Below are 264,408 nucleotides of genomic sequence, written 5' to 3' on the forward strand. Positions count from 1 at the left end.
GTCCCCATATATGTAGCTATTGTAGTGGCTGTGAAGCTGGTATTGTGGTGGTGAAAAGTACTGGGCAGTGGATCATCATATTCATCATCATTGCAAATCCCTCTGCAACAGAGTTAGTCAGTTTTTCAATGTTCATCATCAGCTGGGTCATACTGTCCGTGAACACTTGTCAGTTGCCTCCATACACTTCAGTACATTTTTTTTCAGTTTTAAGTCCTCCGGTGCGAGAGCCAACAGCTGTCCGTCGTTTGGCAATTTCCTTTTAAGTTTTTCTAGTCTGTAACTGGACAAATGTGCACCAGTTTCCTCTTAGCTTGTTTTCTGTAGATGTGTCCTGCGCATGCCCAGTAGGAGATTCGCCCAAATACCCGTTTTAATGTGTACGGAGGTATTTTTAAAAACGCCTGGTGTGGATGCCTGTCGTTTTTATGCGAAACCAGCATTTTCAAAATTATCTGGTCTAGTGTGGACGTAACCTTAGTGTTGAGGCCAAAAGATGTCACTTTAATCTCATCTGATCACAAGACCTTCTGCATCTTTACAGTATCCTAAGTGATGCTTTGCAAAGTCCTTATGGGCAAGGATATGCTTTTTTAACCCAGGGCTTCTTCCTTGCCACTCTTCCATAAAAATACCCTCTTTGTGCAAGGCCTTGTGAAGATGGACTCCAGCATCTCGATAGCCTCTCTTAAAAGTACCATTCTTCTCCGAGAGGTGGCTTGACCTAAGCAGTGTGACTGTGGTTTCCTATTTTTCCCCCACTTTGTCCATGAAAGACTACACTGAGCTCCAAGGCATTTAAAGTGCCTCTGAGACTGTCTTATACCTTTTCCCAGATTTGTGCTTCTCTATTATCATTTCGGTTTGGTGTGTTTATAATCTACCATACTGTTGAGCCTTACAGAAAAAGATGGTATTTATTCAAATGAATTCATTGAAAAGAGGTGATCCTCGAATTTTCTACAGCAGCAAATTGGGTGAGTTGGTAATATGTATATTGCACTTGAAAGTAAGCACACTAATTACAAGATGAATATTTTTTTCCGGCCTTACAATTTTGGGTTTTCATTTTTAGTGAGTTATTGACAGGTTTTGAATTGACATGATGCACAAGATGAAATTCTACTTCAATATATTTTAAATTTAGTAACTGGGACAGTGAAATGTGAACAGCTGTGATGGATACAAGCAAATTTCCAAGCCACTGAATATCCCTCGAAAGTGCAGTTATGACAATCAAGAAATGGAAATATGGCACAGGTGTAAATCTGCCTAGAGCAGGCCATCCTTAAAAACTGAGTGAGGGAGGTAATCAAGAGACCTGTGAGAACTCTGGAGAAGTTCTGTGGCTGAGATGGGAAGAGACTGTGCATATAACTGTTGCCTGGGTGCTTCACCAGACGCAGCTTTATGGGACAGTGGTAGAGAAAGCCACTATTTAAAAAAAATTCACACGAAGTCTTGGTAGAGTTTGCTCAAAGGCAGGTGGGAGATTCTGAAGTCAGCAGGAAGGTTGTAAGGTTTGATAAAACCAGAATAGAGCTTTCTGGCAGTCAGACCAAATGGTGTTTGGCATAAGCCTGACACCACACATCATCAAAAACACACCATCTCTACTGTTAAGCATGGTGGTGGCTGCTTCATGCTATGGGGATGCTTCACTGCTTGTGAAGGTAGAAGGCAAAATGAATGCAGCAAAATACAGAGAAACCCTGGAGGAAAACCTGATGCAGTCTGTAAGAGAACTGTGACTTGGGAGATTTGTTTTCCAGTAAGACAATGACCCCCAAGCATAAAGCCAAAGCTACGTAGGAACAGCTTAAAAATAACAAAGTTAATGTCCTGGAGTGGCTAAATCAGAGTCTAGACCTCAATCAAACTGAGAATTTGTGGCTGGAAACACACTGTTCACTCATGATCCCCATGCAATCTGACAAGAGCTTCTGCAGTTTTAGTTTTCACTGACAAGTCCCTTCTGTTTATCAGTGTCAAAAAAAAAACAATTTAAATCCACTCTGATTCAATGTAAAATATGATGATTTCCAAGGGGGTGGGTGAATACTTTTTATAGGCCCTGCCCATGGTCTGGATGAAAATGTAGATGAATGGGTTAGTATGTTTGACAGCTGATTGAAAGATGGTGGTGTAGAAGAATGGGAAAGAATACAGTGGAATTTAGATCAGTTGCAGATATGGAGGATGGATTCTACCCTGGCCAAATGTTGCACCTTGGTAGGTCAAATGCAAAGAGACTGTACACTGTTAAAAGAAAGACTCTGACAACAGTGTTGATGAGCAGTGGGATCTTGGGGTCGAAGTTCTTAGCCCTCTGAAAGTGGGCTATACAGGTTGAAAGGGTGGTTAAGGCAGCATATGGAATATTATTATTTGAGGCAATTAATTCAAGTCAAGAAGTTATGTCACAGCTTTGTAAACTATTTTGGCATATAGTTCTGGTCACCCTTTTTATAGGAAGAATGTTGAGGCTTTGGAGAGGATATGGAAGAGGTTTACCAGGATGCTGCCTGGATTAGAGAACATGTGCAGGTTGAACAAACTTGACCTCCCATACTAAGTGAGCAGCAGCCCCAAGCCAACATAAATAAAACAAAGGACCTGATATGAAGTTCTGCAGATGCTAACTTTTATTGTGTTCAATAGTTGGTGCTTTAGACTTTGTTGAAGGCTGCAACATCAACAGATTGAACATAATCTTCAAATGCTGTGATAGCTTCTTCCAGCATATCTGTTCCCACCTGAAAAGAAATATTCAGTTAGAATATTCCAAAAATGGAAGCTGCAAATAAGTATATCTAAATATTTAATCATATTAATATGCTTGTAAGTATATTTTATAAAATAATCTTTGGAGTTCAGAACACAAGTGAAAAAGTGATGAGATAGTAGTAATCAGTCATTTACATTGAACTCAATCAGTTCAATTAACCATTTAACCCAATTAACAAATTTGTTGATGGCTACTCTCTTCTCCAACCCCACTTGACAAGGAGAATCATTTTCCACTTTTTAAAACAAGTCTACTCACATTTCTGTATGATTGCCAGAAATGAAACATTGACATGAAAACGCTATAACCACCAGATTCAGTTTCTTTCTACCATGTTGCCATGTTCATTCTTTGAGTAAGTGTATACAGCAGAACTAAAATAAGTGCTTTCACTTTGACTGTTTTATTGCCCCCATGTGCAACAAAAGCAAGTTCCTGAGTTATTCCAGTCACTGGAAAAATGCACAATAATTTGATCCCAGTTATCAACCTAATTCAAGCCAATCGACATTACTAAACTAAAACAAAAGGAAAAGTAGAGACTTCAAAATGAAAAATACATTCTACAGGCAGTACTGGAGTACAACATGTCAGGTAATGGAATTGAAATATCCTTGAGATCAATACTTAAATGAACTCAAACCACTGTTTCCTGCAAAATAAATGCTTGAATCTTGTTTTCAGTACAGTGAACAACTGTATAATGGAGTAAACAGCCAGTAAATAGAGCTTCCTTTTTTAAGCCACACACATCAAAGTTGCTGGTGAATGCAGCAGGCCAGGCAGCATCTCTAGGAGGAGGTACAGTCAACATACCGCTTCCTAGAGATGCTGCCTGGCCTGCTGCGTTCACCAGCAACTTTGATGTGTGTTGCTTGAATTTCCAGCATCTGCAGAATTCCTCGTGTTTGCTTCCTTTTTTACTGTTTTGATCACTAAAGCCACAGACCAGCTACTCAGTTGCTAATAGCTACAAGACAGAAATGTATGATACAGACATTACCTGAACAACTTGTAACCAAAGAGTGAGAAAATAAAATTTGAAGAACACTGACCAAGATCTCTGTGAGGACTGATCAAAGAAATTAGCAGTCTCTATGCTAAATAGCTAAAAATCTATCAATTGCCCAACTGACTGAAGTTTCCAGCAAGATTAGTTTAGCAAGTGTTTGCTCATTTGTAACAATTAAAATATTAGTATTTAAAAGAATGACATACAAACACACTGTGCAAACTTTGAGCTTATTACTTTCATTTACAAGACAAAGTCCAGCTAAAATCTGTACACGACCACATCCTTACCTTATCATCTTCCACCACACATTGAATCTGTAATTTTTTGATGCCATAACCCACTGGAACCAGTTTAGCTGTAATGAAATAAAATTAAGCAACATTAAAAACCTAATATTCACATCTATTATCTCAGACAACTACACAGTAGCCAAAGATGATGTATATGGATTTAGCTGTTTTTCTATAACTTTCCCTGTAATCTGGAAATATACATAGCAATGAACTCAAAGGTAGCAATGCAAAACAATGAAAATCAATAGAAGCACTGAGAAAAGCTTATCTGCCACCAAACTCCACCCTCTCAATGACTGTCTTCTCAAATGAATTCTCACATGCAGATATTTCCATTCAAAAACATTAAGAAATTTAAACCCGACAGCACTGAGAAGAAACACAAAGCTACAATTCCAACATCAGGGACCTATACAAGCTGGAATATTGATGTCATGCTGTCATCCAGCAACCTTTCAGGATCACAATTTCACGGAGTTTCATCCTTTGTACAATACTGCACAAAAGTCTTAAGACACCCTAGATGTTTTTATATAACTTCAGAAGGTATGGTCTCCACAGAACCCTGATCAGAGGCCACCTGGGATTACCTGGAGAGACAGAAGCAAAACAACCAGTCTACAGAACTACCGTTGATTTTCTTATAAAACTGCTTAAGAGAATTGATGCAGTTTTAAGATCAAAGGGTGCTCACATCAAATATTAATTTGATTTATTTTTTTTTACTGTTAACAGTCCTTTATAGTTTTTTTTGGTATTTCAAAAACATTTTCATTGTTATTTTTGAAAGCATCTTTGCTTTGCTTTACAGAATAAACAGGGAAGTAAACTAGTCTTTAAAGATTGGGTAGTTACAGTATAATCTACCTTTAGTAACAGTACTCCTGGCTATTTACATCGAAAAGGGTTTAAAGTCTTAGTTTGAGTTTAGAACTGTGTTCAGTAAAACCCATTACCATATTACATATATTAATATTGTGACAGTGCAATTAATTACATATCATCCAAACATATTCAATGAACCATATCATAATCAAGGAGACATGGCATTAATAGATTTCAAATAGGTTAGGATTTATTTCCTGTAGCACAAGAGAATGTGGGAAAATCTTTAGAGGTATATAAAATTATGGGGAGATGAAAAAAGCAAATGCATGCAGGCTTTTCCCCTTTCACTCGGGTGAAACTAGAACTCCAGGTCATAGATTTATGGTGAAAGATGAATTAATTTGGGAGACTCTCGGGAAACTTCCTTGACTCAGAAGATGGTGTGAGCATGGGATAGACTGCCAGTGTATCTGGTCGATGCAGTTTCATCCGGAAATTTTGGATAGCTACGTGGATTGGAGAGGCCTGAAGGGCTTATTTCTGTGCAGTACTCAACTCCAATTTCCTAGGCAGTTGGCTGCAACCTTCATTCAGACTGGTGCTATCCATAATGTGAATCAAGCAGCCGATAAAAGACAAAAATAAAAATGCTTGACTTCCCAACAATAGCAGCCCGAGGGATCTACAGTCAATATATCTTTCAGAAACTTAAGCTTATCAAATCTACCAATACTAATGCAGTTCTCATTCAAAACAAAAGTAATCCAATGATTGTTTCAAACTTAGATTATACTCACAAGAACCCCAAACTAAGCCATCCAATGTGATAGAACGCACACATTCTTCCATTTTTTTCATATCAGTTTCATCATCCCATGGTTTTACATCCAGTAAAATAGATGATTTGGCAATGAGTGTCGGCTCTAAAGGTAATTAAAAATTCAATGCAGCAGTTTACTGTAAGACTCTTTCAATTGCATCCACAATAGTACAGGTCATTGGCCTGACTGGTTCATAACAATGATTGCTCTCCACAGTCTTGTACCACCCATCTGCAAACCATGCAGTCTCCCACCATAAAAAAATCCAAGTCACCTTTTCACATTTCAGAATCTAAACTAACTTCAAAAAGCCCTATATTGCTAAGAGCGCATTAAGTTGTACTACTAATATCGATAAATGGTTACAATACTTAAAACAAATGAGAAATTGGATTCATCAGATTAAATTGACATCATCAATTCAGGCGAAAGATGGTAAATTTAAATCATCATTGAACCCAGACACTGAGCTTTTCAATAATATCACTAACAGTACTAATCTATGTAACACGGAGTTGTTGGTCATTTTCAGTATAACACATCCCTGTAGTGGCAGACCACTACAAGGATCTAGGATTCTTTCTATTGAGACAAAGGAACTAAAACGTTCTAACATGCACCATGTTAATTGTTTAAACAACTCTGCTGTGACACCTGGTTACTGAGCAAGAGAAATATGGTCTGAAACAGTATTTTCACACAGGCTGTGACAATTATTTGAAGTTTTTAACAAATTAGTTATCTTTTAACAAACAATCCTGAAGTGCTGACATTCGATCACATAGCTAATTGACAATACGTACTCTTGGACTTTTTAGCTTCATATTGAGCTAGACGTTCTTCCCTGATCCTCTGAGCTTCTGCACCTTCCTGTAAGAGACATGAAGTCAATTATGACAAACTTTAATATACAAACACTGAGCAACACACACAAAAACTGGAGGAATGCATATGGTTGCTTTGGATTTCCGGCATCTGTTTGTTATATCAATACTAGACCGGTTTCATCAGATTATAGATGGCATAATCATATATTCAGCCGAAAGATGGTGAATTGAAATCATCATGAAAACCAGTCATATTCATAGGGAAATTATAATTAAAATTTAAAGCAATAACAAAATTGGCAGAATATACAAAATTATGAAAGGGAATATGCACACTGAAGCCAATGAAAATACCAGTTTATAGCTTGAACAAGTAGTTTTCACCTTAGCACGATCAATCAGCTTCCATCATACTTAATAGATCACTGACAAGCCTAATAGTCTATATCTGAACAAATGTTTTTCTAAAAATGTGCATGTATGAAATTCAGTAGTTTGACAGTTAATGTTTAGCAAGTGAGATTAAAACATTCAAAGTTTGCTGCTTAGATTATGCATAAATGTACAACATTGGTCCATTTTCAAGCTATGACCACGGGCAATTGGCGAGTATGCTGTCAGCCACATTAAAACTACAAAGAACTCACCTCTTCATCATCAGACCCAAAGAGATCAATATCATCATCATCGTCTGCCTCTGCTTTTGTTGAGGTTGTGTCTGCTACATTTTGTGGACCATATTTGCTAATTGGTTGCTTAACACCTGGAAGGCTGTTAGGGGTTAAAGACCAGAAATGTATTAAATATGCTACAACATAAATTAATGCATACTGCTTAGGGTTACACCACAGTCACCACTGAGCACATGGCCAAGTGGTTAAGGCGTTGGACTAGTGATCTTAAGGTCGCGAGTTCGAGCCTCAGCTGAGACAGCGTATTGTGTCCTTGAGCAAGGCACTTAACCACACATTGCTCCTGCACGTTTATAGTCTAGCAGCAGCAGCTGATACTGTATGGACAAGACAATCTGTTATACCAATGTGTCCATTTCCCAGATCCATTGATCTTGATCAGGTTTCATTGATAGCTCAGCCATTGCTCTTTAGAGAATTCCCAACATTTACAGCACTCTTTACATAGCCACTGTAATTCATGTCAGTCCTCAATGGCCACCTTGTTAGAATATACTCATTGTGCAAGACCCCTCAGCAGTTATCCCAATCCCCCACAGAATCATATACATTTTGATATAATCAAATCTTACGCTGGGATTTTAGGTCAAGTCTCCCCCTCAGCCCAGAAATAATCTACAGAATCCAAACTGCATTGATTCCAGGTTAAGTACAAACCCGCTTAGATGCAGAAATCAAAACTACATGTTAATTTAAACATTTAGAAGATCTGAACAATTTCAGCAAGATCTTCTAATTGCATACTGCAAAAACATGCTGTTATATTCTGGAAGATAGCGCCAGTTGCACGTGTTTGTGTTCAAATAGCAGTGATTTTTGCCACTGACAGCTAGTGAGAAATAAGCAGCAAGGCAATTCAGAACTGCTTTCACGCTTGGGAGATGCCAGGAACGAAAATGTATTTCACTTCAGGAAGTTTGGAATCTAAGAATTTGAAGGTATCAGTGTTCATCTTGAACGCAACAATGAAAACGAAGATTTGGAGGACGCAAACATCATATGAAGGAGTCCATTATCTGTACCAGGCACCTGTGCTGATTTTGTTCATTTACAGTCAATCAAAAGGACACAGCAGCATACATTGGATGAATTCCTCCATAGATACCTATTAGCAACCTTACATAGTTTTATAGTATGGTAGTAATATTGGTAGTGTTTCAATTTGTTCTCCATTTCATTTGAATTCATAATTTGATACCAAGTTAAATGTTAGTTTGTGTTTTGTAATACTTTTTAAATTTCCATGAACCTTCAGCTAATCGGGGAAGCAGCGTAATTGGGCCCAAAATTAAGCTGTTCCAGATGGGTTCCAATTAACCAGAATCCCCAGTATCTGCAATAGAGGGAGTTCAAGAGATTTCACACAGACCAATTCCTGGGATGGGATGGAATGGAATTTGGGGGGCGGTGGTGGTGTCCAAGTAGGTAGACAAGAGTCTAAAGGAGAATGATAATCTAAGCGATTCAAAATTTACCGAGTTGGCCATGATGGATGCAGGGATCGTGGTTTCCTTCACTGAAGTATCCAGAACTAGGGGTCTACAATCTCAACATAAAGGGCTAACCATTCAGGACTTGCATGAAGATATCTCTTCACCCAGAAGGTGGCGAATCTTTTGGGCTCTACTCACGTGGGCAGAGGAAGTAATTATATTCAAGATAGAAATCAATAGATAGCCTGGATATTAAAGGAATCAAAGGAAATGTGATTAGAACAGTTCAATGTCAATGAGATACAAAAACTACATGGCAGACCAGGAATGAGGAGCCCGTACCCTTCTATTTCCAGCAGACTACATACCTGGACTTTGTGCTTTCATAGGACCGAATGTGATTGTACCACCGATGTGCATGACAGAATGAAGGCGCAGGTGGCCCACCAAGAGCTTCATACACAGCGATGTCTGCTTGTGACGGAACATACCTTTTAAACACAAAACAAAACGTGCTCAAGAACACCACTCTGATCGCAGCCCCAGTCAACAGAACATGGAAGAAGTTAGGGACACAAAAAGGGACGTGGAAGTGGAGAATGGTAGATTAAGAACTCTCTATTTCTTGTGCCTCTCCAAGAGGTGCCTGTGCATTTTACTCCCACCTCTCTCTCTCTCCCCAACTCCTACTCACCCCTTTCCGGCGTGTCCTTATTCCCGAACTTTCTTCACGCAACACCACCATCCCTGCTGTCCCCTTTTCTCTCTCCAAAGTCCCCTATTTCCCATTCACGTTTAGGCCCATTTCCCAGTCTCCCTGCGCCCTTGCCTCAGTCTCTCACCCACCCCTCGATGTAGCTGCGATCCGCCAAGTAATCGTTAAGCATCTGCAGGCCGGATGCGGCCTTCAGGTCACCAAACCCCATGGCTGACACTAGGCCCCGTCCACACCAACACGACCCACAGCGCAGCGGCAACTGCAAGAGGCCGCGGCCGCCGCGCTGCCTCTTTATAACCAGCGCCGGAAACAGCCGAGTGAATACGGAATCAGCCGAGGGCATCGCAATTTTGGAGAATAAAATAGATTAAAAATAATTAGAATGTTTGATTTTTTTACTAGGTTATTTGTCTAAACTATTCGATTCATTAAATTAAAATTAAATCATTTTAATCGATCGACTACGTTTCATGGAAATTGCCGAAGCCTTTTGCAATTTCTTACCTAACGATTTTATTTTAACAAAGATTAATTTGTTTCATACTTCATAACTCAAATTAAAATTACTAATATTGATGACCAAAGATGAAGAAGTAACATCGCAATCTTCCGAGTTCGCGACTCCGGCCGGTGATGCTGAGGAGCGCCGTTCCGGAAAGAGCCGGGAATTGCCGATCCGTTCTCGGAAAGAGCCGAGCCGCCATTGTCGCCGCTGTTCTGGTTGAGAAAGCCAAATAGCGAGCAGGTATTGATGGGGAGCATGATGGTGGGGATTATCCGAGATCGGTTCGGCTACTGGTGCTTGCAGCAGGGCGAAGTTTCGTGCCTTGGGCTGCATGCGGCGAAGAGTTGGCTGGTGTGCGGCCAATGTTTGGGTTGCGCCGCTTTGCCCTTGACTGCTCTCTGGGTGACTTGGCAGATGGTGCAGGACTCGCTCTTCCTCCGTCTTTCTCACCCTGCAGGCGCTCTCTCTTTATCATCAGCGTCTAGGCTTTTGTAAAGGTGTACCTGCAAAATCTTGTGCCCTGGATTCCTCATGGTAATCGCTTCTGTCTTTAAATGGACTCTCTTTCCTTGTTGATGCAGGTTTCCGAGACCATTCTGTTGCCTCCACAGATGCTGCTTGACTCGTTGAATCCCTCCAGCAATCTGTTTTCTTGCTTCAGATTTTAGCCTCTGGAATTGTGTGTCTCCGCTCGGTGTTTATGTTTGTCTTGCATTGCGCTTAACCATGTAAATAAATGTACATGTACTGAAGGCTGCAAAGACAGTTTACTAAAAGGAAACATAGCGAGTATCTGTAGAAAGAGAAGCGACAATATTTCAGGTTGAAGACCAGTTTATTTCCAGCATTTCAGCCTTTATTTTTAGGTTTTCAGTGAGTGGCATTTCAGATTCTAAAGCACCTTATCTGTGAGTGAATGGGCTGTGGGTTTGCGTGTCTGGGTTTGCTGTGAGCAAGAAATCTCCATTGAATATCAATGCTACACTGAAGCACCCGTATTGTTGGTAGTATAATGGTGAAGATACATTCTTAAACCACAACATCTTTTAAAAGATTCCCCGAAGCTATGGCGGGGAAGAATCGGGGTCTTTAATAATAACTGCTGTTCTTTTGAACCGTTTTACTGGAAAGTGACTATAGTGTTGTTTAACTCTAATGATTAGGGATGTCTGGTTGGTTGAAGTACTACACAATTGAAGAGAGGTAGCTATTCTTGAACCTAATAGTGCAGGACTTTGGCCTTCTGACAGCATAGCCAGAATGGTGGGGATCTTTGACAGATGTGTCCTTCCTGGGGGGAGCACCTCCTGTAGTTAGTACTGATGGTGGTGAGGGAGGTGCCCATGTTGTGTCGGGCAGAGTCCATGATTCTCTGCAGCTTCTTGTGTTCCCGTGCATTCAGATTGCCGTACCAGATCATTATACAACCAATCAAGATATTTTCAACAGTACTTCTGTACAAGTTGTTAATGTTCAGTGACAAACTTAATCTTCTAAGAAAGTAAAAATGCTGGTGTGTTTTTCTTCAGATTGCGTCACGTGCTGGGCCCTGGGTAGGTCATTTGATAAGTTAATGTCATAATATGTTAAAGTCTTTCCACTGTTGATGCCTTCTTCCCCCACCCCGTCCCCGTCCCCCTGTGCCCACTCCCCGTGTAGAATGGCACATATTTGTCTTTCTTTCCCTGTAGTAAACAGAATTAGAAGTCACCTGAACAAGTATGGATTGATTTGGGGAAAACCAGCAAGAATTTATTAAAGATAAATAGTGCTTACCTTGATAGGGTTTTCTGATGAGATTATAGAACGAGTTGATGAGGTGGATATAGACTTTCAAAGGGCATTTGTTGAAGGAGCCACATAATAGGCTGCTCCTCAAGGTTGAAATCTGTGTCATGAAAGGGAGAGTAGCAGTGCTGGATTACAATGAAAATGAAAGCGGCAGCAACACAGTAATATTGCTAACGTTAAGCACCCCTGGTCTAAATGTTTACTGTTTTTGTTTTTTTTTCTTTTCTTGGAAAATGGAGAATTAACACAAGTAAAGGAAAAGATTTGGGAAAGGAATAAAAAATGATAAAATTAAGTAAATAAGTACATAGGGATTGGATAATTATGTTTGGGGGTAGGAGCAAACATGAACAAGTTAGGATATAAACACCTACAATGGTAGTTACATAGGCTTACATACAACATTTTGGACCAGAAAGAAATGGTCCAGAAGAGATATAAGAAATTATTATTAATCCACTATTATTACTATTTTTCTTAACAACTAATATCATTACAGCCTAATAGAGTAGAATTTCAACTGCACATAATTATCTATTTAAGTGTCTAATTTCTTTTTATATCATCTTAATGTGTACTTAGGAATGTATAAATAATTATAGTTTTATACATATATTAAAAAAAAGGAAAAGGTTAAAAAAAAACAAAAATGAAAGTGGCAGGAGGCAGAGCATTGGTGAACAGTTGTTTTGCAGACTGGAGGGAAGTGTGGTGTGAAATTCCCTAGAGGTCAGCACTAGGACCATTGTGTTTCTTTATTGGAAGCTGTAGTTGGGCTAATGGAATTAGTGGACACATAGATGATAAGTTCCTACAGAAATGCTGTAACAGAAGCAGGCCCTTTGTCCAATCATGTCAATGGTGACCTTTTTGCTAGTGTATTGCAGACATCCCACCCTGCAAAAACACATTTCAGGGAGGCAGCACCATCAATTTGCGGGAGACTTCCGGGAGAGGTGGGATGTCTGCAATAGAGTAGCTCCTTAGCAGCTAGCCAGCTAGTTTAAATAACGTTAGCTATGCTAATGAACAAATGACACCTGTTAAACTCACCTCAACATGTCTCTTACAGTCTTAACCCACAGCAGCGAGCAACACTGTCATTATTTTTGACCCCTATTAGGCAGGGGTACACTTTAGTGTAGTCTGGGCTGATGTACGTTTTATATTTTTTTTTGGAACACTCTGCCATGGCGCGCTCTCGCTCGCGCTCGCTCTCTTTTTCGTGGTCGCTCGCGTGCTCTCAAGTGCTCTTGCTTTCACTCTCGCTTTCTCTCTCACTCACTCTTGCTCTCTGTCGTGGTCGTGCTCGCGCTCTCTTGCTCGCTCTCAAAAAAATTGATTTCCGTGATATTGTATATAAATTGCGGGCATCAGGGAACTCCCGGGAGAGGTGGGATGTCTGGTATTGTGTTACATTTTGGTGGGAAGAATGAGGAAAGCAGTATGAATGACAGGACACTATTCTACAGTAACGGAAAGTTTTTGGGGGTTGTAGATATAAATTTTTTAAAATGTCAGTGCAGGTTGAGAATTTTTCTGGCTTCATAAGTAGAAGCATGTATTATATAAGGAAGGTCATGGTGAACCTTTTGTAAATCACCACTCTGGTCACAAGTGGAGTATTTTTGTAAATCACTGGTCTGGTCATAACTGGAGTATTTTGTCCCATTTTGGGTGCTACATTTTAGGAAAGACGTGAAGGCCTTAAGAGGAGATATACTTAATGATTCCAGTAATAAGTTACATGAATGGATTGGAAGAGCTGTTTTCAGGGAACATAGATACTTGAGGGGGATCCGATAGAGGTATTTGAAATAGTGAAGAATCTTGACAGACTTTTGTTCTTGGCAAAGGGGTCGAGGGCTTAGGAGTCATGAAATTAGTTGACTGATAAAAGTATCAAAAGTGACCAGTACAACATAGTGAGTGGTAATCAGAAACATAGCCAGGCTAATTTTGTTTGTCTTCTGCTGCATCTATTTTTATGAAAAGGAGAGAAAAAGAAAAGAAAGGGAGGGAAGGAGGGAGGAGTGGGGTCAGCTTTGTTGCCCTTGAATTGAGTAGCGAGGAGTCAGTGGGTCAATCTATTTTCTGTGACTCAGAATGAGGTCTGTGCTCACAGAATGAAGAAAGATAATACTTTGGAAATGGTGAATTTGTTCTTTGTTGGAATAAATGATTACCTTTCATGACTCTCTTATATCCTGTTCTAGAGCTTCTGATACACTTTTCAAGTTTATGTAAGCTGCTGCTAATGGACTCTTTTATTGTTGCAGTTCGCCATCATGCTGCGATTACCTGTGATCCGTAAGACGTTAACAAGTGCTGCACACTCGACTAAAGAATGCCTCAGAACAAAGAGTATTGGTAAATAAGTAGTTGTGACAAATAGTTATTGCTCGTTTAACCACTTTAGTCCCCTGTTATGTGTGTGTATGCATGTGGTTACTGATGTTTTATGTAAGGCACATTATAATCTCTAGCAAAGATATTTTTAATATTTCAATCTTCTGTAGGAGTTTGTGCGCCTCAGGATAAGGGAATATTGAGTATAATTGAGATCATTATGGTTCTGTCTTGACTTTACTAATCCCAAGCTCTTTCTTCTCTTTCTTCGGTTGTCCATCAAAATCCAATGATGATGTCCACTCCAATCCCTAAAACAACACCATCTATTTTGTCTTAATACTTTTGAAACGTATCTCTGACCAAACTTATATCTCTGGTCTAATGTTTGTTCAACTAGCTGTGTGCAAACCTGTGTCTAAGTACATTCCAGTGACACTCTTTCCAAATGCTTAACTGTGTAAAGAATGCTAAAAAGATTTGTCAGATGCTAAATGGATTTGTCAGGTAAGACCTCCTCTTAAGGAAACCATGTTGACTTTGACCTACTTTATTAATTCCTCCAAGTATACCAAAACCTCATCCTTAATAATGGACTCCAACATTTTCCCAACTGTAGAAGTCAGGCTAACTGGCCTATTATGATTTCCTTTCTTTTGCCTCCTTCCCTTCTTAAAGAGTGGAGTGACATTTGCAATTTTCCAATCCTCCAAAACTGTTCCAGAATCTAGTGATTCTTGAAAGATCATTACTAATGCCTCCATAATCTCTTCAGCTACCACTTTCAGAACCCTGGGTTCTAGGTGACTTACCTATCTTCAGACCTTTTAGTTTCCCAAGCATCTTCTGTTTAGTAATAGCAACTATACTCACTTTATATCTGAAAAAACTTTTGGTATCCTCTTTTATATTATTGGCTAGCTTACCTTTGTATTTCATCTTTTCTTTCCTTGTGGCTTTTTTAGTTGCCTTTTGTTGACTTCCCTTGTCAGCCACAGTTGCTCCATCTTCTCTTCAGAATACCCAATCCAGAATTGCCTTTCCTCTAGTGAGCTCAAAGACAAGCTACTCTTAAAGCCATCTTGTAGGCATCCTACAAATTCCCTCTCTTCGGATCCAGCATCAACCTGATTTTCCCAATCTACCTGCATTTTAAATCCTCCATCCCTGTCATAGTATTGTCCTTATTACATGCTTTTTTATCCACTGTTGTAATTTGTAACCCACATCCTGGCTACTATTTGGAGGCCTGTATATTACTCCCATCCGGGTCTTTTTACCCTTGCAGTTTCTTAACTCTCCCTTTAATGATTGTACATTTCAGATTCTATGTCACTTCTTCCTAAGTGTTTGACTTTACTTTTTGCCAGCAGAGCCATACCCCTCCCTCTGCCCACCTGCCTGTTCTTTTGATGCAAGGTGTATCCTTGGATATTAAGCTCCATGATCTTTCAGCCATGACACAATGATGCCCACAAGTGTCGTATCTGCCAATCTCTTAATTGCGCTACAAGATCGTCTACCTTATTCTGTATACTGTGTGGATTCAAATATAACATGTTCAGCCCTGTATTTATCACCCTTTTTGATTTTCCCCCATGTTACACTTCAACTCATCCCACTAACTGCAATTTTGCCCTAACATCTGCCTGTCCTTCCTCACAGTCTCACTACACACTGCCTGCACCTTCAGTCCTATCATTCTGGTTCCCATTCCCCTGCCAAATTAGTTTAAATCCTCACCAATCGCTCTAGCAAACCTGCCTGCAAGGATATTGGTCTCCCTCGGGTTCAGGTGTAACCCGTTCTTTCCTACAGGCCATCACCTTCCCCAGAAGAGACCCAATGATCCAGAAATCTGAAACCCTGCCCCATGCACCAATTTCTCTGCCCCACATTCATCTGCCAGATCAACCTATTCTCACCCTCACTGGCTTGTGGCACAGGTAGCGATCTAGAGATTACTGGTGGTCCTGCTCAGCTTTCTACCTAACTCCTTATACTTTCTATCCAGGACCTCCTTTTTGCTACCGATATGTCCCATGACTTCTTACTGCTCCCCCTCCCCCTTTAGAATGCTCTGGACCCGATCCCAGACACCTCTGACCCTTGCTGCTGGGTGGCAAAATGCCACCTGCATTTCTTTTTCACATCCGGAGAACCTGTCTGCTCCTCAACTATGGAATCCCTATCACTACTGCACTTCTCCTCTCCCGCCTTCCCTTCTGAGCCACGGAGCCAGAGACCTGCTTGTTGTGGCTGCCATTGTTGGATTTTGGTTTGAGGCTTATTGCATTGAGGAGTCTGTATTAGTTTTGCATTATTTCAGTGTGTATATGGCTTTAATGTAATGCAAACTGGTATCAGCAACAGCCAGAAGGAAGGCAAGTTTGAAAATGGAACTCATTGCTGGCATAGAAACTGCCATCTCAACGTAACATCTTGAGTACTTGTTTTTAGGCTGGTTTTTGCTCCAATGTGAGAAACGTTCGTGTTGTATTTGAAGATCGTGGCTTACACCCAGGATAGTTTTAGTGCTCGGAAGTTTGTTCAACAGCCAGTTTGTGAATGCCAGGCAATGGTGAGATCTGACGAGGGAAAACCCAAAATCAGAATCAGAGTCAGGTTTGATATCACTGGCATATGTTATGAAATTTGTTAACTTAGCAGCAGCAGCTGTACAATGCAATACATGACGAATATAGAAAGAAGTCAATTATAATAAGTACATCTTTGTATATTAAAAAATTAAATTAAAAATGGTGCATATAAAGAAAAGTGAAGTAGGGTTCATGGGTTAAATGTCCATTTAGAAATCAGATGGCAGACGGGAAGAATCTGTTTCTGAATCGCTGAGTGTGTGCCTTCAGGCTTCTGTACCTCCTTCCTGAAGGTAACAATGAGAAGAGGGCATGTCCTGGGTGATGAGGGTCCTTAATAGTGGATGACGTCTTTCTGAGGCACCGCTCCTTGAAGATGTTTTTGATACTACGGAGACTAGTCCATGATGGAGCTGATTGATTTTACAACTTTCTGCAGCTTTTTTCAATCCTGGGCAGTAGCCCCCACCCCCATACCAGGTAGTGATGCAGCCTGTCAGAATGCTCTCCATGGTATATGTGTAGAAGTTTTTGAGGGTTTTGGGTGACAAATCAAATCTCCTCTAACTTCTAATGAAATATAGCCTCTCCAGTTATTACTCCCTGACACTGAATGGCATTACCTTCACTAAATCTCCCACTATCAATAACTGGGGACTATCATTGACTAGAAACCTACCAGGAGTGGCCATATACACAATGTGGCTGCAAAAACAGGTCAGAGGCTAGGACTCCTCTCGGGAATAACTCATCTCCTAATTCCTCAAAGCCTGTCTATATCTAAAAGGCCCAAGTCAGGAGTTTGGTAGAATGATCTTCCACTTGCCCAGGTGAGCGTAGCTTTAATAGCATTCAAGAAGCTCGACTCTACACAGGATATAACTCTCCACTTGATTGGCTCCCCAGTCACACTTCATGACTGACACACAATTTGTACCATCTACAAGATGCACTGCAGCCCCTTACTAATTCTCCTTAGACAGTGCCTTCCAGGCCACTAACTGGAAAGACGAGAGCAACAAAAGTGCAGTAATTCCAGCAGCTGGAAATTGCCCTCCAAGCCATGCACCATCCTGACATGAATATATCACTAGTTCTTCACCATTGCTGGGTCACAATGCTGGAACTTTCTTACAAAATTGTGTGTAAACCCACATTTCAATGACTGCAGTGGCTTACCATTACCACCGGAAGGGCAGATTTATTTATTATTTAGAGATTTTGCACAGAGCAGACCCTCCTGTCCCAACGAGCTGCACTGCCCAGCAACCCACTTATCTAACCTTAGCCTAATCGCAGGACAATTTCCAATTAGGAATGTGGGAGGAAACTGGAGAACCTGTAGGAAACCCAGGTGCTCACGGGAAGAACATACAAACTTCTTACAGACGGCATTGGAATTGAACTTTGAACTCCAACGCTCCGAGCAGTAATAGTGTCGCACTAACCGCTGTGCCATTGTGGCACCCCACGTCCCTTGAATGAATAAAAGCAAACTCCATTTAATTGTTTAATTTTAGGATTGCTGATAAGGTTCAGAAAGACAAATTAAAAATGCCTTTTCACCAATTTTGTTCTGTTGACTCTACCTATCCTCTGCTTCTAGGAGCTGTAGTTTTTGAGCAAAGCTTTATAGCTTAAGTGAAGACCTGTCCCAAGTAAAGGTAGTTTCCAGCTATTCAAGCTCCTCTGACAAAAATTGTGCAACACAGTTCATGTTACGGTACAGGGTAGTGATGTGGACTTTGGTAGGTTAAAATAAGTCATGTAATACCCCAGGTGGAATTAGAACCAATTCCAGACATGTAAATGTGCCAGTCTTTCACACAGTTTCTCTCCCTTCCCCAGTGTTACTGCCCATGTCTTCTTTCTCTTTGGTCCCCACCATCAGGCAGGAGGTATCGTAGCATTGAGACAAGATCTGTTAGGATGGGAAACAGCTTCCTCCCCAGTCTGTAAGATTACTGAACTCCCTGCCACCACCCAGGTCTCATAACGTATGAAGCGCCAGTAGAATTATACTGTTTATTTTTTAACTTGTGTCATATGTACACATTACTTGTTAATTTGTTTGTGATAATATTACTTGGTGTTGTGTTTGTGAGTTATATGTACTGTGTTGTGCACCTTGGTCTGGATGAACATTGTTTCATTTGACTGTTTATATGTGTACAATTAAATGACAATAAACTGAACTTGAACTTGGTTCAGGATCAAATATTTATGGGACCATAACTCAGATCACTTGATTGGCTGAACAAGCCTGAGATAATGAAACACACTAGCACAGAAATGTAAAGTAAAATTGGATGTTGTTGGCCATTGTTGGATGTTTTAAATCAGCGGTCCCCAACCACCGGGCCGCAAAGCATGTGCTACCGGGCCGCGAGGAAACGATATGATTTGGCGATATGAGTCAGCTGCACCTTTCCTCATTCCCTGTCACGGCCACCGTTGAGCAATTATGCATGCGAGGTCATTACCCGCGCGTCATCCATGTCAGCGCGGGAAGGAGATCAACTCCTCGAGCTTGCAAATGACGGCCGGCTGAAAAGTAAGTTTGACGTAACATCTCTGCCGGCATTCTGGATCAAAGTCAAGGCTAAATATCCTGAGGTAGCCACGAAAGCACTGAAAACGTTGCTTTCATTTCCAACATTTTTCTGCAAAGCAATGAATGCAACGAAAACTAAATTGCGGAATAGACTGGACACAAGGAACCCCTTCAAGTATCGTTGTCTCCCATCACCCCTCGACAGGACCGTCTTGTTGCAGGAAAACAAGCCCAGGGCTCCTACTGACACAGCGATATTGGTGTGTTGCAATGATCTTATATGTTCATACGGAAAAAATGTGCTGTGTGTTTAATATCCAAATGTTACTTAAAATGTTATGATGCTATTGACTGACTTATATAACCATATAACAATTACAGCACGGAAACAGGCCATCTCGGCCCTTCTAGTCCGTGCCGAACGCTACTCACACCTCGTCCCACTGACCTGCACTCAGCCCATAACTCCCCATTCCTTTCCTGTCCATGTACCTATCCGATTTTTTATTAAATGATAATATCGAACCTGCCTCTACCACTTCTACTGGAAGTTCGTTCAACACTTACTTCAAGCTCCCCTGTCCTCCCCTGATAATTAACTTATCACTATATTCATGCGAGGAAAATATGCGCTGTGTGTTTAATATTAAATTTGTTAGATTAACCCTTTTAGAAAGGAAATTGAGTGTATTAGCCACTTATCACCTATATTCCGGTCGTGATTAACACCCTGCCCCCGAACAGAATCGCCAAAAACAATTTGCAGAAAAAAAAATCGGAAGGTACATGCATGCGCACTGGTGCCCGCGCAAGGCTTCATGGTCATTGTAGTCTTTCTCGGGGTAAGCTCAACATATTTGACTGCTACCCTTGTCCGTTGGTAGCCCTACCCCCCCCCCCCGGGTCGGCCGGTCCGCAAGAATATTGTCAATATTAAACCAGTCCGCAGTGCAGAAAAGGTTGGGGACCCCTGTTTTAAGTGACTACTTAATTGTCTGACTTTCTTTTCCTGTCCCAGTGGTGTATTTCATGTCTTTGTGGTGATTTACTCCTGGAGTACTAATCCTGGTTGTTATCTTCTCTTAATGTTTGCAGTTCGCTGCACATCAACAGCAGCTAGCAACCTGGTGGAGGTGTTTGTTGATGGCAAGCCAGTGATGGTAGAGCCTGGAACCACTGTTCTACAGGTATGTCTTCCTAAACCAATAACCTTAAATACTGTTGTTATGGAATAGGGCAGTGTTAAGATTGATTAGTAATCTATTGTGACAAGACAGGATGTTTGGGAAAAATAATTATTGGAGTGGGTAACAATATTTTTCACAAGCACATGGCGGTTGGCACAGTAGCGCAGTGGTTACTATTATGCTTTACGGCAACAGTGATCAGAAGGTTGGCATTCGATTCCAGCCGTTATCTGTAAGGAGTTTGTACTGTACATATGACAAATAGCCCCAGTCTTAAAATCCTAGTATTCATTTGTAGACTTCTACTAATTGGCCTATTTGATATCCCAGTAGATGTCATAAAGAGCCAAATGCAATGGATTCCGCTTAATTGGGATATATCAAGACCAGTACATTTTGGCCCGATTAGGTGGCTCCCCCAATTAGCTGAACTTTCATGAAAGTAGATTTAAAAGGTATTTTAAAAAAAAGACAAACTACCATTTAACTGAGTGACAGATTATGCATTTTAATGAAATACAGAACAAATTACAACACTACCAGTACTATTACAGTTCTATAAAACTGTCCATTACTTCCTGATAGTTATTGACTGAGGAATTCAAACAATGTAGGCTGATATATTCTTTTGATTGACTGTAAATCAGTGCAGACACCTACTGTAGATAATGGACTGCCTTCATACAATGCTTTCAATGATTGCACCCTCCAAATCTTCATTTTCATTGAAATATTGAAGGTAATTGTTGATACCTTCAAATTGTTTGTAGTTCCTAACTTCCTAAAGCTTTTCGAACACATACACATACAACTGACACTATTTTAAAAACTGTTCGCTGTAAACACGGTGTAGTGTCTAATGGCCACGCAAGTGCACGTGACTGACGCTAGTTAGAAACTGTTTGACAGCCGTCTCCTGACACATTTAAGTAGTGTAGTGTCCCAAGTAAACAAAGGGAATTCTGGCAGTCTTCTCAATTAGTTTTTGTTCTTTAAGAGTTGTCCTTTAATAATTTTGTTCTTTAGTAATTGACTGCCCCGATTAACCTGATGGCTTAATAAACCAGAATCCAATGTATCCATTTTTTTCTGAGTTCTAAAAGATAGGCAAGAACATAAACAGAACCGATGACTAATGCGTAAATTCTAGCAATGTTATTAGATTAAGGGAGTGTCCTACCCTGGCAAATGAATTGCTCTATAGGTACGTATCAGATCACTCACTTTGGAGTGAACAAGATAGATCAGAGTAATGCCTGAATAGTGAAAAGCTAGAAAGTGCAGAGGACCGGAAGCTTGTTTGGGGAAAAAGATAGATAGGTCATTGACATATCTTCAGGAACAAGAAATACTCGTAAGTGGACTCTTCTATAAGGAGTTGAAGTTGTGATATAATTTATAAGATCCTAATTAATCCACATTTGATGTATATTCTTTCTGGACCAATCCTTGGAATGAGCAAAGATTTACAACAAGTGAATTTGGAAATTTGAGTTTTAATCCTCTGGAATTTTGAGTCAAATTTTTCAGCCTACTGAGGGAAATGAATAGGATGGATGCTACTTGTCTGTTGATATGTCTTGGACCAGATGAAATAGTCTAAAGATGAAAACTAACCTTTCAAGAATGAAGATGGGTTGTACTTCTATGAGCAAAGGATAGTTGAACTCGGAATTCTTCAGTAAATGGAAATTGGTTCTGTGTGCATTATTAATATTAATTCAGAGTTTTAAAATTACACACCTTAATACATAATTAATAACTATCAATAGTGTGGGAGAGAGCCAGATGTTTGGAGTTTTGGAGTCGGGTCACCACTAGAAACCTGAATAGTAGGACTAACTCTGCTGGCTAAATGACCCTTTTGCTCCTAAGTGTTTAAATTGCTTTGTCTAATCAGAAAGCTTCATTATGTTGTAGAAGCTAAAACAGCATTTTAAGTTCTTCAAAAAAATCAACTATTTATTTAATGGCTTTCAATAGCTTCAGTAATGATTTACTGCTAAATACATGGCTCATTAGCTGAGGACTTCCCAATATACATCAGAATATGGTAGAGTACCAATATCATGAAATGGTAAAGTTGGAAATACGGGTGAAGACATGACAGACAGGTGTGAAATATTGCACTTTTGGAGGTCAAATATAAGAGGAAACTATGCAGTACATGGCAGGACCCTTAAAGCATTGATATACGGAGGGACAAACACAAAATGCTGGAGGAACTTAGCAGGTCAGGCAGCATCTATGAAAATGAATAAATGGTTGATGTTTCAAAATGAGACCCTTCATCAGGATGGGAAAGGAAGAGGGAAGATGCCAGAATGAAAAAGGTGAGGGGAAGGAGCACACACTGACTAGAAGGTGATAGCTGAGGCAGGGGGTGGGAAAGGTAAAGAGCTGGAGAAGAAAGAATCTGATGGGAGAGGAGAGTGGACCATGGGAGAACAGAACAAAGGCGAGGCACCAGGTGATAGGCTGGTGAGGAGAAGAGGTAAGAGGCCTGTGGGAAATGGAGGGGAGGGGTTGTGGTGGGATGGAAAAAAAAATACCAGAAGGAGAAATTGATGTTGATGTCGTCAAGTTGGAGGCTACCTAGGCAAAATATGAGGTATTGCTCTTCCACCCTGAGAGTGGCCTGATCATGGCAGAAGAGGAGACAATGGACCAACAGGAATGAGGATAAGAATTAAAATGGTTTGCATTGGGTCTCACCATTGTAGAGGAGGCCAGATCGGGAGCGCTGGATACAATAGACCACCCAACAGATTCACAGGTGAAGTATTGCCTCATTTGGAAGGACTATTTGTGGCCCTGAATGGAGGTGAGGGAGGAGGTGAGTGGGCAGGTGTAGCATTTCTCTTGCTTGCAGGGATGTGTGCCAGGAGGGAGACTGGTGGAGAGGAAGGAATGGACAAGGGAATCGCAGAGGGAGCAATCCCTGCAGAAAACAGAGTTGGGGGGGGCGGGCAGGTAGAGAAGGTGTGTTTGATAATAGGATCCTGTTGAAGTTGCGGTGAATGATAGGTTGCATGTGGAGGCTCATGGGGTGATAGTTGAGGACGAGGAACTCTATCACTGTTAAGGCAGAGGGAAGGTGGGCTGAGTGCAGATGTCTGGGAAATGGAGGTGTTGTGGGTGAGGGCAGCATCAATGGTGGGGGAAGGGAAACCCCGTTCTTTAAAGAAGGACGACAGCGCTGATGTCCTGGAAAGGAAAGCCTCGTCCTGGGAACAGATGTTGCAAAGATAACAAAACTGAGAATAGGGAATAGCATTTTAACAGGAGACGGGGTGAGAAGAGGTGCAGTCAAGATGGCCATGGGAATTGATAGAATTATAAAAGAAGTCAGTAGACAGTTTGTCTCTAGTAATGGAGACAGAAAGATTGAGAAAGGGGAGAGAGGTGTCAGAAATGGATCAAGTGAATTTAAGGGTAGGGTGGAGGATGGAGGCAAAGTTGATGAGATTGATGCATTCAGCAAGCGTACATGAAACATCATGGATGCAGTCGTCAATGTAGTGCAGTAAGAGTTGGAGAGCATTACCAGGGAAGGCTTGGAACATGGAGGATTCCACATTGCCAAGAAAAATTCAGGATAGCTGGTGTCCCTGCAGATGCTCATGGCTACTCCTTGAGTTTGAAGAAAGTAGGAGGAGCCGGAAGAGAAATTGTTGAGAGAGAGGACCAGTTCTGCCGAACAGAGGAGGGTGATGGTGGAGGGAAACTGGTTGGAACAGGAATGAAGATAAGAATTTAAATGGTTTACATTGGGTCTCAGTGATGTAGAGGAAGCCACATCAGGAGCACCGGATACAATGGACAACCCAACAGATTTGCAATGAATATTGCCTCATCTGGAAGGAATGTTTGGGGTCTTGATTGGAGCTGAGAAATAAGTGGAGAGCCTTAAGGCCTTCGTGATGGGGGATAAAAATGTATAGGGACTGGACACCTATTGCAAAAATGAGACAGTCAGAGCCCGGGAATTGACCGTTGTTGAGGAGATCGAGAGCATGTAAAGTGTCAAAGACGTAGGTGGGAAGGGACTGAACCAAGTGGCATAGAATGGAGTTGGCATATGAGGACAGGAGATGTACAGAGATACCTTGGGGTGCAAATTGCAACATAAGTAGACTGGAAGGTAAAGAAGGCATATGGCATACTTGTCTTCATTGGTTGATGCATTGAATATAAAGGTTGGGAAGTCATGTTACAGCAGTCTAAAACTTTGTTTAGGTCATATTTGGAGTATTGTGTAACATTCTAGTTGTCTTATTACAAGCAGGATGTAGATATAGGCTTTAGAGAAGATGCAGAAGAGATGTTGCTTGGATTTGAGAGTAGTAATTACAAAAAGAGGTGGGACAAATCAGGTTTGTTTTTCTCTTTGGCATCAGAGGTTGAGGAGGTGACCTGATAGGAGTATATACAGTTATAAAATGCACAGGTGGAGTAGTCAGGGCTATTTTTTTCCCCAGGGTGCAAATGTCAAATTTAAGATGAATTGGGGTAGGGGTGGTTTAAAAGGGATTTGTGAGGCAGGTTTTTTCCCAACACAGACTGGTAGGTGTTTAGAATGTGCTGTGGAGGAGCACATTTACTACAGTGGAAGTAGACACAGTGCTAAGATTTAAGAGAATTGAAGACAGGTATGTGAACAGACAGTGGATGGAGGGATATAGATCATTGGCAGGCAGATGGGATTAGTTTAATTTGGTGTAGACATCATGGGCTGAAAGGTCTGTTCTTGTGTTGCATCCCTCTATGTTCTAAAACGATCTCATTCTGTTTACAGGCCTGTGAAAAAGTCGGCATACAGATCCCACGGTTTTGTTACCATGACAGGCTCTCCGTTGCAGGAAATTGCCGAATGTGCTTGGTGGAGATTGAAAGGGCACCCAAGGTGAGAGTTTGTATCTTATAATGGGGCTCATGTGATGGAACATATGGGCAATGGAAAACAAGGAAGTGAATTGGGGGTAATGATAGGTGACCTGTCAGTGAAACAATGATGTCATTGAGTAGGGTGAATGTATTTATCTTTGAGAAGGAGAAGTCATTCTTCAGCTGGGAAAGAATCATGTACTCTGCATAGTTGGAAGCAGTGCTGGCTGCTGATTGAAGCTATGCCATTTCTTTATTCTCAACTCCACCCCACTCCACTTCCCCTGTGTACACACGTAATTAAAACATGAAGATAAGTGGATTTGCCACCAATACATTGGGACTATTCTGTCACTGGCGCCAAAGAATGATTACTAGCACAACATTTTAGATATGTTAAAAATATTGCAAATTTTGAAATGCATTTTCTTTTGAAAGAAGACAACCTTCCCTCATTTAAAATCAATTAAGTAGAAAATAAATAGATCCTCTCATTAAAAAATCATTGTGGAAAGTTGTTATTGTTAAAGTTCAATATCTTCTATTGATAGCACCAGTTGCAAACCGGTTTTACCCTTTCTCCTTAGCCTGTAGCTGCCTGTGCTATGCCAGTAATGAAGGGGTGGAATATCCTTACTAACTCAGAAAAAACCAAGAAAGCCAGGTAAAGTAAGGTGAAATCTCCATGTTGTATGAATGTGCCTTTTACGTGCTGCATGTTCACCCTTTGGTTGTAATCTACAGTGATTATAATTTAATAAAATAATTAAAAGACTAAGGGAAATGAAAAAGATTTCACTATATTTAATTAAATAAAAGATCATAAACATGGATTGAAAGGTGTAAGTAGAATATGTTCCAAGTGTCGTTTAAACCAGAGCCTAAACATTCAGATGCTCTATTTGTTTTTGTAATATTCATTGTTTAATTAAGTAATGAATGTTGGTAATCCCTGTATTGTGTATTCTGTATACTGATGCTATGCTTCATTTCTATTTTGTGCAAAGGGAGGGTGTGATGGAATTTCTGCTGGCCAATCACCCATTGGACTGTCCCATCTGTGACCAGGGAGGAGAATGTGATCTTCAGGTACCACTGATAGTAACAAATGCCAAAGGTTTTGACGCCAGGAGTAAAGGTTTAGCAAGATAAAGGTGATGCTGTTTCAGATTTAGATTTATTTATTACAGGGCTTACAGTGAAATGCATCATTTGCATTGACCAATGCACCAAGGATGTGCTGCGAGCAGCCCACAAATATTGCCACAAATTCCATTGCCAACATACGAGGGGTGACTGATAATTTCGTGGCCTAAGGTAGAAGGAGTCAATTTTAGAAAACCTGGCACATTTATTTTTCAACACAGTCCCCTCCTACATGTACACACTTAGTCCAGTGGTCGTGGAGCATATGGACCCCTCCTTTGTAGAAGTGGTCCACAGCAGGGATGATTAATAAGTTCGTGGCCTAAGATAGAAGGAGGTGAGTTATACAGCTCTCGTTACATGCACGTGCAGTTCAACTCTTTGAGTGAAAATGCAGAAAGTTTGAAGTTTCTCCTCATTTCCTTCTACCTTAGGCCACAAATTTATCAATCAGCGCTGCTGTGGACCACTTCTGGAGGTCCAAGACACCGACTTCTACAAAGAAGGGATCCGTATGCTCCACAACCGCTGGACTAAGAGTGTAAATGTAGGAAAAAATAAATGTGCTAGGTTTTCTAACATCGACTCCTTCTACCTTGGGCCACAAACTTATCAATCACCCCTGGTAGCATGCCTGCAACGTTGAACAGAACAACATAAGCAGCAGTAACAACAACAGCAAATGAAGCCCCTTTCCCTCCTCCCGGTAACCTCCTCACACCTGATATTGCATTGATATTCAATGCCAAGGGCCACTTGTGTAAATGAGCTCCAGATCTCTTTAAACTGAGGTGAATCTGGCAATGGAGCAAAGCCCAGAAGTCAAACTGAATCCCCTGTAATTGAGCAGGGTTCACAAACATTCCGGTTGTGCTTTCCTTTAAGTCATTAAAAAATAGTGAGGTGTGTGTTAAAAATACAGAAGTACAAAGTAAAAACCAAATGTGCTGAAAATTAAGAAAACATTTCCTTCAAAGAAGTGAAATGCTTAGTTTAATAATATAAAATCTAGTCTGACTCAATGAAAGGTTTATTAATGGATTTCCTGTGCTACCTGTTACTTATGAGTTACAACATAGTGAAACAGTGCGTCAGGCTGCAGTAAGAGGTATCTCTAGTTTCTTTGCAGTTCACATCTGCTTATTATTTGACCTCTTCTCATTTCAGGATGTATATTTTATGCACTTCTCTGACATTAAATGTACCTTTGAAACCTTCTCGGGAGGAGTGCAGCAAATAACCTTCCAGTGTTTGTATGACTGAGTGTTGCAAATAAGCATGCCTTGTACAATTAGCACTGATTCATGTGCTGTTAGTTGGTTAGGTGAAATACTGTAGTGATCCTCATATGTATTAATCTGATCCGAAAATATGACATCAGAGTGAAATAGTGTTCACATTACAAAAAGTTGCATGGATGAGACTTTGGTTCTGTGGAAGATTTGTGGGTAACCAGGATGAGGTGTTGAATTGGTTTTTAATAAGGTATAAAAGGAAGCTGCTGCAAAAGGGGAAAAAAAAAGAGCAAGGAACACAACCTTAAAATTGAAGCTTGGCCAGTCAACGTTGGTTCAGTAGCAATTCACACACAAAAGTTGGAACTCTGTCCACCAGATCACCTTCCTGCTATCGTACCTTCCCCTAAAAAATTGAAGTTGGTTTCTTTAAAAAAGTTACAGCAGGGTATTAATGTTAAGTGAAGATATTAAGAGTAACACTATTCAGAATAGTATTTAGAGAGTTGAGGTACCAATATGATATTCAGAGTTGAGGTACCAATCTGGTGCAATCTAAGTGGTAGAAAGACCTAATCTTCTTGCAGTCAACAGGAATTCTGCAGATGCTGGAAATTCAAGCAACACACATCAAAGTTGCTGGTGAACGCAGCAGGCCAGGCAGCATCTCTGCAGAGATGCTGCCTGGCCTGCTGCGTTCACCAGCAACTTTGATGTGTGTTGCTTGTTCTTGCAGTTCCTATTCTGTACTATTAACCTTGAATCTGCTTCCTTGTAACTAAACAAACTGCTACACATTGTTCTTTAAATGTGTCATATTGTGCCTCCTAGTGATTAAACAAAGCTAGTAATAGAAAGATTTGTCCGAAGGATGCTCAGTCAGTGTAGTGTTGAGTGGGTGCTCTTAATAGTAGGAAATATGGATCACTTTTAAAATGTTCAAAGTTTAAAGTAAATTTATTATCAAAGTACATATATATCACCATATAGTACCTTGAGATTCATTTTCTTGCAGGCATTTACAGGAATGTAAAGAAATACAACAGAGTTTATGAAAATCTATACATGACAAAAACAGACAAGCAACCAATGTGCAACGGAGGACAAATTGTACAAATAATAAATAAACAAATGTAGATAAATAATACTGAGCAAAAAACAAGTTGAACATCATTTCTCCAAAGTGCAGATTTGGGGAAGAGAGAGAACATTGCTGGGAGAAGGTCAACAATAAAAATCAAGCAGTAGAAAGGAATTAGAACCAAGTAGAATTGCTTGTTCTTACCATCAACAGAGAAATTCAGTGGCTTATCATGATAAAATATGTGCAGAGCAAGAGGAAAGCATTGCCCTATGTCGTCTTTTATACAGTTATTTAAGGTCAGATTTACTGAGGAAGTGGAATAAGAATCACCTGAAGGCAATGAAATTTTGTCTCTGAAGAGAATACCATGTGTTTTCTGTCACTTTCTGTAATGAATTTTAAAATGAATGATCAATTCTCACATTGAACTTCAGATCATAATCATATACAAAGCCCTTCGTTCAGAAGCAATTACTATTGACTCTTAACTTCCTTTGTGGCTGCACACAACAGGAACCAATTCAAATGTGAAATAATATTATTAAATCACCCCCACCAAGCCTTTTACACCTTCCTCACCCTGTCTCAAGTGGAGGTACCAGTTTCAGTGTTATAATGTAAGCTTGAATAACAGACAGAACTCTATTTTATGGATGTGTTTTGTATCTCAGTCTTAAGTAGTGTTAGCTGTTCTTATTCTTGCTTTATTAATTATTGCCCGCTACCATTCCAATGTGCTAAACCCTGTCCAATGTGGTGATTGACATAGGATCAGTCAATGATGTTTGGCAGTGATCGGAGCAGATTCACGGAGGGAAAGAGGGCTGTGGAGGACAAGAACATTGGGCCACTCGTGAAAACAATCATGACTCGGTGTATTCACTGCACACGCTGTATCAGGTTAGTGTGACAACAACTTAATTTTCTTGTGCCCAATGAAGCAATTACAGGATTTATTTCCCCAGTTATTGGAGTCACATGCAATCAGAATCTATGATGCTTACTCGGGAAAGAATTGGGTTGTTAGGCAAATATAGGACGTCTATATTTCCACACCCACACTATTATATATAACAATTCTTTTTTTTTCCTCACTCTCCCTCACTCTCACATCCACATTCTTTTCTTTGATGACATTATCTGCTGACAAAACGTCATTTCATATACACAACAATGGCATCTAGCTTTGTCTAGCTACCAAGTGTCTTGATCTTTCAATTCTAAATTATCAGACTGTCTGACATCCAGTTATTGGAAGAGGTGAAATTTTCTCCTAGCTAATCACTGGGTGAACCAAATCTATTGCTATCCATTTTTGTTGACTGGACACCATCTTGACAAATCTTTGAAAATGCACTGTACTGTTCATGACTTGGGCCATATTTAGCACAGATTGAAATCAGACCTTGTATTTGTTCTGTATGTAAGAGTATTTCTATCTTCGTATTGTTGACTTTCATGACCACTGCTTCAGGATCTACATCTGCCAAAACTCACATCCATATCATTCTGATCTTGAAGTTGTTTATGTATGATCTTCCACTCTTATATTCAGTGCTTGGTGATTTCTGATAAACATTGTCTCCCAGTTGAGCAAAGCTGCATTCAATAATTCTCATGGTTGATATCAAATCCATTCATGTTTTTGCTCCTTTATATCTTTGCGTTATTTCCAACCCTATAACCTTTGCACCTCTCTAGTTTAGGCCTCTTGTTCAACTCTGAATTAAATTATTCTGCTATTAGATTAGATTAGATTAGATTATGAGAACACTTAGTCCTCTTTTTATTGTCATTTAGAAATCCATACATGCATTAAGAAACGATACAATGTTTCTGTGGACTAACACTGACAGACCACATAATTATAACATATAGTTACAGCAGTGCAAAGCAATACCATAATTTCATGAAGAACAAACCATGGGCACGGTAAATAAAGTCTCAAAAGTCCCTGAGTCGATCGACTCCCGAGTCCCCGATAGCAGGTGGCAAAAGGGAGAAACTCCCTGCCATAAACCTCCAGGCACCGTTAAATTGCCGATGCCTTGGAAGCAGCCGACACTGAGTCCATCCGTCCGAAAACTTCGTGCTTCCGACCAGCCTCTCCGATACAGCCTCCCGAGCGCCATCTTCTGCCAAGCGCCTTTGACCTCGCCCCGGCCACTGAAACACGCAAAGCCGAGGATTTTGGGGCCTTTAGCTCCAGAGATTCTGGTTACCACACAGTAGCAGTGGCAGCGAAGTGGGCATTTCAGAAGTTTTCCAGATGTTCCTCCGTGCTGTCACGTCTGTCTCCATCAAATCAGAATTGTGCACGGTCCCCTACTTGACAGATAACAGACATCATCACCAAAGTGGCCGCGTGCGCTGCCGTTGTGCCACCATCTTCTCCTCCCTCCTTCTTCCAGTTGTTATGCCTTCAGCTACCAAAGCACTTCCTAAATTTCTTCTTCTTTTCCTTTCTGTCCCCTTCAAGCGTGTCTTTGAGATTTACTTATTTTACTGGATGTGTAGTGATTGCCCCCACTATGCCGTTAACTGACTTGGATGTCCTTGATAAAAGTACCACAAAATCAAAAGTTAATGCTATATTGCTGTTTCTGAGACTTTACTGTGAAGTGCTTTGGGACAATGTGAAGTGACGAAAGATGATAAACATTGAAACTTAGAAACTTAGAAAACCTAAAGCACAATACAGGCCCTTCGGCCCACAAAGTTATGCTGAACACGTCCTTACCTTAGAAATTACTAGGGTTACCCATAGCTCTCTATTTTTCTAAGCTCCATGTACCTATCCAAAAGTCTCTTAAAAGACTATCGTATCCACCTCCACCACCGTTGCTGGCAGCCTATTCCACGCACTCACCATTTTCTGAGTAAAAAAACTGACATCTCCTCTGTACCAACTCCCAAGCAACTTAAACCTGTGCCCTCTTGTAGTAGCCATTTCAGCCCTGGGAAAAAGCCTCTGACTATTCACATGATCAATGCCTCTCATCATCTTACACACCTCTATCAGGTCACCTCTCATTCTCTGTCGCTCCAAGGAGAAAAGGCCAAGTTCACTCAACCTGTTTTCATAAGGCATGCTCCCCAATCCAGGCAATATCTTTGTAAATCTCCTTTGCACCCTTTCTATGGTTTCCACATCCTTCCTGTAGGGAGGCGACCAGAACTGAGCACAGTACTCCAAGTGGGGTCTAACCAGGGTCCTATATAGCTGCAACATTACCTCCCGGCTCCTAAATTCAATTCCACAACTGATGAAGGCCAATACACCATATGCCTTCTTAACTACAGAGTCAACCTGCGCAGCTGCTTTGAGCGTCCTATGGACTCGGACCCCAAGATCCCGCTGACCCTCCACACTGCCAAGAGTCTTACCATTAATACTATATTCTGCAATCATATTTGACCTACCAAAATGAACCACTTCACACTTATCTGGATTGAACTGCATCTGCCACTTCTCAGCCCAGTTTTGCATCCTATCAATGTCCCACTGCAACCTCTGACAGCCCTCCACACTATCCACAACACCCCCAACCTTTGTGTCATCAGCAAACTTACTAACCCATCCTTCCACTTCCTCATCCAGGTCATTTATAAAAATCACGAAGAGTAAGGGACCCAGAACAGATCCTTGAGGCACACCACTGGTCACTGACCTCCATGCAGAATATGACCTGTCTACAACCACTCTGCTTTCTGTGGGCAAGCCAGTTCTGGATCCACAAGCAATGTCCCCTTGGATCCCATGCCTCCTTACTTTCTCAATAAGCCTTGCATGGGGCACCTTATCGAATGCCTTGCTGAAATCCATATACACTACATCTACTGCTCTTCCTTCATCAATGTGTTTAGTCACGTCTTCAAAAAAAATTCAATCAGGCTTGTAAGGCACAACCTGCCCTTGACAAAGCCATGCTGACTATTCCTAATTATGTTATACCTCTCCAAATGTTCATAAATCCTGACTCTCAGTAATAAAAAGGAGTCAAAATAGTGCATGGATTTGACCATGTTCTAACCCTGATTTGAATTTGTAGCCTTGGAACGATACACCAAAACACACCAAGAATATTGTTTTTGTAAAATGACTCAAGCACTTATTATCTGAGAGTGCTTTAGGAGATCTACTGGAGTAGTAAAATCAGTTAATGTTATGCATTGATGTCACGTTGAAATAAATCATACAACCACAACCAAATAAGAACCCTCATTTAATGCTGGCAAGGTGAACAGGAGGTGCTTTATCAAATGTAAAATCTGTGATGTACAGTCATATATTTTTAAGAATTTCTCGGGAAGAACTGGAGGTGCGTTATCAAATGTAAGATCTGTGATATATAGTCATATTTTTAAGAAAAGTTTTGTAACTCTGTTTAACAACAGGTTTGCCAGTGAAGTGGCAGGTGTGGATGATTTGGGCACCACAGGAAGAGGAAATGAAATGCAGGTTGGGACATACATTGAGAAGATGTTCATGTCTGAAGTATCAGGGAACATCATCGACCTCTGTCCAGTTGGAGCTTTGACATCCAAACCCTATGCCTTCACTGCCCGGCCTTGGGAGACCAGGTATAATATTTACTTGGCTATTATGCATTGGAATTTATTGCAACATTTACTGTTGGGAAGTGCAAGGTCGTGTACTTCACCAAGAGCTACCAAAAGGCAGTATACCACCTACTGTGAGTGGAGAAAGACTGTAGATGAGGGAAGTTCAGAGGGATTGAGGTGTTCTAGGACATGACTCACTAAAAGTTAGCAGGCAGGTTAGATAGGTAAAGGTGAGTTGACCTTTACTGTGAAGTGTTTGGAGTTAAAGAGCAGAACGTAGAACAGTACAAGGAGAAATGAAGCTTTTTTATATTCTAAAGGATGTCGGTGAGGCCAGGTCTGAATACAGTTCACTAATTTGATCCCTTTGCCTAAAGCTTTGAAGGTGTTGAAACGAGATTCACGAAGCTAAGTCCTGGGACAAGAGGGTAGTCCTTTGATGAAAGGCTAAGCAGTTTTCTTCTGTATTGTCAGGAGCTTAGAGGACTGAGAGTGACCTTATTCAAGCATACAAGATCCTAAGGAAGCTAAACAGGGCAGGGTCTAAGATGCACTCAGCATTGGGATAGTCATGAACAAGGGGATAAAACTACAAAGTAATGTAATTTGAAATTGAAACACGTAGAGAGGGATAGTGAATCTCTGAAATTCTTTGCCACTGGGGACGGTGAAGGATCATTATAATTTTTTGAGTAGAGATGGATAAATATTTGGAAGATTGAGGAATAGGGGGGCTATGGAGAATTGGCAGAGAAGAGGAGTTGAAGCCAGCATCAGACCAGCCATAATGACATTGAAAACTGAAGCGGGATTGAGGAGTCTGGTGCACTACTCCTGGTTCTATTTTCTTGTTTCCTTTTTGTGATTGGGACAGGCTTGTACATTCCTTTGAGTTATAATTGTGTGATCAGTTCTGCTTTGTGTTTTTGATGCAGTTTGCTATATGGAGTTGGGAGTATAAACATGCAGAATTATTTGCTTGCTTGGTGAGGAATAAAGGAAAAGGGCTGCCCCTCAACTTCCTCTTGCCTGTTGGACATTTGGTTACATCACAACTGATATGTATCTCAACCCCATTTACTCATCTTGGTTCCATATTCCCTAATACCATTGTCCAACAAGAATTATACAGGAAGTTGATTTCTCCCAAATCCTAACCGCTTCTTCTGAGATAGAAGTTTTTCAGTACTCTTTGTGGTAATGACTGCTTCCTTATTTTATCTCTGCTATCTCCAAAAATGTTGGACTGTTCTCTGTTAAATCTTTCAATCATCTTGAATATCTCAACTAAATCTCTACTATATTTCAAATCAAGCTCTCAAACCCCATGACTGGCACTCCTCAGAAGACAGGGGGTGTAGAGAGATCAGGCAGACACTTGTATGTCTCCTTACCAAATAGCACACCATCCTATTTTTGTTTTGTTATCCCTTCAAAATCATGGAATTCCATAACTGACAATATATTGGCAATATCTTTACCTTGAGCATTGCATAATCCAAGGAGGGGGCTCACTAATAATCTTTTCAAGTTCAGTAGAAGTGGGCAGTGTGTGGACCTTGCCAGAAATGTTTTTTATGCACATTTTGAGGGATTTTCTTAAAAGTGTAATAGAGAGAAGGGTAAAGTTAATCTCTTCAGTCTTCATACTCCCCTGGTGAACTGAAATATCAGCTGTGCTTATGGAAGCATTGAATGACTGAAGCTTCCCTTTCACGAAAAGGAAAAAGGCAAGGGTGTGTCAAGAAAAGTCACTTTTATGCAAGTCTTGGTAGCTCCTTTAATGAGCTGAGTCCTTAATACTTAGAGATGAGTTGATCAATAATTTATAACAGTGCCAGGAAATTTAAATACCTTAGGGTTTTAAATTTGGGCATTCTTGTTCTTGAAATCAGCGACTAACATACAGACAATACAATGCTATTATCTGACAATATTACTGTGCATGGGCATTGCCAATGTGAAGAGCATGAAGACATATACAGTGGGCTGGTGAACTTCTTGTCATTTCCATCCAAAACCTTAAGATATAATTTTTTTTTCAACTGACTTAATTTTTCATCAGGAAGACTGAGTCCATTGACGTGATGGACGCTGTTGGTAGCAACATTGTCGTGAGCACACGCACTGGGGAGGTGATGAGAATCCTGCCAAGGTTAAATGAGGATGTGAATGAGGAGTGGATCTCTGATAAGACCAGGTGATGGATTTTAATCAGATGGGTATTTTGTATAAGGTGTTACCTGACGTAAAATCCTCCAACTTTTATATGAATTGGTGTAGAATAGAGTGGCTCATGTTTGGAAGCTATTCTGTTGAAGAGAAATACATTTCCTACCCTTTTCAGTTATCAGCCATATGTGAGTGCAAAACTATCATCCTTGAGTATAAAGATGGAATTCAGGCTCATATTGGGTTGACATTACAAAACAGCTGACTGTATAAGATCCATGACACTACAGCAGGGAATGGTCCCATGTACAACGGTTGTGCCTAATGTAATTTGGAATGAATTATCTTGTCATCTTCATGTTATTGTTTGCACTTCAAAGGTCATTTTTGCCTTTGATTATCCTGAAGTTGTAAAAGGCATCATAAATATGAGACCTTCTCTTCAGGTGATATAGATAAAGCTGATACTTCTGAGATGAAAGGAGAGCATTTAAACCTGCACTGTGTCTTCCTGTTTGGGAGTAACTCTGTTGGTCTTAATCCCTCACCTGTGTTTAGTTCTCTTAAATATTTATCCATTGGCAGACCAATTGACTAATTACTTTGGTTCTGTCTTCACTAAGGAGGACATAAATAATCTTCCAGAAATAGTAGGGGACAGAGAGTCCAGTGAGATGGAGGAACTGAGTGAAATACTTGTTAGTAGGGAAGTGGTGTTAGGTAAATTGAAGGGATTGAAGGCAGATAAATCCCCAGGGCCAGATGGTCTGCATCCTAGAGTGCTTAAGGAAGTAGCCCAAGAAATAGTGGATGCATTAGTGATAATTTTTCAAAACTCATTAGATTCTGGACTAGTTCCTGAGGATTGGAGGGTGGCTAATGTAACCCCACTTTTTAAAAAAGGAGGGAGAGAGAAACCGGGGAATTATAGACCGGTTAGCCTAACGTCGGTGGTGGGGAAACTCCTGGAGTCAGTTATCAAAGATGTGATAACAGCACATTTGGAAAGCGGTGAAATCATCGGACAAAGTCAGCATGGATTTGTGAAGGGAAAATCATGTCTGACGAATCTCATAGAATTTTTTGAGGATGTAACTAGTAGAGTGGATAGGGGAGAACCAGTGGATGTGGTATATTTGGATTTTCAAAAGGCTTTTGACAAGGTCCCACACAGGAGATTAGTGTGCAAACTTAAAGCACATGGTATTGGGGGTGAGGTATTGATGTGGATGGAGAATTGGTTAGCAGACAGGAAGCAAAGAGTGGGAATAAACGGGACCTTTTCAGAATGGCAGGCAGTGACTAGTGGGGTACCGCAAGGCTCAGTGCTGGGACCCCAGTTGTTTACAATATATATTAATGACTTGGATGAGGGAATTAAATGCAGCATCTCCAAGTTTGCGGATGACACGAAGCTGGGTGGCAGTGTTAGCTGTGAGGAGGATGCAGAGTGACTTGGAGAGGTTGGGTGAGTGGGCAAATTCATGGCAGATGCAATTTAATGTGGATAAATGTTAAGTTATCCACTTTGGTAGCAAAAATAGGAAAACAGATTATTATCTGAATGGTGGCCGATTAGGAAAAGGGGAGGTGCAACGAGACCTGGGTGTCATTATACACCAGTCATTGAAAGTGGGCATGCAGGTACAGCAGGCGGTGAAAAAGGCGAATGGTATGCTGGCATTTATAGCGAGAGGATTTGAGTACAGGAGCAGGGAGGTACCACTGCAGTTGTACAAGGCCTTGGTGAGACCACACCTGGAGTATTGTGTGCAGTTTTGGTCCCCTAATCTGAGGAAAGACATCCTTGCCATAGAGGGAGTACAAAGAAGGTTCACCAGATTGATTCCTGGGATGGCAGGACTTTCATATGAAGAAAGACTGGATGAACTGGGCTTGTACTCGTTGGAATTTAGAAGATTGAGGGGGGATCTGATTGAAACGTATAAAATCCTAAAGGGATTGGACAGGCTAGATGCAGGAAGATTGTTTCCGATGTTGGGGAAGTCCAGAACAAGGGGTCACAGTTTGAGGATAAAGGGGAAGCCTTTTAGGACCGAGATTAGGAAAAAGTTCTTCACTCAGAGAGTGGTGAATCTGTGGAATTCTCTGCCACAGGAAGCAGTTCAGGCCAGTTCATTGGCTATATTTAAGAGGGAGTTAGATATGGCCCTTGTGGCTACGGGGATCAGGGGGTATGGAGGGAAGGCTGGGGCGAGGTTCTGAGTTGAATGATCAGCCATGATCATAATAAATGGCGGTGCAGGCTCGAAGGGCTGAATGGCCTACTCCTGCACCTATTTTCTATGTTTCTATGTTTCTATGTATCTTTCAAGGTCTGCAACTAATTTGGTTTCCCTTGCCCAATCAATCTAAAACTCCATTGTGCCACTTGTTTAAAACAAGCAGTCTATCCATGTGAAATTAAAAGAATTGCAGATGTTGGAAATCTGAAATAAAAGCAGAAAATATTGGAAATACTCAGTAGATTAGGCAGCATCTGGACAGTGAATCAGACTTAATGTTTTAGGAATTGCCATGCAATTACATCATTTTAATTACTAACATTTCAATAATCAGAAATAAATGAAATAAAGTCTAAATTCTTAATGATTTTAAAGAGATTTTCTGCACCAAGGTCAAGACTTCTGTTTATCCAAACCATGTGTCATTGTGAATTGTTCTTTTTTTAAATAAAATGAAAGGAGGTTGCTCATGTAATAGAATGGTTACAGGAATTGAATGTCTTCATCAGGGCCTCATTGCTTCCAATTCTGTGATTTTTTTTTTTAAACTTAATTTGAAATAGATGTGATTTTTTTACTATGTACGCTTTCTTCCTTTGCAGGTTTGCATACGATGGCCTTAAGCGACAACGATTAACTGTCCCTTTGGTCAGGAACCCACAAGGGCAGCTGGTATCTGCATCTTGGGAGGAGGCATTGAGTCAAATTGCAGAAGTGGTAATGAACTAATACAAATTATAATAACCAGAAGTGTCCTGGAGCAGGGGAGAACTGCAAAAGGCACAATTGGGTTTCCAGTGGTGAGCAGTGTTAAGGGCGGGATATAAGGATGGTAGAGTGATAAAAATAACCAGTGTTCAGTAATTTAAGATGGTTGGTAGAAGATCCAGGGAAAGATGAGAAATGTAGGGCTTGGAAGGATGATGGAAGCAATTTCAATCTAACTTCCAAAAGAAACTGGATAAAAGTTTAAAGGGGACAGAGTAAGGATTTTGAAGCTGTTTTTCAAAACACGGCCACATACAAAATGAGCTAAATGATGACCTACTGTATTATTCAATGAAATCTAGAACTTTATCCTGTGGACGCAGGAGAGAAATACGGATGGTAGTTTGCCTCCCAGGTGCCAGGGTCTGGGACATTTCTGATCGCATTCACGATATCCAGAAGTGGGAAGGAGAACAGCCAGAGGTCGTGGTACATATTGGTACCAACGATATGAGTAGGAAAGGGGAGGTGGTCCTGAAAACAGACTACAGGGGGCTAGGAAGGAAGTTGAGAAGTAGGACCTCAAGGGTAGTAATCTCAGGATTACTGCCTGTGCCACACGACAGTGAGTATAGGAATAGAATGAGGTGGAGGAGAAATGCGTGGCTGAGGGATTGGAGCGGAGGGCAGGGATTCGGGTTTCTGGATCATTGGGACCTCTTTTGGGGCAGGTGTGACCTGTACAAAAAGGATGGGTTGCACTTGAACCCCAAGGGGACCAATATCCTGGCGGGGAGGTTTGCAAGGTCTATTGGGGAGAGTTTAAACTAGAATTGCTGGATATGGGTACCGAACTGAAGTGATGGAGGAAGAGGCGGTTGGCTCTCAAATAGAGAAAGCTTGGAGACAGTAGTGGAGGGAGGATAGGCAGGTGATAGAGAAGGGACACATTCAGACCGATGGTTTGAGATGTGTCTATTTTAATGCAAGGAGTATTATGAACAAAGCGGATGAGCTTAGAGCGTGGATCAGTACTTGGAGCTATGATGTTGTGGCCATTACAGAGACTTGGATGGGTCAGGGGCAGGAATGGTTACTTCGAGTACCAGGCTTAAGATGTTTCAAAAAGGACAGGGAGGGAGGCAAAAGAGGTGGGGACGTGGCACTGTTGATCAGAGATTGTCTATGGAGTCTCTGTGTGTGGAAGTTAGGAACAGGAAGGGGTCAATAACTCTACTGGATGTTTTTTACAGACCACTCAATAGTAACAGGGACATTGAGGAGCAGATAGGGAGACAGATTCTTGAAATGTGTAATAATAACAGAGTTGTCATGGTGGGAGATTTTAATTTCCCAAATATTGATTGGCATCTCCCTAGAGGGAGGGGTTTAGATGGGATAGAGTTTGTTAGGTGTGTTCAGGAAGGTTTATTGACACAATATGTAGATAAGCCTGCAAGAGGAGAGGCTGTACTTGATCTGGTCAGGTGTCAGATCTGTCACTGGGAGAGCATTTTGGAGATGGTGATCACAATTTTATCTCCTTTACCATAGCATTGGAGAGGGATAGGAGCAGACAAGTTAGGAAAGCATTTAAGTGGAGTAAGGGGATATATGAGGCTATCAGGCACGAACTTGGAAACATAAATTCGGAACGGATGTTCTCAGGGAAATTTAAGGAAGAAATGTGGCAAATAGTCGTAGTCATACTTTATTGATCCCGGGGGAAATTGGTTTTCGTTACAGTTGCACCATAAATAATTAAATAGTAATAAGACCATAAATAATTAAATAGTAATATGTAAATTATGCCAGGAAATAAGTCCAGGACCAGCCTATTGGCTCAGGGTGTCTGACCCTCCAAGGGAGGAGTTGTAAAGTTTGATGGCCACAGGCAGGAATGACTTCCTATGACGCTCTGTGCTGCATCTCGGTGGAATGAGTCTCTGGCTGAATGTACTCCTGTGCCCACCCAGTACATTATGTAGTGGATGGGAGACATTGTCCAAGATGGCATGCAACTTGGACAGCATCCTCTTTTCAGACACCACCATCAGAGAGTCCAGTTCCATCCCCACAACATCACTGGCCTTACGAATGAGCTTGTTGATTCAAGGGATATTTGCATGGTGTTCTGCATAGGTATGTTCCAATGAGACAGGGAAAGGATGGTAGGGTACAGGAACCGTGATGTACAAAGGCTGTTGTAAATCTAGTCAAGAAGAAAAGAAGAGCTTAGGGAAGGTTCAAAAAACTAGGTAGTGATAGAGATCTAGAATATTATAAGGCTAGCAGGAAGGAGCTTAAGAATGAAACTAGGAGAGCCAGAAGGGGCCATGAGAAGGCATTGACAGACAGGATTAAGGAAAACCCCAAGGCATTCCACAAGTATGTGAAAAGCAAGAGGATAAGACATGACAGAATAGGACCAATCAAGTGTGACAGTGGAAAAGTGTGTATGGAACCAGAGGAGATAGTAGAGGTACTTAAAGAGTACTTTGCTTCAGTATTCCCTACGGAAAAGAATCTTGGCGGTTGTAGGGATGACTTACAGCAGATTAAAAAGCTTGAGCATATAAACATTAAGAAAGAGGATGTGCTGGAGCTTTGGGAAAGCATCAAGTTGGATAAGTCACCGGGACTGGACGAGATGTACCCCAGGCTACTGTGGGAGGCGAGGGAGGAGGTTGCTGAGCCTCTGGAAATGATTCTTGCATCATCAATGGGGACAGGAGAGGTTCCGGAGGATTGGAGGGTTGTGGATGTTGTTCCCTTATTCAAGAAAGGGAGTAGAGGTAGCCCAGGAAATTATAGACCAGTGAGTCTTCAGTGGTTGGTAAGTTGATGGAGAAGATCCTGAGAGGCAGGATTTATGAACATTTGGAGAGGCATAATATGATTAGGAATAGTCAGCATGGCTTTGTCAAGGGCAGGTCGTGCCTTACGAGCCTGACTGAATTTTTTGAGGATGTGACTAAACATATTGATGAAGTTAGAGTAGTAGATGTAGTGTATTTAGATTTCTGCAAGGCATTTGACAAGATAACCCTTGCAAGGTTTATTGAGAAAGTAAGGAGGCATGGGATCCAAGGGGACATTGCTTTGTGGATCCAGAACTGGCTTGCCCACGGAAGGCAAAGAGTGGTTGTCGACGGGTCATATTCTGCACGGAGGTCGGTGACCAGTGGTATGCCTCAGGGATCAGTTCTGGGACCCCTACTCTTTGTGATTTTTATAAATGACCTGGATGAGGAAGTGGAGTGATGGGTTAGTAAGTTTGCTGACGACACAAAGGTTGGGGGTGTTGTGGATAGTGTGGAGGGCTGTCAGAGGTTACAGCGGGACATTGATAGGATGCAAAACTGGATTGAGAAGTGGCAGATGGAGTTCAACCCAGATAAGTGTGAGGTTTTTCATTTTGGTAGGTCAAATATGATGGCAGAATATAGCATTAATGGCAAGACTCTTGGCAGTGTGGAGGATCAGAGGGATATTGGGGTCCGAGTCCATAGGACACTCAAAGCTGCCGCGCAGGTTGACTCTGTGGTTATAAAGGCATACGGTGCATTGGCCTTCATCAATCGTGGGATTGAGTTTAGGAGCCGAGAGGTAATGTTGCAGCTATATGGGACCCTGGTCAGACCCCACTTGGGAGTACTGTGCTCAGTTCTGGTTGCCTCGCTACAGGAAGGATGTGGAAACCATAGAAAGGGTGCAGAGGAGATTTACAAGGATGTTGCCTGGATTGGGGAGTATGCCTTATGAGAATAGGTTGAGTAAACTCGGCCTTTTTTCCTTGGAGCGACGGAGGATGAGAGGTAACCTGATAAAGGTGTATAAGATAATGAGAGGCATTGATCGTGTGGATAGTCAGAGGCTTTTTCCCAGTGCTGAAATGGTTGCCACAAGAGGACACAGTTTTAAGGTGCTTGGAAGTAGGTACAGAGGAGATGTCAGGAGTAAGTTTTTTACACAGAGAGTGGTGAGTGCGTGGAATGGGCTGCCGGTGATGGTGGTGGAGGCGGATATGATAGGGTCTTTTAACAGACTCCTGGACAGGTACATGGAGCTCAGAAAAATGGAGGGCTGTGGGTAGCCCTAGGTAATTTCTAAGGTAAGGACATGTTCGGCACAGCTTTGTGGGCTGAAGAGCCTGTTTTGTGCTGTAGATTTTCTATGTTTCTATGTTTATTCCCTCCTCTAATCTTTTCATTATGTGGTTTTAAGTTACAAAAAGTGCAGAGTAAAGAGATTGCTGCTATTGCTGGAGGAATGGTTGATGCCGAGACTCTTGTGGCCCAAAAAGACTTGATCAACAGATTAAACAGTGATGCGCTCTGCACCGAGGAGATCTTTCCTATGACTGGAGCTGGGTAAGGTTGGAAAGGTCAAGAATACATGGATTTTTGATTTGTTGCAAGTTACATTATGGTAATGACTCTATTTAATTTTTCATATTTACAACTGTAATCATATTTTCTGTCACCTTAGCCTGACGTTGGTAGCAAACATTTTTCGATGGTGAGAATAGGTTACCTCTTCTGAAGCTCACTGTAGTTCCACATAGCCTTGCAACATTCCAGCTATTGCCCCACATTTCAGGTGGTGCTGATGTTGGATTAGTGTTGAATTTCTGGACATGACACAAACCTTTACACTCTGCAGTTACAATCAGTTTGACAAGAATTACAGTGTTTTTTTTATTGTCCCTGCTAATAGAAGTACAAGATGGAAGTCAGCCAGGTACATGCTGACTGTCAAGGATCCATATTTACAATAATTGTACCCTAACCTGTGTATTTTATTCTCTCTAGCTCACTTTTCTGGCCTTTCTTGGGTGCACAGAACATATTTTGTGGCCATGTTTCTCTGGTCTACTGTAGTGTAACCTATATACATGCCTCCCTTTGAGGAGCTGGTGTGTTTGCAGGCATGTAGTACCATGTGAACTCAAAGAAATGACGTGAATACGTTTCTTTAATTCAGATAGAATTCTTCCCTGTTGCTAGGGCTACGTTGGGAGTAGCAGCTTAACACGTGGAGAATTCTGGGTACTGAGCTTCATTCACTGGTCCATGTATTACCGAAAGATGTGCTGTACACCCTATACACAGAACACTCTTGTGTCACTGCTCTCCTTGCCCTCTGAAGGTCATGGTTTCAAGGACAGCTCCAGGTTTCAAGTGCATAGATGAGATTAGCCAAGCACCAAGCAAATCTTACTTGTAGGTGGCACAAATAATGATAAACTGAGGCCCTCCCCTCCCCCCTAATATAGCCAAAGTGGATAGTAATCATTTTGTGGATACTTTTTGAGGAGACACGTTGGATCTTTCCACAAACTTTGAACAAAGTTCTTGACTTCACCACCACCAAATCAATTGGCTGAAGTGTTTATCATGCTGCATTTTGTTGGATCTTGCTCTAGACATGGTTAGTTACATAAAACAAATTTCTGCACTTGTGACTGGATAGATTCGGAGAAGGTTTTGGGCAGTTTCCTCCTAAATGATCGTACAATATCCCCTTCAGTCGTACTTAAAACATTCCATATTAAAGGTGACAGAATCCCATCCCTAAGGGACATAGGAGATTTAACAAAACCTTGGAGCTTTCATGGATATTTTTCAGTTCCCTTCCACACATAATTTGAACTATTTTGCAGTTTTTATAGCATTTAGGTTGCTTGCCATTGATGGAAAACTCAACTGGACACTGGAGTACATGGCAAGAACACTAAACATGTAGATTGGGTGAACCAAATTGGTAAAGGTGCTGAGGAAGAGGATTTCTTGGAATGTATGCGGGATGGTTTTTTGAACCAACATGTCGAGGAACCAACTAGAGAGCAGGCTATTCTGGACTGGGTTTTGAGCAATGAGGAAGGGTTAATTAGCAATCTTGTCGTGAGAGGCCCCTTGGGTAAGAGTGACCATAATATGGTGGAATTCTTCATTAAGATGGAGAGTGACATAGTTAATTCAGAAACAAAGGTTCTGAACTTAAAGAGGGGTAACTTTGAAGGTATGAGACGTGAATTAGCTAAGATAGACTGGCAAATGACACTTAAAGGATTGACGGTGGATATGCAATGGCAAGCATTTAAAGGTTGCATGGATGAACTACAACAATTGTTCATCCCAGTTTGGCAAAAGAATAAATCAAGGAAGGTAGTGCACCCGTGGCTGACAAGAGAAATTAGGGATAGTATCAATTCCAAAGAAGAAGCATACAAATTAGCCAGAGAAAGTGGCTCACCTGAGGACTGGGAGAAATTCAGAGTTCAGCAGAGGAGGACAAAGGGCTTAATTAGGAAGGGGAAAAAAGATTATGAGAGAAAACTGGCAGGGAACATAAAAACGGACTGTAAAAGCTTTTATAGATATGTAAAAAGGAAAAGACTGGTAAAGACAAATGTAGGTCCCCTGCAGACAGAAACAGGTGAATTGATTATGGGGAGCAAGGACATGGCAGACCAATTGAATAATTACTTTGGTTCTGTCTTCACTAAGGAGGACATAAATAATCTTCCAGAAATAGTAGGGGACAGAGAGTCCAGTGAGATGGAGGAACTGAGCGAAATACATGTTAGTAGGGAAGTGGTGTTAGGTAAATTGAAGGGATTGAAGGCAGATAAATCCCCAGGGCCAGATGGTCTGCATCCTAGAGTGCTTAAGGAAGTAGCCCAAGAAATAGTGGATGCATTAGTGATAATTTTTCAAAACTCGTTAGATTCTGGACTAGTTCCTGAGGATTGGAGGGTGGCTAATGTAACTCCACTTTTTAAAAAAGAGGGAGAGAGAAACCGGGGAATTATAGACCGGTTAGCCTAACGTCGGTGGTGGGGAAACTGCTGGAGTCAGTTATCAAGGATGTGATAACAGCACACTTGGAAAGCGGTGAAATGATCGGACAAAGTCAGCATGGATTTGTGAAAGGAATATCATGTCTGATGAATCTCATAGAATTTTTTGAGGATGTAACTAGTAGAGTGGATAGGGGAGAACCAGTGGATGTGGTATATTTGGATTTTCAAAAGGCTTTTGACAAGGTCCCACGCAGGAGATTAGTGTGCAAACTTAAAGCACACGGTATTGGGGGTGAGGTATTGATGTGGATGGAGAATTGGTTAGCAGACAGGAAGCAAAGAGTGGGAATAAACAGGATCTTTTCAGAATGGCAGGCAGTGACTAGTGGGGTACCGCAAGGCTCAGTGCTGGGACCCCAGTTGTTTACAATATATATTAATGACTTGGATGAGGGAATTAAATGCAGCATCTCCAAGTTTGCGGATGACACGAAGCTGGGTGGCAGTGTTAGCTGTGAGGAGGATGCTAAGAGGACGCAGGGTGACTTGGATAGGTTGGGTGAGTGGGCAAATTCATGGCAGATGCAATTTAATGTGGATAAATGTGAAGTTGTCCACTTTGGTGGCAAAAATAGGAAAACAGATTATTATCTGAATGGTGGCCGATTAGGAAAAGGGGAGGTGCAACGAGACCTGGGTGTCATTATACACCAGTCATTGAAAGTGGGCATGCAGGTACAGCAGGCGGTGAAAAAGGCGAATGGTATGCTGGCATTTATAGCGAGAGGATTCGAGTACAGGAGCAGGGAGGTACTACTGCAGTTGTACAAGGCCTTGGTGAGACCACACCTGGAGTATTGTGTGCAGTTTTGGTCCCCTAACCTGAGGAAAGACATCCTTGCCATAGAGGGAGTACAAAGAAGGTTCACCAGATTGATTCCCGGGATGGCAGGACTTTCATATGAAGAAAGACTGGATGAACTGGGCTTGTACTCGTTGGAATTTAGAAGATTGAGGGGGGATCTGATTGAAACGTATAAGATCCTAAAGGGATTGGACAGGCTAGATGCAGGAAGATTGTTCCCGATGTTGGGGAAGTCGAGAACGAGGGGCCACAGTTTGAGGATAGAGGGGAAGCCCTTTAGGACCGAGATTAGGAAAAACTTCTTCACACAGAGAGTGGTGAATCTGTGGAATTCTCTGCCACAGGAAACAGTTGAGGCCAGTTCATTGGCTATATTTAAGAGGGAGTTAGATATGGCCCTTGTGGCTACGGGGATCAGGGGGTATGGAGGGAAGGCTGGGGCAGGGTTCTGAGTTGGATGATCAGCCATGATCATAATAAATGGCGGTGCAGGCTCGAAGGGCCGAATGGCCTACTCCTGCACCTATTTTCTATGTTCTATGTTCTAAAGAAGGTCAGGAGTGGCCAACTGATTCCTTGACTATATGTGCTTGGAGTTCCTGCAACATTATGGTTGTTACAGTAGTAACTTCTGAGGAGTTGACCTCTTTTTCTTTTCCCAAACAGCACTGACTTGCGCTCCAATTACTTGCTGAATACCAGGATTGCTGGAGTGGAAGAGGCTGATGTCCTGCTGCTGGTTGGCACCAACCCACGCTTTGAAGCCCCACTTTTCAATGTTCGGATCAGAAAGAGGTGAGAATTGTTTGATCAGAAAAGAAGCAGGCAATTGTCTGGATGGAAACTTCTGACTCTAAACTTCGCTCCTTTGGCGTAATAGCAGACAGCTATAATCCCCTGCATTTGAATGGCACTTTTGAAATAATTTATCAAATAAAATTTGACACAGAGGTGGTAATGGTTAATCTGAAAACAAACAATTTTAAAATTGAAACATCATCTTTGGAGATGAATAATTGCTCAATTATTATTAAACTGACTTAAATTTGAGATTCCTCAATCTGGTTCAGCAAGCATTGTGATCAGTGGTGAATGAGAACGTGTATGTTGTTGTCTGAAAGCTTTGGTTCTGCTTGGGTTTGGTTTGGACAAGCACGGGTTGACTTCGAACAGAAGATGGAAGGGTGGGCAAAGGGTAGTGATGCTGTCTCACAGCTTGTCTAGAGACCTGGGTTTGATCCTGACTGTGGAATTTGCACATTCTCCGTGATTACAGATTTCTCCTAGGTGATTCAGTTTCCTCCCACATGCTAAGATGGTGCTGGGTAATGGGTTATTTAGCTACTGTAAGTTGCCTCTGTGATGGGCACCAAGGGAATTAAGGAAGAGTTAGTAAAATGTGAGTGATTTGGGATTAATAGGGGATTAATGTAGATGGGTGCTTGATCATGGGCACAGACTTTGGGGGCAAAATGGCAAGTTTCAATGCCGTATGAGTCAGCTCCCTATGAAACCTTATCTAGAAAAGAGTCACAGATTCATCTTCCCAAAGTAGTATGTGGGAGTTAGGGTAAAAGCCATTGCAGATGATTCTCTGCATCAGTAAGAACAGAAACAGGGACTGCCAGTTCTCTCCTTCAAGATGATGATGTAGCAAAAAAGAGATGTAAACATGTTTGTTTTCATTTTGTTCTTGACAGATCATTGTGGGGGTGTAAAGTCTATAAGTTGACAAAGCACATAGAAATTTAGCTACATACATTGACACTTTGTTCAGTTGTTTGTGTTGTTATTTATTTTCCATGCGAGCATGTTTTTATCTATTAACCATCTACTGCACATGCTTGCAAGTTGCCGGCAGTTCAGTTGATTGCATCTTCTCTTTGAAGATAGTTGGTTTAAGTTTCACTTTGGATAATTGAATTAGGGTGGGGGTCAGGAAATCTAACTCAGTGCTGTCAGTACAGTGAGCTCCATAATTTGTATTGTCACCTTTTGGATGAGATGTTAAACCAGAGCCATTCTCTCAAGTGAATATATACAAATTCCTATTACGCTCTTTAGAAAATTGTGCAGAGGAATTATTCATGGTGATTTTTTTTTTGGTCTCTATAAGTAAAGCAAATTAGTTGATTCCTTTACATTGCTCCCAAGTTTGTGGGAGCTTGCTATGCACAAGTTGGCAACTGTAGTCCTTGCATTACAACAGCAACTACACATAAGTGGAACTTGGTTACTCTTGGATATCCAGAAATGTACTCTAGGTGTTAGTTTTTAATTTACTTTCATTTCCTTCATCCATCTATACAGTCTAACCTTTGTACATGCAACATGATATAGCTTTTCTAATTTTCACCGCAAGACTGTGCAGATTGGAGTGGAAGGAAAAAAGTTTGTAAAGAAAGGCATGCTAATTTGAAAATTGATTAGTTTGTACCTGTTTAATTATTCTATCAAATAATGCCAGACCTGCTGTTACTAACAGTATCTTTTGCTTGCTTAAACAGTTAACCCAGTAATCAGAATCAACAGTATGTAACATTAAGTGTTTGTGGCAATTTACAGCTGGCTACACAATGATCTTCAAGTGGCATTAGTTGGGGCAAACATGGATCTGAGTTATTCCTACAATCATCTTGGGGAATCTCCAAAGGTGTTAGAGGAGATTGCATCAGGAAAGCACCCTTTCAGTGAGGTACGGTTTATGCAGCCATATTATAACCAAGTGTAATTCTTATTCATACTTTGTCAACTGAAACTTGAATTGCAGATGTTTTAAACTAAAGTTGCTGATAAAGCAAATGCTTGGCTCCACCAGCACAGTATTTTGTTTTTGCACATCGGTTGATGTTCATTCCGGTTGGTTGCAGCCTTTCATTGATTGTAGTGTGTTTCTTGTATTTACTGTGATTACCTGCAGGAAAATGAATCTCAGGGTTGTATGTGGTGATATATATGTACTTTGATTAAAAAAAAATTTACTTTGCATTTTGAACTTTGATTCCGATCCCAACACAGAAAATATCAATTTATTTGAACCCCTCAAAAGGAAATTAGGATGAAATATCAGCGAGAAGTAAAGTGATATTCTCTTTGGGGCCTCAACATGGTCACTAAGGCAAAGAGAGCAAATATGTAACACAAAACAAAGTACTGGAAATAGTCAGCAGGTTAGGCAGCATCTGTGAAGAGAGATATCAAGTTAAACTTTGAGGTGAAGCTCCCTTCTGTCAGAGGCAAACATTTGCTCTGCGTCCATATATACTGCCTGAGGTATTTTCAGAACTTTTTAGCTACTGTTTTTGTTTGCCTTTCAAGTGCTTCTGTAATAATGCAGTCTTTGTTTAGCTGTTTCCCCTCTGACTACACAGTAACTTCTCAAAGTGGATCCGGTTAGTCCTTTTGCAAACTACTTTTCAGCAATTTGTCTTGCAAGGTTATGTAACTGAGGATTGACAGTTACCAAACCTTTTAGTCATGTATATTTACTGAGCTTTAAGTAGTTTTCTCCTACAGTATACATATAACCTGGGAATGTTAATTAACGATTATGACTTTTGGACAAATACAACCACAGTTCCTTGTATTTAAATAGGATTTGAACAGAACTTTTGGAAGAACAAAGATTGTCAGACATAAAGCTCGATACTTGAAGTTCTATGTGGGTTAATTACCCTAAACAAGAAACTTTTATTAAAACAAGCTTCTGAATTCTTTTCACTTTGTGAATAGATTTCTCTGAATACTGAATCAGTTGTTTAGAAAGCCATTTTTTCATTTCCTTGCACAAGAATGTAGTTTGAGAAATTTGTGATGTAGGATGATTGACACAATGGCGTAGTGGTTAGTGTAACACTATTACAATGCCAGGGACCTGGGTTCAATTCTGCCACAATCTGTAATGAATTTCTATAGTTTCCCCTGGGTGCTCCAGTTTCCTTCCACATTCCAAAGGGTTTGTAGATTAATTGGGTATTATAGACTTGTTGGCTTGGATGGGCCCATTACCCTGCTGTATATCTTAAAAATGAAACAAATGCACGTTTAATTTAAGATAAAAATTCATGTTGCAAGGTTCTGTTAAACAATACTAAACAACTCAATGTTCTGAAAAACTGGGCACACAGTGTCCTTCTAATTCTCCAATGGAGGTAAACTGCTCCCCCTCTGCCCTCCTGATCTATCCAGTTCTTCCAATCCTCCGACCCCTATCGTACTGTTTCTTTCCCTCCTCCACCCACTCCACCTATCCATTACCTGTACAGTCTTCCCACTGATTCCTCTCCCAACCTCCCTCGTGGATTCCCTGCTCTACCTTCCTTGCCTATCACATTCAATCATCTTCTGCCCCTTGTTGCCTCCATCTATCACATCCCAGCTTCTATCATAATTTCCACTCCTCCCCACTCCTCACCTGGATCCACCTGTTGCTTGCCAGCTCTTGCTCCACTCTTACCCTTCACTCTTTTCTAATGCTATCTCCCTTGTAGCTTTCAGTCCAGATGAAGGCCTAGACCCAATACAACGTCTGCCCATTTCTCTCCACAGATGCTACCTGAACTGAGTTCCTCCAGCACCTTGTTTTTGCCACAGATTTCAACATCTGTAATCTCTTATGTCATCACAAAATCCTTCTTTTGCATCATTTTTTTAAACAGCTCCATCCATCCCAAACGTTCCTCAATAGAACCCTATACTTGCAGCTACATTCCCATTGGCAACATGATACTCATTAAGCTGAATGCCAAATGTCTCATTTATCTCTAGAACAATTACCACATGAATATTATTTTTAAAGATTTTAGAAAAAGTTAGTTATTTTAACATCTGTTTGTACTTACAAGAGCATCTTAATGATGTGCGTTATGTTTCAATTAGTGGGTCATTTAGATCCTGGACTAAAAAAATGAAGTCCTTGTCAATAAAATAAATTCCTCTGTTTTAGTCAAGTATCACTATTTTAGTGTAAAGAGAAATGTTATTGCAGTTGCGATCAACAGCATATTACCAGGTTAAACTTTGAAGTGCTTAGTTTAGCCCAGAAAGTATCTTTGTTTTTGGACCATAAAACACAGCAGCAGAATTAGCCTATCAAGTCTGCTCCACTTTTTGATCCATACTGATTTAGTTTCCCTCTCAACCCCATTCTGTTAGCCTAATGGGTGTGACTGCCTCCTGAGAGGCAGTGCCCAGGTAACTCTTCCCCCTTCCTGATGTTTCACAGTGTTTGAAGATCAGATTCCAGGTCATCAACTTTGAGCCGGAGTTCCATGAGCAACCAACACTTGCTGCAGATGTGGTCATCAGGAACCACAATGAGGTCCACCAGCTCCCACAACATGCAGCTACAAACATCACCTGATCCTGCATCCTTACATTATTTAATTAGTTGCAATTTGGTATAATTTTATTTAACAACTATATATTTTTTAAAAACTTACCTGTTCTTACCTGCTACTCACCCATGCCTCCTTACCAAAGCCTCTGGAATGAAAGCCTCAGATTCCCACTCCTACACTGCCTATTCTCACAATGGCCGCTCCAATTGTGTTTATGATTGATCTAGACTGTTAATCAGTTCCCAAGTGGTGAAGACCAATTACAGAAAGTAATGTTGCACACTGGTTTAGATATTACCATTCTTTAAAGAATACTTCTAAATTGACTGCAGGTGACGATCACCAGAAACATGTAATTTATATACTGTACTTCTTTCTCGTCCAATCTAACAACATATAGGTCTTGAACAAAGCGGAGAAACCCATGGTGGTCTTGGGAAGCTCAATTCTGCAACGGCGGGATGGGGCAGCAATCCACACGACAGTCAGCACCATCGCACAGAATGCCCGAGTGGGCAGCGGAGCACCAGATACCTGGAAAGTTTTAAATGTTCTTCAGAGGTCAGTGATGAGGTCAAAATTAAATGAACCTGCAACTAGAGCAGCAACAAATAACTTAGTACTAGTTTTTGAGGAAGACTTTCATAGTATGAAACCAGTCCCTGAAGAATCCAGTGTGTTCCTCAGAAATAGTGCGAAATATAGATTAGATTAGATTATGAGGACACACAGTCCTCTTTTATTGTCATTTAGTAATGCATGCATTAAGAAATGATACAATGTTTCTCCAGAATTATATCACAGAAACACATGACAAACCGACTGAAAAACTGACAAAAACCACATAATTAAAACATATAGTTACAACAGTGCAAAGCAATACCTTAATTTGATAAAGAACAGACCATGGCACGGTAAAAAGTCTCAAAGTCTCTCGGAAGTCCCATCATCTCACGCAGACGGTGAACCTCCAGCGCCGCAAACTTGCCAATGCAGCATCCTGGAAGCATCCGACCACAGTCCGACTCCGAGTCCATCCGAAAACTCCGAGCCTCCGACCAGCTCTCCGACACCGAGCACCATCTCTGCCGAGCGCTTCGACCCCGGCCTTGGCAATAGGCAAAGCTGAGGATTTGGGGCCTTCCCCTCCGGAGATTCTCGATCACACAGTAGCAGCGGCAGAAGTATGGCATTGAATTTGGAATTCAGGTAGAGATAATAAATCTCTCCTGGGTTGGGGTGCAGGATTAGTGTAATCCAGGGGTGGCCAACCTTTTACATTCCATGCGTCATTCACGCATGAGTTCAGATGAGCCATACAACTCTTGTACTCCCATTCAGTTCTTGTAAAAATACGTTAATATAGACATATTTAACATTTTTACATGACATGTTGATTTAATATAAAAACAAGATAAACATTTCTTACCTTAATAGGACTTCTAACAAATATATTTTGTCTTCTTTTGATTTCTTCCTTTTTCTTAATCACATATTCCTTTCGTAACTCAGACCCAAGCACGAGCTTCAGTTTTCCTTCTATTTCAGTCTGAGGTTGTGTTTTATAGTGTCTATTAAGATCATGTCTTCTATTATGTGAGAAAGTGTTTTCACAAACAATGCAAACGGTTTTGCTATAGATAAGAACTCATTTTCCCACTGTTCATTGAATTCATGCTTATTATCACTTTCTGCTTTTCTTTCGCACTATGATGGGTAACTAAATGTAAAAACAAGGCTTAATTTTCAAAAAAGTACAAAACTGCAAGTATTCACAAAGGACGAACAAAGCACAACTCTGTAGCGCACGAGTGTCAATTGTAAGCTGACTGGCAAAAACCTGCGACCCACCACTGGTGCAGACGCCTGGCACCTCAGCATCAAACGAGTATCAAACGTGTGTTGAACAGTTATGAACTGCAGAACAAAAGTCCTTCTTTCCTAGTTTGACTCATTTAACATTTTTTTAAAAATTGAAAACAGATTAATGTGAAAGATAACATTTGCCAAAAGATGTGCACGAAATAATAAAATCGCTAAAAATAATTGCTAAGGTTTAGATTTATTCTCAGTAAAACCCATTTCTAGCTCTAAACTACTTGAATTCCTATTATAGATTTTTTTCTCTACAAATCAGTTTTTGGTTAATACTTTTTGCATGAGCAGGCTTTTTTATTATTATCAGTGGGGTGCAATGCGCCACTTTTGGCGCATGCACCATAGTTGGCCACCCCTGGTGTAATCCTTTGAAGCCTTATGGAAATTGTTCTAATTCACTGATCACACCTGAAGACAGGGAGAAACTAACAGGATGTTAGGATATTTGCAACATGCCCTGAGGTCGACCATAGATACTGCATCATAACTCTAATTGATACACAAGTACACAAACCAGAGCGTTACGGTATGGAAAACAAGCTGTTGCCCATGCAGCAGGCTCCCCCTCTCCATACAGCTGAAGAATCCAAAGGAATAGCAGAGGCCAATACATTTTGGCAACTGTGGCATCACAGGAGTTGCCAGGCAGCATTGAGCTCAATGTTAGAACTGCCGTAGGGACTCTAGCTCTGAATTTTTGCTGTGGGGATATACTCCGGAAGCCTTCCCCATGAGTGGGTGTAGCTGCAAGGCAGTGGATGTTTGAGATGAGAGTTTTCCTTCTGGATGAGCTGCCAACCACAGATGATGAGCCCAATTTGCCTGAAGTGACTGGTTTTAAGGTGACAGTAACCTGCCTTTGCCTCATTTCCTGTCAATAGAAATGGTTCCACCAGGCTTAACAGCTAAGCCACACGTGAAGGCCAGGAACTGGACTTAGTCGTCAGATGCTATTTGAGATGCATGCCATTGGGATCATTTAGTAGGTAGTGGGAGCTTATCCCCTCTACTTCCCCCGGCTCTCTCAACCTTAAGGAATCGCAACATGCCCTCTTCATAATACAGTTGCGGAGGAGGTACAGGATACTGAAGATCCACACTGAATGATTTAGAAGCAGCTTCTTCCCCTCCACCATCAGATTTCCGAACAGTCCCTTATTGCACTGTTTGTTTATTTTTGCAATTGATAGTAATTTTATGTCAGCATTCTAGTGCTGCTGCAAACCTACAAATTTCACCTTACCCAAGTCAGTGATGATAATTCTGATTAAGTGGTGAGACTACAGAAATTAGATTGTTCTTACAACACAAGGAGTGTTCAGGAGAGCTTAGAATCAGAATCGGGTTTAGTATCACTGGTATGTGTTGTGAAATTTGTTGTATATAAGTTAGATTAATGATGGCGCTGACTGAGTTTTTAACTTTCTGCAGCTTATTTCGATCCTGTGCACTGCGCCCGCCCCCCCCATCCCAGACGGTGATGCAGCCAGTCAGATTGCTCTCCACGGTACATCTGTAGAAATTTGACATACAAAATCTCCTCAAACTCAATGAAATACAGCCACTGTTGTGCCTTCTTTGTGACTGCATCGATATGTTGGGCCCAGCACAGACCCTCAGAGATGTTAACACCCGGGAACTTTAAATTGCTCACCCTTTCCACTTCTGTTGAGGACTAGTGTGTGTCCCCACATCTTACCCTTTCTGAAGTACACAATCAATTCTTTGTTCTCACTGACGTTGAGTGTAAGGTTGTTGCTGCGATACCACTCAACCAGCTGATCTGTCTCACTCCTGTACACCTTCTCATCACCGTCTGAAATTCTGCCAACAATAGTTGCATTGTCAGCAAATTTATGGATAAGATTTAAGCTGTGCATAGCTATACAGTCATGGGTGGAGAGAGAGTAGAGCAGTGGGCTAAGCACACATCCTTGAGGAATTTGCAAGATTATTACAAAATGTCAAGAAGGTTAGATAAAAAAAATAGGCATCTGTTAGTCTCGTGAGACCGTGGATTTGCGCCTTGGAAGGTTTCCAGAGTGCAGGCCTGACAAGGTTGTTTGGAAGACCAGCAGTTGCCTATGCTGCAAGTCTCCCCTCTCCACGCCACCGATATTGTCCGAGGGAAGGGCATTAGGACCCATACAGCTTGGCACCGGTGTCGTCGCAGAGCAATGTGTAGTTAAGTGCCTTGTTCAAGGACACAACACACTGCCTCAGCCAGGGCTCGAACTAGCGACCTTCAGATCACTAGACGAACGCCTTAACCGCTTGGCCACGCGCCAACACTGGAAGGTTAGACTCACACTTTTAAAAAGCCAATAAAGGAATATTGGACCAAATAACCTATTTGTATTGTACAACCAGATAGAAGTATCAGCAGCATTAAACTGAGATTAAGCAAGGATATTGAGCTGCTGTAGTAGACGTTGTGGCCATTAACTGGCCATGTTTTTGATGTAAGGTGGAAAATATCAAGATGTCTTTTTGCAGGGTTGCCAGTCAAGTAGCTGCTCTGGATTTGGGATACAAAGCTGGTGTTGATTATATCCGTAAAAATCCGCCCAAAGTACTTTTCCTCTTAGGAGCAGACAGTGGTTGTATCACACGACAGGATCTTCCAAAGGACTGCTTTGTCATTTATCAAGGTACGTGACAGGGCTGCTAACGTCTCCAAAAACACTAGTAAGATCAGGATCCATTGATGGCTGGGTTGGTGGCTCTGTGTGTTTTTACTAGGTTTCTTGATTAGGATGGTTATATCATGTAGAATGTAATTAGCATTCATGGGGAGCACTTGATTTATATGATTTCGTGAATACACTTTGATCATCTGAGGAACAGATTTGGCAAAGTGTCTTCCAGAGTGTATTTTTCCCTAATTGGTTCTGTTTGTTTTCCTATTTATCAGGGAGGTGTAGGGGAGATGCATAGGTTCAAAAGGAATTGGAGCAAAGTTGTACTTGTAATGCTCTGGCCATAATGATGTTGCGCAGTCCACCCCAGTTATCTCCTGCCTAGCACTTCTCATGTTGTCTGTCTGATTTTTGTCTACCTTATCCAAGCTACCTCTGAGACTTACCCAAAACCCTTTCCTTTCCTTTTTCTCTAACTGTCCATGCCCACCATATAGGCACCTGTTACCAGGTTTACCTGAGAACCCTCTGCTTCTTCCTTAAATGTGAGCTAAATCAGTACTGATCCACTCCTGCCTGCAGAAGCAGCTTCTCCTTCGATTCTATTTGCTTCCTTCAAATAAATAGCTTTGCTGTGGGAACCTGCAGAGTTGCTAATTACATCTGCTTTATTGTGGAGAAATTGAATATTCCTTATTGAAATCCTCAACATTGAATTCTCCACTTTTAGCTTAGGTGCTCTTTCTTTTGGGTTTGTATGAGAACTAGCCATTTCCTGCCATTGTTTGTCTCAGTTTTTGCTTTCATTTGTATAGTACAATCTGCCCTGCTGGGCATGTTTTATAACCTTACCATCATCAACACATTACACACAGTCAATTTGATCTGAATTGCCTGTTAACTGGCACACTGGTTCACCTTTTTTTCAACCACCAGAGCAGTTGTCTTAGTTCCACACATCCTGCTCCCCTACCTTCTCTGCTACCAATACTAATTTGTTTCTGTTAGTCCTGGTTCCTGAGCCATTAACGATTTCTCTTTCTTCAGATGCTGTCTGACTTGCTGAGTATTTCCAACTTTTTCTGTTTTTATTTCGGATTTATTGCATTTGCAGTTCTTTTATTTGCATTTGTTCAAATTCCTTTCTGTTCCCTTTGTCTCCCCACTTCCTAACACATTAATACTCATCACTTCCCTGTCCTGCTCCTACCTGAAAATTAAATTTTTTCACAATTGATTTGCTATTGCTATCCTCTCCTCACTTTTATATTGTTCACCAATGACCGAGCTTCAGCTGCAGAGCAGAATGAAAAGTAATATTTGCTACAAACCCACAGTTATCCAGAGGTGGTTCATCTGGAACCACTATCTTTCATCTAGCCATCATACTAAATCACCTCTCTTTCCCAGTTTTAGCTCTCGCCTCTGTCTCCTGTATTAAGATCAGAAATTTCCTCAACTAAATATTGAGATTTCCTTGACTTCCTTCCCTGTTGATTTTAGCTTATTGTCGTCATCTGTATGAAGCTGAACCAAAGCTTTGCAACTTTACCACAAATGACACCAAAATGACTATTCAAACCAGCATGAAGAATTCTGTTTTATATTGCCTGGTTCTGCCTCTGCTTTACTTCCTCCGCTGAAACCCTCATCAAGGATTTTGTTAATTCTAAATTTTGTAGTTTCTTTCCCCTTGATTTGTTTTTGTTTAAAACCTATTACTTCTGGCCTTAATGAAGCTTCAGCTCTTTCCTAGATCTTCAGAATGTCAAATAGGTTCTGTTTTTATTTGCAATATCGACCTCATTTAGGACATCATGGAGATGTTGGAGCACCTATGGCAGATGTCGTTCTTCCCGGAGCTGCTTACACGGAAAAAACTGCTACCTATGTCAACACAGAGGGCCGTGCCCAACAGACCAGAGTGGCTGTGACTGCTCCAGGCATGGCGAGGGAGGACTGGCAAATCATCCGTGCTGTTTCTGAGGTACTGTCAGAGCATGTGTGGAAGAGGGCAAGAACCTATTCTATCCCTTGTGTAGATCCATAACTTAATTCCTTTTTTGCAAATACTACCAAACAAAACAGCATTAGCTGAACATTTTTATTGCAGATTGAGGGAGCTTATTTTTATGATTTGGATAATGCATTTTATTTTCATATGTGCTGAGAAGCACCATTACCTCCAGAATGCTGTGGGATATCATGAAAGGGTGTGAACAGAGCATTTCTCACTATGGAGGAGAAAAGGGCATTTCTCAAGTGCTGCCTTAAAACTAATCTTTGTTCAGAAGGCTTTAAATCAATCCTCAAGATTTGTATTTTCTCTGCTCCCTCCCATTTAAAATCAAAGCAGGGATCAAATGAAAGAATCTAATTCTGTGCAAACCAAGACTTATTAGAATATAAAAAACAGCACCATTTGATCATAAAACAAATTATTCAGTCTTCCAAAATCTTTAAATTCTAATGGTGAAAATTGCACATCTCATCATTTCATCCGTAAAAGATTGGGAGTGGGTTTCAAGCTCTGAAATGAATCTGCAGACCACTTTTGAGGGTAATTGAGCTAAGCTAATGTACACCAGAAATAAAATGCATGTTTGGCTGCAATGGGCATTTCATTTATGAAGAGACTTGCATTTCTAGACCACCTAACACCATCTCAAGAATTAACAGTACAATCAATAGTGCATCTTAAATCACAAAAACTAGGCTTTTTTCTAAAAAGAGTAAAGCATTAAGACTTGGTCATATTTACTTATGGAGTTTCTGAAAAGGTGGTTATTTAAATTGCATTTGGAAGTATAGTTTGTGAGTTCCAGTCCTTTATTCCTCTGTAGGTGGCTGGTGTGACACTCCCATATGATACTCTGGATGAAGTCCGTGAGAGGCTGTCTGAGGTATCTCCTAACCTGATCTGTTATGATGACGTAGAAGAGGCCAACTTTTTCAAACAGGCAAATGAACTTGCAAAGGTCAGTGTGATTTTATTAAAAATGGAAGAATTCTCATGTAATTGAATAAATACATTTTATTTTGCAACTTCTACATATTATCTGGGGATACAGAAGAAAGAAAATTATCTCATTTATACAGCATCTTTAACCTAGAGAAAAGTAAGGACAGTTAATGTTTTAGCTGGATTTCTGAAAGAGTTCTAAAAGGTCTCTTTAAGGATTCAAGGAAGTTTGAGGTGCACCATGTTTAAAGAATGAATTCCAAATTTCTGTGCCCTGGATGCTAATGTCAGTGGTGTGGAGAACAAGGTTTTGCAATTTTACAGAAAGCACTTTTATGCTGCAGAATTTTGTGGAGAATGTTTGACCTGAGATTGCTTGGACCGTGTAGGCTACAGAAAACAAGGCTGAGCAGTGGCTAGTAAGTTGCTACTGTTGTGCACTGATCAATGTTATGTTACAATTATATCTGACAATTTTCACTTTTTTACAGCTGGTGAATCAACAGATGCTAACTGAGCCACTAATACCACCCCAACTTACAATTAAAGATTTTTACATGACTGGTATGTTACTAGAATATTGATTCAGACAGGCTTTGGGAACTGCGATTACTGTGTTAATTTAGTAATTCCATAAAATGTGGAAAGTCCATTCTTTGATTGAGGTTAAATGTACTATTTTCCAATAGTAATGTGCTTAATAGATATGTGGCAATGAGATGTATATCAATACATCCCAATGTATTATTGCATTAGTTATGGTGTTCCTGAAAAGTAAGTGCAATAACTAATGCAACAATACATTTAGGAGGTATGCTTAAATAACAATCATATAATTATCACAATTATACAGAATTGAATAGAGGGCACTCAAGCAAAATAGATTCAAAGGAAAATGCACACTTAGCTGGGGGATAATGGTTTCAAAGTTGTCTATAGCGTAAGGATCTTAAAAGATGAGGGAATAAGCATTAAGATATTTATGATGAAATTCCTGAGGGTGGGTCAATGCACAATTCAGACGTACTGCAAAGAATAAACTATTCAAAGTAATGTAAATGATATTTTAATAAATATCGCAACATTTAGTGCATAGTAAGCTCTCAAGTAGCAGTGAGATGACTGATTATTGCTATAGTTGATCAAGAGATAAATATTGACCAGACATAGGTGAATACTCATAGTGACATCAGGCCATCGGAACACCATTTCCAGTAACTGGATTGTTAGCCAAAATTAAGAAATGACAAAAGTCCAACATCAACTAATATCAGAGATTTACAGTTATTTCTTGGTTCCATTAAGATCATAAAGCATAGGAGCAGAATTAGGCCATTCAGCCCATCGAGTCTGCTCCACCATTCCATCACGGCTGATTATTTCCTTCAATTCCATTATCCTGTACTCTCCCCATTACCTTTGACGCCCTGAGAAATCAAGAACCTATCAACCTCTGCTTTATGCTGAATGACTTGGTCTCCACAACTATCAATGGTGAAGAATTCCAGATTCATTAAAATCTGGCTAAAAGAAATTCTGAGATTGCGTCCACTAGTCCTAGACTCCGTCACTATAGGAAACATCCTCTCCATGTCCACCCTATCTAGGTCTTTCAATAATCATTTTCACGAGCCTCCTCTGGACCTGCATATCCTTAAAGATTTGGAATTGGGATTTATCCACTTGAGAAAAGAACACTGGTATAAAACAGAAATACTGATGAGTGTTAAACTTAAGAGATTAACTCTGCCTTTCTGAGGACACTGTCTGACTTAATATTTTCTGCATTCAGGGTTTATTTTAAATTTCCAGGATATGCAGGTTTTATTGTTGCTTGTCCATTCCAAAAAAACCTTCCAAATTCCAAGCAGAATAAACTACACAGCCGCAAATAATTCTGGCCTTTGGGTAGATAATCAGGAGGTTGCTATGTGAGGCACGTACCTTTTAGTGGTTTGGATACCCCAAGCATGGATTTTATGCCCAGAATCACAACTATGACTTAAGGGGAAATGAGCAATAACAGCACTGTACAATTGTTGTCCACTTCTGCTCCACTGTAGTTTATAGCAGGTTTCAGCAGGAACCAAGTCTCAGTCAGAATCCACTTTAAAAGACTTTTCTGTTATTATTTTCTTTTATTTCCTTTTACTTATAGATCCAATCAGCAGAGCTTCCCAGACGATGGCAAAGTGCATCAAAGCAGTTACAGAAGGAGTCAGTGCAGTAGAGGAACATTCCATCTGCTAAAGCACACTGGCAAAGTAACTTCAAACTAGCCGTGTTATGCTGTTGTATCTGAATTCTGCATGTCTATGAAAAGCAGGCCTCCAGTGAACACTGAATTGAAACCCATCCATATACTTGTAGCATTATTAGCAAAGCTGGGTGCTAGTTAATGCTTGGGGAAAATGTACTTTTGCACTCAACCAATGCTCCTCTACATCAATGGTACAGTTAACATCTCTTGTACAATGTAATATAATGTTCCACAAGGAATTCAAAGACAAGTTGGGCTGTGGAATAAGTTGTGATTATGTTGACTCTGTACTCAAATCATTTAAGATTTTTGTGTTTATAAATCCTCAAAGGCAGAAGTAGTTCTTGTATCACTTCTGCCAGGATTTTACAGAAAATAAATCTATAATCAAAGGTTTCAAAGCTACATTTAATGTCAGAGAAATGTATACAATATACATCCTGAAATTCTTTTTCTTTGCAACCATCCACGAAAACAGAGTGAATGGTTTCCCAATTTCCCAAAGAATGAATGACAGTTAAATGTTAGAACCCCAAAGCCCCCCAGCTGCCCCCTCCCACATGTAGGCAGCAGCAAAGCACCTCCCTCGGAGCACTCAAGTGTGCAGCAAAGCATCGATAAAGACACAGACTTGCAGTACCCCATAGACTACTAGTTCACCCGGTAATTCGACATACCACAGGCTCTCTCTCCCCCTAAAAAGAGGTGTCACCGTTTCACAGCAAGAGGGAAGACATGACATAAACAACTCACATCAAAGTTGCTGGTGAACACAGCTGGCCAGTCAGCATCTCTGGGAAGAGGTACAGTCGACGTTTCGGGCCGAGATCCTTCGTCAGGACTAACTGAAGGAAGAGCTCTTCCTTCAGTTAGTCCTGACGAAGGGTCTCGGCCCAAAACGTCGACTGTACCTCTTCCCAGAGATGCTGCCTGGCCTGCTGCGTTCACCAGCAACTTTGATGTGTGTTGCTTGAATTTCCAGCATCTGCAGAATTCTTCGTGTTTACATAAACAACTCGCTGATTTACGATGTTAAAAGTCCTTTGCATTGCTTTTTCCAAGCTCTGTGCCCAAATAACTCAGGTCTCTGGCCACACAGCAAGCTTGCTGCTTTCGATCTTCCATCTTCCACGACACACCGATTTCCTGTGGAGGCACCAACCACAAGTCCGCCTCAAAAGGGTTAAGTTAGTGAAATATATTCCTTCAGTGATTATGATAAGCATCCACATCACTTGTAATGTCAACCACAGTTGGTATAACATTGACCCAGTGCAGATGTACTGTATCGCTGATAGGCAGTGCAATTCATTAAGGGCCAAAGCTTTGAAATTGCTTGACCCAAGCTTGGATTGCTGTTCCACACGAGATCCCAAAATCAATGCCACTTTATCTGCTTCTGCTGTTGAAGTTGTTAATGTGCACGTTTTCCCGCCTTGACAATCTACTTCTGCCACAGCCTTCGCAACTACAGCTCACCCAAACTGTCAAGCACCATGCATTGCTAGTTCTCTTCACTGTTGGGAAATCTTAGAGTCGGTTGCTAGCCTAGTGCACCAATGAGGAAGCACTCCGTGAGTGGAAATTATACTTTGCTGGTGAGAAGTCAAATCCATATCTTTCCCCTTTTTATCCTCTATCCCAACCTGGAAATAAATGAAAAACATTTTATGGACCCAGTTTGAAGAACAAAAGGTTATGTTTATGTAGCATGTATAACGTGGGAGAGTATCTAAGCTCTTCACTCAGGCACTGGGCAATAAAAAATGATAGAGTTGTATAATGTGATAGGATGGATGACCGAAAGCTTGATCAAGGAGAGATTGAAAGGACCTTAAATGAGGAAAGGAAGGGTGTAGAGAGGGAATACTAGAACTGAATATCCTAGTATTGATGCCATTTGGCAGTGACGTTAAAATTGGAATTTGCTGAAGTTGGGGCAGTGGAGTGAAATATTTTGGAAGCTTGTACAGCTGGAAAAGGTGACAGGTATTATTGAGGATGAAGCTTTGCAAGAGTTTGGAAAAAGAGCTACTTCATCAGAATACAGCTTGTGTTATGGGCAAAAGATAAACTGAATAGGTGAGAGTTGATCACTCAGAACTCTGCTGTTGGTGGGAGACCTACATTACACCGGTCAAATCAAGGCCAACAAGCATTAATAAAGGTTTTGGCAACAGCGGGAGTCAATGCAAAATCAGATGATGTTATGAAGGCTGAAAATAGCCCGATTTAGTGATGACATGGATCGCTAGGCTGCACTTCATCTAAGTTCCCCTTGGGCAAGCATTAGCAAGATACCATCGACATCACTAACAGCATATATTCCAGATATTGTATTGTTCTCTGAGATGTACTGTTATATCAGTGACTGTCACCTTTGCACTGCTGCTCTGCTTTGGCTGTTCAGTGTTTCAGGAAAGGCATTTCACAAGTGCAAGTGTTCTCATTGTCATTTTCATCACTGCCAAAGCTCAGGTCAACAATGTCCCTTGTGAATCGCTGAAGGTGAATCTTACCATGAAGTATTACACTGTCTTGTTTCTGTTGTACATTTTTGCATGTAATGTCTCATGCATTATGCATATTTTATCAAAGGGACCTTGAAATGTTACTCTCTTTCTACAGATACTGTTTGAACCATTGAGTATTTCCAACATTCAACATATTCTGCAACCCATTTTCAAATATCCCATTTTTTAAAAAATTACATTTTTGTTTTTTTAAAAAAAACTTGTACATAGTTGATACAAAACCTTACATTTAAAATGTTCTAAATCAAAATTTACTGTTGTTAGGCTTTTGGAAAAAAAAATAGATTGCATTATCACATGGGCTAAATACCTCTTGAACATAATTGTGCATGGAAGATTTATAGATGCCTTCCAATAGTTGTACCTTACTCAAGTCCATCCAGTAACATTCATTTTTGTACCTTTGAACATGTATGTTAGTAACTGTTGCATGTGGATAGTTGATTTTACTGGAAACTGACAGACCACAAAGAGATGACGACCTGGTTGTTATCAAGCTGAACTGAACTTGGCCACTCAGTACATCATTTTTGTTGGGCATTCCTTTTACCATGGTTTGTTATGGACACATCTTTTTTCCAAGTGGCATCCTTGATCATTTTTCTCACTCCCACCCTTCCTTCTGTTTAGTGTTTCATTCTGTAAGCATCTGAAGGACGAGCCCTACAGAACATAACCTGACAGTGACATCAGTTTTTTGCCTTCAGTATGGGATACTTGCATAACTCTAGTCAATTGATTTGAGAGTCCTTTTTACAATGATTGAATATAAAGAACTTGTAAGATGAAACGGACCTAAAGGTAAATGTTGTGCTCCTCAAGTGGCACCAACTCTAAAGTGCCTCTTTGGCCAACCACTTAGTGCCTTGTCCTGATATTTCATTTGAATCTGCACGCATTTTAAGCCGATGATACTGTTGTAAGGACAGACTTTGTCAAAGTATTACTAGATTATTTACACCATATAAATGTTTCCAAGTTACTCATTTGGAGTTCAGAAGAACTCTTTTTTTTTTAAACTTATAGTGACAAGAACATAACCTCCCTCTGTGGCAGCATGTTTTGAGCTGAATATGCTGGATGCTTTTAAACAAACCAGCAGCCAGCAAATAGGTATGCTGATGGGATTGGGGAGAGCAAGGCAGCCTTCAGACCATAAAACCCAGCACGAGCTGAAATAGCCAGTTTCTGTGCTGTAGCTTAAATGTAAAGTTGAACAAATTGATGTGGCACATTCTTGACAAACTTCTCTCCTCCTTGAGCTAATTCATAATGGTAATAAGACTAGTTAAGTAAATGCTGCACCATAGTCAACATAACTAGTCTGAAACGTAACAGTAGTTGAATAAAGTGCTATTCAGAGGCAAAGGTAGAAAGGCTAATATCAGTTCAGCAATGCAGGAGGAAAGAATTGTTCAATACAAGACATAGAAGCACAGGTAGGCTGTCGAGTCTGCTCTGCCATTTCATCATGGCTGATTTATTATTTCTCTCGCCCCATTCTTTTCCCTTCCCCCTGTAACCTTTGATGCCCTAATCAATTAAAAACCTTTCAACTTCCACGTTAAATATATTCAACAACTTGGCCTCCATAGCTGTCCATGGCAATGAATTTCAGATTCACCACCCTCTGGCTAAAGAAATTCCTGCTTACCATGCTATTCCACATCCACACTGATCACCTGGCTTAACTTCAATTCCCTGAGCATAGGCAGAGACTGAAGACCTCAGCACCAGTAGTGAGGACCAAGAAGCACTTACAGGACCATTTGAATCGGTGAACTGGACTGTATTTAGGGATTCATCTTCGAGTCTGAATGAGTATGCCGCATTTGACACCGACTTCATTAAAACTTTCGTGGATGAGTATGTGCCTATAAAGACTTACTGTGCATACCCAAATCAAAAGTCATGGATGAACCAGGAGGTTTGTAGTCTGCTGAGGGCTAGATCAATGGCATTCAAGTCTGGTGATCCAGGTCTGTGCAGGAAAACCAGGTATGACTTGCGGTGGGCTATCTCAAGAGCAAAGGAACAATTCCAAATGAGGTTGGAGGTGGAGCCAGATGCACATCAATTCTCCCTAGGATGCAGGCCATTACTTCCTAAAAATGAAACCTAACACCATGAAAGGCTGTGATGCGTTACTCCCAGATGAGCTCAACGCCTTTTATGAATGCTTTGAAAGGGAGAATAAAACTAAAGCTATGATCCCTGCAGCACCCAGTGACTCTGTGATCTCTGACTTGGACGCCAACATTAGGCTGTCTTTCAAGAGGGTGAACTCTGGCAAGGTGACAGGCTCCAATAGCGTATCTGTTAGGGCTCTGAAAACCTGTACCAACCAACTGGTAAGTGTGTTCAATCTTTCATTGCTACGGTCGAAAGTTCCCACTTGCTTCAAAAGGGGCAACAATTATACCAGTGCCCAAGAAGAATAATGTGAGCTACCTTAATGACTATCATCCAGACTCACGTCTACGGTGATAAGTGCTTTGAGAGATTGGTCATGGCTAGAATTAACCATGCAGTTTGCCTATCACCACAATAGATCAATAGTGGACACAATCTCATTGGTTCTTCACGTGGCCTTTGATCACCCGGACAATACAAATAACAATGTCAAGACACTGTTTATTGACTACAGCTCAGCATTTAACATAATCATTCCTACAGTTCTGATCAAAAAGCTCCAGAACCTGGGCCTCTACATCCCTTTGCAACCAGACCCTTGACTTTCTAACCGGGAAAATCTGTGCAGATCAGAAACAGCATTTCCACCTCACTGACAATCAACACTGGTGCACCTCAGGGATGTGTGCTTAGTCCCCTGCTCTACGCTCTCTACACCCACAACTGTGTGGCTAGGCACAGCTCAAATGCCATTTATAAATTTTCTGATGATACAATCATTGTTGGCAGAATTTCAGACAGTGACAAGAAGGCATACAGGAGTGAGATAACTGAGCTAGTTGAGTGGTGTAGCAACAACCTTGCACTCTATGTCGGTAAGACCAACGAACTGATTGCAGATCTTGGAAAGAGAAGTCAGGGGAACACATACCAGTCTTCATCGAGAGATGAGAAGTGGAAAGACTGAGTGATTTCAAATTCCTGGGTGTCTGTATCTCTGAGGATCTAACCTGGACCCAACATATCAATGCAGCTACAAAGAAGGCATGACAGTGGTTATATTTAATTTGGAGTTTGAGAAAATTTGGTATGTCTCTAAAAATACTCAAGTTTCTACAGATACATTCTAACTGACTGCATCACTGTCTGGCAATGGAAGGGTTACTGCACAGGATTGAAGTAAACTGCAAAGAGTTGAAGTCTTGGTTCCATCAGGGGCGCTAGTCTTGTAGTACCCAGGACAACTTCAAGGAGTGATGCCTCAAAAAGGCAGTGTCTACCATTAAGGGCACCCATCACCTAGGTCATGTCTTGGTATCATTGCTACCATCAAGAAAGAGGTACAGGAGTGTGAAGGCACATACTCAACAATTCAGGAACAGCTTCTTCCCCTCTGCCATACGATTTCTGAATGGATATTGAACCCATGAACAATACCTCACAACTTATTTTTAATTTCTATTTCTGCACTACTTATTTAACAATTTAATATATGTGTGTATACTTACTGTAATTCAGATTTTTCCATCGTATCATATATTGCATTGTACTGCTGCCGCAAAGTCAAGAGATTTCATGACATATGCAGGTGATATTGAACTTGATTCTGATTATATATCTGAAAAAGCTTCCAGTATCCTTTTTTATTAAATATTACTGGCTACTTTACACCCATTTCATCTTTTCTCCCTTTAAGATTTTTTTAAATTTGCCTTCTGTTGGTTTTTAAAAGCTTCCCAATCCTCTTAACTTCTCTGTTTTTTGCTATATACGTCCTTACTCCTGTTCCTTTTCTGTCTTTGACTTCCTGTGTCTGCCATGGTTGCCTCATCCTCCCTTCAAAATACCTCTTTATTTTTGGGATGTATCTATGCTGCACCTTCCAACTTGCCCCCAGAAACTCTAGCCATTGCCATTATCCCCAATAATGTCCCCTTTCAATCAACTTTGGCCAGCTCCTCTCTCATGCCTTTGTGAATTCCCTTTACTCCACTGTAATACTGATACACCTGGCTTCAGCTTCTCCTCTCCAAATGCAGGAGGAATTCTATCATAGCATGATCACTGCCTCCTAAGGGTTTCTTTACCTCAAGCTCCAATCAACATCCAATCGAGAATTGTCTTTCCCCAAGTGAGCTCAAACACAAGCTGCTCCAAAAAGCCATCTTGTAGGCCATCCACGCTTTCTCTTTCTTGGGATCCTGCATCAACCTGATTTTCCCAATCTATCTGCATATTGAAATCCACCATGACTACTAACATTGCCCTTATTACATACCATTCCTATTCTCCTTTGTAATTTATATCCCATATCCTGGCTACTACTGTGGGGCCTGTATACAAGTCCCATCAGAACCTTTTTATCCTCGCATTTTCTTAATGGTACCCACACCTTCCTTTGACATCCTGCAGAAAGGTCTTCCTGTTCCTTTTCATGTTTCTTCCAGAAACATTCCCCAAAATGTGATTGAAGGTACTAGTTTAGAAATCTAACAAGTACCATGACAAGTAAATGTTACAGTGCCTATAAAAAGTATTCACACCCCCCACCCAGAATTTACATGTTTTATTGTTTTACAACAGTTAATCACAGTGGATTTAATTTGGCTTTTGTAGCATTGATCAACAGAACAAGATTTTTGTATCACAGTGAAAACAGATCTCTACAAAGTGATCTAAACGAATTACAAATATAAAACAAAATAATTGATTGTATAAGTATTCACCCCCTTCAAGTCAGTATTTAGCAGATGTACTTTTGGTAGCAAATTACAACCTTGAGTCTGTACGGATAGGTCTCTATCAGCTCTGCACGCCTGGACCTGGAATTTTCTTTACAAAACTGCTCAAGCTCTGTCAGATTGCATGGGGATAAAGAGTGAACAGTCCTTTTCAAGTCCAGCCATAACTTCTCAATTTGATTGAGGGCTGGTCTCCAACTTGGCCACTCCAGAACATCAATTCGGTTATTTTTAAGTCATTCCTGTGTAGCTTTGGGTTTATGCTTGGGATCATTGTCTTTCTGGAAAATAAACCTTCTCCCAAGTCACAATTCTTTTGCAGATTACATCAGGATTTCCCTGTATTTTGCTGCCTTCATTTTACCTTCTACCTTCCCAGTCCTTCCAGGGCCTGCTACAATGAAGCATCCCCACTGTGTGATGCAGCCACCACCATAATTCATTGTAGGGATGGTGTGTTTTTGATGATGTGAGTTGTTTGGCTTATGCCACACATATCGTTTAGCCTGATGGCTAAAAGCTCAATTTTGGTTTCATCAGACCAAAAAACCTTCTTCCAGCTGACTCCAGAGTCCCCCACACGCCTCTTGGCAAACTCTGGCCGAGATTTCATGCGAGTTTTTTTCAATGGTGGCTTTCTCTTTGCCACTCTCCCATAAAGCTGCGACTGGTGAAGCACCCAGGCAACAGTTGTTGTACGTGCAGTCTCTCCCATCTCAGCCACTGAAGCCTGTAACTCCTCCAGACATTTCATAGGTCTCTTGGTGGCTTCGTGCACCAGTCTCCCTCTTGTACAGTAACTCAGTCTTTGAGGATGGCCTGCTCTGGGCAGATTTACAGCTGTGCCATATTCTTTCCATTTCTTGATGACCAACTTAACTATATTCCAAGAGATATTCAGTGACTTGAAAACTTTCTTGTATCCATCTCCTGACTTATGCTTTTCAATAACCTTTTCATGGAGTTACTTGGAGTGTTCTTTTGTCTTCATGGTGTAGTTTTTGCCAGGATACTGACTCACCAGCAATAGGACCTTCCAGATACAGGTGTATTTTTACCTTGACTGCACATAGCTGATCGTCATTTAATTAATTATATAACTTCTAAAACCAAGTGACTGCACCAGTAATGATTTATTTGGTGTCACATTACAGGGAGTGAATACAATGCAATCAAGTATTTTGTGTTTCATATTTGTAATTAATTTAGATCACTTTGTAGAGATTTATTTTCACTTTGACACAAATTTTTTTTTCTGTTGACTATTGTCAAAAAAGCCAAATAAAATCCTCTGGGATTCAATGTTGTAAAGCAATAAAACATGAAAACTTCCAATAGGGGGCGAATACTTTTTATAGGTACAGAATATGCAAAAATTACAATCAAGAATTTGCTTTGGAGAATAGTGGTGAAAATTTTGCCTTATTCTGTTGGGTTTCAATGATGGTTTTATGAGTTGACTAGCATTTTATTCACTGCTACAAAGGTAGGTTAGTGGAAAATAGATTAAGCACTCCTGTATGATAATGCTTGGGACCAGATTCTGATATCAGTGGGTCTAAATCTTCACAACCCTTCCTTCATAGACCGACTTAGATATAAAAAAAAATGCCTCTTTAAGTTGTCAAAGGGAGTCCACTCCTGCTAGGCCCTGTTCCAACTTGGTTGTTAGTGTCCAGATGAATAACTTCAGACTGTAAAATTGGCAGAGGCACAAAGTAAGAAAACTATGTTTAATCAGAAAAGGAAACAGTGCTGGAAGGCTTTTTATCCATCTCATGAAATACAGTTGCTACTAGCAAGGCCAATAGTTATTCTCTATCCTTCAATGCCCTTGAGGAGGTGGTGTTGAGCCAGTGCCTTACAACTGCAATTCACCTTTGTTGCGGTGAAGTTCAAGCCAGGATGGATCGGGACTGGAACCTTGTTGGTAATGTGCCTATGCACGTGATGTTCCCATCCAGTTTGGTGGTGAAATGTGCATTATTTTTGGGGTGGGGGGAAGAAGAGGGGTCCTTTTGAGGAAACCATAAATCATGATACTGCTGGTGGCAGTACTGGCAGACAGTTGATTACAATACTTCCTTCAGCTTCCTTCTATGTCCATAGACCTATAGATCAGGTAGTTTAATATTGCTGGCACTGTGGTTAAAAAAATCTTTCTTCAAAGATTTTACACAAAACTTTGACTTTTTCTTTCTCTGATGCTGCCTGATTTGCAGAGTATGTTAAGCATTTTCTGTTAAACCATTTTACTGCTCAATACAATTTCTATTGACAGACAGAGGGAAAACTTGTTCCATTTAAATTATTTATCTGATAGAACCTGCGAGATAAACCTCCATAAGTCAGATGAAAAGAACTTCTTGAGACCATAGGATGGTTCAGAGCAGTTAACAACCAGGTTAACTGGAATGGTCAGTCTTGGAGTGCAGCAAATGTGGCAGCCACTATGTGCACAGTAAGGTTCCCCCAAAGAGCCAGCCAAAACTTTGATGGATAGAGAGAGACATGAGAATTGGCAGCAGTGTAGAAAAAACCCACTGCATGCTGGCTAAGCTTCTCACAGCCCATGCTTTTATAGAATACCAGAGTACTTTTTCCTAATGTGCTGGCTGGTCTTGATCTCTTCTCCAGCGGCTGGACCAGACTTGGTGCCGGATAGTGTTCTTCAATGATGAAACACTAAAAGCCTTTAGTCCTGGCTATGTTTTGCCAGTGAGAGAATCGGCCTTCCTCTGTATTGCAGGCAGTTCTTGAACTCATCACTGAGCACTAACTTACTGGGAGAACCTTGAGGCATGCAATCCACGTCCCGTAATGAGTGTCCAGTACTGTCTGAAGATCCAGTTTGCTTGAAAGGGTGTTGACCTGAAACATTAACTCTGTCTCTTCCCACAGGTCCATTTTATTTATTCAATTCAGACTTTCTGTATCTGCAGTTCTTTTGCTTTTGGTAAACGTGATTGTTTCTCCCAAGGATCTCATTGCTGGCCACCTGTAGATATGAAGCAACTCCGAGGATTCTGCTGAAACGTCAGGATGGATACTCTTACGTCACCACTTCTTTTTACAGTTGTTGTCCAACTTTCACAACGCTAACAAAGCACTGAGATTACAAGGTGGGTAGACTACTTTGCGTTCAGCGTTAGCTGTTTCTGGATGCAGACATGTTGGGGTAAGTTTGATGAAGGTGACCACCGGCATAGTTAATGTTTGCATTTGCCTGTTAAGATTAAGCTAAAATAGCAGAGGTTCTACAAATTTTCCAGTTTTGTTACTGACAAAGATGTTGGATGGAATACTCTTGAAGTAACTATTTTCTTTTCTACCAAATTTCCAGAGAACTTGTCCATCAGTTCAGATTCAGATTTATTTATCTGTCACATGTACAGTGAAACATTGTGAAGTGTGTCTTTTGTATTAGCTAACCAACAGGACCTGAGGATGTACAAGGGGCAGCCTGCAAGTGTCGCTACACATTACCAGTGCCAACATAGCATGCCCACGCTGTTCACAGAACACGCAAGCAAACAACAGCAAAACAATCCCCTTACCTCCCTCCCCCCTGCAGCATGGTCTGTAAAGAACAGATCACGAATAGTTGGTAGTATGTTTTGCTCTGAAAATAACTGGTATTCAGAAAGGAGCTATTTTTCCTCAATAAATTTGCCGGATTGATAATTTCTTAAAACATGATTGACGTTGCAAAAGATGCCAGCCAGTACCACTTACTGGATACCAGTACCACTTCCCCTTTAAGCCAGATGCTTGTAATGAACCACCGAGCAGCAAAGCATTTTACTTCAGCTATCTAATTTCAACAAGATCTCATGGATGTCATTTCTATTCATCATATTGACTGCCTTTTGCTGTTGCTCAAAGTTTCTTCCTCTTGCACTTTCCAACAATGCTGCGAGAGGGCTCAAGCGTCACACATTCCAATAGACAGGAATGGTCCAGACACTACTCAAACCCACCTTTAACTTTCGCTGATTATCCCTCATTGAAAAATGCACATGGTAACCATGGAATCTAAATTTTGGGTAAATCAGATTTGTACATGTTCTAGGTAGGCTCTGAATGTATTTGAGTGCTTGGATTAGATACTAAGCAATGAATTTTTTTTTGGAATAGTGGAACTTTTTGATAAATGTGGAAATTCCAAACTACAGTTAAATGACATACATTTTAAAAATTAGGGCAGTCAATTTAGACACAATACATCCTTCATTGATGAACTCCAAGTTCATTCTTCAAGTAATGACTGCCCACTGACATGTAGCAGGAATAACTGTTATTCACATTGCAATTAGAAAAAATTACACTAGAAAGGTTACTGAACTAACTAATTGCCAGCTCTGCCAATGGAATTTGGGGTGGGGGAGAAAGACACTTACTTTAAGAATTTAGGAGGCTGTGTCCACATCCTGATCTGCGTGCTCGAGCGTTAACTCTTAGCAGTTCAGATGAGACTGCACTGTGAGAAATGGTCACATCTTAAACCCGCAGCTGGATATAAAAGATTCCTTGGTACTGTGCTGAAGACAACAAAGCAGTTTAGTTCAGTGTATTGGCCAATATTAGTTGAATAGGCACTGGTCATTTTCACTTAGCACTTTGGAAGATTTGCTCTTCACTGATTGGCTGCTGTGACTGCACTACAAACAGATTTATTTAGAAACACTGTTAAAAATACGGAATTTTATTATCAGCATCCATATTGCAAAGTGTGACATTTTGTTCCGTAGAAAATGAGTGGTCTGCAGAACAGTGACTTCACTGCCAGTGACATGCATCAGGGCACAGTAAACCTGACCTGTAAATGCTGTGATTTTCTTAAGTCCAACGAATTCACTGAGTCTAATTCAAGAGAAATGAGACCCTTCATCCAGACCCAGTCCAGACTCAGGATCTCAACCCAAAATATTGACTGCCCATTTCCCTCCATAGATGCTGCCTGACCTGCTGAGTTCCTCCATCGCTTCATGTATTGTTCCAGATTCTGCAGTCTCTTGTGTCTCTATAGTTCAGTTCAACCATTCATACAGAATTTATATTGTTGTGTACATAGGAACAATATAATCTCAATGTGATATGACTACAAAAATAACCACGCACTAAAGGAACTATTAGTAAGCATTTCGTCAGTTATATCCCATGGATTCATTAACTCATATTAAAGAGGCACACTGGTATTTTATAGAGCAATAAAATAGCATAAATTTCATGAATTTAATTTTAATCTTTATTTTAATTATTTACAAAGATTAATAAGTGACAAAACAGATGGTTAAAATAAAAAATCAAATATCCTCCCCAAAATAAAATGAAAAGTGCATCCAATGTGAAGAGAGGATAATAAAAACAACATTCGAATTCTCAATGGACCGTGCAGTATCTGTGGAGAGAGAAACTGTTACTATCACATTGATGACCTTTTATTGGAATTGCTCACTTCTATTACAAACAGCAAAGACTGGGAGGCTGAAATTGTTGAAATCAATGCTGTCAGAGGGCTTGGTCAGGTGATGCTTATTCTCAAGTTTACAAGGGCCTCAATGAAATTTTTTAAACAAATGCCAGAGTGGATGGAGAACTAAAATGGTGAGCAAATGGAAACTCAAAAGGATCCTTGCACATGGAATGGGAGTTGTTGTGCAAAGCCGTCATCTAAGCAGTGGGCCAACCTCTGCCATCTTCAACAGGATCCGATCACCAAACACATCTTTACTTCCCCACCGACTCTCCGCTGGGATCACTCCCTCCATGATTCCCTCTGTCCATTCGTCCCTCCCCACTAATTTCTGGGCACGTATTTCTGCGAGAAAAATGCTACACCCGTCCATTTACATCCTCCCGCACTTCCATTCAGGGCCCCAAACAGTCTTATCAGGTGAGGCAACACCTCACTCGTGAATCTGTTGGGGCCAGCTATTGTATTTGATGCTCCAGATACAGCCTCCTCTATACTGGTGAGACCCGATGTAAATCGGAGGACCATTTTGTTGAACACTTCCGCTCCATCCGCCAAAAGCAGAATTTCCCAGTGGCCAACTATTCTAATTCCCGTCTCCATTCCTATTCTGACATGTCGGTTCGTGGCCTCCTCTTTTGCCATGATGAAGCCACTCTGAGCAACACCTCATATTCCGTCTAGCTAGCCTCCAACCTGATGGCATAAACATCAATTTCTCCTTCCGGCATTTTTTTTCCCTCCTGCCTCCTACCTCTTCTCTTTACATGCTTATCACCTTCCCCTGATGCCCCTCCTTCTTTCCTTCCCCCTATGGTCACTCTCCTCTCCCATCAGATTCCTTCTTCTCCAGCCCTTTACCTTTCCTACCTGCCTGGCTTCACCTATCACCTTGTCCTCCTTCCCTTCCAGTCCTGATGAAGGGTCTCAGCCTGAAATGTCAACTGTTTATCCTCTTTCATGCATGCTACCTGACCTGCTGAGTTCCTCTAGCATTCTGTATGTGGTGGTCTTTTCAATACAGTGGGGACCTCACTGTGAGCACCTGACAGGGTATACCCCAGAAGGAATGCAAATGAATTGCTGGTTCATCTGGAAGGAAGGTTTGGATTTCTGAATAAAGTGAAACTGGTTTGAGAAGAAAGTGGGTGTCGGCATAAATGGAGAGTAGACCAGAATATTGCAGGGAGACTGGTTCCTTCAGAATGTTGAAAATTGAAGTTGCATTTGGTGGTGGTATCGCTTTGAAAATTACAGAAACTACAAAATCTTTAGGGCCCGATATTTATTTATGGGGGGAGGAGAAAGGACGAGACCTCTGTCCAACATAATCGAGGGAAGACATAGAGGAAGCACTGACAGGAAAGTAGCAGCTTCAATGGACCAATAGAGACTGGGAGAATGGAATGGAGTCATTGCAGGAAGTGGAGTGAAAAGAAAGCCAGGGAAAGCCATGATCATACTGAATGGCGGTGCTGGCTCGAAGGGCCAAATGGCCTACTCCTGCACCTATTTTCTATGTTTCTATGTAAATCAGTCATACAGCACGGAGAAAGGGTTTTCAGTCAACCATCATCCATTTCCACTCCCCATATACTCATCCCATTTTATTCTCCCTACATTCCCAACAACTCCCCCCCAGCTTCGACCTGTCTTCAACATTCCTGGGGGAATTAACAGTGGCCAACTAACCTACCAATCTGCGCATTGTTTCTGATTTAGAAGAACCAACTGAAAAAGTGGGCCTGCCCCGCCCTGCTTGTGGACTGGAGAGGAGGTAGAAGAGTGTGAGATTAGGATTCCATTGTCTCTGAGGCCAACTACCCTCAAAGGGTGAATAAAAATATAATGATCAGTGGATACGTTCTGCTGGCAGTGATGCAACTGTTCGTGCTGCTGCCTCATGGCTCTCGGGCCAGGGCTCAGGTACTTCGCATGTGGAGGTTTTTGCATGTTCTTTCTGCGACCACAAGGGTTTCCTCGTCAATCCCACAGACAGTTTGTTAGGTTACTTAGCCACCGTAAATGACGAGAAGTGAGAAAAGAATCAGAGGGGAGTTGACGGCATGTGAGTGAGACTAACATACAAAAAAATAAGGGAAGTGGTAGTGGGATTGAGGTGATTGCTTTGCTGTGAGCCAGTGCAGGCCTCCTGAGCTCCCTGTATCCTGATAAATCCTGATGTTCTTTGGTGTTGCCTCTGGGCAAAATTAACTCAGCTAACTGAGAAGCTGCCTCTGTTCTAGGCTCAATCCCGACCTCCAGTGCTTCCTGTGAGGGTTGGAAGATTGAGGAGCTGCCGTAAATTGCCCCTGGTCTGCAGATGAATAGTAAAGCCTGGAGGTAAACGGAGAATAAAAGGGCAATTAGTTTGAATGGGTGTGGTTGATGGTGTACTCTAAGGGTCAAAGGGCCAGTTTCCGTGCTGAATGACATTAGTTTCTGTGAGTTTGAGGTTAGTTTGCCAAACAACACTGTTCTTGTAAGCAAATTTCATGACAATGTTCAGGTTGGTCCTTTGTGAGCAAAGTGATGCAAAGAGAGGTCGATTGAAGGGAGCAAGTCATGTGGAAAAACAGAGAGGCAGAGGTGTGGAGAGGGAGGGGTCCAGGTGATTGGGGAATCCTGGAGGAAGATCAAGGGGACAACAGTCAGTGGTGAGAGTTCCCAGTGAAGGAAATAAACACAGAGACATAGGTAGTGGAAGAGCTCAGAAACAAGAGAAAATCTGCAGATGCTGGAAATCCAAACAACACACCCAAAATGCTGGAGGAACTCAGCAGGTCAGGCGGCATCTGTGGAAAAGAGTAAACAGTCCACGTTTCGGGCTGATTTCAACCGTTCATCAGGACTGGAGAAAAAAAAAGCAAGAAGGTGGGGAGTGGGGAGGAAAAATCACAAGGTGATTGGTGACACCTCGAGAGGGGGAGGGGTGATGTGAAGAGCTGGGAAGTCGATTGGTGAAAGAGGTAAAGGTCTGGAGAAGGGGGAATTTGATAGGAGAGGACACAAGGCCATGAAAGAAAGAAAACGGGGAGGAGCACCAGAGGGAGGTAATGGGTAAGTAAGGACATAAAGTGAGAGAGGGAACTGGATTGGGAAATGGCGTGGGGGCGGGGGAACATTACTGGAAGTTCAAGAAATTGATGTTCATGCCATCAAGTTGGAGGCTACCCTGATGGAGTATAAGGTTTTACTCCTCCAACCTGAGTGTGGCCTCTTTGTGGCAGTAGAGGAGCCCATGGACTGAAATGCCGGTATGGGAATGGGAAGTAGATTTAAAATGGGTGGCCACTGGGAGATCCTGCTTCTTCTGGCAGACAAAGGATAAGTGCTCGGCGAAGTGGTCTCACCAATATACAAAAGGCCATACCAAGAGCACGGATACAGTATATGCCCCCAACAGACTCACAGGTGAAGTGTCACCTCACCTGGAAGGACTGTTTAGGGCCCTGAATGGTATTGAGGGAGGTGGTGTAGGGGCAGGTGTAGCACTTGTTCTACTTGCAAGGATAAGTAGATCAGTGGGGAGGGACGAATAGGCAAGGGAGTTGCATAGGGAGTGATCCCTGTGGAAAGCAGAAAGTGGGGGAGAGGGAAAGATGTGCTTGGTGGTGGAAATTATGGAGAATTATGTGTTGAATTTCGAGGCTGGTGGGTGGTAGGAAGATGGGGTGAGGAAGACATGGGGGAAATGGAAGAGATGCAGTTGACGACAGCAATGATGGTGGAAGCCTCTTTCTTGGAAGGAGGAGGACATCTCCTTTGTCCTGGAATGAAAAGCTCTGTCCTGAGAGAAGATGCGGTGGAGAAGGAGGAATTAAGAAAAGTGGATGCCATTTTTACAAGTAACAGGGTGGGAAGAGGTATAGTCTAGGTAGTTGTGAGAGTCCGTGGGTTTATAAAAGATATCAGTAGACATGCTGTCTCCAGAGTTCAGAATGCACTGCAAAGTGGCAGCAGAGGACAGATCAATCAGGATCAGAGGGGGAGATCAGAAAAGATAGGAAATAGATGGTAAAGGGCAAGACTTCAGCAAGAGGTCGAAGCAAATGAGATGCGGGAGAAAAAGGTTGCAATCATTGATAACACAGGAGATTTTGCAGATGCTGGAAATCCAGAGCAACATACACACAATACTGGAAGAGCTCATTAAGTCAGGCAGCATTTATGGAAATGAATAAACCGTTGACGTTTCAATCTGAGACCCTTCATCAGACTGGAAAGGAAGGGGGAAGATACCAAAATAAGGAGAGGTGGGGGGGGAGGGAGGAAACTAGGACAAGCTAAAAGATGATAGGTGAAGCCAGGTAGATAGGGGAGGGGGGATGGAGTAAGAAGCAGGGAGGTGATAAGTTGAAAAGGCAAAGGACCTGAGAAGAAGGAATCTGATAGGACAGGAGAGTGGATCATGGGAGAAAAGGGAGGAGGGGCACTAAATGGAGGTGATAGGCAGGTGAGGAGAAGACACAAGAGGCCAGGGTGGGGAAATTAAGAATAGGGAACGGGGATAAGGAAAAAATTACTGGAAGTTGAAAGAAAATGAAAAGTTGTTTGTTAAAGTTCAGGAAATGGTAAAGGAAGATGTAGAAACATGGACCAGGACAACATTGAGTCAGAGTGATTTGACACTAGCCATGATAGATCATGGGAATGTCATAGGGCATTAAACTTGGATGTAACGTACCATAACTACTTCATTTTGGATACCTGCTTCAAGACAAAGAAAGGATTCACCCAATCCTTGCCCTCCCTTCGGCCTTTACATTAAATGGATCATCTTGGTAATTTCCGCTGTTTGCAGCATGATGGCATTCCAATCCTCTCTTTCTCTTGCTGAAGGTGCAGCTCCTTCCACAACAGCTTGATTCATTCCTCAGTCTCTACCAACACCTACTTCCTTTCACAGGAGATGCAACATTTCCATCACAGGCACCAGCTCCCCAGCATCCAGAACATCATCAAAAGGCGAGGGCTCAGTAAGACAGCATCCATCATTAAGGGCCCCCATCACCCAGTTAACACTCTCTTCTCAGTACTACCATTAGAGCCCAAAGAGGCACATTTAATGTTTTAGGAACAGTTTCTACCCCCTCCACCATCAGATTTCTGAACAGACAATGAAGCCATGAACACTGCCTCACTATTTTGCACTGTAAGTTATAGTTTTATGTATTTCATTGTTTTGCTGCCACAAACACATATAGGTGCTATTAAACCTGATTCTGACGTCTGTCCTTCCAACTCTACCCACCAAGTGCTGTGATCCCCTTGCCCTTCTCCAGTTTATTCGGTGCTCACAATGTCCAAACGTCAGACACGGTCAAGTGATTCCTGCAGAACGCACTTATTTAATGTACAAGGGGTGACGCTGATCTTCCATTATTTGTCACTTAGATTTTCCATCCGACTCAACCGCACTGCCGTCAACCTTCTCTATTGTGGCAAAGAACTAACTCGAGAAACAACATCTTATCTCGCAACTAGACAGTGTAACATGCAAGGAATTAAATTTCAGATAACCAGTTTGAGTCAGAACTAGGCAGTTTCAACAACTTTCTACATTTACCATTTCTCTATATGCTACCTGAAATCGAATATTCCGAGATCGACGTCCATTGCTTGAAAACTTTTTAACTGAAGCGGGCAGTCTAAACCTAAAAAACAATCAAATGAATTCCGAAATACATTTCCCTATTTTTTAAAAAAAACCCTTTTGCCGATGTAGAATTTATCTTTTCATTCATGTGGCTTCAAAAATGTGTTGGGCTGCTGCCGTTGAGGAGCAGCGTAACGGAGCTACAATGGACCACAGAAAGTTTTAATATTAAAAAAAGACTTTAAGCGTGCAGGTTATTCTAATCACCAACTTCAAAGTTGCGTCTTACAAACCGAAAACTTACTTTAATGAGGGAGAAATACGAAAAGTTTTTTTTGGCGAATTCCACACTGTACCGGATTAAAAAGTGGGGAAATTGAACGCCAAGTTAGCAGCAGCAGCATTCACACGACCCGCCGCTCGCTCGTCGACCGCTCACCTCAACAGCGGAGCCGCGCAGTCTGGGCGACTCCTCCCGCCGCGCCCGAGTCACAATCGCCGGCGCCCATCTTTCCCCGCCCGTTCGCCTCCTTGTTCCCTCTCCCTCACCGACCGAAAGAGCGGGTCCGCACCACGGAGCCAAGCGGACAGCGCCCGCCCGCCGCCGAGACCCGTCGCGCTTGCGCAGTCGCGGGCCGCTGGGCTGCTCCCCTTCCCCCCACCCCCTCCCCCACTCGCCGTCCGCCTCTAGCAGCCCGGAGCCAGCCCGGCCAGCACAGCGAGCCAGCCAGCCAACGGTAAGCGACCGCCACAGCGCCTCCACCGCTCAGGCCTCGAACATCCACGGACTCACTTTGCAAGCGACGCCCGGGACAAGGCGCCCTCAGCCGGGCGGCGGTTTGCAAATTTAGACCGGGGATCGAGAGGTGGGTTTGGAAAACATATTTTTTTTTCTTTCCCCTGGTATCTTTCGTTTTTTCTCTCTCCGTTAGTTTATTAACCGAACATCGATGTGAGGTGGGTTAATTCCCCGTCCCCCCCCCGGGGAAGTGAGGCGAGTGGGTGTGGGGAGAGCCCTGGTTGTCGGTTGTATTTTCCTGGGCCGCTGCCACAGGCCGCGCGGCCTAACCCCTACCCGCCTTGTCTGCCTTTTGTGTGCCATTGCTTCACGCCCACTGACTCGTCCCAGAGTCCCCGCTCGGCCTTGGGCCCCGATCCCGCCTGCCTTCGGGGAAGCCTAGGCCCGACCGCGGCCTCGGGGCGCCCCGCTGCCTGTCAGCGCCGGCTTCTTTTGTTTGCAGGCCGCAGGCGGAGTGGCCGGGGCTGTCGGGGAGTGTGTGTGCGCGCCTGCAGGCCGGAGTGAGACTGGGCTGCACTGAGCTTGGCTGCCGTGCCCCTGTATACCTGCACGGGGCACACACCTCACTCTGGCAGCTTCAGACTGCCCTGCCCTGAGTTGGATGCACTTCTCAGCTGTACCCATCCCGGCTCTGCCCCCTCTCTCTGGGCCACACAGTGGTCTGCTACATCACACACTACCTACACACACCTTTTCGATTTGAAGAACTGACACACATCCGCGGAGGTCTCCCTTTATATTTGCACACCTTGCTGCTGTAGATCTTAAACTTGGGGGCCAACAGTTTGCAGATCCTTAATATTTGTCACTGTGCATCTTCGGAAGATCTCCTTTGTAACTGTCCAGAAATCGCTCTAGTATTTGTATTCCTGCTGTTCTGCAGAGTTCCCCTGTTGTGGTCTCTTGCACAAGGAGGAAATTTTATTTTGTGTATGGATGTCGTTTGCAGTTAATACTTATCTCCAGCATGAATAGTCTCCTCAAGTCTGCTGTCATTCAATAAGATCGCATTGCTACTTCAACTTGACATTCTTGGTATCCATCAATTCCCTTATTGTTTGAGAATCAGTAGATCTTTTGACTTAAAGATGCTAACAACTGATCATCCACAGCTGTTTTAGGAGGAGAAAATTCCAAACATTCACAACCATTTGAATGAAAATTTGCTTTATCCTCAGTCCATTTCCTTATCCTATAAAGCTGTGGCCCCAGTTCTTTATTCTGCAGCTGGGTGAGGCATCCGTCTTTGCAGTTAGATAGTTTCATGTGGATCTGTGAGACTGCGTCCTAATAATCGGAGGCAGATTTTTCTTTTCCCGGAGAGATGGAGATCTCCCTTCATTATAGAACATACCATAATACGACTGTATCTCATTGCAGTCACACGTGGAACCGAAAGGGAATGCCCTATTTTCTGTAGTTGTATACAAGCATAGCTGCAGAGAAATGAATGTTCTTTTTAAGATGAAAATAGATCTCTGTATGATTTGATTGTGCAGGGAAATTAATTTGTACTTTAATATCTAAATTGAAATTTTGTAGAGTACTTTGTTTGTGACCACATCTTTGTTACAAGTGTATGTCCTTGCTGAGATCTGATGGTCTTTTAATGGGGGAATGAAAGCTTGATTAAGTTAACTGCTGTTTATTGGTGAATTTGCCTGTGTTTCATATTTAATGTGTGCATTTCACCATTTAATTCTACTTTGATTAATCAACAGAAATGGAATGCATTGGTAATATTAAGCGAGTCAGTTTGCCCAGTTGTACTGTGGATGGTATGTAGGACTTGATATAGAAATCTCCAGAGACCTTCTGGTGGCAATAAAGCCCTAAGAAATTGTTTGATTGAATCCTTACCTAAGTTTACCAGAAGAAAGGTTAGCACATAGTTAAATGATAGGTGGACTGGAGTCAACCCTGATTTTCCTAGTATGGAATGTGGTGAGTGACTGAATTGTGTAACCAAATATGTACTCTTTTTTTAAGAGAGTTCACCTGTCATATGATGCTGTTAATAGTTTGCCAGCAAGCCACTGGTCTTTCTTAACTCTTGGTTGTACACTGGCTCCTTTTCATCCATGCTCCAGTGCCCGTTAACCAGCATGTGTTGGCAGCTCGTCCCTGTGTGACCTTAGCCCTCCTTATTTCTGTAAGCCTTCCCGAGTAATCGATTCTGCCCAATTGGGCATCTCAACTTTTGATCAGGCTTCCACTGGTGGCAGGTCTTCGGGGACCATTAATCCTAGAATTCTTGGACAAAAGTTCAGCTTCCTTTACCTAATTAATTAATCAGTAATAAATTTTGTTTCTTAAATATTCATTGATATATTTTCATAAATTGAAGGTGCCGTAGAAAAGCACATTCTAAATACATGCATAAACATCATTTACAAATGATAATTCACAAGTACAGCAGCAGATATTGCCTCAGTATTTGACCATTTTAATCCTCAGTAGCCTTTGTCGACATTGACTACACCATGCTCTTCTAGGTCCTTCCACCATTATTGAACACCTGTTTGATGCTTTCTATTGTAGCAGAAGAGTCAGCTGCTGCAGTGACTTGTAGTCTCTTTTCTTGCATCATTGCCTCTGGCATCCTCCAGAGAATAATCATTGGCCCTTTCCTATATTCTATTTGCACGTTCTCTCTTTACTAAATAATCCATATACACTGACAACACCGCTGTGGCTCCTGATCTCTCCACAGTCTCTAAATTCTTCCAGTGCCTGACTGGCATAGGATGAGCAGAGGTTTACTCTAAATAACTATCGGGTAGAACAGAACCCGCAAGCTTTACTCCCTAACCCCCCGATTCTGTCACTTTGCCTGGCAACTGGCGGAGGCTCAGCCAGGTTGTTCACAACTTTGGGGTCACATTTGACCCTGAGACAAGCTCTTGAATCCACATCCATGCCATCACTCAGATTGACTATTTTCATCCTTGTAACAGTGTCTGACTCTGCAGCTGCTCACCCCGTCTGCCATTGAAACATTCATTCATGCTGTTTTTGCTCCTGGCTGTGACAATTCTGGCACATTCCTTGCCTGTCTCCCTTGTTCTACCATTTACAGATCTACACTCATCCAACACTGGTATCCATGTCCTGAACTCTTTATCAAGATACCCTTGTGCTAACAGCCTACTGCATATTAACTTCTGGATCAGTGACAGCTTAATTTTAAGATTCTTGCCCTTCTCAGATCCTCTCCAGGGTTTGTACTTTATTGGGTAAGTTAACTAAAGACCTTTGATAAATCAGTGATCATCCAGCTTGGGTCCCTTGAGTATCCCTGATTTTATTTGTGCCACTCTAGTTCTACACCTTCAGCTTCCCTTAACCTTGCTACTTTTCTTTCTTTGAGAGGTCCCTCAATCCCTTTGTCCATCCTAACAGCTCATGTTGCTCGATTGCAAATTTAATTTAACATAGGTTTTTTTTGAAGCACTTTGGTGTGTTTTAACATGTTAACAGCACTATGTACAAACAGGTCATTCAAAACATTGACAATTCATTTTTTTTTCTTGCTTGTAGCAGTCACCCTGAAAAATGCACAGGAGGGTTTGATGTTAAGAAGCTGGAATATAATGTGGAAAAGTGTGAGGTCGTCTGCTTCAGTGCTGAAACAGAAAAGTAGTGTATTCTTTAAGCGGTGACAAATTGGGTAGTATTGATGGGTTCAAATGGATTGAAGTATGTTTGTACAAAGGTTACTGAAATACAGGTGCATCGTGATTAAAAAGTTTAAATGGTCTGTTTGCCTGTATTATGAGAGGATTTGAATGAAGGAGTCAAGGGTCTTGTAGAGGACCATTGTGAGAATGCACTTGGACTATTGTGTACAGTTTTGGTCTCCCTAGGTAAGAGAGAATGTACTTGCCATAGAAGGAGAATATCAGAGGTTCACCAGACTGTTTAGAGGGATGGACCGCTTGATGACTGAGGAGTAATTTGACTAGTTTAGGCCTGCGTTTTCTAGCATTCAGAAGAATCAGAGATAGTATCATCAAAATGTTTACAGGGCTTGATAGAATGCAAATATATTTTCCCCTCCCCAGCTGAGGACTCTAGAGTAAATGTCATAGTTTCAGAATAAGAGACCAGCAATCTCAGACTAAAGGTGATAAATTTCTTCACTCAGAGGATGGTGAATCTTTGGAGTTCTTTGGATGATTTCAAAAGCTCAATTATTGATGGCATTCAAAAAATATTGATAGCTTTCTGAATATTAAAGAAATCAAGAAAAATAATGCAAGAAAATGGTGTTAAGGTAAAAGAGGATCTCGTACTTGGGTTTTGGCAGGTCATGTGTAACTTCTTGAGGCATGCTTTCTTACCAGTTTCATATCTCTTGAAGTTGGATGCTGTCCTTGAATAAGGTGCTGAAGTTACAGAATGAAGTGAATCACACACTTGCATGTGTATGTGAGAAATGGGGAGATGTAATTTTCTGTTTCTGAGTATCCCAAAAAGCGAGTTCCTGGTCTGAGTTGGGCACTGGTGTAGTGAGGGAAAGTTCTGGGGGAAGGACATTAGTGCTACTGTGAGAAAAAGAGCAGCTGCTCCTCATCCTATAGCGAACAAAACACCAAATTAACTAGGAAACAACTTGGGAGATTAGCATCGCTGTACACAAATAGTGATATAGACTGAAATGGATTGAACAGACCTTCTCTATTTTGGTTTTCGCTGGATTTTCTATTGAGTGTAACATGTATTCATGGATGACTTACTTTGCCCTTGTTTCAGTTTGGTAGGATTGACTTTGATAGAACAGAAAGGATGTGGATCCAGCAAGGGACTGATGAGCTAATTTGTTTCTTTGACACGGTAGGTTCTCTGGTTAGACAAATTGAGTTACATTGTACAGTAACACGGATTTCTCAGTTTTGACAATTGAGATCGTAATCCGCAAATTGGCACTCAGCTGATCTCTCTGAACCTAGGAAGAACCTCACACCTTCTGCTTTGTTGCACATTACATGACCAACTGAACCACTTGAAATTTTATTTCATCTTAACTATTTGTTTATTAAATTTATACCTATGGCACCCGTGTTAACACTAAGGAAAAAATAGCCCCTTTTCCCCTCTTCTTGAGATTCCTTGAGCTGGTTGTTCATGTAATACGATTCTATTCTGGCAAAGTTGTTTGTGCTTGAACTGGAGTAATTTCTTGTAGAGGTTTGTTCAGTAACCTCTGTTGGGTCACGCAGAGTGTGAGAACACTGGGGAGGAGCTCAGTCTGCATGAGTTGTAGATTCAAAAATCTTTGAGCTCTTGAATCTCTGTGTGCTGATCTGGAACATGACCCAGCTTGGTTCAATAATCCTTTAACATCTTAACGTGAATTTTTCAGTGTCACTTTTGAAATGTTCAATCCAGCTTCAGCTGAACTGCCTTTTGAGGAAGGAAGTTCCATATTTCCCGCACCATTTGAGATAGCTTAGTTCTTATGTAATGCCTCCTCATTCTGGAATCCCCACTAGAACAAAAATGGACAACACCCTTCTGAAATAGAAGAAAGTTGGGCTGTGAGAGAATCTATGCAGCGTTATAAGAAGCACAATTTTCTACTACTTGGCATATAGTCATTTGACCTGGCAGGATTTTTTAAAGTATTATAACATGGACAGGCATATATTGTAGCAGCTTTGTATGTGGAAGGGTTAAGAAAAATGAACAGAAAAAACATGGAGATGCTACCGGTGGTCGCTTACTGTGATTTTTGAATTAGTGTGATAGAATAGCAGCAATGCCAATTGGTGCTAGTATAATGTCAAGAAAGGATTAAACAATATTACCTTGCCTTTTTTCTTCTATGTTATTCGTATTCCAATCCTGATTGATCTGGGCCAATATCCCACTTTCCATTCCATGTAAATATACTCATTCCAAATTTAGTTGTCTGTTTCTTCACACGAAAGTCCAGTTTGTTTATTGGCTCAATGCTTCCTGAATTATAAAAAAAAATCTAGTCAAGAAATGTCCTAGTTTTAAAATTTGCATCCTTTTCTTCAAATTGCCTTCATACTTTACCTTGGAGCACCACTCACTCTCATCCCCCACCAATCCAGCTGGCTTTTAGCTCCTTTATGCCCTTGATATCTCCAAGCTCCCCCAGCTCTGATGTCTCATGTCAAGAACAATAAATGCAGAAAATATTCAGCAGGTCAGTGGGAAGACTGGCTGGCTGAACACTCTACATCTGTGGGAAGCGAAGTGAAGCCTACATTTCAGATCCTTAATCAGATCAGATCCTTAATCAGATCAGATCCTTGGTCAAAACTGAAAAGGAGACAAATCAAGCTGGTAAAGCTGCAGGGAGTTTGGAGAAGTGGATGTGTCTGACGGGTAAGGCCGGGGTGACCATGGGGTTCACCTATAACCAAGATTATCTGGTCATTGGGTGAATGGGAACAGTTAGAGGGCAAAATCCTACTCAGAAGAATGCAAGAGTTGTGAAATGCAGAGCCGAAAGACAAGCACAGCTGGTCAGGCTGGGCAGATTCACCACTCCCACAGAGAGCAGAAAACAAAAGCAAGCTGAGTTAATGTTACAGATGTCTGACTGATAGAGACCAAGAAATCGAGTTGTCTGAACTTGATTTTCATTGATATCTCATGTCCCTAGTTTCCATTTTTACAGTTTCCACTGGATTGATCATAATACAGTAATTCGACTTCCAAGTTAGTGAGCCCAGAGCTCTGGGACCCTTTCCATACTTCTCTGCTCCTTTAAGGTGCTTTTTTGAAATCTAACTGAATGAATACAATCACCTTTCAAACATCTCCTTTTGAAGCAGGATATCAAATTTTGATCAATAATTCACTACTAAAAATTTGAAGAAGTTTCAGAATTAAAGGATATTTATAGCCGTGAATTGCTTTCACTAATGAACAATTCTCACCCATTAGGGGAAGAAATGTTTCTGATAATTCTCAGTGCATGTCCTATAAACTTAAAACTTATTCTGATGTTGCAGTGGGCTTGATGCGATATTTTGACCTCCTCATCCGTTTTCCGCACCTTGCTTTGTAGAACATGTTTGCATTTTTTTTCACCATTCTACTACATCCCAAAACTTCATAGTTAATAAAGCACTTTCTGTCATAATATAGGCAATGCTTCACACAACAAAGTCACAACTGTTTCCTAGCAGTGTTGGACAGCAAACATTTGTGCCAGGGAAAAATTACCTATTCTCAGTAATCCCTTGGGATCTGTTCCATTCAGCCTGGTAATCCCTTCTCCGAAAAGGAGAGTCTAGTGTTAGGCATGCTGAGGAGGTAGCCGGCTGAGTGTAATTGCGCCTTCAATGTTGGAGATGTTGTCCAGAGAGAAGACAATGATACTGGCTTACTTCTGTTGAATTTAGTAGATTTTACAGAGTTAGAGTTGATGTGGTTATAGATCTCTCAGTTATCTTGAATGGTGTTAATTCCCTCTAACTGAAGAAACATGTCTGCCATTCCTTTGCCCTTGCTGAGGCGATAGGTGTGTGTGTGTGTGTGTGTGTGTATTTCTTATTGTAATGTACAGTTTTTTTTATTATGCATTGGAATGCACTGCTGCTGCAAAACACCTAATTTCACCTGATTTTGATTCAATTGATGGAGAAGTTCCCTGCAAAGTCATAGGTTGGTGTGGTGAGGTTGATTGACAAATCTCTTTTTTCCTGAGAATTACCAATACTTCCAGTGGGATTCCATGATTTGAGAAAGGTCACTAATGAAACAGTGTAGACGGTTGGTTTGTTGCCGCTGCCCTTGTTCTGGGACTGAGATGATTTCTCTCCAGCAATCGCAGCTATCTTTGCATGTGATAAGCATGAGATTTGGCTGGTGATGGAAATCTTGAGCAACACCCACAAAATGCTGGCACAACTCGGCAAGTCAGACATCTATGGAAAGGAATAAACCATCAATGCTTGGGCTGAGGCTGTTAATCAGGACTGGAAAAGGAGGAGGTAGAAGCCAGATTAAGAAGGTGGTTGGAAAGGAATACAAGCTGATAGAAGAAATGTGAGGGCTAAAATGGGTGGAGGAGGTGGATTATATAAGAAGCTGGGAGGGGATAGGTAGAAAAGGTAAAGGGCTGAAGAAGAAGGAATCTGAAAGGACAGAGCATCATTGAAGAAAAGGAAAGGTGGAAGGGAGTCAGAAGGAGGTGATGGGCAGGCGAGGAGAAGAAAAAGGCATGGGAGAGTAATCCAAGTTGGGAATGGGAAAATAAATGGTGCTAGAGAAATCGATGTTCATGCCATCAGCTTGGAGACTACCCAGACAGACTATGAGGTATTGCTGTTCAGACCCAAGTTTGGTCTCATCATGGTGGTATCTTTGGATAGGATTTGATTCCAATCATTGGAGTGTTTTATCCAATCACAAACAAGAGAAAATCTGCAAATGCTGGAAATTCAAGCAACACACATAAAATGCTGGAGGAACTCAGCAGGCCAGGCAGCATCTATGGAAAAGGGTACAGTCGACATTTTGGGCCGAGACTCTTCATCAGGACTGGAGAAAAAAAGATGAGAAGTCAGAGTAGGAAGGTGGGGGGAGGGGATGGAGAAACACAAGGTGATGGGTGAAACCAGGGAGGAGTGGAGGGGTGAAGTAAAGAGCTGGGAAGTCGATTGGTGAAAGAGATACAGGGCTGGAGAAGGAGGAATCTGATGGGAGAAGGCAGAAGGCCATGAAAGAAAGGAAAATGGGAGGAGCACCAGAGGGAGGTGATGGGCAGGTAATGAGATGAGAGGAAAATGGGAATGGGGAATGGTGAATAAGGGGAGGAGGGCCATTACTGGAAGTTGAGAAATCGATGTTTATGCCATCAGGTTGGAGGCTACTCAGGCGGAATATAAGGTGTTGCTCCTCCAGTCTGAGTGTGGCCTCATCATGACAGTAGAGGAAGCCATAGACTGATATGTCAGAATGGGAAGTGGAATATTGGAGCTCTTGGTGTCTATTGACTTGACAGAATATGCCTCGATGCCAAGAGCTGTCGGTCCATCCTCACCTCTGAAATTCAGTTCTCTCAGTCTTTGTATCAAGACTGTAATTATGAGGTCTGGGACAAAGTAATGCTAGGAAAACAGAATTGGTATGAGTAAATGAGTGCCGCTTGATAGCACTGTTAGTGACACTGCCTATCACTTTGTTGTTGACTCAGAACAAACTGAGTGATACAGTTGTTCAGAAATCCTGATAGTTCAGCAGTGAATTTACTCATTTTTCCAGAATGTAAACCAAAAGTTCAGAGCACAGGCAGTATATCCAGCCAGAGCCTGGAACAGAAGTCTATACTGCTGCCAGAGCACAGATTGGTGTTCAGATCATCAGGGATTGTATTTTTCCCTCTTGCATTAGACTCACTCTGTCCACTGGAAAGTGTATTCTACTGCTGCAAGGCATTTGAAACAAAATATAATTGTCAATCATATTTTTTGATTTATTTAATTTCTTTTTTCCTTGGTTATGAGTAACACTCAATGATTCAGAAAATCTGCTAGTCTGGCACTACCAGGAGTGCCAAATTGTTAGGCATTTATAGTAATTAACCTGCATTTTGTGAATAGTACATATTTGGACAACTTTTAATATTGCTTGGTAGACGTCTGTGTTGCAACAGTACAGGAGCAGCCTGGCTGGATTGCACAGCCAGCATTAGCGTGCAAGTCCTCAGTACTTCAAGCAGGATGTTGTGTAGTCCCATAGCTCATGCTGAATCCAATGCTCTTGGCTTCTTGCTATTATGTGAAGTTTTTTGAAATTGCTTAGGACTGGCCTGTTGGCAGTGGGGATCTTGGAACATGGTCGCAGGAACATCTGCTCCTTGCTTTTTGCTGAGTGTACGTATTAATTGAGGATGAGAGGTTCTTGGAGGTGCCGGTTCAGGTTGACTTTTCCGTTGAACTTCACCATTTGCAAAGTGCAGGGATTTCAGAGCTTTGATCTGTGCTGTTGGTTGACAGGTTACTTGGCTGTGTCTGAAACTTGCCGTGTGCAGTCTTTAACCAGCTTTATTAGGTTGGTAGCTCATTTTACATGCGTCTGGTGCTGCTCCCAGCCTGCCACAATTCCTTATTGAACCAGTGTTGATCCCTGCCCTGATGGTCATGGTAGTGTAGTTGTTAAAGCAATCGCTTTACAGCATCAGTGATCACTGATTGGGATTAGTTTCCAGCAGCTGTCTGTAAGGAGTTCGTACACTCCCCCTGTGACTGGCTGGGTTTTCTCCACGTGCTCCAATTTCCTTCCATATTCCAAAGACACTAGGTTAGGATTAGTAAATTATGGGCATGCCATGTTACCGCTGGATGTGTAGTGACACTTGCGGCTGCCCAGCACAATCCTCAGTGAGTTGATGTGACACAAACAAAGCACTTCCCCGTATGTTTCGATGCTTATGTGACAAATAAAGCTAATCTTTAAATCTTTAGAGTGAGGAGCGTGCTGGGCCATGAGATTAAAACTATGTTGGGATATGTTATTGCTACTACAATGTTAGGATATTCCCTTTATTTATCTGCTGTATAAAAGATTCCAAGCAGGTAAATGTTCCTAGTAATTTAACTTCAGATTTTGTCACTTGTCTTTATAAGTGCTGTCCTACATATTTTTGAGAGATGGTGTATTAAGGTTATTTCTAAACAGCAGTAACCTGCTTGCTGGTTGAAAGAACAGATTAGAAATGAGAGACATGCATTTGGGTTGACTAGTGGACCTGAATACAATGGGTTAAATAGTATCCCTTCTGTGCTGGAAATATCCGCTGTCAATAATTGTAGTACTATATGTAATTGTGCTTAAGGCAAAATTAGTAAAAAAGGAATAAACAGAAGTTAAATATGTACTAGATTAGATGGTATAGGAGATCAAAGATTAGACTGAGCAGGTATTTCAAAGTGCAAATATGTCAAAAGGTATAATGTATGGACTTCAAAGTAGACTACTATAGACAACATAGAATAGACACTACTACAAACTGGTTCATCATATATTGGGGCAGTTGCAATTGGAAGGAGGAGGAATTATTAGAGGCAGTATATTCACATTAATTTTAATCATTTCATTATTATTGGCATGTTCTCCATTGCCCAGACCTTCATTTCTAAAATTCCTCAAATGTTTCCACCTCTTTTAACCCATTAGGATTTTAATGATTTGTTCTAATACATCTTTGATTTGGTGTTGAAAGTTTTGAATGATAACATTTATGTTGGGTGCCTTGGGACTCATTTTGCTATTTTAAAAGCATTATGTAATTTGTGGTAGCTTATCCTTGTGTTGAAATCTCATTGTGGCCTTGCTCCTGCCTATCTCTATCATTTTCTATGTCTCTTTGATTATACTATCCAGCTCAGTTCTTGACCTTTCCCACCCACCTGGCTTCACCTATCACCATCCAGCTAGCCTCTTTCCCCTCCAGCACCCTCCAATCTTTAATTCAGGTATCGCACCCGTTCTCTCTCAGTCCTGGAGAAGGGTTTCAGCCTGAAACATTGACAGTTTACTGTTTTCCATAGATGCTGCCTGACCTGCTGAGTTCCTCCAGCATTTTGTGTGTGTTGTCTTGGATTTCCAGCATCTGCAGATTTTCTTGTGTTTCTCATCTTTACATCTCCATTTTGACGTGTTTTATCTTTAGGTCTGCCATCAACTGTCTAGGCACCAAATGCTGTCATTTCTTTTCTAAAACACCCAGCCACTGTACTTTTCTCTCTTCTTTGAAGTCACTCTTTAAAGTGTATCACTTCGACCAAGCTTTTGGTGTCGTATCTTGTGTTGACTGTTAGACGTGGGATCAAGGAACTCTAGCAGGAGGGTTCTGTTCTGGTGATCGTTTGTGATCTGATCTCCTGATTACAGTGTGTTTAGGATGAATCCATGATACTAGTTTAATGCTGTGTTAAACAAAACAAGATGTTTTAAAGCTTGAGTCAATACCAGACTGAACGCAGTCAAAACCGATTTACCTCTGAATCCAGTGTATTAGTAGTCCAGCTTGGCTTCTCTTCCTGACAGCATAATCAATATATTTTTTTTAACGCAGGCACATGGATTGTCAGGGAGGAAGGGAGGTGGAGTGTTCAAAAATCATCTTATCTATTCACCTTCATTATAGCAGGCATGTCAAATTCAGGATATCTTCATTATGGTAGCTACTAGGAAGTTTTCCAGGGCGATAGACAATTAATATTGTGAACAATAATTCAGCCTAAGAAATTGAATCCTATTTAAAATATTTGGAAACTGTCAATAAAACTGACAGGTTAGTACAATTAAACTGGTCCATATAGCCACCCATCCTGAACTACTCTGGGGGAAAAAATCCAGCCCTATAATCACTGATTTATTCTTAACTGTCTCCTGAAATGGGCTGGTGGGGGGTGGGGAGAAGAACACCATTGTTACTATAGGAAAGCTGAGGATGGGCAGTCAATGTTAGTATCTCAACTAGGGAGTAAAAAGCTGTTACAGACAATTTGGGCTGTATGGATGACTTCACCACAAATCCATATTGGCACAGTCATTGCTAAGGGGGTATAAAGCAGAAGAGCCCTTTGCCCTCACAACACTGCTGTTCATCTGATCAGGATATATTTTAAGCTGTTATGATCACAGCAATTTGATTTTACTGGAACATGCATCAAGCAAGTATATAGTGTTTAACACCCTGCCTCCATTTGGAGTCTACAACCCAGAAATCCATAGGCACTAGCGAACTGTATGTGCTCTTTACCCATTTGTGTGAAATACTATCGAGATCATGAGATTGCTACAAAATTACCAGTTGAGCCCACACTATTTCTGAAGGCCGAATACATCTACAAGTGTTAGATGATTACTTTCAGTTGCTGTATGAATGCTGTAGTTAGCGTTAACAAGTAATTTGTAGTTTAGCCTGTTAGAAGGTCAATGAAATATTTGTATTTGTCTACTAGCTTGCCTTCCTTCTCTCCAAAAGACATGGGAACTTTCTAGAATCTGAATCAAATAGGATTTTATCCAATTGATATCCTGCCTACTGACAGCTTGCATTTTCTCTAATGTAGCAAAACATCTCAAGATGCTGCATTTAATATGACGTATACACGATGGCGGGCAGGGGAGGGTGTAAGGGGTTGAGCAGAAGACTAAGAAGTTACTTGAAGGATGTTTTGTTTACAGTTTTGAGGAGAGAGGTGGAATGACAGTTCATCCAATCAAGACATAGGTGGGTGAATAATTTTTCTGTGGGTTCTACTCCCAACATTTACAGTACTGTGCATGTAAAAACTTCTGTAAAGTGAATGCTTTCAAAAATAATGAAATAAAAAATTCTAAATATCAAAAAAAATTACTATAGAGAGCAGTAACCAGTAAAACTAAATCGAATCACTATGTGGTGTGACCACTCTTGACCTTTAAAATTGCATCAATTCTCTTAGGTTCACTGTTGTGTCATTTTATAAGAAAATCGACTGGTAAGTTGTTCCAAACATCTTGGAAAACTTGCCACAGCCTCAATGATATTGAGATCAGGGCTCTGTGGAGGCCATACCATCTGTTACACAACTCTTTGTTCTTGTTTTCGCTGAAGGTAGTTCTTTATTATTTTGGCCATACTTTTGGGGTCATTGACCTGCCGCAGAATGAAGCTGGGACCAATCAGATGCCTCCCTAATGGTAGAGAATCTGCTTGTACTTCTCAGCATTAAGGATTTAGTTAATTCTGACCAGATCACCAACTCCCTTTGCAAAAATGCAGCCCTAACCCTTCAGGGAACCTTCACTGTTGGCTGCAGACACTCATCCATGTAATGCTCTCCAGCTCTTCTATGGACAAACTGCCTCCTGTTTGAGCCAAACGTTTCAAATTTTGACTCATTAGTACAGAGCACTTGTTGCCATTGTTTTTGTGCATAGATGAATCCTCTTGGCTTTGATTCCATTCCTGAGGAATTACTTTTTAGTAGCAACTCTTCCATGAAGACCACTTCTAAGAAGACTTCTCCGGACTGTAGAAGGGTGTACTTGAGTTCCAGAGGTTTTTGTGAGTTCAGTGTTGACTTTTTTCTGATTCATAAGGAATGCCTGCCTGGGATCTGTTCCCTGTGGCACTCAGTTTCCATGGCTGACATCTACGTTTCTGGTCGTCAACTTTGCTCGTTTCTTTGTGCTTCTTCAGAAGACCTTAGACAGCACATCTTGAAGCTCCTGTCTGCCATGAAATTCCTGCTTGGGAGAGACCTTGCTGATGCAGGATGACCACCTTGTGTCTTGTTGCAATGCTCACTATTGCCACGGTGTAAGAATTGATGACTTGAAGGTTAAGCTATCGTATATGCCATTCGCTCACCTTTTAATTTGGTTGTCCTTCGCCCAGTTTGATTCCTTCTACACCTGTTTCTGTTAATCAATTTAATTCATTCAGCTTGTTATGTCATTGATTATTAGCACCTGCTTGGTATCTTTCTTTAATCATGCACTGGGCTACATACGGTTGCAAGAAAAAAATTGTGAACCCTTTGCAATTACCTGGTTTACTGAATTAATTACTCATGAATTGTGATCTGATTTTCATATAAGTAACAATAATAGACAAACACAATCTACTTGAACTAATAACACAAACAGTTGCACTTCTCATCGATACTGAATGCACCATTTAAACAATCACAGTCTAGATTCAAAAACGTATGTGAACCTCTAGGGTAATGCCTTCGAGAAAAGCTATTTAGAGTCAGATGTTCCAATCAGTGAGATGAGATTGGAGGTGTGGATTGTAGAGGTGTCCTGCCTTATTTAAAAAAAGACACCCAAAGTCAGGTTAATGACAGAGCCTGCTCTTCTCAAATATTTGTTTATGTGCACTTTGCTTCGATCAAAACAACTTTTAGAGGATCTTGGAAGAAGAATTGTAGTGATGCATGAAGCTGGAAAAGGCTACAAAAGCATTTCCAAAGGCCTGAGTGTTCATCAGTCCGCAGAAACGGAAATTGTCTGCAAGTGGAAGAAATTCAGTATTGTTACTATTCTCCCTACGAGTGGGCATCCTGCAAAGATCACACCAAGATCACAATGTGCAATGCCAAAGCAGGTGAAAAAGAACCCAAGGGAAACGGCAAAAGACCTGCAGAAATCTCTAGATCTTGCTAAAGTCTCTGTTCATGTGTCCACTATAAGAAAAACACTGAAAAAGAATGGTGTTCAGGGAAGAACACCATGGAGGAAACCAGTACTCTCTTAAAAAAAGCATTGCTGCAGGTCTAAAGTTTGCAAATGACCACCTGAACTGGTCTGATCTCTTTTGCAAAATACTGTATAGTTTTTGTTACCGTACTTCAAAAACAATTGTTAAAGTACAGGAAAAATTTGAAAAATCAGAAAGTAATGGTGTGGGCTTCATAAAGAGTTGGATAATGATGCCTAGATAGTAAGTTAGTAGTCAAAACTCAAACATTAAAAGTGTACCTGAAGCATATTTAGCAACAACAACTTGTAAGGTAGCTGACAGAACACTAGTGGCAAAATCAAAAGTTTGTCATTCATGGACTGTGGACTGCTGGCAAAATGATCATTAATCACCAATTCTTAATTCCCATTAAGAAGCTGATGAGCTACCACCTTGAACAGTGGGAAGTACTCACACAGCCCAGTTAAGTTCTAAGATATTAACATATTGAACATGAAGAAATAACTATATTGCCAAGTTAAAATGTGTGTGAGTTGGAAAGAAATGTGGTTTCCATGCACATTTTACCCTTGTCCCATGCAGGTGATTGATTTGCTGTAGAATATCCAGGCTGCAACCTGCAAAGTGTAAAATGTTAAGCTAAGAAATTACGATTTGTGGAGTTTGGACATAGTTCTGCTGTCATTTTTGTGACTGATCCAATTAAGTTTCTGATCAATGTTAACCCCAGAGGATGTTGTTGGTGATGGCAGCAGATGGAGAACTTATTAATAGTAATGGTGTTGAATATAAAGACAAATTGCTTAGCATTTTCCTTATTGGAGATTATTGTGCAGTACTTGTGGAACAATTATGACCCTACAACCATCAGGCTCCTAAACCAGTGTGGATAACTTAAATAACCACTACTCTAAACTGATTCGATGACCTACAAACTCACTTTTGAGGGTTTTGTTTTCTATATTACTTTTTTATTTGCACAGTTTGTCTTTTTTTAATGTTGATTTTTGTTAGCATTTCTCTATTTATGTGTAATTTTTCAAGAAATTCTATTGTATTTCTTTTTTCCCTGTAAGTGCCTGCGAGATAATGAATCTCAATGTAGTACAGTACTGTGCAAAAGTCTTAGGCTAAGACTTGCACAGTACTATATTTGTCAAAATGGAAAGGAGAGCAAGTTTGTAAATCTGGCAAGAGCAAAGGATGTTGGAAAAGGCAAGGGTAGAGTGCCATGGGGTGATGTGGGTCGAGTGGCAGGAAAGGAGTGCCAAGTGTAGAGATGATGGCACAGGTGCAGACACACCCAGTCCTGAGATACCAGGCAAGGTCATTTGATACCAAGCAATTGGTTTGTTGATCACTGCAGAGCATCTCTCTGGTGCTTCCTGCTCCATCCCCTCTCCCTTCCCCTTTTCCCAACCATGTTTCCTCTCTCCCTGCCCCCTTCCCACTCTCAGTCCATAATAAAGACCCATATCAGAATCAGGTTTATCATCACTCACATGACATGAAATATGTTTTTTTGCAGCAGCGGTACAGTACAATACATAAAATTACAACAGTACTAGGGCTATGGGTAACCCTATGTAATTTCTAGACTAAGTACATGTTCATGCCTTCTCCCCCTCCCCAAGACTTTTGCATAGAACTTTGTGGTTACATATGTGTACTTTGAAAATAAATTTACTTTGAACTTGATCTATTGTAGCTGCCATTTACCAGTTTAAGCTAGCAAGTTTGCTGCACTTGGAGAGACAACTCCATCACCTGAGATGTTCCATATGGAACTAGAAACAATGCAGTCAGCCCCAAATATTCCAAAATCAAGAACCTCCATTTGAAGGTCTGAAGTTCATAAATGAATTGTCCCTCACCATTAGGAACTAGATGAGGCATGAGGGTAGAGCTTTAGTCTGATCCACTGGTTATGAGATTTCTTAGCTATGCTGGTTCGAGGATAGCATGGATATCATGCTTGTTGTTTTACCATACTGGCCGCTCATCTTCATATGTAGCTGCCAGTATATTCCTCTGCACTCCTCATCAAACTACTGTAAGGTATAGACAGTGGTGAGGGTAAAGTGTAGAATGGTTGGACATTGTTCTTCAGGTGTCCCCCGCTTTTCGAACGCTCGCTTTACGAAACCTCACTGTTATGAAAGACCTACATTAGTACCCTGTTTTCGCTAACAGAAGGTGTTTTCACTGTTACGAAAAAATCAGCGCGCGATAAAAGGCTGCGCGCACCCCGAGCAGCCACTCTCCCCAGGATTCGGAACGGCATTCTCGCCGGCATTGCTCTAACATGTGCCTGTGAGCAGCCGTTAGCAAGATGAGTTCTAAGGTATTGGAAAAGCCTGAAAGAGCTCGTAAGGGTGTTACATTTAGCATAAAACTAGACATAATTAAGCGTTTCGATCGTGATGAATGAAGTAAGGACAAAGTAAGTTTGGCTTGTGGAAGCTGACGAAGATGATGTTGAAGAGGTTTTGGCATCCCATGACCAAGAACTGATAGATGAAGAGCTGATGCAATTGGAAGAGGAAAGGATAACAATCGAAACCGAATGCAGGAGCGAGATGAACGTGAAGCAACTGCGTGAGATTTTCACTGCAATGATAAAGTACGACTTTAATTTTGAAAGGGTACGTAGGTTTAGGGGATATTTGCATGATGGTTTGAGTGCTTACAAAGAACTGTATGATAGAAAGATGCGTGAGGCTCAGCTGTCAAGCAAGCCTTCCACATCAGCCACAGCAGACATCGAACCTCGACCTTCGACATCGAGGTGGGCAGTCATAGGAGAAGATGAGCCGCCTGCTCTGATGGAAACGGACGATGATGAGAAGACACCCAGGTGTCCCACCACCCCATCCCCTGGGCCACGGACAGATACCGATTCGCGGAGAATGCAGCGGTAGCCGGGAGGCACACAGCACATCTTTAAGAAAAAAGCTGAAATAAACATGCTAATTAATTAGGTGCTGCCCGACACGTAATTAATTAGCATGTTTATTCCGGCTTTTTTCTTAAAGACTTGCTGAGTGCCTTCTGGCTACCGTTGGACCCCTGCATGCCTCGCGGCAATGTATCGGTCAGCGGCCTGGAGGGTGGGGGCCACTCACCACCCCAGCTTGCGATGACTCAGTCTAACACACCATCATCAGTGCACTCTGTGCTGTCTTCCCAATTCCAGTAAGTGATACTATACTGTACACACATTATTTCTACTTTATATAGGCTGTGTATTTTTACATGTTATTTGGTATGATTTGGCAGCTTCATAGCTTAAAGATTACTGGAGAGCGCTTGCCCCATGTTTCTGCCAACAGCGCTTGCATGAGATTTTTGCTTCGGAGAACAGTGCCGGCAATGATTGTGGAAAAGTAATTCTACTTTATATAGGCTGTGTATTTATCATATTATTCCTGCTTTTACTATATGTTACTGTTATTTTAGGTTTTATGTGTCATTTGGCATGATTAGGTAGGTTATTTCTGGGTCTGCAAGCGCTCACAAAATTTTCCCATATAAATAAATGGTAATTGCTTCTTCACTTTACGACATTTCGGCTTACGAATCGTTTCATAGGAACGCTCTACCTTCAGATGGTGGGGGAAACCTGTATTGCAATTGTTGGTCCACGCATTCTAAGTCATTAGAATTCATCTGACCACTCATCAAAAATCTATAGGGCTTAAGGCTTTTTTCTCTTGCGTATATTTTGAATGAACCATGAAGTAGTTTTCCAAGTGTGTTTTTTGTCCCATTTGATGCCATTGATCCTGTACTTGCAAAATTGCTTTTCATTATGACGAGACTCGATGGACATGGTCTTTAATGATGGATACCACCCTCTTGAAGATGTTGTCCATGGTGGACATGGTTGTGTCCTTGATGTAGCTGAGTGAGTCTAGATCCCTCTACATCCCCTTGGCATCTTGTGCATTGGAGCCATCATACCAGAATGTACATCTAGAAATTTGTGTATCTGTGGTGACATACTGAATCTCCTCAAACACCTAACAAAGTAGAGCCACTGGGGTTCTTCCTTTGTAATTGTGATCAATTTGTATTTGCTGCTCCGTCTAACCCAGTCGTCTTATTTTTCTGCTGTAATCACCACGTTAACAAAAACGGCCCAGCTTAAAAATATTTGTTAACTTTATAAAGACTCTGTTCATTTCTCTTAGCCATTGTCTGTGATGGTTTTTGCCACATTTAATAAACTGACAGGCTCTATGACATTAAAGAATCTGAATCATAGTTGGAAATCTTGTGGAGTTAGTTGTAATGGCACTTATTTAATCATGATAGATTGAATTTTTGGTTTACGTATGTATAGATTTGTACCAGATCCATTCATTTCCCCACTGTTTATTGCAATTGTATGATTACAGTGTTTTGTAATATAGCTGATCATTTTAGCTGTGATAACAAATCTGACACAGGATTGCGGACAAAAAATAAACTCCGTACCATTAAGGGTTCCAAGGTTCTTCCCAATATTACTATAAGATATGTGGAGATTATACTGTTTAGAAGAATTAAAAATTATAGTATTGCAAGATGCAGTAGAATGATCCACCAAGGAGTCCACTGTCCTTTCAGGTGATTAGTGTATTGAGTTTGGGTGCTACAAAGAAAATGTGACACAACAGGTGATATTGTGAGCTGTTTGTAAATCATATTTTGATTATTAATCAGTTTGTATGGATCTGATATTGTATCTTGGTCATTGATGCTGGTCATACCATAGGTAGAATGGTACGCCCTGCAAGGTCCTATTGTTACAGTATTGTCTTTGTATTACTGCAGCTGGTTATGTGTATTATTTCAAGAATGGATTCTGTTGGAACTGATCCTGTTGACACCAGTTAACCATGTGCGTGCTGAAGGGCAAGTTCTGATTCATAAGACAGCCTCTGAGAAACTTGTCACAAAGCATAAGACATCTTCTGAGTTTGTTGTCAGGAATCAGTGGCATATTTTAATTTCTTTTCCTTTGTTGTGATGGTGCCCAGTCCAACTTATTGCTTGTTCTTGGCTCCCGTGAGTAGAGCGTTCACAGACCCAAAAAATAACCTACCAAATCATGCCAAATAACACATAAAACCTAAAATAACAGTAACATATAGTAAAAGCAGGAATGATACGATAAATACACAGCCTATATAAAGTAGAAATACTTTTCTACAATCATTGCCGCACTGTTCTCCATAGAGAAAATCTCACGCAAGCGCTCTCAGCAGAAACACTCTCTCCAGTAACCTTTAAGCTATGAAGCTGCCAATTCATACCAAATAACACACAAAAATACACAGCATATATAAAGTAGAACTAATGTATGTACAGTGTAGTGTCACTTACCGGAATCGGGAAGACAGCGCCAAGCACACTGATGGTGTGTTAACTTGAGTCGTTGGAGGTTGGAATGGTACAGTGGTCCCCAACCTCTAGGCAGCAACCGATACCGATCTGCGAAGCGTGCAGCGGTACAGCAGTTGCCAGGATGCACCCAGCACATCTTTAAGAAAAAAAGCCGAAATAAACAAGCTAATTAATTAGGTGCCGCCTGGCACATAAATGTCGGCCCAGATCAGAGGTGATTGCCGATTGCGTTGCTCTGATCTGGACCGACACTTATGTGCTGGGCGGCACCTAATTAATTAGCATGTTTATTTCGGCTTTTTTCTTAAAGATGTGTTGGGTGTGTCACGGCTACCACTGCAATGTATCGGTCCGCGGCCCAGGGGTTGGGGTGGTGGGACACTGGGGTGCATCGCATCATCATCTTGTTTCCATGAGGGCAGGCAGGTCATCTTTTTCTATGTCTGCCTGCCTTGATGTCGAAGGTGGAGGTTCGTCGTCTGCTGTGGCTGATGTGGAGGGCTTGCTTGACTGCTTAGCTTCGCGCATTTTTCTATCATACAGTTCTTTGTAAGCACTCAAACCATCCTGCAAATTTGCCCTAAACCTACGTACCCATTCAAAATTAAAGTCGTACTTTATCATTGCAGTGAAAATCTCAAGTAGTTGCTTCACGTTTAGTTTCTGGACGACTTCACTTTCGGTTCGTTCTTCGCTACTGCATTCGGTTTCGATTGTTATCCTTTCCCCTTCCAATTGCATCAGCTCTTCATCTATCAGTTCTTGGTCATGGGATGCCGAAACCTCTTCAACATCATCTTCGTCAGCTTCCAGAAGCCAAACTCATTTTGTCCTTGCTTCGTTCACCACGATCAAAACGCTTAATTGTGTCTAGTTTTACGCTAAGTGTAACACCCTTATGAGCTCTTTTAGGCTTTTCCGATACCTTAGAACTCATCTTGCAAACGGCTGCTCACAGGCACGTGCTTAAGCAATGCCGGCTAGAATGCAGTTCCGAATCCGGGGGAGGAGCGCGCTGCCTTTTCTCGTAACAGTGAAAACACCTTCTGTTAGCGAAAACAGGTAACTAATATAGGTCTTTTGTAAAAGTGAGGTTTCGTAAAGCTAACGTTCGAAAAGCAGGGGACACCTGTACAGCAATAACTTTATGGTCACTTTTAAGAATGTGAGAATTAGCGGAGCCCAGCCTGCCCTGCATTCAATAACCTCATACACTTACCTTGGTCCCACTTTTCTGCACTCACCCCATATTGTAATTTATAGCTTTTATTATGTATTGCAATTTACTGCTGCTGCAAAACAACACATTTCATGACATATGCAAGTAATATTAAACCTGATTCTGATCCCTTAATTCCCTTAGTACCTGACTACTTTGAATATACTGGGGAACTGAGTTTCCAGAGTCCTCTTGAGTAGAAAGTTCCAAAGGTTCAATTCCTACAAGAATTTTGTTTGTTTTACTGAGATTAACTCTTGCGAATTCAGATTGTCTCTTTATAGATATATGCCCCTATCTTAGGAACAAACTGGTGAATTTTCATTGTTCTCCCTTTTTCTCAAGTATACTCAGTGACCAGTTTACTAGGTAAAACAAATACATCTCGTTAATGCAAATATCTAATCAGCCAATCGTGACAGTAACTGAACATGGAGACATGATCAAGAGGTTCATTTGTTGTTCAGACCAAGCATCAGAATGGGGAAGAGATATGATCCAAGTGACTTTGACAGTGGAATGATTGTTTGTGCCAGATGGGGTAGTTTGAGTATCTCAGAAACTGATTTTCACGCACAACAGTCTCTGGAGTTTATATAGAGAGAGTTGCGAGAAACATAAATCATATAACAAGCAACAGTTCTGTGAGTGAAAATACCTTGTTGATGAGAGAGGTGAGAAGAGTATGGCTGGACTGGTTCAAGCTGACAGGAAAGCTACAATAACTTAAATAACCATGCGTTACAACAGTGGTGTGCAGAAGAGGCTCTCTGAATGCACAACATGTCGAAACTTGAAGTGGATGAGCTAGAGCAGCAGAAGTTCAGAAACATACATTCAGAGGCCATATTATTAGGTATATGAGGTACCTAATAAAGTGGGCTTTGAGTGTTTGTATCTCCTTGGCTATTAGACCCATATACAATCGCAGCAGGCTCTCATATAATTGCAGTAAAGTAACCTTACTCTCATACACAATTGTTCTTGCAGTAAAGTGACTAATGTATCATCCCCTCTCATTACTTGCTGCATCTTCACGTTGATATTCATGTACACCATCCTTTGAACATCAAGCATCTTAATTTCTCACTATCTGAAATATGTTATGCTTCTCTTTTTTCACTAAAGTAGATAATCTAATATTTTGACATATGGTATTTGAAAAGCAGTCTGGACTTCATTTAATATTTAATTTAAAAGTTGCATTCTGACCTATGAATACAGATTTTAAGCTGAATCTGACAAAGAGCCAAGAAGTATTGTAGTCTTTATCAATAATGTAATTTTATCTCCAGATTTTTAAACCTGAATTCAAACTATTAGAACTTGAGCTTGTATCCACTGGATATCAGTCCAGTTTTAACATAGTGCTGACAAACTGTGTTACTTATAATCTCACAAAATGCTGGAGGAACTCAGCAGGCCAAGCAGCATCTATGGAAAAAAGCACAATCAACATTTCGGGCCGAAATCCTGCCAAAGGGCTTCGGTCTGAAACGTCGACTGTGCTTTTTTCCATAGATGCTGCCTGGCCTACTGAATTCCTCCAGCATTTTGTGTGTGTTGATGAGATTTAGCATCTGCAGATTTTCTCTTGCTTGTTATTTACAATGTTTAATTGATAAATGAAGAATTAAGGTAAAATCTCCCACTTCTCCAAAGCTGGGGTTTTTAATGGTTGTGCTTGTTAGTTCCAGTATCTAAACGAGGATTGATCAAGCTTGTGATGAGGTGAACTCTCAAAACTCCCACATGTAATGGGTCTGTTTTTATTTCTTCACAGGCTGTCCTTGGGCAATGAGCAGGTTCTATTTTTTATAGCCATCCTTAGGTTGATTTTGACCACAACTTGCATAAAGTACACAACAGTCATGTGATATGATAACCATACCTCCACGGTATTGTAATGAATAGCATCAAAAGTACACAATATAAGAAAGAACAATTACAAAAGTCTTGGGAGAAAGAGAAAGATATATGGTGGGGGGGGAACTAGTTTGGAAATGATAGGAACAAATGTATGTCAGACTTTTGAATTTAATAATATGGGAATTCATATGTAGGCATGTTCATAAGTCGGGTGTTTGTAACCCAGGACAGTCTGTAGGTGGCTCGTTCGTCAATGTAGTGGAAAAATAGGGAATTGCATAATTTGTGGTGTCCTGTGTTGGCCCTTTGTACATGCTCTGCACATCTGTTGCTTAAACATAGCCAGGCTAATCTAGATTGTGACATCAATGAAACTATTTGGGGCTTTATCTTTTGCAGGCAGGTTGTCAAGAGAATTGTCACATGGCAACTGACTTTGTCCCGGGTGGAAGTTTATTCTTCACGTTTCAAGTTATACTTCAACAGTAACAGAAAATTGAAAGTAATGTTTCTGTCTCTTGTGCTTTCATCTCCTTGATTGGAAAATAAGTTTAATGTATCTGGTATGAAATGGTGTAAAGGGAAGTAGGGAGTATCTATCTTCAAAATGCATGCTGGAAATATAGGGTCTGTTTAGCCACCTCCTTTGAGTTTGTCTGCCTGAGAAGTACATAATTATATCTTCTGTTGTATAAACTTGTGAAGTAGTCACATGTAATAATAGCAAATCCAAATTGATTAATTTGATTTGACTAAATATTTTTTGAGGTACAGCTGGAATAGACCCTTCTAGCCCTTTGAGCCATGCTGCCCAGCAATCTGTCGATTTAATTCTAGCCTAATCATGGGACAATTTACAATGAACAATTAACCTACCAGCCGGTATGTCTTAGGACTGGGAGGAAACTGAAGCACCCAGGGGAAGCCACGTGATCACGGGAAGAATGTACAAACTCCTTACAGACAGTGGCGGCAATTGAACCTGGCTCACCTGTGCTGTAAAGTGTTGTGCTAACCACTATGCTATCATATGCCCCTTGTGTTCTGACATAGACCCAGTTTTGAGCTTGTGTTTTTTGTACAATATGTGCAACTGAAGTTAACTATTGCATTAAATCAAAGAAAATGTTCCAAGTCTCACTAAAAATGGAAGTAGTAAAGGGATAGGAAATGAAGTAGAACTGAAAGCTGATAATTCTCCAGGACCTGAAGATCTGCATCCCAAAGTTTTGAAAAGGTAGAATTTGAAGCAGTTTTATCATCGCTGATAAATGTTGTGAAATTTGTTCTTACTGCAGTAGTACAGTGTAATATATTAAAAATACTATAAGTTACAATAATAAATACATATTAAAAATTAAATTAAGTAGTGCAAAAAGATAGCAAAAATAGTAAGGTAGTGTTTATGGGTTGGTTCATTGTCCGGTCAGTAATCTGATGACTGAGATAGCAATGGTGTTAGTGGATGCATTTGTTATCATCTTCTGAAGTGCCATAGATTCTAGAATGGTCCCACAGATGGAAGATGGCAAATGTTGTACAACTATTTAAGAAAGGAGGGAGAGAGAAAGCACCATTTAGACTGACATAAGAATAGAGGAAATGCTGGATTCAGTTATTAAGGAAGCGGTTAACAGCACACTTAGTAGGTAAGAATGGACAGGCTGAAAATGGAACAACAAATGGAGATTGTGTTTGACATAGAAACAGAAAATATTGGAAATACAAGCAAGTCAGGCAGCATCAGTGGAGAGAGAAATGGAGTTAACATTTCATCTTACCCACCCTTTATCAGAACTGTAAAGTGAACTCAGTTACAGAGCAAGATGGCGACTGGGAAGAACAGTGGGAAAATGCAATGGAACAGTGCTAAAACTGTAAGATGCAGAGTGCATCTGTTGTGACAAAATCTGTAAGGAAAGAGAAGGCTGGAAATATTTAGCAGACCAGATCACATCTTTGGAGGTAGAAAACCAGATGGTTTTAGGTTGGGAGGTTATAATTAGTGGAATACTACAGGAATTGGCCTGGGACCCCAGCTATTCATAATCACTATGTTTGGAAATGTTGCTAGACAGGTAAAAAGCTAGCTGAGAGGGAGATGCTGATGGGCTAAGTAAATGTGTGAGAATGTGACAGATGAAATATTGTGTAGAAAATGTAATATCATCTTGGGTGGCAAAAAAGAAAAGCAGAATACTTTAATATGGTGAGGAATTGAAAATTCTAGTATCAAAAGGACCTGGGTGTGCTTGTTAACATGAAAGCACAGAAAGCAATTCAGATGCAAATGTTACATTGGTCTTGAGTAAAGACGTTTGCTCTAGTAGTGTGAGGACTTCTGAAAGAGATGTCTGATATCTGTGCACTGCTCTGGTCTTCTTTCCCCAAGGAAAGATGCAGTCACAATTTTGGAAGTGCAACAGAGGTTCACTAGGTTGATTCCTGGGATGGCTGGTTTGTTGTATGAGGAGAGATTAAACAGACTAGACTAATTTTCACGCAATAGGTCTTCTGAAATGTACAAAACCTTTACAGAGTATGACTGCATAAAAACAATAATACAGGTTTCTCCTGCCATCCAAAGGTAGAGCGTTCCTATGAAACGGTTCGTAAGCCGGAATGTCGTAAAGCGAAGAAGCAATTACCATTTATTTATATGGGGAAAATTTGTGAGCATTCGCAGACCCAAAAATAACCTACCAAATCATGCCAAATAAAACATAAAACCTAAAATAACAGTAACATATAATAAAAGCAGGAATGATATGATAAATACACAGTCTATATAAATTAGAAATACTTCCCTACAACGATTGCCTGCACAAATCTCCATAGCGAAAATCTCATGCAAGCACTCTCAGCAAAAAATCTCACGTAAGCGCTGTTGGCAAAAACACTCTCTCCAGTAACCTTTAGGCTATGAAGCTGCCAAATCATACCAAATAACACGTAAAAATACACAGCTGATATAAAGTAGAAATAATGTATGTACAGTTTAGTATCACTTACGGGAATCGGGAGGACATCGAGCAAACTGATGATGGTGTGTTAGGCTGAGTCGTCGCAGGTTGGGGTGGTGCAGTGGCCCCCACCCTCCAGGCAGCGAACCGATACCGATTGGTTAAGCATGCAGGGGTACAGCGGTAGCCGGGACGCATCCAGCACATCTTTAAGAAAGAAGCCGAAATAAAGATGCTAATTAATTAGGTGCCGCCCGGCACATAATTGTCGGCCCAGATCAGAGGCTGCTTTTTTTCTTAAAGATGTGCTGTGTGCCTCTCGGCTACCGCTGCATTCTCCGCAAATCAGTATCTGTCCGGGGCCCCGGGGTTGAGGTGGTGGGACACTGGGGTGTCATCTCATCGTCGATCAGGGCAGGCAGCTCATCTTCTGCTATGACTGCCCGCCTCGATGTCGAAGGTGGAGGTTCATCGTCTGCTGTGGCTGATGTGGAAGGCTTGCTTGACTGCTTAAGTCGTGCATTTTTCTATCATACAGTTCTTTGTAAGCACTCAAACCATCTTGCAAATATGCCCTAAACCGACATACCCTTTCAAAATTAAAGTCGTACTTTATCTTTGCAGCGAAAATCTTACGTAGGTGCTTCATGTTCAGTTCCTGGACGACTTCACCTTCGGTCCGTTTGCTACTGCATTCGGTTTCGATTGTTATCATTTCCTCTTGCAATTGCATCAGCTCTTCATCTGTCAGTTCTTGGTCATGGATGCCAAAACCTCTTCAACATCATCTTTGTCAACTTCCACAAGCCAAACTCACTTTGTCCTTACTTCGTTCACCACGATCGAAATGCTTAATTATGTCTAGTTTTACGCTAAGTGTAACACCCTTACGAGTTCTTTTAGGCTTCTCCAATACCTTAGAACTCACCTTGCAAACGGCTGCTCACAGGCACGTGTTTAAGCAATGCCGGCGAGAATGCCGTTTCGAATCCGAGGAGAGCGGCTGCTCAGGGCGTGGTGCGCTGCCTTTTATTGCGCACTGATTTTTTTTTCCGCACGTGGCCTTTTCTCGTAACAGTGAAAGCACCTTCTGTTATCGAAAACAGGGAACTAATGTAGGTTTTTAGTAACAGTGAGGTTTCGTAAAGCGAACGTCTGAAAGAGGGGGACGCCTGTAATGTTTTACGCACTATAACATAGAAACATAGAAAATAGGTGCAGGAGTGGGCCATTCGGCCCTTCGAGCCTGCACCGCCATTTATTATGATCATGGCTGATCATCCAACTCAGAACCCCGCCCCAGCCTTCCCTCCATACCCCCTGATCCCCGTAGCCACAAGGGCCATATCTAACTCCCTCTTAAATATAGCCAGTGAACTGGCCTCAACTGTTTCCTGTGGCAGAGAATTCCACAGATTTACCACTCTCTGTGTGAAGAAGTTTTTGCCTAATCTCGGTCCTAAAAGGCTTCCTCTTTATCCTCAAACTGTGACCCCTCGTTCTGGACTTCCCCAACATTGGGAACAATCTTCCTGCATCTAGCCTGTCCAATCCCTTTAGGATTTTATACGTTTCAATCAGATCCCCCCCTCAATCTTCTAAATTCCAACGAGTACAAGCCCAGTTCATCCAGTCTTTCTTCATATGAAAGTCCTGCCATCCCAGGAATCAATCTGGTGAACCTTCTTTGTACTCCCTCTATGGCAAGGATGTCTTTCCTCAGATTAGGGGACCAAAACTGCACACAATACTCCAGGTGTGGTCTCACCAAGGCCTTGTACAACTGCAGTAGTACCTCCCTGCTCCTGTACTCGAATCCTCTCGCTATAAATGCCAGCATACCATTCGCCTTTTTCACCGCCTGCTGTACCTGCATGCCCACTTTCAATGACTGGTGTATAATGACACCCAGGTCTCATTGCACCTCCCCTTTTCCTAATCGGCCACGATTCAGATAATAATCTGTTTTCCTATTTTTGCCACCAAAGTGGATAACTTCACATTTATCCACATTAAATTGCATCTGCCATGAATTTGCCCACTCACCCAACCTATCCAAGTCACCCTGCATCCTCTTAGCATCCTCCTCACAGCTAGCACTGTTAGCTTCGTGTCATCCGCAAACTTGGAGATGCTGCATTTAATTCCCTCATCCAAGTCATTAATATATATTGTAAACAACTGGGGTCCCAGCACTGAGCCTTGCGGTACTCCACTAGTCACTGCCTGCCATTCTGAAAAGGTCCCGTTTATTCCCACTCTTTGCTTCCTATCTGCTAACCAATTCTCTATCCACATCAATATCTTACCCCCAATACCGTGTGCTTTAAGTTTGCACACTAATCTCCTGTGTGGGACTTTGTCAAAAGCCTTTTGAAAATCCAAATATACCACATCCACTGGTTCTCCCCTATCCACTCTACTAGTTACATCCTCAAAAAATTCTATGAGATTCGTCAGACATGATTTTCCTTTCACAAATCCATGCTGAGTTTGTCCAATGATTTCACCGCTTTCCAAATGTGCTGTTATCATATTTTTGATAACTGACTCCAGCAGTTTCCCCACCACCGACGTTAGGCTAACCGGTCTATAATTCCCCGGTTTCTCTCTCCCTCCTTTTTTAAAAAGTGGGGTTACATTAGCCACCCTCCAATCCTCAGGAACTAGTCCAGAATCTAACGAGTTTTGAAAAATTATCACTAATGCATCCACTATTTCTTGGGCTACTTCCTTAAGCACTCTAGGATGCAGACCATCTGGCCCTGGGGATTTATCTGCCTTTAATCCCTTCAATTTACCCAACACCATTTCCCTACTAACATGTATTTCGCCCAGTTCCTCCATCTCACTGGATCCTCTGTCCCCTACTATTTCTGGAAGATTATTTATATCCTCCTTAGTGAAGACAGAACCAAAGTAATTATTCAATTGGTCTGCCATGTCCTTGCTCCCCATAATCAGTTCACCTGTTTCTGTCTGTAGGGGACCTACATTTGTCTTTACCAGTCTTTTCCTTTTTACATATCTATAAAAGCTTTTACAGTCAGTTTTTATGTTCCCTGCCAGTTTTCTCTCATAATCTTTTTTCCCCTTCCTAATTAAGCCCTTTGTCCTCCTCTGCTGAACTCTGAATTTCTCCCAGTCCTCAGGTGAGCCACTTTTTCTGGCTAATTTGTATGCTGCTTCTTTGGAATTGATACTATCCCTAATTTCTCTTGTCAGCCATGGGTGCACTACCTTCCTTGATTTATTCTTTTGCCAAACTGGGATGAACAATTGTTGTAGTTCATCCATGCAATCTTTAAATGATTGCCATTGCATATCCACCGTCAATCCTTTAAGTGTCATTTGCCAATCTATCTTAGCTAATTCACGTCTCATAGCTTCAAAGTTACCCCTCTTTAAGTTCAGGACCTTTGTTTCCGAATTAACTATGTCACTCTCCATCTTAATGAAGAATTCCGCCATATTATGGTCACTCTTACCCAAGGGGCCTCTCACGACAAGATTGCTAATTAACCCTTCCTCATTGCTCAAAACCCAGTCCAGAATAGCCTGCTCTCTAGTTGGTTCCTCGACATGTTGGTTTAAAAAACCATCCCGCATCCATCCCAAGAAATCCCCTTCCTCAGCACCTTTACCAATTTGGTTCACCCAATCTACATGTAGATTGAAGTCACCCATTATAACTGCTGTTCCTTTATTGCACACATTTCTAATTTCCTGTTTAATACCATCTCCGACCTCACTACTACTGTTAGGTGGCCTGTACACAACTCCCACCAGCATTTTCTGCCCCTTAGTGTTACGCAGCTCTACCCATATCGATTCCACATCTTCCCGGCTAATGTCCTTCCTTTCTATTGCATTAATCTCCTCTCTAACTAGCAACGCCACCCCACCTCCTTTTCTTTCATGTCTATCCCTCCTGAATATTGAATATCCCTGAACGTTGAGCTCCCTGGAGCCTCCTTGGTCACCCTGGAGCCATGTCTCTGTGATCCCAACTGTATCATAATCATTAATAACAATCTGCACTTTCAATTCATCCACCTTGTTACGAATGCTCCTGGCATTGACACACAAAGCCTTCAGGCGCTCTTTTACAACTCTCTTAGCCCTTATACAATTATGTTGAAAAGTGGCCCTTTTTAATGCTTGCCCTGGATTTGTTGGCCTGCCACTTTTACTTTTCTCCTTACTACTATAACCGGGGTTCAGTCTCAAATTGAGGGGTCTGAAGTGTGAAGAAGTCGAAGGTGTGTTTATTGTCATATGCACAAGTACATGTGTGCATCGATACAATGACAAATTTGCTTGCAGCAGTATCACAGTGACATAGCATCATTTAAGCAACATTCACAAGAAAAGAATTGTACACAATTTTTACAAGAAAAAAATACAATTAGAACAAAACAAAGTCCATTTTAGTGGAAAGTGATAAGAGTGGGCGTAGAGTTGCTTAACTGTAGTGGCGATTAGGGTTTTGCTGATGAGTTCAAGAACCAAATGTTTGAAGGTAAGTGGCTATTTTTTAACCTGGTGGTGAGAGATTTTGTCTTCTGCACTTCCTGTCTAATGGGAACTGCAAAAAGTTTGTCACCTAGAGGGTTGTGATTTTTTGGGATTTCCTGCCCAGGAGGATAAAGCTATGGAGGCTTGGTCACTGAATATATTTCAGATAGAGATTTTCAAGATATTAAAAAGAATAAAGGGATATGGAGTTAGTGCAGGAAGCTAGTGCAGAGAAAAATGATCAGCCATGGCCAAATAAATGGTGGCAAATGTGTGAGGGATTGAGTGCTGTGTTTTTACTACTTTTATGCTCTTGGGTAGCTTAAACCTTTTCCTCTATTAGATAAAATGGTGAGAAGCAAAATTTTATGATTTGATTTTCTTTTGGCCCTTGTTAAAACATGAAGTCCATTTATCTGGACTGAGAACAAAGCAATTTGAATTAAATTGAAGCTTATTCTAAAATGGTCCGTCAATGAATTTTTTTATATGTTGGACTGAACTGATGTGATTCACATTCAGTGAAATTGCAGAAGATTGTCTTCTATCAAAACTGTTCACCTTTGTGTAAAACTTGTTGAGGTGCTGCTTTGTTTTTGTAATTACCTTAATATGTTATCCACTATACACAGAATTATGTATGGTTATATTGTGTTTTTGCACACCTTGTCTGGGCTGTAAAGTTTAAATTATGTTTGAAATATTATATGGATGAATAAATTAATGCCTACTAAGGGTACCCTGTAGACCAACACTGAAAGAACAAAATCAAGACCCAATGATGAATGTTCGAATTTTGAGGTAACATGGAGCTAACTTCATTCCCTGTCTAAATATGAAATACTGGACTTGGTGCAGGCATGCAGTTGCCAATGTGTATATATAATTTGTCAATTCTCGTGTTTCTTGTATCAAAATTGCAAAAATATTAATAATCGGACAGAAAGTTCCTTATTACTTCTTACCTTCAAAATATGAAGCAACTGTGTAAAAAAAAAAGAGAACTGCATTAGTCCCCCTAGCATAGATCCGTGGTTCATCTCCTATGATAATCAGACAATACTTCACAAAACACCTTGATGACTGGTACCTAATGAAGCTAACAAAGTGCAATTACAGTCTGATACAAGAATGCAGCATTCAATTTGTGCACAATAAATGTCCATGGATAGTAATAAATGACCAGGTAAACTGCTTTGGGTATTGATTGAGAGCCTAGTATTGGCTAGGGAAACCAAGAAATTTCTGCTGCTGTTCTTCAAGATTGAGCCATGTGATCTATTGAATCCAAGTGAACAGGCCCTTGTTATAATGTCTTAACTGAAAGGCCACTTCAGTCAGTGCTGTATTCCCTCAGCAGTGCATGAGAGTGCCGGCCGTGATTTTTGTGCTCTGGAAGGAAATTTCAACTTGCCATGTTTTGACTCAAGTGCAAGTGAACTGCCAATTGAGTTATGGCCGTGAACTTGAGAGGAACAGATCATGAGCTTCCCAGACCCCATCACCCCCGTGATGAGGACTGCTTTGATTTCCCCAACTTCCTCATAAAATTTTCCCATTGGTTGCTTAACCTGATAGTAGTCCGCATCCAGAGAAATGAAAGGTAGGCCACTAAGGTATCCTGATAAAGGTTGATTGATATCCACCAAACTGTGTCTCAAGAGAATAAATTGAGCCAGGGCTGGAAGGTATCAATGCATTCCTGCCCGCATTAGTCTAAGGTATTATTTCCCCCTCCAATTTCCAATTTGTCATGTTTGTACCTGACGCTCTGCCTTTTTCTCTGTAGCTAATGTTCACAAGGAGAAGAATCACGTGATGTATGAAGGCAAACATATACACTTCTCAGAGGTCGATAATAAGCCATTGTGCTCCTATAGCCCAAAGCTCTGTAAGCAGCGCCGGCTCAACGGCTACGCATTCTGCATTCGCCACGTTCTGGAAGACAAGACTGCTCCTTTCAAGCAATGTGAATTTGTAGCCAAGTACAACAGCCAGCGGTGTACAAACCCTATCCCGAAGTCTGAAGACCGAAGGCAAGTCATCTTTTCCTATTAGGGCAACAAGGGACTTAGGGTGGCAATGTATTTGTAATCGATCTACTCTTTAATAGACTGATTGGATCAGACCTAACCCTGGTTTTATACTCCACACACCTTTCCTGTTCAATGAAGAGTGACATAGGATATAGCTTGACATGTCCTTTTGCTAAACCTGATACTTTCTCCCCATTTATATCCCTATAAATCACAACTGGTTTCTCAGACCTCACTGAAAGGATGCGGTAAAGTGTTTTATTTCAAGGGTTGAGCAGAATAAATTACTTTCTTCTTAAATAGACTTTTGTTGTTTTCCCTTTGTAAAAACATGCAATTTTCTCGTATCACCTGCACTTTAGGAGTGAAACATTGGTAGTGCTACCACAAAAAGTAAATGCCATGTTTCTATGTTTAAATAAAAATCAAGGAGAGGATTATTGTTGTTGCAAGACAGATTGTTCAAATACCAAACAAAAGTAGATCTCTGGAGAAGATGATATAAGATAATTTTTGAAAGTAGCATATGTTTCTTCCCTCTCTTATTCCCAGGGTAGTAATAAATCCTGGTCTCAAATTCCACAAGGATGCAGGAGATGTTCAGGATTTCTTCTGATGTTCCTCAAGAAATATGCTTGTGTTCCCCTTTCCCTACTGTTACCCTGGTGCAGATCATCTAATTGTGGAACAGTAATTTATTCTTGGAACATGATGACCTGCATTGCTCAGAGTCCACTACCCAGGCAATTAATATCTTTCCCCAGCAGAGAATCCACGCAAGTCTCTGTACTGCTGGAAGTTGTTCCACTGTGACGCAATTAAGTGTCACCAAAGAATTACTAATGTCTGTAGATGTTCGGTGGCGAGCAAGAGGCTGCAGAGGGTTATAGACTTATCCAGCTCCATCATGGGCACAACCTTCCCTGTCGTCGGACATTTTCAAGCGGCGGTGTCTTGAGTATCGACGCGAAGGACGCATATCCTCTTCCCATTACTACCATCGGGGAGGAGGTACAGGAGTCCGAAGATACACACGCTTCTTCCCCTTTGCCATCAGATTTGTGAATGATCCATGAACATAGTAAAAACAACAAATTTCACATCATATAAGACAGTGATAACAAACCTGATTCTGATTAGTTCTGAGGAACATTGCCATTTAACAATAATAACAGCAAAAAATGCTGGAAATGCTCAGCAGGTCTGGTAGCATCTGGAGAAAGAAAATAGAGTTAATGTTTCAATTCCATGATCCTTCAACAAATTTCATATTTCATATTTTTAGCACCTGTAGATTTTAAATTTTCATTTGCTGTGTAATTGGTTTATTATTGTCACGTGTGCTGGTTCACAGTGAAAAGCTTTTGTTTGCAAGTTATCCAGACAGATCATTCAAAACACAAGTACATTGAGGTTGTACGGGAGATCAAGTCAAGTCACTTTTTATTGTCATTTCGACCATAACTGCTGGTACAGTACACAGTAAAAACGAGGCAATGTTTTTCAGGACCATGGTGCTACATGAGACAATGCAAAATCTACACTGAACTACGTAAAGCAACACAAAAACTACACTAGACTACAGACCTACCCAGGACTGCATAAAGTGCGCAAAACAGTGCAGGCATTACAATAAATAATAAACAGGACAATAGACACAGTAGGGGGCAGTAGGTTGATGTCAGTCCAGGCTCTGGGTATTGAAGAGTCTGATGGCTTGGGGGAAGAAACTGTTACATAGTCTGGTCATGAGAGCCCGAATGCTTCGGTGCCTTTTGCCAGATGGCAGGAGGGAGAAGAGTTTGTATGAAGGGTGTGTGGGTCCTTCATAATGCCGTTTGCTTTACAGATGCAGCATGTGGTGTAAATGTCTGTAATGGTGAGAAGAGAGACCCCAGTGATCTTCTCAGTTGACCTCACTATCTGCTGCAGGGTCTTGCAATCGGAGATGGTGCAAATTCCGAACCAGGCAGTGATGCAGCTGCTCAGGATGCTCTCAATACAACCTCTGTAATACAATTGTAATACAGATTACAATTACATAGAAATTATAGTCCAGGCAGAGAAGTGCAACGGCTATGATGAGGGAGATTGTGAGGTCAAGAGCTGAACTTTATCATATAAGAATTCCATTCATTAGTCCTATAACAGGGGATTCAATATCCTTGTCTGGTGATACATGTTTTCTTTTTTTTTCTTTTGCGTGTGCCTGCGTGCGAGTCTGTGTGTCTGCGTGCGTGTGTCCATCCGTGATGTCTTTTTTTTCATGGCTTTTTACAAGGCACAGTATGAGAGAGAGAGAGACTGTGTGGCGCACTACTCCTCACACAGACATTTTCGCAGTATTTTCCCTTTATTTTACGAGGTCGAGTTGCGATCTCGACACTCAAGCCAGCACGGATGGAAACGTACTCAGGAGCGGACCCAACTGGTTTCGAACCCAGAAACCTCCACTCCCGGGTACGGTGCTGATGTCATTGCACCACCAGCCAGCCCGGTGATACATGTTTTCAAGCTTTTGTGTGTTCTGCCCAATTGGAAAAGAGTAGAAGGGAGAATGCCTAAGGTTGGAGAGGTCCTGATCTGAAATGTTATGTTGATTTTTCTTTTCTTTGCTTTTTGTTTGGTTATGTTGTCTGCATTCCCGGGGCAGGGGAAAGTGCATGGGGGGGGGGGGGGAAGCTGGTTTTCATGATGACTGGGCTAGATTCAGAACGCTGCAATTTCTTAAGGTCTTGGGCAGAGCTGTTGTCATGCCAAGCTGTGCTGCATTTGAACAGGAAGTTTTCTACAGTGCATCTGTAAAGATAGGTGAAAGTCATGGAGACGTGCTGACTTCAGCTGTCTGAGGAAATAGAGAAGTTGGTGTGTTATCATGGGCTATATGTGGCTGGATCAGGACATGTTGGTAATGTTTGCATCCATTAATTTGAAGTTCTCAACATTGTCCACCTCAGGGCCATTGATATATTCCTGAAGTCAGTGATTAAATTTCTGTTTTGCTGACATTAGGCAGAAGTTGTTGTCTTGACATCATCACAATGGAGTCTCCATCTCATTCCTGTAAGCTGTTGTTGTTTGAGATCCAGCTCGCTATGGTGGTAAATGAAGTTTGAGCAGAATCTGGCCATGCACTTGTTCAGAATAACTCTGCTGTGGGCTGAGGGTGCAGTTGTGTTTGGCACCAGTGTTGAGGATGTGTTGCTACTTATCCTCACAAATTGTGGTCAGTTGGTCAGCAAGTCAAGGATCCAGCTGTAGAGAGGGTGCCAAGTCCTAGGTCTAGGAGTTTGGAGATGTTTGTTTGGACTGTCCTTTGCTCTCAGTCAGGGTTACTGAGAAACATCTTTTCCAGTTGAGCTTAGATCTTCATAAAACTGAACGTTTCTGCTGGTGTCTGTAGTCCTAATTAAAATGGAATGCTGTTGATCATTTGCAAATCCAGTAGGGTTATGTTTTGAATGATAATTTGGTATGAGTAAATGTGAGAAGTCAAACATAGCTCTTTCAATTGGAAATTAATGTTAAATCCTACAATTGTTTTGAGAAGTTATTATCAACTGTAAAATAAAACACTGCTTTCCCCAGGCAGACATTGCCTCCCTGTGATCTTAGCTGTCAACGTTATCCTTTAGTGAGATCCATTGTTCAATAGGTTCTCTTTGTTTTGTTGGCTATGCCTACTCTTACTATAGTATTTATGATCCATTGACTGCTATCATGACTTACTCTGCCCTATTGATACAAAATGTAGTTTTGAAATCAATCATTTGTCTGCACCAAACTATTTCCTTCACTGTCACTTCTTCCTCTGGTATTTCATTAGGGGGTCTATTTTAATGTCTTGCATTATGTACAAATTCTTCAAGTTATCCAAGTATTGTTCTTAAGATGTTAACTTTCCGTGTTGCCCTGCATTTTGCAGATTTAACATGTTTGCTGATTTTTTTTTAACCTAGAAAGTTCTTTCACCTTTCTCCCATCCACTCCATGTCACAGACCTCGACACATTGTCAGATGAGTACACAAACTATTGTGGGCCAATATTTCTTTCTGTTGTTTCATTGTTATTTTTTCTAAAGATTTTGCCTTCACTTTGTATGATGCATCTTTTGATACCTTAATCTAACCTCTCAGCTTTTTTTTGTATTGCAATGACTATCTTATAGCAGACTCCATTTCACCCCAGTGCTGTATTAGCATATATTTTGAGAATGGTGGACTGCTATTAAAGCATGTGTATGAACACTCCTTGAGACTACCCTGTCCTAACTCTCTTTAAGCAACAGGAGATTGATTCTAGTATTGAAGAACTGTTTTTGTCTTTTATTTCTACTTTTGTATATGAATATTAATATATTCTAGTAAGTCAACAACGATGGCGTAATGCGTAACTTTCACAGAAATAAACTGGCTGCAGACACTTTTCTCCAGTAAAGAGAAAATTGAGAATTATCAAATTAAAATTTAGAAATTATTAAAGTAGGTGGAGGCAAGATGCCACCACTGAAGAAGAATTCAAATCTAGGTGCCATTAATTCCAATTAAGAAATGAGGGTAAGTTTCGTTGCCTTTTAAGTATTCAAGGGAAATTTGGGTATGCAAATAAGGCAAAAATGAAAACAGAATATTCCTGGAGAGTTCAGCCAGTCAGGCAGCATCTGAGGAAAGAAAAACAGGTAAATGTTTCAGATTAGGGACTCTTCCTTGAAGTGGAACATTAACCAGTCAGTCTGAGGAAGGACCCCTGACCCAATAAACTGTTACTCTCCCCGTGGATGCTGCTTGGCTGGCTGAGTCCTTCCACCCTACAGTTTCATTTATCAGGAACAGAGAGCATTGTTGGGTTGGGTTAAACATAGTAGAAGGTGTCTAGTCTGGAGCCCTTGAACCAAAATGAGCCAAATGGCCTGTTAATGATATAGACCTCACGTTGTTACATGATCTAGAGTTTGAAACTCCATACCATTCTGCTCAAAGCTCTAAGCACATCCTAAGCTTGGGAGGAGACAATTCATAATTGTATAATGTTTTTCACAGTTCATCTGGATGAACTGGGGGGAAAATTAGCACATTGGTGAACTCAAATGAGAACAATGCAACACTTCACAATTTATGATAGATTAGTCCTGACGAAGGGTCTCGGCCTGAAACGTCGACTGCACCTCTTCCTAGAGATGCTGCCTGGCCTGCTGCGTTCACCAGCAACTTTGATGTGTGTTTTATGATAGATTACATCATTTTCTTCTGGTTCCAAAGCATGGAGAGACATGGAGCCTTATTTGAACAAGGTGTGATACTTGCCACTGTAGCAGTAATTCCTGTTATGCTAATACTTTCATTCTTCCCCAACAGATACTGCAACAGCCATCTGCAAGTTCTCGGTTTGGTGCCCAAAAAAGAGCGGAAGAAAAAGAATGAGCAGCTAGAAGACGTGCGCTCCAGACTGCACCCTGATGTTACCATGGCAGTCAGCCTGGCAGTGCCCTCGTTGGCCCTGAAAACAGCAAATGGTTTGGATGGACCAACGCGGTCACCACAGAGGCCGCGGCTGTCCCTTCAGTACCTGGACCGCGAGCTTGACGACCCATTTGCTTTCCCTGACGATGATGATTGTGCGCTGAGGAAAGGAACTGTCAAACGGAAGCTTCAGACCAAACTGGCTCAGAACCGGCAGCAGCAGCAGCAGCGGCTGCTACGAGAGCCTGATATTTGCAGACTGCAATCAGAGCACTTTATCCCACACCCTGCACCTCCTCAGTCACTCTACCCCAGCACTCCCCCTCTCTCCAGTCCCCCACGACCTGCTGTACTGTCACTGGGCCTGCTATGCAAACCCCCTTTACCCTCAAGCCCCAGCCTGCCACAAGCGGCAGCCCACGGTACAGTAGCAGCAACGCCTGCCTCACACTCGCCAAACGGAAAGCCCCATCGGACCGCCTCTCCCCCTCAGCAAACAAAGTCGCCGCCTGTACCACAGCCTGCTGCTGTCCCATCCCCAGCAGCTACCAAGGCAACAGACACTTCCAGGCCCAATATTTTTGTCCTGAAGGCTTCAAGCTCCACACCGGTCTGCAAACAGCACTTAGCCTGTGTGAACAGGCTAAAGAGACTAGCAAAACTGTGTGCTGAGAAGCAACTATTACATCGGGATCTCTTTCCACATTTAGGTAGGAACGTGCAAGGCTACTTGACTGAAACTGCAAACCTTTTTTGTGTGGCATCATGGGCAGTGCCTGGATAATTGAATTAATATTGTCTCAATTCTGATCTTTATTTTGTAATTTAAAAACGTAGAGGCAACCAACAAAGTATAAGACTAAGAAGTTGTAACTATGAAGAAAGATTTGAGAACTCAAGCAAAAAAATGAATGGTTGACCTGATAGGCATATTTAAAGTAAGGAAGAATTTTAAGGTGGGTGCACTTTTGGAAGAGTCCAAAACTTTTAGCCACAAATATAAGATGGGTGACAAGGTATCTTGAAGTGTATTAAGGTTAAGAGGATAGCCAGGGAGAGAGTAGGTACTTCATAGATGTAATAAAGGACATAGATGAGGGCTACATGAACTTCAGTAAGGCGTATATTACAAGCAAGGCTGTCACAAATGGCATCCAAGGCAAAATGGATCCAAAATTGATTTGCTAATAGTAGCCAGAGATTGTTTGCTTATTCATGCCTACCTCAAAATCTCTGAGATCACATCAAACTATTTCACGCAATGAGTGAAACTTATACAAAATATCAGTAGATTTTTTTTTGCCGAAAGCACATTTGACTTGGTCAAAATCTGATTGCTGATGTGTTTCCTCATTTTGTTCAAATTAACCACCATATATCCAGTGTAACTACAGATGTACTTCACTTGCTCTAAAAAGCTCAGGAGTATTGAGGTCAGGAAAAGTGCTATTAACTTGTAAACCTTTATATCCCTTTCTTCCTTTTCTGTTCCTGTTCCTTATTTTTCCTTTCTTCTTTTCGTTTCACTTTCTTTTCTGTTCCCACTCATGAAAAATGTAATATCTCGGAAATTAAAAACAAGGGGCATTGGAAAGGAGACCAAAGTACAATTCATTTCTTTTATCAGTGGCACATTTTTGGTGGGACACACGGATTTTTAATCAGCATGTTAAAAACATGTTACGTCTGATCATTAAAGGATGAAGCTTGCTTGAAACCATAATAGGTGGTATTGCATGGCAAAATAACTAATACTGTTGGTGTTTGCCCAGCCATACTAGAGTGGTGCATGTACAGTATTTCACCAATCACAGTTGTGAAGCCAGATCAATGGCTGTTAGTAAATTAATTATCTAAGCTCTGAACTATGGATGATAGCTTGAACAGGAGATATAATCAGGGACTTGTATTCATTTACAAACCTCATTTCCAGAAAAGTTGGGATATTTTTCAAAATGCAATAAAAACAAAAATCTGTGATATGTTAATTCCCGTGAACCTTTATTTAACTGACAGAAGTACAAAGAAAAGATTTTCAACAGTTTTACTGACCAACTTAATTGTATTTTGTAAACATACACTAATTTAGAATTTGATGGCTGCAACACACTCAACAGAAGTTGGGACGGAGTTAAAATAAGATTGAAAAGTGCACAGTTCAAAAGGAACATTTCTCAACGCAAGATTGCAGGCAGTTTGGGTCTTTCAACATCTACTGTACATAATATTGTGAAAAGATTCAGAGAATTCAGAGACATCTCAGTGCGTAAAGGGCAAAGTTGGAAACCACTGTTGAATGCGCGTGATCTTCGAGCCCTCAGGCAGCACTGCCTAAGAAACCGTCATGCTACTGTGACAATTATAGCCACCTGGGCTTGGGAGTACTTCGGAAAACCATTGTCACTCAACACAGTCCATCGCTGCATCCAGAAATGCAACTTGAAACTGTATAATGCAAGGAGGAAGCCATACATCAACTCTATGCAGAAACGCTGGTGAGTTTGCTGGGCCCGAGCTCATTTCAGATGGACCGAAAGACTGTGGAACCGTGTGCTGTGGTCAGATGAGTCCACATTTCAACTAGTTTTCAGAAAAAACGGGCGTCGAGTTCTCCGTGCCAAAGATGAAAACCACCATCCAGATTGTAATCAGCGAAAGGTGCAAAAGCCAGCATCTGTGATGGTATGGGGGTGCATCAGTGCCCACGGCATGGGTGAGTTGCATGTATGTGAAGGTAACATTGACTCTGAGGCGTATATTAGGATTTTAGAGAGACATATGTTGCCATCAAGGCGACGTCTCTTCCTGGGACGTCCATGCTTATTTCAGCAGGACAATACCAGACCACATTCTGCACGGGCTACAACAGCATGGCTTTGTAGACACAGAGTGCGTGTGCTTGACTGGCCTGCTGCCAGTCCAGATCTATCTCCTATTGAAAATGTATGGCGCATCATGAAGAGGAGAATCAGACAACGGAGACCACGGACTGTTGAGCAGCTGAAGTCTTATATCAAGCAAGAATAGACAAAATTTCCAATTGCAAATCTACTACAATTAGTATCCTCAGTTCCAAAACGATTAAAAAGTGTTAGTAAAAGGAAAGGTGATGTAACACAATGGTAAACATGCCTCTGTCCCAACTTTTGTTGAGTGTATTGCAGCCATCAAATTCTAAATTTGTGTATGTTTACAAAATACAATTAAGTTGGTCAGTAAAACTATTGAAAATCTTTTCCTTGTACTTTTGTCAGTTAAATAAAGGTTCACGTGAATTAACATATCACAGATTTTTGTTTTTATTGCATTTTGGAAAATATCCCAACTTTTCTGGAAATGGGGTTTGTATTTAATTTTCTACCTAGGATGATCCAGCACCAGCAAAGATTGCTCGTGGTTTTCTGCTGTGTGCTAATTTATACAAAGTTCTTTTAATAAATCACTACTTTTCAAAGTAAAGCTTTATGTAAAGTTCGTGCACGTTATTGTGAGTTGATGTACAGTACTGTGCAAAAGTCTTAGACACATGTATATAGCTAGGATGCCTAAGACTTTTGCATGGTACTGTATTTGTTAATGTGGAGTGTGAGTTTATAAATCTGGTGGGAGCAAAGAATGTTGGGAATGGTGAGGGTGGAGCACCACAGGAGGGGCACATGGCAGAGGAATGCTGGGGTAGGGGTGGTGTGGGTTTAGACACACCCAGCCCTGAGACACCTGGCAAGGTCATTTGATTCCAAACAATTAGTTTATTGATCATTACAGAATGTGTCTCTGGTGCTTCATGCTTCCTGCTCCCTCCCATTTCCCTTCCCCTTTTCCCAACCAATTCCCCCTTCCCACTCTCAGTCCACAATAGAGACCTGTATCAGAATCAGGTTTATCATAACTCACATACGTTATGATTTTTTTTTGCGACAATTCAGTGTAATACATTAAATTACTGCAGTACTATGCAAAAGTCTTGGGCATCCTAGCTATATATATGTGCCTAAGATTTTTGAACAGCACTGTATGTTAATGAAAAAGCGTCTGGGTAATATCTGACATTTTTTATTCTTGCATTTAAAATATTGTAACGTACTGGCACATCTCTGAAGCTTCCAGTGAAAGTACTTTACTTATTTACTATACCAGCAGACTTTGCAAGATATAATGTCCATCCTTAATGAGCTGCCAAAAATAGTGGTAGAGGTGGATGCAATTATAACATTTAGATTCATAGAGGATAAAACTTTGAAACAGAACTTTCAGCCCATCTAATCCATGCCGACCTATTTTTCTGCCTGGTCCCCATCTACCCATATCCAGACCTTTGCTTTCCATCCCCCTCCTCTACATGCAACAATCAAAACTTCCTTTCATATGTTCACTTGTCTGCATTAAATTCCATCTGTCATTTATCAGCCCAATTTTCTGGCGTGTTCAGATCCCACTGCAAGCCTAGATAGCTTTCTTTGCTGTTAATTTCACCAATTTACAAGACATTGTAAGGACATTGATAGAAAAGGTTTGGAAGGATATGACCCAAACACAGGCAAATGGGACCAACTGCAATAGATACTTTGCTCTGCGGAAGAGCTTGTTTCTTATAGTATATGATTTTGACTGTAGTGTACCTTAGGATTTTTTTTTTGTTTTTAATCTGATACTCTCTTTCTCGTGGTTGGTGAATGTGACCTGAAAAGTGCTGTGTAATGGCACGTAGTTATATTTTCTTAAAACACCTAAACTCTCATCAACTGTATAAGTGAAATGACAAAAACTATATTGTACAGTTGTACACCATAGAAATATGCTCTTTTGTGCACCAAATCTTTAGTGATTATCAAGCACCCAATCCAAAATGGGACCTTTATATGTTAATCAATGTATAGTAGCCCCAAATATGTGATACTGGATCTCCTGTTAGGGAATGAGACGGGGCAGGTGGCAGAAATGTGCATAGGGAGAATTTTGGCTCTAGTGATCACAATTCCATTAGTATCAAGATAATTAAGGAGTAGGATTGGACTGGTTCATGGGTTGATATTGTAAGTTGGAGAAAGGCCAATTTTGATGGCATCAGAAAGTATCTGGTAGGTGTGGACTGGGATGGGTTTTCTGACAAAGGGTATTCGGTAAGTGGGAGACCTTCAAAAGTGAAATATTGAGAGTATAGATTGTATGTTCCTGTTAGATTATAAGGCAAGTCTAACAGGTTTAGAGAACCCTGGTTTACAAAGGCTATTAAATCCTGGTTAAAAAGAAGAAGATGGTGTATATCAAATATAGGCAGCAAGGAACAAATGGGGCACGTGAGGAGTACAAGAAATGCAAGAGAGCACTTAAGAGGGAAATCAGGAAGCAAGAGTTTGCTCTGGCAGACAACGTAAAGGAGAATCCCAAGTACTTCTACAGATATATTAAGAGTTAAGGGATAGCAAGGAACAAAGTTGGTTCACTTGAAGATCAGTGTGGTCGCCTAAGCATCAATATGAAAGAGATGGAGAAGATCTTAAGTGGATGTTTTGCATTGGTATTTACTTGGGAGGCAGACACAGAGTCCATGGAACTGAAGCAAAACAGTAGTGAGGCCTTGGACTGTATACAGATTACAGAAGTGGAAGTACTTGTTGCCTTGACACAAATTTGGATCCACAAGTCCCCAGCGCCTGACAAGGTGTCTTCTTGAGCCTCTTGGGAGGCTAATGCAGAAATTGCACTGGCCCTTGGAAGAGGTAGTTAAATTATCCTTAAACACAGGCGAGGTGTTGGAGGACTGGAAGACAGCTAATGTTGTTCCAATATTCAAGAAAGGATAAGCCAAGTGAGCCTGATGTCAGTAGTGGGTAAATTATTGGAAGGTATTATAAGAGAGAAAATTTATAAGTATTTGGATAGATGGAGCCTGATTAGGGATAGTCAAGATGGCTTTGTGCATAGCAGGTTGTGTCTAACCAATCTTAGAGTCTTTTGAGGTGATTACCAGGAAAGTTGATGAAGGAAAGGCAGTGGGTGCTGTCAGCATGGACTTTAACAAGGCTTTTGACAGAGTTCTGCATGGGATGCTGGTCAAGAAGGTTCAGCCACTTGGCGTTCAGAATGAAGTAGTAAGTTGGATTCAACATTAGCTTAGCCGTAGAAGCTAGAGATGGTATTGGATGGTTGCCTCTCAGACTAGATATCTGTGACGAGTCGTGTGCTGCAGGAATCAGTGTTGGGTCTGTTTTTTCTTGTCATTTACTATAAATGATTTTTTTTCAAATTCAGAAAGCTTAATTGTCATTCTAACCGTACATCAGCTCTACAGGGCAGAATGAGACAGCGTTTCTCAGGAGCAGTGCAATCATAACATAACAAACGCAACACTAAATAAACATAACAATAAATAGTAAAACACAACAGCCACATGTCAGTTAAAATCAAGTTATAAGTATATATTTGGATGATAACATGGTAAACTGGATCAGCAAATATGTGGATGACTCCCAAGATTGGGGCTGTAGTGGACAGCAAGAACAGCTATCAAAGTACGTGGATGAGAAGTGGTATGGAGGGCTATAGTCCAGTTGCAGTTCTATGGGACAAGGCAGAATAAGAGTTTGGCACGGACTAGATTGGCCAAAGGGCCTGTGGTGCTCTATAATGCCTGTTTACACTGATTCCACTTTACTCTTCCTACATTCTTATCAGCTTTCTGTAGATTCTGCCTCTCACTGCACATATCTAAGTTTAGACACAATTTACAATGGACAGGTAACTCATCTTCAGCCAGGGCATGGAAACAGGAGCAGTCAGAGGAAACTCGTGCAATTTCAGGACGATTGTGCAAACTCCACACAGATGGCCAGAGGTCAGGATTGAATCCAGTCGCTAGAGCCACTCTAATGTCCAAGATTCTGCAGTTTAAATTCTGTAGTCAATTATTTAAAGGTTTGAATTCTTATTGAGAAACCTGAACAGTGTGGAAAGGATGCGTTAACTTTGGGAGGTTTTCAGTACTGCAACTTAAATATTGCCCTTGCCTTTGTTTCCTCACATAACTCTCTTTTGTATTTCTGGTTTGGTGTCCATTTCAAATCCAAATGCCTCTATAGCTTAATGCAAAAGAAGGAGGAGTAGACATTTCAGGAACACTGCTGTGGATTGAGAGTTAGTAATTTAGGTGTTTCTGTGGTTACGGAGCTTCAGTGTAATTTGTTCACTCTTTGAATTCGGTGTGAGGTTTCTTAATGAATACTCTATTTTCAGCATCTAGACTTCTGCATCTGCTGGCAGAGTGTGATGTGCATTGCTGAGGTGTTACTTCAGTGCCCCTCAAAACAAGCCCTGTCTATTCTTGATGAACCTGGAAATTTAAGCTGAGTTCAAATAGTTTTCTGAAATGCTTAATGGCATCAGCTTACAATTCAATGTAAAAGTATACCTGCATATGTTTTGTCAGTTGTTTAAACTATAATCTTTTGTCCAAATCCTCTCTGGCTCTTCTAATTTACATCACTTTATGCAACACCCTGAGGAATCTTCTGTTGCTGCAGCATTGCCTGCATTAACATTTTACCCTTTGGGTATCAAAGATCTGTCTACCTTTGCTTTGAAACATTCAAAGACTGCTTCAGTGTGATTGGAGGAAGAGGTCCAAGGATACTCACTGCACTGTATGGAATAAAAAAAGGGGGAGGGGTTCATTTATTATAGCGATAAGGAAACAGTAAATACTTTGTTTTAGATTCTGTAAGACATAGGAGCAGAATTAAGACATTGAGCCTGTTAAGTCTGCTCCACCATTCAATCATGGCTTATTAATTATCCCTCTTGACCACGTTTCTGCCTTCTCACTGTAAGTTTTGATCTTACTGGTCAAGAATCTATTGACCTCTGTTATAAATATACCATGTAACTTGGCCTCCACAGACTTTTGTAGCAATGAATTCCACAAATTCACCACCCTCTGGCTAAAGAAATACCTCCTCATCTCTGTTATGAAGAAATGTCCATTTATTCTTAGGCTGTGCCCACTGGTCCTAGACTTTCCCACTATTGGAAATATCCTCCCACACCCACCCTATCTAGGTCTTTCGTAATTCAGTAGGTCTCAATGAGATCTGACCTTTGCTGCACCATCACTGTTCCTGCAAAGTTTAGGTGCACAACTTCAGATTTCTAGCATCTGGAAACTTACTTATAACTTATTCCTAAAATTATAGCAGTGTGTAGTTTCTGCCAAAGGAACACAAGGTTGTTGTGCTGGTTCCTACTTAAGAATATGGAGCCTTCCTGTTTAATTTTCTTTTTGTCCCATAAGAGGAAACCTCTCCCCATCATGACCACACAGGAATTTGAAATCAAGTCATTTCTCAATGTTCAAAACTCCTGTGAATGTAAGTCTTAACTTGTCCAGCCTATCTATGTAAGACAATATTCCATTCTTGGTATTAGCCCAGCAAATGTCCTCTGAACTGCTTCAAATGGCATTCATTCTAGATAAATGTGATGTGTTGAATTTTGGATGTCAAACTGATGTGGGACGTTCACAGTGAATTGTAGAGTTCTGGGAGGCGTTGTAGAGCAGAGAGACCTAGGAGTACAAGTACATGGCTTACTAAAAATGGCATTGAATGGCAGGTAAACATTGAAGAAGGCATTTAGCATGCTGGCCTTCAGTCAGGACATTGACTATAGGAGTTGGGATGTTACAATGTAACTGTACAAGACACTGGTAAGGTTGCTGCTGGTGTTCAGTTTCATTTACTGTCATAGGAAAGATTTATTCCTTTGAGCATACAAGGAATGATCTGTTATAAAGCTGTATAAAATCATGAGGGGCATTGACAGGGTGAATCTACAAACTTTTTCCAGGGAGATGGATTCAAAAACTAGATAGCTGAGGTTTAAGGTGAGGGTGGGGTAGAGACTTAAGAGATCTGGGGAGCAGAGGATGATGCAAATATGAACTATGCTGCCTGGTTAAAGTAGGTGCAATAACAGCATTCAAAAAGGTGTTTGGACAGTTAAATGGGTTTAAAGATATATGGACCAACCTCAGGCAAAAGGGTTAGATGGGCATCTTGTTTGACTTGGGTGAATTGGGCTGAAGGGCCGATATGACTCCACTCCGACTCTTTAGTATTCGTATGGCTTTCCCAATCTTTTCCACTGTTGTACCTGTATATTATACCTAACAAATCCTGATGTAGGGTTTCAACCCAAAACTTCAGCTTTCTCTCTGCCTCCGTAGACACTGTTTGACCTGCTGCATTCCTCGAAAAGTTTGTTTTATACTCCTGTTTGTAGTATCTGTGGTCTCTTGTGTCCCCAGGTCTCTGAGTTTGGACAATATGCATTTCTTATCCTGTCAAAATGGACAATTTGACATTTTTCCTCATTACGTACCATTGCTAGATCTTTATCTGCTCACTTAACCATTTATATTCTTTTGTTGCCTTTCATTCTTTCATAACTTACTTTTTTGGCCCATCTTTGTGCCATCAGCAAACTTAGCAAATATATCTTCAATCCTAGTCATTTATAGAAATTGCACAAGAGTAAATAGCCAGGCAACACACGTCAAAGTTGCTGGTGAACGCAGCAGGCCAGACAGCATCTCTAGGAAGAGGTGCAGTCGACGTTTCAGGCCGAGACCCTTTGTCAGAACGAAGGGTCTCGGCCTGAAACATCAACTGTACCTCTTCCTAGAGATGTTGCCTGGCCTGCTGCGTTCACCAGCAACTTTGATGTGTGTTGCTTGAATTTCCAGCATCTGCAGAATTCCTGTTGTTTGCACAGTAAATAGCCAGTATCTTTTTCCCAGGTTGAAATATCTAATAGTAAAGGGAGAAAATTCAAGGGAGATGAGTGGAGCAAGCTTTTCTTATACTGGGGTGAGTGCTTGGAATGCATTCACAGGGCTGGTGGTGAAGGCAGATAGAAAAGAAGTCCTCTTAGATAGGCACATGAATGGCAGAGAATGAGGATAGAGAACTCATGCAGGCAGAAGGATTAGTGTAATTAGACATAATTAGCTTAATTAGCCCATGGGCTGAACAACCTGTCCCTGTGTTGTACTGTTCTATGTTTTAAATTGTAAAAAAAAAATTGAAGCCCTATCGTTATTCTCTGTGGAGCAACATTTATTTCATCTTGTATACCAGGAAAAGATCCACTTATGCCTATTCTCATTCCTGTTAGCCAGCCAGTCTAATATTGATGCTACTATGTCACCTCCTAAACCATGAGCTTTTATTTTCTGCGTTAACCTTTGTTGCAGCACCTTACCAAATGTCTTCTTGAAATCTTATTAAATTCATTAATTTCCCTTTTATCAACAGCATGTGATCTTTCTTCACAGCACTCTCTCAAATTAGTCAAATATGGTTAACTCACACAAAATTCTGGAGGAGCTCAGCAGGTCAGCATCTATGGAGAGGAATAAACAGTTACCGTTTCAGGTCAAGACTTCATCAAAGCTGCAAAAGAAGGGGGAAGAAGTCAGAATGAGATGAACAGCTCCCCCTTTGGGAGGGGGAAGAGTACAAGCTGGCAGGATTTCCCGATGGCCAACTGTTTTAATTGCACTGCCCATTCTCATTCCATGGCCTCCTCTGCAGCCTCAATGAAGCCACTCTCAGGTTTAGAAGCAACATTCAGTCTCTGTCTGGGTAACCTCCAACCTGACAACATGAACATTGATTTCACTAATTTCAGGTAACTTCCCCCCTTTCTCCCTTCTCTCTTTTTCCATTCTCTATTCTAGCTCGCCTCTTACCTCTTCTCTCTTCTCCCTAACTGCCTATCACCTCCTTCTGGTGCCCCTTCTCCTCCTCTTTCTCCCATGATCCACTATCCTCTGGTATCAGATTTCTTCTTCTTCAGACCTTTGCATTTTCCACCCATCACCTCCCAGCTTCTCACTATACCTTTGCTCATGCTCTAAGTACTTTCCTGGCCGGGTGGAAGTTTTATTGGAATATCCCTGTGAAACACCCTGCCATTCTTTATCATGGTCACACTGGATCCTTATTCCTTGGAGTGTATGAGAATGAGTGGTGACCTCATCGAAGTTTATAAAATAATGGGAGGCATGTATAAGATGGTCATAGTCTTTTCCCGAAGATTGGGAGTCCAAGCTAGAAGGCTGAACTTCAAGATGAAAGGGAAGAAATTTAAAAGATACCTGAGAGGTAACTTCCTTACGTAGAGGACAGTGAGTACCTGGGAAAAGCTGCCAGATAAAGTTGTTAAGGTGGGTCCAAATGCAGCATTTGAGGTGTTTTGATAAGTACATGAAGGGAAAAGGCTTGGAGAGGTATGGGTCTAACACTTGTAACTGGGGACTAGCAGAGAGGATTTTGTATTTGATGTGAACCAGTGGGCTTGAAGGACCTGTTTTGTGCTGTATTACTCTTTAACTCTATGTTATCAGTACTTTTTAAATGCCAACTGTTACTATTTAGCATTTTGATTTGTTCTATACAGGAGTCTGCTTAAAATATTTTGTAGTGAGACAAATAATATTTTCTGAGTACATGAAGCACTGATAAATTAGACGTGTAAGCTCGGCTGATGTTATGGTCATTGATACTGGGTCCTTTTTGTTTTTGGGTAAGTCAGAGAGGAAACATTTTGTGTGGGGTAAGCCGATCAATTGCTTGTCACTCATTGCATGATTAAGTTGGGAGAAGAAATGGAGAAGGGCAAAAGTTGGCGCAACAATCTAGAGAGAATGCTGAGCTTGTATGCTGAATCCCAGGACTTCAAAAACAAAGCAGTTTCTTTGGCTCTCTGAAACTCAGTGTAAGGGCTAGGTAGTACTTTGAAGTATTGGTAAGTTTTCAGAACATAGAGTCAGCGTTAGCATTAAATGAATGTTATTTAGGGGTCAATATGACTACTGAAAGTCTGTAACTGCTGGTTAGTGCAAGTGTGTTATAGGAGATAGTATCTCAAGAGTCACTATGATATTTTGGGAAATATTAACTCAAAGGTTCAGGGTGTGACATTAGAGAGGGATATTTCAGGAAGAATCAAGTCAGTTTGAATATTGTAGGAGATGGCATGTATATTTCAGATTAGCTTTTCTTAACAGTGACAACTTCCATTCAGAAAGCACTTTTACTGCTGAAAAAATGTCCCTAGTCCTTCTTGTGAGCATCAGTAAATAAGAAAACTGAGATGTAGCAATGTAGATAGTAAAAGTATAAAACAAGGGAAGAAAGGTGGTGATATGGAGAGGTTTAGAAAGGGAATTCCATAATCCAAGATTTTGCCATCTTAACACATTCCCTCCAGCAGAGAGACTTTAAGTGAGGTACTTCAGACAGAATTGGGAGGATTGCACATACCAAGGAAGTTTAAGGGATTGGGAGAATGGATGTAAGGGAGGGAGAAAAGTAGGAAAATTGTAAACGGGAATAAGAATTTAAAAATCTGCAAATTTGCATTTGTTTACCAGAAATGTAAATTAGGATTTGGACATTAGAGCTTGGATAGCCTTGGATTCAGAAAGTGGGAAAAGGGAGACCATCAAGAGTGCATTGGCAAAGTTGTATCTAGAGGTAGCAAAGATATGGATGATGGTTTCATTAGCTAATTGTCAAAGGCAAAGAGCAAATCAGGTGATATTACAAACATGAAAAAAGTGCAAGGTCCAAAAGCTGGAACCAGCCATGACAGTCAGGTTACAATAGCCAGCTTGACTTTCATACTTCACAGATATTCGGGTGAAGTCAGTGGTAAGGGAACAAATGTGATCATTTGAACCTTCCCAGTATTTAGTTGAAGGAAATTTCTTTTCAATCACTGCTAGATGTCAGCCAAACACTGGCAACTTCATGGTAGTGTCAGGGTCAAAAGAAGTAGAGATAAGATAAAGCTGCATATTATCAGTGTACAGGAGGGCACTAAGACGTTAAGCAGCACAGTATATGTAATAATTAACATGATATTAAAGGGATCAGCAGCTAGAGCTTATTCTGAAGGTTAAGCAAGATAGTGACTATTGAAAAGGAAGGGTGATGGCAACTGTAGGCATTAGTGGGCAAAATGGAAACAGCATCTCTAGGAATCCAGGTCCATTTATTAAAGGAAGCAATCACTCCTCATGTCACTATGTAATAAAGGAGACAGCATATTGTAGTCAGTGGGAGTTTTAATGCAGATGCTGGAAAACTGAATCAAAATGCTTAAAATTTAGTAGTCAGGCAGCACCTGTGGAGAGAGCATTGACTTAGAGTTTCGGGTTGATGACTTTCAGGGTAATTAGGCAGCGAATAGGTTCCCTTAAGGATCATTGTAGAAATCTACGTGTGGAAACACTGGAAATAAGCACAGTATTAAATGAATGTTTCACATTTGCAATGTGTAGAGGGATTTAGACAGATACATGAACAGGTGGGGACTAGAGGGATATGGACTACCTGGAGCCAGATGGGATTAGATAGATTGGCATTATGGGCAGCACAGCATTGGTGAACTGAACCACTCCACAGTCCCGTCTTTCTCAGATCCCAGTGCCAGCACTTGGGCCCTCGGAGACTCCATCTTCTTCTCACCCCACCATCCCTGGACACCCCAAACGTCCTTTCTCCTCAGACGCTACCAACCTTCTCCCCCCCCCCCCCCGCCCCCATCCCAACTCTCATCTGAGCTGGGTCTTCACCATTCCCTTTCGCCTTCTCCTCTCTTGGGGCAGAACGTTCTTTCCTCAATAAGGGCCTCATCTTTGTCCCCCTGTCCCCAAAACTTCAGCGAGTTCCACACCTGCCATGGCGCTGAGTCTAGTTCAGTCCTTTCCTACCTACATCCATAGCACTTCACATGCTCTGGATCTTTTCAATGATTTCAAGCTCCCTGGCCCCCATCTTACTTTCACTATGGAAGTCCAGTCCCTGTACGCCTCCACCCCCAACCAGGAAGGTCTCAAAGTTCTCTGTTTCTTTCCAGACACCAGACCCAACCAATTCCCTCCACCACCGCTCTCCTCCATCTAGTGGAACTTGTCCTCACTCTTAATAATTTCTTCTTTGGCTCCTCCCACTTCCTTCAAACAAAAGGTGTAACCATGGACACTCACATGCGTCCCAGCTATGCCTGCCTTTTTGTTGTCTACGTGGAGCAGTCTATGTTCCAAGCCTACACTGATGCCCTTCCTCCACTTTTCCTACGCTACATCAACGACTGCATTGATGCTGCTTCCTGCACCCAGGCTGAGTTTGTCTACTTCATCAACTTTGCCTCGAACTCCCACCCTGCCCTCAAATTTACCTGGTCCATTTCTGACACCTCCCTCCCCTTCCTTAATTTCAATGTTTCTATTGCTAGAGACAGCTTATCTTCTGATGTCTATTATAAACCCACGGACTCTCACAGCTACCTGTGAGAAATATCTTTTCCCACCCTGTTACTTGTAAAAACACCATTCCCTTGTCTCAATTCCTCTGTCTCCACTGCATCTGCTGTCAGGATGAGGCTTTTCATTCTAGAACAAAGGAGATGCCCTTCTCTTTCAAAGAAAGGGACTTCCCTTCCTCCATCATCAATGCTGCCCTGGACTGCATCTCTTCCATTTCACGCGTGTCTGCTCTTACTCTCCTCTCATCCCCCTGCCACCATACCAGGGATAGGGTTCCACTTGTCTTCATCTATCTCCCACCAGCCTCCGCTTCCAGCTCATAATTGTCTGGAACGTCTGCCATCTCCTGCAGGATCCCACCACCAATCACATCTTCCCCACCTCGCCCCCCCCCCCCGTCACACTTACTGCTTTTCACAGGGATCACTTCCTACGCAACTCACTTGTCCATTCATCCCTCCCCACTAATCTCACTCCTGGCCCTTACCCTTGCAAGCAGAACAGGTGCTACACTTGCCCATACACCTCCTCCCTCACTACAATTCAGGGCCTCAAGCAGTCCTTCCAGGTGAGTCTGTTGGGCTCCCAGTGTGGCCTTCTGTAGATTAGTGAGACCTGAGATGCCGAGCACCTATGCTCCGTCCGCCTGAAGAAGCGGGATTTCCCAGTGGCCACCCATTTTAGTTCCACTTCCTATTCCCATTCCAATATGTCAGTCCATAGCCTCCTCCACTGTCATGATGAGGCCACACTCAGGTTGGAGAAGCAGCACCTTGTATTCCGTCTGGGTAGCCTCCAATTTGAAGGCATGAACATTGATTTCTGGAACTCAAGGTGATGGACCCCCCCCCCCCAAACTCCCCACACACTTTCACCATTCTCCATCCCTTAATCCCTCTCTCACCATATCCCCTTTCCTGCCCATCCCCTCCCTTTGGTGCTCATCCCCCCCTTTTCTTCCTTCCATGGCCTTCTGTTCTCTCCTATCAGACTCCCCCTTCTCCAACCCTGTATCTCTTTCACCAATCAACTTCCCAGCTCTTTACTTCATTCCTCTCCCTCCCAGTAAAACCTATCATCTTATGTTTCTGTCTCCCATCCTGCAGCTTTTAAATCTACTCCTCATCTTTTTTTCTGCAGTCCTGCTGAAGGGGCTCGGCCCGAGACGTTGACTGTACTTTTTTCCATAGATGCTGCCTGGCCTGCTGAGTTCCTCCAGCATTTTGTGTGTGTCATTTGAATTTTCAGCATCTGCAAATTTTCTTTTGTTTGCGAAGGGTCTGTATTTGTTTTGTGTATTTGTCATGGAGAAGGTTATGGAAGCTGGTGAATTCAGAGAACAGAATAGTGATGTCTTGAAACATATTCACATTACAAAGATGAGGTGCTGGTAATCTAAGTGCCTGAAGGTGTATTCATCTCTTGAGTGCTGACCAAGCCGAGGACAATGTCGAAACAAGGGAAGAATGGCAGAGATACTTGTATCATCACAAGTACAGGTGAGACTGGAGGATGCTTAATGTTATCCATTTATAAGAAGAACTGCAAGGATAAACCAAAGTACAAGCCACTGAAACGTGATGCAAGAGTTACTGAGGGGTGTTGGATACTGAGAAACAGGATCTCTTGCATTTGGAGAGATAGTCAGCATGGCTTTGAATGTTGAGAAATCATATCTGTCAAATTTGATAGAGTTTTTTGAACGACTCTACTAATGGAAGGAGTAATGCTAGTTTAGTAAGCAAAAGATTGTTGGTAATTTACTTCCAGCATGTCTCTTTCAACTGCGCCAAAGCCCTAACACCCTGGTGCCCATCAGCAGGGTCTGATCTCGGCCAGGCTCTGTGTATTATGGTGTGGAGACACTGCTCCTGAAATAGTTTAGTTTAGTTTAGTCATACTTTATTGATTCTGGGGGAAATTCATTTTTGTTACAGTTGCACCATAAATAATAAATAGTAATAGAACCATAAATAGTTAAATAGTAATATGTAAATTATGCCAGTAAATTATGAAATATGTCCAGGAGCAGCCTATTGGCTCAGGGTGTCTGACCCTCCAATACCCGCCTGAGGACAGTGTCAAAGTGGCCATTGAATTTAACTGTATTTCTGAATATCTCTGATATTAAGAGATATTTAAATAACGTTATAATTGGGAGTAAAATAGTCAAAATTATTGAAAATGTCTTAAAATTTGATTAACTGAAATGTATCACAAAATTATGCTGCCATTGTAATTTTAAGAATACCTTATAAATCAAAACTTCATTTCTCTGTATTTGTAGACAGGTATGTGTTATTTTAAATTAGAGTTTATTCCTTGAAATAGTAATTGTGATGTAGCTTCTGTCATCAGTGATTTGGTATCCCTACTTGGTGACATGGGAGACAAAAATGCTAGAATTTGGAGCAGTGAATAATGTTTTGGGGGAACGAGGTGGTTTCAAGCAGCATCTGTGGGGGACGGGGTAGGAAATAGTTGACGCTTCGGGTCAAAGCCCACAATCCTAATCCTGGGTGGTAACAGCTCTAGAGATGAATGTGAATGTTAATGAAGGTAGTAACATGTACTCTGTGAGGTGTTAAAGGCACAATAAATCAAGGGGTCAGTGAATAGTAACAGGCCTTAATTCTAGGATCAGCGTCTACTCTTGGCCTGTGTAATTTTAACACAGGTAGCACCTGATGCACAATACGTTGCCCAAGGAAATAATGCACTAGGAGTTGATACATGGTTAAAAGTGGTGGTTACAATTTTTTTTCTGTATAATTGCTCATGGTGGGGGAGCGCGGTAACTCAATGTATGATCTTTGAAGCAGAGGTATTCGTGAGGTGGGTGGGAAGTCAAAGAGATGGTAAATTGGGCTGGTTTTTTTTGAGAATATTACAGGAGTCATTTGAGGCATCAGTATGTGCCTTTAAAAAGTCTGACATAAGCTATCATGTGTGTGAAAGGCAATGTTAACGCTAGAGGTCAGTATGTGAACATTAAAAGGCACAAGTACCTCAAGCATCGATATGTGCAAAAGGGGTTTTGTATCACTGAGCATCAGTGGTGACAGTAATTTTTGTGGGTATTGTGTGTGTTGAAGGGGTTTTAGAGGTCATTGCAATAATAGAAATTTAAGGGGATATTGGTGATTGGTGCAAGAGAGAGCGTGTGCTGTTTAAGGAAAGAACATCGAGAGAGCAATGTGATCTTTTGGGGGACAGCATGCTGAAACAGTCAGGAAATTGAGTGATCTGAAGATTAATGTATGGTGTTGAAAAAGGTATTAACAATGGATCAATGAAATTTTATTGAAGAAAGCAAAGATCCCCGGTTAGTGTCTGAGTGCTGAAAGGGATGACAGCAGGGTTACAGTGAGGAGTTAAAACAGATGGTAACTATAGGTCACCATGTGATATTAAATGTAGTAATTTTAGTAACAATACAATTAATATTTAGTTCAGTTCTATGGATAGTCATGTGTTCTTTCTACTAAATCCTAAATCTCACTACAGTCTGAAATTTGTCAACATGTGCATTAAGTAATACTTTTTAAACATAGCCTTCTCCTTGGACCCCATGCCATCCATTCCATTCTGTCATATACTCAGTGAGATGACTTTCTTCTTGTCTTCAGGACTAGACTGGTCTGAGGACAGCGAGGAAGAAGAAGAGGAAGATGAACGTGTGCCTCCTTGCCAGTATGCTTGGACGTTGCGGGACAAGTGGTCAAATGTTCACCCAGAGTGAGTACATTTGGCTAATCTTTCAATATTTTGTTGAGGCTTTGACTTGGGTTTTAATAACTTGGCTGTGAAGGAAATTGTAGCCTATTCGTACTGAAATAAATCCTATCAAGGTTATTACTTGCCTGTGACAAATACACAATCATAATAAGAAAATAAAACCTTCCATAGCTTATACATCTTTGATATCCTTATTAGCAAAAGGACTCTAACTCAACAAAATTTAGGTCTCTACGAGGGGTGATTGATAAGTTCGTGGCCTAAGATAGAAGGAGTCAATTTTAGAAAACCTAGCACATTTATTTTTCAACATAGTCCCCTCCTACATTTACACACTTAGTCCAGCGGTCGTGGAGCATACGGATCTTGGACCTCCAGGAAGTGTCCACAGCAGGGGTGATTGATAAGTTTGTGGCCTAAGGTAGAAGGAGATGAGTTATACGGCTCTCGTTGCATGCACATGCAGTTCAACTCATAACTCATCTCCTTCTACCTTAGGCCACAAACTTATCAATAAGTTATTAACTTCAAACTTTCTGCATAGTCACTCAAAGAGTTGAACTGCATGTGCATATAACAAGAGCCATATAACTCATCTCCTTCTACCTTGGGTCACAAACTTATCAATCACTCCTGCTGTGGACACTTTCTGGAGGTCCAAGATCGGTATGCTCCATGATCGCTGGACTAAGTGTGTATATGTAGGAGGGGACTATGTTGAAAAATAAATGTGCTAGGTTTTCTTAAATTGACGCCTTCGACTGTAGGCCGCGAACTTATCAATCACCCCTCGTAGTTTGCAAAACATAATAAACAGAAGCACTGGAGAATATTAAAAAATAATTTAGAGGGACGATGGTAGAACTAGGAGAGTGTAAGTATGAAGAAATATTGCACAGGCTAGCAATGTTTATCCGATGTAATGTGTCTGAATGACCTGACATGGGTCTTCATTGTGGGAACAGCCACTGTTGCAGTGGACAGAGTTAGAATGGAGAACTGAGGCTTTGGCAAGAAGAGGCAGAGGCCAAGGTTCTGGAGACAATTTTGAAGTGGCCATTGTGTGAATGGGCAGTGTAGGAATTTAAGGTCTGAGACTTTGGCAAGGAGGCATATATGAGCATTTTTATGCAGTAGTTAACTAAAAAAATGCTAAATTCTAACATATTAAATGAAGTAGGGATGCAGGATCAAGTCATGTGCTTTTGCTGCATGATGTGGTTCCTGGTAACCACGTCTGCAGCAAGTGTTGGTTGCTCAAGGAACTCAGGCTCAAAGTTGACCTGAAATCTGAGCTTCAAACACTGTGATGGATCAGGGAGGGGGAGAGTTACCTGGATACTATCTTTCAGAAAGCTGTCACATTCATTAGATTTACTACTACAAATTCGATCTGTGACCGGGAATAAGAGGGTGTGACTAAGTGAGGCAGGTAAGGGGATTCAAAAGCAGGTGCTGGAGGAGCCTCAGCCCTCGAGCTTGGTCAACGGGTCTGAGATTCTTTCTCCCTGTGAGGATGAGAATGGGAGCAGTAGGAAGGATGAATAACCAAACATGGCATTGTGGTTTAGGGAGTCATTCAAGAGGAGGGAAGAGAGTAGAAATGTAGTTCTAATTGGGGATGGCATAATCAGGGGAGTAGTTCTTTTTTGCAAGGATTGTGAGCACTGAAGGCAGTTTTGTCTGCTGGTACCCTGGTTCAGGTCATCTCATCTGACCTGCAGAGGAATTTGGAGTAGGATGGGAAAGATCCAGTTGAAGTGGTCAATGTGGGTATCAATGTCGTAGGAAAAACAAAGAAAGAGGGAACTTGAGCAGCTAGGGACTAAAAACACAGCCGGAAAAGGTAATAATTTCTGAATTGTTACCTGAGCCATATGCAGATTGGCACAGGGTTAATAAGATTGGAGTGTTAAATGCTTGGCTCAAAAGATTGCTGTGGGAGAAGTAGATTTGAATTTGTGGGACATTGGCACCAGTTGGGAAAGGAGGGAGCTGTTCCGATGGATAAGCTGTACCTGAAACATGCTGAGATCAGGATCCTGACAAATTGCTTAATTAGGACTGTGAATAAGGCTTTAAAACTAAGTAGAATGGGGGTGAGTTCAATAGTGTGGAAAAAGATAGATAAAATAAAAGGGGAGGAGAGTGCAGAAGTTACTGAAGTCTTTAGAGTAAAGAATAAGACAAAAAAATTAGAAAGAGATGAGACTTTAACTTCAGACAACATGGACATAACATTGAAAAGAAGGTTGGTGAGTGCAGGACCAAAGGTGTTCTGTTTGAATGTGTGATGTATATGAAATAAGTAGATGATCTTGTAGAGCAGTTAGAAATTGGCAGTTATGATGTTGTAGGCATTACATAGTCACGGCTGAAGGAAGATCGCAGCTGGAAGCTTAGCATCCAAAGGACAGGCATGTGGGCAAAAGAATTGGGATGGCTCTGTAGTAAAAACTAAATTAAATCCTTAGAAAGAAGTGACATAGGAACAGAAGATGTAGAATCTTTGTGCATTAAGTTCAGAAGCTGCAAAGGTAAAAAGACCTTGAAGGGAGATAGGAGAGGGCTGTAAAAAGGTCAATGTTATGATGGTCATTGGGGACTTAAATGTTCAGGTAAATTGGGAACATGAGGTTGGTGCTGGAGAAGGAATTTGTAGAATGCCTGTGAGATGGCTTTTCAAAGCAGCTTGTGGTCAGTAAGTGAAAAGGCATTTCTTGATTAGGTGCCGTGTAACGAATCAGATTAATTGGGGAACTTATGGTAAAGGAAGCTTTAGATGATGCTGATCATAATGTGCTAAGATTCACCCTTCAGTTTGAGAGGGAGAAGATAAAATTGAATGATGGCTACTGAGGCATGAGAGAGGAAATGGTCAAAGTTGACTGGAAGTGGACACTAGCAGAGATGACAGAGAGCTACAATGGCTACAATGAATAATTCGAAAGATACAGGATCAGAACATCCCAAAAAAGAATAAGTACTATAAAGGGAGGATGAGACAACTGTGTCTGACAAGGGAAGTTAAAGATGGCATCAATATAGCCATTAAATAGAGAAAAATTAGTAGGAAGCTAGAGGCTTGGGAAGCTTTTAAAAACCAAAAGAGGGCAGCTAAAAATGCAATCAGAAAAAAAAATGAAATATGAAGGGAATCTAGCTAATAATATAAAAGAGAATACCAAAAGTTTTTCAGATATATAGAGTTTAAAAAAAGGCAAGGCCCCTAGAAATCAGATGATTGGATGTACTGAATAATTATTTTGCATTGGCCTTCACTGTAGAAGACACCAAGAACATGCTAGAAATTTCAGAATGTCAGGGAGCAGAAATGAGTGTAGTCCCTACTACGAAGGAGAATGTGCTTGGGATTCTGAGAGATCTGAAGTTAGATAAGTCACCAGAATTCTGAAAGAGCTAGCTGAAGAGATTGTGGAGGCATTAGTAGTGATCTTTCAAAAATCAATACATTCTAGAATGGTTCCAGATGACTGAAAATTCAGAACTGTCACTGCTCTCTTTAAGAAGTGGGGGGTGGGTTTGGAGGCAAAAGACAGGAAGTTTATAAGCTAGTGAACCTAACTTCACTGGTTGACAAGATGTCAGAGTCCATTATTAAGGATGAAGTTTTAGGGTACTTGAAGGCACACAGAACCAGAATGGTTTCCTTAAGGAGAAATCTTGTTTGATAGATCTGTTGGGATTATTTGAGGGAAAAATACAAGCAGGAAAGGAGAGCCAGTGGATGTTGCTCACTTGGATTTTCAGAATGTTTTTGATAAGGTGCTGCACATTATGCTGCCAAGCAAGATAAGAGCCTATAATCGGTGTTTTAACCGCTGCTTTTCACGTTATATGTTAATAACCTGGATGACAGAATGGATGGCTTTGTAACCAAGTTTGCAGACAATACAAAGATAGTTGAAGGGGACAGGTAGTATTAAGGAAGCAGGGATTGTGCAGAAGGATTTGGACAGATTAGGAGAATGAGCAAAAAAACGTCAGATAGAATATAGTGCAGGGAAGTATATGGTCATGCACTTTGGTGGATGAAATAAAGGCATAGGCTGTTTTCTAAATGGAAAGCAAATTCAGAAAACAGAGATACAAAGGGACTTGGAAGTTCTAGTGCAAGATTCCCTAAAGTTTAGCTTGCTGGATGAGATGTTAGTAAGGAAGGCAAATGCAATATCAGCATTCATTTTCAGAGGACTGGAATATAAGAACAAGGATGTAATGCTGAGGCTTCATAAGGTAGTTGTCAGGCCACATTTGGAATATCGTGAGCAGTTTTGGGCTCCATATCTAAGAAAGGATAGGTTGGCATTAGAGTCCAGAGGAGGTATATGAGAATAATCCCAGCAATGAAAGGGTTAGCATATGAAGAGTATTTAATGATTTTGGATCTGTTCTCATTGGAGTTGAGAAAAATGAGGGCGGAATGTCAATTGAAACCTACCAAACATTGAAAGGCTTATATAGAGTGGATGTGGAACAGATGATTCCAATCGTGAGAGAATCTTTGACCAGAGGGCACAGCCCCTGAATAGAAGGACATCCCTGTAGAAAAAGATGAATAAGAGTTTCTTTAGCCAGAGGGTGATGAATATGTGGACTTCATTGCTGCAGGTGGTTCTGGAGGCCAAATATATATGGATATATTTAGAGTAAAGGTTAATAATTTCTTGGTTAGTAAGGGCATCAAAGTTTAGGGTGAGAAGACAGGAGAACAGGTTTGAGCAGGATAATAGATCAGCCATGATTGAATTTCTGCTCCAATGTCCAATTTTACGGTCTTCAAAAATCTCTACCGATCCCCCTCCTTCACATGTTTTACCAGTCTGTTGTCGCCAGTACAACCTTCTATGCAGTGGTGTGCTGGGGCAATGGCATCAACACAGGTGATGCCAACAGGCTCAGTAAACTGATTAGAAAGGCTGGCTCTGTTATAGGAGTCAAACTGGACACAGTGGAGGCTGTGGTAGAACAAAGGCCCCTACGGAAAATCCTGGCAATTCTGGGCAATGTTTCTCACCCTCTACATGTCATCTTGGCTGAACAAAGGAGTACTTTTAGTAATGGACTAACTGCACTGCTCCAAAGAGGTCATTCTTACCTTGGCCATTAGGCTCTATAATGAGTCAGCCTATAGCTGGGGAAGTGATGACCCCCTCCTGTTAGACTGTTTGAGGTAAGGTAACATTTTAGAATAATTTTCCTTCTCTTCTAATATTGTAATGCTACTGTGACACTAATTTCCTTTGGGATCAATAAAGTATCTATTTATCTACCACCAGGCACATATCCCTAAACAGGCCTTCCTGGTGAGGCAGGTGTTCACGTGGAAATACCTTGATGTTACGATTAGAGGAGATACAGCACCTATATTGGTGAGGCATAGCACAGACTAGGGAACCACTTAGAGCACCTTCACTCTGCCATGCCAGCTTGAATCTCCTGGTGGTCAACCAGCTTAATTTCACTTCCCATTCCCACACTGATGTGGCTCCACTGCTGGGTTGAGGCTAGACATAGATTAGAGAACAGCATTTCAAATACCAACTTTGTCTTCTCCAACCTGACGACATGATATTAAATTCCCTAACTTCCGTAACTATTCCCCTTTGCTCTTTCCTGCTTTTTGCTTCTGGTCCATTGACCCCTACTCCACTCCCTTCACCTGCCCATCATCCACAGATTTCTTCTGCTGGTTTCCATTGTGATCTTTTTTTTCCAAGCTGCACCATCCTCTCTCATCGGATTCCATCATCTTTTGCTCTTTGTCAATTCCACTTATCACCTCCTAGCTTCCTGCATTATTCTCTCTTGCCTCCCTCCTTCATCTGTCTATCACACCCCACTCATCTGAATCCAGCTATCTCCCTCCAGCTCTTGCTCCACTTGTCCCTGCCCCCTCCACCCCCCACCCCCAGCCTGAGGCCCTCCTTACCTTTTCGTACCTGGAATCTCCCCTCTTCCTCTACAATCCAGATGAGGGGTCTTAACCTGAAACATTGACTGTCCTTTCCCCACCCCCACACCATAGAAGCTAACTGACCTGCTGAGTTCCTCCTTTCAGGGCTTTGTATTTCTTCAAAACTAAGGCCAGTTTTGTTCAGATGGATGTAGAGAAAATATTTTCACTTGTGGTTGAGTCTAGGAAGGAGGACTGTGAAGTGAGACAGTTATAACTAAATCAAAACAATGTGTTCAGAAGAAACTTGTTTACCCCAAGACCGGACAGATTTTGGAGCTTGACTACACCGAGTTAAATGGATGCCTTTAAGCAGAAGAAGGTACTTGAAGGAAAAAGAAATAGTGATGGATATGCTGGTAGTAATAATTACAGCTAGGAGATTGGATATCTGGTGGACTTAATAGTAGGGTAAATCTTTGCTACTTTTGCTCAGTTTAGCTCAAAATTTCTAGTGTAACTATTGAAGTTGTTTATACATCGCCATTTTACTGTTATTCATTGTGATTAGATGGATTCGCCCCTCATCCCTACTGTTGGCAGGGTTTATTCTTCAAACACTGGGGCTTCCATGACACTGCTATGATTTGTATCACCCTACAGCTCTAAACTTTCTCTAATTCAGTGTGAATAGAGAGATATTAGAAGGTGAGAAATTGGGCATGGTGAATCACATCAGTTACACCTACGTTCCATAATTGAGGTTCCAAGAAAGTTAACACACTTTTTCAAAATTCTGAATGTATGTGTTGGAGTACTTATGGAGAAGATGTCAGAACTCAGAGATCACAGGTTTAACAAACCATGGAGGAAATACATTTTTTAAATAACTGGAATGGACTGCTTGAAAGACTAGTGGATGTAGAGCATATGATAACTTTTTAAAGGGAAATGGATGAATATTTGCTGCTTTTCATGATTATTGAGAAAAGGGAAATGGGATTGATTACTCTTGAAAAGAGACAGCACAGATATATTTAATTATTGTACATTGCATCAAATTGATATACAGGTGTCCTCCGCTTTTCAAACATTCGCTTTATGAAACCTCACTGTTACGGAAAAAACGCAGCGCGCCACGCGCCCCGAGCAGCTGCTCTCCCCCGGATTCGGAACGGCATTCTTGCCGGCATTGCTTAAACATGTGCCTGTGAGCAGCCGTTTGCAAGATGAGTTCTAAGGTATCGGAAAAGCCTGAAAGAGCTCGTAAGGGTGTTACACTTAGTGTAAAACTAGACATAATTAAGCGTTTTGATCGTGGTGAATGAAGTAAGGACAAAGTGAGTTTCGCTTGTGGAAGTTGACGAAGATGATGTTGAAGAGGTTTTGGCATTCCATGACCAAGAACTGATAGATGAAGAGCTGATGCAATTGGAAGAGGAAAGGATAACATTCGAAACCGAATGAGTAATGATAAAGTACGACTTTAATTTTGAAAGGGTCCGTCGGTTTAGGGCATATTTGCAAGATGGTTTGAGTCTCTACAAAGAACTGTATGATAGAAAAAGACGCGAGGCTCAGCAGTCGAGCATACTGTACTGTCGTTTTTCAAGCCTTCCACATCAGACGACGAACCTCGACCTTCGACATCGAGGCAGGCAGTCATAGGAGAAGATGAGCTGCCTGCCCTAATGGAAACAGACGACGATGAGATGACACCCCAGTGTCCCACCACCCCAACCCCCCAGGCCGCGGACAGATACCGATTCGCGGAGAATGCAGCAGTAGCCAGGAGGCACTCAGAACATCTTTAAGAAAAAAGCCAAAATAAACATGCTAATTAATTATGTGCCAGGCGGCACCTAATTAATTAGCATGTTTGTTTCAGCTTTTTTTTCTTAAAGATGTGCTGTGTGCCTCCCGGCTACCGCTGTACCCCTGCATGCTTCATGGATTGGTATCGGTCGGCGGCCTGGAGGGTGGGGGCACTGCACCATCCAAACTCTGACGACTCAGCCTGACACACCAGCATCAGTGTGCTCGGCAATCTGTCTTCCCAATTCCCGTAAGTGATACTACACTGTACATACATTATTTCTACTTTATATAGGCTGTGTATTTTTATGTGTTATTTGGTATGATTTGGCAGCTTCATAGCTTAAAGGTTACTGGAGAGCGCTTGCGTGAGATTTTCGCTACGGAGAACAGTTCAGCCAATGATTGTGGAAAAGTATTTCTACTTTATATGGGCTGTGTATTTATCATATCATTCCTGCTTTTACTATATGTAAACGCTGGGAAACACTGTCTCATTCTGCCCTCCAGAGCTGATGTACGGTTAGAATGACAATAAAGTTTTGTTTTGAATCTTTGAATGTTACTGTTATTTTAGGTTTTATGTGTAATTTGGCATGATTCGGTAGGTTATTTTTGGGTCTGTGAACGCTCACAAAATTTTCCCATATAAATAAATGGTAATTGTTTCTTCGCTTTATGACATTCCGGCTTATGAACCGTTTCATAGGAACGCTGTACCTTCGGATGGCGGGGCAAACCTGTAGTAGGTTTCACAGTTCAAGTCCCAGTATCCAATTCCATCACTCAGGCTACAGAGTTAAGGTTGAAACAAAGTTGCTTTAATCCATTGTTAATACTCTGTTTTTGCCTTGCAATAGAAATGCTAAAGGTAATTTATTCAGCCATTGAGGAATATGTTCCACTTTCTGGCCCTCTTTAATATATTCCTTTATTGCTTTTTGCCCTCATGTACTTTTCTAGCTTCTTGTCTTCCTGTTAAATGCATCTGTTCTGTTCATCTCTATGACTTGGCACTCTATTGCCACAGAATGTTTTTTTTCTGAATTTCTTGATGGCTGTTTTCTTTTTAATTCTGTTTTAATTAGAAATGATGTCTGTTTTTTGTCTCTCTCCAGTCACCTAGTCTGCTGTAGAAACACGGGAACATCTTGACATTTAGCTTATCTATCCTCTTTATAGTTATGGAAGCATTTTTTTTCAGTTAAGTCCAACCTGTTCAGTCTTTAGAAAGAGTCACGAGGTTCTACAGATGCTGGAAATCAATTGCCACTGCTATCTATAAGGAGTTTGTATGTTCTTCCTGTGTCTGCATGGGTTTCCAAAGGGTACTTCAGTTTTCTTTACATTTGGTTTCCAAAGGATGCTCCGGTTTCCTTCACATTCCAAAGCCGTACAGTTAGTAGGTTAATTGGTTACATGGGTATAATTGGACGACGCGGACTTGTTGAGCTGATGGGCATATCACCATGAGAATCTAAATAAAAAGAGAAGTTGGATGCAGATCAGAAATTGGAAAATTTCTTGATACCTTGCCAGAATGTAATGTCAGAATGCTTCCTTTTATTTACAGTGCTTTGAAAATGTATTCAGCCCGCAACCCTTTGTTCACATAATTGAGTATTATAACCAATGATATAACTGGGAATTTTTTTTTTGTGAATCACATGCTTTTTTTCACAGTAGCGCTCCCCAAATAAAAGGAAAATTATAGAGCATGAAAAACTAAAAATTCAAAACCTGAAATGTCAGCAGTTCAAAAATATTCATCCCCTTCGCTCAGCATTTAGTTGAACCACCTCTCACAGCTATTACAGCCAGTTGTCCTTTTGGATAAGTCTGTATTAGCTTTGCACAATGTGATGCAGCAAGATTTGCACATTTCTCCCTGCCAAGTTGCTCAAGTTGTGCCAGGTTAGTTGGGGAGAGGCAGTGGACAGCAATCTTGAGGTCTTGCTGGAGATGTTCAGTTGGGTTAAGGTCATGTCTCTGACTGGACCACTCAAGGACAACATTTTTCTTCATCTGAAGCTCATGGTTGCTCGGGCAGTGTGCTTTTGGTCATTTTCTTACTGAAGGACAAAACAGTCTCCCCAGTTTAAGCTTTCTGATCGAGACTAGCATGTTTGTAATTAGGATCTCTCTGTATTTAACAACATTCATCTTCCCATAAATCCTTACCAGATTTCTAGTGCCTGCTGCTGAAAAATATCCCTATTGCATGATGCTACCTCCACCATACTTTACAGGAGGGATATTGTTACCTGGTTGATGCACAGTATTAGATTTATGCCACACTTACCACTTAAAAAAAAAGCCTGTAAAGACTTTGCAAAGTGTCACTTAGAAGATACTATGAAGATGTGGAAGAAGGTCTCTAGTCAGATGAGACTAAAGTGGACCTTTTTGGCCTCAACACTAAGAACTATGTTTACCCTGATCTTAACCCGATTAAATATCTCTGGCAAGACCTCAAATTGAGCAACTTTGAAGAACTTTGCAAGAAAGAACGGACAAATCTCGTTCCATCATGTTGTGTGAAGCTAATAGGGACTTATCCAAGAAAGATTACTGGCTGTAGTGGCTGTGAGAGGCGGTTCAACAAAGTACTAAGCAAAAGGGAATGAATACTTCTGAATTGCTGACATTTCAGTTTTTGAATTTTTAATTTATCGTCCTTTAAATTTTTCCTGTTTTTTGGGGGGGGGGCTGTACTGTGGAAAAGGAGCATGCGATTCACAAGTTGAAATTCTCAGTTAAATTGATCAAAATCCCTATTTGTAATACTCATTTACTGTATGAGAACAAAGGGTTGGGGGCTGAATACTTTTTCAGGGCACTGTATATACATTATACATAAACATGCTATTAGGTGTATTGTATACGTTTTGTATATAATAAATCAGAACCCACAAACTGAAGTGGGTATTTTTCAGTCCTGAGTGATTGATCAGGAAGATATAAATATATAATCAAAGACCATGTGTCAAGGTTCATAGTTTTGTATTTGGGGGTTTAGATCATAGGGTCACATGCCAGTACCTATGTAAATATTACTGTTGTACATGGGGATGCTGGACATACACAGGTGCATAACGGGTGTAAAATGCTCCTTTGCTATCATTTGACCAAAATTCTACTGCAGGCACACTGAAGCAGGATGGAACTATAAAGGTTGGAGGCCTTTAACAACAGTTGAAGAGCCTGACGTTATCTGAGGTTGATATTCCTCTCAATGGCTACATTCTATATCTTTGCTTTCTTGACATTTATTTAACCTTGCTGTCATGGGTTATCTGTATCTATCTTGATTATGAGTTTCAGCACAGACTCATAACTCAAACTTGCAGCTTTCAAACCCAGAAGGAAAAGTGCTGCTAACCACCCTAGACTGACACATAACAGTTTCTTCACCATATAGCACTCACTAGTTATAGTAGGAGGCAAGATCAATGAAATGGTCAGAAGTACACTTGGTCAGCAAGCCATGGCATGATTATGCCTGCTCAAGTGACCCTTGCTTCCATTTTTTTTTAATCTAACTCTGTTCATAAATTACATATGAAGGTATCTGGGATTGCAGTCTGACTTACAAACAGTCAGGAATTAAGATGTTGTAATTTGATAATGGGCTTCAGGAACTGGTCTTATTGGCCTCCGATTATTATTTTGACTACCAATCATAATAACAAATGGTTATAATATTTTTATATCCTAACGTTTGGCAAAATTGCATCCAGTTGTGGGTCTGCTTTGACCTATTGTACATTGTGTTATGTATAGACATGGAAACATTGCCATTAAGTTACTTTCAAAAGGCCAAAGACTGCTTAACTGTTCTGCAAATTGATTAGCAAAGGCTTTCAGTTTGCCTGTGGAGATTTTCTCCTACAGGTGTTGCTCAGAAGTACCTCAATACAAACTCTAGAAAAGTATTGCATTATTACGATGCTTGTCCTACAATTGCATAAACTGTAGTCATGCACTAATAACTTATTCTCAGTGGGTTGAAGTCGCAACTCGAGACTCAAGCACAATCTGGATGACGTTTCTGTACCATACGGAGAGAACACTGCACTGATCCAGATGAAATATTAAACAAACTCCCCCCACCCCCCGACAATAGAGAATCCCCGTGGCACCATTTGTAAACCAGCTGAGTTATCATACATCCAGCAGAAGGCAGACATCTCACCCCGCAGAAACTCATTCCAGGGAGTTAGCACCATCAAGTTGCAAGAGACTCCCGGAAATTCCGGGAGAGGTGGGATGTCTGCAATAGAGTAGCTCCTTAGCAGCTGGCCAGCTAGTTTAAATAATGTTAGCTAGGCTAATGAACGAATGACACCTGTTAAACTCACCTGAACATGTCTTTTACAGTCTTAACCCACCATGGGCAATAGAAAAGTCACTGTTGCAAACAGTGCAGCGAGCAACACTGTCGTTATTTTAGACCCCTATTAGGCAGGGGTACACTTTAGGGTAGTCTGGGGTGACGTACGTTTTATATTTCCTTTTTTTTTGGAACTCACTCTCTCTTGCTCACTCGTGCGCTCGCTCTCAAAAAAATTGATTTCTGGGATATTGTATATAATTTGCGGGCATCAGGGAGCCACTATTAATATGCGGGAGACTCCCAGAACTTCCGGGAGAGGTGGGATGTCTGAGAAGGTAGTTCTCCTCATTTATTGCTAAATCAAATCATTTATAAACCAAGCGCTGTCATTCAATCATTGTTGTATGTAAGACTATTCTGTGTACCAACTACCTGACACAACTGTAAACACCACAATAATGCCATTTTTCAAAATTAATTAATTCACAGTAAAATACTCTTGAAGTGTGCTTTTTAAATGCAAGTAATTTCCTTAACTAAATCAAAGAGGATGCTGTCAAATATTTAAATGCTTGTATACTATATAGACTGCAAAGGATGAACACAAACCACAGGACTGTTCAGTCCTGCTGAAGGGTCTCTGCCTGAAATGTTGTCTGTACTCTTTTCCGTAGATGCTGCCTGACCTACTGAGTTCCTCTTAAAATTTTGTGTGTGTGTTGCTTAAGTTGCCTGCATCTGCAGATTTTCTCTTGTTTGCCACAGAAAATAAATTGATCTGAGAAACAGATGCCAAAGCTTGTGCCATAGGCTCACTGCCTAATCCTGAGCTGATACTTTTAATTCAGGCTATGGCATTGCATGTGTTGCTGACGAATGGCTGAGATTTTTGAGAGCAGTGAATACAAGGACCCTAGACGATATTCAGGAGCATGGGACCTTGGAGTGCAAGTCAAAGGATTCATGATGGTGCCATCACAGCTTGTTGAGATAGTGGAGAAAATGTACAGGAGTATGATTATCCACTGTATCTACTGAAGAACTATTGAACAACTGGCCTGCCATAGCATTATACAGTACTTTGGGCTGTTTATAGTTCCAACGCAAGGCCTAGCCTTGATATAGATGATTCGGTAATTGCTCTGTCAGTCACATCTGAAAATACTGCTGCTGAAAATGATTTGGCATAGCTGATTCTGCTTTGTTTTTTAAGTTTGCAATAGTTTTGGTTATGAGTTCTATTTGCTGAAGTTATTAATGATTCTGTTTACACACTTTATAAAACAGTTTGTTGTAATTGATATCTTGGCCCTGGCTCTTCAGTTGATAAAATTGAATCATATTTATTGAATGTAATCATTGCAGATTTAAAGAAGTTATTGCAGACGAAGTTTGTCTTTTCTTGGACTTCATGAATCCCAATCTCTTCCCAGCACCCTTTCATCAATACACCATACCATTTAGGCAATTCAACACGATTTTTTCACCCACCATTTTGCCTAATACTCATCTTCACAGAAAGCAAACCCTCGAAGTGGCTGCTTTATGACTCGGCAGAGGTTTGATGAGATGGAAGAGTTATAGTGCAGTAATTGTTTGAAAACAAGCTCTATCTGTTTTCTGTGGATTTTGTTTCCCTTTTGAGAATTGGACTTTGCTAGCAAGGTCCAACCCTAATGGCCAAGAGCTGAGCATTATAATTTTTGATGGCAGTGGAATTGATGGAACAATAAGTGCTCTATGAGGACTGGCTCATGGACCAATGTCCGTGTGTGGCTAACTACTGCTCCAATGCCATATTTAAATTTTTTGATGACACCACTGTTGTTGACCGAATCAACAGTGGTGATGAATTGGCATATAGGAGGAAAAACTGATTATCCACAACAGGAGGAAGAAGCCAGTGGTCCATGAGCCAATCTTCATAAGGGGAAGAGAGGTTCAATACCCTTAAATTCCTTGGTGTTAACATATCAGAGGACCTGCCCTGGGAGTAGCACATACAGTTGCAAAAAAAAAGTTTGTGAACCCTTTGCATTTACCTGATTTCTGCATTAATTACTCATAAAATGTGCTCTCATCTTCATCTAATTCACAATAATAAGACCAAAGCAATCTGCCTAAACTAATAAAACATAAACTACTTCTTGTCAATACTGAGTGCACCATAAAAAAATCATAGTCTAGATTCAAAAAAATTATGTGAACCTCAGGGGTAATGCCTTCTACAAAAACTATTTAGAGTCAGGTGAGATGAGATGAGATTGGAGGTATGGTTTGTAGAGGTTCCCTGCCCTATGTATATATTAAAAAAAACACCCAAAGTCAGGTTAATGACGGGGCCTGCTCTTCTCAGGAAAGATTTGTTTATGTGCAATATGCCTTGATCAAAACAACTTTCAGAGATCTTAGAAGAAGAATTGTAGAGCTGCATGAAGCTGGTAAAGGCTACAAAAGCATTTCTAAAGACCTGAGTGTTCATCAGTCCACAGTAAGAGAAATTGTCTCCAAATGGAGGAAATACAGTGCTGCTGCTATTCTCCCTAGGCGTGGGCATCCTGCAAGGATCATACCAAAAGCACAGCGTGCAATGCAGAAGGAGATGAAAAAGAACCCAAAGGTAACAGCAAAAGACCTGCACATACCTCTAGAACTTGCTAAAGTCTCTGTTCATGTGTCCACTATAAGAAAAGCACTGAACAAGAATGGTGTTCATGGAAGGACACCACTAAGGAAACCACTGCTCTCCAAATAAAAACATTGCTGCATGTCTCAAGTTTGCAAAAGACCACCTGGATGTTTCACAACACAGGCAACGTTCTGTGGACAGATGAGACAGAAGTTTTTGCTAGAAATGCACCAGTATGTTCGGAGGAAAAAGGGCACTGCACACCAACACAAAAACCTCATCCCAACTGTGAAGCATGATGGAAGGAGCATCATAGTTTCTGGCTGCTTTGTTGCCTCAGGGCCTGGACAGCTTGCAATCAGGGTAGCGATCTGAAGAGTAAATCAACAATGGAATGGTTTAAAAAGAAGAAAATTTGTGTTTTGGAATGGCCAAGTCAGAGTCCAGACCTTAACCCAATTGAGATGCTGTGGCGTGACCTGAAGAGAGCTGTTCATGCAAGGTATCCCAGAAATATTGATGAATTGAAGCAGTTTTGTATGGAGGCATGGTCTAAAATTCCACCTGGCTGTTGTGCAAGTCTGATCAGTGGCTACAGGAAAAGTTGGTGGAGGTTATTGATGCTAAAGGAAGTTCGACCAGTTATTAAATACAAGGGTTCACATACTTTCTTCCATCCTGGACTGTGAATGATTAAGCCATGTGTTTAATAAAGACATGAAAAGTGCAGTTGTTTGTGTGTTATTAGTTTAGACAAATTATGTTTGTCTATTATTGTGACTGAGATAAAGATCAGACCACATTTTATGAGTAATTAATGCAGAAAACCAAATAATTGCAAAGGGTTCACAAACTTTTTCATGCAACTGCAGGTGTTAACGTAAAGAAGACACTGCAATACCTCTTATTTTCTTAGAAGTTGTGTGTGTGGATTCCACATGTCACCAAAAACTTTGACAAACTTCTATAGAAATACAGTGGGGTGTATCATAACTAGATACATCACAGTTTAGTATGGAAATGCCATTGCCTAGGAACCAAAAAGTCAACTGAAACTGGTTGATACAGCCCAGTCCATCAAAGGCAAAGCCCTCTACACAATTGAATATATTTATGTAGAGCACTGCCTAAAGAAAGCAGCATCCATTATCAAGGATCCCCACCATCCAGGCCATGTCATCTTATAGCAATTACCTTTGGACAAGAGGTATAGGTGTCTTACCTCCTACACCACCATGTTTATGAATAATTATTACCCTACAACCATGAAGATCAAAGCAAAATTATTATCAAAGTACATACTGTATGTCACCATATATAACCCAGAGATTAGTTTTCTTACAAGGATACAGTAAACTCAAGCAACACAATAGAATCAGTGAGAGACCATATCCAACAGGATGGACAAGCAATGAATGTGCAGACGACAACAAACTATGCAAATACAAAAGAAAAATAAGATAAATAAATAAGCAATAACTATGGAGAACATGAGATGAAGAATCTTTGAAAGTGAGTCCATAGGTTGTGAGAACAGTTCAGTTATGAGGTGAGTGAAGCTATCCTTCTGGTTCAAGAAAGTGTAACTTTTTCCTCATGGCAGCAGCAGGAAGAGAGCATGGTCTGGGTGGTTGGAGTCCCTGATAATGGATGCTGCTTTCCTGTGACAGAGCTCCAAGTAAGTGTGCTCAGTGGTGGGGAGGGCTTTACCTGTGATGGACTGGTCTGTAAACACTGCTTTTGTAGGTTTTCCATTCAAGGGCATTGTTGTTTCCATACCAGGGGTCTAGATGCAACCAGTCAATATACTCCATCACACACCTATAGAAGTTTGTCAAAGCTTTAGTTGTCATGCCAAAACTTCGCAAACTTCTAAGGAAGTAGTGGCACTGCCGTGCTTTATTTTGTAATGGCACTTGCATGCTCGGCCCAGGACAGATCCTCTGAAGTAATAACACCGAGGAGTTGTTGACCTAATCCACCTTTGATCCCCCCCATTGAGGACTGGTTCACCTGGTTTCCTCCTCCTCAAGTCAATAATCAGCTCCTTGGTCTTACTAACACTGAGTGAGAGGTTATTGATGTGACATCACTCAGCCAGATTTCCAATCTCCCTCCTATATGCTAATTTGTCACCACCTTTGATTTGGTCAATGACAGTGGCATCGGCAACAAAATTAAATATGGCATTGGAGCTGTGCTTATCCTCATAGTCAAAGTATAAAATGAGTAGAACAGGGGGCTAAGGACACAGCCTTATGATGCACTTGTGCTGATAGAGATTGTGGAGGAGATGTTGTTGCCAATCTGAACATACTCTGGTCTGCAAGTGAGAAAATCGAGGATTCAATTGCACAAAGAGGTATTGAGGCCAAGGTCTTAAAGCAAATTGGATCAGATCCAACAGGCAGGAATTAATATGTTTCGTCGCCAACCTCTCAAAGCACTTCATCACTGCTGCTGTACTGCAGTTTGTCATGTTGTTCTTAGGCACCAGTATAATTGAAGCATGTGAGTACCTCAGATTGCCGAAGCAAGAGGTTAAAGATATTTGGTGAATACTCCAGCCAGTTGATAAGCACAGGTTGACCAGGTACCCCATCCTTCCCACTGTACCCATGCTTTCCATTGGTTCACCCTCCTGAAGGATGCTCTTACATCAGCCTCAGAAATCAGAGGACCATTGGAGGCTCTGGGAGTTCTTCAAGATTCTCCCATGTTTTGCAGGTCAAAGCGAGTGTAGAAAGTATTGAGCTCACCTGGGAGTGAAGCCTTTTTGTCACCTATGTGGCTTGGTTTCACTTTCAAAGAGGTAATAGTGTTCAGGCCCTGCCACAGCTGTCAAGCATCTTTCAGTGATTCAAATTTGGTCCAGAATGTGCAAGATGACTTTGTGAAGATCATACCTGAACCTCTTGTATCTTTTTTAGTTGCCAGACCTGACTGTCACTGTTCTAGCCTTTAGCAGATTGCAGATCTCGTGGTTCATCCAGGGCTGCTGGTTGGGGAAGACTGAATGATTTTGTGAGGACACACTCATCTATGACAGATTGTATAAAGTTCCTCGTAACCGTGGTGTATGCGTTCAGATTCTCTGATGAGTCCTTTGCATACAGCAGAAGCTAAAGAGCAAAACTTCGGAGATTAGGACAGCAAAGAGGGGGACAGAGGAGCAGCTTCAGGATTGCTTTGAGTCCATGGACTGGGCCTTGTTCAAGGACTCTTCTCTGGAACTGAATGAATACACCATGGTTGTCACAGACTTTATTAAGACTGTTGTAAACACGGGCAAAGCTGCAATTCCAGACTAAACTTGAATCAACAAAGAATGCTCAACAGTTGTGGCAGAGCTTGAATGCTTTCACCTTATAAAGTTAAATCAAGCAACATAGGCGACAAAAGAGCTTTGGTTCTGGATGAGCTCGATGCCCTCTATGCTCATTTTTAGCACCAAAACACAGAGGAACCATTACGAATTCCCACCGCTCCTGATGATCCTGTGATTTGCGTCTTTGTGAGCAGCTTTCAGGAGGACAAACATACAAGAAGCATACAGCCTAGACAGGGTACCTGGCCAGGTACTAAAGACCTGTGCTGATCAACTGGCTGGAAGGTTCATTGAGATCTTTAATCTCTTGCTTTGGCAGTCTGAGGTACCCACCTGCTTAAAGCTGACTTCGCTTGTACTAGTGGCTAAGAAGAACTTAGTAACCTGCCTCAATGACTATCATCCAGTAGCACTTCCATTCTGATTAAGTATTTTGAGAGGTTGATGATGAAACATCTTAACTCCTGCCTGAGAAGTGACTTGGATTTGCTCCAGTTTGCCTACCATCACAACAGGTCCACAGCAGATACAGTCTCATTGACTGTTCACTCGTCACTGGAATATGTAGACAGCATGCTTTAGAATGCTGTTTGTTGACTACAGCTCGGTATTTGATACCATCATCCCCCCAAGACTAGCCAAAAAGCTTCAAGATCTTGGCCTTAATCCCTTCTTGTGCACTTGGATCCTCAATTTCCTCACTTGTAACTCCAGTCAGTTCAGAATGGCAATAACATCTCCTCCACAATTTCCATCAGTACGGGTCCAACACACGGCTTTATGCTTGGCCCTCTGTTCTACTCGCTTTACACTTATGACTATCTGGCTAAGCACAGCTCCAATACCATATTCAAGTTTGCTGATGACACCACTGTTGTAGGCCGAATCAAAGGAGGTGATGAATCAGTATATAGGAGGGAGATTGAAAATCTGACTGACTGGTGCCATAACAACAATCTCTTTATCAATATCAGCAAGACATAGGAGCTGATTATTGACTTCAGGAGAAAAATACCAGAGATCCATGAGCCAGCCTTTAGCAGAGACCCAGCACATAAGGGCAATTTCAAAGAAAGCACAGCAGTGCCTCTACTTCCTTAGAAGTTTGAGAAGATTTGGCATAATATCTAAAACTTTGACAAGCTTCTATAGATGTGTAGTGGAGAGTATATTGACTGGCTGCATCACAGCCTGGTATGGAAACACTAATGCCCTTCAGCGGAAAATACTACAAAAAGTAGTGGATTTGGCCCAGTCGATCACAGGTAAAACTCTCTCCACAACTGAGCACATTTACATGAAGTGTTGTCCCAGGAAAGCAGCATCCATCATCAGGGATCTCACCACCCAGGGCATGCTCTCTTCTCACTGCTGCCATCAGGAAGAAGGTACAGGAGTCTCGGGACTCACACCACCAGGCTCAGGAACAGTTATTACTCCTCAACCATTAGCCTTTTGAATCAGAGTGGTAACTTCACTTGCCCCATCGTTGAAATGTTCCCACAACCTATGGACTCATTTTCAAGTGCACTTCATCTCATGTTCTTGATATTTGTTGGTTATTTATTATTATTATTTCTTGCATTATGCTCAGTTTGTTGTCTTTTGTACACTGGTTGAATGCCCAAGTTGGTGTTGTCTTTCATTGATTCTGCTATAGATATTATTCTATTATAGATTTATTGAGTATGCCAACAAGAAAGTTAATCCCATGGTTGTGTATGGTGACATATATGTACTTTGATAATAAATTTACTTTGAACTTTGAATTTTATATACTGATGATAATTGGGCAGAGATTTCTTCAAAGAAGTCTAATTGAAGTCTCCAACTATGATTTGATATGTGTCAGGGTGGACTGTTTCTTGTTTGATGACAATATTTAATATCTTGAGTGCCTGATTAATGTCGGCCTTTGGAGCTATGTAATCTGCAGCCAGGATCACAGAGGAGAGCTGTCTTGCTAAGTAGAATGGTCAGCATTTAATTGTTAGATTTTCCAGGTTGGGGGGACAAGAGTGTGACCAAACCAACATCTCTGCGTCCAAGCACCACAGAAAGCTTATCATGAAACACAGATCCCCACCTTTTGTCTTCTCCAAATCAGCATTTTGGTCCATCCTGTGTATTGAGAAGCCTCTGGCTCTTGCTGATGTGTCTAGATTGAGCCAGAAGACTATATGATACAGGAGCAGAAGTGGGTAATTTGGTCCATCGAGTTTGCTCCACCATTTCATCGTGGCTGATCCATGTCCCCTCTGATCCCCAATCTCTTGCTTTCTCCCCATATCCCTTCATGCCCTGACTAATCAAGAATCTGTCAGCCTCTGAATTAAATATACCCAATGACTTGGCCTCTACAGCCGCAAGTGACAATGAATTCCACAGTTTCACCATTCTGTGGCTAAAGAAGTTCACCCTCATCTCCATGCTGGTATCTTTCCTGTAATACCATGGGCTCTTAACTTGTAAAGCAGCCTTACTTGTGGCATCTTGTCAAAGGCCTTTGGAAAATCCAAGTACAGAACGTCTATCAATTCTCCTTTGTTTCTCCTGCTTGTTATTTCTTCAAAGAATTCCAACAGATTTGTCAGGAAAGATTTTCCCTGAAAGAAACCATGCTGCCTTTGGTCTATTTTATCATGTGCCTCCAAGTACTCTGAAATCACTCCTTAATCAACGTCGTGTTCCCAACTACTGAGGTCAGACTAACTGGCCTCTCGTTTCCTTTCTTCTGTCTCTCTCCCTTCTTGCAGAATGGAGTGACATTTGCAATTTTCCAGTCCTCCAGAACCATGCCAGACTCAATTGATTCTTGAAAAATTATTACCAATGCCTCCACAGTCTCTTCAGGCACCTTTTCCAGAACCCTGGGGTGTATACCATCTGGTCCAGGTGACAGCTACCTTTAGACCTTTCAGTTTCCCAAGAACTATGTCCATCATAATGGCAAATTCACAGACTTCTGCCCCCTGATTCTCTCGACCTTCCAGTATATCGCTGGTGTCTTCCACAGTGAGGACTTGATGCAAAATACTTATTCTGTTCATCTTCCATTTCCTTGTCCCCCTTACTGTCTCTCCAGCATCATTTTCCAGCAGTCCTATATCGGTTTTTGCCTCTCTTTTACACTTTATATACCTGGAGAAACTTGTGATATCCTCTTCAACAGTCTTGGTTAGCTTACCTTTGTATTCCAGCTTTTTCTTCTTCATGACTTTTTAAATTGTCTTTTTTTAAAAGCTTCCCAATCCTTTAACTTCCAACTATTTTTTGCTCTATTATGTATCTTCTCTTTGGCTTTTATGTTGGCTTAGACTTCTCTTGTCAGCCACGGTTGTGTCATCCTACCTTTAAAATACTGCTTCTTTGGGATGTATATATCCTGTGTCTTCCGAATTGCTCCCAGAAATTCCAGCCATTGCTGCTGTGCCATCATCCCTGCTAGTATCCCTTTCTAATCACTTTTTGTCAGTTCCTTTCTCATGTTTCTGTAATTCCTTTTACTCCACTGTAACACTGATGCATCTGACTTTAGCTTCTCCTTCTCGAATTTCAGGGTGAATTCGATGATATTATGATCACTGACCCCTAAGGGTACTTTTGCCTTAAGCTCTAATCAATTCTGATTCATTGCACAACACCCAATCCAGAATGCCTGATCTAGTGTGCTCAATCACAAGCTGCTCTAAAAAGCCATCTCGCAGGCATTCTAGAAATTCCCCTTCCTGGAATTCCGCACCAATCTGATTTTCCCAATCTTCCTGCATATTGAAATCCCCTATGACTATTGTAACATTGCCCTTTCGACGTACATTTTCTATCTCTCGTTGTAACTTGTAGACCACATCCATAATACTGTTTGGGGGTTGCATGTAACTTCCATCAGGGCCTTTTTACCCTTGCAGTTCCTTAGCTCTATCCACAATGATTCAACACCTTCTGACTCTATGTCACCTCTTTCTAATGACTTAATTTCATTTTTTACCAACTGAGCCACACCATCCCCTCTGCCTACCTGCCTGTGCTTTTGATACAATGTGTATCCTTGGACGTTGAACTCCTAGCTATAATCTTCTTTCCGCCATGATCCAGTGATGCCCACAATCTGTAACTGTTCTACATGTTCATCTACCTTATTCCATATACTGTGTGCATTCAAATAGATATAACACCTTCGGTCCTGTGTTCACCCTTTTCAATTTTGTCCTTCTTTTATGTTGCTACGCATCCTTTTGACTGCAGTTTTTCCCTGTCTTCAACCTCTCTTTGCTTGCAGTCTCACTACCCCATCTAGCTCTAAACCAACAACAGCATCCACAGCCCCCTGCCAAATTATTTTAAACCTCCCAAACCTCACTCGCAACCTGCCCACAAGGATATTGGTCCTTCTCCGGTAGAGGTGTAAAATGTTCCTTTTGTACGGGTCGTACATTCCCTAGAAGAGTTACCAATAATCCATAAGTCTGAAACCTGCCCCCTGCACCAGTTCCTCAGCCAAGCATTCATCTGCCAAATCATCCTATTCTTGCCCTCACTGGCATGTGGCACATGCAGCAACCCAGAGGTTACTACACAGGAGGCCCTGTTTTTCTGCTTTCTACCTCGCTTCCTAAAATCTCTCTCCAGGACCTCCTCACCTCATCTACCTATGTCATTGGTGCCAATAGGTACTAAAACTTCTAGCCATACCTCCATGAAACACAGAACACAGCAATTCCTCATTTCTCTCTGATTCAGCAATCTTGCCCTTAGGTCCTCAACCTAGCTCTCCAGTGACTGTACATTTGCTAGCAAGATGCTGGGTAGAGGAATTTTGCCGTGTTTCAATCTGGCTTGCAGTCCTTTCCTCCTCCCTCTCTTCCAGCCATGGTGATGTACTTTTGTCCACTTAAAGGTGCCATCTGCATGCTTGAGAGTTAAAATTGCTGAGTCCTTCAGAAGATCGTGAAATCGCTAGTTCATTAAGACAGTTCAAAGGTATGTTGATGAATAGGGAATTACAGGCTTCCGATTCAGTGAGAGTAATTCAGAAGAGGTATATTTTGAAGTTTTGTAAGCAGCCCACAACACATCATCGTGGTTCACTGGCACCACCTTGTCTTCCTCAAACATTTGGCTGCTGATTTGGTGTGAGTAACTTCAATCACCATTACTCTACTGCTTCTACCACCTATAGACTCACTTTCAAGAACTTTTTAAAAGTCATTCTCTTAGATTTATTTTTACTTGCAGTTTGTCGTCTTTTGAACAATTGCTATCTGTCAGTCTTTGTTTATGTATTGTTCTTCATAAAATTCAATTGTTTTTTTCCATTTTGATCAAAATGCCCATGAGGGAATGAATCTAAGGGTAGTATATGGTAACATTGACTTTGATAATAAATTTACTTTGAAGTATAAATTCCCATCTTTGTCCTCTGCTTTGTGAAACTGTCCTTAAAGTTATCTTTGGACTGCATTTCTAAACAATAGTAAAAATATAAAGTTAAATAGTAAAAGAAGTAGATAAGTTACTTGCAGAAAGAAATAAGCAAGAGTACAGTATATTTACATGGTTGAAGTAGCCAGTTACAAGCACCATTGCATAATCTCCAGGATTACACTGGTTTGATGATTTGAAAGTACGACTGGAAGGCACGCACATGCTTTTGCTCATCAATTCCATAACTTGATCTCATCCAGTACTGCAGCTGGTTCATATCAAGTTCAGGTAACTCAGTCTATGTGCTCACTGAGCCCTATTAACTCTTGGTTTAACAGTGTCTTATAAACATACTCATCTTTTATATTAAGGCTTCCTTTCATTATAGTCCAAAAATTCCAGCGTTTGCTCTGCTTCCCCTGTTCTGACTTCTTATACATCCCAGGATCTCTTTCCTCTACCATTACCGTTATCCTTTTAGCAGCTTAGATCTGGTGCTTTGGAATTTCCTTCTCAATCAAAACTCTTGTCTTTTTACAGATCTCTTCCTTCAAGGTGATTCACAAAATCTTCTACTTTACGCAAGTTTATGGTCATCACTCATATTGCCTTTATTGTAGTTTTTCTGATAGTCTTCCAAAATGTCTGGATTTAAAGACCCATGTGGTAAAGTTGGTGTATGTTTACTTCTCTTCAAACATCTACTTTCTCTGAAGGCTCTACACTTTGTTTAATTCCTGACAGCTTAAATGTCATTTTTGGTTGGTATATAGAAGCCTGTGGTTTCAAAGATTTGAATAACAGTCTAGAACAAACTCTTCAGCAGAATATTTGGGGTTTGTTGGAATGTCAGAGAAATCATCTTTCAGGTGACATGTTAACCAGAGCCCTCTTAATCCTATGAGTTCATTGCTATTTAAACAGGCAAATTGTCTGGAAACTCTTGGCAAATATTTATCCCTGCACCTCAATCATTACGAAGATCTGCTGGTTAATTCAGTGCCGTAGATATTGTGTGCAAATTTGCTGCATACTACTTCTATTTTTAAGGTCAGTTGGTGGAAGGCACTATTATATTTACCAAAATTAAAGCAGTCAGATTCTTGTGCGTGAAATAAAATTAAGCATTCTGGCTCCTATTTTAAAAATGAAGAGGACTGTATCTAGCGTCTGACATCTTTCATCTCTTATTCCTTCCCTCCTTAATGTGGTTTTCTACCACATTCCTCAGGGCCATTCTTTGCTTTCTCCTTCCATCTTCCATTAACCTGGAAAATGCTGGGTTAGGGCTTTCAGTCATGTGTGATGTTGTCGCTAATATGTGGACTATCACCATCATTCAATTGTGCACGCTGTTATTGTAAAATAGAATGGCAAATAACTTGAATATGTTTTCTTCAGCTTTCCCTTTCATGGCCAAATGCAAAAACCAGAGACTGTGTGATCAATATTATTTTACGTAATACCATGGAAATGTACAAGATACTTTGGGTTTAACTCTTTAAAATAAAGTAACAAGTGATCTTAAACCATTGGATTTTCAGACCTGAAAACTATTTTTAAAAATTTGTAAAACTTTGACAAGATAATATGTTTCTCTGCTTATTCTTCTTCTGGATTGCTTTCCCCACCTTCTCCCTCTCCACCTCCAAAATAAGTTTGAGAAATTTCCAATTACAGAGCTGTAAATTTATAATATTAGACTGCATATTTATCCATCAACTCATTAAAATATAATTCTTATCATCTCACACCATACTTCAGAGGAGCTGGATTTGGGCATTGCAAAAAATACAGTTATCGAGCTGACATTCCAGTATGCTGAGGGTTTCTTGTATTGTTGGTAATGCCATCCTTCAAAGAGATATTGAGGAATGTTTTCCTTCAGCTGCTCAGATGAAGAGGTGCTCTCATGCACCATTCATTATTCTAACCCAAACTAAAAACACATTAGCATGTTGGTCATCTAATTGCTTCTTGTAAGATCTTGCAGTATGCAAACCACTTGCTATGTTTACTTGAGTTGTTCTGTTTTCTCAAAATCTATTTAAGAGATGAAATGATGCAAATGTTCAGTATCTTCCTATGATGTGCAGTGGCTTTTTAATTATTTGAAAAATATGTATACATAAAGCCAGAAATCAGGACAGTAGTCAGCCTGGTGTGAAATGCATAATTTTATTTGATGAGCACGGCTAAGTGTGACTCTATGAGTGAACCTAACCATTGGGCTTTTACCGTGATAATCCATTGAGCTAGTCTGTACAAGAGAACCTAACTTTGGTACTCTGATGCTGCTGTTACAACTCTTCATTACAACAATTGTAACGGATGCTGGAGGAAGTTGGTGGTTTAGGTGGAGTATATAAAGGGAATATTTTGGGTCAAGACCCTTCATTTGGTTTAGATGTTCATTTCCCTTGTAGATGCTGCCTTACTCACTGACTTCCTCTGGCATCTTGTGAATTGCTCCAAATTCCATTGCCTACAGTGAGTTGTGTCTCCACAATTCTAATTCATGCCTTTAGGAGATGTCATGCAGTGACATTACAGTGCGCAAAAGTGAGAATAAGATGAATATTGCATTAAGTTACAGCACTGAATTAACAAAGTGCCATTTGACAGATATAGTTAATGCATTCACATCCTTTCCATGCCCAACTATGCATATTTACTGCATAAGCATCATTTTGGCACATTAGTGTTCACTCAATATATGGGTGGATCTTTCTGGGTACAGAAGAGTTAAATTTTGATTCCATTCTTTTGTGCAGCTCCGAAGATGAGGCGCGCAGCACGAGAAGCTTGAGAGTGGCCCGGCTCTGCACTTACCTGCAGCACAGATACACACAGCTCTGTCACATGGAGCGAGCAGCAGCACGCCAACAGAGATGTCGACATGCCTTCCGAAGGGTCTTACTTCAGGCAGCCAGCAACGAACCTGATTACGCTGGGCAGTTGCTTCAAGACCTCAGAACAGGACCCTCCACCCAAACCAGGTCAGCTGCTGTGTACAGCAGGAAGAAAATATCTCTTTACTGCAAGCTGGCGCATGTAGTGGGAGCGGAGGTACCTGTCTTGACTGCAACGGTCAAAAAATATCTGTGATTTGTTTCCATCTGTTGAAGCTTGCAAGATACAGAATTATTAGTTGTGCTTTATTGCTGCAATGGTTTAATAATGCCCGTTTTCTTTAGAAAAAGACAATACTTGTTTTAAGTTTTGCATCAAGTTACTCCTATTCTGCCTTTTTTGTCAGATTGTGTATAGGAATGGAAGCTCTTTTCTTTTAAAATGAAACCACAGCATTCTCCTCCTCTTCAGTTATTCTTCTGAAAAGGGTAAATGGTTCGTTTTCCCTCCAATGGATTAGAAATTGGCAAAATCAGTTCCTACAGTGCAAGTTATTAAAGTTAAGGTGTTACTGTTATATGTTGGATCAGACAATATTTCCTTGCTATAGTATTCCAGGCAGTGTTTTGTTCAGGTATTCAGGGAGCTGTTTTGTTCATAACTCCCTCAATGTGAAACAGCAATGTCCAAATTATTCCCATTCATTGGGCATCTTTTCTGCTTGTGTATAGTTTGAAAGTGCATATATATTTTACTAGGCCTACAGAGAATGAGTTTTTTCCCCCAAAATATGGTGGTATGAATCATCTGGTAATTAACAGTGTAAGATCATGATGATCAGATTCACTAGGCAAAGCAGAAATCATAGTTTATATAGCAACATTAGAAATTATAACAGGAGCAGGCCATGCAGCCTTTTGAATGTTCTCCACTTAAGATTATGACTGACATTGTGCCACATCATTTTGCTGTCCATTCCACCCCCCCCCCCCCCAAATCCTTTGATTCTTAAGGTATCCAAAAATTTATCGATCTTGGCTTTGAAGATACTGAACATTGAGCAGTCACGGTCCTCTGAGGCAGAGAATTGCAAAAGTCAGCAGACATTTTTGTAAAGCAGTTCATTATCATCTCAGTCTTAAAAAGCTGAGCTCTTTTCACTGCCATACTCCACAGTTTCAGATTCTATAGCAATAGCCTTTGGTATCCACCCAGTCAAACCCTCTCAATCTTTTTGAAATGGCTTCTAATTCTTCTACACATCATTGAGTATAGGCTGATATTACATAACCTATGCTCAAAGGAAAATCTTCTCATTCTTCAAATAGTATATGTACACTACTGACTCCAGGCCCAGGGTACAGAGGTCAAAGCTACAGGGTGTACACACAAACACACACACACACACAACTAATTGTAAGCACAGAGAAGATTTAAACTTCTTCAGGGTAGGCAGAGAAGATGAAGGGTTCCAGCCCGAAACGTCGACTGATTGTTTCCACAGATGCTGCCCGACCTGCTGAGTTCCTCCAGCGTGTTGTGAGTGTCACACAACTAATTGGATGTGAATGTAGAAGGAAGATTAGTAAATTAGTAGATAACTTGAACATTGGTGTTGTAGACAGCAGGGAAAGATGTCAGTACCGTACTCTAGCCTTAGACCAGTTGGAATATTGAGTTAAAAGTTGCCAGATGAAATTTAATCCTGACAAGTGTGAGCTGATATATTTTGGGAAGTCAAATAGGGGCAGAACATGTATAGAGCAATACACACAAAATGCTGGAGGAACTCAGCAGGTCAGGCAGCATCTGTGGAAATAAATAAACAGTGGGCATTTTGGGCTGAGACCCTTCTTCAGGACTGGAAAGGAATGGGGAAGAAGCCAGAATAAGGTGGTGTGGTGAGAGAGAGGAGTGCAAACTAGAAGGTGATAGGTGAAACCAGGTTGGGGGGGGGAGTGTGGGATGAACTAAGAAAGTGGAAGGTGATCGGTGGAAAAGGTAAAGAGCTGGAGAAGAAGGAATCTGATAGGAGAGAGAAGTTTACAATGGAAAAAAGAGAAGGAGGGGAGGACCAGGAGGAGGTGATAGGAGGGTGAGGAGAAGAGAAGAGGTAAAGGGAGGGGGAAAATCACCAGTAGGTAAAGAAATCGATGTTCAATCTGGGTAGATTGGATGCTACCCAGGTAGAATATGAAGTGTTGTTCCTCCAGCCTGAGAGTGGCCTCATCATATTAGTAGAGCTGTACATCATGGACCAACATGTCGGATGTATAGGAATTCAGCCCAAAACATCCTGTTTATTCACTTCCTTAGGTACTGCCTGACCTGCTGAGTTCCTCCAGCATTTTATGTGTGTTGCTCTGGATGTCCAGCATCTGCAGAATCTCTTGTGTTTGGGACTTGTACTGTAAATGGTCAGGCACTAAGGATTGTGGGCAAACAGAGAGACATTGGAATTCACATCCATAGCTCCTGAATGTGGCAATAGAGATTGATATAATGGCAAGTTTGCCTTCATGGGTTGAGGCATTGACTATAAATGTTGGGAGGTTATGAACCAACTGTGCAAAACACTGGTTAGACTGTATAAGATGCATGTATTTTGAGTTACTATGCTATGGGAATGATGTGAAAGTATGTAAGAGATTCACCAGGATACCGCTTAGATTGGAGGACTTTACTTACAGAGAGAGATCGGATACGCTAGATTGATTTTCCCTGGAGAGGAGGCTGAGGGTGATCTGATAGAAGCAATATATCTAAAATTATAAGAGGTTCGATAGGGTGGATAGAATATCTTTCCCATGGTGTGGGGACCAAAAATAAGTGGGCATGGGTTTACTATGTGAGGAATAAATTTTAAATGGGATTTGAGAGGCAAGTTCTTTTCCCTACAGAGTGTGGTTGCTACCTGGAATTTGCTGATAGAGGTAATGGTGAGGGAATTGAATGTAATTGTTACATTTAAGAGGGAGACAAACAATTAAATAGGCAAGGCATAGAAGGATGTGGGTCCAATGCAGGCAAATAGAATGAGTGAGGGCGGGTCAAAAGATCAGTGTGCAAATGGTGGGCTGTAGGACTCATTTCTGGGTTATATAACTTCATGACTTTAACTGTGAGGACTAAATTGCTTGCTGTAACTGCGCGTTAGCCTGTGTAACTCGTTATCCAGCACAATTCCCACGTGCAGCAACATTTACATAACAATAACACATTGTTATTCAAGAAATGCTGTACATTCTCTCATTCCTATCATGGTGAATAATCTCCAAATTGCCTACATTCTATTCCAGTTATTTAAATGATCCATATCCTTTTGTCGACTTCTTAGCTCACTTTCTCACTTAGCTTTCTGATCACCAAAGTTCGATATATTTTTTCACATAAATTCTAATATAGATTGTCCATAATCAACATTCTGGTTTTGAGTTTTTATTCTTATCTTCTCAGACAAATCAGTCCTGCATGGTTCAGGGCACTAGAGCATTTTTCACTTGGCCAGCCTGGTTGAAGAAGAGTAGATTATTGGGCCAGGCCAGGCCAAGCCAAGAACATGTGAGGTGGAGTGTGAGGGAGGAGTTGGGATGGGGATAAATGAATAGGGAAAAAGAAAAAGGGAAAGGCAGGAAAACGTGGTCAATAGAGGTTGAGTGGAAGATAGAACATAGAAAAGTACAGCACAGTACAGGCCCTTCGGCCCACAATGTTGTGCCGACCCTCAAACCCTGCCTCCCATATATGCCCCCACCTTAAATTCCTCCATATACCTGTCTACTAGCCGCTTAAACTTCACTAGTGTATCTGCCTCCACCACTGACTCAGGCAGTGCATTCCACGCACCAACCACTCTCTGAGTAAAAAACCTTCCTGTAATATCCCCCTTGAACTTCCCACCCCTTACCTTAAAGCCATGTCCTCTTGTATTGAGCAGTGGTGCCCTGGGGAAGAGGTGCTGGCTATCCACTCTATCTATTCCTCTTATTTCCTTGTACACCTCTATCATGTGTCTCTTCTCTTCCTCCTTCTCTCCAGAGTAAAGCCCTAGCTCCCTTAATCTCTGATCATAATGCATACTCTCTAAACCAGGCAACATCCTGGTAAATCTCCTCTGTACCCTTTTCAATGCTTCCACATCCTTCCTATAATGAGGTGACCAGAACTGGACACAGTACTCCAAGTGTGGCCTAACCAGAGTTTTATAGAGCTGCATTATTATATCACGACTCTTAAACTCTATCCCTCGACTTATGAAAGCTAACACCCCATAAGCTTTCTTAACTACCCTATCCACCTGTAAGGCAACTTTCAGGGATCTGTGACATGTACCCAGATCCTTCTGCTCCTCCACACTACCAAGTATCCTGCCATTTACTTTGTACTCTGCCTTGGAGTTTGTCCTTCCAAAGTGTACCACCTCACACTTCTCCAGGTTGAACTCCATCTGCCACTTCTCAGCCCACTTCTGCATCCTATCAATGTCTCTCTGCAATCTTTGACAATCCTCTACACTATCTACAACACCACCAACCTTTGTGTCGTCTGCAAACTTGCCAACCCACCCTTCTACCCCCACATCCAGGTCGTTAATAAAAATCACGAAAAGTAGAGGTCCCAGAACAGATCCTTGTGGGACACCACTAGTCACAATCCTCCAATCTGAATGTACTCCCTCCACCACCACCCTCTGCCTTCTGCAGGCAAGCCATTTCTGAATCCACCTGGCCAAACTTCCCTGGATCCCATGCCTTCTGACTTTCTGAATAAGCCTACCATGTGGAACCTTGTCAAATGCCTTACTAAAATCCATATAGATCACATCCACTGCACTACCCTCATCTATATGCCTGGTCACCTCCTCAAAGAACTCTATCAGGCTTGTTAGACATTATCTGCCCTTCACAAAGCCATGCTGACTGTCCCTGATCAGACCATGATTCTCTAAATGCCCAGAGATCCTATCTCTAAGAATCTTTTCCAACAGCTTTCCCACCACAGACGTAAGATCAGTAAATTTGCATATCATACCATTCTTCTGTTTTGTAAAAGAGGTTGAGTGGAATTTTAAACCTCCACTCTTTTCAGACTATCTGTTAAGTATGGTAATCAGAGCTGATTTCCTCCCTTCTACCTAGAGGTTGCACAGACCTCTGTGGTTTTGTATGTTATTTGAAAACAGCAATAGCAAACAGAAGTTGGTAATAAATATTATGTTGTTATACTACTTCCATCAAAAGTATTTACCTAAAAGCAATAGTAATTTTCCATAGAATCTGTAACTCCAAATAAAAACTTTAATAAATAATTTGGGTGGGGAATGTTGATGTAATGATTTAATGTATTTCCCAGTGCATTAAACTTGTGGAAATTCTGTATAGTATGTCTTCATTGTAGCTTTTAACCTGCTTAACACAGAAACGACAATCTGGAGGTTCTGTAGTTTGTGTAATGCTTGGAAGGTGGCATGGTAGCGTAATGGTGAGCATAACACTTTACAGCAGTAGTGGTCTCTGTTCAGCTCCCACCAGTGTCTCTACTATGTTTGTACGTTCTCCTTGTGACTGCGTGGGTTTCCTCCGAGTGCTTTGGTTTTCTCCCACATTTCAAAGACTTGCAACTTAGGGTTAGTGAGCTGTGGGTGTGCTATATTGGTGCCAGAAGCATGGTTACACTTGCGGGCTGCCTCAGCACATCCTTGGACTGTATTGGTTATTGGTGTAAGTGAGGCATTTCACTGTATGTTTTGATTTTTCAATGTACGTGTGACAAAGGTAATCTTTCTAAAAAGATTACTTTCCCTTTTGTGTTAAATTGCTCTAAATTTAGCAGTTTAATATGTCGAGTTGGTGTAGAACTAATGAGACTTGGTAGCCCATTTGATTGTATCTTTGATTCCTCGAGGGAACAGTCTCTGAGATAGTAAATGAATTCTGCTTCTCAGTGGGTGTTATATGATTCAAGAGTTCTTAAAGTTGTAAATGTATAGTGTCTTATGTTTCCTCAGGCTGATTAGGACTGGCCCAGAGTTGCTGCTAATCTATCTTCTTACTCACGTTTTAGCAGGGCTCCAGAAAGTTTTTCCACAGATTCAGAGGGATCAGCTTGGCCTTTTCAAATATCATTCCCACAGGAATGCATGACAGTTGGTTAGGCCTTGTCCCCAGGCGAACCAGCTGTTGAAGAGCTTGAGTTTGTGACTACTGTTGACACTTGCAAACATTAAAAAACTATTAAAAATGAAAGATGATATTAAAAGTAAATTATTTCTTAAAGACACAAGAAAGCACTTAAATAATTAACTACAAGTAAATTACTCAATTAATTCAAAGAATATAAATTGTCTGTAACTTGCCAATCTGCCTTACAGTTGTGCTTCTCCGTTTAAATGAATGGATTTGCTGAACTTCTGCCAGCTCTAACTTGGCGGTGATTCAGTAGGTACATTTCCTGCAGAAAATATAGAAATTTTGCTGCCCAGTATCGGAGCAGACTAATGGCAACCAACAGGTATGCAGAAGTGCAGAATGACGTACACTTGCTAGCAAATGCAAACTTCCCCCAAGTTCTGCTGGTAAAAGACAGAAATTTTAGATCATTAATGTTTATTTTGCAGGCCTTTTATTGCTTCATTTATCAAACCCAATAAGGGAGATGTTAAAGTGCTGCAGCTTTTTTGATATTCCGTGTGTATGCATGTTCAGTGAGGCTGTTATTGAATGTAGCACACTGTGCTAGAGCAACTTGGTGGTCACCATAAGGGCCTGTTACTGTGCTGTGTCTCTAAATAAAACTAAAATTAAAGTAGAATTGTCAATGCTTCGGTTCTGAACCTGACCCCAAACATCAACAGTTTCTTTTCTCCTACAAATGTCTCAGGATCCACTGAGTTCCTCCAGCACCTGTAGTCTCCTGTGTCTCCATTTATTATATGTATTAGTAAGTTTGCCATTGCAACTTGTTTTGAAGTTGTCTTCACAGAGAGAAATTCTCAATGAGGCTCAACATTGTCAGTTGAGAGCAAGGACCTGACGATAAATTGATACAAAACATTAATTAGCTCCAAGTTCGAGTGCAGCAAGAAGCATTGTCTTATGGGATGAGTACCAGATCCACAAAAGCATCGATTCATTAAAATCAGATTTCAGATCAGATTCACATTTATTTATCACGTGTACATTGAAACATACAGTAAATGTGTTGTTTGCATTAACAATCAACATACCCAAGGTTGGGCTGGGGGAAACCTGCAAGTGTCCCCACACATTTCAGCATCAAGGTAGCATGCCAGCAATGTTTGGCAGAACAACACAGATCATGACAAAGCAGAACACCACTAATAACAAGCAAACATTAATGTGTGATAGTGGTTTGTGCAAATGGACAAGGACAATGGATGATAGTTCACTATATTGAAAATTGTTAGGAGACAGTCAAAAAAACTTTCAAACATTTCTATAAGTTTTGTGAGAGGAGATACCACAAAATGTAGCTTGAAGTATAACTGGAGCTCACCTTTGAATTAGAACTCCATAAATGGAATGCTCTACCAAAAATATCAAGTTGGGTAGAACTTGTTGTTTGAAAGAAAGTAAGACAAATGTTTTCAATGAATATATAGAGAGAATGGGAATACATTATGTGACATCAGTTGAAGAACAAATTAAACCCAGCACAGTCATCCTTCTCCATGGTAGCAGGTTCCAGACAGAGGAGTTCGACCTTATCTCAGAAAGTGCTGAGAAATCATGCAGTATCGTAGCTGGGGAAGAGGGAATAATTGCAGTTCATCTAGGGAATGGCAGTGAGACAGAGTGAATACCTAGCAACACGCATAAAAGTTGCTGGTGAACGCAGCAGGCCAGGCAGCATCTCTAGGAAGAGGTACAGTTGACGCTTTGGGCCAAAACCCTTTGTCAGGACTAACTGAAAGAAAAGCTAATAAGAGATTTGAAAGTGGGAGGGGAAGGGGGAGATCCGAAATGATAGGAGAAGACAGGAGGGGGAGGGATGGAGCCAAGAGCTGGACATTTGATTGGCAAAAGAGATATGAGAGGATCATGGGACAGGAGGCCTAGGGAGAAAGAAAGGTGGAAGGGGGAAGCCCAGAGGATGGGCAAGGGGTATAGTGAGAGGGACAGAGGGAGAAAAAGGAGAGAGAAAAAAAGAATGTGTGTATATAAAGAAATAAATAACGGATGGGGTACAAGGGGGAGGTGGGGCATTAGCGGAAGTTTGAGAAGTCAATGTTCATGCCATCAGGTTGGAGGCTACCCAGGCAGAATATAAGGTGGTGTTCCTCCAACCTGAGTGTGGCTTCATCTTTACTGTAGAGGAGGCCATGGATAGACATATCAGAATGGGAATGGGACGTAGAATTAAAATGTGTGGCCACTGGGAGATCTTGCTTTCTTGGCGGACAGACCTGTGAGTTGGCTGGGGTGATATACTGAGTCCGGTGCTCCCGGTGCAGCCTTCTATATATTGGCAAGACCCGACACAGACTGGGAGATCGTTTCGCTGAACACCTACACTCTGTCCGCCAGAGAAAGCAGGATCTCCCAGTGGCCACATATTTTAATTCCGAAACGTCGACTGTACCTCTTCCTAGAGATGCTGCCTGGCCTGCTGCGTTCACCAGCAACTTTTATGTGTGTTGCTTGAAATTCCAGCATCTGCAGATTTCCTTGTGTTTGCAGAGTGAATACCTGAAGGTTTTGACCTGGTAGAAAAAAATAGTAAGCTATGGAATTGTAACATAAAGTCAAATTCACCATGCAGCATATTGCATGCAAATGGGAGAGGAGGTATAAGAGGAAAATAGGACGGGGAGCTTTTCAAAAGAAAGCAATAAAGAATGAAACATGAGAATGAGGGAAACTAAATATAAATGTATTACATGTGAGAAATGCCTAGTATTAACTGCAATTCTGGACACCGTAGTTTGAGGGGAATGCAGAAGTTTGAAAGTACCAAGCATGAAATTCAGATGGGTAGAGAGACCAGTGAAAGTTGGGAATTTGACGTTCAAAATTTTGACTGGAAAAGGTTTATGATTATTTACTCTTAAAAGATTTCATAACCAGAGGGCATGGGCTTACTTTTGTTTTATCTTCTTCTTGGAGAGTGCTTCGGATTGATGATAATTTACTTCCACTCAAGCATTTTGGGAAACAGAAAAGGCTCCTTATGATTTCAACTAATATGAGTGGCTGTTACACATCGTCTTTCATGTGGTCCTAGAAGAGCGAGGTCTTGGTTTAAAAAGTTGGAGACCAAGAGTCCTTTACAAATGGGCATGCATGCAGCTGAAGGCACCATCACATCCTCTTCCTCAACTCCTCTCTTCTCCCTTTCCAATTCAATCTCTTCTTTCTCTCCTCTGCCTCCCTTTCTCCCTTTGCTAACCTCCTCCTCCATCCTCTCTCCCTTAGTCTACCTCCACAATCTGCTCCCTTAGTCTCCTTTCCTGTTAGTCCCATTCTGCTAAATATCTTCTCCTTCCTTTAAGGCTCTATTCTTATACCATCTCTTTTCTTCCCCCTTGACTTCCTCAGATCCATTACATTTTTTGCTCTCCAACTACCCGTGTGCCTCAACCTACCAGTTTTTAGCTAACAGACCACACCTCTGACTTCCCTATTCTCCATTTGCATACCACTGCATAGCCATCGGCTACACTCTCCCACCCAGCAATCACGCCTTCCTAGGCTATGGACTTCAACTTTGCCTTGCAGCAATGAGTTACTGAAACAGGAATGATTGCTTACTAGACAATAGAAATATATTTGATAGTAACTTCAAATTGGGAACCAAGCAATAAGTTAAAAGGCATTGAGCAGTCAAGCTGTTTTACCAATTGGATAGTCAGAAAGACAGTGTAAGCAGTTTACTGAATATCCTCCTCCATTATTGTGTGATTCACTTATAGAATCATAGTGCAATGCTGAGAATAGGAGAGACAAAAGAATAAATAGAATAGAATTCGAACAATGTAGAGGGAGAAAGCAAGTAAAATTGTAAAAAATACAATTATCATGCAGCAGTCAGCAATTCAAACTATTCTGTTTGTTCCAGCCATAAAAGCTATTCAAACTAATCACATTTCCAAGTTTCTGATCAAAACAAAATAGAATCGTGATAGAACAGAGAGAAGAGAATGCCACAAGTGGAAGAAACAGATTTCAATCACAATGGGGAATCACTGGCTGATTGGTGGATATTATTTTCCTGCAACCAAAACTTTCAAAAGCAGATGTGCTAGCCAGTGGTTTTCTTGTTGTGTTAGGACGTGGCAGTATGTAAAAGGTCTACATAATTTCCCTTTAAGAAGCTGTTACTGTACTGTAGAATAATTTGAACAGAGGGCACAGCCTTGGAACAGAAGATGTCTCTTTACAACAGAGGTGAGGAATTTCTTCAGCTAAAGGGTGATGAATCTGTGGAATTCATTGTCACTGACAGCTGTGGAGACCATGTCATTGGGTATATTTAAAGTGGAGGTTCGTAGGTTCTTGATTAGTAAGGGCATCAAAGGTTATGGGGAGAGGGTAGGAAAATGGCATTAAGATATATAATAAATTAGCCATGGTTTGCGCGTGACCAAGTGGTTAAGGCGTTCGTCTAGTGATTTGAAGGTTGCTAGTTCAAGCCTTGGCTGAGGCAGCGTGTATGTCCTTGAGTAAGGCACTTAACCACACGTTGCTCTGCGATGACACCGGTGCCAAGCCGTATGGGTCCTAATGCCCTTCCCTTGGACAACATCGGTGGGGTGGAGAGAGGAGACTTGCAGCATGGGCAACTGCTGGTCTTCCATTCAACCTTGCCCAGGCCTGCGCCCTGGAAACCTTCCAAAGCGCAAATCCATGGTCTCATGAGACTAACAGATGCCTTATATAAGCCATGATGGAGCAGATTCAGTGACCTAATTCTGCTCCTACATTTTATAGTCTTATGGTATCTGAAATGAAAGAGTCATAGAGTAATACAGCACGAAAATAGGCCCTTCGGACCAACTGGTCCATGTTGACTACAGCACCCTCCCTGCTAATCCCAGCTGCCCATTTCGGCTCATAACCTTCCAGCCCCCTCCCCTCCATGTACCTATACAATGCCTCTTAAATGTTACAATTTTACCCACCTCAAGCACTCCATCTGGCAGCTCATTTCAGGTACTCACTACCCACTGAGAGGTAACTTGGGTGTAAGGAGTTACCCCTCAGGTTTCTTTTAAATCTCTTCCTTCTTAGCCTGTATCTGTGCCTTCCAGTTTCTGACCCCAGCGCTGGTGAAAAGACAATGGCTGTCTACAATCCAAGCTGCGTGGTGTATATTTTCCTAATTTTAGGTTTGGTTAGGGATGGGGTGAGGTGTGGTTAGAAAACCGCTGAGCTCTCTGCTGTGGTCTCTTCTGCCTTTCAATTTAAGCAGCTCTTGATTTTCAGTCAGATATAACTAATTGCTTGACCCAGAAAGAAGGATTTCAAGTGTAACTGCCTTAAATTATACCAAAGATGTGTGTTTGGAGAAGTTATTTTGCACTTCTTGGGTATGTTCTCTCTTTTAATACTTTCTGTGACAACCCAGCATGCTCCCTGCTACAGCCATGTAACTGGCAACCAGAAAATGAACATGGGATCCTAGTGGCCTTTGCATTATTACTGCCTGTTGAAATTCTGCCTTGGCATTCATTCCAGATGGACCAATCTGGGATTCTCAAATGGGGAAGCCTGCTTTTAGTAACTGTACTCCATTGTACTATTGAACAAGTGCATGTGAACGTCTATTGAACTAATGCTCAGGTCTTGTGGGGCATGGCCTTACGGCAGGCCAGAAAAAGGGTACTTCTCAAGAGCTGACTAATCTCAGTATTATGTTCTTTTCAGCATGAAGCAGCCAGACCACAGAGTAGTGGAACCCGCACTGTGTACAGGAGCCATCAAGGGCCAGCATTGCCCCAACATGTCTCTTCCATACACCAGGCATTGTTTTCAACGTATCCTTAAATGTCTCCCTTTCTCTAACAGAGTTGACACTTTAACAGGAAGGAAGAGGTCCAAAAAAACAGTGCCAGGAATTGTTACATCGTTAACTTCCATCACCCTTTTTGTGTAATAACTTGAGAATACCATGAAATTTAAAGAATTGTTACAGTGCTTTCTGTGGATTTGGTTGAAGCTTATGGCATACGAGAAAAGACAGCCAGCTATCTCTATGCCAGTTCTCTACTGGGGTAATTGAATCGAATTGACTTTATTTCTTACATCCTTCACATACATGAGTAAAAATCTTTACGTTACATCTCCATCTAAATGTACAATGTGCCATCATAGTAATTTATAATAATTTATAATAAATAGAACAGTCAATGTAACATAGAAATACACTCAAATCAGCATGAGTTAATCAGTCTGACGGCCTGGTGGAAGAAGCTGTCCCGGAGGCTGTTGGTCCTGGCTTTTATGCTGAGGTACCATTTCCCTGATGGTACCAGCTGAAATAGATTGTGATTGGGGTGACTCAGGTCCCCAGTGATCCTTTGGGCCCTTTTTTCAAACCTATCTTTGTAAATATCCTGAATCATGGGAAGTTCACAACTACAGATGTGCTGGGCTGTCCGCACCACTCTCTGCAGAGTCCCGCGATTAAGGGAGATACAGTTCCCATACCAGGCAGTGATGCAGCCAGTCAGGATGCTCTCAATTGTGCCCCTGTAGAAAGTTCTTAGGATTTGGGGGCCCATACCAAACTTCCTCAACCGTCTGAGGGGAAAGAGATGTTGTTGTGCCTTTTTCACCACAGAACTGGTGTGTACAGACCACATGAGGTTCTCAGTGATGTGGATGCCAAGGAACTTGAAGCTGTTCACCCTCTCAACCCCAGCTCCATTGATGTCAATAGGGGTTAGCCTGTCTCCATTCCTCCTGTAATCCACAACCAGCTCCTTTGCTTTTGCAACATTGAGGGAGAGGTTGTTTTCTTGACACCACTGTGTTGAGAGCTGACTTCTTCCCTGTAGGCCACCTCGTTATTGTTTGAGATTAGGCCAATCAATGTAGTGTTGTCGGCAAATTTAATTAGCAGATTGGAGCTGTGGGTGGCAGCACAGTCATGGGCATACAGGGAGTAAGGGAGGGGACTTAGTACGCAGCCCCGAGGGGCTCATGTGTTGAGAGTTGGAGGGGTGGAGGTGAGGAAGCCCACTCTTACCACCTGACAGCGATCTGACAGGAAGTCCAGGATCCAGCTGCACAAGGCCGAAGTCTCTGAGCTTCCTGTCGAGCCTGGATGGAATTATGGTGTTGAATGCTGAGCTGTAGTCCAAGAACAGCATTCTCACATAAAAACAGAAACAACAGGAATTCTGCAGATGCTGGAAATTCAAGCAACACACATCAAAGTTGCTGGTGAACGCAGCAGGCCAGGCAGCATCTCTAGGAAGAGGTACAGTCGACGTTTCAGGCCGAGACCCTTCGTCAGGACTAACTGAAGGAAGAATTGGTAAAAGATTTGAAAGTTGGAGGGGGAGGGGGAGATCCAAAATGATAGGAGAAGACAGGAGGGGGAGGGATGGAGCCAAGAGCTGGACAGGTGAAAGATGAAGCCACACTCAGGTTGGAGGAACAACACCTTATATTCCGTCTGGGTAGCCTCCAACCTGATGGCATGAACATCGACTTCTCTAAGTTCTGCTAATGCCCCACCTCCCCCTCGTACCCCATCTGTTATTTATTTTTATACACACATTCTTTCTCTCACTCTCCTTTTTCTCCCTCTGTCCCTCTGAATATACCCCTTGCCCATTCTCTGGGTCCCCCCCCCCTTGTCTTTCTTCACGGACCTCCTGTCCCATGATCCTCTCGTATCCCTTTTGCCAATCACCTCTCCAGCTCTGGGCTCCATCCTTCCCCCTCCTGTCTTCTCCTATCATTTTGGATCTCCCCCTTCCCCTCCAATTTTCAAATCTCTTACTAACTCTTCCTTCAGTTAGTCCTGACGAAGGGTCTCAGCCTGAAACATCGACTGTACTTCTTCCTAGAGATGCTGCCTGGCCTGCTGCGTTCACCAGCAACTTTGATGTGTGTTTCTCACATAAAAATCTTTCTTCTCCAGATGTGTAAGGACTGTATAGACGTGTAATCTAAAAATAATCTCTCTGCTGCACTATCTTCCCTAGATTTTGCACTGCTTTGAGTGTTTTTCCTTAATAGCAATGGTCTTTGCCTCGAATGTTCCCTGCGTCTGACAGAATTCTGTCAAGAAAATAATTACGCTCATCAGCACAGTCCCTTGTGGTTTCACACTCCAGCCTTTCTCATTCAAAACTTTTCACGATTTTTATAAGACTCCCTAAAATCTGATGGTGGATACAGTGTCTGGAGTTTCTCAGGCCCCTCCTAATAACTAGTTCCCTATCAACACACACAAAATGCTGGAGGAATTTTGCAGGGCAGGGAGCATCTATGGAAAGAAGTAAGCAGTCAGCGTTTCAGGCCATGTCTTTTCTTCAGCACTGAAATGGGAGATGCCTGAATTAAAGGTGAGGAGGAGAAACAGGCTAGCTGGAGGTTGTTAGGTGAAGCCAGGTGGGTGGGAAAGGTCAAGGACTGGAGAAGAAAGAATTTGTTAGGAGAAGATAGTGGACAATAGGGGAAAGGGAAGGAGAAGGGGACCCAGAGGGAAGTAACTGGCGGGTGAGAAGTGAAGGGTCAGAGTGGGGAGTAGAGGAAGGTAGGGGGGGAGTTTTGTTCACCGGAAAGAAAAATAGATATTCATACCCTCAGGTTGGAAGGTACCCAGACAGAATATAAGGTGTTGCTCCTCCCCCATGAGGGTGGCTTCATCTTGGCACAAGAAGAGGCCATGGATCAACATGTTGGAATGCAAATAGGAATCAAAATGTTTGGCCACCGGTAAGTCCTACTTGTGAATTGTGCAGACGTGCTCGACAAAGCGGTCCCCCAATTTACAATGGGCCTCACCAGTGTAGAGGAGGCCATACCAGGAGTACTGGACACAATAGACAACCCCAGCAGATTCACAGGTGAAGTGTTGCTTCACTAGAAGGACTGTTTGGGGCCCTGAATGATGGTGAGAGAGAAGGTGTATGGGTAGCTGTAGCACTTGGATTGCTAAGTGCCCGGAAGGACAAATGGACTAAGGAATCGTAGAGGGAACGATCCCTGCGGAAAGCTTGAGGTGGGGCGGGGGGTAGGGATGGAAGGTAAAGATATGTTTAGTGGTGGGAACACTTTGGAAAGTCAGAAGATGTAGAGGATAATGTGTTGTTCCCTAATTCCCTATTCCAACTGATGCCCATGACTTCTTAATGTACTTTTTATAAATGAGACTTTGAAAATTCCACACAACGCTCCAACTATAATCTGTTACCTTGTGCAGATTTATCACTTCCCCTTTGCTTTTATAAAGGCTGGTGTTGCAGATCTTTCTATTATGGGTTTGTCTTGCAATGAATAATGTATTTGAACTTCCATACCTCTTCTGTTCACCCTTCCATTCCTTTTGAGTAACTATTCCCCTTTTACCCAAATCCCACCACATCAGTCTAACCCACTGCCTCATCCTTGCCCTCATCAAGTGCATTGCAAACTTACTCATGGAATGAAGTAATATAGGTCCAACGGACAATCCAGAAGTATTTATAGCAAAAGGAACAAATTGAACCCAGTTTTAATCACTATAGTTCCAATCCTCCTTCAATCTGCACAGCACCTTTTATATATAACACTTTGAAACCATTGTTTACACCAATTTGCTATATGTCTTGAAATAACATATTCCTGCATTTTCATGAACTCTCCTTTGAGCCATACAGTTTGAACATCCTAAATCAATTGTACTTTTCTCACCTGTTTCTTCACATGTAGCCTGCTTTTAACCCATGCATTGATTGTGGATTCTCAGAGTCTTTACCCTGCACATAACTCAATTTTTTGAACAGAGATGGTGAATTATTTATTTTCAAATCTCCTAGCAAAAGTTGCATATCTAAGGAGTTTTCAACATTAGGGCAATCATACCTTCTACATCCTCTCAGTCATCTTCCAGCAGTGTGCTTGTTATCAGAGACTCCCCTATCTTAATTTCTTTATTTTCTCAACTTTTTAACTATTTTCTCCCTTTCTAAGCCAAAGGTTATCATTGCATCTGTTGTTGTCATTTAATACATCTAACATTCAAATCTTTATTCATATTGCTTTGGGTGTTCACATACACCCCATCAGTCCTTAATCTACTTCATGGACAATATTGACCCAGTGTTTAAACATTTAGCTTCTGCATGATTTGTCCTTATAGCACTGTTCTTGCCTCATAGCATTGTGCAATCTTTCTCCCTTTCCCCTTTTCTAGGTGGCATTAGTTAAATTCCTGTTTAACAGCATTGCTCCAATAAAATTATAAATTGCATTCTTTACCCTCTGGTCTTAATGTATCTTTGTCTTATATAATACTTTTAATCTTGTTTTACTTGCCCACTCTGCAAGGAAATGAGTGTGCCACGTTGGTTTAGGTGAATACTGCCACTTCATGGTAGCCTCCCATGCAGAATCTGTGAATGAGAATTTAGTTACCTTTCTCACAAATTTTTATTACAGCTTTCATTAAGTTTTCTAGCTGTAGCTTAGTGGAGAGCACAGCTGGAAGATTCTAGATGTTTGAGCACAGTTAAGCTGACTTCCAGTGCTATTATTGAGTGAGTACTGCACTGATGGAGATGCATCCTTCACATGAGATGTTTATGTATATGGAAAAGATTTTTGCAGAAGAGCAGAAAATTTATTCCTTGTTTGCTCAATATTAATCTCTGAGCCAGCAACTATTTGTGGAACCTTGCTCTGTAAATTGGCTGTTGGGTAACTTGGTAGGTAAAATACAGCCAATATGGAGGAATTTAAGGTGGGAGGGGTTATATGGGAGGCAGGGTTTAAGGGTCGGCACAACATTATGGGCCGAAGGGCCTGTACTGTGCTGTACTATTCTATGTCCTATGTTCTTAATATACCATTAATAAGCTGTATATTACCTCATTTTGTACCCTTTTTTCCTCTTTTTTTTTGGAAGGTCTTGAGGCTAGGAAAGACACTCTACAAATGCAAATCTTACTTAGCTTTTGAATATTTCATGATTTAAAATCCTGGTGATAAGACCACTAGCAGCATTTCTAATTCCGTCAGAATCAGGTTTATTATCACTGGCATGCGGCGTGAAATTTGTTAACTTAGCAGCAGCAGTTCAATGCAATACATAATCTAGCAGAGAAAAAATAAAAATAATAATAAATAAACAAGTAAATCAACTAGTATATTGAATAGATTAAAAAAGTGCAAAAACAGAAATACTGTATATTTTTTTAAAAAGTGAGGTAGTGTCCAAAGATTCAATGTCTATTTAGGAGTCGGATGGTAGAGGGGAAGAAGCTGTTCCTGAATCGTTGAGTGTGTGCCTTCAGGCTTCTGTACCTCCTACTTGATGGTAACAGTGAAAAAAGGGCATGTCCTGGGTGCTGGAGGTCCTTTAATAATGGACACAGCCTTCCTGAGACACCGCTCCTTGAAAATGTCCTGGCTGCTTGCAAACTAGTACCCAAGTTGACTAAACACTCTGCAGCTTCCTTCAGTCCTGTGCAGTAGCCTCTCCATACCAGACAGTGATACAGCCTGTCAGAATGCTCTCCATGGTACCACTATAGAAGTTTTTGAGTGTATTTGGTGACATGCCAAATCTCTTCAAACTCTTAATAAAGTATAGCTGCTGTCTTGTCGCCTTTATAACTACATTGATATGTTGGGACCAGGTTAGATCCTCAGAGATCTTGACACCCAGGAACTTGAAGGTGCTCACTCTCTCCACTTCTGATCCCTCTATGAGGATTGGTATGTGTTCCTTTGTCTTGCCCTTCCTGAAGTCCACAATCAACTCTTTCGTCTTATTGACATTGAGTGCCATGTTGTTGCTGCGGCACCATTCCACTAGTTGGCATATCTCACTCCTGTACACCCACTCGTCACCACCTGAGATTCTACCAACAATGGTTGTATCATCAGCAAATTTATAGATGGTATTTGAGCTATGCCTAGTCACACAGTCATGTGTATATAGGGAGTAGGGCAGTGGGCTAAGCACACACCCCTGAGGTGCGCCAGTGTTGATCGTCTACGAGGAGGACGTTATCACCCATCTGCACAGATTGTGGTCTTCCGCTTAGGAAGTCGAGGGTCCATTTGCAGAGGGAGGTACAGAGGCCCAGGTTCTGCAACTTCTCAATCAGGATGAACAGCATCTTGATGTAGGTGTTTGTGTTGTCCAGGTGGTCTAAAGGTGTGTGGAGAGCCATTAAGATTGCATCTGCCATTGACCTATTGTGGCATTAGGCAAATTGCAATGGGTCCAGGTCCTTCCTGAGGCAGCAGTTCAGTCTAGTCATGACCAACCTCTCGAAGTATTTCATCACTGTCAATGTGAGTGCCACCAGGCAATAGTCATTAAGGCAGCCCACATTATTCTTCTTGGGCACTGGTATAATTGTTGCTTTTTTGAAGCAAGTGGGAACTTCCACCCGTAGTAGTGAGATGTTGAAAATGTCCTTGAATGCTCCCACTAGTTGGTTGGCAGAGGTTATCAGAGCCTTACCAGGTACCCCATCAGGACCTTCCGCCTTGCGAGGGTTCATTCTCTTTAAGGACAGCCTAACATTGGCCTCTGAGACGGAGATCACAGAGTCATCAGGTGTAGTAGGGACCTTCACAGCTGTAGTTGTGTTCTGTCTTTCAAAGAGTGCATAGGACGCGTTGAGTTCATACGGTGGTGAGTCATCACTGTCATTCATGCTATTAGGTTTCACTTTGTAGGAAGTAATGTCTTGCAAACCCTACCACAGTTGCCGTGCGTCCAACGTCACCTCCAACCTCGTTCGAAATTGTCTCTTCGTACTTGAAATCGCCCTCCGCAAATCATACCTAGTTTTCTGGTACAGTCCTGGGTGGCCAGACTTGAATGCCACAGATTTAGCCTCCAGCAGACGATGTACTTCCTGGTTCATTCATGGCTTTTGGTTTGGGAATGTACAGTAAGTCTTCGTAGGCACACACTCATCCACACAGGTTTTAATGAAGTCGGTAATTACTGCAGCATACTCATCCAGGTTCAAAGATGAATCCTTGAATACAGTCCAGTCCACCGATTCAAAGCAGTCCTGTAGGCACTCCTGTGCTTCCCTTGTCCATACCTTCTTGGTCTTTACTACTGGTGCTGCAGTCTTCAGTCTCTGCCTATACTCAAGGAGCAGAAGTACAGCCAGGTGATCAGACTTCCCGAAGTGAGGGTGTGGAATAGCACGGTAGGCATTCTTGATGGTGGTGTAGCAATGGTCCAGTGTGTTGTTTCCTCTAGTATTGCAAGTGATCTGCTGATGGTAGTTGCTTAGTGATTTTTCCAGACTGGCCCGGTTAAAATCTCCCAAAACGATGGTGAAGGTGTTAGGGTGCGCTGTTTCGTGCATGCTGATCCCATTACTCAGATCATCTAAAGCCAGCTTGACAATGGCTTGAGGTGGAATGTAAACTGCTACCAAAATGGCCCCAGAGAACTCCCATGGTAGGCAAAAAGTACGGTAATTTACTGCTGAATATTCCAGGTCTAGTGAGCAAAACTGGGACAGCGCTGATATATTTGTGCACCAGACAATGATGCTTTTGCTTCTAGACAGCGGACACCCATTTTAATTTCATGAGTATTTTAAGAATGATTGGGAGACACGGAACATATGGCTGCATTTAATTTGCTTTTGTTTTAAATGTGCATTGTTTTCTGAAGTAGTTATGAGTGCAGTGAGAAAAGATTTGCTCTCTCCTAATGTTCACTCATTACATCTAGAGCTCTGGCTGGCTAAGTTGCTCCATTAATTCAATTATTTGTGATGATTAATTAAGATTTGCAATCCAAATTAAATAGTGTTAAAGTATCAGTACAAGTAGTCTGCCAATTACCACTTCATATTGGCATATATTTAAATTTTGTCTTGATGGAAAGATTGATGATAAAGCAAGAAGAGCATAAAATTGTGGATATACTGAGTAATTAAATAAGTGGAATGAAAATTATACCAGCTAAGTTTTATTGTGCATTTTAGATCGTAACAATACAGATACAAATAGTGAAAAGCTCAAATGGAAATGATAGCGCAAATTACCAAAATGTAGTAATTGAGTACAAGAGAGAAACAAATGGAATATTAGCATTTATAATCTGAGGGGAAGAAGTTTTGCTATAGTTTAAAATCATCCTTATTATTGTAGCATTCAATAAATGTGTCTTTTACAGGACACCACTAATAGGGATGAAGAGATTGTTCTTGGAAGGAATAAAGTACAGATGAATCAGAATGTTACACAAATTCCAAACAATAGATTATAGGGGAAATTAAATTATAAAACATCTTGGATTCCATGGTCTATTACAGATCAAAGAGTGCTTTGATGGGGTTGCTAGAGTTTTGACTGGAATAGATAGGGAGGAATTTTGTCTGTAGGATAAAGGAACATAACCTGAAGGTCAGAATCAGGCCACTCAGAGGTTGCTACTTTATGCAGAACTTTTTGAAATTGTTGAGATGCAAGATAACAATCTAAAGAGATACAGAGTCAAGAAAGTGGATGATGTTGGGATATAAATATAGTCTTGATCTTGTTGGATGGAGAAAAGAAAGGATTGGATAGTTAAGAGGCATACTTTTCCAATTCTTGAACAACATACTAAACTTCTTACATAGTATAAGCTTAATTATCTGGAAATTATTCTTTGATTAAGTTCATTGACTTCTCCAACTCTATCTTCCAGAGGAATAAGTCCACAACATGACTTTGGTACCAATCCCCTCATTGTTGGATGGCTTCAGATATGACAAGAAAATACCCTATTACTTTGTCACCCGTTCCGTATATCAGCTTGAAGGCATGGACTATAAAATTTTTAGAATAGGGGAATCTGGTGAAAGCATAGAACCTCAAGATGGTCACTTCCCTATGCCCTCAGTATATAGCACTAAATGCTCTGATGTTTAATGAAGGCTTATTTACTGTGGATCTTAATGTTAAACAATCACTCAATCACGCAGTTGCATTGCTCTTCTAAACAGGTATTCCCCATATTCAATACAGAGCTGATTCCGTTTCCTTGACCTTGCACGATTCAGATATCTTGTTGAGTCGCTCTCAGCAGCTGTTTTCAAGCTGCACGGCCAAGTTTGCAGATGGGCAACAGTGTTCCGTTCCAGTGTTTGACATCACGCACCAGACACCTCTGTGTGAAGAACATGCAAAGAAAATGGTAAATATCTTGAAAAACACACTCGAGTGTTTTCATATTTCACTATGAACTTGTTGCAATGGAAGTTACTGAATTAGATAGAAACCTCTACATCTTTTTTTGGTATACAGTGTCATTCTGAAGTCTGGATTTAACAATTATCATGAGGCTTGCTATACTGGCACCACCAGAATGTTTCTTGAGCTGAGTGCATAAGAAGTTTAATGAGATTTTCCCTGAGTGAATATGTGAAAGCATAACACTAATGATACAAGGATACTGCATTGGCTTCTGGGGGAATGCCCCAAGATGATGATAGGTGCTGACAAAATGCATTTGATTTCTTGTTCTTTAATGTTCTTTGAGATACAGGTGTAATACTGGGAAATTATGAAAAGTTAGAGGGAATTTATCTATCTAAGGAAATTAAAAGCATGGACTGTCATGCCAGAGGAAGCTGCTGAGGCACCTATGAAGGGAGAAGGCTGTACACTGTTTGCATATGGGGCAATGTGATTGGCAGTGGAAATCAGACATCTCACCCTGCAAAAACTCATTTCAGGGAGGTAGCACCATCAGTTTGCGGGAGACTCCCGTAACTTCCAGGAGAGGTGGGATGTCTGCAATAGAGTAGCTCCTTAGCAGCTAGCCAACTAGTTTAAATAACGTTAACTATGCTATTGAATGAATGACACCTGTTAAACTCACCTCAACATGTCTCTTACAGTCATTTGGGCAATAGAAAAGTCACTGTTGCAAACAGTGCAGCGAGCAACACTGTCATTATTTTTGACCCCTATTAGGCAGGGGTACACTTTAGGGTAGTCTGGGATGATGTACATTTTATATTTTCTTTTTTTGGAACACACTCTCATGGCTTGCGCGCGTGCGCTCTCTCTCTCGTTTGCTCCCTCACACTCTCTCTCTCGCTCACTCCCTCGCGCGCACTCTCTCTCGCTGCCTCGCACGCGCTCTCTCTCGCTTGCTCCCTCGTGCTCGCTCTCTCTCTCTCTCTCTCTCTCTCCCTCTCTCAAAAAAATTGATTTCCAGGACATTGTATATAATTTGCAGGCATCAGGGAGCCACTATTAATATGTGGGAGACTCCCGGAACTTCCGGGAGAGGTGGGATGTCTGGGAAATAATTTTGAATTGTTCTGGCAACAGGTAGAACAGACTCTGGAACAAAAACAAAAAGCACTGGATTATATCTCTAGAAAGAGGAGCAGTCAGTGCTTCATTGGAACTGGCAAAGAAGGAGATGTATGTGGGTTTACAGTCTGAGAGTTGGGGGAGCAATATGTGGAACAAAGGGAATAGTTGTGATAGGATGAGTCAAAAATAGCTTGATAGGGACTCATAAACAAGAGAAAATCTGCAGATGCTCGAAATCGAAGCACCACACATGCTGGAGGAACTCAGCAGGCCAGGCAGCATATATGGAAAAGAGTACAATCGACGTTTCGGGCTGAGACCCTTTGGCAGGACCCATGCAGACTCATGTCGGCACAGTTTCCAAGTCAGTGGAATGATTGGTTAATGATAAGGTGGTGGGACCTACCAGGTAGGGTGGAATTTTTGTGTGGGGGAGAAAACCGAAAAATGGAAGTTGCTGGAAAAACATAGCAGGTTGTGCAACATTTGTGGAAAGAGAAAATGTCTCAGATAAGGGAACCTTCACCAGATTGGGGAAAGAAATGTATAAGCTTCGATTGCATCAAATTTCTCAGGTAGAGTGAACATGTGGCAGATGTGATGAGGTTATGTGGTGCTGTAATGTGTGGATAATGCAACTCTGGCATGCTGGCTTGTTCACCAGGTCAGATCGTATGCTGAGGAAACAATGAGCGGGTGGCATGTGAGAATGTAGGCAGAAAGAAGAAAGCAAATGACAAGTGATTCAGCAGATGCTGGAAGTGCAGAGCAGCACAAACAAAATGCTGGAAGAGCTCAGCACGTCAGGCAGCATCTGTGGAAGTTAATAAACAGTTGATATTTCGGGTTGAGAACCTTTGTCAGGACTGGAAAGAAAGGGGGCAGAAACCTGAATAAGAAGGTGGGGGTGAGGAGGGAAGGAGTACAAGCTGGAAGGTGAGAATTGAGACGAGGTGATGAGGAAAGTATGTGGGTGGGGGGAAAGGGAGATGAAGAAAGAAGCTGGAAGATGATAGGTGGGAATGGTAAAGGAATCTAATAGGAGAGGAGAGTGACCATGGGAGAAAGGGAAGGAGGAGGGGTACCAGGGAGGTGATAAGCAGGTGAGGAGAAGAGAAGATGTAAGAGAGAAGCAAGAGTGGACAATTGAAGATGGGGGAAGGGGAAACTACTGGATGTTAGAGAAATCGATGTTCATGACATCAGGTTGGAAGCTTCCCAGACAGACTATGAGGTGTTGCTCCTGCATCCTGAGAGTGGCCTTATCGTGGCGGTAGAGAAGGCCATGGACCAGCATTTTGGAATGGGAAATGGAATTAAAATGGTTGGCCGCTGGGAAATCCTGCTTTTTGCAGATGGAGTGAAGGTGCTCGCCAAAGTGGTTCCCCCCAATCTGTGTTGGGTCTTACCATTGTAGAGGAGGCCACATCGGGAGCACTGAATACAGGAGATGGTCCCAACAGATTCACTGGTAAGGTGTTGCTTCATCTGGAAGGACTGTTTGGGGCCCTGAATGGTTAGATGAGGAAGCTCATGGGGTGGTGGATGAGGACAAGAGGGACTCTATCATTGTTAAGGTGATGGGAAGATGAACTCCGTGTGGATGTCTGGAAAATGGAGGAGATCTGGGTGGCAGCATCACTGCTGAGTTCCTCCAGCATTTTGTGTATGTTGCTCTGGATTTCCAGAGACTGGAATTTTGACTGCAGAATCTCTTGTGTTTAGAAAAGAAAAGCATATTATCTAAAATTCCTCAATCTTGCATGGAGTCTCATTGTAACAGTGCAGGAGTTTGCAAATGAAGAAATCTGTGGGGGTGGGGTTATGAATTAAAGAGGTAGACATTTGGAAGCTTGGGATCATTCCTGCAGATTGAGTGCATGTGCTCCATAAAGCAGTCATCCTTTCCATGTTAGGTTTCTCCACTTTATGAACATCTGATGCAGTAACATGAGATTGAAAGGCATGTAAGTGAATCAGCACTTCAACTAGAAAGACCAGGTCAGATGGTGCGAAGGGACGAGCTGGAAGGATGTGAAAGGCTGCACAGGAGAGTGCAGCTGATGGGGAGAGGTAGGTGGGTATAGAAGAGCTGACAAGGGAATGAAGGGAGTGATCCCTATGAAAAGCTGAAAGAGGAGGAAAAAAAAGAATATTCTGTATATCTTGTTGGAACTGGTGGAAATTGCAAAATGTGATTCATTGAATGTCAAGGCTGTTGTAGCTGAAGGTAAGGACCAGGGGAACGTTATTCTTGTACTGCCAGGTGATAAGGGGCAAGGGCAGAAGTGCAAGAAACAGAGGACATGTAGTCAAGGACTGTTTAACTTACAGAAGGAAAGCTACAGTTCAGGAAGACAGAAGACTTTAAACATCTGGAATCTGGAACCCCTTATGTAGAAGTGCAAAGGCGAGCAGCCAGTAAACTGTTACTAAATACGTCCAGATTAGGAGCCTTGCTTTAACAGTGACCCAGAGTTCAGCAGAGTACCTGTGTGATGTTGCAGCATGGACTTGGCAAGCTTTTTTCAGTGGTTCTTATACTAGCTGGACTGCAGCAGAGCTGAGAGCTAACAGAGCTGGTATCTTATGGGTCTAGTTGCTGTCTGATTACTTGACAAATTCTGGAGGCCTTGCCTTTGAATCTGGAGACATGAATTCAAATCTCACCGTTTAAGGAGAACTTAGATTAGTTTATTATCAATTATACCAGGGCGCAAAAAAAAATTCCTTGTTCACATGAAGCGCACAGAGCAAGCAGTATACACGCTGATAATAAATATAACAATAAATATAACGATAGGCGCAAAACAACAGAATGATGCAAAGATTGTATTTTAGTCTGAAGTAGTGAAATAACAGTTCAGTTCATTAAATCATTCAGTTCATGGTGACCATGATTTACCTGATTATCTAAAGCCATACCTGATGTAGGAATGTTCTTGCGGGAAGGAAATCTGTTGCCCTTACCCTGGTGTATGTGACTTCAGACCAACATCAAGCTGTTTAATATCCTTTGGAAAAACAAGGCTAGCACAGCTTAAGAGTATTGAGCGAGGACAACATCCTGTGAATTAATGACAAATGTCTCTGTTAGCTCAAGTATTTGCTCACAGTTTACAAAGAACTTCTATTGTTCTATGTCACCTTGTTCATGTAGTTTGAATTATGATCAATTGCTTGGACGTACTAATATGTTTATGCAGAAGACACCACTGAGAAATTGGAAGCTATTGAATAGTAGTTTCTGACTGTGCAGTGCATCAGGTTCTATTTAGTGACCTGCAAATCCAAAATCGGTACAATGAGCAAGATGACCTAGTGCCTGTTAATCTCAGTATTGAAATCTGCAGATTGGCATTCATTGTTGAGAGTGACCAAGCTTGAAACAAAACCCCTGATTCATGTTTTAAAGAGACTTAGGTGAAGGCCAGAGCACTTCATGATATAAATAAGAAGTAATAGGTTCTTGTGGCTAACATTCTTCATGTAGCCTATACCTCTCGCAGCAAAAAGTATTGGTTGAAAGCTCTAATGTCTGTTGCAATCTATAGTGCAGAGTGGCTGATGCAAATCCCAATGGCAAGCGTTGTGTCAACCATTTGGGGCTAAGTTTTTTCTCTTAATTGGGTTGTCATGTGCAATGCTTTTAATCATTTTTATCATGTGGTTATAAACAAAGACAAAAGATGAACACTTGTTCATAAAATTGATACAATAGCAGCCGCTGTACAACTATTACGGTGTGGAACCTATGGCTGAAGTGATCAGCATTTCAATTTTTTTCACCTATGGTGAAACTACTCATAACTACCTGTGCATTTCCACCTGAACCTAATCATAGCTGCCTGTGCATTTCCACCTGAAACTACTCATAACTACCTGTACACTGCTTCTGTCTTTAGGGGGATATTGGTTGGTCTTTCAGTAGGTGCCCTTTTGTTCCCCTCTCCTCTTTCACTGTCTCTCCTCCTTTTTGATTCTATCATCCTCAGATTTTCTCTCTTGTTATTCATTCTCTCTCTCTCTCCTGTCTCTCTGTCTCCTCCATATCCCCTCTCCCTGTTGCCCTCCCTCTCTCACACGTTCTCTATATGGGGAGGGTTCACCAGTCAGATTGTCCATGCTGCAGGTTCTGTTACGTTGCCACCTTTCCAGTCTTACTTTACGGCTCTGTTTTACTTTTAAGGATAATTTCTTGAGAGGTGACAGTAACCGGAAAATCCAGCAACAGAGAAAACCCAGGAAGAAAACCAAGCCTCCAGCACTTACCAAAAAACACAAGAAGAAGCGGCGGAGAGGTCCACGGCGGCCTCAGAAACCCATTCCTCCAGCTGTACCCCAGGGCAATCTTACAATGCCTTCCAGTCTTGGCATATCAGTCACGGCCTCCCACATCAGGTAAACATAAACGTTAAGGCTCACTGCTGTAATCATTGACAATGCAAGACAGCAGGTTGTTTGTACGTTGTCTTCTGAGAAAAGTAACATTACAGCTTAAAACGTTATTTAATTGTGTTATTGGATCTATGACAGACAATGCTAGCTCAGTGGGATGAGGTATGCTGCTGCATGGTGTCTATAGTTTATATCAGATGTTGGTTCCTCTCAGTCATCACACTGGCCCTGGTGTCTTCTGTAGTTGGTACCTTAACAAATGAGGATTTTTGTGTTGGTAAACTGAAAGGTTTGAAAAGCTACCTTTACCAAAGATTAGTATCAGAAAAAGGGTGCTGAGGCCAAATAAGGTACATCTTGAGAAGTTAACTCTTGTAGAAAATGAATCTTATCACTGTTCTGTGACACACTGGAATAGCCTGTTACCTGCTGGGGCAGCTGGAATGCTGTGAACAATTTTGTACTTTAGCCAATACTAATGATTTCTTCTGCTTTCTTGTTGGCTTGTTCTTCCCCAGATCCCTTGGCCACCTAATCTAGAAAGCAGTGTCAGTGTGGCAGTGAGTGCTGTGCTGTCCTTTCAATAAGACCTCAAGCCTAGGCCCCTTCCACCCTGTTGGCTGTTGTGAAAGATCCCACAGCACTTTGAATGAAGAGCAGAGTAGTTCTCTTTGGCATCCTGGACAGTATTTATCCTTCGCACAATATTAATAAGGCATTTGGTACATCTCTCATTGAGATTTTATATTCAAAATGGCTGCTGTGCTTCTTAGATAACAACCACAATTGCATTTCAAACAAAAGAAGTATTTAATTTCCTTTGAACTACTTTGAGATACCTACAACTTCAGAGGTATCATTAGGATAATACTAAGTTCTTTCAAATAGTGAATAAGGAAATGTTGTTGCTCAGAACTTTGCTGGAATAGTATGGATTTTTTTGTACTAGTTGGAGAAGACTCCCTGTAATGGCAAGGTATTCAATGTTGTTTGAACTGTAGCTTGTCTGATTATGGACCTGTGGAAATACAGTACACTGCAAACTGTGACTAGAAACTTTACGTGAGTTTAATCCAACAAACTCTGATATGAGCTCCATACTGGGTTGAGTAACCAAAAGCTTGGGTCAAGAAGGTGGGTTTCAATGCATGTTAAAGAAGGAACAATGGAGTGAAAGGCATGAGCATCAGGACCAATGTGACAGCCAGGCAGCAGAGGGCCTTTTTTATGACCTCAAAAATGTCGAGGGAACAGAAGCAATTGGGTATATGTTGAAGTGATTTTTCAATCTCATTCTTTTACTACTTGGATCTGAGCATTTTCCCATTACGTTGGTTTATTGCTGCACAAGAGTATACTTTTATATATCTCTTACCTGCTGTTTTGTTGAATTTCAGGGATTCTTCCACCCCAGAACTAAGTGCTGATGAAATCCCTGATGACATCACCAATGAGATTACAGATATGCCAAATGACCTAGAACTAAATCAAGAAGAGTTGGCAGAAGTTCTTCAGCGATTGCCTGATGATTTGCAGGACTTTGACCTTTTTGAAGGTGATATTGCATAGAAAGTGCTTTCCTTTCAAATAGTGCATTTCCAAAGTGCATGTTTAAACATTTTTCAGGATTTGGGCATTGCTGGTAGGGCCAATGCATTGCCCTACCCTAATTTCCCTTGAGTTGGTGTTGAATCACTTCTCTGAAATGTTCAAGCCTTCTGGCGAAGGTGTTCCTGCATTGTTGATATCCCAGTATTTGACAATGTAAGAATGGTAATACATTTTGCAGTCCAGCACAGCTTTGGGATCCTTGTACAGTATATCATTAAAATTGTGTCGATGCAAGGATTCTGGCTGTGCTGGACTCTTATTTCTTCACCAGTTAGTAAACACTCTGTTGATCTATCCTTCACACACCCGAAGTAGATAACCTCACACTTGTCTAAATTGAAATCCAAATGCATCTTTGTTCATTCAGTTCTGCCTCACAGTTCTATTAGCCTTTCTGATTTTGTTTTGCATCCACATGATTTTAATGATAAATATTAATAAAACCAGAAAGGCTAATGGAATGCTACTGCTGTTATAAGTTCCTGAATTCATTAATCTTAGCAGAACCACTTTGGAATTTACATATGAAATTTGTTCCTATTTGAAACATATAAGTTAATGAAGAGATGATGTGATGGGTTATCCTTGGCAACGCTGCATTCAGTAAATTATTACATCACCCCACTCAGAATAATTAAGCTGGCTTCCATAACTCTTTGCCATGCTGGAGCAGAACTTGAAGATTAAGAATGTTCTCAGATGATGATCTGAGTCATTTTCACCACAGTTATGAACATTGCTGTAGCTTTTCTTCAAGTAAGGATTTAGACTGTGCATGATTTTCTAAAGTACAGGACATGATTAAACCATACACCATTCCCAAAGCTATATCGGAGACCCTAACTCTTTTCAATTTAGGCATATAATATGATGAATGAACAAACTGCTGCATACTCATTAACAATATACCCATCAGAATGACATACTTTGTTTTTAAATCTCTGTCAGCCTGGGCTTCTGCATTTTCAGCTAACATTCTTTGTCCTTCCATCTCCAACTTGCTTTGTATCTATTCCTTCTCATTCGTCTGTCAGCCATTAGAACCCACTTAAGTTGTCTCATCCTCCACATTCTGTGTTGCTTCCTAGAACTTACTTCTTTTCCCCTGCATTAAAAACATCCCCAAAACTCTCCAATTGCACCTTGGGTCATATCTCTAGACAAACAGCCACCCAGTGCTGGTGATAAAGCCTAACAAACCACCTTTGGGATATTGCCTTATCAGGGCAACATTCTGTAATATAAGTCTATTGAAATTTGAACTCCATATATGTAACTCAAGAATTCCTGCATCTCACTGTATAACATGGGTAACGATTGGTGGAGACAGGTCTCTCATTGTATAATATTGACATAGGAACAGCATTACTGCCCATTCCTAATTATCTTTGAGAAGTTATTCCTCAGTCACCTATGTGAATTAACTATAATGCTTCTGGTGAAGGTGCTATTTGAGTCAAGACTTCCGGATTTAAACACACTGTTAAACGAATGGCAGTTTGGTCCCAGAACCTGGGTTAAGTGCCTCTTTTGTGACTTAATTTCCTCTGCTCTCCACCCTACCGGCCTTTGGGTTCTTCATGCTCCCTGGTTCTTTGCACTTTTAAAATTTTTTCTTATCTTTGACATCAGTTCTTCAGTCATGATAACACATTGACCCAAAAGATAAACACGGAGTCATTCTCCAACTTTTCATATTATTTCACCTCAATGATACTTTCAAGGTCTGCAAGAAAATAAGCTCCACCCCTTACATCAGTACATTCAAAGTCTGCATTATAGGCAAGCATTTGTTACAGTCATATGGCGCGAAAATAGACCCTTCTGCCCAACTCAATCATGAGCGATGAGTCATAAGCAACATCCCTCCGTCCAGTCGTTACATAGTGGGCAAGAGTTTAACTTGGCTGATGGCATGGATCACAGTGAATTCTCTCAGTCCTGTGTTGTACACAGTGACAAACACATAGACATGTAGAACAGAAAAGTTATATCCCAATCAGGCCACTGTTTTATCCAGCTTCTCACATGGGTTTGTGGGATATGGGCATAGAGTCCAAGTGAGTGAACATTTGAATGAGTTGACCTGAGGGTTATCTGCTGCTATGCCGCTGTACAAATTCTTACTTACAGAGAAGCAACTTGAAATCTCTCCTGCTAAGTTACACAGGGTAAGCCCCTTCAAACTCAAAATAGACTATGAACAGAAGGAAGGACATGCATTAATATGCACCTTTCAGAACAGAGGCCTTCCATAGTGCTTTACTGTTAATTAAATACTTATTTTGAAATGTAACTGGTATTCTAAATGTAGAAATAGCAGAGGTAGTTTGTACACAGTGAGATTTTAGCAATGAAATATACGTAGATCAGGGGTTTTTTAGGCTTCAACTTTAGACTCTGTAATGGATAAAATCACTCTGCCTCATGATCCAGCAAAGTATCAAGTTCATTATGGAGCTACTGGAAGGTTGATCATGAGGATGCTGCATGTCTGGTGGGTACAAGTCTGTGGCTTTGTAACAATAGATACAGTACTGGTAGAAGTCTGTTACTGTACGACATGGGTATAGTATTGTTACAGGTCTGGGACTATTTAGCACTTTCGTATAACACTGGTGTGTCCATATACGTCACAGTAATGGCACAGTACAAGTGAATCAGGTTAGTTTCACAGGTTGGTGTCTTAACACTGGGAAACAATGCCAGTAGGGAGAGGTTGGTGTCTTAACACTGGGATTCTGTGCCTCTCGGGACAGGTCTGTGCTTAACTGGCCTATGTGTATTGTGTACAATTCTGTTTGGCCCTTTATGAAAGAATATTGAGGTTTTGAAGGGAGTCCATAAGAGGTTTATCAGGGTGCTGTCTGGATTAGAGGACGTGCTAAAAGAGGAGTTTGGACAAATATGGGTTGTTTTCACTCAAGCTTTAGAAACTGAGGGGCAGCCAGACAGTAAAATTTTTTAAATGATGGGATGAATAGTCAGAATATCACACGCTAGAGGACATCATCTAAGGTAGAGGGGGTGTAAGTTTACTGATGTACAGGGCAGGTTTTTTTCTTACAGAGAGTCATAGATGGATCGAATGAGGTGCAGGGATAATGGTGGAAGCAGACATGACAGTGACATTGAATAGGCTCTGAGTCACAGGATTATGCAGAGAATGGAGTGATATTGCAGGCAGAAGTTATTCTCTTTACTTTGGCATGGTGTTGGGCGCAGACATCTTTTGCCTGTATCATACTGTTCTATGTCGAAGTCAAGTCCATATTTGACAGCGGGGTAGAATACCGGTGGGTACAGGGGTCATTGTGTAACAATGCTGGTGGGAGATGGCACTGCACATGGTGGGGTGTGTTGTAGGGTTAATCAAAGGGTGCAGGGCCCTGTGATCAGTGCAAGCAATACCACAGAACGACTTACTGGCAAAACTCTTCTCATTGTTTGTGTACTTGTGTGGTATAACCTTCATGATGTAACCTGCCTGCTCTTGCTGGCACCTTACAGGTAAAAACGGCGAGCTGCTACCCACGACGGAGGAGGCAGAGGAACTGGAGCGAGCACTGGAGGCGGTGACCTCGTACACCGCCTCGCTGGAATGCCTGAGTTCAATTGGGGAGCTGGCGCACACGGATGGCGACGGTGACCAGGAGCTGTCAGGCAGAGGGATGGGCGTGTTTGTGGCCGCTGCCTCAGGGATCCCGGCCCTGGGAAGAGCAGTTAACAACGAGCTGGGAGACCTCCTGAACGGGCGCCTGTCCACCGAGAACTTCTCAAGCCTGGAGCTAGATGAGAATCTCCTACCCCCACCCTCAGCACTGCCCAGCCCGGCTAGTCAGGCGCAGGCCGCCTACACGTCTCCGTCAGCAGCGGGCTTGGCTGCCCTCGGGGAGCGGCTCTACCCACCTGCCCACTTCCACGGGCTACGTGCTGATGCCAGCCGCGCTTCGCCCCGGGCCCAGGTGCTGGGTAAGGCCGAGGAGCTGCTGACATCACGACCGCGCTGTGGAAGCGAGCATTCACGCTCGTCGCCCTATAGCAGCGAGCATGCCCCCTCACCATACAGTGATCACGTGAGCTCACCACCCCGCCCCCAGTCGTTCCCAGGCGATGGCCTGAGTGCACCCTTCTCACCTGACGTCGCCTCTCTGCTGCCTGCTCACGTCCTGCCGGCTCAACTCGTCAACTCCCGGCCCCAGTGGGGCACCATCAGCCTGAGCGACCCAGCTACCTTCAGCGGTCTGGTGACGTCCGGGCCTGAGGGCCGCCTCCTCTCCACCTCACTTTCCACCCCTCACTCACCCTCCACCTTCTCCAGTGCCACGGCGCCTGGCAACACCGTGCTCCTCAGCGGTCTGAGCCACGCCAGCTTTGGCGGCAACAACGGCGGAGGAGGTGCAAACCTGGCGCCCTCTTCACCCCCTGAGGTGTCGCCAGCCAACTCGGCAGCCAAGCAGCCGCTGCCGCAGTTCAGCGCTGCCTTTGGCCCGCAGCTCGGCTCCCACAGCGGCATCCCCAAGGACGTTCAGCCCACTCACAGCTCGATAGCACCCCCCACAGGCTTCTCCGTAACTGTCTCCGCCACCAGCACGAACAATGCCACGGCTCCGTTCAGCCCCTCGCAGTGAATCTACGCTGGGTCATCGGGCGAAACAAGACCACCCCTGCCTCCTGCCTTGCCAGTGAGGGTCGACACGTTGCTCTGACTTTTTTGCCCATACTGGTGTCTTGGAGTTGAAAGATTATCAACTAGTTTTATTGCTTAAAAAACGCCTTCCCGTGTGGCGGTCGAAGGGGTAAATGTATCAGGAACCAAACTCTGCGAGAGCGTAAACTTGTGACCAAGCAGAGATGCCAGTGATTTCTACCCTTAGTGGTCAACAGAGCAAAAAATGATGAGTTATGCTCATTGTTGTATTCAACCTTCCAAAAGGAACAAAAAAAAAATGCCTTTTGTAAAGATTTTTTTGAACGATAAACACAGATCTCTTTGCACACCTGTTCACGTAGTATACTTCTCTTCCATACTTAAATATTTGAGAAACCTGCCCCTATCATTGGCATCTCTGTGGCAAGCAGCATTTTAGCAAATCGGCAGCCAGACCACCTGCAGCAGTTGCCTGTGGCAGAAATGGCAGGCAGATTCCAGACTTCTGCCAACTTTTTACCAGATATTGCCATTGCTTACCTGGATATTTTGCCAAGCAGCCACTGAGTTCAGGTAACTTTCCTTCCACCTTACTAGGGCCTTGTGTTCTTTTCGAAACGGGGATTGGTGACATTTCTCCCCTTTCCTTTTCAGGGCTAAAAGAGCTTAATACATTCAGTTTGAGTATATTTTTTATGTAAATACATTAGTACATTTTATGATGACATTACTTATCTATAAAACCATTAATGGCACACTGTTAAGTATCAAACTCAAGGTAGATGTTTGGCTCATTGAGGCTTTTTATATAATAAAATGGACACATACATACCACAGATGTATACAGACAAACACACAAAGTTGTAGATCAGGTGCCCATGGTCTCTGCACAGACATGCCCCAACACTGCTGTGACATTCTCAAGCAAGGTGTAGAACTAACTTATCATTTTATTTGGTAAAATTCGATCCTGAAACAGTCTAAATTCTTCTGTGCATGGACTACTAGCAAGCAAATCATTTCACTCAGCAAGGACACCAGGGCAGGTTTTATGAATGCCATGTTTGTAGAAGCTCCAACTCCCAGGCTCAAAGTCATGAAAAAGAGTTACCTTTGCCATCCAGCTGAGCATGGCACCTTTCTTCAACAACACCTTTCACCTTTCCTCTGCAGATTTCTTTATGCCTGCCCTTTATTGAAGTGGCATACGGACATTAAGGCATCAATTATTTTTGCTCCAATTTGTACATTTTTGTGAGTAGCCAGTCAGAGTTACCCTTCCCAAAACGGCAAGTGCTGCATCTGGATTAGACATAATCACAATATGAGATGTTCACTGAAGCTTTTGTTGCATTTTAGTTAGCTGGTAAAATAATCTTTGGTATTGGACAGAAACGATAATGAGGGTTTTTCTAGGGATGGTGTGGAGTTAGCTGGGGTGGATATATATTTCTTCCATTTCTTGCGACCCTTAAAAGCAGGGCTTTTGAGGTGTCATCAGATCCTTATCTGCTTCAAAGCACATGGAATCCAAATTTGCTCTCAAACCGATCTGTTTCTTTTAATGTTCTCTGTGGCAAGTTCATTTGCAGTCTGGGGGTGCTTATCCCTGGCTTCCAGAATTTAATTGTTTATTCCACTGCCTCAAGACCTGCAAAAACAAACTTGGATGCAAGTGGCACAAAACAAAGCTAGCTAAATTGTGCCATCCACTGCTTTCTGCAATGCATCCAGTGTCTTCTAATGCCAAATATGTCAGATTTTTTGAGAGAAAGTTTATTTATGTTAAAGGCTTTGAATATGTATAAAATATATTCAGTGGACTATATGCGTGTGCATCTTGTAGAGTTTTTAAATGGTATACTACAATAGGGTTACCCCAGTTTTAACACCTTAAGTTAATCACATGTACACACACACAAACACACACAATATTGTATATAATATATATTGTATCTATTTACAAACTCCAATGCCATCTCCTTCCTTGATTGCAACACATCTAAATTAATTTCTGCAGCTCCTCTGTTAAACCCTGTTTGTTACTACACCATCCAATTTCCAAAGCATTGTTCCCTTGCAAATTTCCTGCTCTCTCAGAATTTCCCATCCACTTAAAAAGTAGAGATTGAAAAAGCAGGGAAGAGTTTCATTGAAACTTCTGAATTGAGGAGCCATCTCCAATGCATCTTGGAGAAGGTGTGCAGGATTCCAAGTTGGCGGTTATTTTTTTTAATAAAGGTGACTTTGCAGCACATCCTATAACAGATCTGTGCCAAATACGTCTTGTGGAAGGGATATATAAACAGATCATGCATTTCCAATATTCAGTTTTAATTTAAATACCCAAATTTAGTTAAACCCGATGCTCTCGCTCATCATGAAATATGCATTCTCATTATACTTTAGTTGTTTACCTAATTGATTGCCATAATGAAGTGCTTTATTATTGTGTGTTGGTTTAAATTAAGTGAGATCTAGTTTAATATTGCTTTGTGTCAGATTTGGTTAGAGGGGAAGGAAGCAGTGAATTTTCACTGTTGCGCTGTAGTGGGACTAGCTCTGTACAAGTGGTCCAGTTGCCTAGTTGGAGGAGAAAATTATGGGGGTTTTTTTGCTGTCTGTTTCACGTGAATGGATGTCTTAAAGCTTGTGAAGTAGAGCGAGTGTGGAAAAGAATCACGTTTGTAATTCTGGCTAACTGGTTTTACATTCCAGTTTGTTCTAGACATGGTATTCCTGTTGGGGTTGTGGCTGAGGGACTGGTGTGTGTGTTTATAAGACCATAAGAGAGAGAAGCAGAATTGGGCCATTCAGCCCATCGAGTCTGCTCCACCATTCCATCATGGCTGATTTATTATCCACATCAACCCATTCTCCTGCCTTTTCCCCCTAGTCGTGATGCCCTGACCAATCAAGAATGTATCAACCTCTGTTTTAAATGATTTGGCCACTACATCCATCTGTGGCAATGAATTCCTCAGATTCACCACCCTCTGCTAAAGAAATTCCTTTTCATCTCTGTCCTAAATGGATGTCCCTCTATTCTGAGGCTATGCCCTCGGGTCCTAGACTCACTTACTATTGCAAACGTCCTTTCCACTTCCACTTTATCTCGACCTTTCAATATTCAATTAGGTCCTCTGTCATTCTTCTAAACTCCAGAGAGTACAGGCGCAGAGCCATCAAACGCTCATCATATGGTAACCCTTTCATTCCCAGAATAATTCTTGTGAACTTCCTCTGGACCCTCTCCAATGCCAGCATATACGTTTGTATTTTCTTAGATAAATGGGCCCAAAACTGCTCATAATACTCCAAGTGCAGTCTGACCAAAGCCTTATAAAGCCTCAGCATTGTATCCTTTTATATTCTAGTCCTCTCAAAATGAATGCTAACATTGCATTTGCCTTCCTTACCATCAACTCAACCTGCAAGTTAACCTTTAGAGAATCCTGCCCAAGGATTCCCAAGTGGGTTATTGCCAGCAAGCAACTAAGTAATTATCTCCAAGCAGGGAGCCATTTCATCAGAACCCTTTCTAACAATTCTGACAAAAATAAACAGGTCACAAGCTTCCTCCTCAAATTCTGTTGGTGCATTTCTTACCACTAACCTACTGCTTTGACTCTGGTTGCTACTTAACCCCAATCTGTAACCACATGTCTATCACTCTCTAATCTGTGCCTCCTGCTCTGACCCCTTGGTCTGTAAGCTTCTCCTTTCCTGAACAACACCCCCTCCCCCCATCCCTGGGTGTATTTATGCATCTCTTCAATCAACCCTCCTCCTTCCCCATTCTGTTAATATTATTGTCTTCACCCTTTGGCCTGTGTGTTTCTCCATCCTATCTCCTGGTATGTGTATTTGGGAGTGGATTACTTCTGGGCTATTCTATCCATTATGATGGAATATTATGCTATCATTAAATTCCATGTGTTTTGGTAAGACCACCACATAGCTATAGAATTAGGGTGCCCTTGATTTTCAGCCTACTAGACTAGGAAACTGCTGCTATGACATAGGTTGGAATTGTGCTTTGAATCTTAATTCTGTGCAGCCTATTATTGGGATCATCAGCTAATTGTGCAATGTGTTAATGTGTTGGGACCAAGCCACCCCACCATCCCTACAATGAAGTTCTTGGGCAATAGTCCCACTCTTCCAGTTACTTGTCAGTGACCCTTCTCTAAAAATTTTCAGATTATCTTTGAATAAACTACGATCTTAAATTATTCCATAGCATCTTATCCTGACCTCTAGAGGAGCTCATTTTGGTTTGTGTTTTGCTTCCTTGGTAGCTTAAAAGAAAGAAGTTATCCCTGACTTTTTCTTAATCATTTTATTAAAATAAACACACACTTGCTTTACTATTTCAGTTTCTATAACTGTGGGGCTGAATTTCATGTCTCTGAGAGAGGAAATATTTGGTTCTTGTTTCCTGTTGCACTGAAGTAAGGGTATTCTTTCAGTGGTGTTACCTGACACAGGACACGGTCCTTCCTCCAACATTAATTGTGTTCAAATCATTTAGTTTCTACTTTTGTTGTCCAGTTCCACTGGAATGGTTTCCTGGCTACTGCTTAGCCTTTAAGAGTAGTAAACTGTGCAGCTTTGCCCCAGATGCATTCACTGAACATTTGTCTTGTTCATTATTTAGCAGCACAGGTCCTGTCAGATTGGAAGCTGTTTGCAAAATGAGAGGGAGAGATCTTTTGACAGAAGCTGTGATTGGCATGTGTGCACATCCTCGATGCTGATACAAGCAAAAGATTTACTCAAATATCCAAGAGATGTGGTTTGGTCTGACAGACACACTTGCCTATGGTGTTTAATATCAGAGGTAAGAGTGTGAGGATTAAAGAGTTACACATGTGCCACACTATGCTGTAGCATTGTACCACTGTGCTATCACCTTCAGGCTTATGGAAAGAAGTTGGATGAGTAGACTTTACTTTCTTTAAGCAGAAATAATGCTGTATTGAACTACATTTAATATGGAAATTATAGCAACTCTCATCCAGATTTCTAACTGCTGAAATACATGTTAGTGCCCTAAACAGCTTTCATTGTATGAAGTTCAGCTTATTTTCCCATTTTAAGCATTGGTCCTTCTGCTTTGTTCTGCCCACCTCCATGATCAGCTTGCAGAGTTTTCAGAAAGCTCAGTGGGCCTTATGTTCCCTCTGTTTGCTCAGTTAATGTTGCTGAAGTGGTCCCAGATGTTACCAAAAGCTCCTAACACCTGACTCCCTGCTTTGGTTGAATTGATATATGGCATTTAAGGGAATGATTTAGTTCAAAGAGCTGTGGGGAAGTGCTGAGTCACAAGGTTAACTCATATCGCCCGCACCTTTAAGATGTGTGGAGCACCCCAATGGATTTGTAAACAAGGCCAGAGTTATTTTTTGCTCAGACTGAACTATTCACAAGACCTTTCCTGATATCAACAAGTGGGTCTGATATCAGCTTCCCTTTAATCAGTCAGTTCCCTTTTTGTTAAGGATTACCATCAAACTTGAAATTTTGCTGCATGTTTACCTTACCTATCCTCATTAGCATCTTCCAGTTTTATTTGCCTTGTACCCAATACCCATTGCCTGCCAATAAGTAGTAGTTTCACTTGCCCAGTTGGCATAACTTGGATGCTCTGTTTTCCCTTTGATCAGTAGGTTCCAGGCACAAACTGGCAAAACTCGGCTGAATAATTTCCTCCCAGCATTCTAGTATAAAACCACATGTTGGGTCAGAGAACATTACACCAAGCCAGCTCTTAGCTTGGCTACATATTCACAAGGGATTCTACAGGTGCCAGAGGAACTCAGCAGGTCAGGCAGTATCTATGGACTTCATCAGGCCAGTCCTAATGAAGGGTCTCTGCCTGAAATATTAGCTGTTCATTTCCCTCCATAGATGCTGCCTGATCTGCTGAATTACTCCAGGATTTTGTGTGTGTGTGTTTGTTGGTCACATATTGGTTTGCATTGAACAGCTAGGAAAAAAACTGTGTTGGATGATTTTGAGCACCTGGTGTTTTGTTCCACCAGATGTGAAAGGCCAAGAATAAAGTCTTAGCCAAATTGGAGTGATTTATTTATAAATATATTATAAGTAATGAGCTTTGAATTATTAGCAACTAGTGTGAATCATTTGAAGTACGCGACAAGGCCATTCAGATGTTGGAATGGAGAGGGTAATCCCAGCAGTTAAAACAAAATTCTGGAACTGAATTCCCAAACACATGCTACCCAAAGAAGTGAATTGAAGAACTTCATAGGAAAAAAGCCATACTGAGTTTCAGTCAACACTTGATCAGATAATAACTTTTACCATCCATCGTTGGAAAGGATCTTTATATTAATTGCAGGACTCAGCACTACAATGATTTGTCCTTTCAGTTGTTATTTTTTCAAGCATGATTGTTATAATCTCAGGCTTGTTAAAACACAATGACTTGTGTTTTTGTGCACATAACTGTTTTCAGTCTTGTTTGTAGTGCAGACTGAGCAGATTTGTGACAAGGAATATTTAATATTGGGATGAACTGTAGAGATGGTAGATAGTGAGCAGGGGGTTAGCTAGTTAACTCTTCACCTTTAGGACAGGATCACACTTCATTCAGATAAAGACCCCCTCTATAAGGTGCTTGGTGTTTACAGTGAGCTTAAAACAACTTGGCTTAAGATCAAACTCGGTGAGATGAAAGCCCTACTTGATATGTCAGTGATGATAAATCTGGTTCTGATTGTAGCTTGGTCTACTTTCCAAAGACAGACAAAGCCACCCCCACAATCTCTGAACAAGAATGTCCCATCAGGATGTAGCAGGCTTATAAATATTTATAAACAGTGTGAGCAAAGGTTAGTAACACGTGAAACACTTTTAATAGTAATACAAATGCACTATTGAGTTGCAATCCAGTATTTGAACCATACTGCACCATACTCTGATCAGGCAATAATCTTCAGATCAAGGTAAGTTTGACTCAATATTTAATTGAGACTTAATATTTTAAAAAGAACTTCTACCCTGCCGTGTAAAAGGAAAGAAATGCAGATACATTGAATGTTGACTGCATTTAACAAGCAGCTGATCACGGAGACATGGGTCATTGTGTGACTGTAACGTAGCCTGATTTTTGCGGCATACTGATTGACTTGAGGATTTACTGCTGTCATAAGCCCATCACTTCTTGTGAGTATGACTTACTTTTCCATTGGACTGGATGGCCCTGCTGTTTTTATTGGAACAAATTTGGACCCGGATAGTGTATACAGATTGGCTCACAGTTGTCACTTGTCTCTGACAAGTTTGTATGGTATAACTTTGAAATAGGGACTGAATGAACACAAACTATAATGTTCTAAAGGTAAATCCTAAGTTGATAAATTTCTATTTTAATACTTCCAGCTCTTGGACCAGGTGTCAAGTCACAGGTTGTCAGAGTGCTTTTGGTTCTTTTAGGCATCACAATATATATGGCAAAAGAGAGTAAATGTTAGTAGCAGTGTGTCAGCTGCAGGTTGACAATAGAATTTACAATAAAAGATCTATTTTCTATCAGAGTCTACTTTAACAGAGGCAATATGAACTGCAGTAATTAGAGCTACAGCAAAGTTTCACAACAAATGTAGAGTTATTTCTCTAGCAACATACAGTGAGTGGAGGGTAGTTTCATATCAATGTATGTGATGTCAGTCAAATCACCTACTGTAGTGTCTCCAAGCATAGGGTGACAAGGAAATTAGTCTCACATCTTTACTCTGCCCCAGACTTGCGTTATTACTATTGCAGTGTTTTAATAATCTACATAAGGGCAATCTTCATTTTGTTCATAACCTGAATGGGATGACCTGGTAATTTATCCTTTTATTGACAGTGAAAGTCATTGCTTTCTCTAATTGTATATTTATTGATTTCTCAATGAAACCCTTTTTAGAACTTTAAAAAAGTTCAAAGCAAGTGATGCTGAGTGATAGATTCTTAATTTTCATACATATATATATATATATAAAAAATTTATAATATCTTATTTCTTATTAGGAGGAAAAGGTGAAGGCCTGTATGTTAAGCTTGTATATTGAGCGTAAACATAAAGCCATCCTGACATTTTCCTCTTATGTTCTCAGGTTTAATATATTAAAAAAATATAGGCAGGGAGGAGAGAATGGAAGACAGTTAGCAATGAGAGAATTATTTTTAATTCCACTTTTATTAGAATTTTGCAGGAGCTAAATGCCTAACATCCAGAGATGGTCTGTTTAAAAAGCAGCAGGAACAGAACAAGAACATAGAAGCTGATTTCTTATGGATGTGTAGATTGTGGGATTTCTCTTGTAAAGTGCCACACTTTTGGCACAATAGTTGCCAGCTTCTCTTGTTGTTTTACTATCTTAAACTGAGGCAGCAATGGTTATTATGGATAAGCTATAGAGACCAAGTTAGAAGCACAAGTAGCCTGTGTTTTATATCACTTTCCCAACCGTGCACTGTACTTGGTGGGAATACTGTCTGCTCAGTAAGTCACAGGTATGGGAATACTTGTGCACAGCTCTGTGAAACTTCCAGTGATGTTTTTGTGATTTAAGGGCATGTAGTGGCAATAACACAAGTTGTATTTTATATAAAGTTGTGCATATAATTTTTAAAACAATAAACTTACAACTCACTAGAAGTAGATTTAACCAAACTCTAGAAATGTGTGTATGCAGTTTAATTTGAGAGGCCTGGATTGTGTTACCTTTACCTCTTTCTCAAGCCCTTTTCCTTTACTAACCCTATAATATTAGAGGTCTCATCAGGGTTTGAAAATGTCGCCCCTGAGCAGGATTATATTAAGGTGGAGACCCACTACTTGTAATCTCACTGTGTGTCTTCCTATCTTGACCTTTGAATGAGGTATGGTGTCATCACTGTGTGTGTGTGTGTGTGTGTGTGTGTGTGTTTGTATATACAGGTGTGCATATCCATACAGATGAAAGAACTCCCTCCATTTATATCCTGGGCCCCACTGCCTCTTAATTCAATGTCCAGAACTAGTTTCTTCCATGAATTAGGGAGAATCCTTATGGATCCATGGAAATTGCATCATATTTTGTAGTTTCACTGCTGTACGAGAGTAATGTCCCTAAAGGCAAGCCTGTGCATATAAATTGGATGTGACTCATGCTGGACATGTGTTTTTTAAGATTAGCTGGTCAAGCAACAAAGGCATCAGTAAAGCTTTTACTGTATCAACTCAAAGAAAAGTTAGTGTTTCTAATTTTTAAATGGAACTTATAACTAATCCCCCAAAGTAAACTTTCATAAAGAAGAACTTTTGAGGTGAGCTGTGGAACATGGATAACAGTTGTTAATCCATAATCCATAGTTTTCTAAACTGAATTCCTGGAGCGAAAAAAAGATCTCACTAGGGTTATCAGCCAGTTAGCTCTAATCAGACAAACATTCAAAAAAATCCAACTTAAATCTTTGCAGCAACTTTTGGATTCCGTGCACCTTCTGTCCTTTGGATGTCAGGAACCTGTGCAGGAATCAAAAAAACAACATATTGTGCTAAAATAATCTGAACAAGAAGAGGAACTGTTGGAAGTATTCAAACCCCAGTTAGACTGAGAATAGTTCCCATCCTGCCACCTTGTGAAGGTCCTCAATAACTGATGCAGGCAGATTTCCATGTGCTTCTATCAATTATCTCAAAGCACTTAATTGTATTTTCAATTTTTCAAAACAAATGTGGGAAAACATCATTAAAAATGATGCTGATCCCTCATTCCTCTGAAGGAATGACATTTCAAATGATTTGTGTTAACGGATTGGTGATTACAGGTTTCATTTGATGCATCGTGCTCTCTTATGCCTCTTATTGTGCATTTAAAAGGGCAATATTCTTTGAAAGCACTCGACATCCCTAGGACACATTGTAGTTCTGGCTGGGATAGAAGAAAATAAAATATTTTAAATCACTAATATTTCAGTGAGTAGCGTATCCAAAAGAAAATTCCTATTCCACCATCCTGCCCTGACTGTACCTGGTATTTGCCACAAAGTGCCCAGTTTTAAATCTCATCTGCTGACATTATTGTTATCCCAGCTCCACGAATGGTTTATATCAGGGACTTTATGGCAAAAGAATACAGCACGTAGAAAAATATAACAGTCCTACAAACTGATTCAGCATACAAAAACAGAAGAGGTGGCTCCAATTTCTTATACTCAATGAATGTACTGTATTTCTGTTTTTAAATGATAGGGCGAGCTAATAATTAAATTAGTCACCTTTTGTTATTGTCCTTGTTTAATTTGTTTAAGGTATTTTTTGTATACAAAAGTTTACATTTTTTATGTATATTTTTCTGTGTACAAACTATGTAATATGTGTATAAACACTGTATGTAATATCTGTATATAGTGTGATAAATGATCTTTGTTTGAATGTATAAATAAAAACTTGCTGTGAAGAAAAGAAAATTCAAATCACATCAATACATTACCAATCCGTTGTCCCTTTCACAATAGTAAAATACCTCAAAGCACTTCAGGGCACACAGAGAAAACTTGGCAGCAAATCGGATGTTAACTTATAAGAGAAGCGTCTTGAAACAAGGAAGCAGTTAAAGGAGTGAATTCCAGAAAGTGAAGTGTTAGAAACTGAAGGCAAAGACGATGGTTAGGCAAAGAAATGTAGATGTGTAAGTCATAGTCATAGTCATAGTCATACTTTATTGATCCCGGGGAAAATTGGTTTTTGTTACGGTTGCACCATGAATAATAAATAGTAATAAAACCATAAATAGTAATATGTAAATTATGCCAGTAAATTATGAAATAAGTCCAGGACCAGCCTATTGGCACAGGGTGTCTGACCCTCCAAGGGAGGAGTTGTAAAGTTTGATGGCCACAGGCAGGAATGACTTCCTATGACGGTCTGTGTTGCATCTCGGTGGAATGAGCCTCTGGCTGAATGTACTCCTGTGCCCACCCAGTACATTATGTAGTGGATGGGAGACATTGTCCAAGATGGCATGCAACTTAGACGGCATCCTCTTTTCGGACACCACCGTGAGAGAGTCCAGTTCCATCCCCACAACATTACTGGCCTTACGAATGAGTTTGTTGATTCTGTTGGTGTCTGCTACCCTCAGCCTGCTGCCCCAGCACACAACAGCAAACATGATCGCACTGGCCACCACAGACTCGTAGAACATCCTCAGCATAAGTTAGGAAAGTTCTAATTTGACCTGGACTTAATTTAGATTTTAACTTTGATCTTTACAGTGCAGTATGTGAGATTTTGCCACATCTTCAATATTATAGTCATGACTTTAAATAACCTCATTGGCTGTAAAAACACTTTAGGATGTCCCATGAACATGAAGAGGGCAGCATTTCACTTGATTTCTCCTTCAAACACAAGATTTTTGCTCCTCCATTGGTCCTGATGAGGCTGATGATGTCTCCTAGAACCCAGCAGGTTGTGTTTGCTGTCTCCACTGCCTCTTATCCCTCCCCATACACGCACACTGCTACCTAAGCACTTTAAACTGATTTTAAAACTTTCAAAAACATTCAAATAGGTAAGTAATTTTTAAAAATATTTCAAACTACATTCTTCCTGTATATTAAAATGTATTATACTTTATCAGGTTGCTTAAATATTTAAGTTAGCAACCTCATTTAAATTGGGGTTCAATACTTTGGGATGTGTGAATTTGGTACAACAGGAAGCCCCTTAAATCTGCTCCCCATTTAATAAGCTCATGATTGATCTGACTGTAACTTCGACTCCGCATTCCTCTACCGTTTTGCTTATCAAGAATCGATCATTTCCCTTTACCTTAAAAATATCCAATGACTGCTCCTATTTGCCCTTTGAGGGAGAGAGTTTGAAAGACTGACGACCTCGGGGGGGGGGGTGGAGGGGAATTGCCTCATTTTTGCCTAAAATAGATTACCCTTAATTTTAAACACTGCCCCACAAATTCTACAAAAGGAAAGTGACCTCTTAGCTCAGTATGTTTGCCTTTTGCCTGTGGACTGGGTGAGCAGGGGGTTGCAGGTGCTGCGACCAGTCTTCCGATTCGTCTCTGGATTCTCTGCATTTTCGTGTGGGAGCAGATGGCTACAGGTGAGTGAATTCATTTCAGCTTATCTCGTTAGGCAAATACAACTGGCTACCACTAAGTGGTGCTGTTTTCCTGTCTAACTAGTGCAGGAGCTGCAGTGCAGCAATCCCTTTGTCAATAAAAGCCACAAGCAGGCAGAAGTTACTAATCATGCATCATTAAGGTAAGCTCCTTAAACCTCTCCAAAGTAGGATGCCGATTTTAGTAGAGGAAGCATGCAATTAAAATTGTAAATTACAGAGAACAGCATTAGTAATGAGGCTCTCCTCATTTTTTTTCACAGTTGCGTTTTGTTGCTCTAATATTGTGAAGCAAATGCAGAAGTGTTTTGGTCTTCAAACACTGATGATAAAGGGCTGCAGGCTTGGTTCATTCAATTTTATCTGACCAGAATGGAAATGATCCGGGTTAATCCTCTTTGTAAAGGTTATTGTTCTGAAGGTAGGGAGCACCTGCGATTAATAGTTCATTCTCAGGCTGTGCTGTCTCTCCACTTGAGATTCATAGATTGATGCTGCAGAGAATGAGCCACTCATCCCATCAAGTCTGTGTTGGCTCTTTGAAGAAGCCATTCAGGCTATTATATCTGTGAGGGCTCTTTGAAAGAGCTTTCCAATTACTTAATTTCGTTACTTTCATGTCTCTCCCTCGCTCCTCAAATCTTAGTCCTTTTGCAAAAGATGTAGTTTCCCAATTTTCAGGTGTTTATCTAGTTGACTATTGACGGTGGCTATTGAATCTGATCTGTCATCCTTTCAGATGACATATTCGCAATAATTTCAACTCGCTCCACTACCAGATTGTTTTCTCCTTAAATCCTTTTTCAGATACATTTATTTACATTGAAACATACAGTGAGATGCATCATTTGCATTAATAACCAACACAACCTAAGGATGTGCAACCCGCAAGTTCCACCAACATTCCAAAATCACCTTAAATCTATATGTCCTTGTGACTCCCTGGTCAGAAATGTTCTTCACCAAGCTCTTTTACAAATATAAGCATATCTCATGACTTTCGACACTTTTTGTGGAATTCCATAAGACACAGGAGCAGAGTTAGGTCATTCAACCCATCGAGTCTTCTCCACCTTTCCATCAGAACTGATTTATTATACCCCTCAATTTCAATCTCCTGCCTTTTCCCATAACCTTTGATGTTCTTACTAATCAAGAAGGGCCTGTATTGTGCTGTAGGTTTTCTATGTTAAGCTATCAACCTCTGTTTTAAATATACTTAATGATTTATTTGGCTTCCATAGCTATCTGTGGCAATGAATTCCACAGATTTGCCTGTTCTAAAGGGACATTCTTGTATTCGGAGGCTGTACCCCTGTCCTCTTGACCTCCATTCTATCTAGGCCTTTCAATATTCCATAGGTTTCAATTAGGTGCGCCCTTCATTCTCCACTGAGTACAGGCCCGGTGCCATCAAACACTTCTCACATGTTCTCTCTTTCCTAAGTTTTTAAAACAATAAAAGAACATGTTTCAGAACAAGATTGTAAATGTCAATGGTTTCTAAGTGGGCTGATTCTTTATAACAGGTCTCAGTAACAATTTGTATTTGTATAATGATTTGGTATGGTTATAAGTTAGTAGCACATTAGTTAAGTTATTAGAAATCTTGAGGCTTGGACAAACATTTGCAAATGTGAGTTAAAATACCACCATTGGCAGTGGTGGGTTTAAATTAATTGTTTAGAGAAAGCAATAGTCATGATGATCACAACAGTTCCAGGCTGAAGTTAAACACCCATGTGATTCACTAACATTCTCTTGAGAGGAAATCCTTACCCTGTCTGGCTTTATGTGACATGCTGGGTGCTGAAAAGGATCCTCTTGGAAAGTATGATTGAGTTTCTCATATAAATGGGTGCAATAGTTTGATCTAAAACCAGTGTGTTATGCCTAAAGAAGGGATACTACAACAGGATGAGGGAAGAATTGAATGGGGTAGACTGGGAACACAAGCTATATGGTGGGACAGTTGAGGAACAGTGGAAAACTTTCGAAGAGATTTTTCATGGTGGTCAACAAAGGTATATTCCAATTAAAAGCAAGGACAGTAAGGGTGGGGAGAGTCAGCCATGGATAACTAAGGATCGAAGCACGACTACGCAGGCACATGGACATCAACGAGTTAGACCGGTGAGAAGAGTTTAAAAGGAGGACAGCTTTATAGAGCAGGCGTCAGAGGAGCGGGCGACAGACTAGAGGGAATCAGAGCGGGAGGGCTTTGGCTCGACGGGGCATCGGCAATAACGGGTCAAGGCGAGGTAAGTTACTTGTGCAGAATAGGAAGTATGTCTGCGGGGCCGGTGTTCTGTACTGGGTGTCAGACGTGCGATGTTCGGGAGACTCCCAGCCTTCCGGACGGCCATATCTGCACCAGGTGTGTCGAGCTGCAGCTCCTTAGGGACTGGGTTAGGGAACTGGAGATGCAGCTCAATGACCTTGTAGTCTGGTCAGGGAAAGTGAGGAGGTGATAGAGAGGAGCTAAAGGCAAGTAGTCATACCGGGACCTCAGGAGACAGATAAGTCAGTAACAGTCAGGAGAGGGAAGGACAAGAGTCAGATATTAGAGAGTACCCCTGTAGCTGTCCCCCTTAACAATAAGTACTCCTGTTTGAGTACTTTTGAGGGGGGGCGAACTACCTGGGGGAAGCAACAGTGGCTGTGCCTCTGGCACAGGGTCTGGCCCTATGGCTCAGAAGGGGAGGGAAAAGAAAGAATGGTAGCAGTGATAGGGGACTCTATAGTTAGGGGGTCAGACAGGCAATTCTGAGGACACAGGAAAGAAACACGGATGATAGATTGCCTCCCAGGTGCCGGGGTCTGGGATGTTTCTGATCGTATCCCCGATATCTTGAAGTGAGAAGGTGAACAGCCAGAGGTCGTGGTACATATTGGTACCAACGACATAGGTAGGAAAAGGGAGGAGGTCCTGAAAACAGACTACAGAGAGTAGGAATAAAGTTGAGAAGCAGGACATCAAAGGTAGTAATCTTGGGATTACTGCCTGTGCCACGTGACAGTGAGAATAGGAATAGAATGAGGTGGAGGATAAATGCGTGGCTGAGGAATTGGAGCCAGGGTGCAGGGTTTCAGATTTCTGGATCAGTGGGACCTCTTCAAGGGCAGGAGTGACCTGCACTTGAATCCAAGGGGGACCAATATCCTGGCAGGGAAGTTTGCTAAAGCTATTGGGGAGAGTTTAAACTAGGTTCGCTGGGGGATGGGAACCAAACTGAAGTGACGGAGGAAGGGGCGGTTGGCTCACGAATAGAGAAAGCTTGTAGGCAGTGTGAGAGGGAGAATAGGCAGGTGATAGAGAAGGAATGCACTCAGACTGATGGTTTGAGATGTGACTATTTTAATGCAAGGAGTATCATGAGCAAAGTGGATGAGCTTGGAGTGTGGATCAGTACTTGGAGCTATGATGTTGTGGCCATTACAGAGACTTGGATGGCTCAGGGGCAGGAATGGTTACTTCGAGTGCCAGGCTTTGGATGTTTCAGAAAGGACAGGGAGGGAGGCAAAAGAGGTGGGGGCATGGCACTGTTGATCAGAGATAGTGTCACACTCTGCAGAAAAGGAGGAAGATATGGAGGGATTGTCTACTGAGTCTCTGTGGGTGGAAGTTAGAAACAGGAAGGGGTCAATAACTCTACTGGGTGTTTTTATAGACTACCCAATAGTAACAGGGACATCAAGGGGCAGATAGGGAGACAGATTCTGGAAAGATGCAATAATAACAGGGTTGTCATGGTGGGAGATTTTAATTTCCCCAATATTGTTTGGCATCTCCCTAGAGCAAGGGGTTTAGATGGGGTAGAGTTTGTTCGGTGTGTTCAAGAAGGTTTCCTGACACAATATGTAGATAAGCCTACAAGAAGAGAGGCTGTACTTGATCTGGTATTGGGAAATGAACCTGGTCAGGTGTCAGGTCTCTCAGTGGGAGAGGATTTTGGAGATAGTGATCACAATTCTATCTACCATAGCATTGGAGAGGGATAGGAACATACAAGTTAGGAAAGCATTTAATTGGAGTAAGGGAAATATGAAGCTATCAGGCAGGAACTTGGAAGCATAAATTGGGAACAGATGTTCTCAGGGAAATGTATGGCAGAAATGTGGCAAATGTTCAGGGGATATTTGCATGGTGTTCTGCATAGGTACGTTCCAATGAGACAGGGAGAGGATGGTAGGGTAAATGAACCATGGTGTACAAAGGCTGTTGAAAATCTAATCAAGAAGAAAAGAAAAGCTTACAAAAGGTTCAAAAAACTAGGTAATGATAGATATCTAGAAAATTATAAGGCTAGCAGGAAGGAGCTTAAGAATGAAATTAGGAAAGCCAGAAGGGGCCATGAGAAGGACTTGGCGAGCAGGATTAAGGAAAATCTCAAGGCATTCTACACGTATGAGAAGAGCAAGAGGATAAGACATGACAGAATAGGACCAATCAAGTGTGACAGCGAGAAAGTGTGTATGGAACCGGAGGAGGTAGCGGAGGTATTAATGAATACTTTACTTCAGTATTCACTGCAGAAGAGGACCTTGGCGATTGTAGGGATGACTTACAGTGGACTGAAAAGCTTGAGCATATAGACATTAAGAAAGAGGATGGCTGGAGCTTTTGGAAGGCCTCAAGTTGGAAAAGTCACCTGGATCAGATGGGATATACACCAGGCTACTGTGGGAGGTGAACGAGGAGATTGCTGAGCCTCTGGAAATGATCTTTGCATCATCAATGGGGATGGGAGAGGTTCCGGAGGATTGGAGGGTTGCAGATGTTGTTCCATTATTCAAGAAAGGGAGCAGAAATAGCCCTGGAAATTATAGACCAGTGAGTCTTACTTCAGTGGTTGGTAAGTTGATGGAGAAGATCTTGAGAGGCAGGATTTATGAACATTTGGAGAAGCATAACATGATTAGGAATAGTCAGCATGGCTTTGTCAAAGGCTAGTCGTGCCTTAAGAGCATGATTGAATTTTTTGAGGATGTGACAAAACACATTGAAGGTAGAGCAGTAGATGTAGTGTATATGGATTTCAGCAAGGCATTTGATAAGGTACCCCATGCAAGGCTTATTGAGAAAGTAGGATGCATGGAATCCAAAGGAACATTGCTTTATGGATCCAGAACTGGCTTGCCCACAGAAGGCAAAGAGTGGTTGTAGATGGGTCATATTCTGTATGGAGGCCAGTAACCAGTGGTGTGCCTCGGGGATCAGTTCTGGGACCCCTACTCTTTGTGATTTTTATAAATGACCTGGATGAGGAAGTGGAGAGATGGGTTAGTAAATTTGCTGATGACACAAAGGTTGGAAGTGTTGTAGACAGTATGGAGGGCTGTCGGAGGTTACAGCAGGACATTGATAGGATACAAAACTAGGCTGAGAGGTGGCGGATAGAGTTCAACCCAGATAAGTGTGAGGTGGTTCATTTTGGTAGGTCAAATATGATGGAAGAATATAGTATTAATGGTAAGACTCTTGGCAATGTGCAGAATCAGAGGGATCTTGGGGTCCGTGTCCACAGGACACTCAAAGCTGCTGTGCAGGTTGACTGTCTGGTTAAGAAGGCATGCGGTGCAATGGCCTTCATCAATCATGGGATTGAGTTCAAGTGCTGAGAGGTAATGTTGCAGCTGTCTAGGACCTTGGTCAGACCCCACTTGGATTACTGAGCTCAGTTCTGGTCGCCTTGCTACAGGAAGGATGTGGAAACCATAGAAAAGGTGCAGAGGAGATTTACAAGGATGTTGCCCGGATTGGGAAGCATGCCTTATGAGAATAGGTTGAGTGAACTTGGCCTTTTCTCCTTGGAGTGATGGAGGATGAGAGGTGGCATAGAGGTGTATAAGATGATGAGAGGTATTGATCGTGTGGATAGTCGGAGGCTTTTTCCCAGGGCTGAAATGTTTAACATGAGAAGACACAGTTTTAAGGTGCTTGGAAGCAGGTACAGAGGGGATGTCAGGGGTAAGTATTTTATGCAGAGAGTGGTGAGTGTGTGGAATGGGCTGCCGGCGACTGTGGTGGAGGCTTCTGGATAGGTACATGGAGCTTAGAAAATTCAAGGGCTATGGGTAACCCTAAGTAATTTCTAAAGTAAGTACATGTTCGGCACAGCATTGTGGGCTGAAGGGCCTGTATTGTGCTATAGGTTTTCTATGTTTTCTGTGAGATAAAGGAAGGCATCAAACTAAAAGTTCATGCCTACAAAGTTGCCAAGAGTAGTGGGAAACAGGAAGATTGGGAAAACTTTAAAAAGCAACAAAGAACTACTAAGTGAGCAATAAAGAAAAGGAAGTTAGATTATGATAATAAACTAGCACAAAATATAAAAATAGATCGTAAAAGTTTTTATAATTATATAAAGCAGAAAGGGTGACTGAAGTGAACGTAGGTCCCTTGGAGGATGAGAAGGGGGAATTGATATTGGGTAATGAGGAAATGACCGAGGCTTTGAATGACTATTTTGTGTGTGTCTTCATGGCAGCGGACGTGTCTAACATGCCAAAGAGAGATGATATGGATGCGGAGGGGAGGTGAGGACCTCGATTTAATAGCTATCTCTAAAGAAGTAGTGCTGAGCAAACTTGTGGGCCTAAAGATAGGCAAGTCCCCTGGACTTGATGAAATGCATCCCAGGGTACTGAAAGAAATGGCAGAAGTTATAGTAGAGGCTTTGGTGATAATTTATCAAAATTCTCTGGACTCTGAACAGGTCCTGGTGGATTGGAAGACAGTGAATGTCACACCACTGCTCAGAAAAAATGTAGGAAAAGGCAGGTAACTATAGGCCAGTTAGTTTAACATCTGTAGTTGGTAAATGCTTGAAGCTATCATTAAAGAAGAAATAGCGTGGCATCTAGAAAGAAATGGATCCATCAGGCAAATGCAGCATGGATTCAGAAAAGGCAGGTCCTATTTAACAAGCTTACTGGAGTTACTTGAGGATATAATGAACATAGTGGATAGAGGGGAACAGACCGACATTATTTACTTAGATTTCCAGAAGGCATTCGATAAAGTGCCACTTTGAAGACTTTTCCAAAAGATAAGGATGCATAAAGCTGGGGTGATAAAGCATAGATAAAGGATTGGCTAACCAGTAGAAAGCAGAGCTGGGATACATGGGTGTTTCTGTAGTTGGTAATCAGTGGTGAACAGTGTGCCACAGGGGTCAGTGCTGGGCCTGCAACTGTTCATGATATACATTATTGATGTGGAAAAGGGGACCAAGTGTGTAGTGTATCTAAGTTTTCTGATAAGACTAAATTGAGTGGAAAAGCAAATTGTACAGAGGATACAGAGAGTCTGTAGGGGGATTATAGATAGGATAAGTGAGTGGGCAATGGTCTGGCAGATGGAGTACAATGTTCGTAAATGCAAGATCATCCACTTTGGAAGATCAGATTATTATTTACATGGTAAAAGATTGCAGCATGCTGCTGTGCTGAGGGACGGGAGTGCTTGTGCATGAATCGCAAAAGGTTGGTTTGCAGGTGCAGCAGACTATCAAAAAGACAAATGGAATGTTTGCCTTCATTCCTAGAGGGATTGAATTTAACAGCAGCGAGGTTATGCTGCAACTGTACAGGGTACTGGTGGGCTGCATCTGGAGTACTGTGTGCAGTTCTGGTCTTCTTACTTGAGGAAGGATATACCGGCCTTGGAGGCGGTGCAGAGGAGGTTCATCAAGTTGATTCCAGAGATGAGGGGGTTAGACTATGAGGAGAGTTTGAGCCGCCTGGGACCGTACTCTCTGGAGTTCAGAAGAATGAGAGGAGATCTTATAGAAATGTATAAAGTTATGAAAGGGATAGATAAGATAGAGACAGAAAAGTTATTTCCACTGGTAGATGAGATTAGAACTCCAGGACATAGCCTCAAGATTCGGGGGAGTAGATTTAGGATGGAGGTGAGGAGGAACTGCTTTTCCCAGAGGGTGGTGAATCAATGGAATTCTCTGCCCAACTGAGCAGTGGAGGCTACCTCAGTAAATATATTTAATACAAGGTTGGATAGATTTTGGTGAAGTAGGGGAATTAAAGGTTATGGAGAAAAGGTAGGTAGGTGGAGATGAGTCTATGGTCAGATCAGCCATGATTTTATTGAATGGCAGAGCAGGCTCAACGGGCCAGATGGCCTACTCCTGCTCCTATTTCTTATGTTCTTATGTTATGTTCCTAAAAGGATCTAGTAACCTACTCAGTTCATGGGGAAATTGGGGATGGGAAAGAAATCCAGGTTCTGCGAGTGATTCTTTAGCAGAGTATTATAAGAAGAGAGATTCGGCACATGGAAGTACGTGCTGCAGCTTTAAAGCAAAGTACTGCGAAAGCAGGACAACTGAAGTGAACTGAGAAACTGGGAGGTGCTTTAGTGACAATGTGGAGAGGGAGGTGTCTGCCGATGATCTCTCAGTCAGACAAACAGGAAGAAGCAGGGGAAGGAAATCTATTTAAGAAGGAATGCAGAAAAGATAGAAGGATAAAAGGGGTGATGGGACAAGTGAAGAAACCAGAAGTTGGTGTTATGGGGAAGAAGCATGGAATGGTGAAATGAACCTTGAACCTCAGCTAATTTCAAAAGGCTGACACAGGAATACTGGGCTGATTACTTATAAACAACATTCATCAATGAGTCCTTAGAATGTGATGTGATATCCTTAAGGTGCGCTATAAAACCTGATTCCTGACTGATTGTCGCAATGGAAAGTTGTGGGTACAGTCGTTCTGGAGCAGTTGAACCAGGTGTTGAAGCCAGAAGGTTGTAGGTTGTAGATTGCTGACTATAAAGGTAGACTGACGTTCCTCCACCAACAGTTGAAGAAGGAACTGTAGAGGAGGCCACTGATGTGGAGAGAATGGCACAGAACAAAATGCACAACACAAGGTCATGGTCATGAGAGGTGGCAGAGCTGGCAAAGCCATTGCCTCACAGGGCCAGAGATCTGGGTTGGATCCTGATCTCCAGAGCTGTCTGGAGATTGCAGATGCCTATGATGGCGTGGGTGTCCCCTGGGTGCTCTGGTGTCCTCCACATTAACTGCCCACTGTAAGTGGTCCCAAATGTGTAGATGATCAGTGTCTGGGGGGTGTTGAAGGGAATGTGGAGAGAAGAAAATGAGGTCAATTTGGGATTGGCAGAAACCCATGGTCCAGATCCAATCTTCAAGGGGTCCTTGCACACACCTCGCTTTCTTCACCCTGTCCATCCCAAACATTTCAATGTCATCGTCTTTTAACTGGTCAAGTGAAGTTTATTGTTATTTAACAATATACCTATATGTAACATACATAACCATATAATATATATTGAAACAAGACGATATTTCTCTGAACCAGGGTGTAAAGCACATAACACATGATAACTTATGAAGGTACGAATAAAATCTACAGACGAACCATACACAAATAACAAACTAAAGTGCATTAATATTAAATATTGTAAGGTACGAAACAGATTAACCAGTGGCACTTTGAATATGATGCACCAGTGAGTTCAGAAGCCTAATGGCCTGAGGGAAGGAGCTATTTCTCATCCTGACCATTCTTGTTTTTCTGCATTGTAGTCTCTCTGCCTGGTGGTAGAAAGTCAACGAGGATGCTGAATGGATGGGTGGGATCCTTAATAATACTGAGGGCCCTGCGTATGCAGCGCTCCTATAAATGTCCCCAATGTATGGTAGGGAGACCCTTATGATCCTCTCAGCTGTTCTCACAGTAGGGACTTAAGGTCCAATGCTCAACTGCTCCCGTACCAGATGGAGATGCAACTTATCAGGATGCTCTCAATGGTGCTCCTGTAAAATGCAAGTAAGAATGGGGGGGGGGGGGGGGGGATCCTTGCTTGCCTCGATTTTTTAGGATGTGGAGGTGCTGCTGTGCCTTCTTGTTCAGGGAGGTGATATTAAGAGACCAGGTGAGGTCATTTGTGATGTGAACTCCCAGGAACTTGGTGCACTTAACTCTCTCTACTGAGGAGCCATGTATTGGCAGAGGGGGATGGCTTGTCTGCACCATCCTGAAGTTTACAATAATTTCCTTTGACTTTCCATGTTCAAGCTTAGATTGTTTGTCTCATACCAAGCCACCAGCTGCTCCACTTCCTCTCTATACTTCGTCTCATCATTGTTCTTGATAAGGCCAATCACTGTTGTGTCATCTGCAAACTTATTTGAGCTGGATCCTGTGACACAGTCATGCGTCTGCAGTGTGAACAGCGGTGGGGTGAGCACACAGCCTTGGAGAGCACCAGGGCTCAGTATAATGGGACAAGAGATACTGCTGCCCACATCGACTGTGGCCTTACTGTTCAGTCCAGTATCCAATTGCAGAGGGAAGTGTTGAGACCCAGTGGGGACAGTTTCCTGACCAGTTTTTGGGGTATGATGGTGTTGAATGCTGATCTGAAATCTATAAAAGGCAATCTGTCATGAAACCACCCCTGCAACTATGGTTTGACCAAACACTCTATCGCCTGCCGTCCCATAATTTGGAAGTAAGGTTTCATTGAACACTCTTCTGTGCCACAACTCAGGACGTTGAAGAATAGTTTTTAACTGGGAATAATTTCTTAAGTAACATAGAGCACAGTCATCATTATTGTCATCATGTGTCATGTCGTATGATGGGGGCGATCATGGTCTCATGACCATGGTTGTTCTTGACAAATATTTCTACAGAAGTGGCTCGCCATTTCTTTCTTCTGGGCAGTGTCATTAGAAGACCGGTAACCCCCTCCATTATCAATACTCTTCAGAGATTGTCTACCTGGCGTCAGTGGTCATATAACCAGGATTTGTGCTGTGCATCAGGTGCTCAAACAACCATCCACCACTTGCTCCCATAGCTTCGCATGAGCCTGATCAGGGGGCTAAGCAGGTGCTACACCTTGCCCAAGGGTGACCTGCAGGCTAGTGAAGGGAAGGAGTGCCTTATGCCTCCTTTGATTGGAGATGTATCTCCACCCTATAGACCACAGTACAGACCCTTAAACTTTTTAACCTACTCTAAGATCAAAGTAAGCTTTCCCTCACACTTAGCTGTCTATCCTTCTGTCATCTATGTTCCTACCTAAGAGTTTTTCAAATGTCCCTGAAGTACCTGTCTCTATCACCACCCCTCGCAGCATATTCCATGCACCCGCAATTCTGTGTTTTAAAAAAAACACTTACTTCTGACATTTCCCCCCCCCCATACTTCCCTTCAGTCACCTGGAAATTATGCCCCCTCTACTAGCCATTTCTGCCTTGTAAAGGTCTCTGGTTGTCCACTTGTTCTGCAATATTTCCCTTATTGTGCACACCTCTATCAAGTCAACCTCCTTTGCCCCAAAGAAAAATGTCCTAGCACGCTTAACCTATTCTCATAAGACACACTCTCCAATCTATGATTTTCTGGTAAACCTCCTCTGCACCCTCTCTAAAGCTTCTACATCCTTCCTATAATGAGGCAACAAAAACTGAACAAAGTACTCCAACTTTGGTCTATCCAGAATTTTATAGAGCTGCAACAGTACCTCATAGAACTTGAACTTAATCCCTCATAAATGAAGGTCAATGCACCATATGCATTTTTAACAACCCTATCAACTTGTGCGACTATTTTGAGGGATCTATGGACGTGGGCACCAAGATCCCTCTGTTCCTCCACGTTGCTCGGAATGCTGCCATTAACTCTGTACTCTGTCTTCAAATTCAACTTTCCCAAGTGAATCACTTCACACTTTTCTGGTTGAACTCCATCTGCCACTTCTCTGCATCCTATCAATATCCAATTATAACCCTCAACTACCTTCTACACTATCCACAACACCACTAACCTCTGTATTATCTTCAAATGTACAAATGCACTCTTTCACTTCCCCATCCAAGTCATTTATAGAAATTACCAAGAGCAGGAGTCCCAGAACAGATCCCTGCAGAACACCACTGTCAACGACCTCCTGGTAGAATATGCTCCATCTGCTACCAGCCTCTTCCTTCTGTGGGCAAGCTAATTCTGTATCCACACAGCCAAGCTTCCCTGGATCCCATCTCGCTGACTTTCTGAATGAGCCCACCATGGGCAACATTATCAGACACCCTACTAAAATCCAGATACACCATGTCCACTACTCTACCTTCATCAATGTGTTTTGTCACATCTTCAAAGAATTCTATCAGGCATGTGAGGCATCACCTCCCCCTCACAAAGCTATGCCCTCTATCCCTAATCAGGCTGAGCTTCTCCAAATGCTTGTAAACTCTGTCTATAAGAAAATTCTCCATTAATTTTCCCACTTCTCAAGTGAGACTCACTTGTCTATAATTTCCAAGGTTATCCCTTTCTTCAATAAAGGAATAACATTTGCCATCCTGCAATCATCTGGTTACGATATGCTGCCTTCAGCCATCAGGCTCCTGAACCAGTGTGGATAACTTTACTTACCTCAACTTTGGGTTGATTCCACAACCTATGGACTCACTTTCAAGAACTCTACAACTCATGCTCTCAGTATTATTTGTTTACTTTTTTTTAAAATTTTGCAGTTTTTCTTCTTTTGCACATTGGTTGTTTGTCATTCTTTGTGTGCAGTTTTTGATTGATTCTGTTGTGTTTCTTAGTTTTACTGCGTATGCTGGCAAGAAAATAAACCTCAAGGTAGTATATTGTGAATATAGGGTGACGTACTTTGATAATGAATTTAGTTTGAGCTTTAATGCACCAAGTCAGGTTTCTCAACACCACTGCAGAGTCTAGTAGCCAGCAGGTGGAGCCCTGCGCTAAGATGAAGCTGAGTACAGGTTGTCCCTGAGTTACAAACACACAACATATGGACACCCTGATGTATGCATGAGCACCTATATTATTAGAACATTCAGAAGTCCAATGTAGCGTACATTATCTATGAATGGCAGAATTAGTTCCCTATCTCTCTCTGCTTTTAGTAACTTTTTTCTTATCAATATTTTCTGCCATTTATAATAATGCTGTGGAGGTTTGGTTATCATATTGAATGATTTTTTCTGTTTTTCATCAGCTTATGGAGAAAATTGACTTGAGGATGTTTGTAAAAACGGAGCCAATTCATTACCCAGATTAAGACTGTGGTTATGACGAGCCTGTGGAGTTACATAATGGTGTCATAAGGAGCAGCTCACACCCATATCATGTCAGGGTCGTTGGCCGGCTAGTTGGCTAGTTTGTGGAGGGGTGGTTGGGGGGGTGGATGCTGGGCCGAGGAAGCTACCAACTGCAGGAGAAATGGAATATTTCACCAGTTGCTGACTGGAGGGGTGGTCTCGGTGGCCTCGAGTCAATCAGGACAGAAAAGGCACAGGTTGCATTCAATGCTGTCCCTACTCTGCAGCTCTCAACCCTCCCACTTCACAACATCCATATGTCAGGCTTGGCGAAGCAAGCCATTCCTATTCACATGCAAGGTCCCACAAGGCTTCTGATGCTGAGCCGTGTCTCACTGGGTGGCATGCTCACCCTGAACTAGAGAGTTGTGAGTTCAAATCTCGTCCTAGGCTAACAATTGAATGATTACTGAGGAAGTGCAGAAGTATTACAGCTGCTGCCTCTTACTTGAGGTCCTAGCTGACTTCTCTGATTAATGTAAATGATCTCATAAGGTTATTTTGGAGAGGGCCGGAGTGTTTTCCCCGGCCAGTATTATCACCACAGATGCTATCTCAAATAAATCAATCACATTTATTATCATTTACATGTGATGTTAGATTTGTTGTACTTTGTGGCAGCAGTACAGTGTAAAGACATAAAAATCTATAAATTAGAAAAATGAATAGGGCAAAGAGAAAAGTATTAGCAAGGTAGTGTTTATGGGCTCATAGACCATTCAGTAATCTGATAGCAGAGGGGCAAAAGGTTTTCCTTCACGCTTGAGTGTGGGTCTTCAGGGTCCTATACCTCCTCCAGGTAGTAGTAGCAATTAAGAGAATCTGGTCAGCACCTTATGACCATTCATGGGAGATGTTACATGGGAGAATCTACAAGGGAAAATGCTATCTTAGATCTAGTCCTGTGCAATGAGACAGGTAAGATTAACGATCTTGTCATCAGGATTCCTTTTGGAAAGAGTGATCATTGTATGATTGAATTTTGCATGGAGCATGAAACAGTTAGATCTAAAACTAGTTTATTATGCTTGAACAAGGGAGACAACAACAGGATGAGGGAGGAGTTGGCTAATGTGGATTGGGAGCGCAGGCTATTTGGTAGAACAGTTGAGGAATAGTGGAATACTTTCAAAGAGATTTTTCACAGTGTTCAACAAGTGTATATTCCAGTCAAAAGTAAGGACAGTAAGTGTGGGGAGAGCCAGCCTTAAATATCTAAGGAAATAAAAGATATCAAATTAAAAGCTCGTGTACAAATTCGCAGAGTAGTGGGAGACTGGAGGATTGGGAAAACTTTAAAAAGCAACAAAGAACAACTAAACAAGAAATAAGGAAAGGGAAGATAAGAGTATGAAAGTAAATTAGCACAAAATATAAAAACAGATAGCAAAAGTTTTTATAAATATATAAAGTGGAAGAGGGTGGCTAAAGTCAACATAGGTCCTTGGAAGATGAGAAGGGGAAATTGATATTGAGTGATAAAGAAATGGCTGAGGCATTTTGTTGGTCTTTTCATTGGAGGACACGTCTAATATGCCAAAGAATGATGTTATGGACGAAATGGGAGGTGAGGACCTCGATAAAATCACTGTCACTAAAGAGATAGTGATGAGCAAACTAGAGGGCCTAAAGGATGCATCCCAGGGTGCTGAGGGAATTGGTGGAGGTTCTAGTAGACAGGTTGGTAATCATTTACCAAAATTCTCTAGATTCTGGGCAGGTCTCGGCGGACTGGAAGACAGCAAATGTCACTCCACTTTTTAAAAAAGGATGTAGGCAAAAGACAGGCAACTATAGGCCAGTTAGCTTAACATCTATAGTCGAGAAAGTGCTTGAAGCTGTCATTAAGGAAGAAATAGTGAAACATTTAGAAAGGAGTGATTGCATTAGACAGATGCAGCATGGATTCAGAAAGGGCAGGTCCTGTTTTACAAACTTACTGGAGTTCTTTAAGGACATAATGACTGCAATGGATAGAGGGGAACAGGTGGATGTCATATACTTGGATTTCCAGAAGACGTTCAATAAGGTGCCTCACAAGAGACTTATAAATAAGATACGGATGCATGGGGTTGGAGGAGGTGTATTGGCATAGATAGTGGATTGGTTAACCAATAGAAGGCAGAGAGATGTATAAATGGGTGTTTCTCCAGTTGGCAGTCTGTGGTGAGTGGGGTGCCATACGGGTCCGTGCTGGGCCCTCAGCTGCTTACCATTTACATTGATGATTTGGAAGAGGGACTGAGTGTAGCGCAGCAAAATTTGCTGATGACACGAAACTGAGTGGAAAAGCAAATTGAACAGAAGATGTGGGGAGTCTGTAGAGAGATATAGATAGGTTAAGTGAGTGGGCCAAGGTCTGGCAGATGGAATACAACACTGGTAAATGCGAGATCATCCACTTTGGAAAGAATAATAGAAGAGCAGATTATTATTTAAGTGGTGAAAGATTGCAGCATGCTGTTGTGCAGAGGGGCTTGGGAGTGCTTGTGCATGAATCGCAAAAAGTTGGCTTGCAGGTGCAACAGGTTATTAAGAAGACAAATGAATTGTTGGCCTTTATTGCTATAGGGACTGAATTCAAGAGCAGGGAGGTCATGCTGCAACTATACAGGGTACTGGTGAGACCACACCTGGAGTTCTGTGTGCAGTTCTGGTCTCCATGTTGTTGTTTGTCCTTCGTAGTTGAAGATGACCATGGCTTCAAAGTCAAATGGGAGATTGGCGGCTGTGGGTCCGGAGGTGACTGATGAGGCCAATCCGGGCCCTGAAGGCTTGCCCACAAGTGGGTGGGTGCTGTCGTGGCAGTGGATGCTGCTCGGGCCTTGCGCACAGCACGCTTTTCGTTGCACCTCGATGATGCGCCTGACTTCAGCTGCACGGGCTCCTGTGGTGATCTTGCTGCGCCAAGCTGGACAGTCGAGGGCAAGCGTCTCCCACGTGTTGATGTTGACACCCAGGCCTTTGAGGGACGCTTTGAGGCAGTCTTTGTAACGTTTCTTCTGCCCCCCGACTGAGCGCTTGCCCTGACACAGTTCTCCGTACAGCAGCTGCTTAGGCAATCGGCTGTCTGGCATTCTGACCACATGTCCAGCCCACCTGGCTTGGGCTTTCAGCAGGAGGGTGTAGACGCTGCAAAGCCCAGCTCGTTCCAGGATTTCCGCGTCGGGGACTTTGTCCTGCCACCTGATGTGGAGGAGTCTGCGGAGACAGCTCAGGTGAAAGTGGTTGAGCTGTTTGGCGTGTCTGCTGTAGACAGTCCAGGTCTCGCTGGCGTAAAGGAGGGCGGTAAGGACCACTGCACAGTAGACCTTCAGCTTGGTGGTAAGGCTGAGTCCTCTCCGCTCCCAGACGTTCTCACGGAGTCTCCCAAAGGCGGCGCTGGCTTTGGCAATCCTGTTGTTGACCTCAGCGTCTATGTTCACTGCGCGAGAGAGTATGCTGCCCAGGTAGGTGAAGTTGTCGACTGCCTGGAGGTTCTGGCCCTTCACCGTGATGCGCGGCTCCTGGTATGGCTTTCCTGGGGCAGGCTGGTACATGCCTATGCCCTGGGCCGCCTGTGTGCAGGTTTGTGACTACAGCTTCCAGTGTATCCGTACCTGCTGCTTCGCCACTCCCCATCGCCACAAAACTTCAGGTTGCGCGTTGGGTTTGAAGTCATGACTTGCGCTTGACTTGGATTAAAGTGAGGGAGAGTTGCGCAGGTCGTCAGCCTCACTCTCTCGTCCCGGCCTATCTGGACCCAGTGGCAAGACATAGTCGAGACGGCTGGAGATAGGTCAGGATGCAGTGGATGGCCAGCAGTGTTCTGTGTGTCTCACTGTGCCCTCTTAGCGCTCCACGACGCATTGCTGAGAATCACCTTTCTGCCCGTTGAACCAGTGATGGTTTCTTCCGCGCAGTCCGCCGAATTCAGGCTTCACACGCTAGGTAGACAAGCCCTGAGTGTTGCGGGTCTACGGCAGTTCTTGCGGCGTGCTCGCAAGCCTCCCTACCCATTGTTGGACATCCTCATCGCCTTTGCAGCCGTTGGGAGAATCTCCTCTTCCGCCTGCTCCGCCATTGGGATGATCACCTAGTGGTGTGGTAATGACACCACCCCCTCACTTGTTTTCGCCGGCTAACTGAAGCGGTTTCCAGGGTGTGGCACGAGGAGCCAACAAGTGAGAGACTTAGGAGATGAGTGAGGTCCAGTGATGCCTACCATCCCCACCTTAGTGAGGCGCAGCTATCAGCACCAAAGGTACTCCCTCTCCTCAGAGCTCCCTACACCCTTCTGGTCTCCATACTTGAGGAAGGATATACTGGCTTTGGAGGCAGTGCAGAGGAGGTTCACCAGGTTGATTCCAGAGATGAAGGGGTTAACCTATGAGGAGAAATTGAGTCGCCTGGGACTATACTCTCTGGAATTCAGAAGAATGAGAGGGGATCTTATAGAAACATACAAAATTTTAAAAGGAATAGATAAAATAGAAGTAGGAAAGTTGTTTCCATTGGTAGGTGAGACTAGAATTAGGGGACATTGCCTCAAGATTCAGGGGAGAAGATTTAGGACAGAGATGAGGAGAAACTGTTGTTCCCAGAGAGTGGTCAATCTGTGGAATTCTCTGCCCAGGGAAGCAGTTGAGGCTTCTTCACTAAATATATTAAAGAAACAGTTAGACAGATTTTTACATAGTAGGAAAATTAAGGGTTATGGGGAAAAGGCAGGTAGATGGAGCTGAGTTTATGGACAAATCAGCCATGATCTTATTGAATGGTGGGGCAGGCTCGATGGGCCGGATGGCCTACTCCTGCTCCTATTTCTTATGTTCTTATGTTGGGTACAGATTAGCTCTATGTCTAACATTACTACAGTGGTTCCATTTTACACGTACGTAAGTCACTGTGGATTGCTCGGGACTTCCTGAGGTTGTAAAAGGTGATATGCTGGTAACTCACTCCAGGCTCCTGATCATATATTTCTCTGACATCCACTGGTCCTCTTCAATGTAATGATTGAAATCCTTATGTGAGAGAGCAATTGGTTTGTAGTTCTTCTTGAGTACCCAAGGACTGATCAGTTTGGACATGCCCACTGTCACCACTGCAGTAATTCTACCCATCTCCAATGTGTTTCTGATCTGTTTGGGGGTGAAACACCACATGCAGGGGATACTCAGCAAACTATACAACTGGTGTCAAGTATGCAACTGGGCCAGCAGGACACTGCCTAACCGGAATCCCAACACAACAATGTCTAATCAGACTGTAGCAAATCTCCAATAATCCATAATTCAGATATCTCAGTAATTCAACATCTGCCCACGCTCTTCCAATTCTCTGGAGTCCTGGATCCATCATCTGACCAGAGTGTCATTTTCTGCATTCCCTTTCACACAGAAATTATAATACTGTGTGACATCATCAAATTAAAATATATGTTGGGCTATAGGATCTGATAGGACTGGATGAGGAGGTATTCAGGACTGACTGTGCTGGATTACCAGAGTTTCTCTGCCCAACTAACCTCAGATTTCACATGTACAATCAGGAAAGTTACTGCTTAACTTAGACCGATGGATCAGGTTCCACTTTAGTTCAACACTGCTTCCAAAACATCGTCAACTTTCCATCCATCCTACACTGCAGTATCAACATGTGCTATGTGCCAAATAACTGGTACATGACTTGTAGATTGTCACAGTTTTTTTTCCCCAGAGTAAGGGGAGGGTGGGTTCTAGCACTTATACAGGGCATAGAGTGAAGGTGAGGGAAGGAAAGATTTCCAGGAAATTTCAGGGGCAGGTTTTTCATGCAGAGGGCAGTGGGTACATGGAACAAGCTGCCTGAGGGGATTTTAGGGACAGGTACAATCACAGCACTTAAAAGCATTTGGATAGGTTCAGCGATAGGAAAGGTTCAGAGGGATATGGGACAAACATGAACACAATGCACTGGCCCCAGGAGCAGTACCAGTAGATTGAAGGGTGGCAAATGTTAATCCTTTCTTCTGGAAAGGTAATTTGAATAAACCTGAGAATTATAGACCAGAGAGTCTACAGTGATGGGTAAACTATTGGAGAGGATTCTTAGAGATAGGATTTATGAGTATTTGGAGAAGAATAGTCCAATTAGGGATAGTCAGCATGGCCTTGTGAGGGACAAGTCATGCCTCATAAGTGCGACTAAATTGTTGGAGGAAGTGTCAAAACAAACTGATGAAGGTGAAACAGTGGATGTAGTTTATATTGATCACAGTAAGGTGCTTGACTAGGTTCCCCTTGGGTAGGTTCATTCAGAAAAATCAGAGGGCACAGGATACAGAGGAACTTGGCTCTTGGCTGCATAGATTCAGAATTGGCTTGCCCCAAAAGGAAGAAGGTGGTAGAAGATGCAGCTATTTCTGCCTGGAGGTCGGTGACCAGTTGTGTTCCACGGGGACCTGTTCTGGGACCCCTGTTCTTTGTGATTTTTAAAAATGACTTGGATGAGGGAGTGGAAGCTTACTGATGACATGAAGGTTGGAGATTGTTGTAGTTTACGTTGGACATTGATAGAAAGCAGAGTTGGGCTGAGATGTGGGAGATAGCATTCAATCCAGAGAAGGGTGAAGTGTTTCACATGGGAAGATTGAGCTTAAAGTCAGTGTACAGAGCTGATGGAAAGATTCTTAACAGTTTGGAGGATCAGAGGGATATTGGAATCCACATCCATTGATCCATCAGATTTGTCTCACAAATTGATAGGGTGGTTAAGAAGTCATATGGCACATTGGCCTTCATTAGTCTGGGGACTGAAGTCAAGTGCCATGAGATACGCAGTCCTCTTTTATTGTCATTTAGTAATGCATGCATTAAGAAATGATAACAATATTTCCTCTGGTGTGATATCACAAAACACAGGACAAACCAAGACTGAAAAAACTGACAAAACCACATAATTATAACATATAGTTACAACAGTGCAATGATACCATAACTTGATGAAGAAGTCCATGAGCACAGTAAAAAGTTCAAAGTCTCTCAAATGTCCCACAGCTCACGCAGACGTGAGAAGGAAGAAAAACTCTCCCTGCCATGCCCGACCACAATCCGTCTCCGAGTCATCGAAAACTTCGAGCTCTGATCAGCTCTCCGACACCGAGTACTGAGCGCCATCTCTGTCCAACCTCTGTCGCCAACAGGAGGCAAAGCCGGGGATTTTGAGGCCTTCCCTCCGGAAAATTCCAGACAGCAGCGAACGAGCATTTCAGAAATTTCTCCAGATGTTCCTCTGTGCTTTCACGTTCGTCTCTATCAAATCAGAATTGTCCACGGCCCCTATTTAACAGATATGATATCAATTTTCACCGGAGGGCTACGCACGTGTGTGTCTGTCTGTCTGTCTGTCTGTCTCTCTCTCTCTCTCTCTCTCCCCCTCCCCCTCCCCCTCCCCTCCTCCCCCTCCCCCTCCTCCCCCTCCTCCTCCCTCCCTCCCTTCCTTTAATGCTGCAGCTCTTAAGAAACTCTGGTTAGACCATACTTGGAATGTTGTGTTTAGTTCTGGTTGCCTCATTATAGGAAGGATGTAGAGGGTTTCAGAGAGGATGTGGAGGAGATTTGCCAGGATGCTCCTTGGATTAGTGAGCTTGTTGTATGAGGATAGGTTGAGCGAGCTAGGGCCTTTCTCTGGAACAAAGTGTGTGAAGGAAGAGAAGTGGGTGCAGTTACTGTTACGAGAGAAGGTGCTCAAAAAGCTGAAAGGCCTAAAGGTACACAAGTCACCCGGACCAGATGAACTGCACCCTAGTGTTCTGAAAGAGGTAGTGTTAGAGATTGTGGTGGCTTTAGAAATAATCTTTCAAAAATCATTGGACTCTGGCATGGTGCCAAAGGACTGGAAAATTGCAAATGTCTCTCCACTCTTTAAGAAAGGAGGAAGGCAGCAGAAAGGAAATTATAGTCCGGTTGACCTCAGTGGTTGGGAAGATGTTAGAGTCAATTGTTAAGGATGAGGTGATGGAGTACTTAGTGACACAGGACAAGATAGTACAAAGTCAGCATAGTTTCCTTCAGGGAAAGTCCTGCATGACAATCCTGGGGAATTCTTTGAGGAGATTACAAGTAGGATAGATAAAGGGGATACAGTGGATGTTGTATATTTGGACTTTCAGAAGGCCTTTGACAAGGTGCCACACATGAGCCTGCTACTAAGTTAAGAGCCCATGGTGTTACAGGAAAGTTACTAACATGGTTAGAGCATTGGCTGATTGGTAGGAGGCAGTGAGTGGAAATAAAAGGATCCTTTTCTGGTTGGCTGCCAGTGACTAGTGATTTTCCACAGGGTTTGGTGTTGGGACCACTTCTTTTTATGGTGTATATAAATGATGGAATAGATAGCTTTGTTGCCAAGTTTGCAGAGGATACGAAGATTGGTGGAGGGGCAGGTAGTATTGAGGAGACAGGTAGGGTGCGGAAGGGCTTAGACAGATTTGAAGAATGGGCAAGAAAGTGGCAGCAAATGCATGGTCATGCACTTTGGTAGTAGAAATAAATGTGCAGACTATTCTCTAAACGGGGAGAAAATCCAAAAATCTGAGATGCAAGAGGACTTGGGAGTCCTTGTGCAGAATATCTTAAAGCTTAACTTGTAGGTTGAGTTGGTGATGAGGAAGGCAAATGCCATGTTAGCATTCATTTCAAGAGATCTAGAATACAGAGCAAGGATGTGATGCTGAGGCTTTATAAGTCACTGGTGAGGTCTCACCTTGAGTATTGTGAATAGTTTTGGACCCCCCCATCTTAGAAAAGATGTGCTGGCATTGGAGAGGATCCAGAGGAGGTTCACAAGGATGATTCCAGGAATGAAAGGGTTATCATACGAGGAAAGTTTGATGGCCCTGGGTCTGTAATCGCTGGAATTCAGAAGAATGGGAGGGAGGGAATCTCATTGAAACCTTTTGAATGTTGAAAGGCCTAGGCAGAGTAAATGTGGAAAGGATGTTTCCCATGATGGGTGAGTCTAGGACAAAAGGGCACAACCTCAGGATAGAGGGGCACCCTTTCGAAACAGAGATGTGGAAAAATTTCTTTAGCCAAAGGGTGTTGAATTTGTAGAATTTGTTGTCATACATGCAGCTGTGGAGGCCAGGTTGTTGGGTGTATTTAAGGTAGAGATTGATAGGTTCTTGATTGGACATGGCATCAAAGGTTATGGGGAGAAGGCCGGCAACTGGGGTTGAGGAGGAGAAAAAAAAAGGATCAGCCATGATTGAATGGCGGAGCAGACTCACTGGGCCAGATGGCCTAATTCTGCTCCTGTCTTTATGGTCTTATGGTCTATGGATGAGAGGTGACTTGATAGAGGTGTAAAGATAGAGTGGATAGCAATAATTTTTTTTTCGACAGGGTAAAATTAGCTAATAAAAAGGGCACAATTTTAAGGCAATCAGAGGAAAGTATGGTGGGGGGGGAGATGTCTGAAGTATGATTTTTTTTTTACACAGTGAATGCTGGGTGTGGGGAACATGCTGCCATAGATTGTGGTAGAAGTACATACATTAAGGACATTTAAGAGCTTGTTAGATAAGCATGTGGATGAAAGTAAAATGGAGGGCTATGTGGGCGGAAAGAGTTAGGTTGATTTTGGAGTAGATTAAAAGGTCAGCTTCATGGGCCGAAGGACCTATACTATGCTGTACTGTTCTATGTTCCAAATGGGTTAGCTGAGGTGGGTATCTTGATGAACATTAGTGAGTTGGGCAAAAGAACTTGTTTCCTTGCTGTATTACTCATGAATCTAAACATTCCACTATTATCCAAGCCCCAGATTATTGACTAATCCTTGTTTTACAATGCAATCCCTTCCCTTCATACAGTTCAGACTGAAGGATGGCTGACTACCACACATTCAAGCTCAAATACCTGTGGTTTTCAGCTTTCTACTTCATTTAGGCTGTCTTTGCACTTTGAAGCTGTCGAGCCATGAGCTGATTTATGCTTTCATCATGTGTTAGCCCGTCAGACAGACAGGAGAAGGAACCTTTCCTGAGAGCTCTCTCTTTGCTGCTTTTGTTGAGAGGCTGGGGGGATACGTCCAGTCTCTCTTGTGCTTTGTGCACCAGTTACTATCTGACCTTCTATCGTTGCAATTTTTGAGCAGAAAAATAATCTTCATCCAGTTGCCTGTGAGGCGCGAGTTCAAAGGAAGAGAAAATTGTAGCTGATGATACAGGCACCCAGAGGAATCGCAGTCATTTTAAGTTGTTTATTTTTCTTTGTGGTTTTTGCTGGGCAGATAATCATAGTTTCTAAAGAGAGAAAATGGCATCACATCCTGTGTTATTAAGGACATTTTTTAAAATTGTGCATTGTTATTCCGGTCCAGAGCAATTTTTAAAATCTTTGATGACTTTTTTTCTTTCTGGTTCTGCTTTTCAATACTTTTTATCATACTATTTATTGGAACTAGTTTATTATTGTCACATACACCGAGATACATTGTGAAGCTTTGATTGCATGCCAACAAAGTATTTCATGCCATTCATAAGTATATTAAGGTAGTAAAAAGTTAACAAAATGCAGAAAATATTGTTACAGTTACAGAGAAAGTGCAGTGGAGGTAGGCAAATAAATAAGTGAGCCAAAATCAAAGGATGATGAATACAGGACTGAAAGTGCTAGACTTGAAGACACACAGTATACTGAATAAAATAGACGACTTTATACTGTATTTAGAGATTGGCAGGCATGGTGTTGTGGACTTTGCTGAGTCGTGGCTGAAAGAAGGTCATAATTGGAAGCATAACAACCACGGATACACATTGTATATAGGACAGGCAGAGGGATGACTCTGTTGATCAAAAAAATTAACTCAAATCCTTGGAAAGAGGTGGCATAGGATTGAAAGATGTAGAATCTTCCAAGATGTCGTCCAATGGACAGCACATGTCAGGATGCTGTTCATCGACTATAAGTCAGCATTTAATACCATCATTCCCACAATCCTGATTGAGAAGTTGCGGAACCTGGGCCTCTGTACCTTTCTCTGTAATTGGATTCCTAACTGGAAGATCACAATCTGTGCAGATTGGTGATAACATATCCTCCTTGCTGACGATCAACACTGGTGCACCCCAAGGGTATGTGCTTAGCCCACTGCTCTACATGGCTGTGTGACTAAGCATAGCTCAAACACCGTCTATAAATCTGCTGATGATACAACCATTACTGGTAGAATCTCAGGTGGTGACGAGAGGGCGTACAGGAGTGAGATATACCAACTAGTGGAGTGGTGTTGCAGCAACAACCTGGCACTCATCGTCAGTAAGACAAAAGAGCTGATTGTGGACTTCAGGAAGAGTAAGACGAAGGAACACATACCAATCCTTATAGAGGGATCAAAAGTGGAGAGAGTGAGCAGTTTCAAGTTCCTGGGTGTCAAGATCTCTGAGGATCTAACCTGGTCCCAACATATTGATGTAGTTACAAAGAAAGCAAGACAATGGCTGTACTTCATTAGGAGTTTGAAGAGATTTGGAATGTCAACAAATACACTCAAAATGGTATCGGAGGGAGGAGAGATAGCAGCGTGCCATGTGCGCGCAGCTCTCCAGTGAAAAAGATATCGTATCCATTAAATAGGGGCCATGGACAATTCTGATTTGATGGAGACAGACGTGAAAGCACAGAGGAACATCTAGAGAAATTTCTGAAACACCGGTTCACTGCCGCTGTTACTGGGCAATCGAGAATCTTCCGGAGAGAAGGCCCCAAAATCCCCGGCTTTGCCTGCTGCTGGCGACCGAGATTGAGGTTGAATCGTTCAGATAGAGATGGTGCTCGGTACTCAGTGTCGGGAGCTGATCAGAGGCTCGAAGTTTTCGGACAACTCAGAGTCGGACTGTGGTCGGGCTTAGCAGGGAGAGTTTTCTTCCTTCTCCCGTCTGCGTGAGATGTGGGACATTCGAGAGACTTTGAACTTTTTTTACTGTGCCATGAGTTCATCGAGTTATGGTATTGTTGCACTGTTGTAACTATATGTTATAATTATGTGGTTTTTGTTAGTTTTTTTCAGTCTTGGTCTGTCCTGTGTTTTGTGATATCACACCAGAGGAATATTGTATTATTACTTGATGCATGCATTACTAAATGACAATAAAAGAGTACTGCATGTCCTCATAATCTAAAAAAAACTTCTATAGATGTACGTTTGTACTATGGAGAGCATTCTGACAGGCTGCATCACTGTCTGGTATGGAGGGGCTACTGCACAGGACCGAAAGAAGCTGCAGAAGGTTGTAAATCTAGTCAGCTCCATCTTGGGTACTAGCCTACAGAGTACCCAGGACACCTTCAAGGAGCAGTGTCTCAGAAAGGCAGCATCCATTATTAAGGACCTCCAGCCTCCAGGGCATGCCTTTTTCTCACTGTTACCATCAGGTAGGAGGTACAGAAGCTTGAAGGCACACACTCAGCGATTCAGGAACAGCTTCTTCCCCTCTGCCATCAGATTTCTAAATAGACATTGAACCCATGAACACTACCTCCCTTTTTATAATATATCCTATTTTCGTTTTTTGCACGTTTTTTAATCTATTCAATATACGTATATTGTAATTGATTTACTTTATTATTATTATCTTTATTTTATTTTTTCTCTCCTATATTATGTACTGCATTGAACTGCTGCTGCTAAGTTAACAAATTTCATGTCACATGTCAGTGATAATAAGCCTGATTCTGAATCCTTGAGGGTAGAGTTAAGAAACTGCAAGGGTAAAAAGACACTGATGGACCTTCAGACAGCACTCAGGATGCGGGCTGCAGCTTACAACAGGAGAAGGAAAAGGCATGTCGAAAGGGCAATGTTGAGAGTGTCATGGAGGATTTCAATATGCAAGAAGATTGGGAAAATCAGGTTGGTGCTGGATCCCAAGAAAAGAAATTTGTAGAATGCCTAAGAAATGGGTTTTTTTTTGAGCAGCTTGTGGTTGAGCCCGCTAGGGGAACTGCAATTTTGGATTGGGTGTTATGTAATAACTCAGATTTGATTAAATTCAGCCTGCGGTTTGAGAAGGAGGAACTAAAATCAGCTGTATCTGTGGAGTAAAGGGAATTACAGAGACATTAGAGAGGAGCTGGCCAAAGTTGATTGGAAAGGGTCACTAGCGGGGATGACAGTAGAACAGCAACGGCTGGTGTTTCTGGGAGCCATTTGGAAGGTGCTGGAAAGATACATCCCAAAGATGAAATGTTCTAAAGGGAGGTTGAGGCAACCATGGCTGACAAGGGAAGTCAAAGACAGCATAAAAGCAAAAGAGAGAGCATATAATATAGCAAAAATTAGTGGGAAGGTAGAGGATTGGAAAGCTTCAGAAGGCAACTAAAAATCATGAAGAGTGAAAAGATAACATATGAGGGTAACCTACTCAATAATATAAAAGAGGATATCAAAAGTTTCTTTTTCAGATGCAGTGTATATTATAAAGAGTAAAAGAGAGGTGAGAGTGGATATTGGACCTCTGGAAAATGACACTGGGGAGATAGTTATGGAGGGCAAAGCAATGCTAGACGGATGAACTTAATAAGTATCTTGCATCAGCTTTCATTGTGGAAGACACTAGCAGAATGTGAATATGGTATTACTAAGGAGAAGGTGCTTGGAAAGCTGAAAAGTCTGAAAGTAGGTAAGTCATCTGCATCAGATGGACTACACCTCAGGATTCCAAAAGAGTCAGCTGAAGAGATTGTGGAGGCATTAGTAACGATATTTTAAGAATCAGTAGTTTCTAGAATGGTTCCAAAGGACTGGTAAATTGCAAATGTTGCTCCACACTTCAAGAAGGGAGAGAGGCAGAAGAAAGGAAACTATAGGCCAGTTAGCTTGACTTCAGTGGTTGAAAAGATGTTGGAGTCTATTATTAAGGATGAGGTTTTGCGGCACTTGGAGGCACATGATAAAGTCGGCCAAAGTCAGCATAGTTTCCTGAAGGGGAAATTGTGCCTGACAAATCTGTTGGAATTCTTTGAAGAAAAAACAGGCAGGATAGATAAAAGAGAGTCATTGGATGTTTATTTGGATGTTCATGAAGGCCTTTGACTATGTGCTGCACATGAGGCTGCTTAACAAGGTAAGAGTCCATGGTACTACAGGAAAGATACTTGCATGGATAGAAATTTGGCTGACTGACAGGAGGCAAAGAGTGAAAATAAAGGGGGACTTTTCTGGTTGGCTGCTTGTGATTAGTTGTGTTCCACAGAGTCAGTGTTGGGAAAGTTCCTTTTCACATTATATGTCAATGATTTGGATGAAGGATTTTTTGTTTAACCAAGTTTGCAGACAATACGAAGATAGATAAAGGGGCGGTGCGTCTGCAGAGGACTTAGATTGGGAGAATGGGCAAAAAGTGTCAAATAGAATATAGTGTGGGGAAGTGCATGGTCATGCTTTTTGGTAGAAAAATAAAGGCATGGACTATTTTCTAAATGGGGAGAAAATAAAAAAAATCAGAGGTGCAAAGGGACTTGGGAGTCCTCATGCAGGATTCCCTAAAGGTTAACTTGGGGGTTGAGTTGGTGGTAAGGAAGGTGAATGCAGTGTTAACATTTATCTCGAGGATTAGAATACAAAAACAAGGACGTAATGCTGAGGCTTTATAAGGAATTTGTCAGACGGCACTTGCAGTACTGTGAGCAGTTTTTCGCAGGGACTGCTGAGCAGGCCACATCATTGAATGTGTTTAAGGCCAATGTTGATAGGTTCTTGATCACTGGCGTGTGTTGTGAAATTTGCTAACTTAGCAGCATATAATAAATAAATAAGTAAATCAATTCCAGTATATGTATATTAAACAGATTAAAAATCATGCAAAAACAGAAATTATATATATATAAAAAAAAGTGAGGTAGTATTCATGGATTCAATGTCCATTTAGGAATCAGATGGCAGAGGGGAAGAAGCTGTTCCTGAATTGCTGAGTGTGTGCCTTCAGGCTTCTGTACCTCCTACCTGATGGTATCAGTGAGAAAAGGGCATGGCCTGGGTGCTGGAGGTCCTTAATAATGGACACTGCCTTTCTGAGACACCGCTCCCTGAAGACGTCCTGGGTACTTTGTAGGCTAGTACCCAAGATGGAGCCGACCAAATTTACAACCCTCTGCAGCTTCTTTTGGTCCTGTGCAGTAGCCCCTCCATACCAGACAGTGATGCAGCCTGTCAGAATGCTCTCCATGGTACATCCATAGAGGTTTTTGAGTGTATTTGTTGACATACCAAATCTCTTCAGACTCCTAATGAAGTATAGTCGCTGTCTTGCTTTCTTTATAGCTGTATCAATATGTTGGGACCAGGTTTGGTCCTCAAAGATCTTGACACCAAGGAACTTGAAACTTTTCACTCTCTCCACTTCTGATCCCTCTAAGATTGGTATATGTTCCTTCATCTTGCCCTTTCTGAAGTTCACAATCAGCTCTTTCATTTATTGATGTTGAGTGCCAGGTTGTTGCTGCGACACCACTCCACTAGTTGGCATATCTCACTCCTGTATGCCCTCTCATCTCCATCTGAGACTCTACCAACAATAGTTGTATTGTCTGCAAACTTACAGATGGTGTTTGAGCTATGCCTAGCCACACAGTCATGTGTATATAGAGAGTAGAGCAGTGGGCTAAGCACATACCCTTGAGGTGCACCAGTGTTGATCGTCAGTGAGAAGGAGATATTATCACCAATCCACACAGATTGTGGTCTTCCGGTCAGGAAGTCGAGGATCCAATTGCAGAGGGAGGTACAGAGGCCCTGATTCTGTAACTTATCAATCAGGATTGTGGGAACGATAGTGTTAAATGTTGAGCTATAGTCGATGAACAGCATCCTGACATTGGTGTTTGTATTGCCCAGGTGGTCTAAGGCCATGTGAAGAGCCATTGAGATTACGTCTGCCGTTGACCTATTGTGGCGATAGACAAATTGCAGTGGGTCCAGGTACTTGCTGAGGCAGCAGTTCAGTCTGGTAATGATCAACCTCTCAAAGCGTTTCATCACTGTATAATTGAGTGCTACAGGACGATAGTCATTAAAGCAACTCACATTATTCTTCTTAGGCACTGGTATAATTGTTGCCTTTTTGAAGCAAGTAGAAACTTCCTCCCGTAGCAGTGAGAGGTTGAAAATGACCTTGAATACTCCTGCTAGTTGGTTGGCACAGGTTTTCAGAGCTTTACCAGGTACTCCATTGGGACCTTCTGCCTTGCAAGGGTTCACCCTCTTTAGAGGCAGCCTAACATTGGCCTCTGAGACAGAGATCACAGAGTCATTGGGTGCAGCAGGGATCTTCACAGCTGCAGTTGTATTCTCCCTTTCAAAGTGGGCATAGAAGGTGCTGAGTTCACCAGGTGGTGAATCATCGCTGCCATTCATGCTATTGGGTTTCGCTTAGTAGGAAGTAATGTCTTGCAAACCCTGCCAGAGTTGTCGTGCATCCGATGTCGCCTCCAACCTTGTTCGAAATTGTCTCTTTGCATGAAAGGTTACAGAGAGACGGCAGGAGAATGGGGTTGAGAGGGATAATAAATCAGCCATGATGAAATGGTGGAGCGGACTTGATGGGCCAGATGGCCTAATTCTGCTCCTATGTCTTATGGTCTTATGGACAGCCGGACACTTTTTCTCAGGGTGGGAATGGCTAACACCAAGGGGCATAATTTTAGGATAAGTGGAGCAAAGCATTGGGGGCAGGGGATGTCAGAGGTACATTTTTATACAGAGTAGTAGGTGCATGGAATGCACTGCCGGGGGTGATGGTAGAGGCAGGTAAATTAGGGACACTTAAGATGAAGATGCTCTTAGAAAAATGGAGGACTATGTAGGAGGAATGGTAAGATTGATCTTAGAGTAGATTAGAAGGTTGGCACAACATAGTGGACTACGTTGCACTACGTAGGCCTGCACTACGCTCTAATGCTCTATGTTTTAAAATCTTTCCCCTCTCATCTTAACCCATGCCTTCTGGTTTTAGACTTGCCTTCTCTGGGAAAAAAGATGTGAACATTCACCTTATCTGATCCCCTCTTGATGTTATAAACTGCTATAAAGTTATCCCTCAAGCTTCCTACACTCCAGGGAAAACAGTCCCAGCCTATCCAGTCTCTCCTTAGAACTCAAGCCTTCCGGTCCTGGTAACATCCTTGTGAACTTCTGCATTCTTTCCAACTTAGTGACATCCTTCCTATGGAACTGCGCACAATACTCCAAGTGTGATCTCTCCAGCATCGTGTACAGTTGTAACATGATGTCCCAGCTCCAGTATCAAGCTGCGACCTTTAATCCAGTTTGGATCGTGGTTTCAGGTTCTGGAAGAGATGGGAGGAGTTGCTCAGAGTTAAGACAACTATCGTCTTAAACCGAAAATACACACAGTATTACAGTGGAAAGGGTGTGGGGAAGGTTTGCAAGGAACAGGCTAGGCTTGGAAAATGGTAATTGTGTGAAATAATTGGAAAATCCTTGCGACAGAAGTGGCAGGGGGGAGAGTAATTGTGGTAAAAGTGTCACAGTAGCTCAGCAGGTGAAGCTGCAGCTTCAGTGCCATGGTTCTATCCTAACCTAGGGTGCGGTCGCTTTGGTCCTAGGAGGAGACCAATAATCCAATAATCAGTCCACACCAATAATCAGATAAAACTCAGAATTTCGATAATGTCCACCGTCAGCATCGAGGAAAGTGAACTTGGTCCTTCTGTGGAGAGCACACACTGACCCACGGTGTCCGTGGAGAGTGACCACTCGAACTTGGTCCTTCTGTGGAGACACACACTGACCCACGGTGTCCGTGGGAAGTGACCACTCGAACTTGGTCCTTCTGTGGAGAGCACACACTGACCCACGGTGTCCGTGGAGAGTGACCACTCGAACTTGGTCCTTTCGTGCAGAGCACACACTGACCCACGGTGTCTGTGGAGAGTGACCACTCGAACTTGGTCCTTTCGTGCAGAGCACACACTGACCCACGGTGTCTGTGGAGAGTGACCACTCGAACTTGGTCCTTTCGTGCAGAGCACACACTGACCCACGGTGTCCGTGGAGAGCGACCACTCGAACTTGGTCCTTCTGTGGAGAGCACACACTGACCCACGGTGTCTGTGGAATGTGACCACTCGAACTTGGTCCTTCTGTGGAGAGCACACACTGACCCACGGTGTCCGTGGAGAGCACACACTGACCCACGGTGTCCGTGGAGAGCGCACGCCGACCCACTGTGTCCGTGGAGAGCGCACGCTGACCCACAGTGTCCGTGGAGAGCACACGCTGACCCACGGTGTCCGTGGAGAGCACACGCTGACCCACGGTGTCCATGGAGAGCACACACTGACCCACGGTGTCCGTGGAGAGCACACACTTGAACTCCTCTGCATTCGCCTCAAGCTTCAATCTTTCTCGACATTTTGATCGGCATGAAATGGAGTCAATCATGGCCCCGAACCCCATCCCTGATCTTCTCCTCAAGGCACCTCGTGTCTGCAGTCCTCTCATGGAATTTTCTTGGGGCCAGCAGAGCGCTATATCACTCGATCAAACTCCAGACTGTAAATCTCAATTTCCAACACAAGCTCCAACAGTTTCCGAGACACTGTCACTCCATCTCTATGTGTATCAAGTTATGAGGTGCCTCGACAGAGCAGATAAATAGGATTGACTTTCCTTGGCAAGGTGTCAAAACCAGGCAGCAGAGATCTAAGGTAATTTGTGGAAGGGTTAGAGTGGAGTGAAGGCAACTGTGTTGCACCCAGGGGGCAATGGAAGTCGGTAATCCAGTGCCTGAATGGGTGGTGGGGGAGATAGAGCCCCTCGTCACATTTAAGCATGCTGAAATGAGACGTGAACTGCAGGTCTACAATCCCAGTGTGGAGAGGTGGAATCAGGCCAAGTAGCTAGCACAGATACAATGGGCCAAATGGCCTCCTCCTATGTGGTCAGTGTTCTCTGATTCTAGTTAAGCAGGAAGGCAACTCCACCACTCGTGCAGAAGTTCTAGACCTATATTGCAGAACAGTCTGCCTATTGAGTGAGGTGGATCTCAGATGGAAAGAGAGGAATATCTGGTGCTTACATGGTGGAAGAGCTGGTCAGTTTTCCCAGAGCCTCTGCCAGTGGTAAACCACATCAGAGACAGATTCTGGGATCTGAAACAACAAACAAAATGATGGAAGAACTCAAACACAAGGAAATCTGCAAGTGTTGGAATTTCAAGCAACTCTGGAGTGGCCACACATTTTAATTCCATGTCCCATTCCCATTCTGATGGCCTCCTCTACTGTAAAGCTGAAGCCACACTCAGGTTGGAGGAACAACACCTTATATTCTGTCTGGGTAGCCTCCAACCTGACGGCATGAACAATGATTTCTCTAACTTCCGCTAATGCCCCACCTTCCCCTCGTACCCCATCCGTTATTTATTTATTTATATACACACATTCTTTTTCTCTCTCTCCTTTTTCTCCCTCTGTCCCCCTCAATATACCCCTTGCCAATCCTCTGGTTTTTTTCCTCCCTCCCCCTTTTCTTTCTCCCTGGGCCTCCTGTCCCATGATCCTTTCATATCCCTTTTGCCAATCAACTGTCCAGTTCTTGGCTCCATCCCTCCGCCTCCTGTCTTCTCCTATCATTTTGGATCTCCCCCTCCCACTTCCAAATCTCTTACTAGCTCTTCTTTCAGTTAGTCCTGACGAAGGGTCTCGGCCCAAAATGTTGACTGTACCTCTTCCTAGAGATGCTGCCTGGCCTGCTGCGTTCACCAGCAACTTTGATGTGTGTTAATGGAGGAACTCAGTGGTAAAAGAAATGTTCAGTCGATGCTTCAGGTCCGCTCCCTTCGTCTGGACTGTAAAGAGTAGAAGGGGGGAGAGCCAGAGGGAAGAGGTGAGGGCAAGGGCTATAGAGAAAGAGCTGGCAGGTGAGGAGGAATGATAGGCAGAAAGAGGAGGGAGAGTGAAAATAACGTCAGAGGCTGGGAGATGATAGTTTCAGGTGACAAAGGAAACCATGGAATCTGATGCAGAAGAAAAGTGGCGCATACAATGTGTGTGTGTATATATTAATCTTATGCATATAGGGCCACACTCAAACGGTTACTTGTGCATTGTGTTTGATAGGATTGCTCTTGTATTGTGAATTTTATGCTTATGGTGTGTGTGTGTGTTTTAATGTTGCGTTGGGATCCAGATTCGATCAGCTCCTTTACATTCCTGTACTCAAGAATGACATTAAACTGTCTTGAATCTTGAAGGGAGGTGGAGGGGACCCACTGTGAGGAGTGAGTGGCTGATGTGCAGCTGAAATAGGTGGCGGACTGGAAAGAAACAGGGTGATGGGGAACTGGCAGGATGCATGCGGGAGGAACTGGGTGGATCAGAAGGAGATCTTCAGACCCCACTGTGTTGTGTTCTGTAGGGGTCAACTGTGTCCATATTGGTTGCTGCATCTCCTTCATGTAAGCAGCTTCAAAAGCATATCACTGGGCCTTGAAGTGGTGAAAGACCACAGAAATCCAGTGGGAGGTCTGATTAGTTACAACACAGCCATCAAACTGTGAAAGGGCTGTCTCATCCTTGCCGAAGTTATTAGGCTGTGGTTACAAAAGCTGCAGCAGACTTTGTTATTCATTGTAGATTGAAACCAGATTAAAACTCCAAAGAGGAAAGCTGAATCTTTGAAAAAGAGCTTTAAAATGTGTGAAGTGTTTTTTTTAAATTATTGTTTGTTGGGTTATTTTTATACAGCTGAGATGGTGGGATTTTGGGGAGATCACATCTCAGAGATCAGTTGCTTTACATAACAGCCACTGAGACAAACCTCATTTCAGTTTACACATGGGAATAAACAAGTAGAACAAAGTGGCCGTTGGCAACGTGTATGTTAATGGCTACTTAGTAAAATCGTGGGACTTTCATCAACGCTTCTGCACCTCCCTACACATCCCACCACCTCTCCTGGCCCAACCACTTTAAATCAACTCCACTGGAACAAGTGGACAGTGTGTGATCATCAGACAGTAGCTATAAAGATGAAGCTCCTTACACAATGGCCACTAGAGCTGTCCCTGAAAATCCCTTTGAGGAAATGAATACGATTGTGTCCACTCTCTTCTAGTGGAGAGGACAAATCAAACTGCAGCTCTGTACTTCTCAGACACCATCGTGTTAAACTTCCTCTGCCTCTTCATGGGGGGGTGGGGGGGGAAGAGTTAGGTCTGTCCACCTCCCTGATCCCAAATGCTTCTGATCGCTTCTAATTGCTATCGTTCATCTGTTTTGTTTTGCAGTTATATCATCTGGACAGCCACGTACTCTTGTGAAGTGTTGGCAAGCTGATACCAGCTTCAAAAGATGAGCACTGGCATCAAATGACACAGCTCAATAGGTAATGCTTTGCCCCTGTGGATCTGTGCCAGTTCTTTGAAAGAGGAACTGCTCTTTTTTTAAGTCTATGACCAAGGCCCTTTTGAAAGTGACTGTTGCACCTACTTCCTCTCCTGTTTCAGTTAGTGTATTCCAGATCTCATCCAACCGTTGGGGGAAAAAAAACTCTCAGCTGTTCTCTTGTTGAGTGTCCTGTGGTTACCAACCCTCCTCCTGCTGTTTCTCCCTGGTTACAGAATAATTTAAAACATCACTATTAAATCTCACTTTAATTTTTTCTGCACCGGGACCCAATGTCTGACAATCTGTGAGTCCACTAGAGGCAGGAGGCTGGAAGCAGCCTCTCCTGTGGCTGGAGGACTGTCCTTGCAGGTCGGAGGGAGGAGTGGATTTGTTTTGCTGTTGTTTTGTTGCTTGCTGTGCTCTGTTTTGTTGTGTTGTGTTGTTCTGCTAGGCATTGCGGGCATACTATGTTAACACTTTCTTATGCTCCAGGCCTTCTGAGGTGTTCTCATCCTTCCGGACACATGGCCTGTCCTCTGCCAAAGTCAACCGAGCCCTCACACCTGTTTCGGCCATTATCTGTATGTCTGCTTTCACTCGCTCTCTCTCTCTCTCTCTCTCTCTCTCTCTCTCTCCAGCAATAGCACTCCTCTTCCTCACCTTCCACCCCACCAGCCTTGGCAGCCACATCCACTACCCGCAACATAATCTCACCACCCCATTCCTGCTCTCCACAGGAGACCACTCCCTCTGTGACACCCTGGTTGGCTTATCCTTCTCTATCCATTCTTTCCCCTCCCCAGGCAGTTTCTCCTCCAACTGGTTGAGATGTAACAGCCTCCATTCACCTCCCTCACCACCTCCAGAAAGTTGGACGCCCCCTCCAGATGGCGCAGAGACTCATCTTCATCTGCTCCAAGCTCATCTACTGCATTTGAGGCACCTGAAGAAAATATAGACTAGATGACTCTTTCATGGTCATCTTAAGCTTCCAGTTCTCTGTCATTTTACAAAATTCAAAGTAAATTTCCCACCAAAGTACGTATATGTCACCGTATACTAACTTGAGATTCAATTCTATTTTCTTGCAGGCACTCACAGTAGAACAAAAAATATAATATAATCATTGAAAAACTACACATAAAAATTGACAAACAGCCATTGTGCAAAAGAACTGTTAAGAGTGTTCAAAAGTACATTACTTAATGGGAAATTACAGGTTGCAGATTGTAGCAATAGCAGTTCAGAAGATGTATATCGAGAAGTTTTGTGAGCTGCTCGCAAAGCGTCACTGTATATCTCTAGCATTATCAACCAAATAGTATGAATATTACGTTTTCCAATTTCAGATAACCAACATCCCCACCCCTCCAACCCCCGCTATATTTCTCGCATTTACACTTGCCTGCCCACCGAGTTTTCTCCTTTGGTCCACATGGCTCTACCTGTCACCTCCCAACGTCTATCCCACCTCCCTAGTCCTAGTGATATTTCCCCTCCTCACTCAGCCTGTCACCCAAAAGCTTTTGCCTCCACAAATGTTTCATGACCAGCAGTTTGTTTTTATTCAGATTCAGATTTATTTATCATCCGTACATTAAAACGTGCAATGAAATGCGTCATTTGTGCTAGCCATCAGCTCACCCAAGGATGTGCTGGAGGCAGCCCCCAAGTGTTGCTGCACATAGCATGCCCACAATTCTAGATTCCAGTATCTGGGATCTTTTCTGTCCTGATGGTCCTCTGTCTGATTGGAGTGTGGAATTCATCTACACGCTTGCCAAATCCTTCTGACAGTCTCCTCTCATGCCCTTGGTTCCTGTGAACAAAGGGATACTCTAAATGAACAAAATTTTCGGAATCTTTCCTTCCCTGCTCCCAACTCAATAAACCTTTCTGAGCTTCAAGTGGAAGGTTAATGGTATTTAGGGAAACACAGCGGAGCACCTGGTAGGACGGCAGCCTCTGAGTGCCAGAGGCTCTGGTTCAATCCTGACCTCGGGTGTGTTGTGCTAGTTAATGGTGTTATTTCTCTGTCACTCAGTGAGCCGCTCCCACATGGGAGGAGTTCACATACTGTACAAGTAGCATTGCCATACAGTTCAGTCGCAGGTCCTGCGGGGCTGGCCTCCTGGTGTGCTGTGCACTGTCCCTCCTTATTGAGCACAACATGGTCTCCAAGGTGGCTAATTGTCAAAGATTCGGACTGTCGACCAGAGGAGATCCCCAACAAGAAAGAATTTATGGTAAGATTGTTCTTGCTCGTGTATATCTATGGAAAATATCAACCTAAACTATGCTTGTTTGCTAACTGAGCTGATAACCAGTCAGGGTTGCCAGGCAACACCTTCAAGCTGCACCCAAAAATGAACATATTATAATAGTATATAATTATAATATATAATTATAAATTGATGGAGACAGACGAGAGTACGAAGGAACATCTGGAGAAGTTTCTGAAATGCCCGCTTCGCTGCTGCTGCTACTGTGTGGTCCGGAATCTCCGGAGGAGAAGGCCCCAAATCCTCGGTTTTGCTTGTTTTGGCGGCCGGGGCGAGGTTGAAGGCGCTGGGCAGAGGATGGCACTTGGGAGGCTGCATCGGAGGGGCTGGTCAGAGGCTCGAAGTTTTCAGATGGACGGACTCAGTGTCAGCTGTTGTCAGGTGCTTCCAATGCATCAGCAGTTGTCGGTGCCTGGAGGTTTATGGCAGGGAGTTTCTCCCTTCTGCCGTCTGCTATTGGGGACTTGGGAGTCAATCAGGAATTTGAGACTTTTTTTTACCGTGCCCATGGTCTGATCTTCATCGAATTATGGTATTGCTTTGAACTGCTGTAACTATATGTATAATTATGTGGTTCTGTCAGTGTTAGTCTTTGGTTTGTCCTGTTTTCCTGTGATATCACTGTGGAGGAACATTGTATCATTTCTTAATGCAGGCATGCATTTCTAAATGACAATAAACGAGGACTGAGTGGTCTCATAATCTAATCTAATAGTCTGTAGGTTGCAAGCCTGGGGAAGTGCACAGAGACACAGACACAGCAGAGAAGTCAGTCAAATTCTCAGGGAGAGGAAAAATAAGATTTTTGTAGTCCAAGTAAAATAATAAATAAATAAACAAATAAACAGGACAATGGAGTAAATACCCACAGTATCAACATCTACTTACCTAATAAAGCCCCCTGAGACATTTGACTTCTCTAAACCAGCGAACTTTGGGAGATGGCTCAGGTGCTTTGAGAGATTTGGGGTTGTAAACAATCTCACTCAGGCTTCAGATGAGCATCAAGCAAGCACACTGATATACTGCATGGGTAGCAAAGCAGATGACATCATGGGTGGTTTAGGACTGACAAATGCTCAGAAAAATGAGTACAAAACAGCACAGGGCAAATTCAAAGATATTACAGGAAAACAAAATGAGGGCAAAGTTTAACACCAGAAAACAGGAGCCAGGTGAAAGTGAAATAATTTCATCACAGCATTGTATGCCCTGCCAGACAACTGTGTATGGAAATCTGAGAGATGAACTTACTAGAGATAGGATTGTTGTCGGGCTACTAGACAACAAATTGTCAGAGACTTCAGTTGCGTCCAAATCTCACACAAGAGAAAGCTATTACTATGGTCAGGCAGAGTGAGAATGTTCGTCAGAAACAGGCAGAACTCACTAACGGAAACGATGCTGAGGTAAAGCTAGAAGCTGGTCCAAAAGGAAGGTACAAACAAGGAGCAGTCAGAAAGACTACAGAAAGAGGTGACGGTAGAGCTCGGCTCAAATAAAACAGAAAACAAAACAAAGGGCAGGTAAAATGTGCAACTGCAGGAGATACGGCAAGTCTCCATTCTACATCAGAGTACTCTGTCCAGCAAAAGAAGTGAAGTGCCACCAGTGAATGGAGTTGGCCATTATAAAAGCCAGAGTCACTCAAAAACAGTTCTTCAGGAGGTCAAAGAAGACCATGGTGATGAGGAGAGAACTTTCCTTGGGGCTCTGGATTCAAATAGATGAGGCTGGTGTACCATAGTTCAGTTGAAAAATGAGGCAGTGATATTCAAAATGGACACTGGGGCAGATGTCACAGCCATCCCTGAATGTCAGGATTCAAAACTGGCAAAGAAAACAGGCTTTACCCTAAACCCAACAAAGAAAGTGCTCGTGGGGCTAGAGAAACACAAGCTCAGTGTGAAAGGAATGTTTACTACTCCCATCCGAAAAAATGAGGAACAGTTAAAAGAGGACTTTGGAGTTGTTCACAGGCCTAGGGGTACTGAAGGAAGAGTACCTTAACCATCTGAGGCCAGGAGTGACACCCTACTCTCTGACTACAGCGAGGCATATATCAGTCCCATTGATGAACGAGGTCAAAGCTAAACTTGAGAGAAAGGAGGTGTTTGATATCATAACTAGAGTGAATGGACCTACTGATTGTTCTGGGGGTATTGTTCCTCTTCCCAAGCCAGACGGCACATTGAAGATCTGTGTTGATCTACAAAAATTAAGTAATGCAGTAAGGCGGGAGAAGTTTTGTCTGCCCTCTGTTGAGCACACATTGGGTATGCTGGGTGGAGCAAATTCTTCACCAAACTAGATGCAAACTCAGGGTTCTGGCAGATCCATTTAGCTTCTAAGTCACAGAAACTCACAACCTTCATCACACCATTTGGATGCTATGCCTTCAAGAGACTTCCCTTTGGCATCTCATCAGCCCCTCAACTCTTTCAGATGAGGATGAACCAAATTTTGGAGGGAATAGAAGGAGTAGTCTGCCACATGGACGATATACTTATCTTCATAGGCTCAAGTGAGGAACATGACAAAAGAGTGGAAGCTGCCTTGGAGAAACTGAAACAGGTTAGAATCACTCCGAACAAAAAGAAATGCAAATTTGCAAAGTTGGAGGTGAAGTTATTAAGCCACTAACTGTCCTCTGAGGGAGTGCAACCAGAGTGCAGGAGTTCGGAACATGGAACAACCTACGAATGTATCAGAGATCCACAGTTTCCCTGGCATGGTAAACCAGCTGGGAAAGTTCGTCCAGATTTGGTAGCAAAAACAAAGCCACTATATGACCTCCTTTCTCAGAGAAATGTTTGGACCTGAGACACACCACAGGAGAAGTCATTCTCATCACTTAAAGCAGAGCTTATCTCTCTGCCAACACTGGCATTCTTTGATCTGAACAAAGCAACCAATGTCTCAGCAGACACTTCTTCCTTTGGCCTCGGGGGAGTGCTCATGCAATACTGCAGTGGTCAATGGAAACCAGTGGTATACACGATATAAATTGAAAAGGAGATACTGCTCTTATGTGGGCTTGCAAACGCATCAGCTGCTACTTGATAGACACTAAATTCCTACTAGAAACAGGCCACAAGCCACTTGTCAGCCTCCTCAGCTCAAAACACTTGGATGACTTACCTCCACATCTGCAAAGATTCAGAATGAGGCTTATGTGATACTGTTATAATATTGAACATCTCCATAGCAAATCTTTCACAACACTTGACACTCTGTCAAGGATGGCATGCAAAGGTGAGTGGATGGAAGTTGACTCCGCTGTCATGGGAGATAACAACATCTACTTAGCTCAGGTACTTGAAAGCTTTCCTGCATCACAGAGTACACTGGATAGAATTCATGCTGAGTTGAAAAAGGACCAAATCTGCAGCAAGGCCATGCAATACTGTGAGCAGAGATGATCAGCTGTTCCAAAAGGACTCATGAACTCAGATTTACTAGCTTGAGAGAGACACTCACCATCTTTGATGGTTTGCTGCTAAAGGTGTTCTCATTCCTTGCCAAAATCATCAGTCAAATCCACCAAGGACATCAAGGCATTGAAAAATGGTGCCTAGGAGCAAGCTAATCCATGTGGTGGCCTGGTCTGAGCACACAGTGGGAGATTATGTAAAGCAATATGAAATATACAGAAAGCGCCACAAAAATCATGCTGAACCTCTCCGTCGCACAGAATTCCCAGACTTTCCATGGCAAATTGCAGGCGCAGACTTTTTCGACTTGAAAAGAGATAAATATCTTCTCACTGTGAATTACTGCTCACGGAACTTTGAGGTGTCCAAGCTGTCCTCCACATCCTCAGCAGCACCTGAATAACTCACCATGAAGTACCGGAGACAGGCGTGTCGGACAACGGTCCACAACGCAGCTGTTCAGAATTCAAAGCCTTTGATAGGGACCTTGAGTTTGAACTCCAGACAAGCAGTCCACAGTACTCACAGGCAAATGGAGAAGCAGGAAGGGCTATCAAACTGTTAAGAGCCAGTGAAGTATTAAACAAGAAGTGAATGTTACCACTGGCCAGCAAACCTTGAGACTTGCACCAAAATGTTTACTGAAGGCAAAAGACCCTTACGAAGTACTGCTAGCTTATCACTCCACACCTCCTGCAAATGGCGACAGTCCATCAGAGCCGTCGACGGGCTGGAGACTGAGAACAAGCCTGCCTGTTCTCCCTTCCCTTCTCCAACCTCGCTTACTGGGCTTAGACCAAGTGAGGAGTTTTGAGACAAAACAACATGAGGAAATGAAGAGCATGCATGATCTCAGACACAGAGTAAAATCTTCGTCGCCGCTCAGGAGTGGTGAAGCTGTTTGGGTTTCAGACCAGTTCACCAAATGAACAATAGGCCAACAACATGCACCATGATCGTTTGTGATCAGACCGTCATGAGGTGAAATCAGGTGGAACAGGCGTCCATGACAGTTAGAGAAAGAAACAGAGAGGCTGGTCCTTATGATGAGGACGGCTTATCTGTGGTCGAAGCTCCTGTTCAAGAAACTCTGCCTGCTCCAACAATTCCAGGAACCTATACCAGATCAGGCCATTTATCTGTTCCACCATGGGGATGTACTCCATAGACTAATTGCTTAGGGCAAGTGACTAAAGAGACAGAATAATGCAAGCAACAGGAATTCTGCAGATGCTGGAAATTCAAGCAACACACTTCAAAGTTGCTGGTGAACGCAGCAGGCCAGGCAGCATCTCTAGGAAGAGGTACAGTCGACGTTTCAGGCCGAGATTCTTCGTCAGAATAATGCACTCACTTTGGCTGACCCCCATTAGATTTAGTGTTTTTTATAAAAGAGGTTTAATGTTGAAAACGTTTCACAAAATGAGACTATTCTTTAAAAGAAAGGAATTGGTGGAATAAAGGGAGGAAAGCAGAGAGAGGGAGAGGCTGTTATGATGTTGGCAACTCCCTTACCTGTTTACCCAAGGAGCATAAGTTATGTACTCTGGGTAAAGTGAACTGAATCGTTCAGTTTCAATGCATTTCCATAGGCAAGAAGTACATACCTAGTTTTTCTTTCTTCTTTCAAGAAGGGGAGACGTTGTGGTAGTTAATGGTGTTATTCCTCTGTTGCTCAGTTAGCCACTCTCACATGGGAGGAATTTGCATATTGTACAAGCAGCATTGTCAATGAAGTTCAGTTGAATGTCCTGCAGGCTGCTAGGCTGGTGTGCTCTGCACCATCCCTCATTGATGAACACAACAGGGTGCTGTTGGTGTGGCGTTTCTCCCTGTAACTGCATGGATTTCCCTCAGGTGCTCCGGTTGACACACATCTAAATGACCTGTGGGTGGTAGGTTAACTGATCAATTAAATTGCCTCTCATCTGTAGGGTAGGGGAAGAATGCAGGGGTGAGTTGATGGGGATGTGGAGAGAATAAAATGGGATTACTATACACAGATGCTTCTTGGTCAGTGCGTCTTGGTGGGCTAGAGCAGCGGTCCCCAACCACCGGGCTGCGGACCGGTATCGGGCCGCAAAGCATGTGCTACCAGGCCGCGAGGAAACGATATGATTTGGTGATATGGGTCAGCTGCACTTTTCCTCATTCCCTGTCACGCGCACTGTTGAGCTTGAACACACACGAGGTCATTACCCGTGCGTCATCCATGTCAGCGCGGGAAGGAGATCAACTCCTCGAGCTTGCAAATGATGGCGGGATGAAAAGTATGTTTGACATAACATCTCTGCCAGCAATCTGGATCAACGTCAAGGCTAAATATCCTGAGATAGCCATGAAAGCACTGAAAACATTGCTTCCATTTCCAACATATCTCTGCAATGAATGCAACGAAAACTAAATTGCGGAATAGACCAGACATAAGGAACCCCGTTCGAGTATCGCTGTCTCTCATCACCCCTCGATAGGACGGTGTTGTTGCAGGAAAACAAGCCCAGGGCTCCCACTGATTCAGCGATATTGGTGTGTTGCAATGATTTTATATGTTCATATGGGGAGAATATGTGCTGTGTGTTTAATATCCAATCGTTACTTAAAATGTTATGATGCTATTGACTTATATAACCATGTAACAATTACAGCACGGAAACAGGCCATCTCTGCCTTTCTAGTCTGTGCCGAACACTACTCTCACCTGGTCCCACCAACCTGCACTCAGCCCATAACCCTCCATTCCTTTCCTGTCCATATACCTATCCAATTGTTCTTTAAATGATAATATCAAACCCGCCTCTACCACTTCTACTGGAAGTTTGTTCAACACCTACTTCAAGCTCCCCTGTCCTCGCCTGATAATTGACTTATCACTGTATTCATGCAAGGAAAATATGCGCTGTGTGTTTAATATTAAATTCGTTAGATAAACCCTTTTAGAAACGAAATTGAGTGTATTAGCCACTTATCACCCATATTCCGGTCGTGATTAACACCCCCTCCCCCTGTACAGAATCGCCAAAAACTATTTGTAGAATGAAATCGGCACGTACACACATGCGCACTGGTGCCCGCGCAAGGCTTCATGGTCATTGTAGTCTGTTGGGGTAAACAACGTATCTGACTGCTACTCTTGTCTGTTGGCAAACCTACCCCCCACCCCCCACCCCCAGTCGGCCGGTCCGCAAGAATATTGTCAACATGAAACCAGTCTGCAGTGCAAAAAAGGTTGGGGACCCCTGGGCTAGAGGGCCTGTTTCTGTGCTGTATGTCTCTCTGACAGTAATGAGAAGCTAGTAGAACGAATGATGGAAATTGTTGGCCCTAAATTACAGCTGAGATGAACACAGGGAACTTGAATTGAAATAAGACCCATAAGTCCAGCAGTAAGAAGCAGATTCAGAGATCCAGTATAATCTTTGACGGACCTAGGAGAGAAATCAAAAGGTGTCCTATATCCCATAGCAGAAATACATGTCAAATAAAGCTTATTAATTTTCATACTGTAATGTGAAGGGAGACCAACTGTGAATGGGCAGAGTTCGGCAGTTGGCAGAGATGCTGTCTCAGAGCACCAGGGACCCTGATTCAATCCTGACCTCTGACCTCTGTGCTACCCACATGGAGTTTGCATGTTCTCCCCGTGAATATGTGGAGTGCTCTAGCTTCCTCCCATGTCCCAAAGACGCAAGGATTGGTAGGCCAATTGGCAAATTAAATTGCCCTGTACCTGTAGGTGAATGGGAGAATCTGGGTGAGTCGATGAGTGTAAATGGTAATCAGCATGAACTGAGTGAGCTGAGTGGCCTTTTCCATCTTCTATAACTCTAGGACTATCTTTGCTTGTTTTTTGTTTCACTACCAAACCAAGGCTTGGAGAAAGATGCAGACATGCTGCTGTTTCCCAGGTGAAAATCGTTCCTTGTGTTGGCTTGTTCTTCTTGGAAATCATGATGAAGGCTTGTCCCAGTGGACCATTGATAGCGAACAACTCTATTATAGCGACACAGCACAAGACTGGGCTGTAACCAGCTCACTGTGAAAGTAGCTGGCAGATGCTGTGACCAGAGAAATGCACCAACATACTAACTATTCCCATGATCTGCCTGGCATACTAAGTATTATGATTTTTTTTAAATGTAAAAAAGTGCTCGTGTTTTGCTTTAATTCAACCAGAATCTGAAATATCACAGTAACTGCTCTGATTTATTTTTCTTCTCTTCTGCAGATATAATTGCCAAATTTAAACATTACCCTCGAAAGCAGCAGTCTTCATCTGAGCTGGGGTAGCAGCCTGACAGTGAGGGCAAGCTACCTGCTTCAGCCATTAGACATCGGATCAGAAGTAGGCCATTCAGCCCATCAAGTCTGCTCCACCATTCCATCATGGCTGACTTACTATCCCTCTCAACCACATTCTCCCTGTATTTTATGGTATTCCCAGCACCTGACTTTCTAAGCAGTTGACTCATGGTCTTTGGAGCATGTTGCAAAGATGTCTTGTAGGGTGGTGAGATGAGGTTGAGAGGAAGGGAAGTTTAGAAGAACAAAAAACAAACGCCAAGATAATCTTAGGGTCATAGAGCACAGAAGCAGGTTTCTCGGCCCACGGAGTTTACATTAAAGTTGGAACTACACACAAAGCTGCGCTTGGCTTTGAGTCTGTAAAGGCCTCAGTGGAAAGGCAAGTCAGGATGGGTTATGCAATGGGGATGGGAATCCATTCTGTGCTCATGCCAAAATTAAATTCAATCCTCCTCCTGTCCATGCAGTTCACTGAATGCTCAGTATCATTCTAAGTGTGGTGTTAGATAGTTGTTGAATTATGATCTAAAAGAAGGTGCGCTGACGTTGGAGAAGGTCCAGAGGAGGTTCTCGGGAATGACCCTGGGAATGAAAGGGTTAATGTATGAGGAGCATTTCATGACTCTGGACCGGTACTCACCGGAATGAGTGAGGAATCTCATTAAAACGTACCGAATATTGAAAGGCCCAGGTAGAGTGGACATGCAGAGGGTGTTTCCAATAGTGGGAGAATCCAGAACCAGAAGGCACAGTCTGAGAATAGGAGGACATCCCTTTAGAAAGGAGATGAGGAGGAGCCTCTTTAGCCAGAAGGTGGTGAATCTGTGGAATTCATTCCCACAGATGGCTGTGGAGACCAAGTCATTGTGTATGTTTAATGCGGAGGCTGACAGGTTTTTGATTAGTGAGGTTGTCAAAGGTTATGGGGAGAAGGCAGGAGAATGGAGGTTAGGGGGATTATAAATCAGCCATGATGGATTGACAGAGCAGACTCAATGGGCCGAATGGCCTAATTCTGCTCCTATGTCATGTGTTTTTATTATCATAGAAGCTAATGGTAAAATCCATGTGGATCCATTGGCTCTTTAAATGCATGGTCCGGTTATCAAATCACGATGCAGGAGAGAAAACATTGGGCTCATGGAGATTCCTTCAAAGAGCAACCCAGGGAGACGCACTCCCACTCTTTCCTTGTATCCCAGCAATCTTTTCTTCTGTAAGTACTTATCCAGTTCCATGAGGAAGACTGCTTTGGACCTGCGTCCACCACTCTAATGATGGAATTAAGTGGTTTCTCCATTGTCTGACCAGCCAATCAAGCATAACAACTGGACTGCTTACTGAAGCTTCAATTTAACTGCACGCCTTCGCCAATCACATTAGATCTCTTGTTAGCAAAACAAGAGATTGTATCTACCAAAACGTTTCAGTGGTTTTATAGAACATAGAATAGTACAGCACAGTACAGGCCCTTCGGCCCACAATGTTGTGCCGACCCTCAAACCCTGCCTCCCATATAACCCCCCACCTTAAATTCCTCCATATACCTCTCTAGTAGTCTCCTAAGTTTCACTAGTGTATCTGCCTCCACCACTGACCCAGGCAGTGCATTTCACGCACCAACCACTCTCTAAGTAAAGAACCTTCCTCTAATATCCCCTTTGAACTTCCCACCCCTTACCTTAAATCCATGTCCTCTTGTATTGAGCAGTGGTGCCCTGGGGAAGAGGCACTGGCTATCCACTCTATCTATTCCTCTTAATATCTTGTACACCTCTATCATGTCTCCTCTCATCCTTCTTCTCTCCAAAGAGTAAAGCCCTAGCTCTCTTAATCTCTGATCATAATGCATACTCTCTAAACCAGGCAGCAACCTGGTAAATCTCCTCTGTACCCTTTCCAATGCTTCTACATCCTTCCTATAGTGAGGCGACCAGAACTGGACACAGTACTCCAAGTGTGGCCCAACCAGAGTTTTATAGAGCTGCATCATTACCTCGCGACTCTTAAACTCTATTCCTCAACTTATGAAAGCTAACACCCCATAAGCTTTCTTAACTACCCTATCCACCTGTGAGGCAACTTTCAGGGATCTGTGGACATGTACCCCCAGATCCCTCTGCTCCTCCACACTACCAAGTATCCTGCCATTTACTTTGTACTCTGCCTTGGAGTTTGTCCTTCCAAAGTGTACCACCTCACACTTCTCCGGGTTGATTTTAAAGGCTTCTGGGAAATATCCGGAGTATATTTTCAGATCTGTGGAGAACAATAGCATTTTCAAGAGTCTATACATGTAACAGTAAGTTTTCATCCCTGTGGCCATGCTGTGAATCACTCCTGTGCCTTTTGCCAAGCCCTTCACGTCCTCCCTGTAGTCTGCTGCCAAGAACTTTACTCACACACTTCAGTCACTGACTTACACAACACAGAAACAAGCACTTTGCCCAACTCATCTCTGCCCACCCAAATTCTTCTTGGACTTCAGGCCTCTGTTTAGACCCAAACACTTTACTATCCCGTTCTGTCACCTTCAATGCACCTCAGCCATAAAATTGCCTCATTTAGAAATTATTGTCTCTGGTCTTTCTTCCCGTGAATATTTGCCACTGATCATTTTTCTGACCGAATTTCTTTGGTCACCTGGTTGCCCGTTCCCCAGTCGTCCATCTGCAAACTTTCCCTTGTTGTGTGAAACTCTACATTGTTTATTTATATGTAATCACACTAAAAGATAACCTGAAGATTATATGGATCATATCTAGCATTTTGTGGAGGAAGTGTTTTTAATATTGTAATCTGCAATTTGCAATTCTGTAAGCTGTGCTTTTGCTCAGTGTTATAAAGAATAGCCACAAAATATATTTGCAAAATTCAGTGTGTTACTCGATCCATTACATTGAAATCAGACAATGAAGCTGTGGGTCAGGAAAAGGCCATTCACCACCTGCCATCACAGCCAATACCTTTACCACTTGGAATTTCCCCACAAGGAACACTATTCTCCCAACTGCCCCAGCTCACCCCATACATCCCCACCCCACACACTTCCCTTTCCTCAGTGACTGGACTTGAAAACTCAAGTTGTGTTTATTCTTGGTGGGTCCTTCATACGACCCCTGATATTCATCTACCGGACCAGGCAAGCCACTTCCTTCAACCAAAGAGCTGAAGAGGTGTTGAAGAAATTAACCATTATTTAGTACCTCTAACCCATTCCACTATCTCTGTGCTCTGCTTGGCCTCTCTACCTCCACACGCACTAACTTCATTAATCCCACCCTATACTCCTTTCCCCGTAATAGTTTTTGTTTGACTTTTGCTTGGACTACTTTTTGTAGAAATATATTTTATTTCCTAGAAAGCCTGTGGCAACTCTTCTAATGTTATTCTAATGTCCATCCCTTATTGCCCATCGTCTGGGCTTCCCTCCTTCCCCTTTCTTTCTTCCTGGGCCTCCCGTCCCATGATCCTCTCATCCTTTTTGCCAATCAACTGTCCAACTCTTGGCTCCATCCCTCCCCCTCCTGTCTTCTCCTATCATTTCGGATCTCCCCCCCCCCCTCCCACTTTCAAATCTCTTACTAGCTCTTCTTTCAGTTCGTCCTGACGAAGGGTCTCGGCCTGAAACGTCGACTGTACCTCTTCCTATAGATGCTGCCTGGCCTGCTGCGTTCACCAGCAACTTTTATGTGTGTTGCTTGAATTTCCAGCATCTGCAGATTTCCTTATGTTTGTGCTTCTAATGTTCCCTTCTGTTCCTGTTGACACTGTTAATCCTCAAAGAGCATTCCTCAATTGTTATAGACTAATTAGTTAATACATTTATTTCTTCATGTTTCCTATTAAATTTGCATACTTCCCCAGGCTTCTCAAGTCTTGTATTGCATATACATCTCAGGAAATGTGGCTAGAGGCGGAGGGCTCCTGTGTCCACTCTAGAATGGAATACCCAACATTGCACATGATCCACCAAATACAATCCATCAACTTTCATGTCCTTTCTTCCATATGCACTGCCCTCAGACATAAGCTCCAGACCATTTACTATCCTGATACAAGAACGGCTATCTTGCTTTCAAATAACTTCAGCTGCTCTCTTCCTGAATTCTTTAAGGCTTTTGACCCGAAACCCTTTGGCAGGATTAAGAAAAGGTTTGGTTTGGTAGAAGAGTATGGATTAATCCAATGCAAATTCTCTGAAGCAAATCACATTTGACAAATTCATTGTTTTTGGATGGAAACATTGAGAGGGACATTGAGGGTGATGAGGTTGATGTGTATCGGAACTTCTGGGAGACATCTGCTGATGCTCAACACAGCAGAAGTTAACTATACTCAAGATCATCGGAGAAAGAGAAAGTGGTTGCAAGGATACAAAACAGGCTAGCTAATAAGCAAGTGGGAAATATTTGTTTCATGTGCTTGAGGGAAGTATATAATAGAAATTGGTATCTATGATAGCAATGTATGAGGTTTACAACTTTTGCAAAACTCGGAGAGTGGGATAGTAACAGACTTCTTGGAGATATGGGAAAAGATGCAGATTTATCACAGGTGTGGGCCAACAGCGATGTATGAGATGGTGGATCATGACAGGAGGAAGATATTGAACTGATTGAGACATTGTTTAGAGAATGCTGGGGTTACAGGTATCTTTATCCTTGGCAGGGTAAGTTGAGAAGGTGGTTGAGTGGAGAGCATTAGTTAAACGTATTTCACAATAGTCCAGGTGGTACTGTGTGAGTACTGAAGTGTTGGGAAGGGGCTATCTTCCCAGTGGAGAACTTTTTTTTCTTAGAATGATGGAATGGTTACAACACAAAAGGACCATCAGAGCCATACCTCTCCCCTGCTCTCTTTACAAGGCCCTACAAATTCTTTCCTTTCAGATACATATCCAGTTGTCTTTTTGAATGCCTCATTTGGATCTGCCTCATCTACCACCTGTGGTAATGGATTCTAGACAACTTGCTGCATATGGAAATGCTTTCTTTTCTTGTTAGTTCTGCCAATCACCTTTACTTTGGCTCCTTTGGTGTTCGACTGCCATGCCAGTGGGAACAGTTTGTCCCCATCTGCTCTCTCAATACCCATCACGAACTGAAACCTCTCATAGATCCCCCGGAAATAGTGCATTTCGAAGAGGTGGACTCCAGATTTTCCAGTCTATGAATATGAATAAAGCCCGTCATCCCTGGAATCAATTTAGGCCTTCACATCTATCTTAGAGCGGAGAGCCTAGAATTCGTCACTAAACACCAGTGGAGAATGGATCAGTGTTTTATGTAAGGCTCTTTTGATAAAGCCCAGGATCCTATTTTAACCACTTTCTTTATCTGCTTCTGCCACTTTTAATGAACTATGCGTATATACTCCTATAACACCATAAGACATAGGAGCAGAGTTAGGCCATCTGACTCTTCGAGTCTACTCTGCAAAACACTGTCAGAAGTGGGGCTTGAACCCACGCCTCTAGTAAAGACTGAACGCAGAACCTAGGACTGCTCAGCCATCCTGACATTACCCCCATGACATATAGCCCCAGGAAGCTGTGATCTTCTGCCCCTTTAAAGATTCTCAGATTCACAGAGAAATACAGCCCACCGAATCTCCGCCAGCTCCCCATTGACACTAATCCTACGTTAGTCCCATTTCTTTTTTCCCCACATTCTCACCAACCCCTCCCAGATTCTCCCTCTTACTCACAACACATTAGGCTCCTTTACAGCCACCCATTAACCTACTGCCTTGCACATCTTTGGAAATGGGACATGCGAGGCAGTTCACAGGGGAACATGCGAACTCCACACAGACAGAAGTGTGAGTCAGAATTGAGCCCGGTTTCCTGGCGCGGTGAGTCAATGGATCTGCCATCTGCTCCACTCAGCTGCCCCAATTTTATGAACCCTACTTAAGAAAGGATGCTGGCCAACAGCAGGAGAAGGAGAAGGGACAATTTACTGGAACGATCCGAGGAATGGAGGATTCAGTAACATGGAGAAACTGGAGTTATTTTCCTCAGACAATTGAACATTATCAGCTGATTTGACAGAAAGTGTTCAAATTATGAACTACAGAATTATGAGAGGAGGTGGTGGGGTAAATGCAAGCAGGCTTTTTCCACTGAGACTGGGTGAGGCTAAATTAGAAGTCATGGGTTAAGGGTGATTGGTAAAGTATTTAAGGGGAATCTGAGAGGGAACTTCTTCACTCAGGGTGGGACGAGCTGCCAGTGGAAGTAGTGGGTAAGGGTTCGAGTTCAGCACGAGAGAAATTTGGCTAAGTACATGGCTCAGAGGCAGGTCAATGGGACTAGGCAGAATAATAGTTCAGTATGGACTAGATGGGCTGAAGGGCTGTTTCTGTGCTCTATGACTCTAGGTGTTTGAATTCAAAAACAGACACAGAACTGAAAGGGTTGGAATCAGAAGAGGCAAGAGAGTGCCAAGACAATGGGAATGCTCTCCTCATTGTCTGATGGCAAGGCTGGCAGATGATTACTTTGCATTCAAAGGTACACATTGTAAAACTGTGGTGATGGTCGGTGGGGATGTGAAGGGAAGAGGGGATTCCATAACACTGGACGTGATCCATCCTTGAAACTCCACTAGTTAAGAAACAAAAGTCAAGGTTTTCTGGTGGGAAGCGGCCGGTGCGGAGAATTGCTGGCCTGCCTCCGACCATCTGTGTCTCAATCCAACCCACGCCCATGGGACGAAGGTTCCTTGCCTCAGTGCCGGCCCTGACTGTGCAAGAATCTCAGTGCAGGTACTTGCAGTGCAGCACGCAGCTCAGAGTTTGGCAGCGATTACAATCAAATTGGTTGCAGGAGCCAGTTGATGAGGGAAAGGGAAATGCAGTACGGATCCAGCCGGGAAGGTTTTAGCACAGCTTTCAAATCCTGCTGCCCTTGAGGGTTTCTCCCACTTTTAACCGATGCTGTAACTGGCCAAGACCTGCTGAGCTGAGCTTTAGAATTCGAACGGTAGAGAGAGGGGAGAGCTCACATTACCCCTGCCGCAGCACAGGCCTGTGATACAATGTTCCTTCCATCTAGCAATGTACGAACATCAAATCAGTGGAGCTGCTGCCCCACTGCATTAAGACTCCAATTCAGTCAGGGTGGAGGATCACACATTCTCCCTGTGACCGCATTGATTTTTCTCAGTGCTCCCTTTCCTCCCACGTCTCAAAGACGTACAGGTTGGGAGGTTAATTGGCTGCTGCCAATTGCCCCTAGTGTGTAGGTGAGTTGTGGAACCTGGGAGGAGCTGATGGGAATGTGCGGAGAATAAAAATGAGCTTAGTGTAAATGGCTGGCATGACTCAAGGGGCTGAAGGGTCAGTTTCTTTACCCTATCTCTGTATGACACTCTGACAGAGGAGATGGCCACTCAGCCCTTCCAGCCTGTGCTGCCTTTCAACCTTGGCCGTGGTTGTACCTGTGACCTCACCCACTTTGCCCACCATGGCTCTTTTTGCATAAGAGTTTTGCATTTCCACCGCCCGCACCCCCCCCCCACATGAAGAAGTGCTTCAAGGCGCCACAGTGAAGAGCCCAGCTCGAGTTTTGAACCCTTTGTGCTGGATTCTTCCTCTAGAGGAGTCGGTGTCTCTGTCTACCACGCACCAGCCGGGTCACTCTGAGGCTTGTTGCCTGGTCATGCTGAAGAGGCTTGAGAGTTCCCGAAATCCCAGGAGTGATGCCATCTGGAGCTTAGCTCCTGGCAGGGTCATGCATGCCGGTTAGTTCAAGGTGAAGGTTCCAGAGAGACAGCGATCCAACCAAACTCTCAATGGTGGAGCTGGTGGGAGATGATGACGCATCACAACAGCGGTGAAGGTGGAGGAAACTGCAGCAAGGAAGTGAAGGTGGAGGAAGCTGCAGCAAGGAAGTGAAGGTGGAGGAAGCTGCAGTTGGGAAGTGAAGGTGGAGGAAGCTGCAGCAGGGAAGTGAAGGTGGAGGAAGCTGCAGCAAGGAAGTGAAGGTGGAGGAAGCTGCAGCAAGGAAGTGAAGGTGGAGGAAGCAGCAGCAGGGAAGTGAAGGTGGAAGAAGCTGCAGCAAGGAAGTGAAGGTGGAGGAAGCTGCAACAAGGAAGTGAAGGTGGAGGAAGCTGCAGCAGGGAAGGGTCCTCAGTCATCTTGCTTTCCGTGCCACCGGACCCTGACCCTGATCTGCTGAGGACTGTGTGGTGGCCGCCCCTCATTAAACAAAGACGCTGACAGATATTCTCCATTAATGGAAGGACCATTTAGGAGAATATCACAATCAACTCGAGTGGTCGTACTACTGCTATCGACCAGGCTCAGTGTTCTCCCCTCATTACCTGCTGCTCTAAGTACACCACTTTTCCTATCCAATAGTGCTTCTTTATTGCTTCCAAACCTACGTGTAACCTTCAGTTCTGTGTAGAAACTGGTTCACTCCAGTTGTGGACTTAGCCCAAGTTCTGTTCCAATATCTCCTATCCATTCTGTGTTGGAAGCTTTTCGCCCTTCTCCCGACTGCCTTTGGGCCGAATTGCTGGAACACTGCGCCGAGCAGCACCTCTGCTACTCAAAGCTACCAGCTCAAGAGTGCAGCAGCGCACACCCCGCCTTCTCAAGGGCCCACAGGTATTTTATTTTATTCTAGAGATTCAGCACAAGCCTTTTTGGCCCAATGAACCGATGGTGCCCAATCCAACCCATATGCCCAACTACCCCTACTAACCTGTCCGTCTTCAGAATGCAGGAGGAAGCCAAAGCACCCGGGGGGAGTGTGCAAACTTCTTACAGACAGTGGCGGGAATTAAACCGAATCGCTGGCGCCGTAAATGGTTACACTACCGTGCTGGCCCTATAGCTATGTCAACTTATAGCCCAAGAACTTTTGTTGAAGTTTATAATGGGCTAAGTTCAACTGTTACTACATGTTGCACACATCATCCTGGTGAAGGGGCTCGATCCGAAACTAACTATTTATTCCACTCCATAGCTACTGCCTGGCCTGCTGAGTTCCTCCAGCATTCTGTGGGTGCTACTCTGGATTTGTAGTATCTGCAGAACCTCTTGCATTACTCCATGTACTGTGTCTCTTCTGGAGTTTGCCCTTGAAGTAGGAGACAAGGACTAACGAGTGAAGGGCCTGGCACAACAGTTGGACTGGTTGACACTTTCCACCCCTTTCTCCGAAGCCCCCAGTTGACTCAAGCCGTTCAGTTACACCACTGGCAGCTTCACAATGACCATGGTGTGATTTTAATGAGTGTGAAACAGAATAATTCTGAAGGCTGCTCCGTCTGACCACTTGGCTTTGTTACATGCTCTCAGCTTATTAATGATCTGGCAAATGACAGCCTTCCGGGACAGTCCAGAATTGATTTCTCCAGTGCTGCAACACGGAGGCGTTTCAATTAGACTGAGGACACTGACCTTGTTTATGAATAGAAGGAAGTTTGGCTTCGAGATTCATCCCTCCTACACACTGAATCAAACCTTCCTCGTTTATTTTTCCACTACACCTTGTACTGTTCATTTCCAGCCACAAGATTATCTTTACCATCTACTTTTGCTTCATTAGCGCCTTCCCCATGTACAAGAACATGTAAAGTAATGGCATGTGGATCCAGTGTTCTCAGCCCTCTGGAAAATAGTTACCTTGTAGCACATTTCAGGATCGATTACCCGGGTTTTCCCGACCCTCCTTCCTATTTTGTGAATGTGCGAGCTTCACACTGTTCTTGACAATAACTTGCATTCATATGCACCTCTGAACATGGTTAACCATCCCAAGGTGCATCGTGGAAGAAGTTTGACCCTGAGCTGCATTAGGATGTACTTGGACAAGTAATGTGGGCTTTGGGGAACCATTCATCGAGTTCCTTCACTCGGTCCCCACAAAAGACAGGCTTTCCCGATGGCCATCCATTTTAATTGTACTTCCCACTGCCATTCTGATATGTCTGTCCATGGCTTCCCCTTCTGTCACAATGAGGCCATTTTCCCTTCTGTCATTTTCCATTCCCCTTTCTTATCCTCAACTGCCCATCACCTCCCTCTGGAGCCCCTCATCCTTCCCTTTCTCCCATGGTCCGCTCTCCTATCAGATTCCTCCTCCTTCAGTCTTTAACCCTCCTACCTATCACCTCCCAGCTTCTCACTTCATCCACCCTGCTCCTACCCACCCATCTTCCCCCTCACCTGGTTTCACCTATCGCCCGCCAGTTTGTACTTCTTCCCCTTCCCTCCCCACCCCCCAATCTTCTTATTCTGGCTTCTTCCCCCTTCCTGTCCAGTCCTGATGTAGGGTCTCGGCCCAAAATGTCAACCATTTTTCTCCCCTTCCACAGATGCTGCCTGACCTGCTGAGTTTCTCCAGTATTTTGCATGTGTTGCCTCAGACTTTCAGCGTCTGCTGAATCTCTTTTGTTTATAATTTGTTAAAAAGGGTTGATTTTATCTTACAACACACATAAAAGCTGCTAGTGAATGCAGCAGGCCAGGATAGAGATGCTGCCTGGCCTGCTGCGTTCACCAGCAACTTTTATGTGTGTTGCTTGAAATTCCAGCATCTGCAGATTTCCTCTTGAAGGTCAGAGGTAATGGGGTGTAAGTTAGGATGGAAGAGAGAGAGGCAGAAGGAATTTGAAGTCCATAGCTCCTGGAGAGTGGAGAAATGAACTTGGAAATAGGTTGAAAGCCTGATAGTAAAAGAAAGCACATTGTATGCTTCATTAGTCAGGGAATTGATTTCAGGAGACAGACGGGGAGTTAAGTTGCAGTGTTATAAAACTGATTAGGCTGCATCTGGAGTGTTGCATTTAATTGTGGTAGCCCATCATAGGAGCTCAGGAAACGGTTACCAGGGTGTTGGCTGGATGAGAGGGACGTGCTCTGAGGAGAGGCTGGACAAACTTGTGTTGTTTTCTCTGGAGTGATGGAAGGCTGAGGGGGTGACCTGATCGAGCTTTGTAAGTTTATGAGGGGCATGGATAGAGTGGACAAGCCAGTATGCTATCCCCAGGATTGAAATATCTAATACAAGGGAGCATGCACTTGAAGTGAGGGGCAAGTTTAAAAGAGATGTGCAGGGCGAGTTGATTTACACAGAGAGGGGCGAGTA

The 264,408-nt window shown here is 42.1% G+C and overlaps 3 protein-coding genes across 4 annotated transcripts; 2 read left to right on the forward strand and 1 right to left on the reverse strand.

Annotated features, from left to right (window-relative positions):
• Positions 1-2,622: 2,622 nt before the first annotated feature.
• On the reverse strand, positions 2,623-9,697 carry eef1b2 (eukaryotic translation elongation factor 1 beta 2). The gene is made up of 7 exons (XM_072261283.1): positions 9,544-9,697; positions 9,066-9,188; positions 7,220-7,343; positions 6,549-6,615; positions 5,722-5,847; positions 4,091-4,158; positions 2,623-2,756 (listed from the first exon to the last, which is right to left on the reverse strand). Exons 1-7 carry the CDS (start codon positions 9,621-9,623, stop codon positions 2,670-2,672), a joined length of 675 nt encoding a protein of 224 aa, XP_072117384.1. The 5' UTR covers positions 9,624-9,697; the 3' UTR covers positions 2,623-2,669.
• Positions 9,698-10,346: 649 nt separating this feature from the next.
• ndufs1 (NADH:ubiquinone oxidoreductase core subunit S1) lies at positions 10,347-61,614 on the forward strand. The gene is made up of 19 exons (XM_072261290.1): positions 10,347-10,454; positions 13,991-14,081; positions 20,310-20,401; positions 25,200-25,307; positions 25,876-25,952; positions 26,296-26,377; positions 29,523-29,653; positions 33,152-33,337; positions 35,385-35,519; positions 38,340-38,454; positions 42,673-42,818; positions 46,785-46,913; positions 48,684-48,813; positions 51,858-52,018; positions 55,832-55,986; positions 57,786-57,961; positions 58,818-58,952; positions 59,428-59,500; positions 61,095-61,614. The coding sequence occupies exons 1-19, from the start codon at positions 10,452-10,454 to the stop codon at positions 61,184-61,186; spliced, it is 2,217 nt and encodes a 738-aa protein (XP_072117391.1). The 5' UTR covers positions 10,347-10,451; the 3' UTR covers positions 61,187-61,614.
• An 18,567-nt stretch (positions 61,615-80,181) lies between these two features.
• On the forward strand, positions 80,182-207,089 carry ino80db (INO80 complex subunit Db). 2 transcript variants are annotated; one of them, XM_072261284.1, is made up of 10 exons: positions 80,182-80,545; positions 113,418-113,664; positions 119,020-119,834; positions 137,086-137,194; positions 163,418-163,642; positions 175,382-175,491; positions 184,708-184,841; positions 190,164-190,375; positions 191,770-191,927; positions 195,494-207,089. In XM_072261284.1, the coding sequence occupies exons 2-10, from the start codon at positions 113,447-113,449 to the stop codon at positions 196,612-196,614; spliced, it is 3,102 nt and encodes a 1,033-aa protein (XP_072117385.1). In that variant the 5' UTR covers positions 80,182-80,545; positions 113,418-113,446; the 3' UTR covers positions 196,615-207,089. The 2 variants fall into 2 exon arrangements, with proteins under 2 accessions (XP_072117385.1, XP_072117387.1); XM_072261286.1 differs by having other exon boundaries at positions 80,182-80,416.
• Positions 207,090-264,408: the final 57,319 nt, after the last annotated feature.

The sequence above is a fragment of the Mobula birostris genome, chromosome 6, assembly GCF_030028105.1.
Source record: "Mobula birostris isolate sMobBir1 chromosome 6, sMobBir1.hap1, whole genome shotgun sequence".
Taxonomy (NCBI): Eukaryota; Metazoa; Chordata; class Chondrichthyes; order Myliobatiformes; family Myliobatidae; genus Mobula; species Mobula birostris.

Excerpts from the sequence above, each read along its gene's own strand:
- eef1b2 (XM_072261283.1), bottom strand. The coding sequence starts at position 9,623 with ATGGGGTTTGGTGACCTGAAGGCCGCATCCGGCCTGCAGATGCTTAAC. Across the intron at positions 9,189-9,543 it reads GATCGCAGCTACATCGAGGG|GTATGTTCCGTCACAAGCAG; the intron begins GTGGGTGAGAGA and ends TGTGTTTAAAAG. Across the intron at positions 5,848-6,548 it reads TGAAGCTAAAAAGTCCAAGA|AGCCGACACTCATTGCCAAA; the intron begins GTACGTATTGTC and ends AATTACCTTTAG.
- ndufs1 (XM_072261290.1), top strand. Across the intron at positions 14,082-20,309 it reads CCTCAGAACAAAGAGTATTG|TTCGCTGCACATCAACAGCA; the intron begins GTAAATAAGTAG and ends TAATGTTTGCAG. Across the intron at positions 46,914-48,683 it reads AATGTTCGGATCAGAAAGAG|CTGGCTACACAATGATCTTC; the intron begins GTGAGAATTGTT and ends GGCAATTTACAG.
- ino80db (XM_072261284.1), top strand. The coding sequence starts at position 113,447 with ATGTATGAAGGCAAACATATACACTTCTCAGAGGTCGATAATAAGCCA. Across the intron at positions 119,835-137,085 it reads GGATCTCTTTCCACATTTAG|GACTAGACTGGTCTGAGGAC; the intron begins GTAGGAACGTGC and ends TCTTGTCTTCAG. Across the intron at positions 137,195-163,417 it reads TGGTCAAATGTTCACCCAGA|CTCCGAAGATGAGGCGCGCA; the intron begins GTGAGTACATTT and ends TCTTTTGTGCAG.